At 41.6% G+C, this 264,617-nt stretch overlaps 12 protein-coding genes across 23 annotated transcripts; 7 read left to right on the plus strand and 5 right to left on the minus strand.

Moving 5' to 3' along the window:
- Nucleotides 1–1,780: 1,780 nt before the first annotated feature.
- On the plus strand, nt 1,781–21,704 carry znf292b (zinc finger protein 292b). Its single transcript, XM_085381162.1, has 8 exons — nt 1,781–1,974; nt 9,846–10,000; nt 10,141–10,216; nt 10,336–10,471; nt 11,477–11,679; nt 12,718–12,854; nt 13,341–13,482; nt 14,527–21,704. The coding sequence occupies exons 1-8, from the start codon at nt 1,810–1,812 to the stop codon at nt 21,157–21,159; spliced, it is 7,647 nt and encodes a 2,548-aa protein (XP_085237288.1). The 5' UTR covers nt 1,781–1,809; the 3' UTR covers nt 21,160–21,704.
- Nucleotides 21,705–22,088: 384 nt separating this feature from the next.
- On the minus strand, nt 22,089–27,667 carry gjb7 (gap junction protein beta 7). 3 transcript variants are annotated; one of them, XR_014907473.1, is made up of 3 exons: nt 27,491–27,667; nt 24,661–26,329; nt 22,089–22,225 (listed from the first exon to the last, which is right to left on the minus strand). XR_014907473.1 is itself a non-coding variant. In XM_085381165.1 (2 exons), exon 2 carries the CDS (start codon nt 26,317–26,319, stop codon nt 25,531–25,533), a length of 789 nt encoding a protein of 262 aa, XP_085237291.1. In that variant the 5' UTR covers nt 26,320–26,329; nt 27,349–27,448; the 3' UTR covers nt 22,540–25,530. The 3 variants fall into 3 exon arrangements, 2 of the variants coding, with proteins under 2 accessions (XP_085237291.1, XP_085237290.1); XM_085381165.1 differs by lacking the exons at nt 22,089–22,225; nt 27,491–27,667 and adding an exon at nt 27,349–27,448 and having other exon boundaries at nt 22,540–26,329; XM_085381164.1 differs by lacking the exon at nt 22,089–22,225 and having other exon boundaries at nt 22,541–26,329.
- Nucleotides 27,668–30,279: 2,612 nt separating this feature from the next.
- Nucleotides 30,280–31,713, plus strand: smim8 (small integral membrane protein 8). Its single transcript, XM_085381174.1, has 2 exons — nt 30,280–30,669; nt 31,442–31,713. Exons 1-2 carry the CDS (start codon nt 30,541–30,543, stop codon nt 31,598–31,600), a joined length of 288 nt encoding a protein of 95 aa, XP_085237300.1. The 5' UTR covers nt 30,280–30,540; the 3' UTR covers nt 31,601–31,713.
- Nucleotides 31,714–31,876: 163 nt separating this feature from the next.
- On the minus strand, nt 31,877–38,515 carry ddx51 (DEAD (Asp-Glu-Ala-Asp) box polypeptide 51). 2 transcript variants are annotated; one of them, XM_085381173.1, is made up of 17 exons: nt 38,447–38,502; nt 38,307–38,390; nt 36,820–37,115; nt 36,289–36,368; nt 36,066–36,216; nt 35,721–35,866; nt 35,352–35,423; nt 35,165–35,271; nt 34,929–35,037; nt 34,703–34,842; nt 33,987–34,176; nt 33,785–33,900; nt 33,601–33,717; nt 33,131–33,232; nt 32,991–33,054; nt 32,777–32,911; nt 31,877–32,698 (listed from the first exon to the last, which is right to left on the minus strand). In XM_085381173.1, the coding sequence occupies exons 2-17, from the start codon at nt 38,327–38,329 to the stop codon at nt 32,681–32,683; spliced, it is 1,866 nt and encodes a 621-aa protein (XP_085237299.1). In that variant the 5' UTR covers nt 38,330–38,390; nt 38,447–38,502; the 3' UTR covers nt 31,877–32,680. The 2 variants fall into 2 exon arrangements, with proteins under 2 accessions (XP_085237299.1, XP_085237298.1); XM_085381172.1 differs by having other exon boundaries at nt 38,307–38,515.
- A 230-nt stretch (nt 38,516–38,745) lies between these two features.
- On the plus strand, nt 38,746–67,144 carry cenpe (centromere protein E). 5 transcript variants are annotated; one of them, XM_085381166.1, is made up of 55 exons: nt 38,746–38,902; nt 40,235–40,344; nt 40,439–40,528; nt 40,606–40,724; nt 40,812–40,931; nt 41,114–41,195; nt 41,292–41,359; nt 41,431–41,505; nt 41,588–41,639; nt 41,777–41,864; nt 42,950–43,079; nt 43,282–43,401; nt 43,479–43,631; nt 43,704–43,857; nt 43,954–44,053; nt 45,516–45,879; nt 45,956–46,012; nt 46,220–46,387; nt 46,495–46,569; nt 46,655–46,726; nt 47,084–47,215; nt 47,360–47,537; nt 47,617–47,771; nt 48,206–48,352; nt 48,548–48,727; nt 49,295–49,411; nt 49,503–49,673; nt 49,763–49,909; nt 50,167–50,388; nt 50,591–50,665; nt 50,758–50,871; nt 50,953–51,069; nt 51,166–51,306; nt 51,457–51,678; nt 54,154–54,315; nt 54,466–54,699; nt 55,551–55,784; nt 56,922–57,038; nt 57,130–57,300; nt 57,390–57,536; nt 57,794–58,027; nt 58,879–59,100; nt 59,182–59,268; nt 59,632–59,712; nt 60,293–60,412; nt 60,506–60,688; nt 60,775–60,984; nt 61,260–61,472; nt 61,661–61,864; nt 62,135–62,311; nt 62,407–62,507; nt 62,644–62,741; nt 62,867–63,002; nt 65,310–65,677; nt 66,940–67,144. In XM_085381166.1, exons 1-55 carry the CDS (start codon nt 38,847–38,849, stop codon nt 67,014–67,016), a joined length of 7,947 nt encoding a protein of 2,648 aa, XP_085237292.1. In that variant the 5' UTR covers nt 38,746–38,846; the 3' UTR covers nt 67,017–67,144. The 5 variants fall into 5 exon arrangements, with proteins under 5 accessions (XP_085237292.1, XP_085237293.1, XP_085237295.1 ...); XM_085381167.1 differs by having other exon boundaries at nt 50,959–51,069; XM_085381169.1 differs by having other exon boundaries at nt 50,962–51,069.
- A 1,212-nt stretch (nt 67,145–68,356) lies between these two features.
- On the plus strand, nt 68,357–76,603 carry rad51b (RAD51 paralog B). The gene is made up of 10 exons (XM_085381781.1): nt 68,357–68,511; nt 68,898–69,039; nt 70,721–70,858; nt 72,031–72,148; nt 72,417–72,508; nt 72,679–72,773; nt 72,930–73,043; nt 74,436–74,565; nt 75,914–76,035; nt 76,110–76,603. The coding sequence occupies exons 2-10, from the start codon at nt 68,962–68,964 to the stop codon at nt 76,231–76,233; spliced, it is 1,011 nt and encodes a 336-aa protein (XP_085237907.1). The 5' UTR covers nt 68,357–68,511; nt 68,898–68,961; the 3' UTR covers nt 76,234–76,603.
- Nucleotides 76,604–76,730: 127 nt separating this feature from the next.
- rmdn3 (regulator of microtubule dynamics 3) lies at nt 76,731–85,393 on the minus strand. Its single transcript, XM_085381780.1, has 12 exons — nt 84,914–85,393; nt 83,918–84,107; nt 82,702–82,839; nt 80,286–80,598; nt 79,519–79,621; nt 78,787–78,847; nt 78,623–78,698; nt 78,463–78,540; nt 78,277–78,375; nt 77,772–77,825; nt 77,255–77,335; nt 76,731–77,179 (listed from the first exon to the last, which is right to left on the minus strand). Exons 1-12 carry the CDS (start codon nt 85,113–85,115, stop codon nt 77,120–77,122), a joined length of 1,455 nt encoding a protein of 484 aa, XP_085237906.1. The 5' UTR covers nt 85,116–85,393; the 3' UTR covers nt 76,731–77,119.
- A 6,018-nt stretch (nt 85,394–91,411) lies between these two features.
- LOC146653033 (uncharacterized) lies at nt 91,412–108,669 on the plus strand. 2 transcript variants are annotated; one of them, XM_085382768.1, is made up of 24 exons: nt 91,413–91,672; nt 91,899–91,985; nt 92,255–92,378; nt 92,458–92,560; nt 93,150–93,263; nt 93,351–93,467; nt 95,057–95,217; nt 95,701–95,847; nt 96,065–96,167; nt 96,627–96,755; nt 96,927–97,109; nt 97,597–97,850; nt 98,935–99,783; nt 100,227–100,317; nt 100,516–100,623; nt 102,574–103,155; nt 103,285–103,974; nt 104,325–104,447; nt 104,754–104,882; nt 105,946–106,138; nt 106,273–106,397; nt 106,530–106,720; nt 106,843–106,976; nt 107,073–108,669. In XM_085382768.1, exons 1-24 carry the CDS (start codon nt 91,618–91,620, stop codon nt 107,303–107,305), a joined length of 5,025 nt encoding a protein of 1,674 aa, XP_085238894.1. In that variant the 5' UTR covers nt 91,413–91,617; the 3' UTR covers nt 107,306–108,669. The 2 variants fall into 2 exon arrangements, with proteins under 2 accessions (XP_085238893.1, XP_085238894.1); XM_085382767.1 differs by having other exon boundaries at nt 91,412–91,672; nt 102,574–103,974.
- A 2,085-nt stretch (nt 108,670–110,754) lies between these two features.
- cfap206 (cilia and flagella associated protein 206) lies at nt 110,755–127,260 on the plus strand. Of its 2 annotated transcripts, none has more exons than XM_085382863.1 (12): nt 110,755–110,907; nt 110,989–111,072; nt 112,862–112,952; nt 114,165–114,353; nt 117,458–117,625; nt 120,142–120,356; nt 121,397–121,516; nt 121,680–121,866; nt 121,988–122,128; nt 123,852–124,063; nt 124,189–124,332; nt 126,984–127,259. In XM_085382863.1, the coding sequence occupies exons 1-12, from the start codon at nt 110,755–110,757 to the stop codon at nt 127,203–127,205; spliced, it is 1,926 nt and encodes a 641-aa protein (XP_085238989.1). In that variant the 3' UTR covers nt 127,206–127,259. The 2 variants fall into 2 exon arrangements, with proteins under 2 accessions (XP_085238989.1, XP_085238990.1); XM_085382864.1 differs by having other exon boundaries at nt 110,760–110,907; nt 121,779–121,866; nt 126,984–127,260.
- Nucleotides 127,261–127,942: 682 nt separating this feature from the next.
- kcnk10a (potassium channel, subfamily K, member 10a) lies at nt 127,943–160,856 on the minus strand. Its single transcript, XM_085382504.1, has 7 exons — nt 160,407–160,856; nt 158,082–158,467; nt 139,140–139,257; nt 135,763–135,923; nt 132,776–132,968; nt 131,140–131,282; nt 127,943–130,762 (listed from the first exon to the last, which is right to left on the minus strand). Exons 1-7 carry the CDS (start codon nt 160,459–160,461, stop codon nt 130,085–130,087), a joined length of 1,734 nt encoding a protein of 577 aa, XP_085238630.1. The 5' UTR covers nt 160,462–160,856; the 3' UTR covers nt 127,943–130,084.
- Nucleotides 160,857–184,645: 23,789 nt separating this feature from the next.
- meis2b (Meis homeobox 2b) lies at nt 184,646–205,777 on the plus strand. Its single transcript, XM_085382199.1, has 13 exons — nt 184,646–184,999; nt 185,232–185,446; nt 185,800–185,941; nt 186,093–186,143; nt 186,387–186,437; nt 186,534–186,680; nt 188,792–188,906; nt 194,542–194,681; nt 197,021–197,097; nt 197,810–197,868; nt 197,976–198,065; nt 198,741–198,837; nt 205,321–205,777. The coding sequence occupies exons 1-12, from the start codon at nt 184,988–184,990 to the stop codon at nt 198,797–198,799; spliced, it is 1,158 nt and encodes a 385-aa protein (XP_085238325.1). The 5' UTR covers nt 184,646–184,987; the 3' UTR covers nt 198,800–198,837; nt 205,321–205,777.
- A 26,087-nt stretch (nt 205,778–231,864) lies between these two features.
- Nucleotides 231,865–255,230, minus strand: stxbp6l (syntaxin binding protein 6 (amisyn), like). Of its 3 annotated transcripts, XM_085382191.1 has the most exons (8): nt 255,138–255,230; nt 254,756–254,891; nt 247,401–247,568; nt 242,029–242,159; nt 241,616–241,934; nt 241,416–241,514; nt 232,800–232,957; nt 231,865–232,651 (listed from the first exon to the last, which is right to left on the minus strand). In XM_085382191.1, the coding sequence occupies exons 3-8, from the start codon at nt 247,552–247,554 to the stop codon at nt 232,628–232,630; spliced, it is 885 nt and encodes a 294-aa protein (XP_085238317.1). In that variant the 5' UTR covers nt 247,555–247,568; nt 254,756–254,891; nt 255,138–255,230; the 3' UTR covers nt 231,865–232,627. The 3 variants fall into 3 exon arrangements, with proteins under 3 accessions (XP_085238317.1, XP_085238316.1, XP_085238318.1); XM_085382190.1 differs by lacking the exons at nt 254,756–254,891; nt 255,138–255,230 and adding an exon at nt 252,610–252,869; XM_085382192.1 differs by lacking the exons at nt 231,865–232,651; nt 232,800–232,957; nt 254,756–254,891; nt 255,138–255,230 and adding exons at nt 239,686–240,181; nt 252,610–252,869.
- Nucleotides 255,231–264,617: the final 9,387 nt, after the last annotated feature.

The raw sequence follows: 264,617 nt of genomic DNA on the forward strand, positions 1-264,617 counted from the left end.
TTTAAATAAATGGATTCAATGTTGTGTTTGGGTGATTTAATGATGTTTTCTATATCTAAATAAAATAGGAGAATCAAAACCAAATTCATCTTTCAAAAAGAAATCTTAAGGGAAAGTCGAAAAGGACTGATATCCTGTTTTGCAAATAAAGAGCAATATGTCAAGATGACTTGCCTGTGTACACCAAGCTACACATACAGTTGTGGGCAGATGTTTACATTCACCCATGACGGGCATAAATGTCATGGAAATTTGGGGCTTTAAATTATATCTTTAAACTGTTCTTTTTTCAGGTTGGAATGAATGGAATTATTTTGGATCTTCTGTAATCCACACAGGGTCGAAATCATACATATAGCATGGATACATACATAAATATATGTATGCATACATGACAAGCTCAACGCCTAATAACTTCTAGTTAGTGATCATGATTGTCTAAAATTAGCTGATGCTCTTGTTAGCATTAAAAGGATTTAACTGACCACATTAGTTGGACTAACCAATACTCAGATTAACAGCAAAGTCCAAGGAACTCAACGAAGATCTAGGAATTTGATTTGTCAGTTGCTAATTTGGCTCATGGGCTGACCAAGTGACCCAGCAGCCTGGGTTTGGGTCTGACCTGAGGCCCTTGCTATGTGTATTACATTACTCTTTGCCCCTGCTTTATTGTCCACTCTACTGCAAAAATCCCTCTCAACAATGTGAAGAGTAGATTGGCACAAGTTCGGAAGCTTGGTTGCTGGAGCCATTCCGAAACAACTGAAGATTCCAAGATCTTCTGTTCAAACAACTGCACATAAGTACAAGTTATTCTGATGTGTTACCGTGTTGCCAAGGTATGGAAGAATACCCCAACTGTTAGATGAGAGGAAATTAGTTAGGATGTTCAGGAATAAGGCAGAAACCTCCAAGGCTCAAGTCTGCTATGAACTAAAAACTGCAGGAACAGGTGGGGCACTGATCAGTGAGACACCGCTAGTAAACCTTTTGCATGTATGGGGGTTCTCAGCCAGAGCTGCATGGACTCCACACTGGGATGAGGAGAGGCCTGTTGTTGCTGTGTGTCACTGATTTTTCTGCTGCATTCTGTCTTTTAGAAAATAAATCCAGTTTTCCAACCAGTCTCTGTCTGTCATCACAATGCAGTCTTCCATCTGAAATCTTCTACACAGAGGAGGGATATGGTAAATGAACTGGTTCATCTACTCTACCTAAGCACGTTTTTAATGCTTTTTCTACACAAGTGTTTGGAGAGCAACCTGTGGTTAGGTATCATGCCCAAGGATATGCAGACTGGAGCAGCCAGGAATTGAACCACTGACCATTTGATTAGTAGCTGACCTGCTCTACTTCCTGAACTGCAGCCAACTCATGTATAAGTATTGGACAAAGGATGTTGAAGATGGAAGGAAGAAACGAGGAACTTCCGAGAAGATTCATGGATTTAATGCAGGAGGATCAGAGCGACAGAAGATGATATTAGGGATAGGATGAGATGGAGGCATATGATGTACTGGTTTAACCTCTTAATGAAGCAGCCAAAAGAAAAAGAAGAAACGAAATCCACAGTGAGTCTGGCTTGACAAAATCAGAGATTTTGAGGGTGTTTTATTTGAACCTACTCTCGCAAACTAATTTTCGCTAAGTAGCAGGAACTCACATGACAAGCTGCCATCACAACAACAAAGCTGAAATTTTCTGTACGTGCTGACGGGGGGGGGGGGGGGGGAATGACGTGAACTCGTAAAATGTGTACTTACGTGATTACGTAGCAGTGGTTACGCGCAGAAGCTGGGTGTGAAGATGGCGGACGAGGAGGCCGAACAGGATCGTAGTCCTGCCATTGGTATCAGTGAAACGACCGAGGAACTTAAAAAACGTTTGCAAGAATTGCAAGAAATCTTGAGTAGAGAAAGCATCGACTCTCCAGAAGAATCATCTTCGAAGTATTGTCAAGAGTTTTGTGGGGTGAGCTGCTTTTCTTTACGCTTAAGCAAACAAGCTAATCAGCTAGCATTGATAACAACGCTACACACATACTGATATTCCAGAGAAAGCCCTGCTTTCAAAACTGAGTAGTTCTTGGAAGCACTCGCTAGTTGTTGTTGTTTTATCTATGTCCAGAATAGAAGCGTGTCTAGTAGTCACAAGTTGGTGAATACACACAGGCTCGTAAACTTCAGCTTAAATGTTGAGCATCTGAAGCAAACGTTAGCTTAAAGCTGTGTCTGCATGAGGTAATTACCTTTGGCAATGTTGGTGTTAAGAGTCGTTCAGGTAAAATGACCTATACCAGCAATAATAAAATGACTTGTTTTATTTACGGTGGCTTCCATTGCATTGATACACTTAGCGCGTCTGGCGGATATGGGTGCCTAGCATCAGTTCTTTACCCTTGTATGTTTGGCTACATGCTCGTGCACGTGAGCGTAATTTGGTCGCCTGTCTCTCGGTAACAGCCCTAAGGCCAGCAAATTTCCGTTCGGCTGGATTTTAGGAGCAGCTGCAGCACATTTGGTACGATTGCACCTGGTAAAAGAAAGGAGTTGTCAGTTAATCCCGCGATAGATTTCTCCTGTGTACGTGCAGAACGGAACGCCCGCCTGCAGAAGGGCGCACGTCGTTTTCTGTCTCAGTTGCACGCTGAAGACAATGCAGCATAAATTACCAGCAGTCTCCCTTGGAGCCTGACCAGTGGCCGTTTGTGAGCTTGTGCACCGGGTGGAGTCTACAGAGGTGTGCTTGTCGTTTTGAGAGCGTGAGAGAGCGGGGATGGGGACTCTACGCGGAGTATCCTCGGGCTCATTGTGGTGGTGGTCTTCAGTGTGTTCGCCTTGTCCTGAGTACAGTGGTTACGTCAAGAAGTGCCTGTGAAGTCAGGCTGCTGATGGTGATGAATAGAAATGCTTTTGCAGATATTTGATGAACCTAATCAGTTTTATCACGTGTCAGCTAACCAGTGACAGAATCAAAAACTGAGAGAAAAGTAAGGACACTAAAATTCAGTTGGTCAAGGGGTTCACTCTAGTGCTGCCCCTGGCTGGAACAATGAGTTTTATGTTCAAACTAAGTGAAAGTGGAAAATATATCCTATCTGTGACTTTAGCAGTAAGCGGCACTACTTTGTTTGGGTAGCTGCTTTTAAAAGTCCCTCCCCGAGCCTTTCCCCCACTGTCACCAGAGTTCATAGGTCATATGATTGCTGGGGTTTTTGCTGTTGTACTATTGTAGGGTCTGCCTTACAATATATAGCTCAATGGGGCAACTGTTGTTGTGATTTGGCGATGTATAAATACAATTTAATTAACATAAAACTCATTGTGGGTAGTAGAAAAGTGGTCCCCTAAACTTTTTAGTGTTAGTAAGTCTATTAGCTACAACCAACTACATGATGTCATGTGGACTTTAGGCACATAAACTTGTGTCATAACGCGACCTCGGGAGGGAAACAGTGTTGTAGAAAGAACACTCTTCACTAATGGGAATAGTTCCAAAGCTTTCTTTTTTATGTATGAGAGTAGGGCTGCCACAAACGATTATTTTGATAGTCGACTAGTCACCGATTATTTTTGCGATTAGTCGACTAATCAGATCATCATCCATTGGACGTAAAACGTACAGCATATTGCACCAGCAGCATCTGCTCATATATAACTATCATTAGCTTACAGCTTTAAGTGTTTAAGGTATGTGCTAACTAAAAATAAAGACAAGATGATAGTTTATTAAATTTTAATGAATTTTACAGATTGTTTCGGTGAAGTTTAATAAACTCCTTGCTATCTAAAATATAACAGGACACCGGAGTAAATTCTCGAGCATCTCACACTTCTGATAATCAGCTGTCTGCTTGACGTTTATTCAGCTGTGTAAAAACTAACTTTAATCTCAGCCAAACCGATTTACTCAGGAACAAATAAAATACAAAAAAAGCCAAACAATAACATGTTTAAGTTATCTAAGTGACTTATGTATGTTTAACCTGAGTAGCGAAAGACAGCGGTGGGTTTGAAAACGATTTGCCGGGAGTCCGGTGTTCTCACGGGCTCTAGTGAGCCTAGCTAGCTATCGAGCTAGTGGGTAACAGACGTCTCCGAAAACGTCGGCGCGCTTTTGAAAATATGTGGCGTCTTGATAAACTGAGCAAATATTTGAGGTTTACACAGCTACGTTTATTTTGTGACCCAGAAAAGAATAATAAGAGTAATTTTAAAACTAACTAGCTGCCGCCGTTGTTGGAAATTGAGCTGGGCTGCGCTATGAATTCTGGGACACAGCTTCTTCTTCTTCTTCTTCTTCAGGGTTTAACGGCAGCTGGCATCCATGCAGTGCTGCCCTCTTCTGTTTCAGTCCGTTATTACACTCTTAAATCCTACTACTCATTCCTGCGTCTTTTGTGATCTTACAAAGCTTCAAACGACGCGTCGACTATTAAATCAGTCGTCGACGATTTTGATAGTCGACGTAATCGTGACTAGTCGACTAATAGTGGCAGCCCTATATGAGAGATACATACTTCTGAATGACATGGAGCAGGTGCATCTAGTACGCGTGGAGTGGGCACAAAACGGTGACATACAGACATGTAAAAGGTCCTTAACAGGAATGACTCAGGCCAAACTTATGGTCCCACATATGTCTGCAGACGGAGAGCAGTGTGCTCGTCTGCAGTGCCTCAGTGTCTCTGTGCCACCTCTGTATGTGACACAAACAAAACAAGAATGTACGACATCGAGCCGATTGTGTACCAACTGCTATACCTATCTTAAAAAAAACAGCCTTAGCATCCACTAACCACATCAGGTTAGGAAAATCCCAAGTGATAGTTAATTGTGCTGCTTTTCGTTTGAGGCTAAAACAAAGAGATTGAGGTTTCTATAAGCAGTATATTGTGTAGGATATATGGCTGCAGCAGTTCATTGAGTAATTGGATTATAAAAAAGTTCTCAATACAATTTTTTTGCTTTGCTTTGATGCTTTGTTTAAAGCACAGCTCTGCAGCGTGCCATTGTCACCATGGAAACCCACATTTACAACTAAAAACATACCTGCAGTATAAACTGGGAAAAAAAACTAGAGGGAATCCCAGAGCAAAGTCTGACGTGAAGAAAAGCAATCTTTGTAGCTGCTCCATCCACTGCCAATTGTTTTATACTGAAAAAAATCTGCTGTAAGACTCCAGAAGTTGATAAATACAACAAAATAAAACCGGTACCGGTACCCAAAAAAATATGATTTATTCATAACACATAGGAAAAGACCCAGGGAAACAGAGTTAACGATAAAAACAAATAAAAAAAATGTATATTAAAAACCCAGAAAGCCATAAATTTCACACCCAAGCCTGAACTCTCGCGGCACGGTACTAAACGACTCACGGACCGGTACCGGGGTTGGGGACCGCTGTACTAGATCATATTATTTGAAAGTTCTGTTAAATATTTCAGATTAAAACTGAAATAATGCATTTTGTTAATTAGATTGCATTCATATTTAAAATATGACAAACATCTTTTTCATAAGCCACTTGTAAAACTGTGAGCCTTTGACCTGAGGGTTGTTATTTTGGACAATGAATTATTATTGACATCTACACCATCATAATGCCTGTTTTCAGCAGCACAAAATGTTGATCAGAGAAAAGGGTAAATTACCTCCAAAAACTGTTATTTTCAACCAGATCGTGCTTAAAATTGCACTGGTGTACTAACTCAAATCAACTTCTACATTTTTTTTTTTCTACTGTGAATACAAAAAAATCTGAATGAATTGAACCCATTTTTTAACCTTCAGTTGCAAGCAGAGGTTTTTCACAAATGATGATACTGTCACAGTATGTCTCTTTCTGTGGTCAACACTAGACCTTTAATAGACCTAAATAGTGTCTATAAAAACTACTGGTCAAGAACAACCACAGCTTGTTTATTTAACAAAGCTTTGTCAGCTAGTCAGTAATGAGTTGTTGCTGCTGTGAAGGTCCCTACAGCAAAGATACCCCCTTTGAACACAAGGCAGACCAAGTTTTTCTCGGTAGCTATCTGTGAATCACCTTGTTGGTGCTGTCAAACTTTGCTATATAAAATTCAGACGCTTTCTGGCCTGAAAGCAGAGCTGCACAGGGAAAGCGCTGCAGACTGAGGTGACAGAAAGGCTGTAGGCCGATGTGGATGAGATGAAAAGTTTGAACTTTTCTACTTTTACATTCATTTAATAAAATGTTTTTCTTATTTTATTGTAGCTAGCTGTGAGATCATGATCTAAATCATTTGTAAAACTAGTAAAACCTCTAAATGTGTATTCTAGGGCTGTTCGATATAACAATATATATTGGATGACGATATAAAAACGTCTATCGTTTCATTTTACGGTATCGTTTGTTTCGTGGTGTTGCAAAATAAACTGTTTACGGCAATATTTTTTCATTATTTTGATGGTCACTGTAGTGGTTATATTAATTTCTTCTTTCTCTCTTTCTCTTATATTTAATATAACCAAACTACAGACAGACAAGCGCCTGTTTTTATGTGTTGTCATTAGCAACAACGACGGTGAAAGCGTGTCCGCTTGTTTATGTTCCAGATAAACCTTTCACAATAAAGCTCAAGATCCTGTTCAGACTTTTCAAAATAAACTGAATCACGTGAAAGAGCAGATTATTTACGGATGAGAAGTAAAAAAGAGCCGCCAGGTGCTAAAAAATAAACCTTAGACTCAAACGTTAGAACAGGCTTTTCCCCGCAGCACGCCGTGTAATAAATACTCACAAAGAAAACAGCGGCCGTTACAACTTATGTCTAAAAATGTATCGTTTCATGCATCGGTTAAAAGACTCGACTCCAGGTACATGACGCCCAGCTGCAAACACTTCACGCAAGTCGAGCTCCCCAAGATTCACAGAATTTACAGAAAATGTTACATTTTTGTGATTTATATCGTTATCGGACGATAAATGTCTCATATCGGGATATGAGATTTTGGTCATATCGCACAGCCCTAGTGTATTCTGTTAAATGAGTACACTAAAATTGGATTTCGCGGAAGCAGTTGATTACAATAACAAGTGCTGCTGGTCGCTCAGTGGTTTGCACTGTTGCCTGCTGGTATCAGGTGTTGTACATGAGGATGGAAGCCTGTCATCATGTCAGAAATCTTTTTGTTTTGTTTAACTCTTGTTTCAAGGTTCCTCTATCACATTGTCTGTGACAGGCAGGCTTTTGGGCCATTATCCTGAAGCCTGCCTGTCTTCCCTGCAGGAAAATGAGACGGGAAGATGAGGAATACTTTATTTAAACACCTGTTGTAATATTATTGTCTCTAGAAAAAGCTGCATTTCCTGCGAAAATGCAGTGTGAATGCAGTGTAGTGGAATCTGCTGAAAACAGCTGAAAAGAGGTGTAGAAGCAGAAGTGCTTGCTGAAGATGGCTGTATGTGAAAGGGTACACTGAAGAGTGTCAAGAAAGCAGAGTGCATGCAAGCGGGAAAGATGTGTGGCAACTATCACAGGTAGGGTTCGAACCTTTACCGCCGCGTCTCATGGCAGCTGCTCAACCCACTGAGCCAAACCAGTTCTGGTCCTATGATGAGAGAAAAAATGTGCACTGTGGAGCAGAAGCTGAAATTTGCTGAAAGGAGGTGAAGAAACTGAAATTTGTGCAGAATAGAGTTAAAGAGGCTGAGATTTGTGCTGAAAAGAGGTTAAGAAGCAGAACTTTGCGCTGAAAACAGGTGAATCAGCAGAATTTGTGCTGAAAAGTAGTGGAAAAACTTAAAATTCTACTGGAAATAGGGCTGAACGATATATCGCATTTGCGATAATATCGCGACATGATCAAGTGCAATTTTCTAACCGCAAAGGCTGCGATTATACTCTGGACATGTCCAAATTCATGGGCTGCATCCTCCTGAGGCCGCATTTGTAGACCGATTACGTCACAGCGACGCGCCGAAGGCTGTCCAAATTACTACCATATCCCAGAATTCATAGCGCGGCCCAGCCAAACTCCAGTTTCCAACAATGGCGGCCGCTACTAAGTTTTAAAATTACTCATACTAATCTTTCTGGGTCACAAAATAAACTTTTAAAATATTTTCAGGCGAGAAAGTAGTTGTGTAAACATCGAATATCTGCTCGGTTTATCAAGATATCCCATATTTGCAAAAGTGCTTCGACGTTTTCAGAGGTGTCTGCTACCCACCAGCTCGACAGCTAGCCGGGAGCTCGAGGGTTACTGATGCGGCCGAGAACGGCACAACTCCCGGCACATCATTTTCAGATCACCGCGGAGTTTCTCTGCTCGGGTTAAACGTAATATATAAGTCACTTAGACAACCTAAAAATGTTATTGTTGGGCTTTTTTCAGTGTTTTGTTTGTTCGTGAGTAAATCGGTTTGGCTGAGATTAAAGTTATTAGATTAGATAAAATAAAACTTTATTAATCCCCCGGGTGGGTTCCTCCTTGGTTTTCACACAGCTGACTAAACGTCAAACAGAAAACTTATTAAACAGAAGTATGAGACAGTCGAGAATTTACGCCAGTGTCTGGTTATATTTTAGATAGCAAGAAGCAGACGGCCGAGTTTATTAAACTCCACCGAGACAGCGGTGACGCTAATCAGAACTAGCCTTCTGATTCAGAAGGCTAGACCGTCCAATTTCACGCCTTTAAATTTTAAAGGCGTGTGTGTGTGTGTGTTTATACAATTGCTATTATGTTTGCACTTTATGTGTAATGTTACTGACTGCAGAGATCAGTAAGATGTGTGTATTTTTTATTTATTAGTTTTATTTATTTAATATTATTTTTTAATTGAATGACTGTCTAGTAGTTCACAGATGTCGAAAAACTGAGTGTGGTAAAGCCACTGATTTTGTTTATGTATATTTCTGCAATCTGCACATTGTACTGACTTTCATTTTAATGTTTACACCAGGGTTCCTTGTCAGCACTTTATGCTCAGATGTTTGTAAGCTAAAAATAAACTATTGTGTATGTTCAAATATACTGTTGTGATTGAAGAAGTTAAATAAAAATGTCAGTCATCAATTCATGCATCACCTCATGTCATCATAACAGAGGTCTGTCTTCCAGGAAAGAACAGTTTAAAATTAATGTAATATAGTATTGGCCATACTATATGATGTATTGCTTGTCTTTGTTTAATAATACAGAAGACAAAGACCTTAAAAAATAATCGCATATCGCATCGCAATCGCAATATTGGGGCAAAAAATCGCAATTAGATTATTTTCCATAATCGTTCAGCCCTAACTGGAAATAGGTGAAAAAGCTGAAATTTGTGTTGAAAAGAGTTAAAACAGTTGAACTGTTAACTGAAAAATTTTTTTTGTCATAAGCGGGATTCGAACCCGGGCCTCCTGCTCTGAGAACGGCTGCTCATCTCACTGAGCTAAAACATGGCTCAGCCTGGCAAGCAAAGCTGGTGATCACACTGATAATGTGGTCCCATTCAGCAAAATGGGCCAAAAAATGGCATAAAAAGCTTAATAGCTCAAAAAGTATAAAAGTTATGAGCACCAAAAGATATAGCAGGCATTAGCAGAAGGAGCAGAACGGTTTAAAGTTTGAATGGTGAAAATCGGATGAAAACTGAGGGAGTAGTTAACCAACCAAGGTCTGAGCAACTAGAATAAGGTGGAAGAATAAAGAGAAACAGGATCACTATAGTGTGAATGCCTCACACAATTAGAATTAAACTGTAGTGAATGGACTGCCTGTTTTCAAACTGCTGGTAGGTTTTGTTTTTTTTGGTTGTTGTTGTTTTTTTTTGTTTTTTTTTTCCATTGTTGCTAAGTGAGTGACTTTGGTTCCCCTTGCAGACATTGTTGGAGTACGCAGGTCGGTGGAGGGTGGAGGAGGAGCCTTTGCCTCTGGTGAAAGTGTACACGGAGGCCCTGGTGAATTATGCCCGTGCCTCTCCATACCTCTCTCTGCAGTGTGAAAATGTTTCTCTTGTAGTTGAGAGACTCTCACTGTAAGTATAACTGCACATACACACTTTACATTCATGGAACGTTTGTTGGATACTGTCCTGTAACAACGTTGAGTTACACATTTTCCTGTAAAATCAGTCCATCAGAGGTCAGTTTGCTGTTTCTATGGTTCGGTCTACAGGAGTTTCCTCGAGCTTTTACTCTCACTGAAGGATATTCCACATGCCGCATGGAACGAGTTGAAGTCATGTGTTCAGGTAAAGAAGATTTCAGCTTTCCAAATAAAGTATTCAAAATGTCGGCTCTAAGCTGGACTTCATAAGCATGCTTTTGCTACTCACATTCAGACCTCATGGAGTTTTCCTGTTGTGTACAGTTTGCTCACAGCAATCTTAAACAGAATGGAATCACTCAGCTGTCCCCGTTGTCTGCTTTGGGCAAGTATGACGGTGTTTGGTCCAACAGGACGCTGCAAGGCCTTCTGTCCAATGAAAACCTTCCCACAGAACAAGGTGAGTGCAGGCCTCTTTTTCACATTGTGTTATTTGGAAAGATCCTGTGCTTTTAATTAAATACTAGTAAAAATAACAATAATGTGCTTTGTGCAGCACCTTTGAAAACATAGTGTGCTTTATAGAACTGAAATAATGGTCAGAGTGATTAACAGGTTAAATTAAAAAAGTAACAAAATGTCAGAAGGAATAACAAAATATTTCCTGTTAAATATGTTTGGAGCAGTGATTGAACAGTAAAAATTGAAGTTCACAACCTCAGTTCTTATTTTTCAATTCAAATTAGAGAGTAGATAAAACTTTATTAATCCCTCAGGTGGGTTCCTCTGGAGAATTCAGTAATTTGAGTAACTTCAAATCATCAGATCCAAGCCCAGCGAGGGGCAGCCATTTATTGCAACAACTTAAGCACAGCAGAGATCAGACTTAAGTTAGTGACTGGTGCTTCACCAACTCCAAACAATAAGCTTCAGCAAAAAGAAAATTGAAGTAGGATCTTAAAAGAACAGGTGAATACTCTACCTCCCGTCCTGTGCTCGAAATCTCTCCATACATAAGGTGCATGCTGACGGAAGTGCTCTTTGGAATTTGTTGTCAACTTCTTGTGCATTAGTCGAGCCTGGAAGTAAGACTACTTCTTCTGCGTCATTGCGACAGGAAGCTCCAAATTTTGACAGTATTGCTCAGATGAAAGTGTGTAGTCTGTTTTGTTTAATATGAGAGGTAAAGGACATTTCCTGGTTACAAATGACTTTAAGATTCCTCACTGTCGCTGGAGGCCCAATTAATCACAATAAGGGATCTGGTTGGTCCCTATGTTGCACGTCTTCAAGTACAATAAGTGAAAAGGGTTTAAAGTAGATTTTATGCAGCCTCGGCATTAGCAATACTGTGTTTAAGATTTTACTGGAAAGAAAATTGTTGAGCACTTCCATTTAAAAAAAATAAAAATAAAATTTAGATACTTAACATGAATTTTAAAAAAATGCATATTGAATGTTTCAGTTGAGGAATTCCTAGCACAGGAGGGAATCGTACTGTTGGGGATGAGGGTGAAGCAGCTGATGAAGGAGAAGAAGCTAGAGAAGGCTGCACTGCTGGCAAAGACCTGCTGCCAGTCCTCAGCCTTCCAAGTGAACGGATCCTTCAAGCAGCTGTATCTTGTGTGCCTCTGTGGTACTGCAGAGCAGAATCAGCTTATGGAGGAGGTGAGTTTCATTGGGTTATTTAATTATGCATAAAGTGCTGTGGTCACACTTAGTAGTGGGTTAAGTTTGATATGTTTTCATAGACTTTCAACCTGAGGGTTTCATCTGTCATCTGCTGTTTATCCTACACAGGCCAGCAGTTGTGTTGTTGGACTTCGTGTTTGTGTGTTAGGAATCGGGGGTTTGTTTGAAAAAGCAGGTTTAGTGGGAAAACTGAGATTTTATGTGTAAGGTAAGGGGAAAGTTGTACAGAGAGCACTAACTTAAGCTGGTTGGTTCCCTGCAGCTCAAGCACACTTGGGTTATGCATCAGAACATCTATAACACATCAAGTCAGAAAAATAAAGTGCAGGTTTTGGAGTAATCTAGTCACAGTAAGCCCAGTTGAGATGATTTGGCATGGCCTTAAACAGACAGTTCATGCTCAAAACCCCTTCAGTGACTGAAAATGAAAGCAATTCTGCAAAGAACAGTGGAACAAAATTCCTCAACAATGATTTGAAAGAGTAATTGGCAGTTCCTGCAAATGCTGGAGGTTTATTAGGTTTATGGGGCATAAATAAAAGTGCATTATGTATTTAGGCAGGTTATCTTTGTCTGATACTAAAGTGTAACAAATATGCCAAAAAAAGGGCAAATAATGTTTTTACAACATTGTATTAAAATTGTGATAATGTGAAAGGTTTCCTGTGTGTGACTATCTAGTATGAGCCTTTCAAGTTTGAGTATTTTCAAACACATTTTCAAGCTACAGTCACTGAATGCTGTCGAGCAACATTTTGAAATGTCTCTAGTTTAGCTCTTAGCTCCCTTGGTATTAAAAAGGTAACTTAGCACATCATGATGTCACTTTGCTGCTAGCCTTATTTGTGCCCTTAATCTATTGGTGCTGTTGTCTTCTTATGTTTTCTTGTAATAGGTAGGCAACATTTAAAAGTTTCTGAGACCTTTGATATTGGAGGGTTGCAAAATTACTGAACGATTGGTTTAATCACTTGGGTGATTCAATATGTGGTTATGTTGTTTCTATCTGTAAAGCTTTCAAAGGAGGACTGCCGTGATGCATTAGAGATGATTTGCAACCTAGAGTCTGAGGGAGACGATAATGCAGCTTTCAGTTTATGCTCGGCCTTCCTGACCCGGCAGCTTCTCCAAGGAGACACATACTGTGCTTGGTAAGAAGAAAAGTTCTCTGATTTGATGCTGACCACTATTTTATTTAATTTTTTAGAAAAATAAGTAAAGTTATAGAATCAGCATACTTTTTTTCCTTCTCTTTTCCTCCATATTGTTGGGTACTATTAAGACAGCGGTCCCCAACCCCCGGGCCTTGGACCGGTACCAAGCCGCGAGAGTTGACGCTCAGGTGTGAAATGTATGGTTTTCAGGGTTTTTATCGGTTTTCAGCGTTATTTTGTTATCGTTTTTATCGTTAACTCACTTTTCCTGGGTCTTTTCACGTGTGTTATGAATAAGTCTTCTTTTTTCGGTACCGGTACTAGTTTTATTTTGTTGTATTTATCCGCGACACGCGACAAGGCCGGTCCGTGAAAATATTGTCGAGCATAAACCGGTCCGTGGCGCAAAAAAGGTTGGAGACCGCTGTATTAGGAGGTTGGTGATGTAATCAGTATTGAGCAAGTTGTCTTTCTTCTAACCAGGGAACTCACACTGTTTTGGAGCAAGCTGCTGAAGCGATTGGAACCATCAGAGCAGGCCTTTCTTGACAGATGTCGCCAGATGTCTTTATTGTCAATTACTGTGTACCACATCCTGTTCCTCATCAAGGTCATTCAGTCAGAGGTTAGTGGAAAGTCATCTGCTTCAGTATATTCAAACATTTGGACCCAAATGATTGACTGCAACTGTTATCTTTTGCCTTTGAGCTATCCACACCATATTGCCAAAAGTGTTCACTCACCCATTTAAATTGAGTTCAGGAGTTCAGATCACGTTTGTAGAATGAAGCACTTAGGCATGCAGACTGCATCTACAAACATTTGTGAAAGAACGGGTGGTTCTCACAAGCTCAGTGAATTCCAGCTTGGTATCGTGATAGGATGTCTCATATGCAATCCAATGTAAGGCCAGTCGTGAAATGTCATTGCTACTAAATATTCCACTGTCAGCTGTTACTGTAACAAAGTAGAAGTGATTGGAAACAACAGCAACTCTGCCATGAAGCGGTAGGCCACATAAAATCACAGTCAGCATATAGGTTGCCAACTTTCTGCAGAGTCAGTCAGAACAGAACTCCAAACTTAATGTGACCTTCAGATCAGTTTGAAAGAACAGTATGTAGAGAGCTTCATTGAATGGGTTTCCACGGCCGAGCAGCTGCAGTTCTTCTGATTAATTGCTCCTTCCATAATTCCTCTTCTAGCCCACTGCTATCTGGAAATATTGAATATTTAGGTATTAATGTCTCTCCTAAGCTTGCAGATTTAACTAAATTAAACTACATCCCACTAGATGGAAATCTCTACCCATATCTTTCATGGGAAGGGTCGCTTCAATAAAAATGATAGTCTTGCCAAGAATCAATTTTGTTTTTAATGATCCCGAGTAAACCATCACCAGACTGGTTTAGGTCTCTAAATTCCTTTGGAAAGGTAAGCCCCCACATATTATCTTAAAAATGCTACAAAGGAGGACTAGATCTGCCTAACTTTCAACACTGTATCTTAGCCAACAGGTTATTGTAGTAACTTAATAACCAAATAACGTCTTTTTAATGAAATGGGTCTTCTTTATTAATATAGCCAGAGCAGTTCAGAATAAGTTGAAACATGCTTAAAATAATTTAGCTTTTTTGTGTGTGTGTGTGTGTGTTTGTCCCCTTCACAGATTGACCGTGTTGGCCTGCCAGTGTGCATCGAAATGTGCATCAGGGCTCTACGGATGGAATCAGGTGATGGGAACAGTAAAGCCACTGTGTGTAAAACAATTTCCTGTTTGCTTCCATCTGACTTGGAAGTGAAGCGAGCCTGTCAGCTGACAGAGTTCCTCCTAGAACCCACTGTTGAGTCTTACTATGCTGTGGAGACTCTTTATAATGAACCTGATCAAAAACTAGAGGAGGAGGATTTGCTGGTTCCCAACTCGCTGCGATGTGAACTCTTGCTAGTGTTAAAAACCCAGTGGTCCTTTGACCCAGAATTTTGGGATTGGAAAGCGCTAAAGCGTCATTGCTTGGCACTAATGGGCGAAGAAGCTTCCATAGTGTCGTCGATTGATTTGCTGAATGATACAGAGAGCCCTGAAGAAGAGGACGTCATGAGCCTAAGGGGGTTTAATAATGTTCCAGACCACTTAGTTACTGGCACCTACGAACTCAAAGATGTTACAGACAAGAAACAGAAAAACAGAGAAATGAAGAAACTGAGAGAAAAAGGTTTTATATCTGCCAGGTTCAGAAACTGGCAGGCCTACATGCAGTACTGTGTGCTGTGCGACAAAGAGTTTCTCGGCCATAGGATTGTACGACACGCACAGACTCATCTAAGCAAGGGAATGTACACCTGCCCAATATGTGCTCAGACATTTACCTCAAAAGACACATTAATTCCCCATGTAACATCACATGTGAAACAATCGTGCAAGGAAAGGCTGACTGCACTGAAAACAAGCAAAAAACTGGCTAATCCCAAAACAGCTGCCCCTGTTATTGCAGCCTTTGAATCCAAAACGCAGCACAATCTTTCTGTAAATGGTGACCCCTCAGGGTGTAACCGGGGGTTGGCTTACAAGGGTCAGACCAGTGGGCCTAGGCTTAATGTGGACTGTAGTGAGGACAACATGTGCCCTGTTGGAAAATGCAGGAGGAGCTTCAAATTTTTCAAAAATCTTATTGCACATGTCAAAGCTCATGGGGATAATGAGGAAGCAAAGACGTTCCTTGAGATGCAGAGCAAAAAGGTTGTTTGCCAGTACTGCCGTCGCCACTTCATTAGTGTCACTCATCTTAATGATCACTTGCAGGTCCACTGTGGTGTAAAACCTTACATCTGCATACAGTTGAACTGCAAGGCAAGTTTCTTGTCCAACACTGAGCTCCTAATACATAGGAAAACACATTCTGTGTTTAAAGCTAAATGCATGTTTCCAAACTGTGGAAAAATTTTCAATGCAGCCTTCAAACTGTATGACCACGAGGCACAGCATTATAAAACTTTTACCTGTAAAGTTGTGGACTGTGGAAAAGTATTCCATTCACAACAGCAGCTGGATTTACACCAGGACAGGCATGTGACTCAAGAAGAGGAAAACCAGTCCTCTGAACAAACCCTACAAAATGGGCAACCCAGCCCTTCACTCGCTGAGCAAATGCAACAGGAGAACTGGAGCACTGAAACGGAGAGTGTTGATCAAGATCGTGGACGGCTGCCGGTACCCACTGAGACTTTGCTGACATCTTCAGAAGAACCTGTGGACACATTAAAACAATATACAAGCGAACATGAAGACAAAGCTTTTTCAAGCAGTCATACACACAATTTAAGCAATTCTGTGATTCAGTCTGTCTGTTCCAGCTTGTCTGAAACTCAAAGATATAGAGATAATTTGTCTGATTATCAAAGAGCGCCCCAACAGAATCAGTCTGTACCTTCATTTGAAGCCAGTTTAAATAATGTCTTACATAGCCAACCGCAGATGTTCTCTAATATTCAGAATACTGATTCAGTTAATTACAACTCTAACTTAAATTTGCCAGTAAAGCAAGAGCCACCGTCTACTAGCAACTGCTTAACAGTACAGCTGCCTCACAACTCTGTAGAGCCTGCAGTTTTGCAGCCACTCCCTCCAACAGTAAGTCCTCAGCAGCGAGCTGGGAACAGAGCGGACAACTCTCTAGAACAGAGAGAGCGATTTCATTGCGCATTAGAAACCTGTCCGAGGCATTACAGCTCCTACAGGAGTGTCACCAAGCACATGAAAGCGGTTCACCCAGATTTCTATGAGCAATGGAAAGTTGCTCGAACTAACATCAAAACAACCTATGCTCCAGCACAGAGCAAATCGTCTGTGGAGCATCTCAGTTCAGTCTCGCAGCTTCAGAACCAGCAAAACGGTAGAGTAACAATTCATGGAGTTCAGAGACAGAACGTTATCCAATCACCTTATACCAACATGGGTAACAGTTTAAACTATTCTGACCTGCACTCGCTTTCTTCACCAGGCCTCACCCATAATGGTTCGCTGCTAATGGCAAATGTTTTGAATCCCATTGTTCTCTCTCAGTTAGGGAGCAATAGAAATCCCACAATTGAACACGCTCAAGCTTCAGGCAGTCACAGTTGGCATACAGTTGCTGGAAGTGAACAGGTTCAAAACTGTGGTTCTTCTCAAGTCTATCCACCTAGCCTGCAAGCGAACCTGCAAATGACTCCTAATAGTTCTGTTGTGTCGCTTGGTGTCCCATCCTGTTCTGTGATGGGATCAGTTACGGAGAGACCAGCAGAGTCCTTGCAGTCACCACAGAACAGTAGGCCCCAGCCAGTTCGTCCCTCGTACGTGAATGGTGCAAAGGAAGTGTTGGAACAAACTGATGCCTGTCCATCATATTCATCACAGATTCAAAGCAGTTTAGCCCCTGGTGCCAAGATACCTGAACAAACGCAAACTGTGCAAAATCATCTACAGATGAATTTTCCTTCTGCAAACAACGAAATCCAGAAGAGTAGTACGGTCCTACCTATAGATGGCCCTATTGTCGCCGAAGATGAGGTGCGACGCAGAAAAAACAAAAGGATTAAATGGCCAGCGATTATTAAGGATGGGAAATTTGTTTGTCGGAGGTGTTTTAGACAGTTTGATAGTCCTAAATCCCTCGGAGGCCACTTGTCCAAACGAACAACTTGCAAACCCTACAATGATTCAGAACTGAATGCAGATTTGCCAAGATCATTCCTTGATCTTAATTCAGAGCAAACAGTTGGCACCCCTCAACTTTCTTATAACCCTGCTGCTGTGTACCAGGAGAAGCATCATCAATCTTCAGCAGCTACAAAAGATTACCCCACACGTAATTATCCACCAAATAACTTGCAGACATATGGCAGCAATGAGGCAAATGATGATATTCTTAAACAAATTATGACTGAATCCAACATGTCTGATCTCTTTGTGCACACACCTGCCCCACAGACAATGTTCCAAAACCCCTGTGTTCCCCTAGGAGCTGGTGAGCGTTTGACAGGTAGCTCAGTAATACAGCACACAGAAAATGTTCAGGTGAAGCAAGAATGCTCATACAGTTCAGCCCATTATCCTCAGCCAAGTATGGATATATTTTCTGGAACAGAATTCCCAGACCCTCTGTTTTCACAAATCCTCACAAAAAACCCTTCTGCGGCTGTCCCCAGATCTGCCCCTAAAAACGAGACTGCTGGGGAGATCCACAATGAAGGATATCAGTCTGACAATATCCACACACCAGATCCAGATTTAAACTCAGTGACACACACACTGATACCTGAAAATCAGCTTAGTCCAGCAGCAATAAGTAGCAGTCAGATTGAGGTGCAGAGAAAAGCTTTTGACCAAGGCATTAAAAAGAAACTGCGTGAGCAGATTTTGGCTGGCGACTTGCAGCGTCGGAACAGCACGTGTAACTCCTCCAACGCTGATGCTAAAGCCATATCGCTCGATCCAGCAGGTACCTCTTCCAATAATTCTGGATATAATCCATTGTCTAATGATGCAAAGACAGATTTTATTAGTCAAGGACAATTTTTTGAAGAAAATTCTGTAGTTATGCCACAGACCTCTGATGAAATTAAACTATTGCTGAACACACAAAGTTTTACTTGTTTCAGAGATACTGTTATACCACAACAGGAGGTACCAAGTCCCAGAGTCATTGTGGCAAATGATCCAGAGCCTGAACCATACCAACTGTCAGCCAGCCAACAGCAGTACATGACCGAAATTCAGAGTGCATTTGAAAGGCTCAACTTGGTCAGAGAAGTTGCTGATCAAATGTCAAATGTTTCTGTGCAGCAAGCTGCAAACAACCAGACCAAATGTGCAAAAGTCAAATCGCGTAAGTCAATTTCATCAGCCTTGATTAAGCCATTTGCTTGTGAGAAGGAGGACTGCACCTTTAGTTCCATTTCCAGTGAAGCACTGTGGAAACACCTCTCAAAAACCCACAGCTACAAAATTGAGATGGTGAATGTGGTTAAAAAACGATATGGCCTATATGCTCCTTTTAAATGTCAGAAATGTAGTAAGGCATTCACTCGAAACTCAAACCTCAGAGCTCACTACCACTCAGCTCACAAATTATCAGCTAAAGAAATTGCGGATTTAGATTTGAAGCGCAGGCTGGCCAAAGATGCTGCGTCCGCTGCTATTCAAAACCAACCTGTGGGTATAAACTCTGCTCCAGAGGCTCGGTACCACACGACAGTGGAGAACGGGACACATATGTGTCCGCTCAAAGATGCCACACAACGGGATTACCCATCACAGGTTCTGGGGCCCTGCACTAACACAGTCATAACGAATAACAAGTTTCAGCAAGACATTCGCTCCACAGTGATCTGTCCTTTGCAAGCAGCTCACACGCATAACCAACCAGTGACTCCTTCGAGACAGGCACAGACTTCAACTACATCCTTCCCGTCAGTAAAAGCAGCAGAACAATGGTTACATGAACAGCAAAGAAACTTGCCTTTTCAGCATCCAGTGGTTGGCGACTCCTTACCTACAGTGTCACCTTTGCTCACCCAGGCTCTCTTGGGCACGGCTCAGGCTAAGGAGCCACAGTCCTCCAACAAGCATTCAGCTTTCAATAGGCACTCAATAGTTCAGCCAAGTACAGATGTTACAAAGAAGACTAAAGAGAGGAAGCCCAAGTTAGGTGATGCAATGAGTCCATACAGACCATATTGCTGTGTTCATCAAGGCTGCGTGGCAGCTTTTACTATCCAGCACAATCTGATCCTCCACTACAGGGCTGTTCACCAGTCTGCCCTGTCGGCACTGGAGGTAAACAAAGAGCAAGACCAGTCTGAGGCTGCGAATGAACTGGACCACGAGGATGAGCCAGAGGCAGAGTTCCCTCAGGTTTCTGAGTTCAGATGCCAAGTCAAAGACTGCTCCCGTGTTTTCCAACAAGTACCCAACCTCTTTCAGCATTATGTCCAGCTCCACGAATTTAGTCTAGATAAAGTCGGCAGTCTGTTGTCCAGCGTCAGGCTCGGCAAGTTTGCTTGTGGCCATCAAGGATGTAAGGAATCCTTCACTGCTTTCAGGAGTTACGTAGCTCACATCAAAGGTGAGCACAAAGATATAAAGCTGGCCAAACCAGAACATTTAAATGGTTCTTTCAAGTGTGAAATTGAAGGCTGTGACCGTTCATATGCCACAAAGTCAAATCTGATCAGACATATGATGAAAAAGCATCAGGATCTGCACCAGTCTAAATTAAAGAGTCAACAAATAAAAGATGGCACAAAACAGACTTCAAAGACTTTGCATTATCAAATTACTAAGACAAGTAATGGGAAAGAAAACATTGAAACGAATAAAAAGTTTTTGAGAGCAAGTGACACAAAGAGGGCTAGCAAGTCAAAGAACAATCACTGGGTTAAATATGGAAAACCCTCACTGAAATCTAAACTGGAGGCGTCCGCTTTGTGCACGAAGAAATTACCTCTGCAGTACCCCTGTATGATCAAAGGCTGCGAGTCTGTAATGAAGTCAGAGCGGAGTATAATGAAGCATTACATTGGCCACGGACTTTCAGAAAAGTACCTGGAACAGCACAGAAGTCACTTTATCTTCTGCAAAAAGTTTCCGCGGCAGAAGTGTCGCTCAATCAGGAGTGACGACTCCAAATCTGACAACACCTCAGACATGTCAGACGTCGAGACGGCTGCAGACGCCAGCCTGGAGGGTAGAGAGTATGGATGCTCAAAGCCAATCCTACGCAGAAGGGCTGCAGCAGGGATCCCTGTAGCATTGTTTGACAGCAAATTATCAAATGATGGCATCTCTGATGGTTCTGTGATACTCAAACGCAAGCGAGGGCGTCCACGAAAATACATTGAAAAAATTGTGAAAGGCAAGAAGATTCCACATCCAACCAAGGCGGACGTGGTTTGCAGCCGTTCCAATGAAGCTGTCTCCTCATGTCCCGCTGTAATGCAGGAGGAGAGGACTGAGCAGAGCGTGCCGCTGGCTTCTTTTAAACCAATGGGATTTGAAATGTCCTTCTTAAAATTCCTAGAACAGTCAAATAAATCTGAGCACCCGTTGATGAGGAATGTCTCGGAGGCAGTAAAGTGCAGGCATCCGTTCAGCCTGAGCACCAAAGGCAACTGTGTCAGGTTCAGCAACCGTCAGAATCTGAAATCACTGAGCAAGGTGAAAATATACCTGGACACGGCCTTTTCATCGTCTGTCTCTGACCTGATGTTAAAACAGCTGCAGGACATGCGCCCTGCTGTGTTGTTAGAAAAATATAATTAACACTTTTTTCCTTTTTTTTTTTTTTCTTTTGGAAGCAGAATCTCAGGATTTGAATGAGTAAAATCTGCTGCACACTGGTGGCCCTACATGTAAAATGTTTTTTATACATCCATCTATAAACACTTGTTACCTGTACATGGTTGTCTATTGTTTTTTAACTAGAAAAATGTAAAGCATGTTTTTAAATACAAAAAAGAACATTCGGGTTTAGTAGATATAGGACATCAGGTTAGGGTGTCTTGATTATCCCTGTGGAACTTGGAGATTGGTGGACTGAAATTGACTGTGTAGTTTGTGGTTGAAGGTGTTTGTGCTGTGTATAGTTTGAAATTACCCACTGCAGCCAGCAGCCTGATTTTTTTTTTTTTTTTTTTTTTTTTTGTAACGTATGTGTGTTGGGGGTGCAAAGAATTGATGCCTTTCATGATGTAATGTCTGGAGCTCCTGCATGCACACTGATGATGATAATGATTTTGTGGAAAGGTTTTTTTGAATGACAAACAGATGTTCTCATATTAAATATTCACCAGTGTTTTGTAAGTGTGTGTGTGTGTGGTTGGTTTTTTGTTTTTTCCTGCATTCACATATCTTGCATAATGCAATTATTTGAGTAGGAACAAATATTTAATCAAGCAGTTTATGGGTTTAACTTTAAAAAAAAAGTGGAGTTGCAGCTGTTTTTATAAATTACACATATATAACACACATATAGGCCCAAATGTAATTGGACAATTGCTTGATAAATTTTCATGGGCAGACAGAAAGCAAATTCAGGCAGCAAAGAACTACATCCCCATTGTATGAATACTGGATTGAACTGTATGTTCAATTTCAGTTTTATTTATACAGCACCAAATCACAACAACAGTCTCCTCAAAGCACTTGATATTGTAAGGTAGACCCTACAATAATACATGCAGAGAAAAACCCAACAATCATGACCATCTATGAGCAAGCACTTGGCAACAGTGGGAAGGAAAAACTCCATCAGAACCAGGCTCAGGGAGGGGTGGCCATCTGCCACAACCGTTTGGGGAGTGAAAAGGAAGACTGGATGAAAGACATGCTGTGGAAGAGAGCCAGAGATTAATAACAGGTATGATTCAGTGCAGAGAGGTCTATTAACACATAGTGAAGAAGAAACATCCAGTGCAAGCTGGTTCTATAGAAGAGGGGCCTTTAAACTGAAGGCTCTGCCTCCCAGAGGCACTGGTCCCATTTAAAGACCAGTGCAGTACCTACTGCACTGGTCACACTGAAATAACTATGCGCTTAACAATTTGAAAATTGTTAAAATGGAAAGTTATTTAGTGTGTCACTTTTCATTTGAACAATTTTCAAATTGTTAAGCGCATAAAGTTATTTCAGTGCAAGTCATCTTATCCTGTGTTTCAAATGCTATACTTTTACTGTGACCAGTGCACTGGTCAATTTTAAAAATAGATGATATGGCCACCTTGTTTTAGAACACACTTCATAACTGTCCATCAAAGCAGGGAATCAGAAGGAGCAGACAGCAGACTTTGTTCAAGGGTCTTCTAATCATTCTTTATTTCACTTCAAATGTTCATAAACAAGTATAGCATTTTATTCATACAGATTTAAAGAAAAAGAATAAATTGTTAATGTTATCTATGCTAGCTAAGCAAAACCTGTCAGTGTTAACTATTACTGCAGGGGGTTTCAGTTGAAGTCATCCTCTCAAACATACCAATAAAGGACGTTCCTGTGGAATATTATCTAAAGTGCTTGTTGATATCAGTTCAGTTACAGAAGGACCGTTTAGAAATGTGAAAGACTCCCCCCCCCCACAGCAGACATCATAGCTTTGCAGATTGAGAAAGAAAACAAAAGACAAAGCATCGTAAGTTTAGCATGACAATAGCAGCAGCCACAACATTGTCAGTATATGGAGAACATTCAAAATTCCTCAAAAGAGAATAGGGATGTACCACCTCATATCCCTTTTCTACAAGAACTAGTATATGTATTTAATTAAACCATGCAAAATGTTATCTTCACACTATGAAAACATTTCAAGAACAGAGGTGGAGGTCACATTTGGTTATTTGTGAGACCTGGGAGCATCTTTACGGAGGACTTTAAATAGAGTAACAAACAATTCTTTCAGGCTAAATGAAGATTTTCTAAATTAGTGAGATGCCATTTAATGTCAGGTTTATGGGTTAAAGTGCACGTTTGAGAGTTACGCCATGGAATCCAACTTATGATATGAGGCTCTCTATTCTCTGGAGCATCCAGAGTCATGTGCAATAAGGATGTACCACTATTAACAAGGTAATTGACCTCTCTGGGAGTAGAGTGTAGTTAGCTTCTCTGTACTGTGTTCAGACAGTGATTCCAATAACAGGAGCAAATCTACAACAGACTGGCTGAAAAAGAAAAGAATAAATGTTTCACAGTCCAGACCTAACCCTGACTGAAATGATCTTAAGAGGGCTGTGAGAATATAAATGCCTGTCAACTTCACTTAACTGGGGGAAGAAAAAAAAAGAGTTTGTCAGTATTTTCATATAGAAAATGTTGCCTCCAAAGGTTATTCTGCAAACTATGTAATCATGGTTTGTAGTTTTTCAAGGCCTGTCACAACTTTTGAGATTACCTTTCTCAATCACTATACACATCTATACATACAGCAGTTAAATTAAGTAATAAACATGTCACCAGTGAATATATTTTCAAACTTGCTATCAACATGAAATTCTCACCAGATGTCGATAACAAACCCATCCAAAAAAAACAAAAACAAATGACACACATGGTAAATGGACTGTTTGTCATATAGCACTTTTTGACTCTCTCGGAGCGCTCATACTGAAATTTATTTAATACTTTTGACAGCTTAAAGACACCTCCTGTATGGAGAAACTAGTTACAGACTTTGCTCGGGTTTAATTTTGGCCTATTCTTCCACACAAACTGTCTTCAAAAATCCTGAAGTGGGCCCCTTCTGTGAACTCTCAGCCAGGGGTGTAATTTCCAAGGGGGTTAGGAGGGTTATGTCCCCCCAAAAATCAGACCCAACCAATATAGCCCCCCAATAAAATTATGAATTATCTTGCATAAATAGGCTGTTGATTTTCTTTACTCATTTTAGGTATTACCAGCAAAATAGTTGCATGTTTAATCATCTGGGAATCTAATTACTGATAGATTTTAGCTGGTGTCATGACTGTCCATGCTGTTTTTGCACTTATCTTACCTATCTTCAATACTTTTCCCTGTGTCATTTCTCATTATTATACATAATGTATGGACATCTGTGCTTTGATTTCTTTGCACGTGTGGATTGGATGGTGTGACAGAGCTGTGGTCTTTGACTCAGCAGCAGGGGAGAGGTGGTGCAGCTGGCTTGAGGGGCTGTGCCAGCTGCAGCTCATCAAGCGATCACAACTGTCTGGAACAAGAGTCAACAACAATAAAAGCTACTGACAAGCACACTGTGTTTGAGTGTTGTGAGTGGTGACTGGGGTTTGTTACCTTCACCCTCCACATCTTCTCAAGCTCTTCTATGAGTCCTTGGTACTTCTCCAGCTTCCTTTTTCCTGATGTTGCGGTATTTCGGTATTGCTACCTCTATCACTACGGCCGTCTTCCTCTGCTTGTCCACCACTACTATGTCCGGTTGGTTAGCCATCACCATTTTGTCCATCTGTATCTGGAAGTCCCACAGGATCTTAGCACGGCCATTCTCGACCACACTAGGGGGCGTCCCCCAATTTGATCTCAGGGCTTCCAGGCCATACTCGGCACAGATGTTCCTGTATACTATGCCGGCCACCTGGTTATGGTGTTCCATGTATGCCCTGCCTGCTAGCATCTTGCACCCTGCTGTTATTTGCTGAATTGTCTCAGGGGCATCTTTGTACAGCCTGCACCTGGAGTCTGTATGGCTCTTGTACTTAGAGCTTGTTCATATGCTGCCATAATTAGTGCTACTGTGCTCTCTTTCATTCCAGCTTTGTCCAGCCACTGGTCGGATTTGTCGATGTCAGCCACTTCCTCTATCTGCCAGTGGTACATTGTGTGCAGCGGCCTGTCTTTCCATGATGGTTCCTACTCTTTCTTGGGTTTCTGCTGCCTGAGGTATTCATTGAGCACACGGTTGGTCGTGGCCATCTTCCTTATGTACTTGTGGATGTTCGTTGTCTCATCCTGGAGTCCGCAGCCTCCTTCCTTACACATATCATACAGTCAGGAGCTTCCTCGTGTTGATGTCAGTGACTTCTATCTCCTCGTTTGGCTAGCTTATATATATATATGTGTGTGTTGTGTGTCTGTGTGTGTGTGTTTGTATTGGGTTTCATTTGAGGTTCTTTCAGTGTCAGATGTTGGCAGTGTCCCAGCCCACTAGGACTGGTCAGGCAGGTTTTCCTGAGCAGCTGCTGGCTGTGTCATACACACCTCTGTGTTTGCTGTGGGTTCATTTGAGGCAGACTTGTTGACAATGGAAACAGATGGCTGGCTGTGGCTGAACATCTTCTTTTCCATGGGAATATACTTCCTCGTTAAACATTTCCAAAGCTGTTTCCACACAATGTACATGAGCTCAGTGAAGTTCAGAACAATGCATAGTACGGAAGTGCAACCCATGATGTAGAGGAAGATCTTCTTCTCTGTGGCTTTGGCAATGAAACAGTCCACTGTGTTGGGGCACGGGCTCTGGCTGCACTGCAGCAGCATCGGGACCTCAAAGCCATTATACAGGAAGTAGAAAGCCAGCAGGGAGCCCACCTCAAAGGCTGTCTTGAAGATGAGGCTCACAGTGTAGGTGCAGAAAAGACCTCCATCGATGCGCCCCTTGTCCTGGTACAGTTTTCGCTTGTGTTTAGCCTCTCGGTACTCCCGGTAACCCACATGAAGGGCTACTAGCAGTGAAGGGGTTGACACCATGATGAGCTGCAGAGCCCAGAGACGTACCTGCGAAATAGGGAAGAAGTGGTCGAAGCAGGCGTTCTCACAGCCGGGCTGCTGTGTGTTACAAACAAAATCCTTCTGCTCGTCCTTCCACACCTGCTCAGCTGCTGCCACATACACCAAGATCCTGAAGAGGAAGACCACAGAGAGCCAGATTCGCCCAATTCCAGTGGAGTACTTGTTGACCCCACTGAGGACATTCTCTAGAAAACCCCAGTTCATCTTTGATCTCCTGTCAGGGAACAAACCAGTAGTCATGTACAACCAAAGTCATAGGATGTCAACTTAACTTTAAATCACATGCATTATGTATGCAGTTTCCTTGTTTCTTTTCATTTTGCAATATGTATTATATACATACGTTTTTGGACAAGCATAATGTATAAAAATGGCTATAGTTCATGCAATCGTTTTTATTTAAGCTAAAGTCTGTACTTCAGGCATGATTTAGTATAAGATCCACTGTAAAGCTTGCCACACATCAATTCACCAACTTTAGAGCAACATTACAGAAACTGTGTCAAAGTACCGATGGATCTAACTGCACTTTGATTTGGACCAAAAGTCACCATCAACCTGACTGAACCCCAAGGGGACATTTTGGACCAACATATTAGTGCTCTACCATCATCCAATAATCAAATGAGAGAGCCTCTGGTTGTCTCTCCTGTACAGTTCCAGACGCATGAAAGATCATTGCAAAGAAGCGCTGAGGCTGAGGCACCTTAGAAAAACATGATTTTTACCGATTAATTGGTCTGATCTCATCTGTATGGGGCTAGATTAATTACAGGAAATTACAAGATCATTTATGGTAAAAACAAATATTTATAATTGATATTAAAATTTTCACCCAACTACTTGTGATACATGATTCTTATATAATAGTAAAAGTAGCTCTGTGATCCACTGAAACTAATTTGCAGTTATTCAAAACTGCACAAAGCTTCCCTACGCCCTTTCCCCAGCTGGTTATCCAGCCTTGGACACTGGCAGATTCTATACAGGCTACATCAAAGAAGGATTACAAGATATATTGCAACTGACAATTTTTGGTATCACACTTTGTCACAGATGCAATATTCTATTCTTAAACACGAAACAACAAACACACATACATACACATACGTGTGGAAATACAACCAAGTTTCTTTTTCTTGTTTCCGAACCTGCTAAAGTGTTGTCAAAGTCTAATAACATATTCTCAAAGGTCCTTCCACTTTTCTGTAGTGATCCAAAAAAGCTTTTTACCTTTTGAATGCCCCCAAATGTCACGTATGATATACTCTTATGGTATTGTATAACTGTCCAAACACAGAGAGTAACATCACCCACAGACACAGTGAGGAGGTTGTATTTCTGTCATACAGTAAAGAAACAGCAGATAGCTTACCGGTGGTGCTGGAGGGCGTTCTTCTCTCTGGTAGCGGATTGTGTCGAGTATCAACTACGCGTCCTTCACTGCTTACTTGCAGGTAAGAGCTCAGTGCCACACCTTTCCAGGAAGACATAACAGCAGCCTGTGGCTGGCTGGATCACACACTTTTTGTTTTGTTTTCCTACCTGTGAGTGTCTGTGTTTGTGCAGAGATAGACACCATCACCATGGAGCTGTCTAATGTAAATATATGCTGCCTGTTCAAGCTCATTGTGGGGGGGAAACATGCACCGTTTCAGCTGTGTTATCTTTCTATCCTCTTCTATCTGGCAGGATGGAAACATGCAACTTTGATGAGAATGCGATCTCCTTACCTGCTGATAAATTAATCATACATCAAACCTAAGGCCTGAGTCTTCAAGCTGCCATTTTCATGCCTCATTTTCATTTAAGTTTATTCATATAGCACAAAATCACAACAACAGTTGCCTCAAAGTGATTTATATTGTAAGGTAAAGAGTCTACAATAACCCAGAATTATACAAAGAAACTCCAACTATCAGATAATTTCTGAGGCTTGTTCAAAGGCAAGTGCAGTGGTAAAGATTTCCCTTCCCACTGTTGCCAAGTGAGGGTCAGGCAAAGGCAGCCATCTGCCATGACTAGTTGAGTGAGAGTATCGTTAGCCCCCACTATACTTGGGCACCCAAAACCTAACCAATGACTCAACTGCATGCCAGCAGTCAGCACCTTGTCACGTATGAATGTTTTCTACAGCTGTGAGCTTGAACTTTGGGTGACTTTTGTGTTGGTCAGTTGCAGATGTTACAATAACCTGAGCTCAGGGAATAATAATGTTGAATTAAGTGAACAACATTAAGGTCTTTATGTCTTTAGTACTTCCTTTACCACTAGGATCACAGGCGACAGGATGTATCGTAGCTGTTCTCGTCCTTTAGTGCTCTAACAAATGTAGATGTAAATGATTAATAATCACAGTAAACAAGACATGTTGGTGTGCCATCCTTACTTCAATACTACTGAATACTACATTATTACTCTACTACTTTTAAAAAGGTAATTAAATCAATAAATTAATAATTTTTCTGAATTACTAAACTTCATAATATTCTTTTTGTTATACTTTTTTCTGGGTAGAAATCCCTTAGAAGATGTGGCGTAGAATAAATATCTTGAGATCAGAATACTTTGTTAATACCAGAGTAAATGATGTGGTCGCAGTTGCTCCAAGACAGTAACTAACTCTAAATTAAATAATGCAATATATTCAAAAGTTACAAAATATAACAAACAGCTCTAATTATAAATATCCCAGTATATTACACAAATTAGATACAGGTACAGGTGTTCCACCTATAATGTGAAGCCAGTATATAAAAAATGTTTTTGTCACTATGTAACCTCAGCGACAGTAAAACTCAGTTATGCTGTCTGCAGTCTTTGGTGTTATGTAATTTCCGTGAAAGTGTCCTTGGAAATGTTTTAGAGGAACTTCAGACACTATGTCCAGTCGCATATTTAGCTGCCTTGTTTTTGAGAAAATGCAGTGCAGGCTGAAGACGCGTGTAAGAAATTATGCCATTTACCAAAAAGTTATATGGCAGAATTAATAATAAATAAACAGCTTACTCAATATGACACAGCAGTTTTGTATATATTACTGTATATATGGCATGTAATATCATCATGCTTTGAGTTCATTCAAAATATATTGATAGTATTTTGCCCATGGCATAACAAAGTAAAGAACATAAAGAACAGCCTAATCTGGCCCTCAGTGTAACATTCAAGAAGGCCTCTCTTAAATCATATGTTTGTGGTGGTAGTCCTATGAGGCCCACATATCTCTGGAAAGAATCTGTTCTTCATGGATTCAGAAACACAAGCCTAAATTTTGATATTTTTTAAAAGTATTTTAAAATATATAATTAACAAAAGAAACAGCTCATGCAAATGCTTACACGTATCAATATTATCTTGAGACAAAAATGAAAATTATTTGAATTTATAAAACAAAACAAAAAGCCTTCCGCCTGGTCTCACACCTCTGCGTTTCTGTAACATAAATAACGAGTGACTGATCTGACTTGAAATTAATGAGTATGAGCTTTTTTTTAAAATACTTTCTCTTTATTGATTTTCATCTTATTTTACATACAGAACTAAAGAGGGCAAGGGAAACCAACACATTCACATATGTTCACATATTCCAAACTACACATCGCCTTGTTTTACTTACACATATTACATATTACACAGGTGTATGTTGCATTCAAACAAAATCACGACTACTCCTCTGCATCACACAGGTATCAGTTTCTAGTCTTTTAACATATAACGATCCCATCTTTCCCAAAGTCTCTCTCCTTTCTCCAGCGAGTACGGGCTTTGAAGGAAACTGTCCGTGACTCGCTCTGCTCTGTGGTTGTGAATGGCAGACAGCGGGGTGTCCTGCTTTCTGATTGGCTAATCTCCACTCCTGTTCCTTCCGCCCCATCCTCCTTCGCTTATAAGTGCGAGTTTCGCAGCTAAATTCGGAGCGCAGGAGGCTGCATACAAGGAGTGTTGGTCAAGTTACTTGAAAAAATTAATCAGATTACAGTAACGCGTTACTGCCCATCTCTGTATACAAGTAGTTAAAATATAGTAAATTTTGAATTACAAGTTTGCAGTTTTCATTTGTGTAAATACAACTCTTATTATGACAGCCACACAGATACTTCCGGTCACGTGTTTTTTTTTTTTTGGCCTGGACTTTATTTATGAACATCAGCATAAACACAAATACACTAAAGAACGCACTCAAGAAACATATGTCCACAAGGTTGAGCATTAAACATCAGAGCCTCCCTTTCAGTCTCTGTTTCCTGAATGCGTCCTGCACATGTTTTTCCCGCTCACACCCACAGAGAGCGCTGTGATTGGAAAAGCGCTACACTTGTTTTCCTGGCTGTCTTTGACTTTCAATATGGCTGCGCTTAGTTAGCTAGCTTAGGTGGTTTAAGTGTACTGTACTCTGTTTTTGTGTGTGTAGAAGTGTAGGTCATGGCGGACAAAGAGGCTGGAGCAGGGGTGGAGAGTCACGGTGAAAAAGGGTTCAGGACACCTGGGCTGAGGAGCGTACAGACCACCACGCTGTTCCGGGCCGTGAACCCCGAGCTCTTCATTAAGCCCGTGAGACACACACACACACACACACACAGAGAGAGAGAGAGCTGCAGGCCAATGAGTTGTTATTACCTTGGAATGTGAACTAGCTCTTCTCCTCTATAAGTGACACGGACTGTGTCCGGCCTGCTGCACTGCGGGGGGGGCTTGGTGGTGAGAGAGGCTGGAGTTGTGGATCGATGCTTTGTTTCTATTATTTAAGCTCAGTTTGGAGCCTCTGATTAGTTTTAAATACACAATTTTGTTTTTGTTCATAAAAAACCCCTCAAACATCCACTGCGAAAAATGTCCTAAGATTTTTTTTTGTTGACAGGCACATTCAGAGTCCAAGTAGCCATTAAACCCAGTTTCAATACAATTTTAAAATGTGTTGAGAATTTGACAAATTGACTATGATTAAAGTATATTTGTTTATAGTACATCTGTATATTTGCTCTCTGTATAGTAATGTACAGATTATCTGTATATAATCTGCTCTTTGCTCACTCGTTACCCTGTGTTTATACATGTGTAATGACAATAAAGTTGAGTCCTAATCCATCTCTTAAACCATGACACTACTCTCCCTTACAGAAGCTCTCTTCATAGTATAAAGTATTGGTACTGGTATCAGCAGTATTGGCCCAGTATTTTCAAGGTATCGATACCAACAATTGCAGTACTAGACTACTGTAATAAAGGTTTCTCCTGTTGTTTCTCTACCAGCAGTATGAACTTCAGCCCTCACACAAAGCATGGACTGGAGCGCGCTCAGTAACATCTCTATTTCACTTTGCAGAATAAACCTGTGATGGCCTTTGGACTGCTGAGCATCACGCTATGTGTGGGCTACTTGGGCTACCTGCACGCAATGAAGGAAAATGACCAGCAGCTGTATGAGGCCATCGACAGCGAAGGAGAGAGAACCACGAGGAGGAAATCATCCAAGTGGGACTGATAGCACAGCCTTCATCACTGAGTGTGTCTGTGTGGGGACATCGCATTTACTGGACTCAAACAAGGACACCTGTGTGTGTGTGTGTGTGTACATTAAAGTGTGTTATACATACATCTGCTAGTCTTTGTCCAGTCTGTGCATATATATGCATTTCCTCATTGCCTCAAATATTTGTTTGCAACCACATCTAATTGCCCCCTGGTGGCCATTAGAAAGACTGCAGGTTTAATGCATTACCATGTGCTACAACAATATATTGTATAGATGGCAAACACATCACATGAATCATTTCGTTTTATTGAACATTATGGAAAAACTGGATAAATACCCCAAATTACAAATGACACTTCTGAATTTCAGCCGTTTCCCTTTTATTAGTATATTATACTTGTGAAAAGGGGCATTTAAATCCATTGATTTGTATAAAAAGAGCAAAGAGAGCTCGAGCTCATATTTATATTCCGTGAAAGAGCACTGAGCTTGAAAGGCATTAAGAGAGAATTTCAGCCACATTGAAACTAAATAAGATCAACCTTTACAGGAAGTATAATGGCACTTTTCTACATTTAATGTGTTCCAATGCACACAGTGCCATCTACCAGTGCACGTGGATGTTATGAGGATAAGATTTGTGGGTCTGCCAGTAAATCGACAAGATTATAATTGAAGAATATATTAGCAGCTCCCAGCCAGCTTTGACCTACGATGCATGTAATTGAAGCAGCTCTTTTGGTAGAACAGTGTCACATGTTGGTAAACTGCAAACGCTGAGAACAGCACCCTGATCCATCCTCCTGCTCAGATTTCTGAAGGTTTTTTTCCAGGTGTGGTCTGATATACAGCAGACTAACAAGCCACGTCTTTCAGTTCTCTTGGCAAACTCTTGAAATGGTGCATGTTTTATCGCCTTATAATTCCTGCTTCTCTTCAAAGTCAGCATGTGTTTATGGATTTCCAGAAGACTACATGGCTCAAACATGAAGAGTGCTCATGAGACAGCGAGATGTGATGTCATTCTGTGGATGAAATGCGCCGCAGTAAAAGTCCTGACGTGTGTGAAGCCAGCATCATGGCCAGACATCAGCTGGCTCTCTCCTCCTGTGGGCAAACAAAGGTACAATTAAAACAGCGTCTCTTTGTGCATTTTAACGTTTAACAAATTGGTTGAGGTAGCACCTTGATGACATCAGCCAGCTTCTGCAGTGCCTTTTCATATTGGCCTTCCATGCTCCTCAGGTTCTCCGGTTTAACCACCTGCTTCTGAATCCCAGGGCTTCCTGCTTTCACCACCATCTGCAGGAAGTTTTTCTCCTGTGTGCAGCCACAAACACCATGAAACAACCCGCACCTTTGCTACTTTCATCTCATCATCTCAAAGAACGTTATGTACCTGCACTCTGAGCAGAAAGGTAAAGGCCAGGCCTGTTTTCCCCGCTCTCGCTGTTCTTCCAACTCTGAGGACAGACACAGGGTCAGAGCACGTCAATGAGGGCAACAGCGAAGCATTACTCACGGTCTGATGGGCCTCACCTGTGAATGTATGTTCTGATGTACTGCGGTGCATCATAGTTAACCACACATTTGACCCCGCTGATGTCGATGCCTCTGGCCACCGCGTCTGTGCTGATCAACCTTCCAAAAGACAGTTTAAATGTGATATATCACATCTTAACATGGACTTGGTCAGTGAGCACAGATCTCAAAGCCAATTTAGAAATATGCGCCTGGTCAGCAGTTCCTTTCTGCATGGAGCCTGGATGTTCTTCATGACGTGGCCCAAAGGCACGCACATTAGGCTAACTGAGTGTGATCTTGCCAGCTTTGTGAGCAACGCTTGCCACCAGGAAGGACTACTATATCATATGCTTCCTGCCCACTGGCACACTTAAAACCACATTCTGAGTCTGAAAAATTTCTTTGAGGGCCAAACTTTTTAGGACCTGCATTTTGGTCCCCACAAAGATATGAATACAAGCTCACACACACAGACACAGACTTACAGTTGGATCTTTCCCTGTTCAAATTCCTTCAGGGTCTTCTTCCTGTCACCTGGGGAGAGTTGAGAGGAGAACTCGGCAGCCTGGACTCCACCAAAGAGCTGCAGCAGCAGGTGAAGCCTGAGGAGGAGGGAGGTGGAATCAGCACAAGAAGCCTTCAGTCATGTGATTTCAGGAGCTCTCCTACCTGTGCGCAGTCTCTCTGGAATTGGTGAAACAGAGGACTGGGTGGAGCTTCATGCGCAGGATGAAGTGGAGGAGTAGGAGTGGCTTACTGCTCATGGTGCAGGGAACATAGTACTCCTAAAACACAAAGCCACATCAGTCTGTACAAATCAAATTCTGGTTTAGTTCCACTCCCTGCTAAAGGTCAAAAGGGCAGCCCTCACCGTCAAACCCTGGGGGAAGTTGAAGCGGTCATGCCCATGGGTTGGCGAGGCTGCAGCGCTGTCGGCGTGGCCGTAGGTGGAGCTGAAGAGTCGGGGCTGGTGAAGGCCCAGCTGCTGCAGTTTCTCTGGGTTCTGTGTGAGCGTGGCGGAGAACAGCAGCTTCTGCAGTGGCGTCTGAGGTGGAGACAGACTACAAGGACAAGGCGGTCAGCTGAGCACCGACCTGGAACCTAAGTCCTGGCTGCAGAATTGGAGTTCTTCTGTTATGGTTGACACCATCGTGTCTGGTGAGCACACTGACTCTTTTTTTATTTAAAAACTTCTGCATCATTCTTTTCAGTTAATTTCTCATTTTGACAAACTGTATCAACACAAGAGACCTTAAAATCCCACAAAAACATTAACATAACACTATGAAAACCTTCCCAGCTGTCTTTTTATTACTTAACTGTAACCTTTAAGCTTTTCTTCGCCTCTGTCAGTGCGCCCCAGGGCAGCTGTGGCTACAATGTAGCTTGCCATCGACAGTGTGTGAATGTGTGTGTGAATGGGTGAATGACTGAATGTAGTGTAAAGCGCTTTGGGGTCCTATGGACTAGAAAAGCGCTATACAAATGCAGGCCATTTACCATTTACCATTCTGCTGGCCTGAGTTTGTGGCCAAGAATGAGACTGACATCATCTCAATCACCCCACAGTAGATAACACACACACACCTGGCTGATGTGATGCACGCTGCTTCTGTCCTTCTGAACACTGACCCGGGTTCAGCTCTGGATCGGTACACTGCTCCCATCACCTGACTGAGCCAGGACTGGTGCATGCTGTCGATCATCCTGTCCGCCTCATCGATCACCTGAGCAAGTAGCAGACACACACTGTGTGACACACACTGATGAGTGAACTCACTACTGCAGCTCGACAGATTTCAACAGCACTCACCAGAAACCGCAGATGTTCCAAACATAAGCCTGAATTCTTGGTCATGTGGTCAATGAGTCGTCCTGGAGTGGCCACAACAATGTCTGCTAGACTACGCCTCATGTTCCACCTGCACGGACATGACATAGATGCTGAGCTCAGCCTTTTCCCCACTGCACATGTGCACCGAGGACTCTGACAGGAGATGTGCCGCTGCGTTTCTGTGAAGCTTTGTTAGAGCCAGCTCGATTTCTCACCTGTGTTCTGACAGTGATGCCTGTTCTGCAGCAAAGGACTTCTGACCTGCCAGCATCACCACTTTGAGCGTGGTTCCCTCGGCATACGATGCAAACACCCTGTGAACCTGCACAGGAGACAATGTGAGCTGAGTTTCGGGCTCTGTGGAGCACTGCTGGGACGCAAACAGCTTGAAAAGGGTCTCACCTGCTGGGCGAGCTCTTTGGTCGGCAACACGGCTAGAGCCCGGACTTCACACACCACCCTGTCCATCAGCACCTGATCACAGAAAACACCCTCACTGTCTGTGTACTCCAAACAGGCGGCAGACAAAGTAAATGGTAAATGGACCGGTTCTTATTTACACAACTTGTACATTCACCCAAGTGCTGTTTCTAAGTGTTTCCGATCTAACATTCAGACACATTCATACTCTGACGGATGCATCGATGGGGTGGGTTTCCAAGGATACAGACTGGAGCAGACTGGGATCAAACCACCACCTACTAACCACCGGTTAGTAAGTAACCTCCTCTACCACCTGAGCTACAGGTGCAGCAAAGACATGGCTCTCACCTGTATGATGGGGATGACAAATGACAGAGTCTTGCCGCTGCCTGTTGGTGCAGACACACAGATGTCTCTGGGCTTATAGCCCCCTCGCCCAATCAGCAGGCCCTGCTGGGCGCTCTCCAGGATGGCTGGGATCACCTCTGCCTGCACTGTGGAGGAACATTTAGTCTCAGGTTAAGTGTGTGTATGAGTGAGAGCTGACACATGGTTGTGGAGACCTGTGGAAGTCAAGACAATTTTCAGTAATACTGCAAACTACTGTACAAAGAGCCTCCTTGGCACGGCTCCATTTGAATCAAAGGCTGTGCTCTAACGTGGCTGCACAGTAGACACATTTACTAGCCTCACCTGGAAAGAAGTGCTGGATTCCATTACTGTGCAGGTTTTTCAGGAGCTGAGCACATAGCCCTGGGACATCAGAGATGGAGATTAGGTTGTTTTTAATGTCTGTGTGAATGACGTGAGGCTCAGCAAGCCACTGGGGCAGAACTCTGTCGACCTGTGAAACGAATGCAGTGTGAGGGTAAGTAAAAAGCCCTGTGGCGCTGCGAGTAATCGTGCTTCTCTTTACCTTTGGGACAGGTTTGCTCTCAAATCCTCCTATGAGTGTGAACCCAGGCAGAGTGTCTGTGGTAGATTCAGGCGAAATATCTGCAACCCAGACATTTAGATGTAAGCATACCGACCATCTACAGAGACTACAGCATGAACTAGGTTCTTTTTATCCTTGCGCAACTTTTTACTGGCTTGATCGTCACAGAAAAAGTCTATTGTCAAAAGTCGTGGATTACTTGTCTGCACACTGCCCATCTCTGCTCCGACCAGCCGGCTGTCGCGTTTGTGGCGCTCCAGACACGTGTTGCACAGCATAGCAACACGTTATTTTTGACCAGGAAATAAAAAGCAGGATATATACCATATAGCCAAAAGCAGTCCCTTGTCTGTCTTTATATTTTTGGTAATATAGTGTATTTTACAGCATATGTACCAAATGTGTGATAAGCTGATAATACCCCCAGGCTCTTAGACAGGCAGAATGAAAGATTAACTCAATGTCTTCATACCTACATCACATGTGAGCATTGATAATTAAAAGAACCACCTGACTGGATCTCCTCCTGGTGTTGTATATTTGTCTGTTCAACAGGCTCCACACTGCATGAAGCTACTGTTTCTGAGTGCCTCTTCTTGTGCTGCTGAGGCTCTAGTCCACCATCTACGTCAGCCTTTCTTTTCTTTTGGGCATCCACCTGCTCTGCTGGGTGTTCATGGAGGGGTTCTCTCTGCTTAGCTGAATGGCGTTTCTGCTTTTCTTTAGCCTTCTTCTGCAGTTTAGCCAGTAATGCCTTTGACAGAGTCTCTTTTGACACACTCCCATCTTCTTCCTCTCCCAGATACCTGAGAGTAACACACATCCACAGTCACAGGTTGACAATTTTTGGTCAGTTTAGAAACAGGCAACATTCAAGTTATTAAAGCTCCCCCCCCAACAAGAACATTATGCAAAGCTAAAGAAATGCAGCAAACAGAGGAACGCAGCAACAGAAAGAACAGCTACTGTCATTTTCCTGCATTGTTCGTATGGTCAGCATCCTGGAGATCCGGGATGACCATTCTAGGGATTTTCTCTCTGCATCACGTTATAGGGTCCGGGTTCAAAGCAGTCTGAGCTCAGCGTACTTAATGTGACTATTCAGCACTGGAACACCTGATATATGACAGGACACCGGTGTTCCAGATTAACTGGTAGACTTTTAAGGAGCCGATACTAACAAACCTACTAATAAGCACTGAATACTTCATCTATTACGTTTGTGAAGTTACCTTAAACAGTACACGATTGTCCCAGATGACTACAGTTAAACATATATGATATCCAAACTCACTACGTCATCATTACAGATGATTTTCAAACTGAATTCATTTCCAGAGAAACGACAGAGGCAGACTATGCTAACGGGATGTGATGTTACAACACTAGTCTAATATTAATGTGTAATATTTGTTCAAGACGTATTTCTTTGTTATGGAAAACAACATTAAACTCATCATGAACAATAGGAGTGGGGATTTCTGGAACTTTGTGTATATCATTTGGCACTTCTTACAGGTGTAGACTGAAAGTAAACACGCAATAACATTTAATTTAATTTAAAGGTTTATGTGCAAGACGCGGCTGCCTCGTGCATGGGAATATCACCAGGTAAACTCGAGACAGTTTTTAATATTTTATTGTTCAAGAGCAATAAGACTGACGGAGTGTGTTTCAGGTAACCTCACAAATGTCACAGATGAAATACTCAGTGTTTATTTGCTGGCTTAAATGCATGTGTGGCAGACTTGCATTCCTTAAATGCAAGTCTGCCACACATGTGTTTGACCGTCACTAGTTATTTGGCGACACCGGTTAAATCTGGAACACCGAAAGCTTCCACAGGCCAGTTTTATTTACTCCATCAAAGCGAGACAGAGTTCTAAAGTGGGCTGTGACAATGTTCACATCTATCTGGATATGTCCGTAAAGTGGCACACATCTGGATAAAAACTTTGTAAATGAAATAAGATCTGAAACTGGCAAAGCAAACCTACCTATTCACGAGAAACAGAGACATGTTAGCAGCAGAACAACGCGAACTTTATCAGATCTCCCATCCAAGGGTTTCCAAACGTGACAAACACCGAACCCAAAACACCGAACCCAAAACACCGAACCCAAAACACCGAACCCAAAACACCGAACCCAAAACACCTCCACTCTCTCGCGTGGTTCTGCACAAGGTGCAATTTGATGACGCCACCAAGGCCGGGCGCACATGTTTGTCGTCAGTCGGGCACGTCAATGTTGGTTTTATGTTCAGTCTCTAAAACTAGACTACTTTAGTCTCATTGAGTGTCATATTCAGATCCATCACCTCAAACTCTCAGTTAAGATGGATTTGTAGAAGCACAGCATTAACCAAAACCTAAGCCGATCATTTATCGTCCTCGTTTCACAAACACAAATGGTCCAGTCCACGCGGAGATGTTGGCCAATCAAACGTCAGGAGCAAAAATTCAAACTGAGAAAAGCGCGTTGGTCTTCCTGCTCGCATTTTGTGTTGTTTTTGGAGATAGACCGAAGGAGCGAAGATGACAGAGGAGTCAGCGGTAAAAGTCTGCGTTCGAGTCCGTCCGCTTATTGCGAGGTGAGCCTGGACGGCGGCGCCGCCGCCGCGTTAAAAATTCCCGTTAACTGTTGACATTGCCCCGGTAGCATTTTGAGCTCGTCAGTTATTTCAACCTCAGAGTCGGCTCTGGCGCTAAAGTGTTAGCAGTTAAGGCAAGTAAACGTCGCGTCTCTTTAATGAAGTTTCACAGAACCAGGAAAAAAAAGTGTTCTTTGTTTCCACGGTGTCCCGACCAGAACAGACATGTCATACTATTACCACTATCAAGCACGAAAAAAGGAAAAAGGTTTCTGAGCTGAAAACGAGTGCGAGGCAGCTAGCAGACTGCGTTACCGGGGCTAAAAAGTGATTTCCGATGTTGCTGTGTGTTGTTTTGTGTAATATCTTTACATCATATCAGAAAATAGACTGTAGTGAACAGGATTTCTGAATGGATTATATATATAAAGTAAAGAAACGAGCTGTTTTTCATCTCTATGACTGGGCTTCGTTGTACCCACATTATAATCAAGTCTTTTTTTGCTCACTAAAATATGCTTATAGAAATGTGATGTAATATTTCTTACAATTTCTGCTGCCCTCTTGGCCAGATTAAATCTCTCTTGAAAAACGTATTTTTAATGTCAGTGACATGTTTTACCCGGGTAAATAAAAGATATGTAAAAGACACTTGCCAAATATTGATTGATCTTGTCTGACTCAAAATACGTTTGATGTATTTTTGACAGATTATAGGTCAACAAGTGTTTTAAAATAGTTTAATTCCCACAATCGCTTTTTGCCACAACACTGGAACAGCTGGCTGTGAGCTGATTCAAGGAGTGCCAACTTTGGGATGCTCAGAAGGATCAGGGTGGTTTTCATATCATCCGCAGTGAAGTGAGAGTTCTCCGTCATTGTAAAAATGCCTGTTTGCTCCCAGCCTGTTCCCTTTGCTGATTTAAAAGTAGACAACAGGTGGTTAAATCACACTTGACTAACATTGGTTATGTGACAGATGCACAGTTTAGACAAAAGACAGCAAATACTCTTGGCAATGGGTTCTGCACAACCCTCAATGCACCTCTTGCCTCAGCCCTGTCACTTACCTGGGCTCCAGACTGACACTAGCAGTAGATCAGCTTGTGACCCCTGAGGCTGGGTTTGTTTACTCCCAGACGCAAACTGTCGATGTAAGACAAATGTGTTGACCACTACAACATGAAGCGATCCTGATTTTCTTTAAGATAATGCTTGCCTTGCTGATTGAAAGCAACAACAGGTTTGTCAGTGCAGAGCAATAGTAACCTGTTGTTAAGAAAGCATCTCACTGTTTGTGCTTATGTGTGTGGAATGTGTGTCTTTGTTCAGGGAAGAGAGTGCATCCGAGAATGCGGAGCCTGTCCAGATTTTCTGGAAAGCTGACGAGAAATCAATTCACCAGATTGATGATGGAAATTCCACCAAGAGCTTCAGCTTTGGTCTGTATTCAAACATACAGAAAAAATCAGCGATTTATTTTGGTTTTGTTTCACAGTAATGGGAATGCGAACACTAACCTTTCTCTGTTAACAGACCGAGTGTTTGCCGCTGATGAAACGACCAGTCAGCTGTACAATGGCATTGCAAAGCCTCTGGTTGTTTCCACTGTCGAGGGATACAATGGTATGTGCAGGAAACGATGTTTGATCCCTCGTTGGGCGGCATGGTTTCTTCTCTTACTTTCTGTGTTTGCTGTACAGGAACCATATTTGCTTACGGGCAAACTTCTTCTGGAAAGACCTTCACCATGATGGGGACCAGTCGCACCCCCGGAGTGATACCTCAAGCTGTGGAGGATGTCTTTCAAAGCATTAAGAATGTAAGAATGGTGACACATGTTCGAAATTTGTTGCGGTTGGTATCAGTCTCTTTTCATCCTAAAGGGTCACTTCTCTTTCAACCCAAGTTTCCCAAGAAGGAGTTCCTTCTCAGAGTGTCCTACATGGAGATCTACAACGAGACTGTGACGGACCTGCTTGTCGACAGCTGGAAAAGAAAACCTCTAGAAGTCAGAGAACAAATCAATGTAGGTTGATCATTTAGATGACTAGATTCAGAACGCTACTTAGAGGTTTGGTTCTCAGCATTTCTGTGTTAATTCCAAATCGCTAGCAGTGACGTGTCTCAGACTCTAGGAGTGCTGTAATGCTATGAAGTGTAGTGTGCTGTTTTACATGAGCTTTGTATGTTAATGATTACTGTTTGCAGAAAAACATCTATGTGGCTGATTTGACTGAAGAGTTGGTTACATCTCCTGCACAAGTCCTAGCATGGATTCGGAAAGGAGAAAGTAAGACATGCGATGAATTCCAAGAGTTTTTTTTTTTTTTTTCTTCTTAGTACAGGCCATAACAAGCAATACATTTTCTGTACCGTCCCTCTCCAGAGAACCGACATTATGGCAAGACAAAAATGAACCAGCGGAGCAGCCGATCGCACACTATTTTCCGGATGGTAAGAAGCATATAGCTACAGTCATGTGGGAGTCTATGGAAATGCATTTCTCACAATGGACTTTTTCTTAGATCCTGGAGAGCCGGGAAAGGAGCGACCCAGCATCAGGTGAAAGTAGTGATGGAGCCATCATTGTGTCTCATTTGGTAGGCTACCTCTCTTTCATTGTTGGCCTGGTTTGTCTTCTTTCCTTTGTTTGGTAGCTAACGGTTTTGCTTCATCTTGCAGAATTTAGTGGATCTGGCCGGATCTGAGAGAGCAAGTCAAACTGGAGCTGAAGGTAATGTGGATTTAAATCCAGCATTTTTTGTTTGTTGAATATGGTTGGATATCATTTTGGGGTAACCTTGCAAGTGTATGCTGCAGTCTACACATTTTTGAGCAATCCAGTTTTCTGCTTTATGTTCTGTGTCCTAGGTACACGTTTCAAAGAAGGCTGTAATATAAACCGCAGCTTGTTCACGCTCGGCCAAGTGATAAAGAAACTGACCGACGAAAACCAGAAGTAAGTAAATAATTGAGCTGACGTTTGGTACTCGATGTGGGAAACGCCACACACCCTGCAAATATGATATTGTAACAGTACTGTCCTTCCCTCACAGTACAATGTTGTCAACTGCAAATTATTTCCTATTTTTTCCAATAACAGAGTTATCTTATTTCATTCATATTGAAAATGTGACTGAACCATTAGCTTGTGGTAGCTTTGTCAAGATAAGTTGTCCCGTGTTGGATGGTTCTTTGGTTGAGCCGATTTAATGCAAGTTTGTTACCTTATCTCAGGATGGTTATGCGTGAGATGAGTTTGTAGCATTTCCAGAGTATTTTAATGGTTTGAGATCCTGCTTGAAGCAGCCACACTCAACAACAATACTCAACTAGGCAGTGGTGTTTAGATGGTGCCCAAGTGTTATGTTTTCATACTGTGTACTCCCAGCCCCCCCCCCCCCCCCCCCCACTAGCAGATGGCCTCCCCTCCCTGAGCCTGGTTCTGATGGAGGTTTCTTGCTGTTAAAAGGGAGTTTTTCCATCCCACTGTCGCCAAAGTGCTTGCTCTTAGAGGGTTGTCTGATTGCTGCCTTTTTCTCTTTTTTATTGTAGGGTCTCTGACTTGCAATATAAAGAGCCTTGTAGCAGTTGTTGATTTGGTCCTATACAAATAAAACTGAATTGAATATGGCATTCGGTATTGCAGCAGAAATCAGGCAATGTTTTTCCAATCTTCTATTGTCCATTTTTACTTTGAGTTTTTAAACCAGTGGCAACCAGTCGGAAAACTGCTTCTCACTGAATATTTCCTTTTGAGATCTTTCTTTGTAAAACCTAGAAAAACGAATGAAGTACTCTGACCAGCTCATCTGGCCATGGTCAAAGTACTGAAATCATTTTCAAATATAAGCGGCGTCTCTGTGAGCAATGAGCTGTAGTTTTGTCTCATCTAACCAAAGGATGTGCTCCCAGTCCAATTTTTTTCAAAGGGCCAAAGAAGCCTTTAGAGAGCACGATTTCAGCCACAACAAAAATTAAGTGTGTATTTGTGTTGAACACTAAATGGAAAGTGCAGATATTACCTAAATATTTTCTCTTCAGGGGTTTCACCAACTACAGAGACAGTAAACTGACCCGCATCCTGCAGAACTCATTGGGTGGGAATGCTAAAACTGTCATTATCTGCACCATCACCCCGGTCACTCTGGATGAGACCCTCAGCACTCTACAGGTAGGGAGAACATGACTGACTGTTATGTAATCCATTTGAAAAATGCTTTCAGACGAGAAATTGTGTAGTACAAACTTTATTGTCTTACACAGATGATAAAGTTTGTGTGAAATAAAAGTTAGCTGAAGCTTTGACGTGTGAACCACTGAGAACATAAACTGCTAAACACTTTAACCCACCTGCTGTGACTTCTTTGCAATAGTTTGCAAGCACAGCAAAGAAAATGAAGAACGACCCTCATGTAACAGAGGTGTCAGATGATGGGGCTCTGCTCAAAAGGTATCGCAATGAAATTGCAGAACTCAAGCGACGACTTCACGAGGCAAGTGTCTCCACTTTTCCTCTTCTTCCTCCAGCAGCACTGATCTGCACACACTGACCCATGCACATCTCATGCAGGTTTCTTCAGTCACGCAGACCACTGTGACAGAGAAGGAGGTTCTCTCCCAGCTGCTCCAAGAGAAGGATCAGCTGCAGAGAGAAAAAGAGGGCCTGAAGAGAAATCTGGCCAATCTCCTTGTGACAAGCTCAAATCTGGTCCCAGTCCAGAAGGTAACTGTGCTGAACCATGAGCTGCAGTTCTCTGTATGTTCGCTTTAATCACAACATGTGTTCTTTATCAAGATTCCAAGCCGCAGGGTTACCTGGGGAGGAAAGATGGTAAAACTTGGCCATCCATCTGGCTGTGTGGGGAGTTTCTCTGATCTCAGCTTTGCAGAATCTTTCACTCAGAAGAGAACTCAGTCAGATTTCTCCTGCCTGATGGAGCTGGGTGAAGGTAACGAGGAGCACAAAGGATGAATATTCATGCCACGATGGAATTTTGCTGGGGTGTTATTTTTATTTTTTTCATATTCTTGCTCTATTTTAACAGACGATGAGGACTTTGACTCCAACTGGGGAATTCCAGATGAGCCGTCAGATGAAATGGAAATGAGTCGAAGCTCTGTGACTGTTCGTAGCTTGGGAGACAGGTACGTGTCTGAGCAGTTCTGTCACCAATGAAGCCTCGTATTCTCAAACTTAAAAGCCATATCAGACACCAATCATTTATTTGTATTTATTATCGAACGTGCCTGTGGGTTACCCTCAGTCGTCCAGAATTCACTTTACCCACTTGAAATGAGGAAAAATGCTCCCTTGGTCTGTACTGCTGCATTGTATCGTGATGGGTTAGGGGCCTTCTACGGCCTGTCTTCTTGAGATTGTGCTGGGAGACACAGCAGCTGTTCAGGCAGTGACATGTATTGATGTGCCAACCTGGAGGAGTCAGACTATCTGTGAAACCTCTGTGGGGTCCATGTATTCCCCTGTGCTACTGACTGTTGCCAAATGAAAAAGTAGTAAAGGAATGTTGTTGTTGAGTCAAATGTGTTGCTTATGAGTGGGTGCTGGTATTCCTATTGTGTCCTTTAAAAGGAAAAAGGTTTTTTGTGCTCACCAGCTGAACTTCGTTGTGTGAGTGTTCGTTGCTTCTTTCACCTGACTTTTTTTGAACTGTTAGTCTGTTGGTTGCTTAATGGGCAATCTTCTGAATTGTTAAAGGGCTTTGACAAGTCAGTAAACAGTTTCCATGGTAGCAGCAATGACTCTTGACTCTTTTTTTTTTTTCTGGTGTTTTCTTAAGCTGCAGCAAATTTACTTCTCAGAATCACTGTAGAGAGGGTGAGGTGCAGAGTGGTGTAAGTGGACTGATTCTTATTTAGCACTTTTAACTCTCCGGTTTATACAACATGCCACGTTCACCCAATGCATTTTAAGTGCTAACATTCCCACACATTCATACTCTGATGGATGCATCGGGGAGCCAGGGATTGAACCACCAACCTTTCCAGGCAGTAGATGACCTGCTCTACCTCCTGAGAGTTTAGCAGGACTCTGGGTCTGAGTTAGACTGTTGAAAAAATTGGCGTATCCATTTCCTAGTGTCAGAGGTTTATGATGTCTGTGGTCTTCACTGGAATGTGTTTGAGCTCATGTGGTCCATGAAGAAGGACACTGTAAAGTCCAGTCTACCAACTGCATGACTTTGAGAGGTCTGACAGATCTGTGTCACCCCAGCCCCAAACATTTGTGTTGTTCATCAAATAGATGGCAACACATTTTTCTTCACCTACTTCTAAGGTGCACGGAGAAGAGAAAGATCTGATGATGTGAAGACTCCTTCACATCATTCTCCTTTCTACGTCTTAAAGTAACACATACTCAAAATTACACACAAAATGCAAATAAACTAATATAAAGTAAGTACAGGAACATTAAAAGGGGGAGGTCCACCTGGACCCTGATTAAGGCCACAAGCCGGAATGCGCCGGTCACTTAATAAAGCTGTTCCCTAATACTTCAAGTGCCGCTGGAGTCGTCGCATCATGCGCCATCACTGTGTGCTGGTGTGTAACATAAACATGTCCCGGTTGCTTTTTTTTTTTTTTACAGTCCCAGAGACTTCATGTCTCCTGATCGTCTGCAAGAACTTTCAGGCAAAGTGTCCAGTCTGGAGATGCAGCTGGAACAGGAGAGTCAGGAGAAAGAGACGGCCCTGTCAAATTTAGATGTGTTAAAGGGCAGAGTGGCAGAGCTGCAGCTGGAGCTGGAAACGGAGGTGCAACATAGACAGGAAGCACTGGAAAAAGTGCAGACTGGAGAACAGAGGAGAGCAGCGCTGGAAGCGCTGCTGCACACTGAAGCTCAGCAGAGGCTGGAGGCCACACAGAAAGCTGACACGTTGGAGCTGAGAGTGATGGACTTGGAGAAACAACTGGGAGAACACAGTGACGTGGACACTGAGACAAATGAACAGGTATGCTGTGTTTGACTCGGGCTCTGTCTGCCAAGCGTCACATTATCATCACTTGTCTTAATCTTCTGTTTTTCAGATGAGAAAAGAGTTTGCTGAGACCATCCAGCTTTGTGAAACTTTGGCGTCAGAGAAGGTAAGTGTAAGGTGAAGAGGTTAGAGCAGTTACAGCAAATATCCTATGCTTTCTGTAAAGGGGCAGACGGATTTTCAAACAAAGCCCATGCTGCACACTGCTCTAAACTCACTCTCAGCTTTCTTAACACTGGAGTGTTGAAAGCCCTCAGTGCAGTCGTCTGACGTGGAAACTACAGCGGTGTTAAACTGGATGATACTGTTACAGGACTTGGTGGCTGCAGAGCGAGACTACCTGAAACAGGAGCTGGGCATGTTTATAGAGCAAATGGAGCGTCTGGAGACAGAGAAGGCTGCTGTATTACAGGAGCTAGAGGAGAAGAGGGAGATGGACGAGTTCAAATCTCTAGAAGAGGGGTGCAGGAAGGAGAACGAGGTAACGAGGAGAACTTTCTCAGATCCACTGACAACAAAGTTTCACAGAGCTGTTTATCAAATATGTTTTCAGCTCACTATGTTCACTTTGCTTCTGGAAACTTGCAGAAAGAGTTAGAAAATGAAATTGTAAGCTTGAAGAAAGCTGTTGAGTCCTCTGAACTCCAGCGTATGCAGCTCCAGGTAAGATGAGTGGACGTGTAGAGTTTATTGATCCGAAACATTTTGATTTGATTTGTCTTTAAGCTTTTGTTTCTTCTTTTGAAAGAATGAAATCAAGACTCTGACTGAACAGCTGAAGAAGAAGGAAACAGAATTTGCACATGAGATGGAGAACCTGGTACGGCCAGTATTTCAGTCACGTGACGTGGAACATCATGTAGATGTGACACTGTGGAGTGTGCATCTGTCACATGTTAGAAACCAGTAGCACCTCATGCTCCGAGCATCCGTCTGTCTGGAGCAGTAGATGGGCCAACACTGCAGTCTTACCGATGTGTGTGTGTGTTTGTGCTTAATATCAGTTTATGTCATTAACCTGGAATAAACCAGGCTGTTCTCACGCAAAGTGTGCTTGCTTACACTTGCTTACAGTCTTAGCAGGCTAACATGTCCCATCTGAGCGCTGACAGGGTGCTGAAAGCAGCAGCAATCTAACGACGGCACAAGCTAACTGTTTCATGTTTTCTTGTTTCAGGGCAGTAAGGACTTGGTGCAGGAGGTGCTGAAGCTTCGCCGCTCTCTGGATGATGCAGAGCTGCTGAGCAGAGACACAAGGAAGGAGTGGGCTGTCCTACGCAGTCGCAGCATTTCTTTGGAGGAGACGAATGTACGTAATCAAACACTAAAATGACAAAAAATTATTTTTTGCAGCACATCTATCCTCATTTTAAAAATATTCCAGGAAGTGTGAGCCAACAATGGCAGCTGTAAGCGATTAATGCATCTCCTGCTTCTTGACGATCTCGTCCAGGTGACTCTGACTGCCAGCCACGAGAAAAGGGAGGCGGAGGTGAAGAGTCTGCGTTTTCAGCTGGAGACGGAGAAGTCGCGTTACAGAAAGATGCAGAGCGATCTCCAGAAGGAGCTGAATGTCGCATTTGATGAGAACACAAAGCTCACCACTCTGCTAGATGGCAATGTGCCTAAAAGTAGGTTTCCACGTGTTGCATTTATAGACTGTAGCCCATCATATGAACCTGCCCCTCGTAACATTTGCTCCTTCTCCAGATCTGATTGACAGCATAGAGCTTGAGAGAACTGTTGCCAATCTAAATAAAGAGTTGATGGCATCTCGTCAAGTGGAGACGGCCTTGAGAGCTCAGCTAGATGAGCTGGCTGTATGTCAGACTCTCCCAGATAAAGTGGACGCCTTGGTAAAGCAGGTGAGGCCCAAATATCCTCTAAAGCCAATCTGACATCATCCAGTTGGGGGGGAGGGGAGCATGAGCACGTTTGCAGAGGGTCATAACTAGCACCAGAGGTTATTCAAATAGAAAGTGAAGCAGCTACTAGGCTCTTCATTTGCTGCAGCTGCTGAGACAAATGTGAGGACAGGTACTTGTTTGGTGTACTTGGTGGAAACATTGGGAAGTACAGGCATGCTATAATATATATGATATAATAATGAGTCAAAGGGAAAGCCTTTCAGTGAGGCTGAGGGAAGTGTCGGCTTAGTCATCCAGGATAAAAATCTCTGGATCGGGCTTAAAATGATATCAAGTTTAATAGTCCTCCAGAGTGTGTGCAGTTATGTCTGAAGAGACAAAACATTTATACGTACGGCTTTCCAAACAACTGTTGTCATGTTTTCCTTCAGCTTGAAGGAAGTGAGCAGAAGCGAGGAGCTCTGGAAGGAAAACTGAGCGACGTGCAGCAGCTGATCAAGGATTTGGAGGAGAAGCTTGCTGACAGCGAAGCTTCCAGAAGCACTGAGGAGGAGATTAGCAGAGAGCTTCAAGAACAAGTATGACACTGATAGCTGCTCTTATTACAGCTGAGCACATGTGCAACCATTAGCCCATCAACAGAAAAAGAGTTAAAATCATTCGATAATACAGTTTTACAGTTTAGCTGATATCATTCAACTGCACATGTGAGTGTCTTGAAGACTGTGATTCGTATAGCTATGACAAAAACAGAATTGTATGTATTTATTTAGATCAGCCAGTTAAATGAAGAACTTCGGTGTGTGCGAGCTGAGAAAGCCGAGCTCCTGTCCGAGCAGAGCACTGCTGATCAGAGGTTTGCAGAGGAGACGGAGAAGCTGCTCTCTGCTGTAACATCTGTGACCGCAGAGAGAGACGAGCTCAGGTTGAAGCTGCAAGAACACGTGGACAAGGTGAGAGAGTGGTCAGTGTTTCTGTAAGAAATGTAGGACAACCAGATAACACTGGAGTATCTGTGAATTGCCCCTTTACTGCGGTGGAGGCGTTTGTGGGTCGCGGTAAACTCAGGGGCCATGTTGTCAGGGGTCTTAGAGATGGGTTGAGAAGTTCAGTCACTGGGGTGGAGTTCAGTAGAGCTGCTGCTTCTCCGCATCAACAGAAACCAGCTGAGGCACTTCAGGCATGTGACAAGGATGTCACCTCAGCTGGTCTGGGTCCTACTGAGAGGAAACCCAGCGTGTACCCAGGACACGCTGCAAAGGTTCCATCTCTCGACTGGCCTGATCTGACCTGTGCTACCCTGCATAAGTTGTAGGGGGAGGTCTGGCTGCTCTGCTTAGACTGCTGTCTCTAACCTCACCTTAATGAGCATGAAAAAAACAATTTTCCGTTTTATGAGGCCTTCTGCTGACATGTTTATCTGTTCGGATATGAACTGTGTCGTACTTGAACTTTGTGACTTTTATGTGTGAAAAGCGATACACGAATAAGTTGTTACATGATGTTTGCTTGTTTTCCAGGTTGCTGAGATGCAGGTTGTTCTACCGTCTGTTCAGGATGAGCTTCAAACACAAAAAGAAAAGAATTCAGATCTCGTGAAAGCTCATGAGCAGAAAGAGTCTGATTTAGGGGAGAAGGTAAGTGATATGTTATTTCAGGCTTGTTGCTCAGTGTGTGGACTCTAAATGAGTCCTCGAGTCAGAGTTGTGACAGCTGGAAATGTGACAGATGCTGAAGCTATCACAGGAGCTGCAGTGTGTGCGAGATGAGAAAGAGGCTCTCCTGATGACGACCTTTCAGAGGGAATCGGAGGATGTGGAGAAGCTGAGCGCTACCTTGGCTTCTCTCACTGCTGAGAGAGACCAGCTCAGGACGGACCTGCAGGAAAATGTGGAAATGGTAAGTTGCTGTTTCTACTCTTCCTTCGTGCTACTGTTCTTCTATCAGGTTTGTGTCAAAGCAAACTTTTTTTTTTTCTCTCTTTACAGATGATTGTGAATCAGGAGGAACTGAGGACGGCCCTGGAGCAAAACTGCGAGCAAAAGAAGCAGATCAAAGAGCTAGAAGAACAAATATTGAAGCTGGATGGGCTTCCCAGTGAGCACAATGATAAGCTGGTGGAACTGCAAACACATGTAAGACTTTCGGGGTGCTTTTCTCTGTGTAGCATACATGGTCAGGAAGACGTGCCGATCTAATGTCATCTCTAACCACACCCAATTATAAAAGTCAATTTTTCAGTGACTGCTGCCTCTTTTAAGTAATAAAGTATTAAGCGCATGGGAAGAGACACATTGCAGCACTACAGAATGCACAGATGAAACTCTTTTGTGTGCTTCAAAATGCAAGTGGAGCTCGTTGGGGTTGTTTAGATTTATGTTTTCACTGACAGGTAAAGGCTTTGACTGAGGAGCTGGAGAGTGTGAGAGTAGAGAGAGACAGTCTGCTGTCTGAGAAGGAGCTCAGCACTCAGACCTCCACAGAGGAGATGGAGAAGCTGCTGTGCAGAGTGACGTCTGTCAGCGAGGAGAGAGACGAGCTGCAGGAGATCCTGGAGGGTCTGAGGCAGGAGAAGCAGCAGCTCCGGGCAGAGCTGGAGGACAGGGTGGAGATGGTTTGTAATCAGTCCATTTATTTATTGATTCCACCCCCTTTTTAAACACAGGCATGTGTTTGCTTAGCAGTAGACTGAAACATTATCTTGAGATTTTTTTGACAATAAGAAAAATGTCACTTAGCAAACAGCATGCAAACCTGCCTGTTCGGGGGCAAGAAATAAACAAAAACCTTGCTCTTTCCTTTCCCCGATTGAGCAGCTGCAGGGTGCTCTGCAGGCTGTCACAGAGGAGAAGAGCCAGTTGGAGGGTGATCTGCAGCGTAGTACAGTCACGGTGAGGGTTTTGTTTTTGGTCACACTGGGAGTGTCAAACATTTTGTCTTTCATTTGTTGAACAAATACCTTATTTTCCCCTTTTATTTTTAGGCTGCTGAGGCTCAAAGTCTCATGCATTCCCTTCAAGAGCAGCTCAAAGAACAAAATAAAAACTGCGATCTCGAAAGAGTTGGTCAAGAAACGCAGGCTCAGCTGAAACTACAGGTTTGTTCCCTGCAACATGTTTCACTAAGCTGGATACCTGCTGTGCCTTGGAGGTAATTGTCCATGTTTTCTTACTTTCAGGTCGAGGAGACCAACTGTCTACTTCAGTGTCTTCAAGAGGAGCTAAAGGAGCAGAAACAAAAGCTGTGTGATCGTGTGCAACTCTATGAGCAAAAGGAAGTGGACTTTACACATCAGGTGACTTACATTGAATAACATTCATCATTAATGAATGAAGTTTTTAAATTTGCTCTTTTGTCTACAACAATAATTTGGGTACCTTCCCTTTAACAGTTAACGAACCTCTCTGAGGAGCTTGACAGCGCCCGAGCAGAGAGAGATGCCCTGTTGCTTCAGAAGGAACAGACAGAGAGCAGACCGAGCAGTGGCAAAGATGCAGGCAGTACCCTCCAGTTACAAGAGCTCACAGACCAGGCAGGACTAATTTTCTATACTTGCTTTATTCTAACATGTGTACAGTCAGCAGTTTTACTGTGTGCATCCCTTTGTTACTTTCAGCCACCATTTTCATGTCTTTCACTGTTTAAAGTCACAGTTTGGACTGACCTTTGTGTTTCTGCACAGATTCAGAGACTGACTGAGGAGCTGGAGAGTGTGAGAGCAGAGAGAGACAGTCTGCTGTCTGAGAAGGAGCTCAGCACTCAGACCTCCACAGAGGAGATGGAGCAGCTGCTGTGCAGAGTGACGTCTGTCAGCGAGGAGAGAGACGAGCTGCAGGAGATCCTGGAGGGTCTGACGCAGGAGAAGCAGCAGCTCCGGGCAGAGCTGGAGGACAGGGTGGAGATGGTAAAAGCTTAACCAAAATCAGAATTTCAGTATTTATTTTTTTAGCCCGGTTGGGTTTTCTGATGAGTGCACACAGTATGATATTTGCCCTGTATGCCATCACCATCATGATCCTAATTGTTGGATTTTAAATCAATTTTAAATTTAAAGATTGTTTTTACTCAGGACCTTCTTGCTGTGCGGCAACAGTGCTAACCACCGTGCCACCGTGCACAGCAAGAAGGTCCTGAGTTCAATTCCACCATCAGGCCGGGGTCTTTCTATGTGGAGTTTGCATGTTCTCCCCGTGTTTGCGTGGGTTCTCTCCGGGTACTCCGGCTTCCTCCCACCGTCCAAAGACATGCAGCTTGTGGGGATAGGTTAATTGATTAATCCAAATTGTCACTAGGTGTGAATGTGAGTGTGAATGGTTGTCTGTCCCTGTGTGTTAGCCCTGCGACAGACTGGCGACCTGTCCAGGGTGTACCCCGCCTTTCGCCCTATGACAGCTGGGATAGGCTCCAGCGCCCCCCGCGACCCTGAAAAGGATAAGCGGAAGCGAATGGATGGATGGAAGATTGTTTTTACTGGCCTGGGTCTGCTGGAGGTTACTTCATGTTAAAATAGAAGAAACCTCCAGCAGAGCTGTCACCAAAGCGCTCACTCATAGGGGGTCATGTGATTGTTGGGGTTCTCTGTTTTCTTTGTATTATTGTAGAGTATTTACCTTACACTATAAAACAGAAAAGCGCTATCTAAAAACAATTTGCTTTTATGTCAAATCAACGTGCACTACTTTTGTGTTTGCATTTGACTTACAGCATCTCACTGGATATATTGTTTGTTTCAGTAGATTCATACTTGGTATGTCATCAGCAAATGTTAAATGGACTGGTCCTTATGTAGCGCTGTTCTACTCTGAGCACTCGAAGCGTTTCATACAACTTGCCTCATTCATACAAGCACTTTTTTCTTTCTATGCTTAAGTGCTGTCTATCTAATATCCACATGTATTCATATAGCAACTTCTTGTTGGTGTCTTGCCCAAGAATATCTGGCATGGAGAGAAATGCCAAGCTGCAAGCGTCAATGCTCACAACGAGATTGCTCCTGGCATCACTAGAATACCCCTCTACCACGATGTGGTGGTGGTCATTCACTATTTGCAGCAGTATTGAAATCAACTGTGTTGCCTTTGCCTCCTTTAGCTGACACACAAGTTCACACAGACACAGAGCTCCTCCCCTCACTAACTAATGAAGTAGTTGACGTTTGTCAACACTTCAGGAGGAATTTTAGAGATCAGTAAAACTAAGCTAGTAACCTATTAAGCAGTTGTCAGTCAGTTATATATGAGCCTGTACATTGTTACGTTGCTCCGCCTATCAAAAAGTCTGCACCTGCACAAGTATATCACCTATCAACGGTTATCGGACTGACGATTGTCAATTGGAAAATTTTTACATATCGCCCAACCTTAATTTAGTGAGTTCTCTGATATCTTTATCGAGTTTGAATTTCTAACATCGTGACGGGATATCAGATTTAAAGAGATCCATCCTAAACCAGAGCAGTAGAGCCAACTGCATCACTGGTCTGTGATGCCCTTAGATGTCCGGGGCTGCACGCGCGCCACACTGAGTGGATCAGCATGTGTCTACCCTTCGCCGAGAGGCGTGGGTAACCCGTTGAACCCCACTCGTGATACGGATTGAGGATTGCAATTATTTCCCATGAACGAGGAATTCCCAGTAAGCGCAGGTCATAAGCTCGCGTTGATAAGTCCCTGCTCTTTGCACACACCGCAGGGTGGCTGTAGCTCAGGATGTAGAGCAGGTCACCTACTGTCGGTGGTTCGATCCCTGGCTCCTCCAGTCTGCATGTCAAGTATCCTTGGGCAAGATACTAACCCCAACTTGCTCTCCGATGCATCCATCGGAGTATGAATGTCGTTAGAAAAGCACTAAGTGTAGATAAAGTGCTTGTGAGAATGGGTGTGATTGGGTGAATGAGGCATATTGTCTTGAGCGCTTTGAGTACTCCGTGAGAGTAGAGAAGCGCTATATAAGAATCAGTCCATTCAACAATTCAAACCAGTGTTTTAATCTCTGCAATATCGTGATCAATAAGGCATATTAACTATTATATTAAAAAAACTTAACAGAAGAAATTTTAATGTGGTTTTTCTTAAAACATCAGTTATTCGTGGCAAAAATTCTAGGAATCTTGTACAAAGAAAGAAATTATACCATAGCTACGGCATAACCACAAACCCATTAATAAAACCCTTTATTTGTAACCTGCACCTCCCTACAAGTGTCACACACGGCCTGTTCCGTGCGTTGAGTCCTCGCGTGCATTTCTAGCCAATGTTTTACAGAAGTTTTTGAATTCATCAGTGAGAGAAAAATACTTCTCTCTGTGTATGGAATAACCGTAGCATTGCTGAAACTATCAGAGTCGACTTGTATAGTCATGGTGGGTAAAACTTTTCAGATGACTGAGAACCAGGAGGAGCTGAGGGTTTCTCAGGAGAACATCAGAATCCTACAAGATGAGATCAACCTGCTGAAGAGTGAAAAGGCAGACCTGGAGAGCAGGCCGAACAGTGGCAAAGATGCAGGCAGTACCCTCCAGTTACAAGAGCTCACAGACCAGGCAGGACTAAGTTTCTATACTTGCTTTATTCTAACATGTGTACAGTCAGCAGTTTTGCTGTGTGCATCCCTTTGTTACATTCAGCCACCATTTTCATGTCTTTCACTGTTTAAAGTCACAGTTTGGACTGACCTTTGTGTTTCTGCACAGATTCAGAGACTGACTGAGGAGCTGGAGAGTGTGAGAGCAGAGAGAGACAGTCTGCTGTCTGAGAAGGAGCTCAGCACTCAGACCTCCACAGAGGAGATGGAGCAGCTGCTGTGCAGAGTGACGTCTGTCAGCGAGGAGAGAGACGAGCTGCAGGAGATCCTGGAGGGTCTGAGGCAGGAGAAGCAGCAGCTCCGGGCAGAGCTGGAGGACAGGGTGGAGACGCTGCAGTCTGAGGTCTGATTGACAGCTCCAGCTTTTCTTCTCTCCTTCTCTTCCTTACCACCAAACAAGTGGCAGCAGATGGTCGCCCCTTGCTCAGCCTGCTTCTGCTAGAGGTTTCTTCCTGTTAAAAGGGAGTTTTTCCTTCTGTCCTTTGCCAATTGCATGTTGATAGCGGCTGTCTTTATGGTACAATATGAAGCCTCTTTTCTACACAGTGATGTGTGTTATATAGACCTATATTACTGTCCACATCAACTGTGATGAAGAAGTAAATTCAACACATGCACAGTGATGAGGAAAATGTGCTCCTTCAGAGAAAAACAACATCTTTGGTGTTTTTTAGCTTCATCAGATTTTCAGACTCCGTACTGTTAGTTTCACTGATCCATCTACATAATAAGTGTAGTGATTCTCCCAGGACTGATACAGGTGTAGCAGTCCAATAGTAGCTTTCTACTGTACTTCATGTATTTGATTATTACTGTAAGACTCGCTGGTATTCACCTTGTCCACTGGATTGATGTCTTTCTGTCCTTCCAACCATCCATGTGACCGTAAGGAATAATACTGGTGACGAACGTGTCCCTGTCTTATTCCACGCTGCTAACAGCAATACAATACTTTCTGACCTCAGGAGGTTCTCAGTCGGTCTTCTAGCGTCCGTAGATCCTAGTTTTCACTGGGAGGTGTTGTACTGCAACGTTAGCTGCGTTTCTGTCTCATGGACTTGTTGTGTTTGTGCAGAAAGACAGGGTCATTGATCTGCCTGTGTTCTTTAAATCAGCAGGTTCATGTCTTATCTTGCTTCTTTAAATATCAATGACATTTCATTTAAGTGAAAAAGCCAATCGTGTCTTTTACAGATAAGGACTCTGACCGATGCATTGAAAATGGCTGAAGCAGAAGGAGCACGGCTGCTGTCTGAGAAGGAGCTCAGCACTCAGACCTCCACAGAGGAGATGGAGCAGCTGCTGTGCAGAGTGACGTCTGTCAGCGAGGAGAGAGACGAGCTGCAGGAGATCCTGGAGGGTCTGAGGCAGGAGAAGCAGCAGCTCCGAGCAGAGCTGGAGGACAGGGTGGAGACACTGCAGTCTGAGGTCTGTGATTGACATCTCCAGCTTTTCTTCTCTTCTTTTCCCCTCACCCCTTGGTCGCCCCTCCCTCAGCCTGCTTCTGCTTTCTTCCTGTTAAATGGAATTTTAACAAAATTTATTTATTTATTTTTGTTAAGGTCTGGTTACAAATACAAAGCAAAAAAACTATATGTGTAAAACTCTGCACTCAACTTCCTTGGCTGTGTGTGAGTTTCAACTTACGAGTACAAATTTTGACCCAATTTTTCCTCCTTTCAGCTGATTGGGCAATGTCATGTAAATCACAAACTTAACAATCCAATCAGAGAACAGATGAGTTTGGCTGTTAGTGGGGTGCTTTACTGCTTTACCTCAGGTCCTGGTAGGGTAAATGCCCTTTCACGTGCCAGCGTTTTCCTTCATCACCATGAATGAAAACATTCTGTGTATGTCAGAGTTCAGTTAATTTTTATGTCACAGGTTTACGTGCTTACACAGGGACCTCCAGAGCCTTTTCAACAGCTCTGTGGACTTCAGAGGGAAAGCTGTATTGTGGAAATGACACACTCTTCACTGGTCGGGATAGTTACAAAGCTTTCTTCGTTGTGAATGTGCAATACATGTTTTTATTGAACATTTAAAGATAATACAACACAAACTCTTGTAGAGGATATAAAGTCGGAGAGAGCCATGCTTTGAAACGACAAGGAGCAGGCGCATCTAGTACACTTAGAACTGGTGCAAAAAACGACAGAGTGCAGCGGTCAGTGCAACAAATTTTGGATCCTTAGCTGCCACGTCTGTTGTCAAAGGGCCTTTATGCTGCGCAGTGTGACTCGCAGCAATGGTCCCTGGTCAGCCCTGACTTTGTGTTAAAGTAGTACTAAAGTAATAATAGTATTTCTAACCACTGGTACACCACAACTTTATCCGTTCAACAGCTACTGAAGTTGTAGGGGGAGGTCTGGCTCCTCTGCTTAGACTGCTGTCTCTAACCTCACCTTAATGAGCATGAAAAAAACAATTTTCCGTTTTATGAGGCCTTCTGCTGACATGTTTATCTGTTCGGATATGAACTGTGTCGTACTTGAACTTTGTGACTTTTATGTGTGAAAAGCGATACACGAATAAGTTGTTACGTGATGTTTGCTTGTTTTCCAGGTTGCTGAGATGCAGGTTGTTCTACCGTCTGTTCAGGATGAGCTTCAAACACAAAAAGAAAAGAATTCAGATCTCGTGAAAGCTCATGAGCAGAAAGAGTCTTATTTAGGGGAGAAGGTAAGTGATATGTTATTTCAGGCTTGTTGCTCAGTGTGTGGACTCTAAATGAGTCCTCGAGTCAGAGTTGTGACAGCTGGAAATGTGACAGATGCTGAAGCTATCACAGGAGCTGCAGTGTGTGCGAGATGAGAAAGAGGCTCTCCTGATGACGACCTTTCAGAGGGAATCGGAGGATGTGGAGAAGCTGAGCGCTACCTTGGCTTCTCTCACTGCTGAGAGAGACCAGCTCAGGACGGACCTGCAGGAAAATGTGGAAATGGTAAGTTGCTGTTTCTACTCTTCCTTCGTGCTACTGTTCTTCTATCAGGTTTGTGTCAAAGCAAACTTTTTTTTTTTCTCTCTTTACAGATGATTGTGAATCAGGAGGAACTGAGGACGGCCCTGGGGCAAAACGGCGAGCAAAAGAAGCAGATCAAAGAGCTAGAAGAACAAATATTGAAGCTGGATGGGCTTCCCAGTGAGCACAATGATAAGCTGGTGGAACTGCAAACACATGTAAGACTTTCGGGGTGCTTTTCTCTGTGTAGCATACATGGTCAGGAAGACGTGCCGATCTAATGTCATCTCTAACCACACCCAATTATAAAAGTCAATTTTTCAGTGACTGCTGCCTCTTTTAAGTAATAAAGTATTAAGCGCATGGGAAGAGACACATTGCAGCACTACAGAATGCACAGATGAAACTCTTTTGTGTGCTTCAAAATGCAAGTGGAGCTTGTTGGGGTTGTTTAGATTTATGTTTTCACTGACAGGTAAAGGCTTTGACTGAGGAGCTGGAGAGTGTGAGAGCAGAGAGAGACAGTCTGCTGTCTGAGAAGGAGCTCAGCACTCAGACCTCCACAGAGGAGATGGAGAAGCTGCTGTGCAGAGTGACGTCTGTCAGCGAGGAGAGAGACGAGCTGCAGGAGATCCTGGAGGGTCTGACGCAGGAGAAGCAGCAGCTCCGAGCAGAGCTGGAGGACAGGGTGGAGACGCTGCAGTCTGAGGTCTGATTGACAGCTCCAGCTTTTCTTCTCTCCTTCTCTTCCTTACCACCAAACAAGTGGCAGCAGATGGTCGCCCCTTGCTCAGCCTGCTTCTGCTGGAGGTTTCTTCCTGTTAAAAGGGAGTTTTTCCTTCTGTCCTTTGCCAATTGCATGTTGATAGCGGCTGTCTTTATGGTACAATATGAAGCCTCTTTTCTACACAGTGATGTGTGTTATATAGACACATATTACTGTCCACATCAACTGTGATGAAGAAGTAAATTCAACACATGCACAGTGATGAGGAAAATGTGCTCCTTCATAGAAAAACAACATCTTTGGTGTTTTTTAGCTTCATCAGATTTTCAGACTCCGTACTGTTAGTTTCACTGATCCATCTACATAATAAGTGTAGTGATTCTCCCAGGACTGATACAGGTGTAGCAGTCCAATAGTAGCTTTCTACTGTACTTCATGTATTTGTTTATTACTGTAAGACTCGCTGGTATTCACCTTGTCCACTGGATTGATGTCTTTCTGTCCTTCCAACCATCCATGTGACCGTAAGGAATAATACTGGTGACGAACGTGTCCCTGTCTTATTCCACGCTGCTAACAGCAATACAATACTTTCTGACCTCAGGAGGTTCTCAGTCGGTCTTCTAGCGTCCGTAGATCCTAGTTTTCACTCGCAGGTGTTGTACTGCAACGTTCGCTGCGTTTCTGTCTCATGGACTTGTTGTGTTTGTGCAGAAAGACAGGGTCATTGATCTGCCTGTGTTCTTTAAATCAGCAGGTTCATGTCTTATCTTGCTTCTGTAAACATCTATGAAATTTCATTTAAGTGAAAAAGCCAATCGTGTCTTTTACAGATAAGGACTCTGACCGATGCATTGAAAATGGCTGAAGCAGAAGGAGCACGGCTGCTGTCTGAGAAGGAGCTCAGCACTCAGACCTCCACCGAGGAGATGGAGAAGCTGCTGTGCAGAGTGACGTCTGTCAGCGAGGAGAGAGACGAGCTGCAGAAGATCCTGAAGGGTCTGAGGCAGGAGAAGCAGCAGCTCCGGGCAGAGCTGGAGGACAGGATGCAGATGGTAAATTAGTGCTATTCTAAAGTGACCGAGAACAGGAAGAGCAGCCTGGAAACTTGATCACATTTTCTCATTCATCTGCAGATCTCAGCCATCCAGGACAAGCTGAGTCAGCTGAACATGCAGCAGCAGCCTGAGAGAGGAGAGCAAGAAGCCAAGCTGCAACAAGACGTAGGTCCCAGTCATTTTCTGCTTGTTTCGACTGTGGATGCTTACATTAGTATGAAAGCTGTGGGGAAGCTAGCCCGACCACCTACCACTGACACACATTTAATGTTACAAATGCACGTCGGCATTCCCTGCATAAGTGTATCCTAACCTCTGCAGCCTTGCCTACACCGAAGAAGTGCATGTCGATTTACTGAGTGCTCTCGGTTTTTGATCCTCCAGCTGGTGGTTTTTGACAATTTTTCTAAACATGGATGAGCCCCACTTTCAAAACCTTTTCCATTGGTCTAAATGGGTTCCATCCCAGTTAGCACTGTTGTTAGCTGTGTTGCATGCTCACACCTCGACCTGCTCTGTTTTTGTCAGATACTGCAGCTTAAAGAGCAAGTTCAAATGCACACAGAAAGACGCGCTCAGGCTGAAAGTGAAGCAGATGCAGTGCAGCAGGTGAGTCTTTGCTCTCATTTGTTTCCTCTTTTTAGAACCATAATTTTGGATTATGATAATGCAGTCCACAGCTCCTCTAATCTGCATGCTGAATTATCCTTGGGCAAGACACTGAACATAGTGTGCGGATTACTGAGACGTGTGATGTAAGCACCAGTCCATTTATGATTAAAAGCTGAGGACTGAGTTGGAGAGTGCTGATACTTCCTGTCTTGTATGGCAGGGACACAAACATGGTGCTCTGTTCAGTATTGCTGTAAAACAGTGGTTCCCAAATTGTGAACTGAGGCCCCTAGTGGGCTGCAGTAATAATGCCCCTTTTCCATTATTCCCGACTTGGATTGACTGGTGTGAACGTGTGTGAATGCATTCATCAGAGCTCAGGTAAAGTAGAAAGGCACTATATTTAGGTGGACTGGAGGGAATCTCATATTTTAGCTAGCTTGTCAGAAGTGACATTCTTTAATAGAGAGTTTCTACGCAGATGAAAAGCTGGAATGTCAATTACACGCAAGAATAAATCGCTGGCATAAAGTTGAGGATGGCTAAATGCTGACTGTGATTTTATTTTCATTTCCAGTTGCTCAGCGAAGCGAACGCAACCATCTCTGCTCTCAGAGAGCAGCTCAGCAGGTCAGAGCCGAGCACCAGCGGGGCTAAGGAGCTGCTGTCGTCACAACTGCAAGACACACAGCTTGAGGTAACGGCTTCACTGACTGCTCTGCAGCTCAAATGTCTTTCTAGCATGCAGTGTGATCATAACTCTGATGCTACCTGGTTCTTGTCATTATAGGAGTCCTTCAAAAGGTTCCAGCAATTCATAAACACTTGTTGTAGTTATGACAATATAACTCAGGACAAGGGCCTGAGGGAGCGGCGTTCCCTGAAGCATCCTCTTCCCAAGGCCACCAAGGATGCCTATGATGCGGTCTTTCAGCTGGGACAGTCAACTGATGAAAATCTCAGAAAAATTCAAGTAACTGGCTGTAGTTTGACTGTACTACAAAATTTCCTAAATATGCTGGTCTTTGAATGAAGTCATCTCTGGTCCTTTTCCCACAGGAGCTGCTGCGTGTGAAGGCACTTGGCTACAGGAACATTTTTGAGGAGCTGGTGAAAAACGACTTGGCCGTCTTCGAGGAGAGACGGCTGCAGGATGTGCTTCTATGCAGAGCGCAGGCGCCCAGCCACTCTGTTCAAGTCAAGGGCTTTGACGCACTGTGGCAGCAGAGACTGCCTGAGCTGCTGGACAGGAGGCAACTTTACATGGAGGTGAGCCTTCTGCCCTGCCCCCTGAAACACTTGGACGCTCTCTCTGTCCCATTCAAAGAAACCAGCTTCTGAGAAGTTGAGAAGAAGACTGTACTTTTCTGGTGTCTACTTTATCATTATTAGTCACGTGGTGTATAACAAGCTGTATTGTCAGTCTTGCAACAAAGGTTGTTACTTGTTGAAGCTGGAGATAGATTTGATTTTACTCCCTCCTGTTCATGTGCATCCACTTCTCCATCACTGGTACTTTATGGTGACTTTGCTGATTTTTGTAGAAAATGAGCAGCATTTTGGACAAGCTCTGGGACCACATGACCTCCTACCTCCATGAGCTGAAGGATGAGATTCAAGAACGATTCAAGTTCAATAAGCAGCTGCAGGTCCTGATCACCAACCAGCCAATTAGCTTCAGTGGGCTGGACAGCATCCTGGAGCTGGAGTCTGACCGCAGAACGGCGGGGATACAAAGCAAGAAATGTCTTCTGCAGGTCAGTTGACGTGTTTGACAAAGATTTCTCTGAATGGATAATTCCAGCTCTCAGAATGAATCAAATGATTGGCTCTTAATCTAGATGCACATCACAGACTGCTTGGGGGGATTGGTTAGTTTGGATTAGAAGAAATCTTTTAAATGATATTTACCGCATTGCTCTTTTTTTCCACCTACCTCCCATAGAGTATCACTGATGAGCAGAAGGGTCCGTTTGAAGAGCTAAAACAGCTGGAGGCTGAGGCAGAGTCTCACCTTAGGGAGGTGAAAAGCAAAAGTTCCACTTTGCTGCAGGCGCTGGAGGAGGGAGCGCTTCTGACAGTCGCAGCTCTGCTGAAGGAAACCCAGCAGCTAGCTTCTCAGCTGAAACACGCAGAGGAAAAAGTGAAAGTGTGTTTGCCACACGGTTTCTTATTTCTTTCCTTCTCTTGTTCAAAGCAGTTGAAACATCAGTTAGTACTGGGTGATGTGTTCCTTCATTACCATGAAAACACACAGTCTCTCTCACACACACGCTTACAGACACCAGCTTGCTACTAGAAATCGGAGCATCCAATGGTGGATTCATTCACCACCCAAACTAGTCCCCGACCAATGCACTGTTTGTTTTGGTGAAGTTGAGAGCCACAGATAATAATGAAGAATGTGTTTCACTTTCAGGCTCTGCATATTCAAACTGAGCAGCTGGAGGAGGCACGCATCAAAGCTGATGCCAAAGTTTCCAACCACAAAGAGGCAACACAACTCCTGCAGACTGAGCTGCAGGACAACCGTGCACTAGTTGAAGAGAAAGAGAACGCTATACAAGCTCTGAAGAGCAAAATTCGAGAATCTGAGGTTTGTTGGTTTCATATAACAGCGCAGCTGCACTTCAGTTTGGTTATCTGACGAATGAGTAGCTGGTACGATGATCTTTGTCCTCCTTGGTTCAGAAAAAATCATCACCCAGTGTGGCTGAGCTGGAGAAGCTTCAGACCAAGCTGTTGCAGTTGGAGATGAAGCTCAGCTCAGCATCCGACGAACACAAACGAGAGTAAAGAGCTATTGAATTCGTTCTTACACTTTTGTTTGTTAGTTTTTCTCCACTGTGGTTTTCAGGGTCAGTGGTGTCAAGACCTGTGGCCTGCTGCAGGACTGCTGACTCTAATGACCGGCATTCTGTCTTCCAGGATCCAGGCGATGAACACACTGTTGGAGGAAAAAGAAGAGTTACTGAGGAAGCTTAAAGAGACTTTGAGAAAATCCCAACAGGAGGGAGAAGAGTCGTGTAAGTGTCAGCGCTGTGCATGTATATCTGCTAACAAACAAAGAAATCTGACCGATGAATAACTAATTCAGGTGTAACCATTGAAAGAGGAGCATGTTTAAATGATGCATTCATGTTGGAATCAGTCTTGCAGGGTAAAGACCTTCATGCCAGACTGACCAACCCCAGGAGTTCTGTGGTCAGCAGCAGTATTCTGATGGAGAAATCCAAGCTGGAGAAGGAAGTCAGCCAGCTTCACATGAAAATCACAGAACTGGAAAGGTAACGGCATCAGCACTGTCTTTGCAACCGATACAATCGCTACGTGTGTTTAAAGTAGAAAACACTTTGAGTGATGTTTACTGCTGTGGAATCATTAACATTCTACACACAGCTTGTGTTACTGTGGCTCTTCTTCCAGCTATCATGGACATGATGACTGAAATGCCCGTCTTAGCAACTGTTATTGGTTTGAGTTGACTGTAACAGTGTTTGGTCGGCTACAACATCAAACATTTTAGCCCCCTCTTTGACTCAGAAACCCACTGAGTGATTAACAGCAATTCCTCTTGCTGTGTTTTCTTAATTTCTCTTCTCTACTATCAGCAGATTGTACTACCATCTGCATACGTTGCAGTGCCTTCTTTAGCACACGCAGCAGGTCATTTGTAAATCTGACATACAGTAACACTCACTCTGAGGAATCCTACATTATAATGATTGGAAATTTGATGGTGAACTGTAAAAATACAAATGCACTGCTGCCTGTTTGATAAATAACCACCCATTTGATTAGTCATGCTTTAGTGCCATATGCAGACATTTTGTCTGCATATGGAAGCAGCATTAAAACTTAATATAATAGCATCAGTATAGCATTATTAACCTTCAATCATCTTTAATTAGCTTAAAGCTGACTGACCCATTTTAAATGCATGTTGAAGTTCAGAGTTTTTATTATTTTACCGTGAAATGATATCAAATCTGTTTGAGTGTAAATCTCCATTTGTTCCAATAAGACACTTTTCTTTTTTCTTTTTTTTGTGGTAAAGGAGTAACATTTGTAGAACAACTCCCTCAAACAGGGAAACATTGAACTGGTATAAGATCTTGAATCTAAAATGCTACTTTCCATATTTACTTCTGTACTGTCTATGCATATGTCCCTGTATTGCTCCATCAATATCATCTATACCTGCACTGTGCTGTACTCGCCCATCCAAATCACTGAATTCAGGTGTTCAGTCATTTCCATGGCCACAGGTGTATAGAATCAAGCATCCAAGCATGCAGACAGCTTCTACAAACATTTGTGAAACAACGGGTCGCTGGTATTAACACAAAAATGGGGAACGACATCAACTCTGCCATAAAGTGGTAGACCAAACTTCATGTGACCTTCAGATCAGCTTGAAAGAACAGTGCATAGAGAGCTTGAGAGCAGCTGCATCCAAGCCTTAGATAAACAAGCACAATCCAAAAACATTGTTTGCAGTAGTGTAAAGCAGCGGTCTCCAACCTTTTTTGCGCCACGGACCGGTTTATGCCCGACAATATTTTCATGGACCGGCCTTTAATGTGTCGCGGATAAATACAACAAAATAAAACTAGTACCAGTACCGAAAAAAAGAGAATTTATTCATAACACACGTGAAAAGACCAAGGAAAACAGAGTAAATGATAACAAAATAACGCTGAAAACCGATTAAAAACCCTGAAAACTATACATTTCACACCTGAGCCTGAACTCTCGCAGCCTGGTACCAAAGACTCACGGACTGGTACCGGTCCGAGGCCCGGGGGTTGGGGACCGCTGGTGTAAAGCACGTCGCCACCTTTTGCATTATATTTATTTATACAACAAGGATGATTCATATTAACATAACTGCTGCATTAAAAGCTAATTTGAAGATATCACATATCACATCCTTCTTTGTGGCGCATCGGCCGATCGTGCACCTCTTGATTTTTGTAACTTGGTGCGTTGTACGTGGCCGTCGCGTGGGCTGAAGATGTGTATGATCGTGTCCACCCTTTAGGAGAATATTGCAGCTGCTTCTTGCATCTTTAATGGCAGGCAAGAACTGAAAAGGCTCGCCTGACCTCATATCAAACCTTATGGATTAAAAATGGGATGACACTCAAGTTCATATGCATTTTTTTTGCTGATTAAGCATTTCCTTAAGCGTGAACAATGTTACAAACTGTGTCTCAATCTCTCACGTTTCTGGGATTTTTGTTGTTGTTTTTTTGTGTTATTTTAAGTTTTCTCTTCTGTTTCTTTCTAATTGGTTTTGCCGTACAGTTATCCTCTGAAACTGGTTTAGCAACATTAATAGTCATCAAATTATTTCCAGTTGATAGACAGTGCTATTGTCTCCCAAGACAACAATACAAGTTGTTGTGTCACTAGGATTAAGATCTGATCAGATATTTAGACAAACTGTCATTCAGATGAAGCCCGTTGCTGTCCTGATGGTGGTTTGGTTTGAACGCTCACTGCACAAACACAGATCACATTCCATAGTTATCACTTTGTGACATAAAAATTGAAGTCGAGCTCTAATCACAGACTTCCTTTCTTATCAGTGTGGTTGCCAGTCAGCAGGCTGAGATTACCAAGTGGAAGAACAGAGCCATCAAACTAAAGGTGAGGAACAAAGTGGAAGAGGACAAGCTTCAGTCACCTAGCACTCCCACCAAGAGGGGCTTTCCCATGACCTCTGACTCCTCTAACCTGCTGAGCTCACCTAAAAAGTTTTTGATACCTGCCAAGAAGCTCCTGGACACTCCCAGGAAGGGTTTGGAGTCACCCAGAAAGCTGCTGGATTCGCCAAAGGCCTCTCTCCTCGAATCCCCCAAAAGCAGATTCTTTGATGTGGGCGGAAGCTCTGAGACACTGTCCCGAAACTGTCCCAAGCAGTTCTTCGACAACTCGAGCCTTGGAACCATTCCAGGTAAACTGCAGCGTAGGCTACTTTGTCACATTCTTTCAAAAGCTTCAGAATATCATAAAGATGTTGGCCGTTTGTTTTGTCAGAGGTTTCCCGTGTTCCTGAAACAGCAGCTCCAGAACAGGGTAACAACGTACAACATGTGGGGATGTAGGGTTCAGTCACTTGGGGTATACTAACAGAAGCACGGGTTAATGGCACTTCACCGGTCTTCTCAGAATCACAGTAACATGTTCTTCTGCCATGGCCACCTTGTTCAGTGGGGTCTGGTCCCTTTCATTTGAGAATAAATCCCAAATAATAGCAGGAGGAATAACGCTACTCCTGTTATTTTAGTGTTTTAAAACATTATAGAACTCTATATTTTAAAGTGTTCCATAGTAGAGATGCAGTTTTTGTATTTGTAACAAGCAAAAATCAGCCTTGTCAGAGACGCATGCATTAGGAGACCCAGCTCCCTGTGACCAGTATAGTAACTCTTACAGCTGCACTTTAGTGGGTTTTGTGGTGACTCAGTGGCTTTGTGTAACACCAGTTGCGTATTTATGTGTACTACTTCTACAACTTTTCCCAAGAAAAAAGGAAAAATTATATTTGAGTTTTCTTCTTTTTTTGTTTGCTGTTGTCTTTATTAAAGGCAGAAACGTGTCCAAACAAACTGCTCGAGTTGGGCTGTCAGCTCGGTGCTCGACTTTTCCTCCATGATGTTGCCATGTCACAGTCACGTGGCAACATGCAGTACTATGTTAATGAAGGCAGCAGTACATAATGAGGAAACCATTATCAGAATTTCAAACCTCGTCTTCAGGCAGGTGCTTTATTTATGAACATGAGTTGGGTACACTTTTTTTTTTTTTTTTTTCTTCTTCTTTTTTTGGCATGGAAAAAAATGATTGAAAACCATCATTAACAACATTGCAGCGTTTTAGAGTAGGTTTCAGGGTTGGTCTGCAGTTTTCTTGCAGACAAACAAAAGCTAAAAAGTCATCCACACAGAGATGCACCATGTATCTTCACCTGCTAATCGCATGTTTGAAGTCTTTTAAGAGCAGCAAGTTAGCTGTTGTTCACTAACAGCTTGCTGTACATTACAGCTATCTGTAAATCAGTGGAGGAGTGTGACATCACTGGGTAGGACTGTATGATGTCACTAGCCTCTGCACAAAAACAGATCTTTAGAATAAATATAATAATATTTCTAAAATTCCCATTAATGCTTCAGTATTTGTTTTTCATTTAGTGGTGTTTGTCTTGTGTATTTACAGATGTTACTGTGGACACGGACAAAAACGAGTGGTGGCCAAAGTCTCCAAAACAGGAAGAAATGTGTAAAACACAATAACGTGTTTGTAAAGAGCAGTATTTTTACCTTTGTTTGTAATGTTTATGTACTTTTATTTCCCACTTTCATTTTTCCCTTTTCATCCTGTTCTAAGAAATTTAATAAATGTGTTTAATAAGGTGCTTAAATGGTGTCTATGTTACATTTCAGTCAACTGACCTTGTTCCAACAAATCTACACTGTGAACGATGTATCTTAGCTTAGCTCTAGTAATGTTTTAGATTTATCAGCTTCTTTAGGTGCTGTGGTTTTAAACAAAAGAACCTGAACATTGATCAGAATATGAGTCAGCAATGGCAAGTTTGATTTGCTCCACTAAACCCAAACAATTGCAGAACCAGATTTAGAGTGGTCCTAAATGTGTCTTTGTGCGCTGGACCCTAACAGAACATGTCTTTCATCTGTGGTTTGCCATTCGGAAAAACCCCCTTTTAACAGGAAGAAACCTGGAGCAGAACCACTGCTCAGGGAGGGGTATCCATCTGCGTCAATTAAAATGCAGAGTTGTATATCAAAGGTTTCAGATTTGCACAGCAAACGTTTTTTTGTTTGTTTTTTTTCACTTCACTTTTGATGGCCTGTCACTTACAATTGGCATATTACACTGTTTACTCTAATATTTCCAGAGTCATTTTCAAATTCAAAAGCATTCTAATGCCCTACTGGGTATAAATGTACGCTGTGACCACAGACCCCTCTGAAACCTGTGCAGCCCACAACTACTGTAAGTGCCCTTTTTAGTATTGCTCTTAGCAAACGGGGAACGTTCCCCAAAGGTTCTCTGACAGTCACACTTTTGTTCTAGGAACATTGGCTGAAGGCTGAAGTGTAAAGCCCCCCGCTCCCAAAGCTTTCCCTCCATGATCACTTATCCATGTGTTTATGGATCATCTTAATGGCTGAAATGGACCTTTAAACACAGTTTGATCAATTAATATAACTTTATCTGAAAGGAACACTCTTCCTGCAGGGGAACAACTTGACAAGAAACAAATTTAGAGGTTCAAAGTTCAGCTGTGTGTTAACAGGCTGCTATTAACATTAAAACATGTCATGAATATGAAAACAAAACATGAACTGGCCACCTATGGCGGTTTTGACCCCGTAGAACACCGTATTTTACGCCAGAGAGTTGCGCCTTGAACGCTCCTTCTGAATGGCTGAAAAAGCGGCGTTTTTCCCAGGCGTTCAAGGCGCTACACTTTGGCGTAAAATGCTGCGTTCAGTCGGGGACAAGTTCTGACTTATTAAACGGCGATTAAACGGTTACGTAATTTCGTAACCAGAAGCGTTAAAAAAGTGGTGAATTTTGTCCTAGACGGTTTGCCATACTATGGTAATAGCGGGGTCACGCACCTACTTCCGGTTCCAGTCTCTCACGACCCTTCTTTCACGCGCCCATTGGCTCCGTTTACGTACAACGTCATTGAATCTGAATGTGCGCGCGGGAGCTTCACACCGAGGAGTTTGAGGAAAACAAGAAAACTGCAAGAAGGTAAGGGCCGAAGTCGCGTAGAAAGGACCGCTTTTAGCCCAGTAACTGTAAAAACTAACAGCAACTGTGACAGCAGAGTGCGCGGGCAGCTTCACGGTGACAGCGCCTGGGCTGTCGGTCACATAAATAATGGGCGAATTTGTCGCTAAAGTGTGTTAACGTGAATTTGTCGATTTACTGTGTTAGAAAAAAACGTTACATTTTTACTGGGTATTAACAGTGTGTAAGTGTAGATGGAATAGTCTCTTAGATGTTTTAAATGTGAAAAAGACTTAAGTTTGGTTTTAGGGTAGATGAAAAGGTAAAGTAAAAAACCTGCCGTGTGACGATCATCATGAAAACATAGTTGTATCAATCAGCTTTTCCATGCTAGCTCTCTGGCTTAGCTTTCAGTATTAACCGTCAAACAATCAGCAAGCCGAGCGGAGCCGATCTGGTTCTCCTTGGATCATGGCGATGAGGAGCGAGGCCAGAGTGGAGGTGGAGGAGGAGGAAAACTACGGGCCACAGCCTCTATCCAGATTGGAGGTACGTATCCGTCCTTAGTGCACTGTGGTTTCTGTAACATCTGATTTTGTGTGCTATAGAAGCTCGGAGCTGTGGGTTCGCTAATCCTGCTCCTCTTGGTCAGATCACTGCCAACTGCTGTTGCATTCAGTTGGGAAGAGATGGGATACATGCACTGCAAAGACCAATTTAACTGATCCACAGATCGGCGGGTGCGATGGTGCTCATTGGTTTCAGTCGTTTTTGTGGCCAGTATGGCTTCATTTAGTGTGTGTGATCAAAAATGACTTCATTCACTAAACTTAAATGCAGATGGACAAGTGTACTTGCTCTTAGTCTGCCGTCTAAACTCAATTTAATACTTTTCTATTATTATGTCACATTCATGTACGAGGTGAAATTTGGTCACCTTATTTTTTGTATGACCTTAAGTACAGAACTATTTAAAACGATCATGGCGTGGATCACAGAGGATCTCAAATCCACCGACACACTCAGACTGCAAGGATTAAAAAAATATGAGTATGGTATGTTCAAAGTATTATGTGACAAAACTGACAACGTTCAAAGTGTAAAGGAAGGTGGCTTCATTACATATACTGAAGTAATTGTAAATGACCTGATTCTTCTTCTACAATGAGCAATAAGCTGATTCTTGGAGCACCAGGTGGAAACCATTGATTGATTCATGGAAGGATCCACCCGTCTTTGAACTTGGCCCTTTTTTAAAAAAAAAAAAAAAAAAAAAAAAATCTGACTGCAGTTTGTATGCCTATAGTGTTACTGATAGTAAGCTCTGCAACTGGTCAGTAAGACCGAAGAAGCACTTTAAACATTAAATGTATTTGAAGCTTGGATTTAGAATGGGCTGATATGTCAGACAGCATTAGATAATTTCTGAAATATCACTATTGCCATTTATAACGACTGATAAATAAAAATGTAAAAAGTAAAGAAGAGGAGGTAGAAAACCCCTTCAGTGAGTCGTGGTTAATGCATAGATTGTCCACTAGAGGGTGCTCTGCAGCTGCACTGTTTAATACAAACACACCGCTGATATGGAAAGAGCACAAGTGAGTAATCCACAGCTTTTTGTGACAGTGAAACCCATTGATTTCTAAGTAGTTGGGTCTTATTGTGTTTGTAGGGATTCATAAATAACCACATGTAACATGTGTGTGTGTGTGTGTGTGTGTGTGTGGAGGAAAAGTTATCCTGATGCATCAGATTTTTAAATCACCAATTGTTTGTATTGGTTTTAATAATCCTATATCAGTCAGGCTCTAATCAGAATTGAGTGGTGGCATTAAAAAATCCAGATTGTGTCATTTCATTGACTTCCTAAAATTACCGCCCCGTGACACAGGTAAAAAAAAATTAAGCCCCGATTTAATGACATTTCTCCTGTTGTCCTCTATGCCTTCACTGCTTGGTCCCTCACCAGGCTCGTATATTGTGTTAAATGAAACTGTCAGTGACTTTGTTCCTAAAATTCTGTATTTCTTACTAATGCCTTTAAAAGCCAAAAGCCCTCTCTGCATGATATCTCATAAATGGCTCAACTATGTTATTTATTTTTTAACTGCTCTATCAAAAATTAAACTGGCTTTTAATCATGGAGTGTGCAAGACCCTCCAGCTTCTTGAAAAACTCTTTCTATGAATTTAGCTTCAGCTCTTTGTTTTGATGCCTCTGCACACAGCAATGCGGAATCAGTGCCAGTGACATCAAAAAGCTGGAGGATGCAGGATTCCACACCATTGAAGCAGTGGCCTACGCTCCCAAGAAGGAGCTGCTCAACATCAAGGGCATCAGTGAGGCCAAGGCTGACAAGATCCTGGTAAGGAACGACAGTCGTTTGATTCGGTATCTCAGAGGAATGTGAAAGCTGGGATTGTGTGGAGGAGACTGCATATGGTCATATCTGATTGACAGATAAAACGGATACATTGTAGAGGCACATCAGTGTGCTTCTGTACTTTCTCCAAGTGCTGCTGGTTTGAACATCAGTGCATGCTGTTAAAGAAGACATGGTTTCCACTCAGTAGTAATATCCATGTCGGCCTTAATGGATGTTTTAAAACAGGAAATGAGGAATTCTAATATGAAATGCATCATAGGAATTGAGTTCTTCATGGTCTTCAGCCAGAAGGCTCACAGCTGTTTGGGAGGCTGCAGGCAAAAGTGCCGGAAAAACCAAAGACATGCTTCCTCAAAGAGCTGCGTCTACACCTGCACATCAGTGCTCAGCCCAAGTGGGCGTGGCCCATTAAGAGGGTCACTGAACCACTACTAAGGTTAGGTCTCACAAATGAAACAGCTGTGAACAAGGTGGTACAAAAATGTAGCAGTGAGAAACATCTGATAGGTGTGTGTGTGTGTGTGTGTGTGTGTGTGTGTGTGTTGTTTTTTTTATTGGGGGGGTTTCTTTTAAAGAAAGAGCTTCGGATAAGAAGATCTTGAGCCCCTGGTATAACTCTCAGATGTACACTTTTACAGTAGATGGCCTGTAAGCTGGAAAGGAACTGGCATCTCACTAATTTAGAAGATTACCATTTAGCATTGAGCCACGCATTCCTTTAAGGTCAACTAGTAATAACTTCAAAAATGGTCATAACCATCTGACAAAGGTAACATTATGTACAGCTACTTTCAGTACTGTTAATCAAAGAAAAAGAGTTAATAAATATTTATACACACCTCTCTGTATTTGGATAGGAGTTATTATTCATCTCTAGATCTCTTCCACAACGTCTTTGTCCCGTCTTCCTCCCTTCAGCCCCAACCGGTCGCGGCAGATGGCCACCCATCACCGAGAGTGTTTCTGCTGGAAGTCTTTTCCTGTCAAAAGGGAGTTTTGCCTTCCCCTGTCACAAAGTGCTTGCTCATAGGGGGTCATCTGAACGTTGTGGGGTCTTTACTCTCCAAGATAAAGTGTCTCAAGGCCACTGTTGTTTTGATTAGGCCCTGTATAAACAAAACTGAATTGCTTTCATTTACCTTTTCCCTCAGACTGAAGCTGCCAAACTGGTGCCAATGGGCTTCACCACAGCTACTGAGTTCCATCAGAGGAGAGCTGAGATTATCCAGATCTCTACAGGCTCCAAGGAGCTGGACAAACTCCTGCAGGGTTAGTCTAATGTAGCTCATGCTTCATTGAGATCTCCCTGATTAGCAGTTCAGTTATGCAGCAAACACAATGCCAGTGATGGTTATGTGCCCTAAGCTGGTTTTATTAGATTTAAACTAGGGATGTTCCTCGTGACCACCATTTAAATAAAGGTGCAAACCAAAACAACAAATCATGCAGCCATTTTTTGTTTACTTATCAGAACTCGGGAAGCAGCAGGGAGGCCCAGTCTCGCACATCAAATTTAAACCTTTTTGCTCTCCTACAGGTGGGATTGAGACGGGTTCCATCACAGAGATGTTTGGAGAGTTTCGGACGGGGAAAACCCAGCTGTGCCACACACTCGCCGTCACCTGCCAGGTACAGTGTGTTCAACAAACCGAAGTGGTCCCAGAAGAAGTTAAAAAGCCAGTTTCTATCCATCAGCGTGTGTTATGGAGGATCACAAGCAGCTCGCTCAGAAACTTTTAGGATTGCTTTACAAATAAGTTGTTGATCTAGAGAGATGTAACCATGGTGACCGTCCACAGCTACCCATCGATCAGGGAGGCGGAGAAGGCAAAGCCATGTACATCGACACAGAAGGAACCTTCAGACCAGAGAGACTGCTCGCTGTTGCCGAGAGGTGAGATGGTGCTCCTTTGTTTTCAGCATTCAGTTCAGAGGTCAAAGAAGAAGTAACTGACGCAGCATAAAAATCTATAAACCTGTCATTTATTTCCACGTTGTTGATTTTATTACTCTTATTGGAGCTGTATGTGTTGTCTGTCTGTGCTGTCAGGTATGGGCTGGTAGGCAGTGACGTTTTGGATAATGTGGCCTATGCCCGAGCCTTCAACACAGACCACCAGACTCAGCTGCTCTATCAAGCTTCTGCAATGATGGCAGAGTCCAGGTTAGTCACAAACTTACAGACCGTGTAGAAGTGTTCAGGTGAATCATTGAAGGATAGTTATTTTTATTTTTTTTGCCTAATTTCACTTAACCAGAAACTAGGAAGTGCAGTGAGAGGACATGTGGAAACTTGGCTCCACGGTAGGACTGAAAACTGGATGTAAATGTCATGATTTATGTAAGATGCACAGAGCCTATATTGTATAATGGTTTCAACGTGGAATGTCTTCATGTTTGTCCATCAGCTCGAGTGAATTTCTGAATTCAATTTTGAGTTTTAGTTAACCCTAGCTGTGATGGTGAGTTTGGACTGACTCGAGAAATGAAATTGCTTCTCAGTCATTTCTTAAACATTAGTCAGATTAAAAAACGAGAAAAATGCTGAGAAAGTTCACGTTTGATTTTAATCAGATTATAAAATGTCTTGAATCACAAAATCACACAGACAGATTTAATATTTTCCAATGATTGTAGAAGTAACGAAGTAATTTCTTATCCCGATAATAACGATCTGTATCATAATATAGTGCCTTTCTTTGTAAATTCAGTTCATACTTTATACTAATAAACAATAATACTGTTTTCTTTTTTACGTTTAATTGAAATAATCAAAAATGAAATGAATATTGGCCTTAGTGATACACACTGGCTGCCTCTCCTATCATCACTGCTCCTGTACGGTCGTCAGAAAACCAGCCTGTGTGCAAACGTCAGAGTGTGCCGTCTCTGATGAAGTGCACCGTTCAGCTTGTCTAGATATCTGTTGTCGCAGTGAGTGCTGGACAGACACTTGTGATATAAATGTGGGAACCCGACTTGTCGAGTGTTTCGACCAATGTATAAAATTGTAATGGCTGCAATTTTCTCAATGAGTCTTTATTCTATGATGCGCCACAGGTACAACCCCATTTAGGAACAGTCCCCATTTGTTTTTGCTGGTGGTGACTATTGCAAACTGTCATCTTGCAGTAAACGCTGTGTTTTGCAACACCACGAAATAAATGATAGACGTTTTAATAGGGTATCATCATACAGCCCATCTTAGCTGGTTTGTCTTTTTAATCAAGGAAACTGACTAAAGAGGTTTTTTTTCATGTAGTCTGTGAAAAGCATGATCTTGTTTGTTGTAGCTTGCCATCACCAGTGTGTGAATGTGTGTGTGAATGGGTGGATGACTGGATATGTAAAGCGCTTTGGGGTCCTTAGGGACTAGTAAGGCGCTATATAAATACAGGCCATTTACCATTTGTTTGAGTTGTTTCATCATTTATGTATCATAAAGGTTTTTAAGCCCGACTAGGGTCTGACATTGGCATGTCACACATACGATAAAAAACTGTAAGATCTGAGTGTGAACGTGCAGGCTAACACTATTTGTCCCTGTGTTTGTCAGGTATGCTCTGCTGATAGTAGACAGTGCCACAGCTCTGTACAGAACCGACTACTCGGGCAGAGGAGAGCTGTCAGCCAGGCAGGGACACCTGGGCCGTTTCCTGCGTATGCTGCTCAGGCTGGCGGACGAGGTCAGCTCTCACACCCTGACAGATTCTTTAGTTTGAATTGTACACTCCACGAATCAGTGATCGCCTCAGGTGCCAGTAGTGTACAGATACTTGTGTTAACTATACTGTGGTTAAAGTTAAAGTACTAATTGAACTGATATAATAAAAGTAGAAAGTAGGTATTTGGGGCACATCTTGCCCAAGAATATTTGGCATGCAGACTGGAGCAGACGAGTATCAAACTACCAACCTTTCAATTAGTAGGTGACCTGCTCTACCAGCTGAGCTACAGCCACCCCCAATATATAATAAAATCCTATTCAGATCTAATATTATGGATCCCAAATCCGCTGTAGCAGGGTCTCTGTTCACACATGCTGCTTATCAGGCACCTGACTGTCAGCACCTGGGGTATCATGGGCGCATCCAATATGCTCAACTCTGCTGCTCAACCCACAAATGCATTTTCCTTACTAATGTGGCACCTTTTAAAGGAAACTAATAAGCTTTCTAATGGTATACGATTTGTCATCAAGAAGAATTGTTACAAAGAAAGACCAAACACAAATTAGCTTCATTTTTCTTAATCATAAGATCAGTTTTAGTGGTGCAGTGTGGGGAATTAAATCACTTGGAATAATTTCTACTGTGAGTACATTTAGTGTTTAGGATTTAATCAGCTGAATTTAAGATGATGTAAGCAGACATTCCCTGAGTTATAAAGGTGGAATTCAGTGAGTAAATCTAATCAGCATGATCTCTGAGTGAACTTAGTTGGATCAGATAAAAACATACTGTCTATACTCTGCATGGAGCTTTTCACCATTCTGCGCTTGTGAATGGCTGACAAATTTTAAAACATTGCTTCTATAGTTAAATATATGCTGCATTACCAAAAATGATTACTTTTAGTGGGCAGAGACATAAATCACTCTTTAGGAAGAAAAGCAAGAAAACGCCTCAGTAAAATAAATTGATGTAACTGGAAAATATACATCAATGAAAATAAATGTAAAAAAATATTTAGAAGTAAAAATGTTCAGATTAGTGTTAAATGTATGTAAATGGTTGAGCTCATTTTAAATAATTTATATTCTGCTAAATATACAGAATCACTCTATAAATTACGTTTGCAGCAGCTGTCCTGTGAGGATCTGTTATCAATCTATTTGACTATTTTTAGTTTTTGTCAAAAGAATGATAGTGAAGTCAGTGAAGTGTGTGTGTGTGTGTGTGTGTGTGTGTGTGTGTGTGTGTACACAAAGTTTATAAAGTGTGACTGTTGACAGGTGTTTAAATCTACAATGGATGAGCTGAAGCTGCCTCACTCATGTATCTAAGACATAACTTTTGCCCGACCTGTCAACAGTTTGGCGTTGCTGTGGTGATAACCAACCAAGTGGTAGCACAAGTGGATGGAGCAGCCATGTTTTCTGCAGATCCTAAGAAACCAATCGGCGGCAACATTCTGGCCCACGCCTCCACCACACGGTGTGTTTTTATTCACGATGGAAGTATGATGTCACCACAGGAAGATGACACTAACAGTGCTCTCTTCTTCACAGCCTGTACCTGAGGAAGGGCAGAGGAGAAACGAGGATCTGTAAAATCTATGACTCGCCCTGCTTGCCTGAGGCTGAAGCCATGTTTGCCATCAACGCTGACGGAGTGGGCGATGCCAAGGACTGAAGCAGCAGGATGTGAGGCGCACCTGCTGGATCTGCGTGTGTTTGTCTCGTCACACTGTCACGTTTTATTTAATTGTTTGAGAAAGACGATCTAGACAGTCTGTGGCGACAGACGCGTAACTGTATATATCTATAAAACGTAGGCTGCTCCTGATCTGATGGGACATTTTTATTCTATAACTGCATCAACATGAAGCTGACTAAAGAGGAGTCATGAATAAAGAGTTGGATGCAGGAGAGGTCAGCAGTCATTCCATGTAAAGTATTTCAAGTAGATTTTCTTTCTTCATTTCAGATTTAGCTAATGTGTTGCCATAAATGGAAAAAGAACTTTATTAAACAGTATCTGCATTTCACACAGTGCATAATAACGTCTCTGAGTACTGAGTCTTTGTCTCACTCCAACAGCAGACACTGCAAAATGGACATGTGATAACATAAACAGTTCAAAAATATTCAACTTCATACTGATGAGCACACAGGGCTCCATGCACTTACAACAAAGACTTCAAACAAGTGGTCCATTTTAAACTACATGTTGCACCAGGGAGTCCATAAGGTTTGAAAGAAGCCAGTGTGCTTCACCTGATCACACCTGAAGGCCCAATCTTTACACAACAAGCATTATAGTACAGAACCGAGTGAAATGGTCTTATTCCAGAGCTTCCTCCTTCCCTTAAAGCTCTGCACGTGTCCCGGGATTAGTAGTTTCAGTCATCAAGCTTGAGTCAGTCGTTTTTCAAACCAAACACAGCATGCCCGTTGAATTCAGATGGGAGGTGCTGAAGAACGTTAAATATAGCAGGTTGAATACATGGTGATGCAAAGAAGTTGACAGAAGACAAAAATCACACTCATCCATCAATGAAGGAAAGTTTTTCTGCAGCTCAGCTGTTTCTGGCAGTTAAGTCCTGAAGCTCTGCCTCCAGTTCACATGTTTCTTGATCCTTTGAATAGAAAAGGCATTGTGGTGAAAATGCTGCAGCTATGAATTCAAATGTGGACAGGATGTGTGCTCTTACATTCTCAGTATTTCTAGGCATCTTCAGAGCCAGCTCAGCCCAGTTAGTGGCTTCGGAGATGTTCCCCAGCTCTTTGTGACACTGTAAACCAGACCCAGCCACAGTGAGTTTCACAGTTCCTGATATGACCATCAAAGAAAAAGACCTGACGGCAACAACTGTGCCGTGATTATTACCTGCCTTTTGTCATTTTCAGTTCAGTGTTTTTGGATGTAAATGAACAGATGTGTCAGTAGATATGGGACCTATTAACTCGCATCATCGTCTTTTAGGCATTACAAACATTTCAGTCTCTTCCGGTCCCAGCTTCACTAGCTTTAAAGATTCAAAGTGAACTTCCATTTTTCACAAAATAATGAGGACATCATGTTAACTCACATGAATGCAAACATGTAAAAGTCACTGACAGATGATCCCAAGAATCTGCTGTAGGGTGTGAGTTTGGACTTTAGCACTTTAATGTGTGTGAACCATAAATCGTAACTGTACAGTGTGAGATCAGCTGATCTGATAGTACCTTGGCGATGTAAAGTCTCACAGTCTTGGAGATACCTGGACTGAGCTCCTCTGCCTGCAAGTTAACACAAAAGCATTTCATCCATCAAACATCGTGTGTGTGTGCAGTCACACATCTGCTCAGAAATTGACACAAAATGAGGCTAACTAAGATTTGAGACATACAACATCTACTTTTCTTATTTCCCAGGCCGCACATTCATCTTAAAGAACTGAAGCAAGTGAATAATAAAGACGAGTTGTTCAGAGTCATCCTCTCTCAGTGGTACTGCACCTGTGCATCCTTTGATTATAGCTCCTTCTATAAGCCTATGAGATTCAACTGATTTCTGAGACACGCCCAGTCTGTTACACTGATCCCTCCTCCATCCTACTCCTTCACACTGCCAGTGTGTCCTTATTAGATACAGCACATACTGCACATCATTGCTATAAGCCACGAGGAGAATGTATTTTGGGTCACCAGTCTACCACCGATTTGAACTCAAAAGTCAGGAGATTCATACCTTGAGGAAGCTCTCAAGGGCATCATGCAGGGTGGAGGTGGGGGTGCTCTGGTAGTGGGCAGCAGCTGCCTTCTTTTCCAACCAGTCCAGAGTGGCTACCTACAGACACACAGACAAAGCACTGAAGCGCGCAGAAATCTCTGACATCAGGATGGTAGCAGGTGCGTGCAATAACTTCAGAGTCACCTGATAACACCATCTGCCAAGCAGGTAGAAACACATGGGGTCATCATCTCTGAGAGCCAGTGCTCGGTCCAGATGCTCCTAGACGGGGGAATAATGATCACAATAAGTCCAGCTGCTCTACGCCTACACTGCTGCCGTGCAGCAGGTCTGCCTTTCTTACCTTCAATATGCAGCTACTCTTCAGCTTGCTATGCATGCTCTCATGCTGTGAGGTCAGTCCAGCCAGCATGGCAAACCTGGAGCCACAAACAGAAAAAGCAAATGCTCTCTGATGGGAGCTCAAACCCACTGCTCGCTAGAAGCTCTGTGTTCACAGGGATTTACCATTTGTGACACTCTGCATTCAGGCCATTCTTCTTCAGGGCCAGCTCTGCCTCATCTCGACCTGCAACATGAGCTCACAGGTTAACAACAGCCTGTCTATGAAAAATCAAAGAAAGCATGTCAGGAAGAGTAGTTGTTGTGGTCTGATACGGCAGCATGGTTTCCATCAGTTTGAAGGAGCACATGTAAACTCCTAGCAATGATTCACCCAGTCCACCGGACGGTTAGTATATTACTTAAACACTAATATAAAGGTTTTCTACACCCAGACATCTCTGAACACACAACATGTGGAACCTTGAACCAACAGGTTAGGGCAGCAGAAGACCAGACCAGACCCCCCTCCTGTCAGCTAAGAACAGGGAACTGAGTCAATTTTTGCTGCAACATTCAAATGGTACTTGGTGGAAATGATGCTATGATATCGTTATGAGAGGCTCTGTAATACTGTACAACAGATTAATGGGACAGCAGCGCAGAGGCTTCAGAACTCGCCTTAGAATCCTCTGGTTTCCATTAAATAATCCAGTGACAGTTGTCAGTATTTTATTTGCTTTCGTTTGATAACTAGAAACATTTCAGCAAATGCTTTGTGGCAACTGTCATGTTCAGGCTTAGATAGAATCTAAGAATAAGGACATTTAGCCCAAAGAGCCAAACTTCAGAGATTCCTCACTAATAGTATTTGAAGCTTTTTGTAAGGTGCAGTAACAGTATGTGTTTGTCCATTACCCTGCTGTGCATAGGTCTTCTTCTCCTGTTTGTCTTCAGTGGAGTCATACATATCCCTGTAGGCTCGAGCCAGTCGCCATAGAAACTCCCTGCTGTCTCCATACTGCAGACCCAAAAAGAGGAAAAAAAGAGCTCCTCATAGACGAGCACCAGCTTACATCAGTGAACTTTTACAGACACACGTTTCCAGCAGGTCGCTGAGGTCATGTAATGTGGGGCCTACTCGTTGTGCATCATACGAGGATTAAAGCTGACGGTGACAGAGCTTTTTGTCACCCTGGTTCCAGAAACTGAAGCTCTCTCCCTCTGAGCTTGAGATCTGTTGACTGACTGGTCTCTTTTAAGAAATAACTAAAAACTCACCTTTGAGACATACATTTAGTTAACTCTTTCTTTTTTAATACTCTGATATTTTTGTTGTGAAGCACTTGAGTACGAGCTCAGTCAGACTGTGTTTGTCTGTAGTTCTGACTCGGGCGAAGATCGGAACACATTTTATTGCTAAAAAATTCCAAAGTGTTCCATAGTTTTCATACATGTATATTTTATTTTAATTTTATTTAAGATATGAGCAGTGCCTTTTCCCTTTGAGACCATTATTTGATTTGAATTTTCATTGGTTCACTTGATATATTTATTCTTCTATGTCTGCTCTTTGCAATGACCCATTGTCACAAACAACACTCATATCAAATCAGCGTTAATGGTCATTACACGCATCATTAGCTTCTTGTCATGTGACCACCAACAAGCATCCTGTTACTCACTTCTGCTCTGTTGTCCATTAGTAGTCGAAAGCCTTCTGCTTTTAAACTGGCATCTCCTGTGTGGAGGATGTCACTCTGAGCCAGGAGGAGAGCCAGCTCCCCACTGGGAACCTCGCTCATTAGCTCCTCCTCCTCCTCATCTTCCAGCCCCCTCTCTTCAAGCTCTTCCTCTTGGGAGACATCCTGGCGGAGGGTAAGGACTGTGGCACAGCTCCTGTCCTCATCCTCAGACTCTTGCTCAGGCTCCTGCTCACCCTCCTCTCTGTCCGTGTCACGATCAGTGTAGTCTGATTCGGCATAGGCCGTGGAGTACCTGGGATACAGCGAAGACCACCTCATATTTATTTGGTGACTATAAATATGTTCTCAAGGGTTTCATCCAGGTTTTATGTATTCACTATTTCTGTAGATAGTTTTTGTTTCACAGCACGTTCTGAAATATAAGTCTCTGACATTTCTGCCACTGTTCCAATCAGAGGTGATCCGGTTGAGGTATATGTTATTCCAAACATTGAAAGTCTATATTTTATTTTGAAAGGTCAATGCTGCCGACCTTCCTGTTTCCTGTCATTGTCAGCTGGCTGTCAATGAATGGCAGCCAGCTGACAGGAGACCCTGAGAACCCCTTAACAGCACCGTGCGAGCCTGTCTTCACATAGGGAAACACAGAAAAGGGACCATGCTGCCTCGTTAGCATGTACCAAACGCTGCATCAAAAACCTGAACAATAATAATAGTTTGATGAATTAGTCCCATTCTGGAAAAGAACACAACACTGTTTAAGATACGAGCTGGAGACTCCAGTGAGAGTTAGCATCTCTAATTGTCTTACAAATTAACAGCAATAAGCTTATGAAGCCTGCAAACAAACCCATTTAAAAAGCCACACACTTGAATCCTTGCCCGACTAAAGCAGCGTACTACAAAGCCAGATTATTGGCTTAGTGAGCTCTGTCAAGTTTTCTGTGTCATGAAAGTGGCTGTTTTACCTGGTTCAATCACCATGGTAACTTTGGCTAAACACTAACATGGAGAGGAGCAAGTTTCTGTTCAGAGTGTGGATTTAAAATCGTCTGGAAGCGCCATGTTTTCACTGATTCTCATTGAGCTTGCAGCATGTTTTCAGTGCTTTTAAGTAAAGAGTCTCTGCATCTATGCAGGTTTTAGTCATCCCTGACTACAACCACTGAATGGAGCTCAGCATTGAGCCAGGAACTCCTCGTGGCCCCGGGAGCTAATTGTGGCTCCATGAGCTCCTCCTGTATTACTTATTCATGCATTGTCTAAATAACCTGTTGTGATAAACGATTCTAATCTGCTGATCAGCCTCTTTTACTCTGCTGGAACTGCAGCTGCAACAACACAGAACACATGTTCAATGAATCTCATTCATTTCACTGTGATCTACGCCAAACGTCAGTGATTTCCATGTCTTCTTTATCAGGCTTCTGTAAACTGGAATTAAAATATTTATTTTACCACTCAGAAATCACCAGATTAATGATTTTCTGCAACATTCATCTCTTGCCTGATTTACAATGCATTTTAATTTCTTTCGAGATTTTTCATCACTATCGCATCACCATCACCAGGCAACATCTCTGATTGGAGTAGGTGACACTCGGAGGGATCATTTAATGTGGAAGAAGAGTTACATGAGCCTCAGAAAGCCCAATTTCATTGAGACAGCTCATGACCACTGTTGTGACACCTGCTATATTTTACAGAGCAAGCCTGGCTATGTTGACCTTTGTTTGTAGAGTACCCCTCAGAGACATTTTATCACATGGTTTGTCCAGAAGATCTTATTCAGCTATCCTCTTTCAAGTCCTTTCACTGAACAGAGTCTGGTGTAAAGCTGAGAGCCGTCTTCATGGTAAGCTGCTAACTACATTAACCATCATTTAAGATCCTTCTTACACCTTCAGATGTCTACAGGCATGTCTGTAACCAGGCTATGGCTCCCAGGTGAAAATCCATTAACACGCACATAAATAAAAATAATGAGCCTTTACCTTAATAATGTTCAAATAGAGTGAAAACAAGCAGAACATATATCATTTCCTTTTCAAACAGGGACTGAAACACAGTGAGCTTCTTAGTGTTTTCAGACTGAAGGGTTTCTGTTTTCTTGTCATGTGACTTATGTTACCTAGTTCACACTGCCTGCCTTGCAGAGAGACAGCATATCTATGGATCTTTGCTGTGCAGAGACAGGAAGAGAGCACAGTGTCTGTAGTTGAAACAGTCATGCCCGATGCCCATAAACTACTTGCTGATCAAAATCAAAGTTCACACAGGCCTCTGGGAAATATCCTGCTGCTCCCAATGAAGGTCTGTGTACAAAACACCTGACGCATAATGTAAGAATTTATCAAAAGTGAGTAAAGCATACTGTGCTGAGCCAATGACATACCCCCCTTCACTGGTCTCTCCACAGGTGCTGGCCATGCCCTGGCTGGCAGTGAAGTAGGTAGAGCTGGACGAGTCGGCACGCTCTCTGTGGACCGCATGACGCCGCCGCCGTACACGCTGGCTGTCCTCCACTCCCTTTCTGAATGGGAGGAGGATCATTACCCAAACAGCCCAAACAGTTCTCATATAAGCACTCAGCCCCCTGATATGCACACTTAACAATGTGATGCACCTAAATTACTTTTTTGAAACTGAAACCCACATATGTATTTGTGCAGATGGGAAATCCAACTGGAACGAGCAAAACGCAAACTTTGGGTTGATTCTGTTCACCTGCACGTGGCGTTCCCAGTCTCAGCTGAGTGCAGGTTTCCAACCTTATAAACAGTGAGTGACGAGACGTTTCTCCCACTGAAAACGTGACCCACAGCTGAACAGAATCCACCTTTTGGGATTTACATACCTGGATGATTGTGCATGCATCAAGACACAAACTTTGGAACAGTGTTTACTAAGACTGAAGATTTCCAGGGTCCTCATTTCAATACATTTGACTTCCAGACTTTGTCTTTTTTAAAGCAGTCTTGTTCTCCAGCTTTGCAGATCCTGTTTATTTGTTTGTTAAGCTTCTGTACTCTGAAATATGAATCATTAAAGCATAAAAAGAAACCTAACTTGAGGGATGAACCAGTGTTGTCTCACATGTACAGATGACTTAGCAAAGAACCAAGTTTGATGCAAAAAACAAAAACACATTATTTGTTCCATTACTTTACTCAAATCGATGAAAAATATCAAAGATAACACAGCGTGAAAGACACTAAACAGTTAGTAGATGGAGGATTTGGATTCGTGATCCAGTGTCATCTGAAAGTGTCTGCTTGGAAACACACTGATAATGCAGTAAAAGCAGACTTGGATACAAAAACATGCAGTGGAGAACTATCAGTCATGGATGGGCCTCCCCAGAGCCCTACCTCAATATTATTGAAGCAACGTGGAATCATCCACACAAAGAAGAGCTTTGTCCTTCAGGAAGCTAGGAGTGCTGTTCCTGAAGACTACTTAAAGAGATGACAGAAAGCTGCCTCAGCTGAAGAATAAAGGTGCTCACACCAAATACTGACTATGGCCCAGTAAAGAACTGAGGGGCGACACAAGACCTCTGCACAGTACTGCAGGACAGATTCTATGTAGCTCACCATAGTTCAACTCACTTGACATCCTGAATGATCTGCCAGGCAATGTCCTGTAGACCTCCCCTGAGCTCAGCTACCTCTGAACGTAGAGACGCCACGCAGTTTAGCACTTGGTCCAGCTGGTTTCTCAGCTCCAGTTGCTGTTCTGGGGAAAGTCCCTGAACCACAGCCTCCACTGCTGCCAGAGCCTGCTGCTGGGCCTCCATCTCTGAAGACGGAGACAGGAGTTACTTGTTTCAATTTAATAAGTACTGTACCCATATCTCCAACCTGCCTCCAGGTTGCAGTGACAATGATACTTGTGGCCTGGGCTAACTGGAATACCTCCACTGGGAGATTTTAGTCAGCACAAAAGACATTACAACTTAATATACAGGTACAGTTAACCTATTAATAAGTTTATAACAATAATGTAAATCTTATTTTTAAAATGCCAGTCTGAAAAGGAGACGTGCTATGATTTGTTTTACACTTGAATACATGGAAATAAAAGCCAGTCTCAAGTCCAAAAGTCATATCCAAAAGTGTTTGGCCGGAAACGGTTGCCTTTCTTTAAACTATTGTAAATGAGTTCTTACAGTGTATCCAACATATCCACTCTCATGAATGACATCAGGCCATTCTGAGCCAGAAAGAACATTCCCATCACAAATAAATAAATATATATATATATATATATATATACACATATATATATATATATACATATATATATATATACATATATATATATATATATATATATATATATATATATATATATATATATATATATATATATATATATATATATATATCAGAAAACCTGTTGACTGCAGTCTCCTTAAAGGTCCTACACATAGAGCATCCTGAAAAATGGAGACGTCCCTTTCTGGAACAAACACTAGCCTGGCCATCACCGCGATAAGAAAGACGTGATACTAAATATTCAGTGACGTTGCCATGTTAAATTGAATCCATGGCAACCATGTAGCTCATGGTTATCCTGGGCAGTTGAGGTCAGTGCCAGCCTACCCTGGGCATCCAGTGTGTCCCCCAGCAGCGCTCCTCCATCCTCCCCGATGAATAGCCGGGCCGCTGGCCGTGTCTCCAGCACAAGGCTCTGGGACCTCCTCCTGCTGATCTGCCTGTAAACTAAAAAGGCAATCAAGCCCAAACCGGCCGTGGCCCCGACAGCCAGCCCGACTAACCCGTTCCTCCCGAGCGGCACGCTCATGACTCTACACGATGCCCATTCCTACGCTGGTTCCGAACAAATAACCACTCTTACGTCATCAACGTAGACGCCTTGGAGTCAGAATAGCGCTTCAGAATCTGAGACTGCACACGCACACACGCACGACTGAGCGTGCGTAGCTTCACCTTCCTCGGAAGGAAAGCCTTAGCTGTGTGTGCCCAAGGCTCTATCGCTACAACCTGGACCACACAGTCAACATGCACCGCTGTGACGTTATTGAAACACAGCAGCCGTATGAGCCCACAGCAGGGGAAAGGAAAAGAACTTCCGGTGACACCTTACAAAATAAAGTGTGTTTGAGATGGAGGCCTACAAGAATACCTCTGAGTATGAATGATTGTGTCTAAATTCTCTCTTAAATTCTGTAACGGCACAGTCACATAATATTGTTGATCATTTAGGCATTTGAATATAAAAATACATCAATGACACAAAAGGCTTCCCAGCAACAGGAACCTTCAGGGAATGTTCCTGACATGGTTATGAAGGTGGGGCATTAGGGAAAAACATTCTCTGATAGTTATTTTGTTGAAACTTTACATATTTCACATAACACAGTAACTAAATAAAAGTCTGTTTCCGAGTTAGTAGTATAAAATGCTCATTCTCAGCATTTGTTTCATCGTAATGTTTTGATCTCCAGTTCAAATGATGTTGACATCCTAATTATATAACTGAACTAAACTGAAAGGTGTAGGGCTGGATCAGGTGCCCCTGAATCCTCCTTTAGTTATGCTGCAATAGGTGTTGGCTGCTGGGGGATTCCAATGATGCACTGGGTGTTTCTTCTTCACTCACTATGTGTTAATAGACCTCTCTACACTGAATCATACTTGTTATTAATCTCTGGCTCTCTTCCACTGCATGTCTTTCATCCTGTCTTCCTTCTCCCACCCCAACTGGTCGTGCCAGATGGCCGCCCCTCCCTGAGCCTGGTTCTGCCGAAAGGTTCTTCCTGTTAAAAGGGAGTTTTTCTTTCCCAAAGTGCTTGCTCATACGGCGTCATATGATTGTTGGTTTTTTCTCTGTATGTATTATTGTAAAGTCTACCTTACTATATAACGCACCTTGAGGTGTCTGTTTTTGTGATTTGGCCCTGTATAAATAAAATTGAATTGAAATTAAAATGTATATAGACTACACATTTCAGTTTCGTTTTTTTGTTTGAAAATGTTTCCTTTCAGTCTTTAGTAGCTGAGTAGTTTTTCTATATTAACACTTGCTGGGTGGGATGATAACTGAATGGTTTTTGTAGCTTGAATTGCGCAAGATTTGTTGGGTGCATAAATGAAGAAGTTCATAAAAGGAATTATTATGCAAACACAACACTTGTTGAAGGCATTCCACTGGCAAATATGAAGTCATCACAGTTTCAGTATTGAGTAATAAATATCCAGGCTGGTTAGGCAGACACATTTGACCAAACAGCAAACACAGGTACATAAGAGTTTTCTTTGTTTGTTTTGTATTTTTTTCCCCCTGTACAGCACAACGGATGATTTCAAATCAAACAAGCAAGATGTGTGAAAAAGTGTGACTAGTTTAGGATAAAGTTATGATAGGGTCAAAATTAATGGAATGACTGCACGAAGAGCAGTTTGCTAGCCTGATGATCCCTGTTCCCTTGTTATTGTGTGATGAATTCATATAAAAGATCTGGAGTTGATTCCAAAAGCTGATCTTGCATTTCATAGTTTTTAACATGAACTCTTTAGGCCCAAAGAGTTAATGCAAGTGAAGGATGCTATAATTAAGCTGAAAAACTATAATAGCAAAAAAGCAACAAATTTACAATTGTGAAAATTCATATTAACATTAATAATTAACATCCTGAATTACATTAGTCCAGCCAAGAATTAATAAATGCATGAACTAGTTTTTCAGCATCACTCTGAGACAGGGTATTTCTAATTTTAGAGATGTTACCCAAATGGAAGAAAGAATGTGCATTGAAGGACATGTCCTGGTCAAAAATGACTCCAAGGTGCCTCACAGTGTTACTGGAGGCCAAGGTAATGCCATCCAGAGTAAGAATCTGGTTAGATACCATATTTCTAAGATTTTCAGGGCCGAGTACAATAACCTCAGTTTTATCTGAATTAAGGAGCAGAAAGTTAGCAGCCATCCAGGTCTTTATGTCTTTAAGACATTTCTGCAGTTTAACTAATTGGTGTGTGTTATCTGGCTTCATAGATAGATAGAGCTGTGTGTCATCAGCATAGCAGTGAAAATCTATGCTATGTCTTCTGATGATACTGCCTAAAGGAAGGATGTATAATGTAAACAGAATTGGTCCTAGCACTGAACCCTGTGGAACTCCATAATTAACCTCAGTGTGTGAAGAGGACTCAACATTTACATGAACAAATTGGAGTCTACTAGATAGATATGATATAAACCACTGCAGTGCAGTACCTGTAACATGTACAGCATGCTCTAATCGCTCTAATAGAATATTATGGTCGACAGTATTGAATGCTGCACTGAGGTCTAGCAGGACTGAGATGAGTCCACTGTCAGAGGCCATAAGAAGATGATTTGTAACCTTCACTAAAGCTGTTTCTGTGCTGTGATGAGCTCTGACACCTGACTGAAACTCTTCAAATAAGCCATTCCGCTGCAGATGATCTGTTAGCTGTTTGACAACTACTTCTTCAATGGTTTTTTATATGAAAGGAAGGTTAGAGATTGGCCTATAATTAGCTAAGAGATGGCTAGAGATGGCTTTTTAAGTAACAGTTTAACTACAGCCAGCTTGAAGGCCTGTGGTGCTTTGCTGATTATTAGAGATAGGTTGATCATATTTAAGATTGGCAGGACTTCTTTGAGCAGTTTTGTAGGAATGGGGTCTAAAAGACACGTTGATGGTTTGGAGGAAGTAATTATTGAAGTTAACTCAGAAAGATCAATTGGAGAAAAAGAGTCTAAATGAATATCAATTCATGAAAGTAGCTGTAGATAATATTACATCTGTGAAATGATTATGAGTAATTTTTTCTCTAATGGTTAAAATTTTAGTTGTGAAGAAGTTCATGAAGTCATTACTAGTTAATGTTAAATGGTTGATTCAACAGTGCTCTTACTTTTGTCAGCCTGGCTACAGTGCTGAAGAGAAACCTGGGGTCGTTCTTATTTTCTTCAATCAATGATGAATAGTAAGATGTTCTGGCTTTGCGGAGGACTTTCTTATAAAGCAACAAGCTATTTCTCCAGGCTAAATGATGATCTTCTAAATGTGTGACATGTCATTTCCTCTCCAGCTTACAAGTTATCTGCTTTAAGCTATGTGTTTGAGAATTATACCACGGAGTCAGGTACTTCTGATTTGAAGCTGCATTTTTCACAGGAGCTACAGTATCCAGAGTCATACGTGGTGAGGAGGTAAAATTATTATTAACAAGATAATCGACCTCTGTTGGAGTAGCATTCGGGTAGCTGCTCTGCTCTGTGTTGGTACAGAGCATTGACGATGATAACAGTGGGTGGATTATATTCTTAAACTTAGTTACAGCGCTTTCAGAAAGACATCTACTGTGATAAAGTCTACTCTCCACTGCTGTGTAATCAATTATTGTAAATTTAAATGTAATCAGAAAATTATCCAACAAGAGTGGCTTCTCGGGAAACACTGTTAAATGTTCAGTTTCTATGCCATATGTTAAAACAAGATCTAGAGTGTGATTAAAGTGGTGGGTGGGTTCTTTTACATTTTGAGAGAAACCAATTGAGTCTAATAACAGATTAAATGCTGTGTTGAGGCTGTCATTTTTAGCATCTACATGGATGTAGATGCTAAAAGGAAGAACAGACAGAAACTCTGTGTAAGGCCCAGGTGGACGATAGATGATAACAAATAAGACTGGCTTTTGAGTTTTACAGCTGGGGTAGACAAGACTAAGCATCGGGCTTTCAAACAAATTAAAAGTCTGTCTTGGGCTTTGGCTGATTAATAGGATGGTGTGGAAAATTGCTGCCACACCGCCCCCTCAGCCTGTGCTTCGAGGTTTCTGATAGTTAGAATGACTCGGGGGTGTTGATTCATTTAAACTAATATAATCATCCTGCTCTAACCAGGTTTCTGTAAAGCACAATAAATTGATTTGTTGATCAATTATTAAGTCATGTATTAACAGAGACTTGGAAGAGAGACACCTAATGTTTAATAATCCACATTTCACTTTTTTACTCTTTGGTGCAGAAAATATTGGAGAGCAGTGAGATCTAGCTATCACCTGATGGGGCAGAGACACCAAAACGGAGTATAGGGTTTCAGTATCATTGTAAGCCTGTCATCATGAACTATCAAGTCATGCAGAGCACACTGAGTTCACTATGCACAACACCAATTGGGTCCTACCCAGACAATACCATCTTTTTGGCATGCTTATTCCCTACACTGCTCTGGCTTAAATAAAAAAAAGTAAATGTTTAAATAAAACGTGGCTTAAACACTGGTGAAGAATCTCTGGAGCTAGAGAAGAGCGAAATGGCTCAAACCTGCCACACGACTTGCTCCAGCTGTAGCACACCTGGGAGAGTGAACTTAAACTGCTCCATGCTCTCCCTCTTCGAAGATGTTATGTGCATCCCAGACCTGTCAGACTCCACACACAGCATTCATATCTTTTCAGATGCTACAGAGAAAGCATATGGGTCCATAACATATATTATTCACTACATTACCCCTGACCCATTTTCATGTAATGCCAGTGTACTGCAGATTGGAGCTACAAGTTTAACTCTAACAGCAGATAACCACAAGCAAGGTGAACTATATCACTTCAGGAAAGTACAGAAAGACTGAAGTTTCTGTCCTCCTGTCATCACTAGTACCAATACTACTTACCTTTACTTCTGTGTATGACCAAGAAACTCAGCTGACTGGAGTTGCACTTGGTGAAAAGGGGTGGGCAGGGGGAGGTTCCAGATCCCAAGCTGTTGAGGTAAGCTCAGTTATATCTAGCCAGTATTTCTCAGTCTCAATCACCAGCTCAGATCCCTTCCCTGCCAGCGATGGACAGATCAGAGGCACTTTAGATTCTTTACTTCTTCCACCAGATACGTGATGTCATACTCCATGCCTCCATCATCCTGTTTGTGGGAAGGGCATGGGCCTAGGATTCTATCACAGACCCAACAGTGGCTTTCCCTTTGAGCTGGAGTAGATGCACCAGCATCGGCTGCATAATGGCCTGGATCATTTTTTCCAAACCAATTTGAAGGCTGGCTGTAGCTCAGGAGATTTGGCAGGTCGTCCACTAATTGGAAGGTTGGCTGTTCTAGTCTGCATGCCAATGTATCCTTGGGCAAGTGTTCGTATAACATTGTAGCCCCAGGGTGACTGTGGCTACAATGTAGCTTGCCATCACCAGTGTGTGAATGTGTGTATGAATGGGTGGATGACTGGTTGTGTAAAGCGCTTTGGGGTCCTTAGGGACTAGTAAAAGCGCTATACAAATACAGGCCATTTACCGTTTACAGGCCATTTAAATGGGTAAATGGGATAAAACATTTTGAGTACTCCAGTAGAGTAGAAAAGAACTAATCCACTTACCATTTACAATCCAAAGGTAGATTTGTCAACCGGAGGTTGGACCACAGGACCTCTGCCCCTGACCACCGCCCAACCCACAAAATAGACCAATCCCACTGCAATGTCTCCAGAAACTGCATAGTTGAATGGTGCTGTTTAGCTTGACCGTGTTAAACAAACACTGCCTATCATGAGACATGCAGTCAGACCAGTCAAGTGAGGAACAATGGAACTTGTTCTTACACAAAAGGAAACACTTGAGGCATTAGTGGCCTGCTCTATGGAGGTAAATAGTTTCAGTTCAAGCCTCAAAGTGATGAAAAATATTGTATCTGCTGATCCAGCTTTCACATTAGTATTTGTACATAATATGAGGAGGGATGGGAATGTTGTGCAACAAAAATTTAGAACCGGATGCTCTGAAGTTAATAGTCTCTGAATGATTTTTGTTTGTTTTTTGTCTATTTGAGGTCTTTTGGTGTCTCTTTATTGTGTGTCTTTTTGACTTTTCTCTTTGTGGTCATTTTTTTTTTGGAGTTGTGTTCTGTCTGAGTCTGACTGTCTCTGTCGGATCTATTTGCAGTCATTTTGTGTTGTTTGTGTCTCTTGCCATTATGAAACAAGAAACGTTAACTTCAAACACATATTTCTCACGGGCTTAGTGCTGTATATAATAATGACTTGCTTGTTGAGCAGAGTCGGTTGGTGGGCTTCACTTTTTGTCCGTCCTTCTCGGCGTTTCCTCCGCCCTCCTGGTTTATAAAAGAAGCGAGCAGCCCTCAGTCATTGGAGCTGATTCAGTCAGGTGGATTGGGGTGGCTGTGAGATGGCGGAAAGAGGCAGAGAGCAGCCGGGGTTAATCCGTCTTTGTTTTGCTGCCCCGCAGTAGAACTTCTCAGTGTCGAGTCCGGTTCGGAGACACACAGAGAATTCGCTTACGGCGCAAACATGTCCTGGAAACGAGCCAGGAGTGGAGAATCTCCGATAAGCCGACGCGCAAAAGGTAGGAGAGAGACCAGTGTCGCTCGGTGAGGGTGAGCCGGTCAGTGCTGCTCCCATGGAGCCACAGCACACAGACACCTCGCTGGGTTCATGACTGAAGCACTGATGAACTTTTTAGCCAACTTTTTGTGTGGAGCTGAGGAATTTGCTGGAGCGGTCAGATATTATGGACTGTTGGAGTTTTCGGGTGTGAGCCAATAAAAATAATTTCTTCCCAACCCTTTCAGACGTCCCGGAGCCGCTGCAGGAGAGTGCTCCCTCCCCGACCCTGCCTGCGGATCATGTGCTCAGCTCCGGAGCGGTGTTATTCCCTGGTAGCTATTAACCCACATTTGTGTATCATGTGCCTGGTGTATTCATAAATGTTTGAAAGTGTGAGACCTAAGAGAGCTTGTGTGAAGGCTTTAGAACTCCTCCACTCCTGGTGATACTCATTCTTTTTTTAAATGTTTCATTTATTTTGGCAAAACTGGCAGCCACATGAAAATGTCCTTAACTCGGACCGGATGTCTAGGCCTCTTTCATTTTATTTTCCTTCTTCATCCCTAAAATTTGCACATAATGGGTTTATCTGGCTTTTTAGGTACTTTTGATCAACATGGTTGCCCTCTGGTTATGTTCCCAGTGGATGGACAATACAAACTCTCCTCAGACCTCAGCAAAGCTGAAGTGGTGGACTTCATAAATTACTTTCAGTATCAGCACAAGTAGGTGGAATTCAACAAACACGTTTTTTTGCACTGTGTTTGTGTGTACAGTGATGTTTGGACTGTTTCTCTCTGACAGTAAGAAACTGGAAAAGCAGAGCATGGTGTCAGTCGTGGCTGATCTGAGGGATGTCTCACTCTCTACCATCAGTTTCATTGTCGAGACTCTACTGCTGCTTGAGGTATTGTTATGATGAAGTGGAGTGTGTGGCTACATTGTGAGACCTTTTCAAGATGATGGTTTACTTTTTTTAGACTGAAGTTCTATGCTGAAATGCTTTTAGACATGATTTTATTACCCAGCAGGCTGCTGTTGAATTGTGATGAATATGAATTGTATTATTTACTTTTTTGTGAACAAAGTATAAACCCCAAAGTACTCTGAAGAATTTGAGTCCCAAATAATAATGAAATATTGTTTAGATGTCAGCTGTCTAACCTGTGGAAGGACAAAAATGTAGAAACCCAGAATGAAGGTTTTCATTTAGCGATACATTTTTTACATTTTATGTGTTGTTGCTTTTGGGGAGTCAAATTGGAGAAAATGTTGCATGAATCTAATACCTGAAGAATTGAAGATGAGGCAAAGGGTTTCAGAGATGTTTGCGTTTACTTAACCAATGAAGCCATTTTAAAAACTCTTGCTGCTGTGTGATTGAGTGCTGTATGAGCAACCATGTGTTTTCATTGAGGAAAACAAAGAATAATTGTTGGTGCAAATTTTTATTTTTATTTTCCTTTTTTTTTTTTTTTTTTTTTTTTTTTTTTTAGCTACAAAAGCGCACAGTCCACACTGTGTACATCCTTCAGCCCAAAAAAAAGGATCTTGAGAAGCTAATGCTGAAGCTGCTGGCTCCATCGAAGGATTATCCTGCTTCTTTCAAAGTGAGTATATCAAACTGTTATGCACAGACTTTGTTGAGATTTAATGTACGTGAGCAGTTCTGATCTCCTTTTATAAACATTTTGTAGAGGGTCCTTCTGAGAGAAATCCCAGAGCTCCAGAACTACATTGATCGAAGCCAGCTACCATGGTCACTGGGTGGATACCTCATGTACCGTCATCAGAGCTGGGTTGCCTTCATTAAGGTAGTGATGCTGCTTTCTGCGAGACCAGTTTCATTTAGAAAGTGTAGAAAAATCACTGTGAAGAGGATACAGAGGGTAAGGGCCTGTGGTCTTGATCACATATCTGTGGTGATATATGGGACAGAGGGAGTGGACTTTAACCAGATGGAAACAATCCCAGAGAGTAAGTGTGCCAGAGGAATGTGATGTGCAGTTGATGAGCCATACAATGAAGATATGAAGGAGTTGCTGTGAACAGCAGCATGCTGAGAAAGGGCACTACAGATGTGATGTTTGCTTTGAGAATATTGATGGAGAAGTTCTGAAGGAGCTTCACTGTGCAATTGTGGATCTACACAAAGTATATGATAAGGTGCCAAGATGTGGTACTGTATTAGGAAGTTAGGAGTGTCAGAAGAGGAATGAAAATCAGATGATTAGAAACGAGTCCATCAGAGAGACGGCTGAGATGGTTTGGACATGTGCAGAGGAGGGATAGTGGGTAAATTATATAGAGGATGATGAAGATCGAACTGCCAAGCAGAAGGAAAAGAGGAAGACCTCAGAAGATTCATGGATGTAATGAGAGGGGTTGGGGTGACAGAAGACAATACTAGTGATAGAATAAAATTGATGCAGGTGACAATTGTGAGCCCAAAAGGGATCAGCTGAAGGAAGAGAGAAACGCCTGTATTAAAATGCTGCTGCTTCTCTGGGGAACAACTTGTCATGCACCAACTGTAGCAAAGGTAGCTACAAATATGGAATTTAACATGAGCTTTTCTACTTGTAATGTGTGCATCTATAAAGAGGTATGAGTAAGATGAAGAAATGAATGTCTGTCCTGCCTGTTATTTAGATGTATGACGATGTAGTCATGTTTCCTTTCCAAAGCTTTTGGTCATAGGAATAAGCTGGAAGAGCAGCTGAAAGTTCAGTGTTTAAGGATACTTTTTTTTAATGGGTGATTATGTTGATGATTGTCTGCTCCAACCAACTTTAAGCCAACCATTCTAACTAATTTGTTTAACACAACCGTTAGTCTGATAGCAAGACTTAAGAATCAGTCTTATGATTAATCGGGGGATTTGTGTGTATGTTGAAATGTTTCTGCTCAAGTGTGACGTGAGAAACGGTCTCTCTGGTAATCCACTAATAACTAACAATAGGTCAGAATCCATTGAATATTTATTGCGAGCATAGATGCAGAGATCTGTTTGAGCAGCCAGCACCTCTTATTGGTCACCACCATGAAGCTTGTGCAAATGCCTTGCATAATGAGCTGATCTTATTAGCCATTGAAAGGAGCCCTCTTTCCATTAATTATCCATTCAGTCATATTCAGCTGGGCCATGACTGTTAACTGTGGCACCTCTTTGCCTGTGGGGAAACCTATTTAGGATACTACTTGGGATACAATCCCCATAGACTGAATTGGGATTTGGTTAACTTAATCGACTGTTGACATAACTAAATCGGGAAAATGAGTAGCCTTAAACTCATGCTCACCTTAAAGCTGTCTAAAATAAACAGTAGTGAAGTCTCATATTGTGAAATCCTGGGTGCACAGATGTATTTTGATGATCTCTGACTCATGCTGCTTCCTGCAGGAGATTGATGCATTTGTCCAGGAGTTTGTGTCTGTAGTCCAGCGGCTGCCTTCATGCATCTCTGCACTGCAGGCTCTGTCCAGGCTGCCACTGCCCACCACCGTCAGCGAGCTCCGGCAATTCTGCTTAGGCACTGAAGCCAAGTTTCAGCAGCTCAGGAGGTTAGAATTGCCCCTTCTTGGTTATGATCTTATCAAGCAGCTGCAGTCTAAAAAAGGGTGTGGCACTTTCTTGTCTGCAATATTTTTGTCAATCAAATATTCACTGAAATATAAACCTTATAGCAGCAGGACGGCAGAGGGGGATGTGCACAGATGCTTGTTTGGTGTAACACTTGTTTTGTCTTGTATTCATGGTATAATATTAGTACCATCAAGAGTAAATAATGTGCTCTAGTTGCTAATTCGGGCCCTATACTAGGAAACTCATTCAACGTGCTGTGGGTATCTTTCTGTTATGTGAAGCGGCTTACTCTAACACTGTCGATCAGGATAAACTGTTTCAGAAAGCTGGTTATCAAGTTAACCCAGGGTTACCCCTGCACGTTCAGATGAAAGAGGTGGTGTTGGCAGCTTCTGACCAATCTAGGGGCGTTTCACAGGTAAACATTAAAGCTTACAGTCCCACATGTATGATGTGATCAGGGAGTTGGGGCTGGAGGAGCTACTGAGGAACTGTGAGAGTTTGGTGGGGAAGCTGCGTTGGCCTGACAGGGAGCCGTGCTTCCAGGATATGGCTGGAACTGCCCTCTTCACTCAGATGGCCTTTGATATGCTCCAGAACCACAGCAGGTACTGCAGGCAGCCAGATCTCTGTGTCAAGTCATGAAAATGGGTTCTTTATCTTAATCCACCAAAAAGTCCATACAGCAGTTTTGTAATGATCCCATTTCACATCAGCTAAAGCAAAATGCCAGTATGACTAAGGATTATCCAAGATTAATGTTTTTTGCTACTCTAAGAAACTGTATCGGACGCTTTTAAGAGTTGATGTGCCATTTAATTACAGGATAACTGCTGCTGTGGAAAAAGTGGAGTTGCTGTGGCAGCAGCTGTTTTCTAAAGCTCGTTTAAGGCTACGTGTGTTCCAGTTGCGTGATAATGCGCTGCAGGTGGGTCTAACAGCGAGTCCACATGTAATGGTTTCCTTTAAAAAAAATTTTAAACCTAGTGGTCTAAACCAAAACCTAAATGACCTGAGTCACTTTACTCGGGCTGTTTTGGTTTGAGCAGAGTGGGGAATGTTTGACCACAAAACTGAGTATCCACAGGACAAATGTGGCTTTGTACATCTGGATAACCTTAAAATATGAACTATTAAATCATTTTCTGATTGTGAATTGTCAAGGGTGCGGTTCTCATCTTTAAAAATGGCCTTGGGCGTGTAGCTAAGTACAGAACTAGATAAAAGTACAGATAATCGTGTTAGTATAAACGGCTCAGTGTTTGTGGAAAACTACTTTGAGTGACCACTTGAAGAAAATTATCAGCTCCCCCAGTAACTGGGGAACAACAACCGATCCGCAAATAAAGGCAACCGGATGTTGGGTTTTCTTGACGCTTGCTTACAGGTTTCTGAGAAGATTGAAACTCTTCTTCAAGAGAAGATCCAGCCCTTCAAAGTAGAGATTGCCAAGGACCCTACAAAAGCTGTGATTCTGGTGTCTGAATTTGAAGCATCCATCCACACTCCTGCTATGGTATGGCTTTAGCTTGCATGTTATGAATCTTACCTTGCAACATAGATCGACCTCGATTAGATTACACCACGGTTTAGTTAAATCCTAGTTGTTTGTAACATTAGTGTTGCTAACTGTGTTACGGATGCTGTTAACTTATGCTTGAAGTAAAGGTTACCTCTCACCTACCAGGCACTTGTTCGCTGGGCTGAAGATGTAATCCAGGCTTCAGCAGAGATTCTCCCCTTGGACAGTCAGCCCACAGGGAGCTGGGCTGCAGATCTGGAGAGGCTGAAGGACAAACTTGACTCTGCCGTGAACTTGATTCTGCAAACCCTCAGAGCAGTTTCCAGCTACCATCGCTACTACAGCAAGGCAAGTTGTGGAAAACTTACAGACGCGGTAATACCAAGTGCTCGTAACTGTGGCATGAACATCAGCAGCGCATTTGATTCATTGGAAGAACTTTTGTTTTGGAACCTAAGCTAACCATCAACAGCTTTTTGTCTTGCTCTTGTGAGGTAATGCTTGCCACGTTAAACAAAACAACAAAAATACCTTTACTGACTGTAATCACTGACAGTAGTTTTTATTTTTTTCACTCCACATGTGCCAGACATCCTCTTTCAAATCACACTGACCTATCATCCAACTGGCTTACTAACATTTTTCTATCATCCTGTGCTGTCTAATTACAGCCGGTGTGCATTTTTAATTTCAAGGACAAATGCTTTTTAACTACTTAAAGATGATGTTGATCAAAAATTTGAGTCTTTGTTATTGCCATACCTGGTTACTGTTGTCTAAAATAAATTGGCCCCACCCCCAAGAATAGCAGAAATTATGCCGTTTACCTGTTTAGGCCAGCTGCTGGTACAGTCTGGTCCTTTGCCAGAACTTCCTCCAGGAGCTCCTGTCGGGTGTTCGTGAAGAGGCTTCCTCCATCCAGCTGCAGCAGAAGAACTGGGGGATGATGCCTGGGTGGAGATGGAGGCTGTCCACTTTTCTGAAGAACAATCCCCCTCCAGAAATGGAGGAGCTGCTCCATCTGTCTCATTTGGCAAATGCAATCCCAGATGATGAGATCCAGCAGATGGGGAAACAAATGTCTCAAAGGTGATGTGATTGATTCCATTTCAACTGTTGTGTACAAAGTCGTACCTTGAGTGCAAGCAAATAAGGTGTGCGTGTGCATCAATTATCAACTTTCTTGCAGTTTTGTGCAAAAATTTGTTGAAAAGTAGCAGCTTTCTGAGACATCAGACATGTCAACCACTGCCGTTACCAAATGTCATTTATGGGCTGTTAGCAGGAAGCTTGGTCCTCTTCAGGAAAGCAGACTTGGTTAAAAACTGAATATGTATAAGTATGTTGTCCTTTCATAAAAGATCATCCAGTGTGTACTCTTGTAGGAAGGGTAAGGAATGAAGCACTCAAGTGCAGCTCCTCATTTTGAGAATTTGACCTGCTATGATGCTATGAATCAACTTTATTTTTCAATAGTAATTTACTCAAACTTGAATGAAATATTCTAATTTGAGCTGCTGAATTTGTGATTTGCATGAGTTACAAGCCACAAAAAGAGGTGTACCAGAGATGAAATCAATTTCTATCAAAGTTTAACCTTTTAATTAAATGATGAGAAACAAACATTCATCCATTTTGTTTAGTTTTTTATTTTTTTGTTGACACTTGAGTGACTTTTTGAAAGATGAAATGTCTTCACTTGGACTCAGAATCGCCAAAATGAGTCTTTGCTGGGTGAAATATCACATCTATAAGTTGTGTCCGTTGTGTGATCTATATTTTTATCTTCAGTTGAACAACTGATTCAGCAATCAAATGCAAGTTTGACAGATGATGGCAATTTAAATGGTTTTACTCCAGTGTTGTTGTTGTCGTCGTCTGTATTCATTGGTCCACTGGATTCTTTATTTATTCATGCTGTCACTGAATCATATAATTTATTTTCTCCTTTAGCAGATGGAGTAATATTTGGAATAGATTTAATCGGCTGATCAGCGTTTGTAGCTTATGGCTGCTCAATTAGTTTTGATCCCATCACCCATTCAACCCAAATATTCAGTATGTCAAATAACATTTGACAGTTTGGCTGAGCAGCCAGCCACACCAGTTTACCACATTAATTTTTTTTTTCTGGTGCCATTATTTCATTTTCTATTTATTTTTTATTCGCCAGGTGCTTGACACTGAGGAAACTTCTAAGCTCTTCAGGACCAGTGGCTGTCGAACAACTCCAGATGGCCCTACAGTGGCAGTATGAGTTACTGAGGGGCAACCATGTGAATCTCTTATCTGCTGATTCTACCACGTCAAAACCTGTGCCACACCATGTTTCAGAGTCAAACCTCGCTAAATGTAAAGGTGGTAAAGAAGTTGCCCATGTCTTTGGAACATCTCCCTTGTCCGGAGGTTCAGGGTTGGTGTCAGCTACGGGCAAACCGTCCTCCCCGTTTGCTGCAACCAGAGACTTTGCAATACCTGCCTCAAGCCCGCCTCAAATCCATGACATTATTTCCAGTGTTTCAGATAGGGCTCACAGAGAGGAGCATGACTTGGGCTCTATAGGAAGCTCTCCTAAAGCTGATTTGCTGAATCAGTTTGAGATCAAAGTAAAGCGCATAGCTGCTGTGTCCAGTAACCCTTGGCTTAGCTTGCCGGTAGAGGATTTGGAAAACTCTTACACTGTCAGCAGTACACAAAATCCAGCACCTCAAAAAGTTGATCACGATTCTTCAGATGAGCATGTCAGTGGCACCCAGGCTAGCAGGTCTCAAATTCAGCCTACACCGGAGGTTTTAAGGAGCACAGAACCCAAAGGATCACAGAGCAGGGACTGGATATTACATCCACAAAGTTGTGTGGAACATCCTGAACTAAGTCCCATTTGCAGTGTTCTCTCCAGCACCGTTATTGAAGGAAGAGACAAGTCCATCTGTTCCACAGAGGGGGTTCCCACTCTACTCTGGGATTCTTATGACCTCCATGACCAAAATCAAGATGATGATGACGATGATGATGATGATGGGTAATTTGTTTGGCTTCAAATGTCAAAATGTCAATCAGTATGTTGCTTCTCCTACAGTGTGCTATTCTCAAAGAAATTTCAGCAGTGGTATTGAAATTTCAGTTGTTACACAGATCCTACACGAGTAATCTTTTTTTAATTTATATTTTTTATTGTTGGTCACAAGTGACAAAATAATTAGATTTGTCACATAAGGGGACTCTGATTTATTGCAATTTATGATGAGGACTGATCAGGCATGATCACCTGCCAAACTGCATTCTGAACCAGTAAAATTCCTCCAGTGGCACCTACTGTTACATTTCATCATAACATACAGACACTGTATTGTCTACTTTGATTCCTTATGGCAGCAAATTAATGAGGGTCAGATGAAAAACTGGGAAAAGGCAAATTGAAGAATTGCCTAATGCCTTATTTTATTTCCCCTCGCAACTTTTCAGCGAGTTGTCCATGAAGGACTGGGATGTGAAGGAAGAGGAAGGTCTGAGGGAAGTGGAGAATATCTTGGACAAGGCTGATGAAATATTAGAGGTGAGAGGGGGATCGTTTGAGAAATGAAGACAGTGCTGGTTGTTGTGACTTCTGGACAGAACGGATTCCCTTTCAGTCGATTCACTCGGTACAACGCATAAGTATGGGATATCACGCCCTCGCGTGTCCAGTGTACCGAGTGAATCGACTGAAAGGGAACAGAAGTTATAGACATAACTATTCGTTTTTATTTTGCAGGAGGAGGAAAATGTTCTGGCTCAGGAAGCTGTGCTAGATGCACTGCTGAGGACAGAGGACAGGCAGGGTGTCTGGCGATTGTGTGATGGTGAGGACCAGCTTGATACGGTGGGTGAAGCATCTAGCAGATCAGTTCTTTGTTACAGATTCTATTAATTTTCGATATCGGTTTGTTTCAGTTACTCTATGCCTCTATGGCACGGAAAAAGAGGTAAGTTACACAAGGCACAGGTCCAGGGATGTCTTTGGACTGTAAGAGGAAGATGGACAAAATGTGAAACTGATGTGTGGTTTATAAACTATTGGGGGAAACCTGGTCTTGTTAGGAGAGATGGAATTTATCCCACTTTGGGAGCAACTCTCCTTTCTGGGAAATCTGGCTAAATTTATTAAACGATCCAAACGGGAACCCAAGTTGCCGTCTTACACGCCTCTCTGCAGCGTCTCCTCTTCTGTCATTCCCACAGACCGTCTACATTCAGATGATCAAAACACACTTGCAGTTTGTTTTTTAGGATTTTATATCAAAGGACTAAATAAGATCCTCTGAAAAAGAGCAGAGTTTATTGAACAGTCATGCAAAAACAAAGGAGCACATAACTACACACAGAATAACGAGACAAAGCAACCCTAGGGTTTAGAGCCTTAAGCATATGCACACGTAGCAGAAAGCTAGAGAAAAAGACAGAAAAAAGAGTGACAGACTAAAGTAAGAACTCCTGGATCCTCTTTAGGGTGAGGAGCCTCTGACTACTCCTCTATGAAGTATAACCCATGAGTTGTACAGCTTTCAGGGTATTCTTTTCAGGTTTATATTTATACTCTCCTTTTTGACAGATCTGTTATGCCAGCCTTTTATAGTAAGAAGTAATTAATCTACTTGATAGTTTTATTACCCAAAAATAAAAATTTATTTCAGTAATTATTGGTTTTCTCCAACTTCAGCCATGATTCATAGTAATCACCAGGTGGACCCCTGGATTTTTAACCATTAGAGGAAAATTTAATTGGTCATTCCCAGATGTCATGAAGTACAAGGACTTTGGAAACTGCTGTATAGTCAGCTCAATTATTGACTCAACTTCAATAATTTTATTTCCTATGATTTGCATTTGCCATTCTTTCACATATAGTGTAATATTACTTTGTCCTGGCATGTATTTAGTTGGCAGGTAACGGTAAATAATTTTGCTCTTCACCAAGAAGATTGTCCGGCCATCAGTTTACGCCCTGAAGTTAAAGTGCTTTGGTTAAATGATCTGAATTTGTCTGGCAAGTCTACGTCTGCAAGTCAAGTCGGCTTTATTTGTATAGCACATTTAAAGGACCTCAAGTGTCGGCCAAAAATGAATGAATAAATAGGCTTTTCTCATAAAACAAAATTCCCCAGTAACATGAAAGACTCCGTGCCAGTTCTCCCAAACACTTTACTGCAGTTGTTACAGCCAGTGGCACAATGATTATTAGGTATGTGAGGCAAATACTTTTTTACACAGAGCCAGGTGGACAACTGTCATCTTTTGTAGCCCGGTTGTATTGAGCTTGTTTCAAGTAGTGAAACAAGCTTGTTTCCAGTTTTGGCTAAAATATTTTTCTTATGTAATTTGCAAAGTACTGTGCTATGTTGAAATGGCTAAACCCTCATCATCAGAGGCTGACAGACATGCTGGGGTTTGTCTTATAAAATGTCTGACTCAAATAGATGTTGATTCAAATAACTTTTCATATTAAATACAAATGTCAGTAATCTTTAGCTTGTTAATGTCTAACTCACTCCTTATAATTATTGTGCTGATGGTTGTTCTGAAAATAATTCCAGAATAGAGTAGATATCAGCCCCTGTTAAGGCCTGATATCAATCTGAGTCTTACCTGTTCAAACCTTTAAACCATGTTTAATTTACTGCTGGTTCCAAAAAATGGGTAGATGATGGCCAGAATGGAAAAACTCAGTTTGCCTGAAGGGAAGCCTACAAACCAGTGGGTAATGTGACAGTAGGTTTGTCAGCTTGTTTTATAGTCCCTTGGTATTCACTATATTTTTCCTTATTCTTTTAAGATGTCGTCCTACGAGCTGGCTGAAGCTGGTGTTCTTTGTTTCGATGACTGCGTTGACTCTGCAGAATCTGACGGTTTCATTGACCTTGTGTCGGCTGGGTCTGCACGTGAAACTAAAGCTAATGCGGATGGGCTTTACAGTGAAGCTCCAACGGTATCTGACAGCAAGCCAGACCTGCTGATGGAACTGAGAAAGGTTCATATCCTGGACGGGTTAATCATGGAAGAGAACTTGCAGATCAACAAGTTTCGATGCAGTAAAGAGAAACTCAACACTGAGCTCTGGGAGAGCAAACCTGTGGGTACAAATGTGTTACTGACTTCACGCAATGAGAGGGAGGCTTCACATTTGCAGCTGGAAAAGGAGAAGAGGGAGGTGGAGGAGCTGGAGAAACAGAATGAGGATATTGATGAAAGGTTTAAAAAATGTTCTATAACTGAAAGGCCTAGAAAAGAACATGATGATCGAGTGCTCTGTGATCTCTTTCCCAATGGTTCTGGAAGATCAGTCGCCAGCCTTGCCATGGATGGGTCTGTGAATACACGTGTGACTAAAATTATTCAAGATGTTTCAGACCTTAAGGTAACCAAAGGGGCTTCACCACAAGATGTGGCTCAACTGCCACTTCCCCAGTGTCAAGATGCTAGTGGTTGTACAACTGGTCTGTCAGTATATTACAAAATTACCTTGAACAATGTATTTGATTTACAGGAACCCTCAGAAGAGGCAGGGGTCCAATCGCAATACATCGATGGGAATGAATTGGCCAGGTCTGCTAGTTTATGCAGTCCAGAAGCATCTTTAATCCCTGAAATGAGGGTAGATGATGGCACCTTTGACCCAGGTGGAAAATCACTCCTTCCCCCTGTAGCTAAGCCAAGAAAGTCTTTGCTTCCTGTGAATGAAGCCCGTGCTGAACTCGAAGCTCCTCACTCCACAGAGGAGTCCTTAGATCATTATTTTGTAGGTGAAGGCCAACTTCATCTACAAAATGAAGTACTTGAAGAGCTGCCAGAGAATGTGCCTCCAGACACCAGCCACAGCTTGGTTTCCAGTCCAACTGTAACACAACATGAAAACGATAACCATGTACCCCCAGAGAACTGTTGGGCATCATTACAGCGCTCGTCTGAAATAATGACTAAAAATGAAAAGATGCCCACATCTTTACTCAAACTACATGTGCGGTCAGCAGAGGAAATCCACACTTCACCTCCTGCAGATGACCACCAACTTGAACAGTCTGTATCCCAAGTGACTGCTGATCAGCCTCTAGAGTTTGACTCGGGTGGAAGAGACGAACCAAATGAAAAGCTACTAGATGGCGTTCAGAGCTCTGAGGCTCTGAGAATCTCTGGGTCACCTGAAAGTCAGATCCAGTTTTATAGCCCCATGACGGAGGTACGTGGGCACATCCTACTTCAGCTGTCACCTTTTTGTCTTCATTTAGAACATCAAGTATATCTCGTATTTAAAAGCCTAACATCAACATTAGTTTTTAGTTCTTATGAAAGCTTTCTCCCAACCCCAGGCTTTTAAATTGCTGTGTGCCATGTGTAACTGAGCGCACATACTTTGAATGTATGACTAAAATGGGGCTTATAGACTAAAGCGCTGGCCAGACTTGAAAACAAATAAAGTTGTAGTCACAATATAAACTTAAAAGATCATTTCAGTGCTTTTGAACCTCTGGAATTTTTATTTTTTTTAAAAAAAGGAAAAAAAAAAGAAGCTTGTGTCTGTATCTCTAGATTGCAGATTTCAAGAGTCCAATTGTACTGGATTCAGGCTCTGGTTTGATAAAGGCAGGATTTGCAGATCAAGACCTACCAACCATTATATTCCCCACAATAATTGGGGTGCCAAAGTATGAGGTAAGTGCATTCGTTGTTAGAAGCTTTGATTTTAACTCGTGTCCCTTAGGTTGGCCCCTACATGTTTGAACATATTTATGGAGCGTTTCTTTTCAAAATATTTTCAGTAAATGTATTCTATAAATTGCCTTGGTCTTTGCATCCTTTGTCTGTTCATTGCAGCAGCCTCATGATGTGTGTTTATAGTTGGTTGGCATCTGCCTACAGCTACTTTGAGCTATAAGGAAAACTATGGGGATTTAAAGTGTGGGTATAAATATACTTTTTTTTTTTTTTTTTTTTTTTTTTTTTGTCCTGTCTTTGCAGGAAGTACTGAATGGTAACCTTGAAAGAGAGGCCTACATTGGTCACGATGCAGAACACATGAGAGGGGTTCTGACTCTGAAGCACCCCATAAAGAATGGAATCATTCACAACTGGGATGAAATGGAAAAGGTGAGACTCGTGTTTGCATAACAACTAGAAAATGAAAAACTCATGTCGGAATCATTCCCCTTTAGTACTTAAATGTTACGTATATTGATGTGTCGTCTGGAACTCGATTACTGACTACAGGTTACAGCTGTTCCACAGACCCAGCTGGCTGAAGATGTTGGATGTCTTTTCCAGCAATATGAGGCTTAGTTTGAAAGAGGCACGACCCAAAGCCTTTTTGTTTGTAGTACTTGACATGTGAGGAAAATGTGTACATTCAGTTTAAAAACATGTTATTGTGGTCCTGCTGTGCATATATCCATAAATGGACTAGAAAACTTTACACTTAATATGCTGTTTTATTTTGCTACTGCACTGGTTTTAATATTTTTACCCCTAAGCCATAAAAGGCTGAGGGGGTATTGTTGTCATCGTGTCAGGCCTGCGGGTGGCGTGTACACCCAGCTTTGTGAACACAGTAACCTGAGAATGAGGTAACATGAGGTGCAGCTGGTAGGAGGCTGAGCAGTAGTGATGGTGGCCGTCAGTATTTTTATCTGCTGTGTTAAACAAAGCGAGTTTACACGTAATAATGAAATGTGCTGTATAAATAAAATTGCTATTGGCATGTGGGAGAGTCTGTACAGCCTTAAAGGCTGCAAAAGTTTCATTTTATACTTGATCGTTACAGGTACATTTGCTCATCTATCATACAGTCTCTGCTGCTTGAAACTTGCTGGCAAAGTGGAAAGGCACAAATGGTTTTCTTATGTTCAAGTCTCAAATATAACAAATCCGTTCAGCAAATACCCTGGTTTTATCCCATCATTGGTCACACAGTGTATATGTGTTGATGCTGTCAAAAGCCTCACTTCATAGGAATATGTTCCTGAGGCTTAGAGGGCAGCTGCAGACCTATTTGTCCCTGTGGATTACCGGTAGTCTAGTTTGAATGTCTGTGTTTTGAGAACTCACCCACTTTGCAACTTCCCCACCCATTAACATGCTTCCCTCAAGAGAAATAAAGTATTGGTGGTTGTCCACAAGCTCATTTACTCTTGGTGCTTGACTTTTTGTCTCTTAGATCTGGCATCATACGTTCCAGCAGCTGCGTGTGGAACCAGAAGATCACCCGGTTCTTTTGACGGAAGCGGCCATGAACCCTCTGAAGAATCGGCAGCACGCGGTTGAGATCATGTTTGAGTGTTTCAACGTGCCTTTCACCTATGTAGCCATGCAAGCAGTGCTAGCGCTCTACGCAGCGGGAAGAACCACTGGTACTGTAGTCGCTCGTCTTCCCGCAGTGATTGATGCACACGGATGATGGCTTGTCTGAAGACTTTGTTCAGCTTGGTGTATTTAAACCACTCAAATCTGATCCTATGATCCTACTTGTGCGTATTTGATATAGGTGTGGTGTTTGACTCTGGGGATGGAGTGAGCCACAGTGTGCCTGTGTTTGAGGGATACTGTCTACCTCATGCTGTGCAACGCTTTCCCCTGGCTGGATTAGATGTTACACTGCATCTTAAAAAGGTATTTAGCACTTCTGTTAATGCTCCAGTGTAGGAGCTATGTTATTGATTGCTTGGAAGGCATAATCCCTGGATGGTTCCTAACTTAGTTTAAAGACGAGGCAAAACCAGCTTGCTGTGCTTGTTCTTTAAGCTTCTCCGGGAACAGGGAGTGTGCATGCGTACCACAGCAGAGGAGGAGATAGTGAGGGAGATGAAGGAGAAGTGCTGCTGTGTCTCTCTCAACTATGAAGATGAGCTAAATCGGGGGCAGTCATCCTGCAGAGAGATGCATTACACCATGCCAGATGGGCAGATTATTACCCTCAGCACAGAGAGGTTCAGGTAATGTTGGGGGGCTGCTTCCTGCTTTTTACCAACACTTAAGTTTTAGAAATGATCTTGTGGTCACCTTGCTTGTTGTATAGCACAGACTCTTTAGCAGAGTGTACCCCCTGTTCATCTAGGGCACCTGAGATTCTGTTCAAACCTGAGCTGATTGGACGGGACCATTATGGGATGCACGAAAGCATCTACAGGTCAATCCTCAGCACAGACATTGACCTGAGGCGCTGCTTCCTGGGAAACATTGTACTTTCAGGTAACATTTGGTTCTTGGTAAGGTGTTGCACTACAATCTGAAGTACAATGGTTTTCCAAATTCTGCTTCCATTTGTTTTGTCCTCTCTTCCTGAAGGTGGGAACACTCTGCTGCCCGGCCTGCCTGAGCGACTGCAGGATGAAATCAAAGGCCTGCTGCCCTCAGACATGGGGGGCAGTGTTTGTGTAACCAGCCCCAAAGATAGAGACTTCTCAGTGTGGAGAGGAGGAGCAGTGTTGGCAAATATGCCTACCTTTACCTCTGCATGGATCAGTCGGGACGAATACGAGGAGTATGGACCGCAGATAGTCTTCAGGAAGTGCTTCTGAATCGACTGAAAGGTTGATGGCTCATTTCATCAACAGTGCTGCTGGCTGCTGAGCCAGCGGGACTCAGCTGTTGTCCCTCTCTGTGGAATCTTTTGTGTTTTTCTTAATTTTCTCTCCCCTGTTCTTTAGTGGAGGTTTCCTGCTTACACCTTATGCACTTCCTATACAGCCCACTAACACGGCAATAAGGAAGTTGATCAAAACGTTCCAATCATTACTATTGTCATTGCTATCACTATAAAACCTCTAAGTGTGCCTTAAATTCTAAATTTCTGTGTCCCAAGAACTTAAGCCTAAATATATTCATGTTCTGTGATTAAGGGGCTGAAACTGAAGCTGCCCTTTAATTCATGTCTGTCTTTGTTTCAAGAATATGCAATTTAGAAACATGAAGAAATTTTGATGTGTCAGCTTTAAATTGTGCATTAATCTGATATTGTCAAAAACCTTATTGTTTTTGCTTTTATGTGAAAATTGATACTTGCTTTTACACATGGTAGTCCAGCTGTAATCTGCTGTGGTTCTTTATGCACTGAATGTTGAGTATTAAGGGCTCTGCAGAATTTATTCTTAAATCTTCTGCAATAATGGATTTGTCACAATGCAACTTTCAATGATTCCTTTAGTTAATACCACATTTTCGTTGTAATATGACTCAGATTGTCATCATAACACATGACAGAATATATTTGTTTTTAATTTCTTTTTCTGTGCAGAATCCCTTGAATGGAGTGGCTCCTAATACTCATCAGATGGGTGCAGTGTACATGAGTTTTTCCTGAGGTCATTGTTGGTTCTTAGACCTCGTTGCACGTGTTGCTCTGGTACATTGTGAACTCTGTATAATTTTTCAGTGTGGAGGTTTTTTTTTTTTTTTTTTTTTGTGTAGGGGACCATTGTGTGTTTTACATGCATTCTTGCACAAGTTATCCTTTTTGTGGACTCTGTTCCAGTGATGCCAAACTGCTCAATTCCTGTTAAATTCTGAAGAAAAACAAACAGTGGCAGCCCGTGCTGTTAGACTTGGTGAACATTTAAAGATTTTTATTATTTATTCTGTGCATGAAATTCAGTTGCATGAGTTTGAATTCCACGTGTGTGTCTATGTTGTTTTGGACTTGTGTGTGTACTTTGCATGAATTTTGTATTTTTAAGTGTCTGTCTAAAAGCAGAGGGTTTGTCATGTGGCCTAGAGCTCTGCTCTTATGGGGAAATTACTGAGCGGTGACAGCAGAAGCTGCCGTTTCAGGCAAGTTTGAAGTGAACAGGCTCATGGATTGTGTGGTTCTTCTAATTGTAGTTAAACGGCTGGGCCGAGTCCAGCAGTGTTTTTCCTGAACCATGTCATTTATTTATTTTATTTTTTTTTTTAAATAAATATTGTAATCATCATCCTGCTGTGCTGACTTTGTTTCAGTTGTAGACGTCCCTGAATGTTGAGACTAAAACGGAAATGGATCTGCTTTTTCATATTTGCCTAAATGTAACCAGTGTGTTCCTGTGTTGTATGATGAAAGGTAAGGCAAGTTTATTTATATAGCACAATTCAACAACACGGTGATTCAAAGTGCTTTAGAAAAAAAAAAAAAAAAAAAAAGGAACAGTAGATAAAATCAGTAGTTAAAATGTAAGTTTAAGAATTTAGGCTTAAAAGTAAAACTGGATTTGGTGCTTTATTCAAATGCAGCTGGGAATAGGTGAGTCTTAAACCTGGATTTAAATAAACTGAGTGTTTCAGCTGATCTGAGGCTTTCTGGGAGTTTTGTTCCAGATATATGGAGCATAAAAGCTGAATGCAGCTTCTCAGTGTCTGGTTCGGACTCGGAACTGATTTAAAAAAAAAAAAAAAAAAAAAAAACTGGCTCCAGATGACCTGGGGGATCTGGAAGGTTCATACTCGGTCAAGCCTACTAAAGATGAATGCATGGACTAATTTTTCCAGGTCCTGTTGAGACATCAGACCTTTTATCCTTGAAATATTCTTGAGGTGATAGTAAGCTGATTTTGTTATTGCCTTAATGTGTTTTTCTAAGTTTAGGTCTGCGTCCACTTCAGTTTTGTTTAGCTGGAGAAAATTGTGGCACAGCCAGTCATTAATTTCCTCAATGCATTTATCAAGAGCCTGTACAGGGCCTCAGTAATATATCTGTGCTTATCTGCATAGCTATGATAGTTTATTTTGTTCTTTATAATCTGTTCCAGTGGGAGCATGTAAATGTTAAACAGAAGAGGTCCCATGATGGAACCTTGGGGAACTCCACATGTGATACTTGTCTGCTCAGATGTGAAGTTACCTATTGATACAAAGTATTTCCTGTTTTCTAAGTATGTTTTGAACCAGTTTAGTACAGTTCCTGAAAGACCTGCCCAGTTCTCCAGTCGTTTGAGTAATATGTTGTGGTCAACTGTATCAAATGCTGCACTGAGATCCAGTAAAACTATAAGACTGACATTTTTCCACTGTCTGTATTCAGACATGTGTCATTAAACACTTTGGTCAGAGCGGTTTCAGTGCTGTGGTTCTGTCTAAAACCTGACTGGGAGGCATCATAGCAGTTATTCTGTTTTAAGAAGTAATTGAGTTGTTAAACTTTTTCAATGTTCTTACTTAAAAATGAAAGATTTGAGATCAGCCTGTAGTTGTTCATTTGTGTCTTGTCAAGATTGTCCTTTTTCAGTAGAGGATTAATTTCAGCTTTTTTTTTTTTTTTTTTTTTTTTTTTTTTTGTGCTTCTGGAAACACACCTGACATTAAAGAAAGCTTGACGATCTGTAACAGGTCTGACTCCAAAGTCTTTGAGACCTCTTTGGAAAAAATCTGTTGGCAGGACATCTAAGCAGCAGGAGGAAGAGTTCAGTTGACGTTAAATTTCCTCCAGGTCCTTGCTGTTAATAGGGTGAAACTGTTTTATGGTGTTTAAACAGTTTTTCGGTGGACACAGTACATATCCTAAATCTGCTGTGATGTACCGATTGCTTGTCTAATCTTTTGAATTTTGTCTGTGAAGAATTTGGCAAAGTCATTGCAGGCCATGGTCGAATGAAGTTCAGCTGCCACTGACACAGGAGGGTTTGTTAGCCTGTCAGCTGTTGCAAATAAGACCCGAGCATTATGACTGGTTTTGGTGACGATGTCAGAGAAGTAGGACCTCCTTGCACTCCTCAGTTGTAAAATATAATAGAAGTTTCTCTTTATAGATGTCATAATGAACCTGGAGTTTTATTTTTCTCCAAACAGTTCGGGTTTTAGAACACATTTTGTGTAATTACAACAATATGTAACTTATGACCTGGTTGCATAAAGAAAACAGACACATGCATGGCCTTTTGCCACGTTCTATGGGAACTGCAGAAGACTGTGTCTTAACACCGATACTTGAGGTTTCATCTATGGACTAAAGCATTGTTTAACTGTAGCGCACTCTAGTGGACAAATTTGCACCGCTACTATGGCAACTGCTTATCAACAATCCACCGTAGGTCCGGCGGTAGAAATGTCTCAGGCTGGTGCGGAAACCCTGCTTAAAACCGTAATCGGGCACATTGTGCACGAGTGCAGGCTGAGGGGAGATGCGGTGTCGGAGACGCTGGCAGCTTTTATGGTCGGTAAAACGAAGTAAGCACTTAGTCGTTAAGCTAACGCTGCTGCTGCACACGTTCACGATGTTCTCAAACATCCACAGGTGTCTGCTGTGGTGCTGGACCCAAGAAATGGCTTTAATGTTGACAGGACCCTTACTAAAGATGATGTTCAAAAACTCGAAGAGGTGAGCTGCTTTATTTCTTTTTCTAATTGGTGTTAGTGGTTCTGAAAATCACTGTGTATGTTTGAGTCGAAATTCTGTTCTGTTACAAAATTAGGAGGTAGAAGGGGGCTTCCCATGATGCACTGCATTTCTTCTCCATTTAGTGAGGTTATGGGAGAAAGGCCAAGAGTCAGACGTTTCCATTTAACAGGAGGCAACTTCAAACAGGGAGTGGCAGCTGCGCTCTCCTCTTCTGAGTCCTGATTTTTTTAGATCCTGTTTTTTTTTTTTTTTGTGGCTATTTCATTTACTTCTGTAGTTTCTGTTTTGTTCCCTTGTCTTTGATTTCTCTTTATGACTACTATTGTATGACAGTAAAGCCCATTTTTATTAACATATATTACACTTGTTACACTTGTTACTGCTGAATCTGAGTTCACCCCTTCTTCTTTTGGTGTAAGACTAACACAAGCAATGATGGTAATCTATTCAGTTCAATTTATTTTTATTCATACAGCATCAAATCACAACAGAAGTCGCCTCACGATGCCTTATATTGTAAGGTAGCCCCTACAATAACACATACAGAGAAAAACCCAACAATCATATGACCCCCTATGAGCAAGCACTTTGGCGACAGCAGGAAGGTAAAAATTCCCTTTAGCAGGAAGAAACCTCCACCAGAACCAGGCTCGGGGAGGGGCGGCCATCTGTTGCAACCAGTTGGGGTGAGAGAAGGAAGACAGGATTAAAGACATGCTGTGGAAGAGAGCCAGAGATTAATAACAAATATGATTCAATGCAGAGCGGTCTATTAACACAGAGTGAGAAAGGTGACTGAAGAAGAAATACTCCATGCATCATGGGAGTCCCCCAGCAGCCTACACCTATTGCAGCATAACTAAGTGGGGATTCAGGATCACCTGGTCCAGCCCTAACTATATTCTTTAGCGAAAAAGGAAAGTTTTAAGCCTAATCTTAAAAGTAGAGATGGTGTCTGTCTCCCGAATCCAAACTGGAAGCTGAGAAGAAGAGGGGCCTGAAAACTGAAGGCTCTCCCTCCCGTTCTGTTTTTAATACTCTAGGAACAACAACAAGTAGGCCTGCAGTGCGAGAGCGAAGTGCTCTAATAGGGTGATATGGTACTACAAGCTCATTAAGATAAGATGGGGCCTGATTATTTAAGACCTTGTATGTGAGGAGCAGGATTTTGAATTCAATTCTGGATTTAACAGGAAGCCAATGAAGGGAAGCCAAAACAGGAGAAATATGCTCTCTCTTTCTAGTCCCTGTCAGGACTCTTGCTGCAGCATTTTGGATTAGCTGAAGGCTTTTCAGCAAGTTTTAGGACATGCTGATAATAATGAATTACAGTAGTCCAGCCTAGAAGTAATAAATTCATCAACTAGTTTTTCAGCGTCACTCTGAGACAGGATATTTCTAATTTTAGAGATGTTGCGCAAATGGAAGAACGCAGTCTTACATATTTGTTTAATATGTGCGTTGAAGGACAAATCCTGGTCAAAAATGACTCCAAGGTTCCTCAGTGTTACTGGAGGCCAAGGTAATGCCATCCAGAGTAAGCATCTGGTTAGATACCATATTTCTAAGATCTTCAGGGCCGAGTACAATAACCTCAGTTTGATCTGAATTAAGAAGCAGAAAGTTAGCGGCCATCCAGGTCTTTATGTCTTTAAGACATTCCTGCAGTTTAACTAATTGGTGTGTGTTATCTGGCTTCATGGACAGATAAAGTTGTGTGTCATCAGCAAAGCAGTGAAAATGTCTCCCTCTGCAACATGTCTTCCAGCTGTGTCTGGATAAACTCACAGAAAAGTGCAGCCCATCCCTTGACACTATCAAAATGCAGGTGTGCTTTGACATGAATTATACCACGAAATGTAAGTATAACCTCATTCTGATTTTATGTGGCACCAACACATGTATGTAATGTATGCTAAGCTTGCTCGAGGTTGTTCAATTTTTTTTTATTTTTTTTTTAGATTTATTTTGCTATACAACATCTGTCTAGTCGTCTACAAATGCCAATGACCAATTATTAGCATCCATCTAGTTTCATCTGCTTATCTGGGTTCGGGTTGCAGGGGCAGCAGTCTAAGCAGAGAAGCTCAGCCCTAACTCTCACCAGCTACTTTTTCAAGTTTATCCAGGTTACATAATCTTTTCAGCGTATCATTGGTCTACCCATGGTCTCCTCCTAGTGGGACATGCCTGGAACACCTCACCGAGGAGGCATCCTAGCCAGATACCTGACCCACCTCAGCTGGCTAGTTTCGTTGTGGAGGAGTAGTAACTCTACTCTGAGGCCCTCTCAAATGACTTAACTCCTGTTTCTAAGGGAGAGGCCAGCCACCCCTTGAAGAAAGCTTATTCCTGTCGCTTGTATCTGCAATCTCATTCTTTTAGGCCCTACCCAGAGCTTGTAACCATAGTGATGAGACTGTAGATTGACAGGTAAATCAACAGCTTCGCTTTTACAGACCAATCTTTTTCAGCAGTAGGTTTTCAGTACGTATGCAAGGAGAGGACGTAATGCTTTCCATGTCTTCATGTGCAGCTGCTTTGTAACAAATAAATGGCATACCTAGTGCTGCAATCAATAAAATCATCACATTGTTGCAGTCTTGTCCTATTTGTAGCAAAAGTGTTGCTTTTTGCCATTATATATTTTTTGTTCTTTACAGATCAAAGTAGGCTATGCTAAGTTGGTTCATTTTTGTGTCAACCAACGAGTCCAATCAATTGATAACCACTGTTGCATTTCCCATTATCTCCAACTTGGGTTTTATGTTTAGATGAGCTGTCTAATGCATAGAAAGCCTGGATGTGTTAAACTGCAGTTCAGCATAGCCATGCTGAACTTGTTTAACAGAGGCACTAGAGGTCATAAACCCCGATCTTAAATGATACATTTCCAGACTAGTTAAAACGTGTGTTGGTCAGCTTAGAAGCTGATTATCTGAAGCTGTCATATGTGGGTTTATTTAGTCATGTTTGTGCTATTGCAGTGCTCTATTTGAGTCACGTACAGACTTCAGACTGCAAAACCTTGCCACAATGACTTTTGGTGATGACCATGTGTGTTTGTGTAGGTGAGTTTCTTGAGGATATCCACCAGTCAGAAGAGTCCAAGCTGAGTCCACTGTGCAGAGAGATCACTGACAACAGGGTGAAATCAAGGAAGGAATTGGATGGCCTTTACCAGAAAATCACCACTTATATCCTGCAGCGCTCTGCTATGGGTTCGCCTACAGATACCAACACTATGGAAGAGGCTACAGGTCTCATACTACTTTTCATTGTTCCAACTACAATGTCATGTCTGCATACTGAAAATGTAATGCCACGTTACACCAAAGGCTGCGCTACTAATTCTAACCCCAGATCATCCAGACAGCACTTTCTGCTATTCTCAGTGATTCTCCAACATATGTCTTGTGAGCTGACTATGAACTTCAAAACATTTCTGATGAACCACAAGTCTGTTCATATTATGTAACATCAGACTTCCAGTTAGAAAGATCAGGTTCTGAAAGGGAGCAAATTGTCAGCAGTTTTCTGAATGGAATCTCTTCTATTCACAAAATAAATGAACAATTTTACATAATATGGTGCAGAGGTTCCCGGGGGGGTATAAAAAAAAGAAAAAAGAAAAAAAGAAAGCTTGGACACTGGCTTCACCTGCACAAGTGCCGAGGTAGGTCTCTGCGACAGAATTAGTTTCCCTTGCATCGGCAGCACGCGCTGGGTTGTCCAAATCACGGACAAACAGTATCCCACATTCTTTATTTTTAGTTCACAAACACTTGTTGTAATAAATAACTACTCCTGACATTTTGGAGATGTTAGCTCTTTACAGTGGGGCAAAAAAGTATTTAGTCAGCCACCGATTGTGCAAGTTCCCCCACCTAAAATGATGACAGAGGTCAGTAATTTGCACCAGAGGTACACTGCAACTGTGAGAGACAGAATGTGGAAAAAAAAAAATCCATGAATTCACATGGTAGGATTTGTAAAGGATTTATTCGTAAATCAGGGTGGAAAATAAGTATTTGGTCAATAACAAAAATACAACTCAATACTTTGTAACATAACCCTTGTTGGCAATAACAGAGGTCAAACGTTTACTATAGGTCTTTACCAGGTTTGCACACACAGTAGCTGGTATTTTGGCCCATTCTTCCATGTAGATCTTCTCGAGAGCAGTGATGTTTTGGGGCTGTCGCCGAGCAACACGGACTTTCAACTCCCGCCACAGATTTTCTATGGGGTTGAGGTCTGGAGACTGGCTAGGCCACTCCAGGACTTTCAAATGCTTCTTACGGAGCCACTCCTTTGTTGCCCGGGCGGTGTGTTTTGGATCATTGTCATGTTGGAAGACCCAGCCTCGTTTCATCTTCAAAGTTCTCACTGATGGAAGGAGGTTTTGGCTCAAAATCTCACGGTACATGGCCCCATTCATTCTGTCCTTAACACGGATCAGTCGTCCTGTCCCCTTGGCAGAAAAACAGCCCCATAGCATGATGTTTCCACCCCCATGCTTCACAGTAGGTATGGTGTTCTTGGGATGCAACTCAGTATTCTTCTTCCTCCAAACACGACGAGTTGAGTTTATACCAAAAAGTTCTACTTTGGTTTCATCTGACCACATGACATTCTCCCAATCCTCTGCTGTATCATCCATGTGCTCTCTGGCAAACTTCAGACGGGCCTGGACATGCACTGGCTTCAGCAGCGGAACACGTCTGGCACTGCGGGATTTGATTCCCTGCCGTTGTAGTGTGTTACTGATGGTGACCTTTGTTACTTTGGTCCCAGCTCTCTGCAGGTCATTCACCAGGTCCCCCCGTGTGGTTCTGGGATCTTTGCTCACCGTTCTCATGATCATTTTGACCCCACGGGATGAGATCTTGCGTGGAGCCCCAGATCGAGGGAGATTATCAGTGGTCTTGTATGTCTTCCATTTTCTGATGATTGCTCCCACAGTTGATTTTTTTTCACACCAAGCTGCTTGCCTATTGTAGATTCACTCTTCCCAGTCTGGTGCAGGTCTACAATACTTTTCCTGGTGTCCTTCGAAAGCTCTTTGGTCTTGGCCATGGCGGAGTTTGGAGTCTGACTGTTTGAGGCTGTGGACAGGTGTCTTTTATACAGATGATGAGTTCAAACAGGTGCCATTCATACAGGTAACGAGTGGGGGACAGAAAAGCTTCTTACAGAAGACGTTACAGGTCTGTGAGAGCCAGAGATTTTCCTTGTTTGAGGTGACCAAATACTTATTTTCCACCCTAATTTACGAATAAATTCTTTACAAATCCTACCATGTGAATTCATGGATTTTTTTTTTTTTTTTCACATTCTGTCTCTCACAGTTGAAGTGTACCTCTGGTGCAAATTACTGACCTCTGTCATCATTTTAGGTGGGGGAACTTGCACAATCGGTGGCTGACTAAATACTTTTTTGCCCCACTGTATATAGTAAAGTTACAGTGGGATACAAATAATATCCGGCCTGTCCTACCACGATTTGTTTCCCCAGTTCAAATCAAGGACAAACAGTATAACACAGTTGTTTATGTTTTTGAACCCATTTTGCACACAGAGGCATTTTTTGAGAAATGTATTGATAGCAATGTTGAATATTACACAGGAAAAAAAAACAACTACACGTAAAATAATTACACCGTGACGCCTCTGCCTTTCTAAATGGAGGGACAGTAACTGCGTGTGTATACGTAAGCGTGTAAAACCTGAAGATAGTAAGATTAACAGTATTTTGTCTATCTGCCATTCTGCAATTCATCTCATGTAAACAACGTGGCGCACAGCGTGACGTGAAAAAAGGCACCACTCGTTGCGTGACTAACTCTGTATTCCTTGTCCACACGTAAACGCAAAAAACGGCGATTTAAAAAAAAAAAAAATCTGTTTTCAGTGATTCGAAACTCCGTTTACGTGTGGACGAAATGTCCAAACGCGTAGAAACAGCTGCGTTTTCAAAAATACCCGTTTAAGTGTGGACGTAGCGTAAAAGAGTTCTGAGATTATTTTATAACTACCTGTAATTTATTGCAGTTTACTTGTATTTGCTTAATTGTTTACTAAATGTTTGAGGTGTGAAATAAACCGCAACGGAGTTTGAAAACAAAATATGGGTGTGTGTGGTTGGAGGATATGTTTGTGCGGGGGGGGGGGGGGGTGTTTAGTTGGTGGGGGGGCCCGAACATTTTTCTTGTAAAACAATGGGGGGGCCCAGCAAAAAAAATTTTGGGAAACACTGATATAGTGTAACAATTAGCCATGCAGTGAATGATGGTGGTGGTGGTAATAATGATTATACATGCAGTGTGTCTAACGTTTGACTTCTCTTCTTCCTTTGCCATAGCTGTCCTGCAGAGCGTCTTCCCTCAGGCTGAACTGGGAAACTTTCGAGTGGCCTTAAAGAGAGACCAGGAGCAGCAGCTCAAAGAACTCACCATGATTGTTACTGGGATCCGACTCTTCAACAAAGCCAACAAGAGGGGTGAAGAGGAGGTTGACATCCATGAACTAAGTACAGTTTTTATGCTTATTTTTCACTTTGCCAGCTTGAGATTGATTGTTAGAAGACCTCTACTGTAGATTTAGCTCAGTGACTGTCTCTTTGCTATTTGAAATTATAAGCAGTCGCATGCAGTTAAAATACTTTTAAAAACATTTGTAGGCCGACCAACAACATTGGCCGACAGTTCACCAAAATGAAATGAAATGTCTTCATGAACCAAAAAGTCCAGCTGTTTTCGTTTCAAGCCTGTAACACTATAGACCTTGCTCCATAATGGTGGTTTGTGAGTGTTGTACGACTGGGCAGAGGGGAGGGAGAGGGGACACCTCTGCAAAACGCAGTTTCAGTTCAGCAACATCCACTCTGTAAACCTGTGACAATCTCCCCAGTGTGTGTAGCTTTGCCCTGAGGGTTAGAACGTACACATCTTTTTTTTTTTTCTTGGTTGGGCTTGGACCTTTTTTGCAGTTTTCTTTAATCAGGTTGACAACTTAAGTGTCCGAGACATGAATGAAGTGTCCTGGTCAGTCAGTATCTCTTTCGATATGCCGACTCTGGAGATGACCTGAAACTGTGTCTACACGACACTCTTTGGTAAAGTGGTGCACAGCAGCATTGCTTCAGGTTATCCTGTTGCGTAATCCACCAGAACTAATACAAAGTGATATCCCTCTGCACTCCAGTGAAATGGCTTCATGGTATGTGGCTGCAGAATGTGTGAAGTGATGATGAGGTGGACCCAAAAGGAGAGAATCAACAGACGTGAAACTGGGACTTCACAAAAACAGAGCCGTTTTATTCATAGATTGCACGAAAACACAAACAAGGAGATAGGACTAAACTAGCAAGACAGTTAAACTCGGGAAACTAAACACTAGGAACCTAAAACATGAAATGCACATATGGGACAAGACGGGCTGGTGAGAACACACGTGGATGCACATGACAGACGGGGGAGACAAAGAATAAAGCACAATGAGAGGAACACGTGTACAGAAAAAGGAGACAAAAACATAACGACTGGACACACAGAGGGCGAGGGAGCTATATGCACAGAAACGTAAACACAGACAACAAGACAGATTCTCACAGGAGGCACAAAAAGGACCTAGCAGACGAGAGACTAAACTGGGAACACAAGAAAACTCAGAAACATAGAAAGAATAAACTCAAAACGAACTAGAGAAACTTACATCATCATTATAATACAAAAACACAATAAACTCAAAATGCTGGGTCCAACACCTAGAATTACAAATGGCCTGATGAGGTTTGCACCAGTGTGCTCAAACGGGACGTCCATTAACAGGAGTGGGTGCAAGGGTGCTTTTGGAAAGGGTGGCTGGTTCACCAGCTGACATTCTGGGCAGGGCGCACGCTATTGGTGCATGTTTTCCTGTGTTCTCCTAGTAGTTTTCTATCTGTTTCCCAGTTTAGTTCCTTAGCTTCCCAGTGTCATAGTGCTTTGATTTTAGTTCATATTTCTAGTTCCTCGCTTTTGGCTTTGTTTGTTGTATGATTAAAGAGTCATTTACAGCCAAAATAAAGCTGCCACTTTTAGTTCTCACCCTTGCGTTTATGAGTCCTGCATTTGGGTCCTACATCCTGCCTGCCACACAGTGAGCCTTGACATGTAAAGGCACTCAGCCTGGTCTTGTAGCCAGTTGAGCTGCTGTTGATGCACCAACACCTGCTCCCAATGCATCAACTCCACCACAATATCTGCCAGCGTCACTCAACTGCGTTAGTCATAGGCCCATCATCCCACAACTGGATTTCGGTACCAATCGTGACAAAAAGATCCAACGCACTCAGCATCACAAAGTAAGTGAACGTTTTTTTGTGGTGCTTCACACTCTTTAGTTTCTGCAGGCCTCCAGCTGCCTCCTTCAGCACAGCACACAGCTCTGGCATCAGGTAATTTTGTCCAACTCAAATAGGGGAGGCATGATTGATGATGGAGAGCTGCTGACCACACCCTGAATCTATCACTCCACCCCTCCATTGCAGCTGAGCCACAAATCACACCCCATTACATATGCATATGTGCACCTTAGATGTTGAGGGTTTCTGTGGGGAGGTTTAACTGTGGACAGTACTGTTTTAAAGAATCTGTCAGGTTCAGCCCCTGACACAAGTTGTTACATCAAAAGAGGAAACAAACAGGTTACTCACAGGGCTGGGGGAGGCTTCAGGCTCTTACCCAACTCCACTCTGTCAGGCCTCTTTCCAGTGGTGATGGCAGCCAGCTCCAGCTCCAGCATCTCCCACATGTCAGCTTTGTGTTCTGTGTCCTGTGCTGTCACAGGGCTATCACGCCCTGACTCGGGTCCTCTCTTCTCTCCAGTTCTCCTCCTCCTATTCTTGCTTTCTAGTTCCCCTGCTGGATTTTCTCTTCCAGTCTTTCTTCAGCCTACTCAATCTTAATTTGGGGCATGATAAAGTCCAGCTGAATGTATATAGATTCACAAAACACACAGATCTAACAACAGTGATATTTATACCTTTTTGTGTTCTCCTTGCAGTGCCTGCAGTTCTTCAAGAGGCTCTTCCAGTCACCAGTAAAAGCATAGCAAATGAGCTGTGTGTGACACAGACTTTGGTGTTCAAGTACACTGTTGTGCTGGAGAAGCTAACAAGCTCTGATGTTCAGCTGGGACATTCTGACATGCCCGTTATTCTCCTCAAACAGGCTTTGTACAATGCCAGACAGCATGAAGTTTTCCTAAAAATGTTACTGGTAAGGTGGCAGTAACTTTAAACAAAATGTTAAAAACATGGTATTTACATGGAGACTACACCTGTTATAACAGTGATATCAGTCATTTAATAATAACAATAGTACCAACTTTTAGTGCTTTGCAAAAGTCTTGAGCTAGGAAAAAAGAAATGGGTGCAGTAATTAATTGAAACATGTGTACTACAGTATATTAAGACAGTGTTTTAAGCTGTGTACACACTGAAAGCTATTTGATCACCACATGATCATCATGAAGCTGACCACTGGGTGACTGGCCTGAAAGTTGAGCGAAGTTTATCTTGGGTCACGCCCACTTTCTGACTGGAGAGGTTCACCCATAGACGGCTGAAGCCACCGAATGTCATTTGTATGATCTCTCGTAGTGAAATCACTACAAAAAGCATCCAGTGCGTACATAGATAAAAGCAAAAACTGATTGTATAATTCTGAATTTAAAAGTCGGCAGCATTTAAGAGGATAAATAAATTTTTCCAGTGGGCGACTATCACGGACTAATGTGAAGTGTGTATCAATTAAAGCAAGATGCCTGTATAATTATAGAGTAGTGGTAACAACACAACATGAAGTGTACATTTTAAATACACTTATAAAATAACTGCATAATACTTTAACAATAACTAAACTAACAACCTTAAATTGCAGCTGAATAATATTGTCAAATAATAAAACTGAAAAATATTTTCTACCTGGATGTTGCATCCTGGGTCGAGCGCTTTAACCAGCTGTTTTACCAACCATATGGTCACAAAAGTGATGATCAGGCTGAAATAATTGAATACTGTTATTTCAGCCTTAGTCTCATTTTGGTTATTGAGTATTTTTTCCTTGAGATACTCACTATTAAAAGTTTGGACAATAAAAAAGCACAAAACGAAACAAAGCATGCACAATGTTGTGTGTACACCCACTGCTATTTCATATGTACCACTGGGCATTTTAGGCTATTTTCATCTTATTTAAGGTGATTTTTTTTTTATATTAAAATATTTAGTGAAATATTAATTTTCCTGTACCACCAGGCTGATGCAAATTCATGTGCTAAGCATGTTGAAACCCTGCTGAGTGACGTCTCATCACAGATGAAGATGCTAAAAGAAACTGTGCAGTCAAAAACAGCAGTACCAGCTGCAACAGTTTTCGTAAGTTGCTTTGTTTTGAAGTGTTCTTAAGTTGTTACAGTTAATGTCTTTTTATATTTCATCTGAAGGAATAGATGGAAGTGTGTACAAGATTTTCTTTCTCCTTGATTCTTATATTTGTCTGTAACTAGAGTCTTTATTTTGTCATTTCTCATTATTCAAGATGCTGTCAAAGTTATGGTTTGAACTTCGGGATGAGGGTGAGTTCCTGAACATGCTCAATAAAATCATGCTCAGACTCCAGCCCTTCTCTGCCTCCCAGGCCAGGATTTTCTCTGAAGCATATCTAGAAAGTCTGTTGGAGGACTCAGAGGTGAAGACAGACGAACAGAGAATGCTTGAGTCTTCAGGTATGGCTTTGGTCACCCACAGAAACAAAACTGCATTTTCCACAAGAGTTACAAAAAAGAGAAATGAAGATCTATGCTTTTGCCAGTCTTAAATGTGGTTGTGATTTATTTTGTCTTTCAGATAACTGCGTTGATCCAGCTTCCCTGAAGACACAGGAATGGCTTTTTCCTGAAACAACAGTCAATTTTGAGGAAATGCCCCTACAGTATAATGGATTCTGTGGCTACACACTTGTAACCAGAGATGGCCTTCTACTTCCAGGTACGATTCCAGTGTGATGGTTTTTTGCTTAGGTAAAACACATTTAGGTGTGTGAGTAAAGGTGTCAGCTTTCTTTAAAAACACTCATGAAGTTGCAGGGAATTATGAAGTTGTTCTCTGAATGGTCACAAAGGTGGTGACCAAAGCCTCTTCATAGCTATAATTATACTGCCTTCCTGATCCCATCCATCCATCCATCCATCCATCCATCCATCCATCCATCCATCCATCCATCCATCCATCCATCCATCCAGAATTTAGGCTAGTATTGTAATTAAAATGTTATATTATAAAATTCAAAAATGGAATGCAGTCAACTGTGTCTGAGACACCTTTTAGAAGCTCTAGTTAAGAATGTGTAATGCCTTTGATTTTCCAAGTATAACGTTTTATTGTTGATTGTGAAGTCACGATTATTCCAAACTGGTGAGTGAAGAGGACGAAGCTGCTTACTTGGTGCTCAGTCATGCTGACAGAGTTGATGCTATAATTAATATTAATATATATATATATATATATATATATATATATATATATATATATATATATATATATATATATATAAATAAATAAATAAAAAATACAGTGATGTGTGTTAATAGTCTTGGCATAATGCTTGTTCAAGTTTGTAACTAGAATGAATCAGATTTAGGTTTATTGAACCAGGTTCAGCTGGACAAAGGTAGTGATATTTGGGGTGGGGTTTGGAAGTCATTTGCCTTCTGTGGGTGGTTGGAGAGCTGTTTGAATGGTCACCTAACATGTGTAATACTAATGATAGTCTGGACTCTCTTACCTGTCTGTAAAACTTGCTTTTGGCCTTAAATGTACTGCAGCTATTTTCCACAGATTTGTTGAATTTGCTGTATTTTAAAAGAATGCAATCCCTACAATCTACGTAATATATTTTACAAATCGTGTTTTTCAAGTATTTATTTTTTATTTTATTTTTTTATTCCCTACACTTCGGTTGAGGGATCATATGATGATACTGCTTTAATTGCACAGAATCAGTATAGAAATAATATCAGTTGTTGATCATTCTTAGTAGTCTGTGGGAGCGCTGTTTGGCGTCACTCATTAAGACCAGGCTGAATGCTAACAACGTGTTAATTCTCTCCTACATGTCAGCACATCAAATTTTTCCACCTATGACTAACTAAATAAATAAATACTGCAGTATTAGGTTGACACTGATTTACAGGACATGTACCTGTTTTTGCAGCTGGACTGTCTCTTTCACAGCCCTGAATTTCTGAACCAGAGTATTAAAATTAATCATAAAGGTGATATACTAAGATTAGCAGCAGACAACTTGAGTAAAGCTGTCCATCAAGTAAGCAGGCATGGCTGTGATTGTTGCCACTATGATGTTATTGGAAAGCATAAATGGTGGGGATTACCAATAGTTTTTAAGTACAGTGTTAGCCAATACAAGTCTTTGATGATAAGGCTAATATGAGTGTTTATCTTAGTGAAACTTCTCACCTGTGTAATTAGATACATTAATCGGTTAGTTAACTGGGCACTCAAAGCACTTCATCACATAAGACTTCATAGAAGCACTTTTTTCTATACTTAAGCACCTTGTCTAACATTCAGTCTCCTTCTCTGATGGGTGGATCAGGGGGAAGATTGTTTCATTAACTTCAAATTAAATGAACATAGAGTAGATCAAAGGGAGGCTGTAGACCAATATTATATTAATGTTTATCTCTTGCAGGTAATCCATACATCGGAGCCCTGAAACACAAGGAGAAGCTCTATGTTTTTACCTCCAAAGAAGCTGCCATGAAGTTTGCCCTTAGTCCAGACAGCTTTGTTGCAGAGGTTGCAGAAAAAGCCAAATACTCCCCTGAACTCATTCAGCTCCTCAAACTCCACCAACAGTTTTCCTGTATTAGTCCATACTCTGATGTGAGCAGACTCTCACAGGTAACTTTCTAATAGCCACAACACACACTTCAAAAACATTTAATGAAATTCACAGGAGCTTTTAAAACTTTCTTATGTTTGGACAATCTGTTGGTAGTAACTGATTTCGACTTTTGGTTTGGCAGACCCAGCCAAGAAAGGGTTTACCGGTGAAGCCAGGTATAAAATGTGAGTGTGGCACTCAGACTGAAATTCACCCTGTGGAGAAAAACATTGTCAAGTCATATGAGTGGAATGAGTGGGAGCTTAGACGAAAAGCTCTCAAATTGGTGAGACACGTTCATTTATTTTTCTCACTTTGTAGTCTGATGTGTGCTAAGTGTTGAAACCTATAGTAATACTTAACGGTGTTATAACTTAAAAGTATGACATTTTCTACAAACAGCGTTAGGTAATATATTAAACTTGGGTTGCTTGTAACCTTTTTCAGAGAGAAGTGTTTGTCATTCATTTAAAATGTACAATGTAAACTGTTCTGTTTTTGAATGATTCATGAATGTGAAAAGACTTATCAGCAGTAGCAGAATATCAAAAGTCACAGAACAGAATAGTAGTATTGGAACAGTTGAGAGGCCACCCTGCCTGGAGCTGTCCAGTGGATTGCACAGATTTGTCACTTCCAGACAGGTTCAGCCCGTTTAATCACTTTCCATAAGAAAGCCACAACTCAGGGTGGAAAAAGCCATAAAGTAAGCAGCGGATCATGGCCTAGACTCGGCATTGTTTATCCCACTCAGTGAGTCTACAGGTTAGATTAGTCTCACGTTTGTGAAAGGCATTGGAGGCAGACAATGGAGATGGAGAACCTCAGGAGCCCACCTGATGGTGACGAAGACCCTCAGGAGACCCTGGAATTCTCTGTCAGCCACGGTCAATTCTGACTACCTTCTTTCTGGCCCATAAAAAGGGAGTAAATGGGCTAAACCTTTCTGGAAGTGGCAAATCTGTGCAATCCAACTGGACGGCTCTAGGCAGGGCATGGAAGTAAGTGTCATGAACGAAAACAAACGCGCATATGCAGGGTGGCCATCCGACGCTCACAGTTATAGTAGCTTTTTGTTTGATGTGTCCTGATGCTCTTTCTTTCTGTCTCCATGTTTTACAGTTTTACAATTTGATGTGGTTTTATCAGAAGTTACATTTTCCTTCATAAGTGTCTTTTCTGATTGTGCTTGGATTATCTTTTCAATTACTGTATGTGCTATAGTGTTTTTTTTTTCTTATATAATTTTCTTGTGTACTTTATAATAGAACTTCATAGACCTCATAGCACCCCAATGACATGCAGAAATGGTCACATTTACACGTTTTAGCAGATATTAGTTTACTGTACATTTATACTTACTATAAATGCAGTAAGTTTATAGTAAGTATTTTAAGTGCTTAAAGTCTTTGTGTGTATGTTTGTGTGTCGATGTGTAACTTTGCTGCTTTTATTAAGAATGAATATGTTAATTTCTTGGAACAAGGCGTCCCACGGCAGCCTCAGGTTCATCTTTACCTGTACAGCTTTTGTCATTAACAACCCTTCTCTAAATGAACATTGTGCTGTCTGTGTTCTGAGCCTATATCCAGTGAGCTGCAGTTCTCTGGGAGAAAATACTTTGTTGATATTAGTTATCAGAGGAGAATGGCCTAATATCTTTGGGCTGGACAGGAACTCTAATAACCACTTATTACATCTAATGAATGCAGAAAGGTCTCTTTGAACACATCACACTTTGAATCTGGTACAGTATGTATGTGCTCAAAAAAATTATTGGATAGAATAGAATAAAACAGACACGATAGAAAATAGCCTGGTCTGATGAGTCTAGATTCTTGCCACAACATTTGAATGTAGTGTAAAAATGTGGTGTAAACACCATGAACAGGACATTTAAGGCCAAACAAACAGACTGAGAAAAAGCGCATACACCAGGGCTGTTGCATTAATAAATGCAGGGAGATAAATCAATGCAAAAACACAACCTTCAACTGTGCAATATTTTCTTTTCTTTTTTCTTTTTAGCTGTGCAATATTCTTCTTCTTCTTTTAACTGTGCAATATTTCCAAGGAACCGTGCAATATTCTAAGGACTGAATCACTGTGTGTATTCTCACTTGTTCATTCTGATACACAGTCTTGTACATACTATATATTTTTTTTCTTTGTTTAAAATTTATTGTACAGATATACTTCTTTTTCTTAAAAGTGCCCTTTTTTTACTTGTACTGAAGGGGTTTGCATACAGTTTTCGTTGTTCGAAAGCACACTGACAGTAAAGATTGTGGTTCTGGAAACCCTGATCCATCTTGCCTTGGATCAGCAGCCCAGGTTGCTCCTGGTGGTGGTATAATGGCATGAGGGATATTATCTATGCATACTTTGAAGTCCATTAGTAGCAACCAAGCATTTTTTTAAATGCCTGGGTAGTATTGTTGACCTTTCCCATCCCTTTATAGCCACAGTGTAACCACCTTCAGATGGCTTAACACATCCTGTTACAAAGCTTAAATCATCTCAAAAGGATTTTATGAACATGACAATGAGTTGTCATTGTAGCACTGAAATGGGCTTCACAGTCACCATCGCAGTCCAACAGAGTACTTTTAAGAACTTTTATAGTGGATTATATAGGATAGGATTTCGAACGGGATTTTCATCATGTATGTGGAAGCCAATGAACATGTAGCAGCTATGTGATGCTATTGGACCAAAATCCTAAAAGGATTGTTTCCATCACCTTGTTGAGTATATGCTACAAGAACTGAGGGAGTTATGAAAGGCAAACTCTAACCTGGTACTAGCAAGATGTAACTAACAAAGTTAACTGGACCTTACTGTATTACAGTGGTTTCAAGAGTTGGGTTCTGTTTTGTTTGTCTCAATGCACGACTTTATTTACTGACCTTTCATTTCCATGCTTCATATCTCTAGGCCAATCTTCAGACCAGAGTTACCGTTTCAGTACAGACTGACCTGAGTCACATGAGGCGGGAAAATGTCACTCAGACCTGGCTTCCTAAGAATGCTGCCTGTCAAAGCAAGAGAGATGGTGCAAGCCAAGTGCCTAAACCTCAAACCTTTGTAGCAGGTCTGAGAGGACAAAGGGGTGCACATGTTGTCAAAGCAAACCTGACCAGATCTGTGGATGATTAAAGAGAAATAGTTAACAAAATAAAAGTTGATGTAAGAATCTTCTTGTTGTTTTTATCCTTTTTCTTTTATATAGCCTATACCCTCTGGACACACCACCTGCAGTGCTTTTGTTTACAGCACTTGACCCTAAAATTTTAAACCCTGGAAACATGATTCCTGGACTACACCAGACAAGATGCCTAGCTCTAGTTTGAAGGTATGATTCCGTGGCACTATGCAGATCAGCATCCACTAACCCCGCTCTGTGATTTTACATGCCTAACAAGCCTAGGTGCTTGATTTTATACACCTGTGGCTGTGAAAGGGGCCATTGGAAGACCTGAATTAAATGATTTGGATAGGTGAAAGCTCTCATATCTCTCTCTCTCACTCACTCACACACACACACACACACTATTAATAAAGTCTGTGTGATTAGTTTCAGGTTCATGCTCCGGTCACAGCTGGCTTTTTTGATACACCTGGGGTATTGCATGTCATGTTAAACATACATTATATCTTTGTTAAGAACAGCAGAAACTGATCCAACATGCCCCAATTTCTCCTTGTTTATCTGAATGCAAGTAGCTACCCTTTGTAACCAAAGAGTCAGGAAGTGTATCTGAAAGTGATGCAGGTCTGTGGTGGATATTTTTCAGAAACAGACACAGGAAACAATAACTAAAACTAAAACCAGGACAAATTGAATCTTGACATTTGCAAAATCATAAATAGCACTCATTTAGTGATCTTTAATTCCAAAAGGCAATCACTACCTTTAATGTAATGGTTGCACAGGAGATACTGTGAGCAGTGTCTAAGTACATAGCTTGTGCATCTTATTAACACAGGCAGTTAAAAACGCCATCCTTTGAAGCAAGTGGTCGTATACAGTCAACATCATATACATTATAATAATCTGTAATACAGCATGCCTTGTTCCATGTCTTGGTTTTCTTTGTAAGCTTTGCATTTTTGTATCACTTGGAAGCATTTTAAAACACACCTTCTTGCATTGACACTAGCCTAGAGCTTCACTTAATAATGTGAACAGTAAGATAAGACAAGAGTGCATACACAGATAGTGACTACATTAACATGAGGCTAGGAGCGGTGTTTAAAACAGTATGAGCATCATAATATCACAGTATGATTTAAGCACGTTTTCTTTTTCCCCCCTTAAAAGGTACACAGTGAGTACGAGACTATTTTATTTTGGGGGAAATTATCTGCTCAAACAGCCAATACGATGGCTGAAGCTGCAGCCGATGCACAAGTTCATGAAGATGGAGTACTGGCAATGGCCATCAGATGCTGGCTGCACAGAAATCTCCAACTGCATAGAATTTCATTGATAATGTCCCAAACTGTCCAATCCCATGTTTTTCACATCAAGATTGATTCTCCAGAGCTAAAATCCTTCCTCCTGTTAAAATCCATCAAAAAGGTATTAAGGCTAGAATTGTATGTTTTGGACCACATTTACTCGTTTGACAGGTGTCACAGCCTATCAGGTGTCAGTCCTGGTGGATCAGTGTTCCACTGACGTCCATCCATTTGAATTTTCCAGACTGCAGGCGAAGGGGTAAACCCAAGTCAAATCAAGATCTGTAATGTCACTGCCACAGACAATCTACACCTCCTAAATATGTTCGTTTAAGGTACAATAACAAGGGCACGATGCACACTGACAGTAACAGCAGTCCATTTTATACTCTCAAACCCATCGTCTCAAACCATGTTTCATGGAGAATATGCAATAGACATTCCTCTTTCATTATGGCTCTTCTTCCATTCTATTTTCATTCTTTCATTGAGAACAGGTATAGTTACTGACCCCTCATTCAATACTTAGGAGACAATATCAGGCCCTGAGATAGTGTTAAAAGAGGTCAGACATTGTACAGAGACAATGGCTAAGGTTGGGGATCATGCACAGACAACATGTGGCATGTTTTTAGTCACATTTCAATGCACATTTTAAGAATCAATTTTTAGTAGGCAACATGACAACTAACACATCATAAGAAAGTCAGGCCTTTATGTTTTAATGTTCCACACAGCATTTTTTTTTCTGTTTTCATATTTATTATGCTTGAGACACGGATGAAGTCACAACAAAGTTGTACGTCTGTGTGTACACATAAGACCTCATTTAAGACACCTCCAATTCTGTCACTGACATCCAAACTTTCATCACACATCTAACAGTGCCAGTTCTCTTTTTAAGTCTAATTTTTTAATGCTAACACTTTTGAATCTGGAGAGTGATCTGCATCAGCTTATTTTTTACAATTTCATTTGGTTCTTTACAAACCACATCATCTGCATGGTTGGACACATTGGTAATTGCTGCCATGTCTAAATGTTTCTGGATCATTTCTAAAAGCGGGGCCCCGTGTAGATGGTCAGAACAGTTTCTTGTAGCTCCGCCCATGCCAAAACTTTATATGTTTGTTTATATTTCATTTCAAATTCAAGTGAAAGTGCAGTGTACAGAAGAAACAGTGCTGACTAACAACTTGTGGTTGTATATGACATGTACTGTATACTATGACAAAACAGAAAATTCCCTTTCCCACTTGGACAATTGAAATCTCTCCATGGGATACGTGTGTATCTTTATAGATTATAGCTGAGTACAGTACAATTGAGAAAAACAATGGACATAGCTGACAACTTTTACTATAACTTAACAATCATTTGTCAAAGAACAATGACAGAAACCCTTCCAGGTCTTGATTTATAGAAAGTAACATCTATGCCTCAGATCCATAGAGCCCATTGAATATGTGACCATTACTGTATATATCAAAAAGGAAAGGTTCTGTCCTTGCTCAAGCACACACAGGAATAAGGGAGAGGCACTAATGGTGGTATTTAAAAACCCATCTGTAGGATCATGCAGAGTCTATCTTAATATGGAGATCTGTATCATGGGTTTTGTCATCCTCGTTCTCTTTGGTGTGCTCCTGTATAAGCCCATTTTGCAGCTTGCAAGCTTCCACAAACAGTGGAAAATCCGACAAACTGGTGTTGCATTCCTTGTCTTCGTTTTCATCCTCTCCTTCGTCTTTTCTTCTTCCTTCATCTGTCGTAGGTATGCTGCAGTCAAAAGCAGGTATGCTGTAACCGTACGCTTCACTATGAGGCCGGCGAGTTTCATCTGGGATGTTTTTCTTTAGGTCTCTATTCCTGTTACGCTTGGCTAGCTTGGTGACGGAGCCAAGGCGATTAAAAATGTTGTCCTCAGACATGGTTTGGGAGCTGGAGCCTCGGTCACACTGTTCGGCCTCTCGCAGTCGAAGGTTGTTTAGCTTAGTGTCGATACTTTCCTGGGAAGAAGTCTTATAGTTGTTGGCATCCAGACTGTTGAAGATGGCACGCCGTTCTGGGGAAAGCATGTCCAGGGACACAGCACGCTGGTCCAGGCCTAGCTGCCGTCTCTCCATGCTTCGGATGGTTGCAGCTCGCTGTAACTTGTCGTGGACTTCTATGCTCATGCGCCGGCGTGTCTCTCTGAACTCAGCTCGAACATTTGCTTTCCACTCAGCTGCATGAGCTTTGATCTCTCCAACCTCAGGAAAAGAATATTGTCAGATATAAGGTTTAGTAAATATACTGCACTAGGTTCCCTTTACCTTATTGTGTGCACCCCACCTGCAGAGCCCCTGAAAACAGAATGTCTGTTTTCTTATCACATGGTAATCAGAAACATACTTCTCTGAGTACTTGGAACATGAGACAAATTAGATTAGATGTTAATTCAAAACAGAAGGGATTCTCACTGGAATATGTCACCAGTCAGAAATAGGTTGAACTGTAAGGATGAATAACTTTGGCAGGCAAAATCTGACTAAATACAACTTAATGTATATGACAGAATAAACAGCTGTATAGTAAAATTATGGCAATTTGGTGGCACCCAGATTAGAGGTTTAATGTGAAAACGTACCTCTTCTTTTGTCTTTTTGGACAGCACCCTCAGCCAGTCACTGATCATGTTCAACACTGCAGCAAAATAAGCCAGGCCACCCAAGATCCAGAACCACACTAGCGGTCTGTACCACTCCCGGTACTCAATTCTCCGGTCTCCACCTGATCAGGAAAAAACAAACAAACTTGTAACTGCCTGCAGGTGTCCTCTCCCGAACCTTTCAGGGATTGAAAGGGGGGAATTCATGTATTTTGTTTTATCTGTTTTGGGTCCACAAGCACAGACAAAAACATAACTGGCATAAGTATTTGTTATAGGAGCAGGTGTTGTTTTTTTCTTTATTAGGAAATGTCACAACAGGACCGAGGCCTTCATCCATTACAGGTAAACCTGTCCTTAATGGAGAATTGACATTTCAGTCCAGGGCTGATTTTAGTCTTTGCACAGAATAAAGACAATGCTATCTGACAGTTATAAAATATGTTGAATTACCAATGTGCAGAAGACAATTTACATACTGTTACTAAAAATTGTGGTTGTAAAGCAATCTACATATAAAAACACCAAAGCAGTGACTCAGTTACTCATTACAGTACTTCAGGCTTCCCAAAGTACTTGGAAAACTAGGTGAAGAGAGGAGCTGAGCTATTGCTTGATCACCACTAAGTACACCAAGTGAAGGTGTACTGAGAGCATCTGGCAGAGGCTTTGGTCCACGAGATCTTCGATTCCAGTCTCCAGGAGTGCTTCAACAGCATTCCTGGAGGGAGGAACCAGATGGTGGACAGTGGAGTTGAAGGGAGCTGTCAAGCTAAAGCGTGAGTCCACAGGCTAACTGTGCCATTCCAGGAGGCAGCTGACAGGTACTGGCAGGCCAAGCACAGTATGGCTCTGGCAGTAGCTGAGGAAATCTTTGATCCAGGTGCAGGTGGCATGGGGGATGTGGAAGTGGTCCAGTTTGGTGGTGAGGATGTCTTGTATTATAGTATTGAACACTGAGCCGTAATCCATGAAGAGCATCCTCACCATAGCTCTTTCTGTCTGTGAAGGTTCTCAGTCATCCAGGTTATCGTAGTCAAAGGAGCTCTCATCTGAGAAGCTTCTTCAGTTCTGAAGAATCTTCTCAGATGAGAGGTGAAACGTCTTCAAGCAACTCAAAGAAGTCCAGACGCTTTTCTTTGCAAGCTCCTTTGACTACGATGACCTTCACAGACACATGTCAAGTGCATTTATACACTCTGAATATAAACAATACTATGCTACCCAAAAGCACAATGTACATTTGTAGATGACACTATATATTTCTTTATTCTTTTTTTATTCCACTGGTTCTAAAGTTGTTCTGGCCTAGAGTGCTTTTGATGTGTTATGTTATGTGTTATGTTAAACTCTGCTGAGTGTTAAAAATACTCAGGACCCTTGTTGGATGATAGACTCACTTTTAAAATCCAAGAGGAACACCCTACAAGAAACTTTTCATCAGATTTTCATATAGAAACAAATCTTGTTTCTCATTCACAAGTTGTAAGATCTTGTCTGTGCTTGATTATGAGATATTGTTAGTGGATTACCTGCTTTAGATTTATCCAAAACAACCTAATTGTTGGGTGTGGTGTTCTGTGTGAATAACAGAGTGTGAATGACAAGGACTTACCTGCCACATAGTCACCTATTCCAACTGTTGTCAGAGTAATGACGACAAAATAGGTTGACTCCAGAGCTGTCCAGCCCTCAATGTGCTTGAAAATCACAGCTGGGATGGTGACAAACAAGATGCAGCCAGCCAGGATAAAGAGCAGCGTGGATGCCACACGGATTTTAGTCTGACTGATTTGGTTTTGTTTATTCTGAGAGGTAAAAGCAGGAGAGGAGAGGAAGAAAGAGAGACATACACATTCTATCAGGAGTATAAGTTATTAAACCAGTCTCATTTTCAGCAGGGCTCTAAGTGTGACTGTGATCTGACAGAGGATTTTGTTCCTCATCTCTTCCCACCTTAGATTAAGATGCTTCTCGGACGATCACCTCAGCGTGGGAAAAGGCAATCTCGATGAAAGGGGTGATGCTACTTTTGTGGCAGCATCACCCCTGCTCATCGAGATTCCTCGTTCACCTTTTGGTTTCCCGTGCATAGTCCGTGAATAGTCATAGTCTTCCCGTGCATTTGCGTGGCTTATATTCTTCACTTCTGCCAGCCAGCCATCTCCCATTCAAGTCCTCCAATGACTGCGTCTCAGGAAACTTCCTAACTTACCTCTCAACATATTTCTGTCCATCTTTGAACTTTGTCAAAAACCTTAAATTGTTTCATGGACAGATATATCCTGCATTTGAGTCTGCCCGTTTTTGTGAATCTATTCTACATGGAATAAATTAAAGTATCTTAATAAGAATAAGTTGAAATGATTTTGTAAACCGCCAAACCAACACATTATTGCATAAAACAACAAGGATTCAACTTTTTTAGTTTAGACAATTTATGTGTTAGGGTCTTGGTCTGTTACCCAGTTATTTTAATTGAGTTTTGTGGGATTTCTGGTCTAGTTTTCTTTATGTAAACCTGCGATTCTTGGTTTTCTTTGGATTATATTAATGTATATTTTTCTCTTACTGTATCAATTCTGTTCTTGTTCCCTAGTTTTGTATATTATATTTTCCCTTAGTGTTCCATCCTTTTATGTCAAGTCTTCATCAAGGATTTCCCGTTGTTTGGTTATTTCGTGTTTTATTTATTTTATTTATGTTTTCAGTTTTAATTTTGCTAGTATTGTTTTCCCTCATGAGTTTAAGCTGTGTTCCCAGGTGCGGCGGAGGTGTGGTCCCGGGCGCGGCTGCAGGGGAGGAGTGGTGCAGTGAGCTCAACTGGGCGGTGCTGGAGACGCAGGTGAGAACAGCTGATGGCGTTTGGACTGATGATGGTTTCCTTCCCCTTTTATAGTGAGACGGGAGAGGAGCGGAGGCAGAGCTGGAAATCAGCTGAGACCGGAGCTGTCAGACTGTGGACGGTCATAACCAGTGTTGGTCAAGTTACTTGAAAAAAGTAATCAGTAACTAATTACTGATTACCCCCCCCAAAAAGTAATCCCGTTACTTTACTGATTACTTATTTTCAAAAGTAATTAATTACTTAGTTACTTAGTTACTTTTTAAAAACACGATTTACAACCTGAAGAGGTGATAAAGCGATAGATCTTTCAGCCCAATTCTACTTTTTCTACATAATCCATCATACAAAATGTAATCAAATGGAAAAGTCTCTTTTTTTTAACTTGTTTTATCAGTTTTAATCTTTTAACTTTATGCATCAAGCAAAACATTTAATTATATGCAACATTCTCTGACTTGAATAAATTAGTTTAACATTTAAACCTATTTTCTACACATTCCAGCACATAAAATAAAATATTTTTTGTGTTTTCACTCACTCTTTCAAACAGATGCAAGTAAAACACAGCAGAAAATAAATAAAGTCAAAGACTCAGCGGTCCTTTTGCTCTATTTTCACCTGTAAAGCAGGAGCAGGGTAGGCGGAGGGTTACCCTGGTGTAGGTGTGCTGCGGTCAGTTGAAGAATCCGCGCGAGTGTCTCTGTGAGTTTCCCATCACGTCGTAGCTACTCGGTGTTTGCTCGGAAGTTTAGGGGTTTTTTTCGCTGTAAAAAGAAGTTTTCTTCCCACGCACGATGGACGCTAATGTTTTTGTCACTTTTTATGGAATCAAACTCAAAGTAAGGTCAGTACTTCCACACTTTAAACGCTGCACGCTCATACTCTCTCCCGCACTCGATATATTATCCATTGTTGATCTGCACACAGCTGCTGTCACCAACGTCGCACTTGCTTACGTCACTGTCATGAGACATTCTCGCAAAAAAAATCACGGTTTTAGTAACGCAGTAACGCAGCGTTCCTACGGGAAAGTAACGGTAATCTAATTACCGATTTTGCAATAGTAATCCCTTACTTTACTCGTTACTTGAAAAAAGTAATCAGATTACAGTAACGCGTTACAAGTAACGCGTTACTGCCCATCTCTGGTCATAACAAATGAAAACTAGAAATAAACGTGGCATCTGGCGACAAACAACTGTGCGTGTGTGTACGTGTGTGAAGTGCATTTCACACCAGGTGTCACCACTCTGCCTTAACCACCCTTTTGTGTATTTATAGTTGCAGTCTTCCCTTTTATCTTTGTCTGATCAGCTGTTGTTTATCCTTATTTTTACTGTGTTCCTGCTCCCGGCTTTGTACCTGTTCTCATCCCTTCTTATTCTGCAGTGTAGATTATTATTAGTTCCTGGTTTTCAATGTTTGACTTAACGTTACTTTTTTGGATTCAACTACTAATCTGATAATAAACAGCTCACTTTAAATTTACCTGTGACTGACTCACACGCCTGCTTTGGGTACATGCATCTCTGGAGAATTACAACCCTTAAAAATACACAGCAGCTGTGTATTTAAACTGAACATAAATAAGTAGCATTTGAACAAATTCTACCCAGTGTGTTTCATTTTCATATATATACATTTCAGTTTTTTATGTTAAACCAAGGACCCCCACATGAAAAACATCTTACTGACGGCCATTTCATTTTAAAAGGCAATAAGTTACATAACACAACAGGACCACTGTGACTCACCCGAAACATTTTCTCCACTTTGGCAATGCTTTTGACAAATATGGTACCTAGCTGGTCCCCAACACCTGCGAGGAGGAATCCAAACAGCGGGATCCCAAATATTGCATACAGAATGCAGAAAATCTTCCCTCCCTCTGTGCTTGGAGCAATGTTACCATATCCTAGAGGGAAAAATGGAGATAGAGGGGGCTATATAGATCTACAATATGCAGGAAAAAAGCAGTTAAGCAGTTAGAAAAGAAGTTAGTGAGACATTCTACTTTGTATGTAAAGTTCATAGCAGGCATTGGGGTGGTTTACTAAAGACTGTTTAAACCCCTAGATCCTCCAGTCTACTGTACGTGTGAATACATGAATCCAGCTTATAGTGTAACACTCGGTAAGTTGGATGAAGTGGGAGAGTCTTCCCGGGGGAGAGAGCAGTGATTAGAGCAGACAACAAAGGACATGTAGATGAAGGGAAGAGAGGTGATGAGAAAGTGTTGTGTAGATATGGTGTTAAGGAGAGAAATGCAGATGGCAGTGGATTTTGTGAAAATGATGGAAATGACTGTGGTCAACACATACTTTGAAAAGAGTGAGTGACAAGCAGTGACATACAAGATGGAGGTAGCTGTAAACACGCACACTACATCTAATGCAGAAGGTACAATTTGGAAGTGATAAGAGACTGCAACGTGGTGTCAGGGAAGAGTTGCCAGAAGACTGGGAAAGTACAGCTGTAGGGCTTAAGGAAACTACTAGCATGGTGTTTGATGTATCCACTGACAGAGGAACGTGGACAAGGAGACCTGGTAGTGCAATGAAGAAATTCAGGAGTGTATTCAAAGAAAATGTGAGACAGTCAGATGAAGTACACAAAAGCACTGGGAGGCAAGGTGTACAGGAAAAGAGGTGGCAGTGGCAAAGGAAATGCATTATAGTGAGCTGTATGTTAAGGTGGACACTAAGTGTGAAGGACTACTTTGAAGAACTGATGAATGAAAAAAATAAGAGCACAGAAGACAAACGGAGGAAAGTTATTGAATCAGAAGTGAAGGGGTAAGTTTAGTATGGAGTTAACTTAACGGTGAGGCATCTATGAGGAGAATGAAGAGTGAGTTCGACCAGATAATGGACTGAGAGGATACCTGAGGAATGGAGCAGCATGTGATTGTATTGTATTGAGCTAGGTTAAGAAGACAGGTGACGATCAGTGAGCAGTAGTATGACTTCATGCTGAGAAAGAGCACTACTACCAAGGAGGCTGTGTAGCAGGCAGCAGTAGGACCCAAATACAGGACTTGAAAACACCAGGGTTAAACAACAGGTGGTTTTATTAAACTAAAACAAAGTACAAAACAAGGAAATCCAACCTTCAACTCCACAGGGCAACAAACGGAGATTCAGACAGCATACACACCAGGTAATTAGGGTGATTGGGAACATAGCTGATTGGTATCCGACTAACAAGACAGGGGAAGCAAAACTGAATATGACACAAATGAGACGGGATACTATCAAAATAAAAGAGGATGGAACCACACCCACAAACTGAGTCCAAGACTGAAACACGTGAACTTGACACAGATACTGGAGCTAAACAAACATGCACATATGACTGACCGGGGAGACAAAAGCATAGCAAAACACGGAGACTACACAGACTACAACATGAAAAGACACAGAGAGGAGACTAGGAACAGACTTAATTGCCCCTTGGGGATAAATAAAGTCTCTCTGACTCTGACTGCCTGGATACGAAAGTGAGCTGTAATAAAACAAGAGCCAGGAACTAGAAATAATAAACTCAAGACCTACTAATACAAAGATTGAACTTAAATTCAAAGAAGTGAATCAAAAGTCATGAATAAACCCAAAATGCTGTGCTGAAGACAAAGGACCATACCAACTAAATATGCAATGTGTGCTTTGAGATTGTTGATGAAGAAGTACAGAGAAGGTCAGAAGGAGCCAAAGTGTGTATTTGTGGATCTAAAGAAAGCATATGATAGGTTGCCAAGAGAGAAACTGCATTAGGAAGTCTGGAGTGGTAAAGAAGTATTTGAGAATGGTGCAAGACATGTATGAGGACAGAGAGACAGTGGTGAGTTGTTTACTACAGATAGGGTCAAGGTGGAAGTGGGATTACATCAGAGATCAGCTCTGGGCTCTTTCTTGTTTGCATTAGCGACTAACAGACTGACAGATAAGGTCAGTGTGATCTCTAATGAGAGTAGGAAGCAGGTGGATGAGAGCACGAATAGATGGAGGAATGAAATTTTGTAGAAGCAAGACAGAAGATATGTGTGTGAAAGAGAGGGAAACTGGTGAAAAGGTGAACGAGATGGTAGTGAGGCCTGCTATAGTGCGATTTGGCGACTAGCACTGACAAAAAGACAGGAGACCGAGCAGGAAATGGAGCTGAAGATGGTGAGGTTTTCATCGGGAGTCACCAGAATGGATGAAGAAGATTAGAAATGAGTACATCAGAGGGACGACTCAGGTTGAGTGTTTGGAAGATAATGTTAGAAAGAAAGCCTGAGATGGTTTAAGCGTGTGAGGGCAGGGATAGTGAATATACACTACCAGTCAAAAGTTTGGGCACACCTTCTCATTTAATCATTTAATGGTTTTCTTTTTTTACTACTTTCTACATTGTAGATACTGAAGACATCAAACATATATAGCAAGATATATGGAATTATGTAGCAAAGAAAGAAATGATAAATGCGCCAGATGGCCTGGCCTCTACAGTCACCTGACCTAAACTCATCGGGATGGTTTGGGATGAGATGGACAGCAGAGTGAAGGCAAAAGGACCAACATGTGCTCAGCATCTCTGGGAACTCCTTCAAGACTGTTGGAAAACCATTTCAGGTGACGACCTCATGAAGCTCATCGAGACAATGCCAAGAGTGTGCAAGGCAGTAATCAAAGCAAAGGGTTGCTATTTTGAAGAATGTAAAATATAAAACATGTTTTGAGTTGAATTATTTCACACTATTTTGTTTACTACATAATTCCATATGTGTTCATTCATAGTTTTCATGCCTTTCTTGACTGACTGGCATTTGTATCCAGGAATGAAAATGCTGATTTTGTATGGAATTTATCCTTATATGTGGTGGGTTACACGTACACTGCATCCAACTTCCTTAAGTGGAGAGTTATTTCTGTTTACTTTTTTATGTAAAGAGTCAAAAACCTCTATATTGCCCATGGCTTCCATATGCTTACATGCAGTTATACAGGCACAGTACTGAAGAATCTATTGAAGGATAAACTCTGGTGTATATTCAGAGGTTAAAGGTAATACAATGAACTATGCATTCCCTACATTGGACCATATTAAAATGTTCAGTATGTTCAGTTCAGTCTTTCCAAATTTTTATTACCTATAGTGGTGATGACAGTTCCAGCAAAAAAGAAGGCACTACCCAGATCCCAGTGGCTTGAGTTGTAGGAGGTATCACCAACAGGATTCACTCCAGCATTCACAGCCTCCACAGAGTGCTGAGAAGATAAGATAAGGAGAGAGAGAGAATCATGAAAAATGCTGACTGTGCTGTGGTGTTGATTCAGCTAAGTCTTCATATTTTAGTTCACTCTGAGGAGACAGGTTACACACAAGTGGCAACAAGAACGACAAGGCAAGACCTAAAAAGGGAATTGTTTTGTAGATTGTGGCACTTCACCAGTCCCTCACCCAGAGCAAACACCAACAGGCCTAAGGTCAGGGACTCAAAGTGCTACCTGCAGCCTTGCACCCCTGTTGTACCACCAATTCAATTCAATTCAATTCTATTCTATTCTATTCTATTCTATTTATATAGTGCTTAATCTAAACAGTTGCCTCAAGGGACTGTAAGTAAGGCTACTACAATAATATAATAATAATAATAATAATAATAATAATACATTTTATTTAAATAGCGCCTTTCAAAGCACCCAAGGACACTGTACAACAGATAAAAACTGGAAATATACACAATGATAAAAATAGAAGATAAAAGTTAAAAACATACAGAAATTTAAGAATAGGCAATTTTAAACAGATGAGTTTTGAGGGTGGACTTAAAAAGAGAGAATGAACTAATATTTCTGAGGTCCGGGGGTAGGGAATTCCAAAGTCGAGGGGCAGAGCAGCTAAAGGCCCTCCCTCCCATTGTGATCAGACGAGCAGAGGGAACAGAGAGAGAAAGAGAAGATGAAGATCTGAGGCAGCGGGATGGGAGCTTCATCTGTAATAAGTCAGAGAGGTACGGTGGAGAGAGAGAATGAATAGCCTTGAATGTATACAGAATTATTTTAAAATGGATGCGAAATTTGACCGGGAGCCAGTGAAGTTGCTTCAGGATTGGGGAGATGTGGTGGGTAGAAGAAGTCCTAGTAATAATACGGGCAGCAGAGTTCTGGACACGTTGGAGCTTGTTGATAGATTTTTGTGTAAGGCCAAATAATAATGAGTTGCAGTAGTCAATTCTAGAGATAACAAGATTATGGATGAGAATGGCAGTGGCGTGAGGTGCGAGGAAGGGGCGGAGGCGATTAATGTTACGGAGTTGGAAATATGCTGCACGTGTAATATTATTGATATGTGAGTTAAAGGATAATGTGCTATCGAGAATGACACCCAAGCTTTTCACAGAGGGAGAGATAGGGACCAGCGAGTTATTGATGGTGAGAGAGAAATTGTTAATTCTGGATAGCAGTCGTTTAGTGCCAACCAGAAGAAGTTCCGATTTATTGCTGTTGAGTTTAAGAAAGTTGGAGGAGAACCAAGAATTAAGTTCAGCTAGACAGAGGATGAGGGAGGGTGGAGGAAGAGTAGAGTCAGGTTTGGTAGAGAGATAGAGCTGGGTGTCATCGGCGTAGCAGTGGAACTGAATATTATATTTACGAAAAATATGTCCAAGTGGAAGAAGGTAGATGATGAAAAGAAGGGGCCCGAGGACAGATCCCTGGGGCACCCCAGTGGATAAAGGAGAAAGCTGAGAAGTGAAGGATTTTAATTGAATGAACTGAGTGCGGTCAGATAGGTATGATTTAAACCAGGCTAGTGGAGTGTGAGAGAGACCAATAGAAGCTAATCTGCTAAGGAGAATGGGATGAGAGATGGTGTCAAAAGCTGCACTCAGATCAAGAAGGATAAGGATGGAGAGGAGACCAGAATCAGCTGCTATAAGAAGGTCATTTGTTATTTTTATAAGAGCAGTTTCAGTGCTATGTAGAGGACGAAAGCCAGACTGGAACTGTTCGTAAAGGTTATTATCAGTTAGGTGAAGATGGACTTGTGAAGCAACTATTTTTTCAAGGATTTTTGAGAGAAATGGTAGATTGGAGATAGGACGAAAATTATTAAATATACAATACAACGCAATAATAGAAAACAGGGAAAACCCCAATAATCAGATTACCCCTTATGAGCAAGCACTTTGGCCACAGTGGGAAGGAAAAAGAATCCTTTTTAACAGAAAATAACCTCCAACAGAGCCAGGCTCAGGGAGTGGCAGCCATCTGCCGCGACCATTTCAAGGTTCAAGGTTCAAGGTTCTTTATTTGTCACATGCATAGTTATACAAGTATAACACACAGTGAAATGTAGCCTGACACGCTCCTTGACATGTGCAAAAATTGGGGGGGGGGGGGGGGTGTAGAGGAAGAACATTATGTATATATATATAGTATATACACTGGGTGAATGTGCAGTAGTAGCAGCAAGCAGGTGAATTCTGTACATTAATATGAATAGACATCTGACTATTTTACAGGATAGACAATATAAACATATTTAAAATTAAAGGAATTGAAATGTACATTGTGCCTTGGTTTAGTGTCTGGAAGAGTCCTGTCTCAGTCAATTATAGATGATGTGAGAGGGCGGGTGTGTGTGTTTAGGGCACGGATGGCTTGGGGATAGAAGCTCCTCTTGAGTCTCTCTGTCCTTGCCCGGAAGATGCGGAACCTTCTACCAGATTGCAGAAGTTGGAACAGTTTGTTGCCAGGATGGGACGGGTCCTTCAGTATCTGCGCTGCTCTAGTCCGGCATCTCCTGGTGTAGGTGTCCTGAAGCGGGGGGAGAGCAATCCTGCAGCAGCGTTCTGCTGTACGGATCACTCTCTGGAGAGCTTTTTGGTCCTTCACACAGCTGTTCCCGAACCACGATGTCATGTTCTGTGTGAGGATGCTCTCCACAGCGCCTGTATAGAAAATCCTGAGGATCTTTGGAGAGACCCTGAACTTCCTCAGTTGTCGTAGGTGGTACAGGCGCTGCCTAGCCTTTTTGGTCTGGACCTGAATGTGGGCAGCCCATGTCAGGTCTGAGGAGATGTGGACACCAAGATACTTGAAGGACTGCACCCTCTCCACTGGAGCTCCATTGATGATAATGGGCTTGTAGTCTCTGTGCTGACCCCTTCTGAAGTCCACCACCAGCTCCTTGGTCTTGCTGACGTTCAGCTGGAGGTGGTTGTCCTGGCACCATGATGCCAGATTCTTCACTTCATCCATGTAGGCCGCCTCATCGTTGTTGGAGATGGCACCCAACACCACTGTGTCGTCAGCAAACTTCACAATGGTGATGGAGCCATGGGTGGCCACACAGTCTGAAGTGTAGAGGGAGTAGAGCAGTGGCGAGAGGACACATCCCTGAGGTGCTCCTGTGTTGATGGTGATGCTGTTGGAGAAGCACCTGCCCACCCTCACCACCTGAGTTCTGCCAGTGAGGAAGTCCAACACCCATGCACACAGACGGCTGTTAAGTCCCAGATCCCTCAGCTTTGTGAACAGTCTGCAGGGCACTATTGTGTTAAACGCTGAACTGTAATCAACAAACAGCATTCGCACATAGTTACCCTGTTTCTTGTCCACGTGGCTGAGAGTGGTGTGTAGGACGTGGGCGATGGCATCCTCTGTGGATCTGTTGGATCTGTAGGCAAACTGCAGTGGATCTGTGGTGTCTGGGATGGAGGAGGAGATGATGTTCTTCAGCAGCCTCTCAAACACCTTCATTACTACCGAGGTCAGTGCAACTGGCCGGTAATCCTTCAGGGATGAGGGTTTGCTGTTCTTGGGCACAGGGATGATGGTGGATCTTTTGAAGCATGTGGGGACCACAGACTTCGCCAGGGACTCGTTGAAGATGTAAGTGAACACACCTGCTAGCTGGTCAGCACAGCAGCGCAGCAGACGGCCGGTGATGCCGTCTGGCCCCGCCGCTTTCCTTGTGTTCACTCTCCTCAGTGCCGCTCGGACGTCATGCTCCGCGATGCTGGTCACCGGTCTCTCGCTGATGACGTCACTGTCCTCGGTAGTCAGGCGGTAGATAGCATTAGCCGCCTGGCTAACCTCGAAACGGGCGTAGAACCGATTCAGCTCGTTGGTGAATGCAGAGTCGGTGTTGATCGGCGCAGTGTCCCTGGCTTTGTAGTCCGTAATGGTGCGTAGTCCGTGCCACATACTCCGTGCGTCGTCCTGGTGGAAGCGGGACTCCACATGTTCCCGGTACCGGCGTTTGGCATCTCTCACCGCACGCCGCACGCCGTATGAGGCCGCTTTGTAGGCGCTCATATCGCCAGTGGCGAGACCCGCGTTGTAGGAGGCGGTCCTGGCGTTTACTGCAGTGCGGATCGATCTGTCCATCCACGGTTTCTGGTTTGGGAATGTGGTGACTCTCGCAGTGGGGATAATCTCCTCCGCTAGCATATTGACGAAGCATACTGCTACTTCCGTAAACTCGTTGATGTCGACTGCGCATGCTCTGAACATGTCCCAGTCTACGTCGTTGAGTGCGTCCTGTAGCGTAGCTTCTGATTGGGCAGTCCACCGTTTTACTTCCCTCTTGGTCACGTCTTCCCTCCGTATGCTTTGTTTATACTGGGGAATGAGGAAGATGGCGTTGTGGTCAGACTTCCCAAAAGCCGGGTGTGAGACAGCTTTGTAGCCCTGCTTGTATGGCGTGTAGCAGTGATCCAAAATCCGATCCCCTCTCGTTGGACACGAGACATGCTGGTAAAAGTTTGGCATGACTTGTCTGAGGTTCGCTTTGTTAAAGTCTCCTGCTACAATGAGGGCTGCGCCCGGGTCCTTGTTTTGAAGCGAGCTCAGCACATCATGTAATTCGGACAAAGCCATACCTGTGTCCGCTTGGGGTGGGATGTAGACCGCCGTGGCGATGACTGAGGTGAACTCACGGGGCAGATAGAAAGGGCGGCACTTAATGCTCAGGAACTCCAGATGTGGCGAGCAGCCGCTGGAGAGAGTAGAAATGCTCCTGGCATCACACCCCTTTCTGTTTATCATGAAACACACTTTGGGGGTAAGGGGAGGAAGACAGGACAAAGACATGCTGAGGAAGAGAACCAGAAATTAATTATACCTTTTAAAATGCAGAGTGAAAAAAGGTGAGTGATGAAGACACAGTCTGTACATCATGGGAATGCCCCAGCAGCCTAGACGTATTGCAGTGTAAGTAAGGGAGGATTCAGGGTCACCTGATGCAGCCCAAACTGGTTTGTGAAAAAGGAAAGTTTCAAGGCTATTCTTAAAAGTAGAGAGGCTGTCTGCCTCCTGAATTCCAAAGGGGGAACTGGTTCCATAGAAGAGGGGCCTTGAAACTAAAGACAGTGCCTCCCATACTACTTTTAAATACCCTAGAAACCACAAGTAAGCCTCTAGTCTTAAAGGGACATGCTCTAACAGGGTGATACAGTAGTATGAGGTCTTTAAGTTAACATGACATAACTGATTATTTAAAACCTTGCATGTGATGTGAAGGATTTTAAATTAGATTGTGGATTTAACAGGGATCAAAGGAAGAGAAGCCAGGATAGGAGAAATATGCTCTCTCTTTCTAGTCCTTTTTCAGCATCATTCGGAGACAGGGTATTTCTAATTTTAGAGATATTGCGCAAATGGAAGAAAGCAGTCCTATTTTTTTAATATGTCACAAATGTTCTTTTTCGTGGTCGTCACAGTCTAGTTTTTCCCAGTTTAGGTTTTAGTTTTCGCCATTGTTCATTTTTGCCTTTTTTATTTTCATGTTTTCAACCCAAATAAATGGCTCGCTCTTTGTTTAAATTTAGTTCAGTCTTCTCTCGTGTTCTGACCTCCTTTGTCCTCCTCTTTCACACTACAGATAATACCACAGATAAACATTATTTTTAGGTTGTTTTTTTACACCACTACTGACATTTCTTCCACCACACTTATAAAATTACCATCAATAAAGACAGCAACATCACATTCAGTTGTGTTTTCTCTGCTCTTGGAAATAATTTCATAAGTTGCTTCACCCAAGTCCATACCTGTCTCACTTTGCTTTATTGAAAGGGTGTAAGACCTGACCGAGGCAATGTTTGATCTTGTGAAAGTTGGTATACAAGCTTCTGCTGTTAAAGTGAATTATTGAAAAATGTATCTTCTGTCCTAACAGTACTTCAGAGCCCATATACTCCTTCCTTTTTCTCCTCAGTACATCCATAAAAGCCTAATTTATGAATATTTTAGATCCTTTGAGAAACTTTGCCAATTGGAGAATGGCCGTTCTGTTCTTGTACCACAGTTCTTCCATCTTGATCTCCCGCTAAAGTTATATACCTTTTTCAAGAGGATTTTCATCACTTTCTTCTCTGTTTCCACCTAGGTCTCTCTGTCAAATACCAGGTTTTTAAGTTTAGATTGTGCTTCCAAATATTCAGTTTTGTCAGTGCACCCAGCAGAATGTCACACGCTTTTAAATTGTTTGTAATGAGTTGTTGCGTTCAGTGTGTTTAGCCCTTTCAGCTTTTATGGACATCCTTTTTTGTGAACTAGAGGTTTGTTTTAATGTCTTACACCTCAATTCTAGAGTTTTGAATGCTTCTTGTGGTTCAGGAAGTGTTGAAAAACATTTATTTTTGCTTTTGCAGCAGTTTATTTACTTAAGTAACATTCAAATAGTCCTTCTCCGATTTGACCTCCATTATTAGCATTTTACAGCTGTTTGCCATAGCTTACCAAATTTTGTGGCTCTGTTTGAACACACAAGAACAGCTCGTGACACCTTCTTTGGCACATTCATGCCCAGGATGACTGTATGTAAACGTCTTACTACAGCTTCATGTTCTCCTTTTGAATGATAGATTGATAGATAGATAAAATAAATACAACACAAAACAAAATATATCAAGTACATACAAGCTCATGAAGGTATAAACAAATGTTTTGTCTGAAAAAAAAAATAGGTCGAATTTTAACATTTTCCCTACAATCATGTAGCTATAGATATGTACATAACAATAATAATGGAAAACAGTGGTATCTCAAGGGATTCCAAGTGTTCCAAGTCCCATCAGCATCTTGGAGGGGGTGCAGAGAGAGGTTGAGGCCCCTCAGATGGAGTTCCCCGTCTCGCTTGGGAATCAACAAATGGCGAGAGAAGAACCCAGCTTGGTGGTCCCCAGTCTCGAAAGGTAAGCAACATAGCATTTCCACAACACTGCTCTTATTGTTCATCTTGGTGTGAATAGGAGTTATAAACTGTAAATTCAAAGAGTGAAAATTCGCGAAGCGAGAACAAGTTAGGCTCCCTTAGCAGGCCAGAGACGCTCTTGCTTGCTGAGCTAATGCCTTGGCTAAAAGGACCCGGCTAGCTGGACTGGGGAGGCCATAGCAAGGATGGGTTAGGTGTGTGAGCCCACAAGAAAGAAAATAACTATGTAAAGCTGTAGTTGAACTGACAACCTTCAGCTTTCAACAGACTGAAGTGGAGGAACTAACCCACTAAGCCAAACAGCAACACACAATAAAAGTCAAGCTTGCATGTCACACATGAGCCAGTGGTAAGTGTGAGCCTGAGGCCAAAAGCCAAATCAGTCCTCAAATGATATTCAAATGTGGGAGGCATGACATGAAAAAAGAGCCCCTTTTCTCTCTGTCATGTCTGTGAAAGAAGCACTGCGCCATATAGTATAAATTACCTTGCTGCTGCAGAGTTAAAGAAAGTGTACTGTTGCGAAATCAATTTTACCCCTGTTCTTTTATTCGTCGAGGCATCCAGAGACGGCACCGGACCTCAGTAGTTATTTCACAAAACCTTTATTCATCTTTATTCATCTTCATTTAAGCATGCACTTCTAGAAGGGAAGACGAGGCCGGTGTGTCCTTCTGCAAAATCTTCACTCCGTCTGTGAAACACAGTTTTGTAGGGGCGACCCTATCATTTCTCCCATGAAAACGCGACGTCCAGATGTACAGAATCAACTTTTTTGGGAAAGGCGTCATCAGTGTGTCTAGTACAGTGGTTCTTAACCTTGTTGTTGTGCGCTGCGCTGTTTCGCAGACTTTTTTTGTGCAATTTTGCTTTTTTAAAAAAACAAAACACAAAACAAAACAAAAAAACAACGCATTGTGTTCTGTGTCCTGATTGGCTGTCCAGTACAGAATGCATTCAGCTTGTCAAATTAACATACATCTTCGATCGCTAGCAGTGTGACTCTGAAGTGCTGTACTGTATGCTTGTAAGTTTTCTCCCCAACAAAACAACATCGACAAAACGTTTTGCACCGTCAAAGGCACCTGCGGTAGCACACAAAAGGCAGAGGAAGATGCTAACCATCGCACAAAAAGTTGGACTTCTGGACATGCTAAAGGAAGGTAGAAGTTACCGTATTTTCGGATTATAAGGCGCATTAAGCGAAACAAAACAGTCGGATATGTCAAACTTTACTCAACTCATTCTTCTTGCTTCTGTACCATTGATTCATTAATGTTGAAATCGCAGCTCCTCTATTTCCATGTTCTGGACCTGAAAACAGGGTTTGATCTTTGGTTTCATTCTATAATACTGGACTTATTTTTCTATGAAGGTGTGAACTTTGAGAGTGTTTAAACAAGACAGAAAAGTGTGAAAATGTTCACCTATCGCAGGTTATTTTTAGAACGTAACTCCCGCAATAAACGAGGGACCACTGTACCTCAAAGAAACCCAGTCAAACACATTTGTGTGTTTCAAATTAAATGCTACATTCAGTATATGGCTAGATCAGTACAGTCTCCTTGCCTGGGGCAAAGCAACACCTTTTAGGAAACTGAAAAAAGAATCAATTGCCCTGTTTTTTTCTGTTACATAACACTGTACTTTCTTCTCTCTGTGTGCATCTCCAAGTTTGTTTGCAGAGGTGCTGGGAGAGGACAAGGAAAGGGAGCTCATGTCAAGTGTCACAGTCAGCGCTGCGCTACCCTGCAAGTGTCTGTCCTGGCAGATGGAGTCTCAGTGTAATGAGTCACACTCAGGGTGTGACAGATAGCTGTTTGGCTGGCTGAAGGGCAAATACACAAGGACACACTGAAATTCTTACTGTCAGGACTAGAAAGGTTTGGTTTACAAAACCCGTGCTGGCAAATGGTATGGGGACTGTAATTAATTTCAGATCACTATAATAGTTCATTGCACTACTGAGCACTCAGAATAAAATAAGTAGAAAAGTTACAGATTCCCATGACTGAGAATTGTTTGTGCAGACTTAGTGAAAGGAATGTGGGAGTAACTAGAGCGAGGTCGGGAGATGATAAACACGGCATTCACAGACAGATTTAGGTGCAAGAAACTGGGTAACAGGTCAGGGAAAAGTGTGTGTGTGTTCATCCCTAGATGAAGCTGCAACTGAGGGAGGAGAAGAATGCAACCTGTTCGCCAATAACGGGGGCTAAAGTCTAACCTATGTCTCCGTCAATGGTTTTTGACAAATCTGATAGATGCAAATTCTCTTTTATAAATATGCATACCACTAAGTTATGAGCATTTCTCTTCCGGTAGTTGGCTACAGCAAACTGCTGCAGATTGTGGTTTTTGGACTTGGCAGCGCTTCCTCTTACACAGCTGAGCCACATTTGGCTTGAGGGACGAAGCAACCGAGATGCTTAGTATGGCTTTAAGAAGCTTATCTGTAAGTTTGGACCTGAACTTTGACTTAAGCTCATTGTGGAGAAGAGTTTTTCACACAGATTGGTGGTGCCAAAAATACACATGCTCCGCTTGAACATCCTGTAAAGCTCAGGAGAGGTGGGGGGCATTTCTGACAAATTGTCCTAGCTTGTCTGTGTGATGTCAACAAGAAAAGCTAAGTCCATTAGCCATTCAGGATCACTTAGTACAGAAACAGCCATCCCATTCTTCTCCATAAAGGCTTTCACTTCTGCTCTCAACTCAAAAAACCTCTTTAAGACCTTCCCGCTGCTAAGCCAACGTACCTTGGTGAAGTAGAGCATATGCCCATATGCTGACTCTATTTCCTTGAAAAAGGCACAAAACTACCGGTGCTTTAAGCCCCTGGATCTGATATGGTTGATGCATTTCACAACATTGGACATCACACTGTCAAACTTCAGGCATTTGCTGCAAAGGGCCTGCTGATGGATAATGCAGTGCAGAGCAATGGCTTCGTCCACATCCTCCTCCTCCTCCTGAAATTGTCTGTGCTCATCACCAACCTTTCTCTTCACGGCAGGGTTTGAAAAAAACATGACTGTGGCTGGGTGACAAAAAATGTATTTGCACTGTGTGACAGGATATATTTTTTCTCTACTCGGTGACAGTTCATGAGCCTGACCTACGGTAGCACACACGTGTTAAAAAATATAAACCACCTAGTGCAACGACTCATGCAGGTGCCTGTGAGAAAAACCCCTCGCGTGGGCCACACTAATATCAAACTTTGATTTCAGGTAAGGGGCCGCTAAATATCGTTCTTGGGGCCAGAATTGAAACACATTTCAGGAAGATAGCCCCAACTGATAAACATGCTCACTGAATACCTCAGTCAGCAGAAACCCAACAAAGAGGAGCAAGTGGAGGAACCATCATGGAAGGACAGGCCCCTGCATGTTACGTACCACCGGCAGATAGAGGAAGTGGCTGACATCCAGAAATCCTACCAGTGGCTGGACAAAGTTGGACTGAAAGACAGCGCAGAAGCACGAATCATGGCAGCACCATGGCAACAAGCTCTGAGCACAAGATCCATAGAGGCTGGGGTCCTCTATGGATCTTACGCTCCCTAGAGTGGTGGAGAATGACCGAGCTAAGATCCTGTGGGGTTTCCCATTACAGCCAGACAAAATGGTGATGGCTAACCAACTGGACATAATAATGGTGGACAAGGCGAGGAAGACGGCCATAGTGCTAGATGTAGTGATACCGATTGACAGCAACATCAGGAAGAAGGAACGCAAGAAGCCGGAAAAGTACCAAGGGCTCATAGAAGAACTGGAGAAGAAGTGGAGGCTGAAGGTAAAAGCGGTCCCAGTGGTAATGTACACTGACTCCAAAAGTTAGGCAAGTGGCTCCAGCAGATCCCAGCAACAACATCTGTGATCTCTGTCCAAAAGATCGCAGTTGTAGGAACAGCTAAGATACTGCGTGGGACCCTCAAGCCAGGGAGTTTGTTATATGTATGTGTATATATATATATATATATATATATATATATATATATATATATATATATATAAGAATACATCTGGAGGATAAGGACCAAGCCTAATCTGTCACAACCACATGAAAAAACTTACTGCAAGGAAGAAAAAAAAAAATACAGGCAACAGCAACACCCGGTGGAGTGACAGCAATACCTTATCAGTATTTTATGGCTGAGTGGGTAAAAAAGAAAAGAAAAACAAAATCCAGATTCTCCTGAATTCATACGATAGTCCCAAGAAATTAAAGTATACATGATAATATCTAGCAATGACAGACATAAGTTTTAATGAAAGAACATACATAAGATGAGACAATGGATAATGAAATATTTTTCAACAGACGAATTGAGGTGAAGACCGTGATCAGCACTGGTCCATTATGGTGAAGAGAAAGCTGAATGTAAAAGTGAAATGTTTAGTGCTCCTAACTTGGAAGAGGTGGCTGGGGAGAGGGAGGCCTTGGCTTTTCTGTTAGGTTGCTGCCAGGTGACTGCATATAAGGCAGCCAGGCTATAATTTTGTTTTTAAAATATTGATAAATCATGGATTTTTCTTTGAAACATTTGTAGGCCTCACTAAGAAACACAAATGAGGCCCAGTTATTTTAAAGTAACTATGTAACCAGGAAAATTACATTCTTGAAACTAAAAACCTCTTTTAGAAGTCCTAGACTATCTACAAAAAACAAGTATCAACAAATAAAATTTTTTTTAAAGGTCTCTGGTAATTGATTATTTTTTTCCTTCTTTTTCTTTCTGCCACCTCTCTCACTTTATTTTGCTAACCTCTTCCTTTGAATACTTTCCAGTAATTCTTCGTCGCACCTCCAAGTCTTTGTCACCTTTCCTCTGTCCAAAGGATACACCAAACACTAGTTTCCTCAGCACTTCAGATGTGCTTTCCTTACCACCCAGATTCTGTCTTAACTCCTCCCTGAAATCTAAGCAACACTGTTTCTTCTTTAACTTCCTCCACTTAATCCACGCCTCTGTCTTCACTCACTCACATCCAACAGACTACTTTCTAAAGCTGCCTAGCTACATCCCCCCTGATACCAACGTGCAGTCTCCTATCTTTTCAGAATAAAACCAACACTCAGAGGACGGTGCAGACACAAGCTGGAGCAGGAGTGGCACCTGTTAATCTAATTCTCTGTAAATCTGTTTGCTCTAATATGGATCCAGGATGGCAGGGATGGTGCTTGCTGTGGAGGAAATACAGTTTACAGGGTCACTGGCTATCCTTTAATAGTCAGTGATATATATATCGTTTATATATTTTTCCACATACAGAGGGGATTATTTTTACTGAACAGCTAATCTTTCTATCTTTAATTCTGAGTTTATGGTTAGGCTTTGCTGCGCTGGCTTCATTGGTCAACCACTGCTTCTTAATGAGGAATATGTTTTCCAGATAACAAAAATCTTGTTTTCTAGGTTCACTGTTCAATTTAGAGCCTAAGCAATGTTTTACAGATGGCTGTAGACACTGACTGACCTCCTCAGTACCTACTGACAAATATTTGATTAAAAAAGTTCATAGATTCATTACGCCATAAGATCTGTTGGGATGTCTCCAATGGTTTAGTGGATAACACATTATCTTAATGTCACTGCTTAAATCCCAGCTAGAGACACAATTCCCCATTAAGCCTGCATCAGGAAGGGAGCAGCAGCGAAAAGTTGTTTTTATGCTTGAATAGGTCAGTTATAAGTGGCTTAAAAAAAAAAACACCTCTGAAAATAGTCACATAAAAATGTAATTTCTACCTTTTATTCTTTTTTCCAGCATGCGTGAGTTTTTTAATACATTTCAGAGCTCATCAAAACACAACTGTTAGAGTTGTCAGAGAGTTGTCTTCCAACCACTAACAGGAAGGTTAGTGGTTGAATCCCTGGCTCCTAAAGTCTCCATTTTGAAGTTGTGGTGTGACCAGGCCTAAGCCATCTGAAAGTCTGCTTTTTAAGTATGAGATAAGAAGGAAGGAATTCTCTTCTACAAAGTGGCGAGATCTGATCTTTTTGCCTACCGCTTACTTTCCCTTAACAACATAAATAACCACTTTAGGTTTTACTTTTATCCAATCACAGTTTTTTTTTCTCAAGGATTGGTGGTTTTACTATGCAGCTTTTGTGTTTCCCTTGTGCGCAAATGTGTTAGGCTGTGAAACCAAGCTGGCAACAATCCACAACAGCTTTCCAGATTTAGCTGCAGCAGCTGTGCTCTGCAATATCCTGTCCATTATCATACAGGGTTTCACTTTTGCTGAGGTCAATAAGTGTCCAGACCAAACAACTGGCTGTTACTATAATGCTTTATTAGCTGTGAGCTTTTGGCTGTGAAAAGCCCTGGTGTTAGCAAAGTTGAAAGTGTTGGGTCACAACTCAAATTAAGATCTGCTTGTGAGATCTGGCTTTCAAGCCTTGTTTCATTTCCCCTTAAATCATCTGTCAAGGTCTGCCCTACATGAGTTTCCAGAGAGATCATCTTTGCATTTTGAACTGTGGATTGTGAAAGTTTCTCACCTAAAATGCCAAAAAAGAAGAAAATTAGAAAAAAAAGGGCTCAGAAGCCCAGCAGGCTTTTTTCTGTACTACCACAATTCTCCAAAATCCTAGAAAACCTGTTTAATAAACAATTAGACAAATTCTTAGATAAATATAAATTACTGTCTGACAGTCGATATGGATTCAGATCGAAAAGATCAACATCACTGACATTAATTCAGTCAGTCAATCAAGGAGATTACAAATGCTATTGATCAGAAACAGTATGCAGCCAGATTATTTCTACAGGTTGTACTGCAGTGGGTTAAAAATTATTGAAGTGACAGGAAACAATTTGTGAAGAATATTCCTCATCATGCTTGGACTATACTAGGTCCAAAGTTATTTATTATTTATATAAATGCTATTTTTAAGGTATCTGATATATTAGTATTATTTGCAGACAACACAAATATTTTTGTTCTAAAGGAGCTGCTGGATACAACAACAAACTCACTAAATTTAAGTAAAACTAAAATTGTCTCATTTGGGAATTCCCAAAGAAACTCACAACTGCAGATTCATGTAGATGATGTGGAAATTGAAAGAGTTCTTGAACACAAGTTTCTTGGTGTGATAATAGATGATAAAATAAGCTCTAATATATATCATATACACAACAAAGTATCAAGAAATATTTCAATTTTGAGTAAAGTAAAACTCATTCTGGACCACAGATCACTCCACATTCTCTATTGTTCACTGATTTCACTCTATTTGCATTACTATGCAGAGATTTGGGGCAATACTTATAAATGTTCCCTATCATCAATCTTCATATTGGAAAAAAGGGCCATGAGGATAATCCATAAAACTGGCTACAGAGATCAAACAAATCCACTATTCTTTAAATCAAAAATACAAAAATTCCCAGATCTGGTTCGCTTCCTTAATGCGCAAATTATGTATAAAGCAATAAAACAACCTACTTCCTGACAATATTCTAAAATTGTTTTTTAAACAGGAACGGGAATACAATATGAGGGGGGAATTAAATTTAAAACATCCCTGTATCTGTACAACACTAAAATCTTTTTGCATCTCTGTGTGTGGAGTGAAGCTGTGGAACAGACTAAGTGAAGAAAGGAATCAACATCCCAGCATGACTCAGTTTAAAAGCGGTTCAAAAATATGGTTTTTGCAAAGTACAGGGAGGAGGTGGGGGTCTAAAGGGGGGGTTCTCACCCACTATTTTCACAACAGTGATGTGTATACGTGTGTGTGGGTGCACAAGTATGTTTATATGAGTATATATGTCTGCAAATTGTATCTCTTTTGACAGGTTACTGGGGTTATATAGGTATATATATTTAAAATAAATAAATAAATAATACATGTAACATGTAATTTAATGGTAATAAAGAATTTCTGATGGACAGGGCATAAACAGGAAGAAAAAGTGCAGACTAATAATTACTAAATAGTGGAAAGGAGGTAAGTGGGGGTAAATAAGCTTATGCTTCTTCCTACTCCTTTTTGAACATGTAAGTTATTAATAATTAGTATTATTTTGTTTTCCTTTCCTTTTGTTTTGCTTTGTTTGTCTATTTTTTCTCTGTTGCTGAACTGTTTTAACATTGTCAAAATAAAGATTCAATTCAATACAATACAATAGAGGCTGGGGTCTACCACACCAGGCAAGACCCCTGGAGCATAGATGCCGCTGAGACAATCCAGCACATAACAGCAGGGTGCAAGGCAGGTGAGGCATACATGGAATACAATAATCAAATGTCTGGGATAGTATACAGAAACATCTGTGCTGAGTATGGCCCGGAAGTGGCCCTAGGGTGATTGAGAATCTCTCCCGTCACTCTGTGTCAATTTTTTTTGTGTCTGTGTTCATGGGCAGGACTCCACAAAGGTCCCTGCTTTTGAATGAACACACCTGCTCTGATCACCCACCTGTCCCCTCAAACCCAAACCCCAGGAACTGCCAGTGGCCTTGGCAGATAGGAATCTGGAAGTAGGCATCCTTCAGGTCAGTGGTGGCAAACCAACCGCTGGCACTGATGGCCTGCCTCACCCCAGGGACCGTAAGAATTTTGCATCTTGGATCTCAGGGTTCACAACCTCTGAACATGTCCCTTGACATCTCCTGAGGAACACGGCGGCTGTTTCGAGCATGCTGCAAAAATTGGGGTGCCCCTGGGCCAAACATGAGTGTGGGTCGACAGGCAGCCTCATCAGCCTCACCAGCTGGGACTGAGATAACCAAAGATGGAACTGCACTACCCAGAAAGAGCCCAAGGACCTGCCTTTGGTGACCACCTGCTTTTCATCATCTTCCAGAGGCATACAGATGTTGCATCCCACACTTTTTTGACACATTCGAGCTGCCATGGTTGCACAGGGTGAAGGCAGCTGTCACCCAAACAGGAAGACAACACACAAACTGAGTTTCTCCTGTTTCACTGTTTGTCTTGGTGTGAATAGGATGCTTAATGTTATGTGTTGTAATTTGGGAAGCCAGAGACTGAAAATTGCAATGCATTAGCAGGCCTGAGAAGCTCTTGGTCCCAGAGCTAAGGCTTTAGCCACACTTTTGAGCCTTGGACTATCATGGGGTGGGGTGTTTAAATGCATCTGTGGCTCAGGAGGTGGGAGGGATCATTTTACTAATTGTTCAACTATCCTTGGCCAAGATATTGAACCCTGGTTTGCCCTCAAGGCATTCATGAATTTGTGCGAATGTGTGAATGTTAGGTTGCAAGTGCTTAGGCATAGAAAAAGCACTTGTCTAGATTTGTGTGTAAAAGAATGAATAAGAAAGCATTTTCAGTGCTCAGTAGAAAGGTGCTATATAAAAACCACTCTGTTATATTTGACAATGCTGTTGCTCCCAACTCGCAACCTAATGGTATGTATGGTGTCAGCCTAACCTGACTTGGTCTTGGTGCATTTAACTTTTGAAGTTGCAAGTCAGAATTTCTGAGTTCCCAGATAGAAATTTCAATTCGAGTGCCCGAACAGTCTGAGTTTCAACACAGATTTTGCAGCAGCGCATGTAAACAGTAGCAAAACTGTAAAACCTGTAATCTATAAAACCACTGTTATGTATTTGTGACTGGTTAAATAAGCCAAGGACAGAGTCCTGACAAGGATCTATCCATGAATGTGCAGTGTTATTACATTTTTAAAAAGAAGAAAAAAGAAGGAAAAGCTGCTACTGAGTCATGAATGTCTGCACCTTAGAGCAATACTTACTCTTGCTCTTTTTCCTCTCCTCCTCCTCCTCTCCCTTAGCTTCCCTGCTTAGCCTCTTGTGTCCTTGTCTAGTCTCGTGTGTTTTGTATTACTTTTCCCTGGAACACTCTCTCACAGTCTGTTCTCTAAAACCTAAAAGAGGAATTATGGATTGGATCAACTGGTACCTAAATGCAATTGACACCCCTTTCTCAACGAGAAGTTTGGGCTTGGGTGAGCCTGAGTGCTGAAGATATCGACCTATTCGGAACCATGGTAACAGGGTTCTTGCTGATCGGAGCTGGCTTGACCCTGACTTATCGAAGAATTAAGGAAGCAGAACCGGCTGTTCAAACCCCCACAAGGCTGCCCGCTGGGATTGAAACGATGGGAAGAGGCGTGAGTTTCTCCAAATGGGCTCATTGAGCGCAGCACGGATAAGATCTTGGAAAGGCTACGGCTGCTGTGAATACTCAGAATAAGATCTCTGACTGCAGACTGGATTACATCTCGGAAGGGCTGGCTCGGAATAACATCTCTGGGCGCAAATTGGATGACATCTCGGGGAGGCACACTGTCGTGAGTTCTCAGAAATCAGCTCCTTGAGCACAAGAAATGACAACATCACAGAACGCAAGTATGGCGAAGCTCGTGGCTCTCCAACGGGATATTGAGAGACCAGTGTTGGACTGTAGAACTGCTTTGAAATTCTCATGAGCTGTTCGCACTAAAGTAAAAAGCACCATCACTTCATGCGGATACCCTCTCGGCGCCAGCTGCGGTCGCAAGGCTGGAGCTGAACAACAACACCCTGATAACGACTGTGTTTAGACTGTTCCTTCCATGCAAGGCCACCTGGGTTGGCTGGAAGACTGTTTACTTAGCCTAGCAGGGCGAAGGACACTGTCTCAGCTGAACTCTGGACACGCACACACATACATACACACTGATATGCACACACTCATCCCCTCTCCCTTTCCAAACGCCTTCGACGCTTATTCCCTTCTGATGCTGACAGTGGATCAAGGAGACCAGCGCACAGGCTGCAGGCCCGGATGTACTGTCTAAATCGGCTGTCTCTCACCCTTTACCCACCCCTGTTGCTTGTCATGTGTTTCTTTGGTGTATTAAGAGTTTTTTTCATGTGCTATGTGCAGAGGTGTTTTTTTCTGTTCTCAAACTGATCTCCCTGTTGGAGCTCAGTCTGGGGGGGGGGGGGGGGGGGGGAGTTATTTTTTTTCTCCTTATCTTTCCTCATGTGGTGCATTTTCCATTGTTATACCTCTCTGACCTGTCTTCCCCATATGATGTTTTGTGTAATGTATGTATGGTCGGAGGGTAAGATGGCGCCGCCATTGCGTGCAATAGGTCGGCAGCCTTATGAAATTTCCCCTTGTGGGACTAATAAAGGTATATCAAATCAAATCAAATCAAATCAAATCAAATAAACAGCCTTTCTTTCCTTCCTTTTCCAACCTTACTACTTTGTTACTTTTACTTTTGTTAATGGCCTTTCATGTTGTCAGTCAAAACATGGATGAAATGAGATTATCAATTTTGCATTGACCTCTCTCATATTTCTACTGAGAAAAAAAATATTTTGCAATGATTATTTTTTATCATTTTAGAACCACTCCCAAATATGATATTAAACCTAAAAGATTATGCTTTACACAAAAATGACTAGTTAGTAACATATAAACAGAGGTCTATGTTTTTCAGATTTACTAAGAAATACTCCAACTTTACCACTTTTTAATTTTTTTGTAATGATCTTATGTACTATTATTTGCCATTCTTTTCTGAATAACATCCAAAAGCCAGTACACTCAAATTTCAACAAATTTATTGAATTAACCATAGTCAGCAGGCTTTCCTTCCAAACACATACATGCCCAGTCATATTCTTTCAATAAAGTACATCATTAAGGAAATTCTTCAAGGATATCTGGAAACATTGAGCAATCTCCGCATTTGTACCAGACTATTCAGTGTGGTCTGTATCCACACCAGGGTGCCTGACAGAGTATGTGCTCGAATGGCGTCAGATCAATGTGACGCTTAGGTTTCAGTTGACCTGAGTCCCCACTGGGAAAACCAGTCAAAGACTGAGGAAAGGCAAATCTATCAAACAGCAGCTGCTCTTACCTTGATGATAGCCTCCAAGTCTTCTGCGGACACACAGGGGTGTTTTAGCAGGAAAGCTGCCTTCTCTGCTGTGATGGTGATCTTCTGGTTATTTTCAAAGGGTTGCTCAAGCGCTTGGAACACCAAACCCCCCGCCACCAGGTAGGTCACCACCACTACAAACACAGCTAGCACAGTTTTCAGCTTCATCATGGTGAAGGGAGCTGAGCCATCGGCCACCGCCTCCATGCTGGCCACCATGCTCGGCGGACGGGAGGAGGCGGAGAGCCTTGGCAGAACGCAGCCCATTGGGTTCTGCATAGTGGCCACACTGGCATGTACTAGGCTGGACTGAAGCATGCCTGGCTGCACCTTCTTTGGTGAAACCAGGTTGGTCTGGACTTCCACTGAAACAAAGGGGAAATGAAAAATAGAATGATGTGATATTTGCATGATTGAAGTGATGTTTTCCACTGACAAGTGCTCTGATAGAAAACAGGTGATCAGCAGGAATAAGCATAAGAAAGGACAGTTTGTTTGATTTTAAAACATATGCTAATAATTTTGCAGATGAAGAAAAGCAGAAAGACCAAACAAAGTCCTCAGGGTACTCAGTGGTGGTAGTTAACAGTGATGCAATGGGAATTCACTGAAGTACAATTTGTTAGTCTATATGCTTATGAAGTGCTTATAAAAATACTTTTTACATGTTACTTGAAACCAAAGAAAAAATATTTGATCATCATGGATTTATCTTTGTTATCGTTATTTGTCAGTATGTTGGTGGGCTGGAGCCTATCCCAGCTACCACAGGGCGAGAGGCAGGGTATACACGGGACTGGTCGCCAGTCTGTTCGCATTCACATCTATGGCTAATTTAGAATTACCAGGTAACCCCACTAACTGCATGTCTTTGGACTGTGGGAGCAATATGATGTTTGGAAGACTAAATAAAACAAGCACTAAGGTGCTGAGGTTACTTTCACTTTTAACTGACACTAATAAAATTTCTCACCACTGTCTCTGTTATAGAAACAAAACACTGAGTGGATTAATGGACAAGTGAATAAGTAGATTCAATTCATGCCTATTCAAAGTCACAGAACTTGAAGCAATAATGAACTCTATAGGTTTTGAATGAACAAACTAAATAATTATTTAGAGGATGTCAGCTATTAAACCACAGCAATAACAGGGTGCAGCACTAGAATGTTCCTTCTTGACCTTGGGCAGAAAATCACAATTCAAGTTTTGACAGTTGTTCAACTGCATCTCAAATCTAGAGGCTTTCTGATTTGGTGGATAGTGTTTAGAGTAAATTCTATCGATATCTCTTTTAAACAATCATTCTCTGAATATAAGTAACTGCTGTTTATTATTTGCTACGCCACTGAAAGTGTTACTGTAAAAAAAATCCCAACATATTAGTGAATGTCACACCTTCTTCTGTGGTTGACAAAAACAGATCGTGATGAGCTCTCAGAGTAACAGCCCAGCAAAGCCAAACAGGTGGATTTTGCATTTCTTCTATTCACGACACAGTGTTATGTAAAAGCAGCACAGGGAATCATGACAGCTGCAACACATTTCACTGACATTAGTACACTTGTAGAAACCAGCAGAGACGGCTGCTTTGATTTATGTAATCAGTCAGCTGCAGTGTGTACAGTTAAGCTTACATGCAGGTGTACACTTCAGAAATCCCGCAATTAATGATGTGCCAACAGCACTTGAAAATAATAGAGGGGTGCCATATAAAAGACTTTGAACTGATCAAGAGCTTGCAAACACTCGATAAACATGCGCATGTTGACGGTGTGGGAGAACGTGACGGTCATGCGGGATTCGGGGGGCTATTTCCACGGGGGTGGATGAGGTAATGTTACGACAGACCTCCCCGCTGCATCACACCGGAGCATTTGTTGACTAACAGCCTCAGGCTAGATGTCCCTGCGTTGCCCCGCTGTGGGCATAATTATCTTTCTGCCATTAAATGATTTCTCAGGTATAAACACCACAGAGTACCGAAGACGCCGCGGGGTGGATGCGGCTGCAGTGTTTGCCCATAGTAAACTTCAGCATGCAGCTTCCTGTGGAAATTCAATGTCTGGTCAGCATGTTAAGTAGCCAAGCCAGTGGGAGATACTGGACCAATTAGTGTTTACAGAGCAAATAAAGGTCACAAAGAGCAGTTTGACTTCAGCAGTTCATTTCAAAACATGCAGTAATGGGAGGATGTGAACGCCAACTTTCACCGAATCCAGAACGACATCTAACGCGAAAGTGCAGCATGAATAAAACACACCAGCACCTTCACAAAAACAGCATACTGACTGACGGGCTAACCTGGTGGAGGGTTCATGTTCCCTGGTTTTCTTGGATTCTCAGTGGGAAATTTCATCTTGGCTCTTCTGGCACTGCCACTATTAGAAGAAATATATATCCAACTTTCAGGGTCTTTCTGTTGATTCCGTCGCTTTTAACCGGGAAAGAATGGAAAATGGCAGGGAGTAAAAAGACATTATCCGCAGCGCGTGGTTCCGCTTCAGTGGCTGAGAGACTTGCTGCTTGTATGAAGCTTCTCTTCTCCCCAACGGTGGCGGTCTTCAGAAGCGCACACCCACCGCTCGCCGCATCACCGTCTGCATTGTGTAGCAGTAAACACCATGGGCGCGGGTAACGAGAAGCGATGCTCCACTGAAGAATCTAACCATCACATTGCGACGGATTTCTGTTATACATTTACATCACGGTGCATCTGAACAGCTCTGCGCTGCTAGTTGTCAAGACCCACCACTCCCAGATGCTGCTGCTGGTGCAGTTTGGCTTAATCTCCACACCGTAGCGCAGCGTCGTGCCTTTACCACTAGATCACGTTTGTCCAAATGAGAGGAGCAAGCAAAGAGAGGAGAGATGCTGAACCACAGCAAGACGCGCTTCAGTGTTTATTTAACAATAACACCTGGTAGCTGTTGAGAAATATAAGCATTATATAAGAAGTCTGTGCTAAATTAAAATATGTTGACTCCATTGTTACACGAATTAGGGTTAGGATTGTGGAGTGTTAAAACTCTAACCCTCTCCTTTCATCTCCAACAGCATTCAGTCATATCAGGCCTATTTGATGGCACAAGATTGCTGCCATCTTCTGACGCAGTTAGCTATTGGCTCTGGAAGCAGGCTTGATTCTGCTTGACTACAATTTCATAGCCAAGTTTGTTGCTGTTTCTTTCTTAAGAGCCTGTCCACGACCTGTTAACGAAGGCGGAGCTTGTTAAGCTGAGAGGTCAGCAGTTTCTTTGATTGTTTGGGCATTCACATTGTGGATAAATCTGTGGTCTTTAACAAGAAACTAATGGGAGACCAGTATGCTAGACAAGCTGCCACTGGCTATGCTTCCTATGCTCTGATCAATCTACACACAGTACAGTAACCGAGCTAGAATTAGCAAGTAAACAGATGCGATAGCAGAGTTAAGAGTAGTGTCAAGAAGTTTTAGTAACCCTTCAACATGTTAGCAAGTAAACTCTTGTTGCTATAGAAGAGAGAATCAAATCCGGATTAATAAAACAGCCACGCTGAACAGGTGCAGTTTGTCATTTTCAGATTTTAGATCTGAGAAATCAGACTTCATACAACACCTTCATTTCTCATGTATGATTTATCCCTCTTTAGATTGTCAGTTAACCATGTCACAGTGCAGGTGCCTGCGTTTTTTAATTTTATAAAAATATTTAATATACATTTAACATCAAGAAGTTGTTCCTGTGTTTCTGAGTTAACAGCTGTTCCTTTGAGAAATATCTGGTCCTCACAGCAGCCACAAAAAAACACACATTTTTTAACCTCATCTTTTTTGATACCGGTGTTCAATCAGAAGCAATTCAGTTTTGTTTAATTTTTTTTAGTTTTGTGTATACGGCCCCAAATCACAAGCTGCTTAAAGTTGCTTTATGTTGTGAGGTAAAGACCCTTCAACAACACAAAACCTCAACAATCAGAAGACTTACTATGAGAGAGTACTTGGTAAAAGTGGAAAGGAGAAATTCCCTTTTAACAGGAAGAAACTGTCAAGATCTAGACTCTGGCAGGACTCCTTAGTCAATTATTTATAATTATAATTAAGTATAAAAAATAAAATTACAGATTATAATTATGAGTCAATTATTTACCATTATTTACAGTGAATATGAATAGTCAAAAGATTATACAGTAGTGACAATCCCAAACTCCTCTGATGCTTTCCAAAGTTTCCAAACCATTTCCCAGACTCCCTCTTTGCAAAGACATCTCACCACTCTGCATCTCAGGTCTCTCCAGGTAGACCAGAAAACAAGGAAAGGCAGGTAAGTGTCACGTAGGTGGCTGAATGAGGATGTGGACACTGTTTATTATGAAGACAAAATGAACACAACATGATAGGTTGCACTAAACTGAATGACTGGACATGACTGAGCTAGATGTGTTTCATTAAAAAGACAATGTCAATAGAATAGAAAGAGGTAAGATGACAGATGGACTGTGACAGTACCTTTCCCCAACCTATAAAGGGAGTCTGAGGAGGAATTCTCTCACCATCTTCTTGTCCGGGATGGCGGGATGCACGACCTAGGATCATTCCTCTGGGCCATATTCCTCACAATCAACCAGGTACTGGAAGCCCCTTCCACGACATCTGGTGTCCATAACTGAGCAACCTCAAATGGGGAGACAGAGAGGATTAATCACTGTATCATTTTCAAACGGTCCAGTGTATTTGGTTGCAAATTTCTTAGGTTTCATTTGCAGAGGGATATTTTTTGCAGATAACCAAACTTTCTGACCTGATTGATAAGAAGGTGCAAGTATCTGGTACTGATCAGCCAGACATTTGTTTTGCTCTTACATTCTCAGGAGTGCAGTTCAAGTTGACTTCGAGTCTTTCACAAAAGATGGCCACCATAACAGAGCCAGGAAGTATATTGTGTGGTTGATACCAGGATGACCCATACATTTGGCAGTATGTGCCCACTAGGTTACTTTTGACCGGACTTTCACAGGGATGAGGAGTTGAGGTGTGTTACCTGGGTTCTACTCTTTTCTTTGGGCGTTTCGAACCAAGGAATCTATTTCCCAGGTTAACAAACCAATTACGCATGATGTAGGCAAGATAGTTTCTTCCTTGGGCAGTCTGAGGAGGAGAGCAGTTTGGACAAGGCAAGATTTATATTTATATTTATATTATGCAATCTGGATCTGTAAGTGATGGTAAAGGAAGGCTAGCTCTGTGGTCGGCATGAAGCTGGACACTCTGGTGACAGTGGCAGAGAAAAGGACACTAAAAAAACTGCTGGACATTATGAACAATGCTGGGCATCCTCTGCACACGGCTATTAACAACCAGAAGAGTCTGTTCAGTGACAGGTTGCTTCTCCCCAAGACAAGAACTAACAGACTTAAAAACTCCTTTGTCCCACACGCCATCAAACTGTTTAACTCCTCTCTGGAGGGGAGAGGGAGGGGAAACAGGAGGACAAAGGAGGGGGGAACAACTAAGCTGTAGTGCCTCTTCACCTCACTGTGCAATACCTTTTGTGCAATACTTTTGTTAATAGTCAACGGTGCAATAGACTCCATACTTGAAATGTGCAATTCACTTGTATTTTTATTTTTATTCCTATTTATTCTATTTATCCCCTTCGTATATTTTATTTATATATGTGTGTGTGTGTATATATATATAATATTCTGTAACTGTAACTTCTGTCGGTGCTGTGCTTTTGGAAACCGAATTTCCCAGAGGAACCCACCCGAGGGATTAATAAAGTTTTATCTTATCTTATCTTAAAGTTGAAGCAAGTAAAGAAAAGAGCCCACCTGGCCTGACGAGCCTTTGATCTCACAGCTTACTGTAGGCAGAGGTGGGAAGTAATGAAGTAAAAATACTTTATTAGTGTACTTAAGTAGAATTTTCAGTACTTTACTAGTTTTTTTGACAGTTTTTTACTTTTACTCCCTACATTTTTAAACAAATATCTGTATTTTCTACTCCTTACATTTTCAAAATGGGCTTGTTACTTTTGGTTTAATGGATTTGAGGGGAGTTATTATTTTACATCACTGCGAGCCTTCAAACATCAAACTGATTATATGCCTAAACAGTAAAACATGAAAGACTGTCCATATGTATAATTCATATTGCATAAAAAGACTGTGCCATAGTCAGGGGTTAAAGTGAGTCTTTTTTGTGTGTGTGTGGGGTTTTTTTTGGCATAGCACAGGAATGACCACAGGTGACCATAAGTAACAGTTGCGGTACTTCACCATCTAGCTAGCCCTACAGTAGAGGAGTGAACATAAAGAATGGTAAATGGCCTGTATTTGTATAGCGCTTTACTAGTCCCTAAGGACCCCAAAGCGCTTTACACATCCAGTCATTCACACACTGGTGATGGCAAGCTACATTGTAGTCACAGCCACCCTGGGGCGCACTGACAGAGGTGCCACCAGGCCCTCTGACCACCACCCGTAGGGAACGGGTGAAGTGTCTTGCCCAAGGACACAATGGCCGAGACAGTCCAAGCCAGGGCTCGAACCGGCAACCTTCTGATTTACAAGGCGAACTCCCAACTCTTGAGCCACGATCGCCACCGAAATAACATGCTGTGGAAAGGTAATTTAAAATACAGTGTTTCTATCAGCTCAAACACACAAACTGTTTTGTGTTCAGCTTGTTGCACACAAAAAATCCTCCTTTTCCCCCACATTATTCATATTTCATCGAGGCATTTTTTTTTTGAAATTTTGCCCATTTCTTCTTTTTGATTTCCCCTTCCAGCATTTGGTTCTTTAAAAAGTCTGTCTCAATTTGCTGGGGGATGCTGGTTCTTCTTCTTTGAATGTTGCAGGGATGGTAGTTGCCTTTGTAATTTCTCTTTTATGTTTCTTGCGGTTCAAATTCTCTAATTTATTTTGTCTTGATGTTATGTTCTTTCTAGATAAATAATTTAAAAATTTTTTTTAAATCTTATTTATTTTTTTGCTTGTCTATATATTTCCTGATTTTAATTTGTTGTTATTACTTATTTCACCTTCACCTTTGTTTATTCTTCTTCTTATTAATTTCAGGTTCTTTCTTTCATTACTTTTAAAAAAAAATTGTCAGTCTTTGCTTATGCGTTGTCATTACTCTGTCTTTGTTAATCAATCAATTAAAACTTTTTAATCCATCCATCTGCTTATCCTTTTCAGGGTCGTGGGAGCCTATCCCAACTGTCATAGGGCGAGAAGCAGGGTACAACCTGGACAGGTCGCCAGTCTGTCGCAGAGATAACACACAGGGACAGACAACCATTCACACTTACATTCACACCTAGGGGCAATTTAGACTTTTCAATTAACCTATCCCCACAACATGTCCTTGGACGGTGGGAGGAACTCCCGCAAACACGGGGAGAACATGAAAACTCCACACACAAAGACCCTGGCCTGATGGTGGAATTGAACTCAGGACCTTCTTGCTGTGAGGCAACAATGCTACCGTGCTGCCAACTTTTTTTAAACTTTTTAATCCAGTCCTCAAAATATATTCTTAAAATTGTATTTAGTGAATTTATTTATTATTCTTGTTTTAGTTTATTTATTCCTTTTATTATCTGTTATCAGTTTCAATTATGTCTACCAGGCCTGGGGAGTGACCTGCAGTATCACCGTCCTTCCACCGGATGGTGCCAGATAGCACTTAAACTCAGTCCAACCACTTTTTATTTATTTTTTTATTTTTTAGCTCTAATAGCCTCTTTGGACACACGGTATCGCACTCTAAAGAATAGACTAGTGCCTACTACTTTCTCTTCAGCGCTCCACTAATTCCGGTTTTACACCTACCAAAGAAAACAAATGCACAACGTAGACTAAAACAATGACAAACAAATACATACATTTACACGGCTATCCTCAAACAGCACTATGGGTTGTTTTTATTTATGGGACTATTATGCTCAAATGCCATATTAAACAATTATTGCAAACAATTATTGCACACTTTCTGTAAATCCAATAAACTTCATTTCACTTCTCAAATATCACTGTGTGTGTCTCCTATGTGATGTATTTAACTGACATATATGTGTGTATATATATATATATATATATATATATATATATATATATATATATATATATGTGTGTGTGTGTGTGTGTGTGTGTGTGTGTGTGTGTGTGTGTGTGTGTGTGTGTGTGTGTGTGTGTGTGTGATTTTTTCTAGTTACTGTTCATAATGAATATATAGTGCTGCACAAACTGTGCACCTCACCCCCCTTTCTTCTCCCACATGTTTGCACCGAGTAGGAGATGCTCTGTATCTCATTGTATATCTGTATAGTGACAATAAAGGTATTCTATTCTATTCTATTCTATGCATGGAGGGAAGGTGCCTGGCATAGATGGACTCTCAGTCGAATTTTATAAAGCTTTTTGGTCTGAGCTTGGTGATGGTGTCATAGAGGTTTTTGAGGAGAGGTTCACTGAAGGATCTTTACCTCAGAGCTGCAGGAGAGCTGTTCTAACACTGTTACCAAAGAAAGGTGATCTCCAGGATATTAAGAACTGGCGGCCTGTCTCTTTATTGTGCACTAATTATAAAATACGGTCAAAAGTGCTGGCAAACAGACTGAAGAAGGTGATGGATCTGAATGCCAGGCAGATCTATTGTTGATAATGTGTCACTAGTCAGAGATATGTTGGAGGTCTCCAGTTCATTGTGATGTGATATTGGTCTGATTTCTCTGGACCAAGAAAAGGCTTTTGACAGGGTTGAGCACTGGTTGAGTGTGTTAGAAAGATTTGGTCTCGACTTAAGTGACTTAAGTGTAGGGGTAGGTTTTGATTATCGATTAAAATCTTTTCACAGAATGCTCTGTCATATCAGGGAGTGAGCTTCTGGAATAGTCTTCCACTGTCAGTGAGGGAAAGTACAAGTTTACCCATCTTTTTTTTTTTTTTTTTGTGTCCCGTTTGGATCTTTAGCCATCAGAATTGTTGTCTTGAGGCCAAGAAAGATGCCAAGCGGATTTATTTTACCAAGTGGATCATCATGGCCTTGCCATATTGGTCCATTTGATTGACCTTTATTATAATTATGAATTCATTTTATTTTCAGTTGCTACAAACGGGACAGACATGACTGGGGGATAGGACAGGGAGAAAGAATGAAAGAAAGAGAGGGAGAGAAAGAAAACCAAAGGGGAGAAGAGACGGTGAGAAGGGGGGGAAGAAAGAAAAAAAAACAAAAAACACCTGGGTCACCTGTATGGAGAAAAAAAACAGAAGAGAAAGCAAACAACAAAGAGCAACATAATAAAAAAAAAACGGCACCATCACAATAAACTAGCTAGCAGTAGATATCAGTAGATACTAAGTAATAAACGATATTGTGCAGCACGCAAGATAGTGTTTACCCATCTTTAAGAGTCACTTAAAAGGGCGGCTGAGGGACACACAAACATGTGATCATGTTTAATAATCATGCTTTATATTGGACGTGAAAAAGAGTTAGTGTATTACAAAAAGGGAAACAACTATTAGTGTAATGGGTCAGTGCAATATCAGGACAGTCAGGGCATGTGCAATACTGGGGTTTGTGCAATATAATTGATGTGTTTCCGTTATTGTTATCTATACTGTCCTCTGTGTCCACTCTTCTTGTCATTGTTTGTTCTAGTATAATGTGATCACTGTTTTTATCCTTGTCACATGACCTGTAAATACTGTCTCTGTATGTTTTTACTAACTTGTGTTTAACACCAACCTGCCAGAGGGTCTGCAGATGGAAATTAGCCCAACGCTATAATCTGGCATATTTACATTTGTTAAAATGTTCATTAATATGTATTGCCCCTCTTTCTAAATAAAATTAAATAAATAAATAAAACACAGTCTAAAGGCCAGACAGAGAGACTAAATCAGGAGTTGGAGTCTGCTTTTCACTGTATAACTTCCCACAATGCTTCCACCTGGTCACCTCTGCTCTCTTGGATAGAATATGCTCATAACTCACTCACCTGCTCTGCTACCGGTCTCTCTCCTTTCAAGGTCTCCCTTGGTTTCCAGCCTACTCTATTCCCTGAAGTTGAGATGGAGTTGGCGTTTCCTTCAGTTCAACACCAAGTGACGATGTCAACGTGTCTGGACCCAGGTTCAGGTGGCCCTCCTCCAGTTCATTGAGCACTAATGGGTATGGCATGGCTGTCTGGTAGACAGATTCCTCTGAGGGTCCTCTCTCGCAAACTTTGCTCGCCTCATAGGACCATACAAGATCGAGCCCATCATCAGTCCGTCTGCAGTTAGACTAAAGTTGATCCTGGTGCATCCATCCCACTTTCCTGAAGTGGTTGTGGTGTAGTAGAGCAGGTCATCTACTACCGGTTGGTGGTTCAATCCCTGGTTCCCCCAGTCTGCATGCCAAATATCCTTGGGCAAGATACTAACCGTTGCTCTCCGGTTAGTATCCATTGGAGTATGAATGTGTGTGAATGTTAGCTAGAAAGCACTTAAAAGCATAGAAAGGCTTGTGCTTGTGTGAATGGATGAATATGGCATGTTGTATAAAGCAGTTTGAGTGCTCCAGGAGAGTAGAAAAGCCCTATATAAGAATCAGTCAATTTACCATTTACTTTCCACGTTTCCCAGATCAAGCCTGTTCTCAGGTCACATCCTCCAGGACCCGTCCCCTGCTCCATTTTCAGTCAGGCACTGGTTTCACCTGCAGTACTCTTGCAAAGGATCAGCTACTCATCTCACCTAACTGCCTGCCCTCCTGCCCACTGTTCACCACCAGAAGTCCTCCAGAACCCAGAAAGAGATCCCCCACCTTCTCCAGTGCTTGCTCGCAGCCCAGACACTCCCTCAGTTACCCTCCTCAAAGCGTCTCAGCTGTAGCTTGCAAGTAAGCAAACATTCCTCAGCCCACACTCACCTATAGAGCATTTTTCTGCCATTTCAGTCAGTTGGTGTGTAAATAATGTCTGGTGAAGAAGTGAATCAGCTCTTGAGTCTGCTTTTAGGTCTGCCTCTCGTATGAACCCTCTGGGTTCATGACAGGGGCAAGCAACATGAATGAGCAATGTCACTTGTTCTGGGACATAAGAATGCACATACATGCACGCGCATTTCACATACATGAGAAATCACATGCACTCTTGGGGCCTGTGTAGGTACACTGTGCAGACCCTCTTTGGAAAGAAAGTTGAATTCAGTTTCATCAGAATCAGAATCAGAATACTTTATTGATCCCTGGGGGAAATTCTTTTTTGTTACAGTGCTCCATTATAAACCAACATAAACCAACATTAAGACAAGACAGACAATACGCTAACTAAGAATAGTACAATATATACATATATATACATACATAAGTCACTAAATAGCTGGAAAAGAAACGTGTAGTTGTAGCAGTAACCAGTGTGTTAAGTGGATGCGTTGTACAGGGAGATGGCCACAGGCAGGAAAGACTTCCTGTGTCGTTCAGTGGTGCTTTTCGGTAATCTCAGTCTCTCACTGAACGTGCTCCTGTGACTGACCAGCATGTCATGGAGTGGGTGGGAGGTGTTATCCAACATTGTCTTTATCTTGGACAGCATCCGCCTCTCCGACACCACCTTGAGGGAGTCCAGCTCCATCCCCACAACATTACTGGCCTTACAGATTAGTTTATTAAGTCTGTTGGCATCTGCGACCCTCAGCCTGCTCCCCCAGCATGCAACAGCATAGAGGATCGCACTGGCCACAACAGACTCATAGAAAATCCTCAGCATTTTCTGGCAGATGTTGAAGGACCTCAGTCGCCTCAAAAAATAGAGACGACTCTGGCCCTTCCTGTAAAGTGCTGTGGTGTTTTTAGCCCAGTCCAGTTTATTGTCAATGTGTACTCCAAGGTATTTATAGTCCTCCACAATGTCAACACTGACCCCCTGGATTGAAACAGGGGTCAAGTGTTTCCTGGTCTTCCTGAAGTCCACGATCAGTTCCTTGGTCTTTGCCACGTTGAGCTGCAGATGATTCTGCTCACACCACGTGACAAAGGAGTCGACCACAGCCCGGTACTCTGTCTCATCATCCCTGCTGATGCATCCAACCACCGCAGAGTCATCAGAAAACTTCTGAAGATGGCAGGTCTCTGTGCAGCGGCTGAAGTCTGTGGTGTAGAGGGTGAAGAGGAAGGGGGAGAGGACAGTCCCCTGTGGTGCCCCTGTGTTGCTGATCACCTTGTCAGACACACACTGTGGGAGACTGTGGGAGACATTCATTAGCCGCACCTAGGCCTGATTACTGCCAGACTTGTTAAATCACGAAATCAGTTAAATAGAATCTGACAAAGTGAATCAGGCTAAAAGATTACAAAAGCGACATCATGCCACAAGAACTAGATGAGAAACAAAGTCACTGACATCTATCAGTCCGGAAATCATTACAAAGCCATTTCTAAGGCTTTGGGACTTTCAGCATCATAACCCTGACTTTCCAAATATAACTCCATTTACTGCTGTAGATGATCTGTTGAAGCTGACATTTAAGCCTAAAGGCCTTATCTCAAGAATTAGCAATTGTATAGCCTCCTTTAAGAATATAACAATGCCAAAGATCTAAGCAGACTGGGAGAATGAGCTGGGGGTGGACTTAGAGGAGGAGACCTGGGAGAGTGCTCTTTTAAGAGTAAACAACAGCACTTTTTGTGCCAAATTAAACATCATACAGTTCAAGATTCTACACCGCATTCATTACTCCAAGGCAAGACTGGCTAAAATATTTCCAAACATAGATGCAAGCTGTGACAGATGTAGAAATCCCTCTGCAGATTTAACACATATGTTTTGGTCATGTCCAACTTTAAAAGCCTACTGGTCAACAATTTTCAAAACGTTGTCCGAAGCATTGAATGTTGAGCTTCAACCCAATGCAGCTATGGCTATATTTGGTGTCACAGATAGAGGACATAGAACATTAAGCAAGAGTCATAAAAACATAATTGCTTTCACTACACTGCTTGCACGCAGAAGGATATTGTTGCATTGGAAGTCAAAAAAGCCACCCAAAGCAGCTTTGTGGTTTAGTGACCTGACACAATTTATACAGTTGGAAAAGATAAAGTACGCTGTCAAGGGGTCAAAGGAAAGATTCTTTGCTGTTTGGGATACATTGCTTTTTTTTTTTTTTTTTTTTTTTGCCTGTCCCATTTGGCTCTTTTGCCATTAGAATTATTGTCTAAAGGCGAAGAAAGATGCCCAACGGATTTACTTTGGGATACATTGCTAAAACATTTAGAGAAAATTAAAACCATACCCACCTGAAAGATGCTTGACAGCTGCCGTGAATCCTTTTTTTGTGTGTGTGTGTGATTGGGATTAATTTTGTGCAAACTATTCCCCTTTAGGCAAGGCAAGGCTAGGCAAGTTTATGTATAGCACAATTCAACAACAAGGTGATTCAAAGTGCTTTACAGAGACATTAGAAACAAAAACAAATAAAAAGCATGATTTAAAATTGATTAAAACAAGCAAACAAACTAATTAACAAACAAACAAAACAGTATATAAAATCAAAACAGATAGAATCAGAACGATAGATAAAATCAGTAGTTAAATGTAAGTTTTGAAATTTAAGCTTAAATTTCAAAACTTTAAGTGCACATCTTCAAATATGGTGAATTTCCTTGTACCTCATTTAAATTCACTTTATTCATTTATTTATTTTAATTTTTTTTCCCTCTGGATTGGTGTCCAATATGTTCTTGGGGTGGGGTAAATATATAAAAAGGAGCGTTGTGGCCTTGCTATATGTATGTCTTTGTACTACATTGTTGATGCTCAATAAAATAAATAAATAAATAAAAATAAAAATAACTGGCCAGCCAATTTGTCAGTGCAGGAGAACACTAGGTGATGTGGGTGAACTTTGTGGCTGTGGGGAGGGTAATCTCACATTTATTCCATGTGGACCCCAAATGGATTTGCCAACACAAGCCAACAGGATTTTTTGGGGTCCATATATGGGTGTTCTATGGACAAGCCCCCTGTGGGTTGCCAACAGAAAACCATGATGTGGGCCCCTTGGTGTAAAGCTAATGTGGGGCCTGCACAGACTAAGCCACTGAGGAGAAAATTAGGGTTTTCTGTGTTGAAATAGAAATAGAAATAAATAGAATAAATAGCCTCTCCACAAATCACTGCCTTATCCTGGTGGAGGGGTTTGTGTGTCCCAGGTATCCCAGAGACTCTGTTGTCCAAGGGGTTTTGCCCCCTGATTGGGTCTCCCATGGCAAATTAAGAGACCAGACAAAGAGCGATTGAGAAGACCCCTATGAGTATACGATCAAGGGAACTAAAAAACAAACTTATGGAGAAAACTCAGGTTTCAATGCATTTGCGGTAAAGCTACATTCGCTAGGACACGTAAATATGTCTATAAATATTAAAACAAATAACATTTAGCTTCCAAACAAAAGAAACAAATTTATATTGTGATTTCTCACAAAATCACAAAACTAGTGAGCTGTTATCTGATGGGGAGTTTATGAAACGGTGTCTAATGGCTTAAATATGACAGATGGCTTGATGTATACTTGTATTCTTCTATATGTTTGAATCCAAATTTCATATTGCCCTCATGTGGGTGGTCAGGGATAACCAAAGGACCAAATGTAGACTTAGAGCCATACAATCCCTAGGTCTGTTCTATACTGTCTGTAGATGGTTGTCTCAAGACTTTCCATTTGGTTAGTTTGTCAAAGTCATGTTACACTTTTTCAGCTATTGCTGCAATTTGAAGTTTTGAACTTAGTTATGAAGCTGCCATTTTCTGATAATTTTGTTTCCAAATTTAAAGTTCTGCAAAATGAAAGTTATTACACAACTGAATAAATGGTAAATGGCCTGTATTTATATAGCGCTTTTACTAGTCCCTAAGGACCCCAAAGCGCTTTACATATCCAGTCATCCACACACTGGTGATGGCAAGCTACATTGTAGCCACAGCCACCCTGGGGCGCACTGACAGAGGCGAGGCTGCCGGACACTGGTGCCACTGGGCCCTCTGACCACCACCAGGCAACGGGTGAGGTGTCTTGCCCAAGGACACAACGACCGAGACTGTCCAAGCCGGGGCTCGAACCGGCAACCTTCCGATTACAAGGCGAACTCCCAACTCTTGAGCCACGATCGCCCCGATATAAGTAGTTCTGTTTGTCCTCAGGTAATAATTGGTGCAAAGAGTTATTTGATGTTTTTTTCCTTCCTCGCTGCCACTGCAGATTTATTATTAGAAAAACTGTCATAACAGAAACTACAAGACCGTTGGCACCATTATGAACTTTTTGAATTCATGAGTTTGTAAGTTACTGCAAATTCAACCCAAATTCTGGGTTGAATTAGTAGCAATAGCAACAACAGTGTCAAGTTAATGATGGGGGACAAATAGACTTAATTTATGGCCAAGGGCATCTCAGAAACTGATGAGAATTGTCCGGTGGTTTCTTTCTATTAATTTGCTGTAAAAATAGATTTTGCATGTAAAAGGGTTTTGGCCACAATGTTTGCTTTAAACAGCATGCTTTCAATGTCTGCAGAGTTGTGCAGAAATGTCAGATGAGTTAAGCTAAGGCTGTGTTTGTGATTAATTTCCAAATTGTTATGAATAATATTAAGAACTTTTATTTTTTCATTGTCACCTGATCCATCTCTGTATCATAAAACCAAGCAGTGGAGATCTATGTGACCAGCATAGTTAGTCCTGGTCACACGTTTGTTTCTCAGTAGTGTAGTGTAATTGCCATACATCCAGTAGATGGGGATATTGCTCTATGTAAACGGAAATGTTAATTACATGCTGAGCCACGAGGGGGTGTATCCTATCAATGTGGTAGATGCTTCAGATAGTCCATCAATTTAGATACAGATTTTATCTAAATTTGCATGTAAATCTAAGGCAGATTTCAAGATGTGACAGCTCTGAATTTATGCCCAGCTCTGTGCCAAAGGCTGAAGAACAATTATGAGTTTTTAAGTATGTTTCTTTGAAACAATGACATTTATTGCCCTTGTTTTTGTATGATTGACCAGTCAAAAATATATTTTTCTTTCAAATTTCCTTTTGCTTAGGACACTTGAAACGTCCTTATATTTTAAAATTATTTAAACACTTTATTGCTATTTTTATCTAATAGAGTTATTCTGTTCTTACTGTCTTGGGGCAACTGTAACCACATAATTTCTTCTAGGATTAATAAAGTATTCTGATTGTGATTTTGCTTTGTTACTTTTAAAAATTTAGACAAAAAATCATTACTACATCATATCACCATAACATTCAATTTATATTTTTAAACAACTTTTTAAATGCCACTATATATTTCTTTATTTATATACAGTCCTTCAGGAAACTCACAGTTGTTTTACACACAAAAGTCAAATAAATGGGCCTCAGTGAATAGGTGAAAATGTTCAGAGACCAGTCACTGCAGTTCCCATAGTGGAGCTGATTCCAAAGAGTAGGCGTAGCACCACTGAAGGCTCTGTCTTTGTAAGACCACAGCCTGGTGTGAGAAATGGAGACTAAGCCTTTGTCTGTGAAAGGCAGAATCTGGGACGGTGTAGGAGAAGATCAGATAAACACTGGGGAGTAAGAACATCTAGGGATTTGTAAGTGAAGAGACTCATTTTACAGGATATCTGGGAATTGATTAGGATTCACTGGAAGTGCATAAGGGAGTGCGTGACTTATCAGGACTTAGTGTAGGTAAGAATTCTAGCAGCTGAGTTGTGCATACTGCAACATGTCCAAGAAGTGTTGCAACAGAGGTGTGCAAAATACAATAACACAAGAACAAGCAAATATAAGAATGGGTAAATCTGAGAATTATAAGAATAAATACATGTACAAATATAAGAGTGTATGTGCATTACTAAATATGTATACTAAATATGTATATACACGTGTGTGTGTGTGTGTGTGTGTGCGTGTGTGTGTGTGTGTGTGTGTGTGTACATATATATAAAATAAAAATAAAATATACAGAGGTCAGCAGTTGGCTGTTGTGCAAAACAAGTGGCATTTATGTACAGTATGAATTGCATAATGTTGAAGTTCCGGTAAGTGACAGTGAGGCGTCTATGAAGTGGGGCGATCGTGGCTCAAAGAGTTGGCAGTTCGTCATTTAACTGGAAGGTTGCCGGTTCGAGCCCCGGCTCGGACAGTCAGTCTCGGTTGTTGTGTCCTTGGGCAAGACACTTCACCTACCGCCTACTGGTAATGGCCAGAGTGGCCGATGGCACGATATGGCAGCCTCACCTCTGTCAGTCTGCCCCAGGGCAGCTGTGGCTACAACTGTGCAAACTTGCTAATGGAGATTTGTCGCGTTAATGCGGTTATGGCATTAACGTCATTTTAATGAGATTAACGCTAAAGCACTAATATATATATATAAGGTTATATATATATAGCCCTGAGACTCATGAGGTTTTGCGAATAGTGGCAATGCTCCACCCTAGATAAACCCTGTGGGTTTGTTATGGTGATTCTGTTTGTGCATCCTCAACATTGGGCAGACAGCCCAATGTTGGTCTGTGTCTTTCATCACAACAGGATAACTAGTGTGTGTATGACTCTCAGTTTTATGATGTTAAATCATATTCAGTTAGACAGGTCATTTTTCCTTACCTCCATGTACTAGATAAGGTTTTTAAATGAATATGAGGTGATAGTCTCTCTCATCCAGTGATGCAGATTGGATGGTGCTCCCTTGCTTTCTGTAGCTGACTGCTACAGGGTGATTAATGTGTTCATTCCCCATTATTAAAGACTTGTGCAGTGCTGCAGGCTACAGATATAGGGCCTCATCATAAATCTTAGCCAAATGAACAGTCAAATAATCGCTCATCGGAAATGAAATCTGGGCTCATTAATACTGCCGCCTATACTGGGGTAGAGTACACATACATGCACACCAGTCTAGCTATCTTATTCTCATGCTGCCACACACATGGATGACTACATGCACGTATAGAAATGCACAGAAAAAGGAGGGGGCTCTGGTCTGGTCTGTCATCTTGGTGTACCACTCCACAATGACAGGACAGGAATTATTGGAGAACACAGATACAGGTTTGTTGTGGGTCTAATCACAGGCTAAGACTGGAGCTCTCAATAATAACCTCACCATGTTGTTTAACTTCCTTAACAGGATTTATCAAAAATTCAACTGATGGAATCAGTGCTCATAATCTAGGCTAGCAAAGAACCAATAAACATTCAAAATAAAACATACAGTTTGGATGCTCAATGTGGAACTAAGGCATTAATATTGTACATTGAAAACTTGATGTACACAAAAATAAAATTAGATATCAGAATTCACTTAGATTCTAGAAATATAGTTAAACAAAGAAACAACAAAGCTGTGGTGTGAATGTAGTGCCTGGAGCACCTGTGTTCACTGGGGAACGACCCTCATAATCTGTCTCAACTAAACAGTATGTCAGTCACTCCACACTGGACCTGCCAAGCAAGCCAGTCGCTCATATTACATGTCATTTGACAAAAAACAAACAAACATATGGAATTATTTAAAAATGACAACAAACACTCTGATGTGATTGATCTGTTGTAAAATTGGCTTGATTTATTTTCTTGCATGCTTTATTTTTATTTTTAAGGCACTGTCTTTGCTATACTACTATCCCTCTTCTATGACATCTTCCTTCACACCCTACACACGCCACATACACACACCACATCGATAGAGACAGTTTGTCGTGGTCTGGGTGAGTCAGTGTTTCTCTATAGTGCCTGGCGCCCCTCCTCTGGGTGGAGTCATCATCACTCCTCCCAGGGCTCCCACCTGGAGCTGATTAGACCGGCATTACTTAAGACCAGCGCTCACAACTAATCCTATGTTAGTTCGTGGCTTCTCGTATCCTGTGTTCATCATAGTGCTTGTATCTTACCTTGTTCTCTTGTCTTCTCAGTTGTCTCACTCCACCTCGCCATAACTCTTCCAACCTGGATGCTGGTCACTTCTGCTCCACCTAAGCCGGTAATCTGTCATTGAATACTCTCCAGAAACACCTACCTGCCCCCCTGCTTACCTGATTCATTTTCAAATAAAATAGTATCTACCTATTTGCTTGTTGTTATTGTTAACTCATTCACTGCCAGCCATTGGCAGTGAATGAGTTAAACCCATTGACTCATTCACTGCAATTGACGGCTATAGACGTCAATGGCAGTGAATGAGTTAATGTTAATGTCTCTTAATGCTTTTCTTTTCTCCTTTTGCGTTCTTCTTACCCCAACCACTGGCTGTGAATTAAACTGAATGAGACAAACTGTTAGGTCATGTAAATTCTCAAATGATAGTGAATATAAAAACGTAATCAATACGAGCTACAATGCTTAGAGCAGGGGCCTCAAACTCACGGCCCTGGGGCCACTTCCAGCCCATGTCACCCTACAGAAAGAAATCTAATGCAATCTGGCCCTTGATGTTCCTTTTTTTGTTAGGGACGATCTGTTTGTTGTCGAGTGCAGTATTTAAATAAGTTCTTTAAAAAGCCCAAACTGATTTAATATGAAGGCAATATGAGCAGAGAGTACAAACATCCTGAGGGATTGGCTGTGTTATTTCGGTGAGAGAGTCAAAAACTAATGTGTACACTTCTGTCTGCATTTTGATTTTGTTGAATACGAACAAAATAATAGCAGAAGTACTGCTATGTGTCTGGCCAGATGAGAGGACCAATGTGTTTATTATAGTTCAATGAAAGGCTTCAGTTAGTTACGAGAGAAAAATAATTTGAGTTTACATTTGCAGTTTTGTCTTGTTATACAATATTTAAAATAATAATAAAAAAACAAAACAAAACACTACATTCACTACATTTTAGGAAATATTTGTGGGGTTTTTTGTTTGTTTGTTTGTTTTGTAGATCTTCTGTTTTTCGACTGCAGCTAGTTCAGAATGCTGCTGCACGCCTTTTAACTGGCACACGTAGATGCGAGCATGTCACCCCAGTTTTATTTTCACTTCATTGGCTGCCCGTGCATTTTAGGATCCATTTTAAGCTGCTTTTATTTGTTTTTAAATGTTTGTCCAATGCTGCCCCTCTGTACCTCTCTGAGCTTCTTCATCCATACATAACTTCCCGGTCCCTCAGGTTGGCAGACCAGCTCCTCCTGAGTGTGCCCAGGACTAATCGTAAGCTCAGAGGGGATCGGGCGTTTGCTGTGTGTTGCCTTTACATGTTAGACAGGCACCTTCCTTATCTGTTTTTAAATCACAACTTAAAACATATTTATCTACCTTGGCTTTCAGCACAGCAGGACTTGTTGATGTCTCTTAATATGTTTTCTTATTAACTATATTATTTTTAATTTTAAGATATTTTATATGTAATTTAAACTGTTTTCTCTCTGTTTTATATTTGTAGCACTTTGGTCAACATTGTTGGTTGTAAAGTGCATTTTAAATAAAGATGCTATGTTATGCTACTTGAACACCAAGGTGGCCCTCCAATGAGATGACAGTGCCAGCACACCCACAGCTCATTTAGGGTTGAAACCCCTGGCTTAGAGCATATATTTTATTAAACTATATTAATAGAAATATGACTTGTCTTTTTACTGGCTAAATACAAAAGTGCAGAGAAAATGGCTGTGCAACCTGTACTAATATCGAATTACTAATCACTTAAAAAAACAAAGGAGAAATAGACATGCTAACTATTCACATATGTTACGTGTTTTTTTTCTAACTCATGAACAGAATGTAGTCTAATAACTAATAGCATGCAGAGGATTGATTATCAGAAAGATTAATGGCATACGCAGGCTGCAGTGACAGATTTATAAGAAGTACAGTTTGATTTATGGATTATGGAAATGAAGAGGACTACCTTTCTTCAAAGGTATCAACGAATCAGTGATCACTGACTGTGACTGTGTGAGAGAAATACACATGTACTGCAGGTGATGGTACATTTAACCAGTGGTTATCAAACTGTATCAGGATGACAGAGTGCACAGATGGACCATGGAGAACTGTCAGGGACATGTGAGACCTTTGTAGGTTAAAACACTGTGGGCAAAACTCTTTTTTAAACACTCTTCAATTGTGAATTATTTAGGTTATTCTGTTTGCTGAACATGTCTTCTTGTAAATACTCCATGCAAGTGTTTTTTTTTAGTACATGTTGTTGAAGAAATATAAAAAATACTGGCCCTAACCATGAAAGAATATATAAATAACAACAAATAAAATTGGGTTTTTACATAGGCTTGGAATGTACATTACACATATCAGGTGTAACTGATTAATATTTACATTTATTACATTAATATTAATGTTTTAATCTAAAATATGATCAGCCTCTCTCTATTTATCGGCTATATACCACAGGCCTTCAAGCTGGCAGTAGTAAAACCGTTACTTAAAAAGCCATCTGTAGACCCAGCAGTCTTAGCTAATTATAGGCCAATCTCTAACCTTCCATTCATTAAAAAAATTCTTGAAAGAGTAGTTGTCAAACAGCTAACTGATAATTTGCAGAGGAATGGCTTATTGGAAGAGTTTCAGTCAGGTGTCAGAGCTCATCACAGCACAGAAACAGCTTTAGTGAAGGTTACAAATGATCTTTTTATGGCCTCTGACAGTGGACTCATCTCTGTGCTTGTCCTGCTAGACCTCAGTGCAGCATTTGATACTGTTGACCATAATATTCTATTAGAGCGATTAGAACATGCTGTAGGTATTACAGGTACTGCGCTGCAGTGCTTTACATCATATCTTTCTAATAGACTCCAGTTTGTGCATGTAAATGGAGAGTCCTCTTCACACACTGAGGTTAATTATGGACTTCCACAGTGTTCAGTGCTAGGACCAATTCTGTTTACACTATACAGCTCAAATAATTAGCAAAGCGCTATTGACTTCATGAACTTCTACACAGATGAAATTTTAACTATTAGAGAAAATAATTAATCATAATCATCTCACAGATGTAACATTATCTACAACTTCTTTCAGTACCATTGATATTCATTTAGAGTCTCTTTCTCCAATTGATCTTTCTGAGTTAACTTTAGTAATTATTTCCTGTTTCAGAGTGACTCTGACAAGCTAGTTGATGCATTTATTACTTCCAGGCTGGACGACTGCAATCCATTATTATCAGGATGTCCTAAAAAACTCCCTGAAAGCCTTCAGTTAATCCAAAATGCTACAGCAAGAGTGCTGACAGGGACTAGGAAGATAGAGTATATTTCTCCTATACCCGCGTCCCTTCATTGGCTCCCTGTTAAATCCAGAATTGAATTCAAAATCCTCACTTACAAGGTCTTCAATAATCTGGTCCAATCTTATCCTAATGACCTGATAGTACCATATCACCCCATTAGAGCACTTCACTCTCGCACTGCAGGCTTACCTGTTGTTCCTAGAGTATTTAAAAATAGAATGGGAGGCAGAGCCTTCAGTTTTTAAGGCCCCACTTCTATTGAACCAGCTTCCAGTTTGGATTTAGGAGACAGACACTATCTCTACTTTTAAGATTAGGCTTCAAACTTTCCTTTTGCTAAAGCATATAGTTAGGGCTGGACCAGGTGACCCTGAATCCTCCCTTAGTTATGCTGCAATAGGTATAGGCTGCTGGGGGATTCCCATGATGCACTGAGTACTTCTTCTTCACTCACTATGAGTTAAAAGACCTCACTGCATTGAATCATACTTGTTGTTAATCTCTGGCTCTCTTCCACAGCATGTCTTTTGTCCTGTCTTCCTTGTCTCTCCCTAACCGGTCGTGGCAGATGGCCGCCCCTCCCTGAGCCTGGTTCTGCTGGAGGTTCTTCCTGTTAAAAATGAGTTTTTCCTCCCCACTGTCGCCAAGTGCTTGCTTATAGGGGGTCATATGGTTGTTGGGTTTTTATCTGCATGTATTATTGTAGGGTCTACCTTACAATATAAAGCACCTTGAGGCAACTGTTGCTGTGATTTGGTGTTGTATAAATAAAACTGAATTGAATTGATCTTACTCATTAACCATTTCTGCACATTTCATCAGGACACCTTGTTAAGTCATGTATCCACTTTGCTCAAATGCTGCAGCTGCCACATACATTCTATTTATTACCACTCTATGTCTGCATGCAGCACCAGTTCTCTGTCTCTCTCTCTTTCTCTCTCTCTCTCTCACACACACACACACACACACACACACACACACACACACACACACACACACACACACACACACACACACACACACACGCACGTGCAGGCAAACAGACGCACCAGCCCTCACAGACATTCGCACTCATGAAATAGCCACATACGAAAAAGATGAACATTTGTTCATAAACCTACAGTGTCTGTATGCAAACACATAGCTATGAATACTTGCATACTACCACCCACTCTTTCACTCTCACAAACACAGATATCCCCCACTACCCCTTCAACCAGGTCTCTGCTGGCCTCCTTTCCCAGCCAGTTATGACAATGCTAATGATTCTCACTGGAGCACTGGATGATGGCTGACAGAGCCAACCAGACCAGGACTAGCTGATGATGGAGGGGGAATTGGAGGTTGTAGTGTCTGTGTGTGTGTGTGTGTGTGTGTGTGTGTGTGTGTGTGTGTGTGTGTGTGTGTGTGTGTGTGTGTGTGTGTGTGTGTGTGTGTGTATAAAAAGTGGGGGTTAGAAGACGAGGTCAAGGATGGTGGTGCACACGCTCCTTCTCTGGTGATGTGTTGGGAAGGATGCACCTCAGTGCTAATTTATTACATTTAAGACAGGGCCTGACACCCTGAATCAGCCTCTATTCAGACCATATTGGCTGGCCAGGGTGGTGGGAGGGTGTGTGTAGCTGAAGGGAGGAAGGGGGAGGTAAACACAAAGGAGGAGAAAGCACGGAGCGGAGAAAACAGAGAGTGACTACATGGAAATTATATGCAATGAAGAGACGTAGCCTCAGGCATGGTGCATGTTTTGCCTGTTTTCTTATAGTTAGTGTATTTATAATTCAAATATATGCCTTTAATAATTTACAGACAGGACATATCAAAAGAAAATGTGTGAGATATTTCTGAGCAATGTGCTGAAAATATTTCACTTTTTAAGCAAACACTTAATCACACGAATGTGATTAAAGGTGATTGCTAACTGAAAATGTGGATACGTTTCATGGTTTAATAATTAATATACTGATTTAGAGTTTATTATACATATTTCTATACATTTTATCAAGTGTGAGAGCAAAATATTTCACTAAGTCTATATCTTATCTGTTTGCTTGTGTGTTCTTTCTCTACAATCAACAACCATCCTTTCAATCCACTTTAAAGTAGGGGCACAGTGAAGATCCTGAGTCAAATCTGGCATCATTTTTATAGTGTGGACTCATTTTTGGGGTTCTTTCGTAAAGGCAAATGGACTGGTTCTTATATAGTGCTTTTCTACACGGTGAATATATGATGTCATGTAATGATGTCAAGGCTGTAAGCTCATGCTTGAATTCTGATCACAGTCCTGGTGACAGAAAGAGTTAGCAATGAAATAAACCTTTGGGAGGTTTTAGAATAGAGCATACAAACAGTAGTTCCATGTAAAGGAAGGCATTCATGTCTGTCAACAGTGGCATGTATCCCTGATGGTGAGGTGTCTGTACAGAGGTCCATTGATCCTGAAAGACAGCACTCAGCACAGCCACAACCTGTTCTTTATTCTGCTTTTTATTTGTGTCTTACCATGTCTGCTGGCTCTATCATTTCTAACTCATCTCTGTCTGACCCAGCAACATTTAATAACTCAGTCAAAGCATCTAACAGCATCACTTAGGGGTGCAGGTAGAGCACGTCATCTACTATTCAGAAGTTTGATGGTTTGATCCCTGCCTGCTCTGGTCTGTATGCCAAATATAGTTAGCAAGATGCTAACCCCAACTATACTAAACCATGCTAACACCTCTGAAGCATCAATCAGAGTGTGAAAATTAGACAGAAACTACTTATGCATTAGCTAAAAAGTGGTTGTATGAATGAGTGAATGAGGCATGTTATATAAAGTGCTTTGTGTGGTCAGACTTTAAAAGAAACACTATTTACCGACTTGTGCAGGTACCACACAGGCAACCTTCAAACATATTGTGTCTGACACAGATGTCTGTAGGCAACTGCCAGTTTAAGGGACTATGTGGTATGGTAAATGGTAAATGGCCTGCATTTGTATAGCGCTTTTCTAGTCCTTAAGGACCCCAAAGCGCTTTACACTACATTCAGTCATTCACCCATTCACACACACATTCACACACTGGCAATAGCAAGCTACATTGTAGCCACAGCTGCCCTGGGGCGCACTGACAGAGGCGAGGCTGCAGGACACAGGCGCCACCGGGCCCTCTGACCACCACCATGTGATGGGAAACCAATGTGGACTAATCTCTGGAAAGTTGCTTGTATAGTAAAATCACACATATAATAAAGGCAATTAATATTTTAACGCAAGGCAGTAATGTGTTCAGCACTTGAACTGTTGTTCAGTAAGACTCTTATTCTGTCAACTCAACAGATTGACCTTTGACTTCTGACTTGCACACCAAAAAGGTAAAAAAGAGAATAGAAAATCAATATGAAATAGTATTGAAACTTACACACACACACACACACACACACACACACACACACACACACACACACACACACACACACACACACACACACACACGTGCGTGTGTACATATACTTGAAGTTATATTTCTTCTACCATACTATCTTTGCATAGTATGGTTCTTAAGTGTACTGCATTTATTTATTTATTTATTCTGCCTTGTCCACTTTGCTGCTACAACAATGTGAATTTCCCATCTCTGGGACTATCTTGCTCTCATCTCTCTCTTCTATTTTGACGGCTCTTCTGCCTCACTGATCGTTTCATCCGATGCAAAGCAAACCTTGAAGCTGGTGGCGTGTCACCGGCTCAGCTTCCTCTAACGGTTTAGGTGCTTGGTCTTCAAAATAAAAGCACGGAGACTAAACTTTGTGGCTATATATGCTGCAACTGATTTCGAAATTGAAAATTATCAAGTGCGGTCCATGTGTGTGGCCCTCAAATGATTTCCCATAGAACCGTCGTAGTGTACATGGAACCAGCTGTACACTTAGAACTACTTTCCTTGTTTGATATCGTGAGCAGCACTGAATTTATTTGACTCTGACACGTTTAATAAAAAACAAAAACAAAATACAGTTCCGTGTAAAAGGAAGTTCCATCTTAGGGATATTGTAAAAAAATGCAGTAGCTGGAGGGTTGGGGTATGAACTACTGTCCAGTGGCAGTAGGTAACATTCTTTTCATTTCTTGTTTAATTTGAAGACTTAACTGATGTAGAAGATGAATAAGAAGAATAAGATGATCTCTCTTAGACTTGAGCAGTTTTGTCCAGAGTCCTTTCTCCTGCTCCTAAGGCGATGAATGAATGAATGCATTTCGTGGCGTTTTATTTCGAAATCAGTGACCCTATAAAAACATTTAAAACCTCGCAGATTTCGCAGAAGGCTGGGGGCGGGTCCGTCAGCGCCGTGTTCTAAAGCGGAGTGGACCTGCGGACAGTGAGCGTGTTGGCGCGCAGAGGCGTGGGCATAGGGACGCAGTGAGACCAGAGATCGGCGCATTCCCGCGACAGGCACAGCAAAGCTGGGAACAGCATCACAGTCGCAGATCTGGCAAAGCGGCACCACGGGAACGTGTCAGTGTGCGCGAGGACGTGTGCCGTCTTACTCCCATTAACTCCGGACTCCATGCTACAAAAAAGGACACGGTTGCAGTTCCTTCGTGGATTCAAAAGTTTAAAACTTAACTAGTTATCCGCTCCAGGCTCCTGTGTACACGCGTGGTGACTGCGCACGGACATGGCGCAAAGGGTACGTCTAACGACCATTATTTCAATTGTTTGCACAATGACAGTCCACTTAATCACTAGTCACATTACATCCTTGAAAGAAACCTGAGGAACCTTTGAAAAACGTCATGAAGTTGCTATACTTATCAAAAAATATCAAATATGTTTTTTTTTTTATCATGAAATCATCAATGTCGACTTTGAAATTTTCCTCTTATGTTCGTGCACTGACGGAACTCTAACTTTCACTCCAGTATGATGAGCTGACTCATTACGGAGGCGCGATGGACGGAGTCCCCGGCTCCATGTACGGAGACCCGCACGCACCCCGGCCCCTACCGCAGCTCCACCACCTGAGTCACGGGGCTCCCCCACACCCGACACAGCACTACGGAGCCCACGCTCCGCACAACATCATGGGCAGCTCCGTCAGCGACGCACTCAAGAGAGACAAGGACCAAATCTACGGGTGCGGACACAGCAGCAAACATTATTATTATTATTATTATTAATGTGCAGATTTGTGTTATAGAAAAAGGCGTAAGTTATTATTGTTTGTGTGCGATCAGCCTCTGAACAGTTTCATCTAAATTTCGGAAATTAAATATATTCAGTCAATGTACGTGTTGCAGCTTGTGTTGAGCTCGTTTTTGGGTGTCTACAGGTAGTTGGCGGCGGACGGATGAAATCCTCTCTGTGTATTAATATATTTGATATTTCAGTGGCATTAAGGAGGAAGACATAAATATGCGTGACAGGGCCGAGCGCTGGTTTGATGCTTCATGTGTAGGCCTCTGCGGCCTGTGCTCCTGTGTGTTGCAGCCACCCTTTATTCCCTCTGCTGGCTCTGGTGTTCGAAAAGTGCGAGCTGGCGACCTGCACGCCCCGAGAGCCCGGTGTGGCGGGAGGAGACGTCTGCTCCTCAGATTCCTTCAACGAAGACATCGCTGTGTTCGCAAAGCAGGTAGAACACACAAGCGAGAAACCAAGTGTCACCATTGCGCTCAGCACACGGCACTCTGCGTGTCACCGTGATGGAGGGAACTCCTGAAAAGTGGAAATGGAATCAGGTCCACAGCATTTACTCACGCACTCGGTTTCCTTTTGCTCTGCAGATCCGCGCAGAGAAACCTCTGTTCTCGTCTAACCCAGAGCTGGATAACCTGGTGAGCTCACCTTTCATTCTCTGCTGTCCACGCGCAGTAGGGCGTTACAGAAGTGTCCGCCCGCGTCAAACGCATAGCTGATTATGAGTTATGAATTATTATTATTATTATTATTATTATTATTATTATTATTATTATTATTATTAGGCTATTATTATTATTATTGGATGGGTGCTAATATTTTGAGGTTCTAGAAAACAACTACAACGAAAGCATCAACAAAAAAATATTTGTGATTTTTAGATGATTCAAGCCATTCAAGTCCTGCGGTTTCATCTGCTGGAATTAGAAAAGGTAAAGATTCATTCTCACGTGGCTCAGTGAAAACAGGTTTTTAATCCAGTATTTCAGTCTCGTGGTGTTCGCTAAATGTGAGCTTGGCCTCGGCAGGTCCATGAGCTCTGTGATAACTTCTGCCACCGCTACATCAGCTGCCTGAAAGGAAAGATGCCCATCGATCTGGTCATAGAGGAGAGAGACGTCTGCAAGTCGGACTTTGACGACCTTTCAGGATCCTCCACTAATCTCGCAGATCATGTGAGTCACGGCGTGGAAACCTTTTTTTTGGTCGTTATTCAATATATATATATATATACTCTCATTGCTCGTTATTGTTATGATCTCTTTAAATATATATATAGATCATAAAAATGATGAAAAACAGGAAATAAAAGAAGCCCGTAACAGGTGCTGTTAAGGCAGCCTGTTCTATGGAAAGGCTTGAAAGAAAGGATGATCAGTGCCGGTGCTACGGCTGCAGCTTTGAACAGAAACGTTAGAGCGCAGGGCCTGTGTCAGGCTGTCCTGTGTGCCTCACACAGGACTTCCTATTTTTGTTCATTTACTAAGAAAGTCCAATTTTGAACTAATGTAGAGTTACATACAGCATGAGGATCTTAAAATGATGATGGCTGAAGTTTTGACACAAAAAAATTGGACTGGTAAAGAGTAGAATTAGAATGTAGAATTCCTGGGTTTACTAATGTTCCATTGTGGAGTTCATAGTTGCTGCAGATCAGATAAAAAAATTAATCTGAAATTGATGAATATTTATTTAAATAGATAAATAAAAGTATAATTTTTTCAAATGAGTAATTTCAGTAAATATACAGAAGCTCTCAAGAAATGACACTCATCACAATCAAGGAGGATAATGGTTAAACTGTGGTACAGCATGTCGTCCAACATCAGCTTTAGTGTGTCTTTTCTCTTTGGCTTTACTGGGTACATTTGTGTCAGAATCTCATTCTAATTTAATTAAATCTTATCCTTTTCAAATGTTCAAGAGTTTTGAGGAAAACTGTTAAACAGTGCTCATATTTAAACACTGAGTGAGGGAAGAGACACACTTTCCAGAGTTCTGAATGAGAATCAGTGCAGAGGAGCACTGAAACTGATGTGGAATCTCATTTGTCAGCAGTCTGTATGCTATATGCATTATTTTGTCTATTTAGTTATTGTTTGGTAAATTTGTTCATAAAAGATTTACATTAGGACATCCCGGAAATAGATATTTGATGTCGTGTATGGTTCTGTTGACGCTGCTTCAGTGATGTCAAACCTTCAGCATGAGCAACGACGCTGCTAAACTGAGAGAACATTTAAAGTCGAATGAAATGAGATGATCTGAATGAAAACAGGAAATTTCTACTCATTCAGTAGTTTGCAGTTTCATGAATGCATGCAGCTGTGTCATCTTAAAACGAACCCCAGTCCAAAAGTTACGTCTCTAAATATATATATTTAATGCAACTGTTTCCAATATTCAAGTGTGAGGAAGCACTTTGATTTTACCAATCCTTCTGAACGATATATGGACCTCAACTCAGTTTTACGTTCCAAGAACCTGAAGGACGTGTTTATTAGCTGCCACTGCACAACTGACAAGTGAATATGGTGTTGTAATATTCCATTACTTATTTAGAGCACGTGCTGGGTTGGAGAAGACAAAGCCTGTGTACTTTTTCATAAGTGCCTCATGTGCTCTGCAGTTGGTCAGTGTATAAATGATGGATGTAGCAGGACAGGACAGTGTGAGATACAGAGAGACTGTACAAGACTGTTTTTTCCTGTGTGAATGAACACAACACTATATACTAGGCTCCGTTCCTGTTACCAGATGTTCTTCATTAGCTTGATGAACATGAAAACACATGTCACCTCTTTTGAGTAGCTGTGTGTACCAAGGAGTTGTAATTATTGCATGGCTGGGTATGAAAAGAGGCTCCAGCATTGAGAGCCTTATTCATACTGTGCCATTGTCCCGGTGCTTCTTCTTGTCATCTGCTGAGCCCTTCATCTGATCACCATTTGCCAAACAGCTGACGCAGAGAGTGAAGAGGGTTTAGGCTAAAGTCTGAGTGGCAGGCCAGTGAGCCCAATAAATGCACGTTTCTCCCCAACTCTGGTCACAGAAACAGTCGGGACACGGCAGGATCCACATGCTGCAGGGTTACTAAGCTGTTGCTGTTGTACTTTCTGCTCAAACCTTCCTCATGGACAAACTGGTATTGTCACATTACTTGTGTTTGTGCCTTCGCTTAACTGCATAATGGAACTCATACTGGACTTTACTGGACATTCCTTTTGTCTTTACCCTCGTCTTTCTTCCCTGCTTCATTTCCTTGTACCTGTCCACTACCTCTCAGAACCCAGCGTCCTGGAGAGACATGGATGATTCCCATTCCACTCCCTCTGTGGGTACTCCAGGACCATCCAGTGGGGGACACGTTTCCCAGAGCGGAGACAACACCAGCGAACTTGGTAAGAGCGCCTTCAGGCCTTCATAACAAAGGTTTGACTTTGTTGTGACCTCACCGGGCCCAGCTGATTGGTGATTCTGGGGGAGCATTTCAAGAAAGACAACACTCTTAGTTTATCTAATCACTTTAGCTTAATTGCATTGATTGATAAAACAGATGATTTAAGTTCATGGAAGCCTGCTCTAAGACAGTGCCCAAGCTATAAAACACATACAGCAAATACACATATGTGTATTTACTCCCGGTTTTCTATATAAAAGGATATAACTATTAAGTCATATGGCCACAAGCATCCTCACGCGCTCTGGCTGTGGACCTTTTGGCTACCAGTATTTAGGTATGCAGGCATATCACTTAGCAATTTGTCTTTTTAATGTCCAGTTTAACCAAGAAATCAAAGCCTGACTATTTTTATATCAGCAAAATGATGACTTAATAATTCTTCCCGAATTGATTTTTGTCACAGTAAGTTTTCAAACATTATTCAGACTCATAAATTGTTCCTGTTTAGAATATAACTATTAAGGATTTGTGAGAATGGCAATAATGGTTTTGTTCTGGTTTGGTCTGCTTTCTCTGTTTAACAAACATACACAGAATATATTTTATTCATCCTTTACACTTTCTAAAGCATACATTTTCAAGAAATAATATTGCACATCGATACCTCTGTATTCTAGTAATCTTTTTCTTTAGTTCATTATGAATTGCTCTAGTAAGCACATATGCTGGTTGTCCCCTCACATCAGTTGTAGTTGATAAAGAAAACTGAGTTCACTGCTGTTATTGCCTGCTTCTGTCTCCCCGTGCTTGTGTCCAGCCCCGCTCTATCTTTTGTCACTCTGTGTCCTGCCTGTGGTTTCTGTTTGGAGGCTGTAACAGATTTATGACTTGCTATTTATGACTTTTAAGAGACTTTCTACCTTCTGCTCATCAGGTAGTAGTGAGCAGAGCATCGAAGAGAACAATTGGAAACTTAGATTCGATTATAAGAACATGGGAAAGTGAATAAGAGTCTTACTTTGATTATAAACACAGCAGTTTACAATCTTCACTTCTACATTTCAACTAAAATGCAGTAAGAGAGCAGTTTTGGTAAATCTTAATTGACACTTTAATGATCCAGAAGTTGGGTGCGGAGGTGAGCTGAGGAAGTCCATAGTCTAAATAGCCTTATGAATAGTTTCTTTCCTTTTGGCTGTTGTTTAAACAACAGCAGGGAAAACCCAAGGTCCATGCCCTTTGACCTGGTAGAGAATGGATAGTGGATGGGGGTGCAGAATGCCCCTTCATAGAGATGAAAGGACAGACTGTTTTCTGTATAAGGAAGAAAAGAAAAGATCCTTCTTCTCTAACCTGAAGAGCACACAACCTTAAAGGAACAAAATCATACTAAACTCAGTCAGAGCAGGCGGATGATCTTCACTGAGTTATAATATTGTAGTTATATGGGAATCGGTCCAGTCCAATAAAGAATGATTAATGTTGTGAGTATTTGGTATTTGGCAACACAAACCTTGCTTCTATTTTCTCACTGTAGAACTTAGTGTTGTGTATATTTTTAATCCCCCAGTTTCTGTCTTTGCCTATATCGCCTCCAAAACTCCTCATTATTAACATTTTCTTTGCAGTAGTTTTACATTTGAAACAAACAAGGGTGTGGTTTGTAATATACATCGAACATTAGTGGTTCTGTTTTCTTTTCTCGAGTCGGTGATCCTAACCAAATCACCAGACGCACTATTTAAGCTCGGTAGCAGCACTTGGCATCAGTGCAGAAGTTGTAGCTGTAGCAGAGGGGAAAAGGAGAGTGTGAATGAATGGATCAATATTTCTTAGCATTCAACCAAGATCACAGGTATTCCACATGCTTCATTAAGGGCTTTGAAGCAAAGTAAACATACAGTAAAGTCTGGAAAGGAGCAACTGGGGAAATATCAGCACCACTTAATCTTATTTATTCATTATTTATTATTCAACAGTTTCTGAATGTTGTTAGACAGCAAATTTCATATTATGTCATCATAAGCTTGTTCTGTACGGGAGTTTTTAACGATGGCTTTGCTGACGTTTTTGTCCAAGATGTCCATCAATCAGTCTCCGCTGTTCATTATTGATTATTGGTTCATATATACATCAGTATATAAATCAGTCACAGTTTGACTACAGAAGAAATGAGATCAAACATAATTTCAACAACAGTGACATTTGTTCAGAAGCACACGTGGTGAAAGAGACTCTACAAACTGGCAGAATTATTTAAAAACATTCCTAACAGGAAGTGATTATGGTATCGTCATCATTAGCCAAGCTTCTGTGGTCTGATGAAACCCACAGAAAAAAGAAATCCACTGTGACTGGGGAATACTGAAGTGGTTTGGTGGTACTGGTAGCCTTGTACATAACTGCCTGCTCCTCTGTAACCTCCCACTCTGTGGTCATTGCCTTGTAAGCTGTGTGATATGCAGAGAAGGCTGTGTTTGATAGCTCAACCGCTTGGGTTGACCACAGCTAAAAGGACCGTGCTCTCCCAGGAGTGTGGAGGGGGAGAAGGTGTCCATTCAAATAAAACAAAAGGCAGTGGGAGAAGCTAGAAAATCTCCTCACTCTTGCTGAGAAGTGGAATGTGAGGGACAGGATGTGTTGTACTTTTTGAGGTGCTGATATGTTAGTGACACCTCCCTTCAGCATCTATCTTACAAGTTATTTATTTTAAAAAAGATCACATTTTTGTATTTTATTGCCTGTAAGTGTGCATGTTTTACTTCAGTTTGCACAGACTGCTTACAAAAATGTTATTCAAATTTTTTGTTGTAATTAGCTTGAGGTCACACGTGAAATTATGCTCTAACTGGTCAGGAGCCACGTGTTCACACAGATACAAACAGTGTGCACATTTGTTAACAACGGATTTTGAGCCTATAATAAAGTGTATGTCTGTCACTGGATTTTGCAGTTTGAAGTTTTCAATGCTGTGGAGAAGCCATTTTTATTTTTGCTAACCTGTTTAGGTAAAACAGCGGATGATGAGAGCATAATTTATAGTTATACTATAGTTACTGCAAGCACACACATCCTCTGTAAATCCTGCTTATCTTAAATTGTCTCTGTACCTCAATCATAGGTGAAAAACATGATTTTTCACCTATGATATCATCAATCACTCAAAAAGTGGATTCATATATATATATATATATATATATATATATATATATATATATATATATATATATATATATATATATATATATATATATATATGGAAAGAAAGAATAAATAGCTCTCACTGCCACATGGTGCTGCTACCATGAAAGCTTCCTGCCGTCAAACAGATGCTCCTCCGTATCAGAGTTTCTAACTGTCATGTGTTCACTTTCTGTGTTGGAAGTCTTCCCGGCTGCTCCATTCTATGCTCTGTCTCATGTGTAATAATGGGAGGAGTCTTGGGGTGTCAGTGATGATGAATCAGGGCCCTGCTGAGCTCATTAGGTAGCCCACGCTGGCTTTGCATCAGTGATGCTGCTGGGGGGGTGCGACAATCAGTTCTGCTAGCTGCTTCTCACTTACCAACATGTCCAGTGGGGAGATTAATATAAAACAATTTAAATATCTAGATATTATTTTTGGGTTTGTTTTTTTTCTAAAAACATTTCACTGCTTTTTAAAAATGATTATTTTCCTTTAAACATATAATAAATATCACATTTACTGTGGGTCACGCCATTTACGTACCAGACCAGATGAGCAGCCAAAGGGCTGTCTGACTGTTTGGTTTTCAGAGCGGTCAGTAGAACCAGATCTATCTATCGAGTAAGCTGAGGAGGTATAAAAAAAAAAAAAGGAAGACTTGTGTTGATATCTCAGGATGCTATTTTTTGTGTGTGTTTTTCTTCACCCCGGGGCAATACTCCAGTCATCCCTGCGGTATCTTCCCCCCTCCTTGTACCCCCTCGTGTGTCACGCGTGCAGACACTGGAAGGCAGACTTAACTAGGGAGGGGGAGTAGAGATGAAAAAGGGTGGGAGCAGAGGGGCATGGGAGACTTGCACGGGCATATGACTTTGAGACTGCACTGTCACACACTGGTTAGATTGGCTGAGTTGCCGGAGAACAGTCAGAAGCGATTAGTGTAGCAGAGGATATGCCCTGCGGCTTTTCCCTCTCTGGAGCAGAAGAAAGGAGAGGAGAGGAGCAGACCAGTGATGAGGATGAGGGGTGGAGAGGGAACAGTGTGCCTCCCTTTGATACAATTAAGCTGAGCAAGACCTTTTCTCTCTGTCTTTCTTACACAGCTATCATTTTAGTGGAGATTTGAATATTCTTTGGGTTCAGTTTCTCTGGCCGCTATATGTCAGTGTATGTAGTTAATTAGAATGATTAGGTCAGTCTGAATCGAATGTGCTCGTGTTACATTTTTTCCTAAAGAGTTGAAGTAAGAATACAATTTTATGCTGGTTAATTATCATCATGTTGAAGTTAGCAGTGACAGCAGCTGGACAAACAAACAGGAAGACAGCAGCAGGGGACGGAAGCAACAGGAACGCTATCCTGTCTGTGACTTACAGCTGGTGGACACCATCCGTAAAACTCCCACAGCCCCTGGAGCCTGACCCTGGAACAGGGCTTTTTAGTGTCAATATTCATTAGCTGAAATATTTATGCATGAATATGGCTCATATAGGCACATTTGATTGATGCATCTCTAAAAACAAAAAGACATACTAGGGCATTTCTTAAGAAAAGTAGGGTTCCTGTCTCGCCTCAGGGGAGGAGTCTCTCAGATGCATTATTCACATACCCTCCAGGCAGGCTTTCAAGGCTTCTCTGCCCCGAGGGCAAGAAAAATAACCACCACTGTTAAAAGTAAATCATCTCGCATGATGCACAATTAATGTCAGAGAAGGAGAGAGACCAGAGTGCCCCTTGTGTTGCAAGTTGGAGTGAGTTAGCTTGTGGGAGCGGAAATCTCAGCTTAAAGGAAGCCTCCTGCTTTGACCCGCGCCAGCTTCCTGCTGAAATCAAACAGAGATGCTGCTAATAGCAGGATCCAGAGCAGGAATGATGCTGTGATGCAGACAGCCTGACACTTGTATTGTTGATGAAGGAAGGGGGAGGGGGAGTGTGTGTGTTGGATGGTCATACTGAACTGCAAGGTGAAGGATTCACGCTCTAACAACCCATCCACCCACACCCCCTCGTTCTGCCTTAGTCGCCCATACGGACACATCGCTGTGACTTTAAACACACTGGGTTCATGCTTCATTTACAAGCTTGGCTTTCTGTTTTTGTTTGTCCCCACTTTTACTTCAGTCCTGCTTCAGAGGTCACATACACATACGAGTACATAGAACACAGTCTGACTGCATTTTGAACATTCATTATCTCATGTCAGCCGCACAGCTCCTGCAGTCATTACCTCATGTCAAAGCCGTGGCTCACATTGAATTAATAACTCTTGGTTTTACTGAGCTCCTATGCTACAAACTCCTCTTCATTATCCAGTGGCCGGGAAGTAAAGCAGAGGTGAGACAAAGAAATTTGTACTGCCGTGCCATAAAGGAGAACGTGGCTCTATAGAGAGATCGGGCCACGTTAAAGCTTCCTGATAATATGACTCCTTTTGTTTCTGATTGCAGGTGACGGCCTTGACAATAGCTTGGCATCACCAGGCACGGGAGATGAGGATGACCAAGACAAGAAGAGACAGAAGAAACGAGGCATCTTCCCCAAAGTGGCGACAAACATAATGAGAGCGTGGCTATTCCAGCACCTTACAGTAAGCGAACAGAGCCTCATTCAGACAAGCCACATCTAGCTGTGGCTTTTTATACAACTGCAACATTTTCTCCTCTTTGTAATAGAAACCCTACAATGTGCACGAGGACAGAATGTAATGTCGTCCAGCTAAGGCCGCGCCATCAGGCAAAAGTTGTTTGAAATGAGTCCTCACTGTTTTTCTGTGTTTTCCGAATGCATCTTGAAACCATGTTCGTCTTTGTTCCATTGCAAGAGAACGGAGCAAAGAGGAACTTGTGACTAAAGGTCCCTTTTTTGAAATAGCAGTCCAGGCATTTTCTTCAGAAATCAACATCAGAAGCCTTTCATTCAAAAGAAGCTCATCTCTGTAAAGATGTTGAGCACATCCAACAAGGACAGCATCACGTTTTATCCAATGATCACAGCCTCCTCACCTTTTCTACCTCTTATACTCTTAGATGTGCTGTAACCCCTCACTTGTTTAGTTTGTAAAAGGCCCACACAGGTCCTGGACTTGGAGTAATCCCTTCCTTTCCAAAGCCCACCTTTAGATTCTGTAGATAAAGACAAGGATAGTTGAATTATCCCCTCTGTGTTCCCATCTCCTTTCAGGCCTAATTTGTTAAGCACAAGTATTTGCCATGGCAGGATGTGTCTATGAAAAGTGTGCAAGGGGACTTTGGCCCCTCAAAGGCCTTTTGCAACACCCAAGCACTCAAGCATTCATCACTTGTTGAGGGTGTGAAAGGAGCGGGATTATGTTTTGTCAGACATTACAGTGTGAGGCCTGTGGTTAGATGTCTGTGGGGGCAGTGGGGATGTTTCTATCCATCAGTAGCTGTCCCCTCCTGCTTTTGTTATCTCTTCTTAAAGCTCTTAAAGGTTTTGCGAGAGTGCTGTATAAAAAGCAGCAGTGCAAGGATTTAATTCAGTAGATTATCCGTTACCTGCTTATTAGCAGAACGATATCTATTGGTTTCCATGCAAACCTTTATCTCTCTACATTCAAAGATTGGTGTCAGAGTTTGTAGAGCAAACTTTCATAAGTGTTCATAAGTGTCAGCTGAAAAGATGTTCTCTCACCTTGAATTTAAGCACTTGTTTGCATGTAACACCCATGAATGGGGTTACATGGAGGTAGAGCAGGAAGGTTGGTGGTTCAATCCTCCCCAAATATCCTTGGGGAGGTTTCTAACCCCAAGTTGCTCCATCGGAGTGTAAATGTGTGAATGGCTTTGAGTACTGAGTAGAAAGGTGCTGTATAAAAAACATTCTGTTTGCTGTTTACTAATCATTTACAGCATCTTTCTTGGAGTGAATTTCAAACACGAAAAAGTCATTCTCAGTGTGGCCATTTGTACTGGAAAAAGCTGAGAAAATGAGTTAAGTTATCTAACATTGAATCCAAAACAACATTATCTAAAGTACATTATGTTACTTCTTTCAGAGTATTTTAAATGCTACTCTTCTGCCAGCTGAGAGCTAGGAGGGGGCAAAAAGCATCCTCAGTACATAGACTGTGTGTGTTTTATTACAAGTGTGTGACTATCCACCATCACACACTTGATTTCACAAAGCTAACTGTGCATTTTCCCCTCTGGTTATTTAAATTGGTGTCTCTTCTTTCCTCTCTGTGCATCTCTCGTGATATTTGGAGGCCTACTGTACAAATGCTTGCGTGTGTGTATTTGTAATATATATGGTTGTGTTTAAGCTTGTAAGTATATGAGTGTGTCTTTGTGGACGTCTGAATGTAAATGTAATAATATACAGTGCTGTGAAAAAGTGTTTGCCCCCTTCCTGATTTCTTGTTAATATTTTGTGTATGTTTGTGTTTGATGACCTAAAATATTTAAGTGTGACAAACATACAAAAAAAAAAAAAAAAGGAAACCAGTATGTGTGTGTGCTTGCACTGACTTTCCCTGAAAAGTAGTTTAAAGCTCATCCTTCAACGATGACTGCGGGAGATGGCCTGACAACAGCAGAATGGAGACTGGCCCACGACCCTGCTTTGAGTAGACAGGTCACCTCTGTCTGCCATCTGCCACCCTTCTCCCAGAGTCTCACACACACTCAAACACAGAGTTTGCAAAGGGACTGGGGCCAGAGGAAAAGAGGTTGAATCAAGACAGGGAGGGTTGGGGAGTGGCCTGGCCTTACTGGGTCCCAAATAAAAGCTACCATTGTATACCATCCAATAATTTTATATACCACCCGGTTAATGCTAAATGCTGTGGCACAAAGCCACATGCTTTAGTGTAAAATGTTTGGGAGCCAAAACAGGACCAGGTTGTGTGTTTGCAGAGTTAATTTGTGCATCACTTATCTATTAGTCTATCTTCCTTTTTGCTAATAGCACCCATACCCATCAGAGGAACAGAAAAAGCAGCTAGCACAGGACACAGGTCTCACCATTCTTCAAGTGAACAACTGGTAAGTTGGTGTAAAACCAGATAAGTAAGCATCTTCATATGTTCAACATTTTTGCTTTGTGCAGTGCAGAATATACATAAAACCTGACTTTTGCTGCTGAAAATGCCCAAATTACCTATATTTAACACATAAGTAATGCTTATGAGTTAAATACAGGTAATTTTAATACTTATAATAAGTATTATCATTACTGAATGAACAGGTGACACAGGGTGGTGCAGTGGTTAGCGCTGTCATGTCACAGCTACAGGTCTGAACCCAAATCAATACATGTGTAGGTTGTGTTACTTTCTCAAAGTGACCCAAATTATTTTAATAAGGAAAAAACAGGCTTTTGGTCAGGTCCCTGGAGACGCACGGAAAGGTTCCAAATTACAGTGAAAGTGTTCATAAATACTGACTTTAGGTGACAAAACACTTCGTCTTCTTCATTTTTGATAATTACAAGAGGGATGGCATTTTAGAGGATGTGTTTTTACAGAGAATGCACTTAATTTCTGTGCAAAGTTATCAGAAATCTCTGTGTACTAACACCACTGGGAAAGAAACTAACTGTAATTTATTTTCTAAAAAAAAGTCGAAAAAAGTATTCTTTCACGTCAGGGTTTTTTTTTCTTTTTTTGGATCATGTATCTGTTCTCAAGGGTCAAGAATATTGAACTTAATAAAAAATATTTAAGCATTTTCATTGTTACTGATCTTTGTTTTCCAGGTTTATCAATGCAAGGAGGAGAATAGTCCAGCCTATGATTGACCAGTCGAACAGAGCAGGTTCAGTGTTCACTATACTGCTAATAGTTCCTTTCCTTCAGTATGAATTGGGGTCGAAATTTAACCTCAAGTTAACCAATAGTCTTATTTCTCATCTTCTCTCACAGTAAGTCAGGGTACAGCTTACAGTCCAGATGGCCAGCCAATGGGAGGCTTTGTTCTTGATGGGCAGCAGCACATGAATCTTCGACCTGGTGGTGAGTAATCGCTCAAACATTTATTTAAAAAAAATAATCATGACGGACAAAATCAGTGTAACAGGTTTCATCTTGTCCTCGTGAGTTTCTATGGTCTAGTAAAGTAAACCTTGTTATTTGTCCTTATCTTAATGAAAATGAGGGCATGGTTAAATGCAGCCCCAGTGGACAGAAAATAAGAGTATGTGGGTCAGGCCAGTGCATAGGTCAAGAAAGTCCATCTGCATGCGTATAAGTGTATTTTTATACATTTACAGAGAGACATATAAGTAATACTGAACATAATACAAAAAGAAGGACAGGATAAAGATATAAAGTGACACAAAGCAGGTTTTATATGTTAGGAAGTGGCAACAACCATAGAGGAACATGTCTATATTATCTATGTCTATAGTCTTCATTGAAAATGCAAAAAAGAACCAAAAGTCAAAGAAGTGGCATATATAATAAATGCAACATTTGATTCAGAGCACATCACTTTATGAGTGAAACCTATCATTAAACAAGTAAATATAAAAGTAGTTATGTTGTGTATTTTTACTCAAGAAAGGTTGATGCTGAACTTAAAAGTCCTTTATGAATATTTTGAAAAATTCAATTGGTTTCTGTGATACTGTGCAGGACTGTTCTGTCTTGTGTTGGTGGTTCTTAACAGTGTATTTACTTTACTTGCAGGGCCGATGGGTAGCATGGGTATGAATATGGGGATGGACGGGCAGTGGCACTACATGTAAATTCACTCCACTGAGGCAAGCCTGAACAACAGGGTGAAGTAAGAAGTAAAGTTTTTGTCACTTTTCATTTTGTTTCATCCCAGAAAAGCAATTTTGAACTCTTGAACTCACTTCTCCTTATCTCTTATTACTTGGTCTTCCACTCTGCTCTTTCAGTTTGTTTACAGTCTAACATAGACACAGCAAGGTCTTTTAATTGTCATGGTAATGCCAGCGTTAGGTATCTCAGCACAAACTTGTGGAATTAGAGATTTTCAGTTATTCTTTTACAAATAGATATGAAACTGAAATAAGAAAGAATGTCAGTATCTTCTTAATGGTTTCACAAATGACATCTTTTTGGCTCAAGTTCATGCATTGCACAAGGCTTTAGGATTGGTGCCTTGTCAGACTCCTTTCTTCTTTTTTTTAAAACAATTATTTACATATAAACTATATTATTTTTGTAGATGATTATTTCAGTCAGTTCAGATTTTAAACATCCGTGGGGTCAGTCAGACCATCTTTCAGAATAAAAAGCTTTTTTTTCTCTCAGTAAACATCAGTAAACAAGTCATTGTGGGGGAAACAGATTCACACTCCATTTTAAATCTAACTTCAACCACTTTCTCTCTCCTTCTCCACCCCCAACCCGCCAGTTTTGTCCTCATTCTCTTCTCCCGCTGCAATTTGATTAAGAATCGGGTAATGCTCCCCCCTCTGTCTCCCCTTCCACCCTCTATCAGCTTCTCACCTCTGCTGACAGTTCTCAAATCAAGACATATCGCCTGCCGGAGGCACCAACCACAGAGAATTTTATTTAACACCCACTCTCCTCTGCTCAATGAGCCATGCTGTAATGACACTTACCTTGATTAATAGAGCTTTTTATATGTAAATAGGAGCTGCATTTGCTCATTTTTTTTAGCAGGGTGATTTTTTTTTTGCCAGTGCAGCCCTCTCTTCCCTGTCTAATAATTCCAGGGCTCTGTTAATGAAGTTCACAAGGCTTATTTTAAAACATACATCTACATAGAAACATTGAGCGCTCTGAATCAGTGCTATCTGTATATTTTTGTAAGGTATTTAATGTAACTATTTCTCTGTGAATGATCACTGACTGTCTAGTTTCTCCTGATCTCTGGTGAGTGCATATGCTGATAGTGGCAATAAATCTCTTCCAGACTGCATCAAGAAAGAGAGCTATGTTTGGAGTAATATGAGGGTTTTTCCACGCACAATAAAGCCTGAACCATAACATTTAGCCATTACAGAACAGATGACTGAATCTACACAAGTTTATACTCCTCTGTTGTGCACTCTTTTTTGATTGGTCCACCATATGCTATGTTATGTACTGCACATGTCAGTTTTAAACTAATAGCAATTTTTGTTGGATTAAAACAGAAACACTCTTTGAGGTAATGTTTGAATTTACAGAATCAGTTTAGTTTAAAGCTACTCAGGCAATAGTTTAGTCAGTTAGATGTATTGTGTCACAGCAGACAAAATATTAAAACCCAAAACAAAATAGCTTCAGTTCATTAAAATATTGCAATGCAAAAATGAAAAAATAAGCGACTAATTTTAGTAGAAAAAAAAAATCAATTCAGTTTATGTATATAGCACAAATCACGTTGTGCTATAAGGACCTTGAGGCAACAAAGTGAAATAATGCAAGAGTCCAATCAGCTAAATAATTATAATACAAAATATAATCAAAAATAAACACAAGTATTGTGGTAGGCTTAAATGGAATAGACTCCAACCGTACCAACAAACACGCACACACACATTCTGATGACTGTATCAGGTATAACTTCAGTATCTTGCTAAATGACACTTTGACATGTGGATTGCTGTTCCACATGTTCCCCTCAACCTCCTGAGCCACAACTGTCCATTTAATCACAAACTTCATCATAGCCACCAGGGGAATCCAAGCAGTGCATATATTCAGATTGAATTCAAAATGATTTCAAACGACAAAAACAAAATAGAGTTCCTTCAGAAATATGGATTCATTCTCACAGCTAGCAGTTCATCAGTGTTACATGAAACATATTAGTCCGCTCTAATGTGTGACATTTCCCTGCACATTTACTCTTTAGTACGAAAGAGGATTAGGGCCACTGGAAAAAAAAAAGTGGGCACGTCTTTTTTTTTTTCTTCTTCTTTTCCAGAATTCTAAGAAAAAAGTCAGGATTCTGACTTTTTTCTTAGAATCCTGACTTTTTTCTCAGATATCTGATTTTTTCATCAGAATTCTGAGATTAAAGTCAGAATTCTGACTTTTTTCTCAGAACTCTGGAAAAGAAGAAAAAAAAGACATGCCCACTTTTTTTCAGTGGCCCTAATCCTGTTTCGTACCTTAGATTATCATCTTGTCTGAGAGAAAAATACCGAAGACAGGTGGGTGTTCTTTCTCACAGTATTTCCTCTGGGTCTTCTAGGACCTATATAGTTCATATTTTGTCTCATACATCTGTGAAACAGAATTTGATTTCTTCCTGATTTCTAATTTGTTTGCATAGTTGCCGCACCTGAATGTTTCAGATTATTGTTCTGTTGCATAACCCAAGTGTGCTTGAGCTTTAGGGCACAAACTGATCTTTGATGAATTCTGCTCTCTACCAGAAAATCATTGGCCAAGTCATCCAAATCCTGAAGCAGCAAAGTAATCCCAGACCATTACACTACCACATTTGACTGTTGCTATGATTTTTTTTTATGAGAGGTGTATGCTAGTTTTATGTCAGATGTAATTGGATGCAAATCTTCCAAAAAGTTCTCAATGTGAAAATGTGAGACAAGCCTTTGTGTTCTGTTTGGTCAACAGTGGTTTTTACCTTGGAACTCGCAACAGATGCCATTTTAGCCCAGTCACTTTCTTATTGTTTAATCATGAAAAGTGGGACCTGCAGGTCTTTGGATGTTGTTATAGGTGCTTTTGTGAGTTCTTGGAGACTTGTCAGTCTGTCTTGGAGTAATTTTGATAAGCCGACCACCCCTGAAAGGTCCACCACTGTTCCAAGATTTTCTATTTATGGATAATAGCTCTCACCATGGTTTGCTAGAATCCCAGAGCTGTAGAAATTATTTTGTAACACTTTTTAGACTGATAGATGTCGGTGATTTTGTGTGTCATCAGTTTCTTTAGATCATAAAAGATTTTTGAGATCTTTTATCCTGCTTCACTTTGTCAGACAGGTTCTATTTAAATGATTTATTGATCCAACGGGTCTGTCAGTACTCAACCCTGGTGCAGCTAGTGAAACTTGAGCTTTCCAGAAATTGCTGGTTAATCTTTGTGACAAGGGGGTTTTAATTGTTTTTTCCCCTTAATAAATGAAATAATTCTTTTAAACTGTATTTTGCATTTACTTAAGTATCTATCTGTAACATTAAAATTTGTTTGATGATCTGAAACATGTATGACAAATATGCAAAACAACAACATTTTTTTCACATTACTTTATTTTATGAATTCACTCCTCTAGCTGACAAAGCCCATCCTCAGTAGCTCCTTGAGGATTGAAGGCCTTACTTCAATCTTACTAAAAAGCAAAATCCTAAAACAAAACACAAGTAGACTTGTAAAACCTGACTTGGAAAAGAAAAGTAGCTGCTATCCCTCAGGACAATTGAGAGCAAGATAAACTAAGTTTGTCAGGTCATTAAGTGTTGTGGAAATGGAAGCTGCTGTGTTACAAAACATAAAAGAAAAAAGACCTGCACTGCCTTTGCCACCAAACCCTTCGACCGCACAGAGGCTGTAAATGACTTTCATAATAAAAGCTGAAAAGCATCAGTAGCAGTTTTTTTTTCTGGCACTTGTAAAATATGACAGTTTCTTTGATATATATTATTCACTATCGTGTGGCTATCTCACTACTACTATTGTGACTACTACTGTGTGAACAGGATGCCTATGAGTGGTTTGGCCTTTCAAAATAAAATTCTCTTGAATGCTAAAAGACAGGACAGAACAAAAGCCACGCTGTGGAAGAGAGCCAGAAATAAGTAATGATTCAAGACAGAGAGGTGTATAAACACATACTGAGAAAGGTGACTGAAGAAGAAATACTCAATTCATCATGGAAATCCACCTGCAGCCTACACCTATTGGAAAAATGATCTGAATTTCCGGAGCAGGACCACACCTCCAAACACGGCCCTTCCAGTTCTTATATTATATATGACCCCCAAGTTCTACAAGCTGTTTGTTCCCGTTTTCGTGAGAACACGTTTCGTTCTTGTTCTTTCGAGAAGATCTTTAATACAACTTATCTCACAAGAGTAACGTAATTTTACTCACCCTTCCATTTGCTTACAATCGCCCTCTTGTCCGTCACCACATCAGATGAAGAACTACACAGCTCTGCTTCATCGATTTCCCTCCAGGCAATCCAAGAAACCCAAACACTCTGAACGTCAACGCGGTGCTTCAGAGTAACCGAACGCCGCTGACACCTGCCGTCCCAGTAACTCCGGCTGCTCGCCACCTCTGTGAAATTCAGCAAAGTCACCCACCAGCAAGTGTTGAGTTAACCCTTCCAAAACTGCTTACTGTCACCTTCGTTTCAGAAATTGGCACAGTAGTTATCGCTGCCTTATCCAAAGTAAATTAACCAACCAGGCATCCCCTTTCCATCTTCTACTCCAAGACAAGCTCACGAGCCGTCAAGCCATTACCACAAGTCTCAAAATCCCGGCATGTGTCACTGTCAGAGCTTCTGTAGAGTCTAGCTACCCGATCGAGAGTTCCCCTCATTCATCTATCAAGGTCTTTCATTGTCTGAAATTTTCTTTGATCTCCTCTCCCACCATTTCTTCCCGATTTTTCTGAGCCCATCCGCTCCACTCTATGGAATCCTCGACAACCTTATTGAGGCCACGGGCTGCTTATCTGCGCTATGCCTACCAGTGATGTTACTGCAGAGGTCTTTGGCCTTCATACCGCACAGTATGAATAGTTATTATTACTGTTATTAGTAATTATTATCACAGTTGTTACTGCTTCTCATGCGAGATGCCTTCATTGGGGATCTGCCAGGCCCAGGAGCCACCACCAGTCCCCTCCGAGGCCTTCCCCAAACGGCAGCTCAATTCATGTTTAAGCCATTCACCTTTATCTACTAAAAAAAATGCTGTCAAAAATGAGGATGTGGGCCTAGCAGGGAATTGTAGCATAACTAAGGGAGGATTCAGGGTCACCTGATCCAGCCCTAATTATATTTTTTAGCAAAAAGGAGTGTTTTAAGCCTAATCTTAAAAGTTGTGGTATCTGTGTCACATCTGCTGAGGTCTACGCAAACAAACTAAAGTGAGGGAAGAATGAGATAGAACTAACAAAACCTAAACTGGGAGAAGCTAAACACAAAAGCACGAGATGCATAGAAAAACAATACAAGAACCTGAAAAATGAAACCTGGGTCTTGGGGAAACATGAGGGAAGACAAGCAGATGGACCAACAACAGACAGAGGAGAACAGAGGACTAAATACACACTGATAATGAGGGGATGGGAAACAGGAGGGAAACACAGCTGTGGCTTATCAGAAGCAATGGGACAGGGAGGAAGCAAAACTGAACACACTAAACACAAGACGAGGGACTATCATAATAAAACAGGAAACATGCTGAGACACAGACGCGACACTGGAACTGGGGAACAGAACATAATTAACTTGACATGATACATGGACCACAGAGGAGTAGTGAAACCTAAGAAGTAGAAACCACAAAATATAAAAAGAGAATAACTAAAGAAGAAAGAAATACAAATTACTAAACCATGAAAAACACAAAATCGAAGAATATTTAAAAACCAGAATCCAAACCGGAAGCTGGTTCCATAGAAGAGGGGCCTGAAAACTGAAGGCTCTGCCTCCCATTCTACTTTTAAATACTCTAGGAACCACAAATAAGCCTGCAGTCTGAGTGCTCTAATTGGGTGATATGGTACAGCAACGTCAATAGAATAAGATGAGCCCTGATCTTTTAAGACGTTGTATGTGAGGAGCAGGATTTTAATGCAATTCTGGGAGCCAATGAAGGGAAGCCAATACTGGAGAAATCTGCTCTCTCTTTCTAGTCCCTGTCAGGACTCTTGCTGCAGTATTTTGGATTAACTGAAGGCTTTCAGTGAGTTTTTAGGACTTCCTGACAATAATGAATTACAGTAGTCCAGCCTAGAAGTACTAAATGCATCAACTAGTTTTTCAGCGTCACTCTGAGACAGGATATTTCTAATTTCTAATTGGTACTGAAAGTAACCGTACATACCGTTACATCTGTGAGATGATTATGAGTAACTTTTCCTCTAATGGTTAAAATCTGCTGTGATGAAGCCTACTTGCCAATGCTGTGTAGTCTATCATTGTAAATGTAAATGTTATTAGGATATGATCAGATAAGAGACAGTTTCTATGGCATGTCTTAGAGCAAGATCTACATTAAAGTGTTTTTTCAGAGACAGGACATGTTGTGGGTCAGTGGGTCAGAGCAGCTGTGGACTCATCTCCTTTCTTTGTGTCCAGGCCTTCATGGTTGGCTCAGGGATCTCCTTCTGGCTGCACAGATCTGTTGACAAGTCACACTTCTGACCGTACATCTACCTGACAGTACCACTCCCACGTCCTGCGTGCGCCTGTGGAGGATCACCACGGAAACGTGTCATCAACTCAGCCCACAGATTTTTGATGTGAGCTGAGGAGCTTTGCGTCTGCACAGGAAATTAGAAGAGCAATGACTATAGAGAGGAAGAACCAAACATATCCTCTGTTTCATTTTAAATTATTTATTTATTTTTCTACAAAGACAGACTTCTTTGTTTTTCCTGTCCACCCTCCCCAACACACACACCCCTACCTTTTGACCACCTCTTAAAAAAAACTGTACAACGAAAACCACACACACACACACACACACACACACACACACACACACACACACACACACACACACACACACACACACACACACACACACACACACCTTGATGAGAAAAAACCCATATGTTTCTAAAACGATGGGAACTCGATTGTGCTGTAGAGATTTGTGCTCTTTGTTTGGCTCTTTCAGTCCATATTCGTGCTTGTGATCTGTTAGACGTTAGACTGCAGCTCTTCTCACGGACACGTTTTGTAGCCAAGCTCAAAGCAAGATTTTGTAAGAAAACTCTGTGATTGTTTGTTTCTGCATTTCTTTCTTCTGTTTGACATCTCACAGTTTTTAGACTCCTGGATGGAAGGATCTGGATGAGGGAATATGAGATGATGGTTGTGAGTTGAATTCCTGACAATGTTTAAAATCATTTTGTAGCACCAAATCACGGACAACAAATCTGCACTAAAAGTAAATAAAGACTTTACGGAGGAAAGCAAAAACGAGCACGGAGCAGAGCTTTGTGTTTTACTTGAACAGCGGGCCTAAGGAGAAAGCAGCTGAGGCCGCAGCAGCGGTTCGTGGAGCAGGTCACGTATCTGTGGTTCGATACGAGACGAAATTGCAGTTGTCTCGTATTATTCGATTGATGGCGGCAGAGATGATGGATGGGCGATTTCAAGAAAATCTGAAACAAGGCGGAAGCTCCAGCTTTCACTCCAATATGACTACCGTGGCTGCTGCTCTGGGTGTATGTGTGTGTGTGATAACACTAATTATTAACAGGACAACATTATTAAATTAAGCACATATGGAATAATAAATAAATACATTAATGCAGCGAACAGCTCGTTTATCACTGTCAGCCTGCACCGATTATCTGCGCTTTGTACTGAAGAGCAGCAAACTCTTAATACATGTTTAATAAATGCTAAAAAAAAAAAAAATCGATCCATTATTATTATTATTATTATTATTATTATTATTATTATTATTATTATTATTATTAGCTATCTGTTGTTGTAGCACTAGTAAAATACCTACGGCCAATTTCAATTTAAAATACCCTCATACATGTGTTTAAACCGTGGGAGGGAGAGCCCGGAGAGACCCACGCAAAACGGGGGCAACAAACCCCACACAGAAAGGCTGCAGACTGGATTCAAACCCAGGACCTTCTTGTCGTGATGCGACTGTGCTAACCACCAAATAAAGAAGGAAACACATCGTCTTTTAACTGTGGCTTTAATCATCAGTAAATCAGTAATAACAGAGTTACATGTGAAGTGCCAGGCCTCTGTTTCGATCTGTTCACATTTATATACAGAACACCTAAGCAAGAAAATGGAAAAGAAAAAAGTGGTTTATATTTAGTATTTACTGTTGTTTAACAATTAACACGTATCGCTTATTTCATCATCTTATTGTATTCCACGGTCTATTTTCCGTGTGTGTTCAGTTAATATTTTAATACTACCAGAAACGAAAGGTGCAAAACTGCATTTAAAGGCCTCACAGTGACAAATTGTAGCCAACTACAGTGAAAGAAAAAAAGTTTAAAGAATGTCGCAGGAAGCGATTTTGTGCGTGTTCTTTTCTAGGCCGAGGAGCTCCGCTGTAACGGGCCTAATTCGTGCATCTCCTATGCTGAACATTAATGCGTTTTGAAGGCTGTCGGAAACGAAGGCAAATCTATTTGAAATATGGGTCAGAGCTCGAGCAGAAAGCTGTATCACATGATGCACGAGCTTTGCTTTTTCCTCATAAAAGCAAAGCGCCGAAGCCGTCGAAGAACAAACCTTTAATATTATAGGTTGAAATAACGGCAAACCTACGGAACTCGCAGTGGCTATGAGTTAGATAAAATGCTTACCGTGCATATAGTGAAGCACTATATAAATGTGGCTTTTAAGTGCTTTGAGCCTAATTATGTTTTCATTTCTATAAGATAGCTAATAAATTCAATAGCCCCAAATTAGAAGAACCGCTGTCAGGGCGAAACAAAACAATGAAAAAAATGTCTTTGTATTTTTCTTACTCAGTTGAGGCAACAGTAACAAGAGTCTTTATTTTATTTTTTATTTAAACAACCCTACAATTTTAAAATAGAGGCCTCAACTAAATTGTTGAAATTCTGTTAGTGCTAAAACTCCGAATACATAACCAGATAAGAGAAAATCAAATAAAATTCTTGGACTCTCTTAAAACTTCCCAGCAAAAGCTGTAATCCTTGCTCAAGAGAACCACCTGAAACATTAAGTGTTGGGGCTTTAGAATCCTTATATTTGTGGGAGGTATTTCTCAAAACACTGTTGGTGTACATTCAAGTCAAGAAACATATTGTATTTCTGGGATTTACACCTTTACAAACAATTGTGACATAATTAGCACCATTCCAGTTTGTCACATCGACATGGCAAATGTCTGCACTTGTGCTAACACACATTTGATAGTGGTGGTGAGGGTCTGGCGATGTATCAATGTGTCTAGAGGAGGATGATGGTTGGTCAGTTCTAGATGCTGTCATGTTGATTTGCTTCAAATTGTGGTTGACTGCAATCAAATCCTTTTAAGAGATATTGGTTTCTTGCTCAATAGGTCATAATCTCCCTTACAGACAACTTAGCTGTATTTGGTGCATAGGTCAAAGATGTATCCAAACATTGATAAGTGGAAGGATGGACATATATATCTTGACCATGCTGGTATCTTGTACATGTGTACTAGCATGTCAGAAAGATCAGTACCTGCTATATGTCGACTTTAGGCACAAATCAGCCATCAGCAGTGTATGGATATCTTTCTCTTTGCTCTACAGTTTAACAGTCAAAAGAGGCATGATCCCACAGACATCAGACTGCATGGCCTTATCCTATCCTATCTATTTGTTAGGATAAAATAAAAACCAAAAATGATATGCCATGCAGTGTTAATAAATTTGTAACATGTCAGTGCACCAATATATGCCAGGCACTAGAATTACCCACAATGGAAATAGATCTGCATATTTTTCTCTAGACATTTAACATATATTTTTCAAGTATTAGATCAAATAGGATTAAATGTGATGAACAGTAAATTTTCAGATTTTACAAATTTCTTCAGCATTATAAGTTGATCATCTCAGCATTGCTACCTGTGCACCTAAATGACAATTTAATTATTTGGTTGAAAATGTTTTTAGATATGCTTTTAAGCATACTTATGAAATCATTCTAGTATTAATTTCATGTAGTAGAAATAAACGTATAATATAAATACCAATAAATGATCAGGAGAGTTTTTATTTCTTTCTAAAAAAACAAAAGTCCAAACAGAGTCCACACATTTCTAGCGTCCCTTTGTTGTTGTTTAACTTCCTGTAAGGAAGCTAATAGATGAGGTCTACCACTTAAAGGCAGATTGACATCCAATGGATCTTTTGACAATAACAGATCAAAAGCAAGTGGTAGAAATTGCTGAAACAGCTTAAGTTAATTTCAGTGCATGTTTCAGAAAAACATAGGGACTCAAAATGTGCTCTACCAAATGACTGAGCAGAACATTAAACGGTAACTCCCGGGAAAGTTCATGAGCGCACAAACTGTGAGCAGGAGATTGCTAAACACTCTTTCCCTTTAATTTCCCTTTTAAAAGAAATGGTGTCATTCATGACATAATACATATTTTATGACAGAAATACCACAATTATTTACTGCCCACGACAGAGTCACATGCAAAAAACCAACAAACAGAATATTGTAAAACAGTCCATCATCCATCGGCTATTTCAGAAAGTAAAAAAAAAAATAAAATAAAATAAATAAATAAATCAATATTCTAGTACATGGAAGCTACAATAACTCTGATAAACTTGGCCTACTGCTAAAAAATTCCGTAACAGTATTTCAAGTTTTGTTACATTAATATTCAAAAAGTATAAACAGCACGTACCTGTCTATTTCAAGACACACAACCAGAATCACTGAAAGACTGCTGCTGACAGTTGCTTACAGCTTCTACAAGTCAACTAAGTCACAAAAAGTCAGCAAAGTAACCTGAGCTACAGTATTGCCTCAGCAATGCCACGATGTGATGCCTCCACACCACACTACATTTTATACGATAAAGAGTTATTGAGTATTGGGTTTACAAATTAATGTAATTTTCAAAAGCTGGACGTTTCTGTACTGTAAATACTGTAAATCATTTTTGAATCATCTTAGGAATTACTGTAATAATTTGAATTTTGATGATTTCAATCATCAAAATATAGAAACATCCTGGATTCAGGCATGTTGAGGCGGCTCGATGGATTGCGCCTGAGCCACAGGGTCCACTCAGATGCAGCCAGAAGAAGTAACATTGGCCCATCCTGTTGTGAGCTCATCACCTGCAGAAGGTGTCATAGAGATCGGGTGCAATGTGGCCAGCACCCAAATGTGGATGCCCTAGAATTCAATTTCTACCATTGGAAATAGCTCCTGGGACATGGAATGTCACTTCTCGCATGAAGAAGAAGCCTGAGCTTGTCTGTGCAAAATATAGGTACGGGCAGGCCAAGTGGAGCCTTGGACTAAGCCTTTCAGTTGGCCATGAAGCAATTCTGACAAACCATAAGTGATCCAGTAGCACTGTGTATAGTGGGGATGGGGTGCCGCTGACTGAGGATGTAGTTATGCATTCAAAGGAATACTTCAATTCCTATGACATTGAGGAAGCAAGGTCTGTGGACAAGGGCACAACTTGACCATCACAAGGACTGAGGTCACTGAGGCATTTTAACAGCTCCTTAGTAGCAGGTCCCCTCAGGTGGATAAGATTTGCCTTGAGCACTTCAAGCATCTTGATTGTGTTGGCCTGTCTTGGTTAACATGTATCTGAAGCATTGGGTGGAAATTTTGGGCAGTGCCTTTCAGGCTGGGATGGTGGCTCCTATTTTTAAGAAGCGGGACCAGAGAGTGTGCTCTAATTACATGGGTCACACTAAGAGAAACTCTTTGCCAGGGTACTGAGCAGGAGAATCCATCCGTTAATCACACTCTGTAGTTTGGACATTGCTTTTAAATTAGCCTAGTTTGGATCAGTTTATATGATTTTGTTAGTAACCCTACTTTTGAGAAGTTGGAGATGTGTACTAAAGAAAGTCTTCAACTCACTGTGGAGAAATATCCATATTCAAGGTAGGAACCAGGGCATAAGGAACCAGTTGTGTTCAGCATTGACTGACCAACTGTATTAGTTTCTGATCAAGACTGTAACATATTTCTTAATCACACTGTAAGTAAAGATTATAGACTTGAGGTCTAAAAAGTTCCTCCCTTTATGAATATGGGCCTCAGTGCCCTGAGTCGTTTATCAATTACGACTCAGAGCACTGAGGTGAAACCCTCTTTGAACATGTTACCTCCTTCTGTCCTATCTGGGACTCTCGCCAACACTGATTCCACATTGCTGTCTATTATTAATAGCTCATGGAGGCAAGCTTGTGATTTAAACATGCTGAGGTAACTCCTCTACTAAAGAAAACTAATCTTGATGCCAGCTCAACTGATAATTATCAGCCTATTTCAAAATTGCCATTTGTTAGTAAATTATTAGAAAAATTGTAGAAAGTCAGTTGGGTTCGGGTAATTGGCTCTGTAACAATTACCTTGTCTCAAATGGCAGCAAGGCTGAGACCATGAGTATACTTCCAGCTGAATATCATAAGATCAGTCTGTCTCCAACACAGTGCACTGCAAAACTCAAAATCTTATCAAGTATATTTGTCTAATTTCTAGTCAAAATATCTCATCACACTTAAAATGAGACACAATCAGCTACAGAGTAACATTTCAGTGAGATATGGGAACTTGTTTTTAGACAGTGCATCTTGGATCTGAAGAATTTTCATTTGTTCCATTGGCAAAAAAATTTTTAAACTTATTTCAAGCAAAAATATCTTGCATTAAGTGCAAAAATCATTTAAAAAATCATTTTAAAATCATAATAAAGTATGCAGTATTGTGATACAGTATAAGAGACTAATGGGACAATAGTGTCGAGGCCTCAGAACTCACCTTAGAATCCTCTGGTTTTTAAGATTTTTTGAGCATTAAAATAATCCAGTGAAAGTTTTCAGTATTGTCAGTATTACCCTCCTCTCTTTGTGCTCTGCCCTCCAAAGGGTCAAAAGTCAGGTTGGTTTGAGAAAGCAAAATTAAGCTTTGACACTCTTGCCAGTATGATGGCTTCTTTGTGTGCATGGTTTCTACTAATAAGCACACAAGTTGTTAAAATTATGTGCAAGAAAATTAATTCCATGAATGGCAATACATAGATTATTTGCTTTATGCATGAGCTGGGGAGTTGACCAAGGTGAAAGAGGTCTGGGATTTTCTGCTTAGACTTGCTGCCCCACATCCAAACCTGGATAAGTGGAAGAAAATGCATGTATGTATGGATGGATGTTCTATTTATTTACATGCACCTGTGCACATAAAAGTGAAAGAGTGAATGAAATGGTCAAAAAACTGGACCTTGTATCCACCACCACATACCAGTGGAATGATGGCACCTGCCTTATTTTAAATAATCCAGATGCTTGTCCTAAACAGTTTATCATAAATACAAAGACATGAATAATTTAATTAAATGAAGAAAAAAGCAAAGAGAATTAGTCCAAAGAGAACTGAAACCCCCCACATGGTGAGTTTACTGTGGGTTTCACGGCAAATGATAAGACATAAATACATCGAAAGAAGGTGTTTTGAGAAAAGAGTTGGTGGTGCTGATGACTTGGTCATTCCTTGAGGTCTCATTTTCTCAATCATGTCTTCATCCTGTCAACAAGCCCTAGCCACTGTCCTAGATAATATACTGCTGATGCACTGCACCCATTACTTAATGCATGCGGTATTTGCGCCAACTCAATCTTTCTTTCTCTGAATCATTTTGGTTTGAGCATACATGTGCTGATGAAAGTAAATGTGGAGTATTAATTAACACTGCACATTTCTCCCACTGAAAACACTATGTCCAGATGAACAGAATCAACTTTTGGGGATTTCCTTACCTGGATGATTGGGCATGCATCAACACAGTGTTAGTTTACGTGTGCTTCTGGGATGTAGTGTGACTGTTTCCATATGGTTTACCTCTTTGATTCTCCTTAAATTTCTCTTGATGTGGATGAATATTTGAATGGGACAGTGGTTGAGCACGCTTGCTGCGTAAATGTAGAATAAGTAAAATAAAGTGTGGAGAGAAGCCTTTATCTAAATTGTGGTTAATGAGACTAGAAAATGGCTATATAAGTCCATTTAATTTTATGATTCCCAACAGCTATAAACACACATGTACCCAGCATATAGCATAATAGAATATTATAGTAGTATTTTTAGTAGTATTGTATGCACTGACATAGATGAACATTTAAAAAAGAATAATATAAATCTTAATTATTTAATAAATAGCTTATTGTAAGATGGGGCAGGAGTAATAACAGGAAGAGGAGGAAATCATGGCGGGCGTGATCCCAGCCGGTGTCACTCTCCGGTGTCTTGTCAGTGAAAGATATTCTTGCCTAACTCAGACCATCAGTGTCACATTCCCTGAGTTTTATAAAGAAATCAGTATTTTATGTCAGCCAGACCCTTCTTCCCCTGCAGCTCTGTCCACGAGGCTCTGAATATAAATGTTTTCCTACTGATTAGTGTGAGACAGATGAGGATTTGGACAGGCACTCTGGACATTAAACTTGCAGCAGTGGCCTTTGCTCTGGAATTAAAGTGACACATGTCGTCCCAGTTTTTTCACCTGACATTTTTGTAGCCACTGTTGTCCAGTCTGTTTGACAGTTCCTCACACTATAGTTAACACATCTCTACAACCCCTGACCCCACTGCTCCCAACCACCAACCCTCCGTCTCCAAACTCCTCATGCAGAGAAATTTACTACTGGCTGTATTGTTTACCTACACAAGAGGTCCATTAAATTCCATTCAGATAATTTACTCTCTATTTGATATCTATTGATCCAAGTAAGCTCCATTTAGGCTGCTGGCATAAAGCAGAAAATTTCTTTACAGATTAAAAAAAAAAAGAAAGTGTTGCAGTTCTGTGTTATATTCTCCCCAAAACAAAGGATAACCAAAATAAATGCTTTTTAAGGAATGTATCCTTCATTAACAAAAAATATAGACTCAGAATACCGAAGTGAGTGAATAATTTGTGAATATTTCCATAAATACATCTATTAAAGGGTGGAACATTTCTCACTTGTCACAAAGGCCAACCTCATATCACATTTGGTACAGCTTTATGTTCCTGAATGCGTAAAATGAGAACAACTAATTGGAAGGTTCATGGTTTGATCCCTGGCTGCTCCAGTCTTCATCCAAGATACTAACCCCAAATTGCTTTCAGATGCATCCATCAAAGTAAGAATGTGGCAAGAGATACATTCAATTTCTATTCAACTTTATTTATATAGAAATATCACAACAACAGTGTAAGGTAAAGACCCGACAATAATAAAAAGAAAACAGAAAACCCCCAAAATCATATGACCCCCTATGACCAAGCGCTTTGGAGATAATGGTAAGGAAAAACTCCCTTTTCACAGGAAGAGACTTCCAGCAGAACCAGGCTCAGGCAGGGGCAGATAGAATAGATACAAAGCATTTAAACACAGAAAAAAGTGTTTGTATGAACTGGTGAATGAGGCATGTTGTATAAAGGGCCCCGAGTGCTCCAAGAGTGTAGAAAGTCAGAAAGTCAGTCATGTAAAACCGCTCCACTGCAATTACAGCTGCCAGTCTTTTAAGGAATGTCTCTACCAGCTTTGAACATCTAGAGACTGAAATCCTTGCCCATTCTTCTTTACAAAACAGCTCCAGCTCAGTCAGATTAGATGGACAGCGTTTGCAAACAGCAGTTTTCAGATCTTGCCACAGATTCTCGATTGGATTTAGATCTGGACTTTGACTGGGCCATTCTAACACATGGATATGTTTTGTTTTAAACCATTCCATTGTTGCCCTGGCTTTATGTTTAGGGTCGTTGTCCTGCTGGAAGGTGAACCTCCGCCCCAGGCTCAAGTCTTTGCAGACTCCAAGAGGTTTTCTTCCAAGACTGCCCTGTATTTGGCTCCATCCATCTTCCCATCAACTCTGGCCAGCTTCCCTGTCCCTGCTGAAGAGAAGCACCCCCAGAGCATGATGCTGCCACCACCATATTTGACAGTGGGGATGGTGTGTTCAGAGTGATGTGCCGTGTTAGTTTTCCACCACACATAGCGTTTTGCATTTTGGCAAAAAAGTTCCATTTTGGTCTCATCTGACCAGAGCACCTTCTTCCACATGTTTGCCGTGTCCCCCACATGGCTTGTAGCAAACTGCAAACTGGACTTCTTATGGTGTTCTGTTAACAATGGCTTTCTTCTTGCCACTCTTCCATAAAGGCCAACTTTGTGCAGTGCACAACTAATAGTTGTCCTATGGACAGATTCCCCCACCTGAGCTGTAGATCTCTGCAGCTCGTCCAGAGTCGCCATGGGTCTCTTGGCTGCATTTCTGATCAGCGCTCTCCTTGTTCAGCCTGTGAGTTTAGGTGGACGGCCTTGTCTTGGTAGGTTTACAGTTGTGCCATACTCCTTCCATTTCTGAATGATGGCTTGAACAGTGCTCCGTGGGATATTGGAGGCTTGGGAAATCTTTTTGTAGCCTAAGCCTGCTTTAAATTTCTCAAAACCTTTATCCCTGACCTGTCTGGTGTGTTCTTTGGACTTCATGGTGTTGTTGCTCCCAATATTCTCTTAGACAACCTCTGAGGCCGTCACAGAGCAGCTGTATTTGTACTGACATTAGATTACACACAGGTGCATTCTATTTAGTCATTAGCACTCATCAGGCAATGTCTATGGGCAACTGACTGCACTCAGACCAAAGGGGGCTGAATAATTACGCACACCCCACTTTGCAGTTATTTATTTGTAAAAGATGTTTGGAATCATATACGATTTTCGTTCCACTTCTCACGTGTACACCACTTTGTGTTGGTCTTTCACGTGAAATTCCAATGAAATTGATTCGTGTTTGTGCCTGTAATGTGACAAAATGTGGAAAAGTTTAAATTTAGTAACCAGCAGCACTGTGGAATATTTGTGGATGTCCCCATACACACATTTAACCTTCACCCACTCTGCCTCCAGTAATGCCTTGGGATGAACCAGAGTCTGGTGGATCATAGTCTGCATGTAGCCCGTGTCCACCAAAGCCTGGTGACACCTTACCAGAATGCTGTACGTCCTTTTTGGTGCCAGAGCCCCAGCGATGCGGAACACCTGTGCCAACTCAGGTGTCCCAGCAGCCCACACTTCCAGCACTTGTTCCCTGGTATCTGCGCTGCTCTCTGTGGCAAGAGTGACCCCAACTTCCAGGTTCGCCGGTCTATAGCAGCGGTGTGCCACTTCCCAACCAGGCCCTCTGCAAACTGTTCCAGGGCTACTTTTGCCAGCATGCATGCCTCACCCTCCAACTCCCCAGGCTGCAGTCACCTAGCTGCCGACGCAAGCAGCCGATCCTCCCATATAAATCACAATATCGTACATGTGGTGTCTGTATGCTTTTCAGCGTCTTATAAACCGAGCGATTTACCTGAAATTTTAAATCTCGCAAGATCTTGTGATATCACAAGTCCAGGACTCTAACCACTCTCACTAAAAAAAAAATAAAAAATAAAAAAATAAAATAAATTTAGTTTTAAGTTGTTGAATTTCATTCAGATTGTACATGATTAAATTACGTTCACTATAGAAACATAAAAGTATTTTGTTTTACAAATTTTACAAATTACATGTTAGACTCTTGTGAATGTATCAACCACTCAATTTCACTTTTGTGAGTGTGTGGTCCAATATCTTGCCCAAGGATACTTTGGCATGCAGACTGGAATAGCCAGGGATTGAACCATCATTTTGTCTTTAAGCTGTGTGTCTGGGCTGATGGATTGTCGGGGCACACAAAGGACAGATGTGCAGGGCTTTGGTGTACATGAAGCAGCAAGGGATGAGGAAGGGGGCAAGACTGTAAAGTTTCTGAACTCACAGCCACTTTTCTCGATCCTTACATTACAATAGTGCTCACCGCTGTTGCTCACACAGCAGTGCTGATGACAGCAGCACTGGGGTGGTGTGACAGCATCTGATGTGAAGCATTTCCAGATCCTCCGGGTTTTTAAAAAAAAAAATTAGATTACAGCAACGAGCAGTGCTGCTTGTGTGAGATAGTACTGTGTAGAAACAGACAGTTTTCCTCAGAGTTTCTCGGGCTTCAATCCAAGTAGTCAAGGGTGGACTCAGTGGAAACAATTTGGCTCCACAATGAATGCTCTTCTTGATGAAATGAATCCTCTCAATTCGAAGTTCTCATGGGTGGCAGTGCCTCTGTCCTTTGCCTGCAATGACACCTAACAGAACCATTTCAAAGAGACAGTACACCACGACCACTTACATCAGATTCTCAACAGTAAAAAAGAAGAAGAAGAAGAAGAAGAAGAAGAAGAAGAAATTGGTGTTTTACACACCTCAGTGACTGACATTGTTACCTGTGGAACCATACTGTTGATTGATTGGAATTGAGAATATTTTCTGCTTAAATACGTAAATGTGTGTACTTAAACTCTTAGTTGCTGCATATCTGACTGTGTTGAATGATACTGACAGTCATAAATATCTATTACTTAAAAGAATTATAAAACGATCTCTCTTTAATTTCGAAAATTTCCTAAAGCATAATTGGCAAAGTTTGCCACGGGCCACTAAGTTTTGTATGAGCATACATTTTCTAGATAGGAACTTTCATTTGTTTTTCCTCAGTCATTGGCTATTTGTGCAGTTTATTTTCATGTTTTATTCATGACTGATTTCACATCACACTTTTTTGCACTGCTCTTGTGGCATTTCCAGTCACTTTAATGAATTCAGTATTATCATAAGTGAGCATGATGGCCAAAGCCATTTCGTTAACATTGATCACGTTGGCATGAATTTTATTTTGGCTGAACTGTGGCTTGTTTGCCTCTGCAGTCCCTTTATTAATGCCCCATTGGACATGCAAGAACTTTCATAGATTCTCATTTGGGAATGCTGACTGGGATATGAACAAGATTTACAAGTTGGTAACCAAAAATTTGCAGCCGTACATACAGTACATATACTTTTTAAGAGAACCTAGATTTTTTAGTTTGTCTTTGAACTTTTGAGTTCAAAGACAAACTAAAGTGAATTTTAAAAGATTAATTAAAATTACATGTCTCATACCCAAAATGACAAACTACGCTTCAATAGTTAAAGGATGGATGTTGCTTTGGTGGATGACTCATACCAGTGCTATTAATGCATAGTATGAATTTCGCATCTGGTTTTCAGATGTGGTAAAGTATAAATACTTTGTTAAAGTATTTAAGTAGAATTTTCAGGTATCTGTACTTTACTCTCTGTACTATTTACATTACTGAGTCCAAATGGCATAACCAGCTATTCGATTCCATTCATCTCCCTCTCTGATTCTGAGAGGATGGTAAGAATTACGTAAATGAAGCTTGGTGAACATAGTAACTCCTTGCAGTAACTCAAAAGCTGAAGACAAAAGAGGGCAAGGGTACTTGTTCTTTTTCCCATGATTTTGCTCAAACCACAAAAATCGGTACAGGGGCAGAGAGACTTGTCTTTTTTTTTCTACGAAGAAAAAAAAAACCTGCACCAAGTGGGAACATGGACAGAATTTTCCCGGCAGCCCAAGAATCGGTAATATAATACTCCATGACTTTCCCCTCCATTTTAGAGAGACTGTATAGACGGATAGTAGGAAGGGAGGGCCCCGGGAAGCAAATCAATGCCACAGTCGTGGGGACGGTGACGCAGGAGAGAGAGCTAGGTCTTTGCTAAACACTTTAGCTAAATTGTGGTAAACTGCAAGTACAGCGGTTAGGTCAGGTGGGTCAGCTGGGTCGAGTGGGGCTGACAGAAGACAAATTTTGTCTTGGCCTGTGGTGTGATATACAATTTTCAATGCAGTATTTACAAAGGGTGCTCGGCTCCCTCCACACTCTCCTCACAGGGTTCCTGGCAAAACAAGACACAATGATTAGTTAGCTTCTCTCTGAAAAATGACAGGTTCACCTTAATGAACCAGCATTTTACTGACTGTGAGACTCAACAATCCACCACTGACTGAACCTAAGCCCCTCTGTTAAATAGTGAGGTCCTGATGAGGATTATCAACAGCAGGTGAGTTTGATTGTTGACATGTGTGGCTGGCTCCAGGCCCAGTGTTGCACGTAAACACACACACACACACACACACACACACACACACACACACACACACACACACACACACACACACACACACACACACACACACACACACACACACACACACACACTAACACTAACAAATTCTGACCTTTTAAATGAAGTATTACACAATAAACACACCGAATATGCACTGGGTTTAATGAAATTACAAAGATGCCAACACATGTGGGATGGCTACCTGTGAATCTAAGAATGGGTGTGTCACACTGGACAGATTAAATATTTGGTCTTGCGTGTCTCTTTATTGTTGATTATATTTACTGCAATAAGGCAGCGCAATTATTGTAAAAAATAAACTCTTAGCATTATTGCTTATCGGAAAATTCAATCCTGGTCAGTGATATTTCATCACATAAGCATATTTATACACAGTGTGAGAAAACAGTAGTAATTGTGAAGAGAGCTGGATTGATTACATATATTTTGTTCCTGTTCTTTCAAGCATAGCTGGTTAAGAAGTCGATTTACATTATTAAAGAAAACGGTGACTAACAATTTATGAACTTTCAAATTAAATTTTACACAATAAACACACCAAATGTATAGTAATTTTACCCAAAACAAAATGAAACGGAGAAAAAAAAAATCTTTATTGAAACAAATCAAAAATCACAGAAACCCTTAAATTATTGATACAGCACAAAAACACAAGTCAGCAGGTGATGAATGAGTGCCCAGAGCTAGGCTCATCCATCTCCTCACCGGTGCACTTGGCAGCACCAATGTGACAGGAACGGTCAAATAACATTTAGCACACTTGGAGCCCTGTGTTTGGGGAGAGATTATTACTGTCACCGCTTTAATGGATTAGCTTGGACCAGCACACATTCAGCCAATGGGGCATGAGGACTGCACATTAGCATAGCTATCAGAGGTCCAGCCAGGCAGCAGCAGGTTGTTGATTGACAGATGGAGGTAGCTGCCCAGCAGACATGCAGGCAGTCTAAGACCAAACAGCGAGTAGCCAATTATGTGGGGAGAAACAGGGCCATTCATCATTCAGTTAGACACCTGTCCAGCCACACAAAGAAGATTCAAGAACCACAGCCTGCATCCCTAGACAGAGATGATGCTCATTAGATTGGATTGGAAGAAATAAACCACATCCAGATTTTGCATTTAGAGCTCAAAGCACCTACACAAAATAGTGATAGAAACATGAGGTGTATGCAGTTCTGGTTGCACAGATGATGGCGCAGAATTTTTTTTTCCAGTATTCACAGTGAGGGCTCCTAATTCGCCACTAATGCTAAAACTGTTTCTGCGAGTGTTGCAGGAGTTGTCTGGGTGAAAAGAATGTGTCAGATTACATTTTATAAAGATTTTGAAGGAAGACTCAGACAATGTCACTGTCGCCAAATCAGATGAATACTTTAAATGCTATCAGAAATATGGGTTAATTATGTACCAGACCACTAAAAGTGACTCATATCTCAAACTTTAGCTGGCGTAATATATGACATTTCAGTTTGTTGCCTCTTTCTCCTGCCAGATCATTATACCGGTCAATACTTTGACTGAAGTCAAAGTTTATTGACTGAAGTCTCCCTTCCTACCAAACAGAAAAGTTTAAAGACGTCTTATCCAGTGTGTATATTTATGAAATATGTGAATACAAATGTAAGTCTACCTTGCTATTTCAGACAAAATGCTAATATCAGCACTAACATTTTCAGACTGACAATAATGATTTTTGACCAATATGAGACAAATTCCCAGCAAGGCTTCCCAGCATGGTTTCCAGCTCTAAACTATATTGCCACAGCATTCACCTTCCTGCCTTTACAAACCTGCTCATCTATGTTTGCTTTTTGCACTGGTGTCTCTTAGTATTCTAAAGCATTAAGAGTTCCTTTCACCTGGAACTAAGTCCTGTTCTCCTTGGGTCAAAATGTTGACATTTAATTAAAATTTTTGTCTTGTTATAAACGTTCAGTAATTAATTAATTTAATGTAAAAAAGGGAGTGGCTTTCAGTAGGATTGTAACTGTTCTCCGGTATAGGTTTTCTCTAGGTTTTCTGGTTCGCTCTCACAGTGCTAGAAATGCTATTTATTTTTTAGTAATTTTTGGATATCACATTCCAGTCATATGACTGAATTCGTCACCTAAAGACAAGTAGCACCTTTTCTCACTGAGAACAAACAGACATGTCTCATGTCTGTCCTCCTTCACCGATCACAAACTATGAACCCCCACATAATACTGAAATTAACAAATGCTTGACATTTGCTCCACAACCAATTACTCAATATCCAAGGCTGAGCACATGTTTAATCAACATTCATATCCCCTAGGGACGGACAGTGACTTCTCTGCTCCACCACCTCAGTCACATTAAGCCCTGTCCCCTGGGTTCTCTTGGCAGGCATCACTGTTACCTTCAACCAGACTCAGCTGGAGATGGTATCATCCCCTCCTCCTCCTTCTAGGTCCCGCTTTGCACATGGTGGTGCCAAACAAACTGCATGGGGGTGGCTGTAACTCAGGAGGTAGAGCAGGTCATCTACTGATTGGAAGGTTGGTGGTTCGATCCCTGGCTCCCCCAGTTTGTATGCCAAATATCCTTGGGCAAGATGCATCTATCGGAGTATGAATGTGTGTGAATGGTAGATAGTAAGCACTTAAAAGCATAGAAGAATGGGTGAATGTGGCATGCTGTATAGAGCGCTTTGAGTACTCCAGGAGGGCAGAAAAGCGCTATATAAGAATCAGTCCATTTGCCATGTTGGCTAGGGAGCAAAAGATTGATTCACCTACCAAAAAGGGCTTAAGTGTACTAAGTAACCAAGTCCTTATTTAGGACAAAGGACTGCTGAGGTTATTAATTCTGTTACAAAGATTATAAAGGGCAATGAACAAAAGCATTAGTTACACCAGCATGAGCCACATCCAAACTAGCATTGTGTGTGCGTGAGAGAGACAGAGAAACAGAGACAGAGAGAGAAGAGTAAAGACTCCTGCATGCCTTCCTCACAGTAGGAAGCCATGCAGGACCGATGACTCCACAGCATCTGGGCTGTGCCAGGCACATGCATGAGAGCTTTACAAAAATACAAGTATGATAATGAGTCCTTATCTATGTGTTAGCAGTGAGTCTTCCAAAGCCTTACATAAAATCCTTACAAAAATCTTTTTACACCAAAATTATTGTGTATATGTAGGTTGTTCCTGCTTCTGCTGTTTGTTTATATAATGCACAAGATGCTACCATAGCAACTGACTTTTTTCTCAGTGTTAGCAGGTGAGTTTGATCTGGCACCTTTTAGACTGAAACATACAGTGTGTAAGAGTGCACGAAGGAGCACATAGAATGTGCAGAATGTGCAGTCTGAAATAGATAGGAGACTGCAAAATGGTATCTGCAGCTAGGTAGTCTGCAGGATTACTATTAGAAACCAAGAGAAAAGTAGACAAGTGTACTGGGAGGCTTGGTGTACAGCAAAGACAGAGGTGGCAAATGAAAAGTCTTATAGGGAGTTGTGTGCGAGGTTGGGGATTAAAGGAGAATTGATTGGAATTGAGTGACTGGCAGAGCAGGTTAGAGAGATAAATAGACTTTTCTACTCCTTTTGAGCACTTAAAGTGCTTTATACAACATGTCTTACTCACCCATTCACACGTGCTTTCTAATGTTCACACACATTCACGTTCCGATGAACACAAGAGGAGCAAGGTAAATTTAGGGTGCTGACTGGAGCAGCCAGGAATCAAAATCAGAATAATCTTTATTTGTTATACACACAAGTTGTGCACACAAGCAAGAAACTCTGGTTCAACTTTTCTCTTTTCATCCAAGAAAAAAAAATAGAAACATTCGGTTTAATAAAGTCTTAAAAAACTAAGGAAACGATAAGTGCAAAACTGAGTAGTGGGATGTGATGCCCCCTTAGCCTCACCTGCTGCTGCCTGTCCATCAGGAAGCTGGTAATCCACTAAAAGGTGAAGGCGGGGACAGTGTTAGCTTTCGGTGGAAGACATCTGGGATTATGGTGCTAAAGGCAGAGCTGAAGTCCACAAACAGTATCCTGGTGTATGTCCCAGGTTGGTCAAGGTAATCCAGTATGTTGTACAGTCCCAAAGCACTTCATGACTACAGACATTAGGGCGACAGGCCTGTAGTCACTTAATCCTGTGATGGTGGACTTCGTTGGGATCAGAATGGTGGTCGAGCGTTTCAAGCAGGAGGGCACTTCACACAGCTGTAGAGATGTGTTAAAGATCCAGGTGAAGATGGCGGGCTAGTTGGCCGGTAAAAACTTTCAGGCACGAAGGGGACACACCAACAGCCTTCCTGGTTTTCTGTCTCAGCAGCCACATCCTCTTTGCAGATCCTTAGTGCAGGTAGGGGATCAGACGGGAGGGGTGAGGGCTGGAGGTAGTTGTTTTGTGTAGGTGTGAGGCAAGGGTGAGCGTTTCAATTAAATTCTGTTCAAATCAGTTTTATTTACATAGCACCAAATTACAACAACAGTTGCCTCAAGGCAAATTATCATATTACCCCCTATGCACAAGCGCTTTGGCGACAGTGGGAAGGAAAAACTCAGGGAGGGACAGCCATCTGCCATGACTGATTGGGGTGAGAGAAGGAAGATCGGATAAAATGACATGCTGTGGAAGAGAGAGAGATTAATAACAAGTGTGATTCAGTGCTGAGAGGTCTATTAACACATAGAGAGTGAGAAATGTGACTGAAGAGGAAGAAGTGCATCATGGGATGCAAGGTAGCACGAAGGGAGGTTAGCCAACTATTAGAGCTGCAGAAAGGTGCGATGAAGTAGGTGCCTAGGAAATACAGGAAGCTGTCCATACCTGAGGCCTTGGAAACTGCCAAGGAAACACTCACAGCCTTGGACAGCCGCTTGAAGAGGTACACCAGAGAGATAGAAGGCAGGAGAATAAACCAGCTATTCTCCACAGAACCAGCACCCTCAGTGGCAGGGGTGTGGTCCATGGCTCAGTTGCAGGGGAGGGGTGGTGAGGTGAACTCAAGGGTCAGTGCCAGGGAGGTTGGTGGGGCAGGTGTGTGGGGTCTGGCTAGAATACCAGAGGCGCAAAACACCAGCTACTGGCAGACGGCGTAGTCAGCCAAGATTGCAAGACTAGGCTGACCAACCTGTGCACTGCCTGGATTGACTACAAGAAGGCCTATTACTCAGCGCCCCACATCTGGATCCTGGAATGCCTAGAACTATACAAGGTCAACAGGACCCTAAGAGCCTTTATCAGGAACTCAGTGAGGATATGGTGTACAACACTGGAGGGAAACTTCAAGCCCATTGTACAAGTCACCATCAAGTAAGATGCTCTGTCCCCACAATGATCTCACTGAATGGCATGAACCCCCTCAGTGAGATCATTGACAAGACTGGCTACAGATACTGACTACGGAATGGAGCAGTTGTCAGCCACCTCCTGTACATGGATGACATCAAGCTGTATCCCAAGAGTGAACGAGACATCGATTCACTGATCCACACCACCAGGATATACAGCAATGACATCGGAATGTTATTCAGACTGGAGAAGTGTAGTCAGATGATAACAAAGGGAGGGAAGGTAGTCAGAACTGAGGGGATCAAACTACCAGAAGACAACATTGCAGACATAGAGGACAGCTACAAGTACCTGGGGATCCCACAGGCAAATGGGAACCACGAAGAGGCCGCTAGGAAAGCTGCACCCACCAAGTATCTGCAGAGGGTCAGGCAAGTCCTGAGGAGTCAGCTGAACATTAAATCAAATCAAATCAAATCACTTTTATTGTCACATCACATGTGCAGGTACATTGGTAGAGTACATGTGAGTGAAATTCTTGTGTGCGAGCTTCACAAGCAACAGAGTTGTGCAAAATACAATAATGTAAACAAGCAAAATACAAGAATGGCTACATTTGAAACTAATAAATATATGTACAATATATAATAGTATATGCATTTCTGGATGTGTATACATTAAGAACATGATCCAGGCTATCCACACCTACGCCCTGCCTGTGATCAGATACCCTGCTGGGATAATAAGATGGACAAAGGAGGAGATAAAAGCCACTGACATCAAGACAAGTAAGCTCCGGACCATGCACGGAGGGTTTCACCCCAAGTCCAGCACCCTGAGGCTGTACACTAAGCGGAAGGAAGGAGGCCGGGGACTAGTGAGTGTCAGTACCAGAGTCCAGGATGAAACAACGAACATCCACGAATACATCAGGAAGATGGCCCCAACCGACTGTCTGCTCAGTGAATACCTCAGGCAGCAGAAACCCAAGAAAGAGGAGGAAGAGGAGGAGCCATCATGGAAGGACAAGCAAAGTATATTAATCTGTCCCACTCCCATTTAGCTGGCAACCATAAAAGGAAGTCGAAACATAATTATATTATTCACAAGAACCTAACGCATAATGTAATGCAGTTTGATCACTAAATGCATTCTAGCAAGGACATTGTGGCGGAGGTGTGGTCCCGGGCGCGTCTGCAGGGGAGGAGTGGTGCAGTGGGCTCAACAGGGCGGTGCTGGAGATGCCGGTGAGAACAGCTGATGGCGATTTGGACTGATAATGGTTTCCTTCCCTTTTTATAGTGAGACGGAGAGGAGCGGAAAAAGAGGGAAATCAGCTGGGACCGACAGCTGTTCTCACCGGCATCTCCAGCACCGCCCCGTTGAGCCCACTGCACCACTCCTCTCCTGCAGACGCGCCCGGGACCACACCTCCGCCACAAACATGAAGGCTACCACACATTTTGTATGAGCAAACTGTTCTTATTTGTATGGTATATCATATATTTGTAATTAAATGTGATGGATTTTTTTCCATGCAGTATTTTTATGGGGGCAGTAGCTTAGCACCCTCTATTGATGAGCTGCTACTGGTTTGAACAGGTAAAGATGTGACACCACAGTTCACCAAATAGATGAAAAGGTATAAAATAGTAATATAAAAAAGCATCAGAAGTACAGATAATGTTTTCGGTAGACAAATATAAAGGACTAACTATATTGCAAACATGGACAAAAGTAGCCGGTATTCCACATTATCTACAGGGAGTGCAGAATTATTAGGCAAGTTGTATTTTTGAGGAATAATGTTATTATCGAACAACAACCATGTTCTCAATGAACCCAAAAAACTCATTAATATCAAAGCTGAATGTTTTTGGAAGTAGTTTTTAGTTTGTTTTTAGTTTTAGCTATTTTAGGGGGATATCTGTGTGTGCAGGTGACTATTACTGTGCATAATTATTAGGCAACTTAACAAAAAACAAATATATATCCATTTCAATTATTTATTCTTACCAGTGAAACCAATATAACATCTCCACATTCACAAATATACATTTCTGACATTCAAAAACAAAACAAAAACAAATCAGCGACCAATATAGCCACCTTTCTTTGCAAGGACACTCAAAAGCCTGCCATCCATGGATTCTGTCAGTGTTTTGATCTGTTCACCATCAACATTGCGTGCAGCAGCAACCACAGCCTCCCAGACACTGTTCAGAGAGGTGTACTGTTTTCCCTCCTTGTAAATCTCACATTTGATGATGGACCACAGGTTCTCAATGGGGTTCAGATCAGGTGAACAAGGTGGCCATGTCATTAGTTTTTCTTCTTTTATACCCTTTCTTGCCAGCCACGCTGTGGAGTACTTGGACGCGTGTGATGGAGCATTGTCCTGCATGAAAATCATGTTTTTCTTGAAGGATGCAGACTTCTTCCTGTACCACTGCTTGAAGAAGGTGTCTTCCAGAAACTGGCAGTAGGACTGGGAGTTGAGCTTGACTCCATCCTCAACCCGAAAAGGCCCCACAAGCTCATCTTTGATGATACCAGCCCAAACCAGTACTCCACCTCCACCTTGCTGGCGTCTGAGTCGGACTGGAGCTCTCTGCCCTTTACCAATCCAGCCACGGGCCCATCCATCTGGCCCACCAAGACTCACTCTCATTTCATCAGTCCATAAAACCTTAGAAAAATCAGTCTTGAGATATTTCTTGGCCCAGTCTTGACGTTTCAGCTTGTATGTCTTGTTCAGTGGTGGTCGTCTTTCAGCCTTTCATACCTTGGCCATGTCTCTGAGTATTGCACACCTTGTGCTTTTGGGCACTCCAGTGATGTTGCAGCTCTGAAATATGGCCAAACTGGTGGCAAGTGGCATCTTGGCAGCTGCACGCTTGACTTTTCTCAGTTCATGGGCAGTTATTTTGCGCCTTGGTTTTTCCACACGCTTCTTGCGACCCTGTTGACTATTTTGAATGAAACGCTTGATTGTTCGATGATCACGCTTCAGAAGCTTTGCAATTTTGAGACTGCTGCATCCCTCTGCAAGATATCTCACTATTTTTGACTTTTCTGAGCCTGTCAAGTCCTTCTTTTGACCCATTTTGCCAAAGGAAAGGACGTTGCCTAATAATTATGCACACCTGATATAGGGTGTTGATGTCATTAGACCACACCCCTTCTCATTACAGAGATGCACATCACCTAATATGCTTAATTGGTAGTAGGCTTTCGAGCCTATACAGCTTGGAGTAAGACAACATGCATGAAGAGGATGATGTGGACAAAATACTCATTTGCCTAATAATTCTGCACTCCCTGTATATTCAATTTGTGACACACCCCCTGGCAACAGCATACAGCTACAGGAAGATATTGGCGTGCAAAGCCTACACCTACAGACTACCAATGCACAACCATGCCAGGTGCATCAACTGCATGTTTGCAACATTTTACAGATATTACTGGGCCACATGTAATGATGGCACTTGGCCAAGCATGAGTAAAATGGAGACTCTTTTAAATATGGGTACATATTACACTCTTAATATGACTGACCTTAATAGTGGATTATGCTCTCTGTGGTACCTTCAGAATTTAGCACACATTGGTGGTTAGTGAATATCATCAACAAGATCATTCAGATAGTCTTCATCAAAACAAGCTGTTATATAACTTTAAATGTGTGTTGTCTAGGAATTGCCAGATTACTGATCAAACACAGCATTACATCTGCATGTATATGTGGTGAAGATAACTGGATGTGTCAGCGAATGATGGATGACCAGGCGTATATGCTGCTTCCCTGAACTCCTATACCATTGGCCCAAACCCCCATCCATCTGAGTCTGCCTGGCTAGTTCATCTGTCAGAGGAAGGCCGTTTTCTGTGCATTTAAGGTTATTTTATTACTTCATTATAAACAAGGATTTGGTATTCCCACCACACTGCGCACCAGTCCAGATAGCTGCAAAACACTCAAATTTAAGTGTAAAAATATATAATTTCCACTCTTTTTGTCTTCCTGGGTTTAAGTTTATTTTTTAGCGAAAACTGTCATTTTTAAATCAAATAGGCATACATATCACCACAATTACTGGAAGAAATGAACGCAATGAGTCCCCTATTTACAAGTGGATGCTGTGTCTGTGATGTGTGTGGGGTTAATATGAGGCAGACTTTTGAGACTGTGATGTGCTTTAGGAAACAACACATGGAGACAAAGACAGGGCCACCGTCATCATTAATCTTAGTCATTGGTTAAGGCTGGCCCAATCTGCCTGACCAGGGCAGTGACAAATGCCACTACTGGACAGGGGCATTGCATCTCCCTGGTTTCATTTCCCGTTAATGTCACATCCATCACAGCCAGCCCTCTCCTGCCATGTCGCAGGAGATGAAACTGGTCATGGATAAGAATTAATTGGAAGGACAAGAGCGAGTTGATTTAGTGGAGCAGTGTCTCCAACTTACAGAGCAATGAAGTTTTGTTTTGTTTTATTTTTGGTATTTGTTATTTGGTTGTTTTTGTGTGTGTGTGTGTGTGTGTGTGGGGGGGGGGGGGGTCGGGGGGCTTTTGTAGTCATATTTGGTTAGTGTTGGAAATTGAGGAGAAAATCAGCTTTATATTTCATAAAATTCTATTTGTGACTAACTCGGACAAATTCTAAGTAGCCTCTTAATAATAATTTTATAAATAGTTATTCTGTGTGAACCCAGTTGAGGCCAATTTTCAGTGACATACTACTGCCCTCTTGTGATAAAAGTATGAAACCAAGCACAAGATCATCACTGTGTCCTAATGGTATTCCCTTTACTCATCAGAGTAGAAGATTACTCAATTTCAGTTCAGGTAAATTCAATTTAGTTTTACTTGTCAGTGTCACTGTTTTATTTGACATATTTTGTTAGAAACATGAATTACTTCAACATCTTGCTGTTTGCTGCATAACCTTAATGGAACAAGCTTAACCAGAGCCCTGTATTTGAGGAGTTTCTGCTCTTTCATTTGTATAACCTCTCTGTGGGTTTCTCAGATCTAGGAAATATTATAATATGTTTTCCCATCATACCATGCCCCCTGCTGATCTGTGTCCACAATAGCTCTCGGGTGAATCAGGCTGGTCAAACAGTGAACCATGAAGATGTGGGTCACAGCTGTGCCCGCTACCCTGGAAACATCTTCTTGTCAAATCTGCATAAATTATGTAATTTGTTTTTACACAAGAACCAGGATAAATGATTATACAAATTTTTGGATTAAAATATGTGAATACACACACACACACACACACACATACAATTGATATTCCCACTACAGAACTGAATTGCCTCTGCAGTGGGTGCATATGTTTGAATCTGCAAGGCACATCTTGGAACATATCTGAACATATCTGAATGGGAACATCTTTGTTCTTTGGAGAGTTATGTATGAGTTGTAAGTTGGGGCTTTTAGTCATTTTGAAGGTATTTAAGCATATTTGTGTCCATAAGCCATATTGATTCTGATACTGATAAAAGTACAAGGTAAACTGAGTGAAAGTTCATCCTGGACATATATACCCTGCATGTATAACTGACTGTGACTGTGACAAATTATTATGATTATTATAATGATTCTGATAATGATCAGAATATGATAATGATTACATTGTTGTAAGGTAACTACAATATTAGTTTAAAAAAATACAACAGATACACATATTTGTAGCTCAAATGTCAGTTAAATCTGTTCAATATCGGAACAATATGAGTATGGCACTTTAGCATTTCCTCACTGGAACCGCACACATGTGCTTTTAGTTAAACTGAATAAATAAAAGTTGGGTTAAGGGCATTAAACTCAGATGCTTCATCAGACTTTAAGACTTTGAGAAATAACTGCACAGTCATCTGCTTGACATTGATATGTGTAAGAGCTTAATGGCATTGACAAGCACATCATATGCCAAATGGAAATTATGTCCTTCAAGTATCTCACAAACTGCAACAGGGAGAGGTAAGCACTGTAGCTCAATGAAGGTAAACAGAGGCCTGTAAGCTAGAGGAGAGTGCTGTGTGGCCTGACAGCAGTATGATTCTACTGACTGATTCGGTGGGGCAGCTCAGCCCCTCAGCCAAGTGCTAAGACATGCCCATCACTATGTGTTACACCGATTAGCGTCACATGCATGATGAGGGAAGAAGAAATTTGTCATCATTTACATCATTCCATGCACATGAAGCTGCAGCCAGTGATGGGTCCAGTGCTTGTCACATCCCAAAGGCAGTTTACAAACCCAGTGGAAGGATTGTGGGGAGGGAGGGGGGGGGGGGGGGGAGTTGTCACCGTAAACAAAAAAAAATTGTTTTCTCAGAAAAAGAATGGAGACTCTTGCTGTTCTATCAGGATCCGTCATTATGTGTGATCAGTAAATTGGGGTACATCATGAGACTTAATCTTCACCCAGATGCCATCCACATACCTGAACCAACGACTTGGTGGTGTTCCACTGTGACCAACACCATCCCCACAGATAGAGTGTCCAGGGAAGCAGAAAAGCGTCATATCAAGAAGGCCCTGAGCAAATGTGGTTATTTGGTCAGTGAAAATAAAACCACTCTGTTATATTATAGTGTATACTATATATTGTAAGTTGCTGGACCTCTCTAAGGTCCAAGCTGTTTAAAAGGTGAGGTAACTGTGCTGCTGGGGTTGTGCCAGCTGGTGTCCTTCCTGGGCTCTGGGTCTGTTAGCTGTTCGTAGGTTCCTCTGGTGCTTTAAGCTTCTCATCCTGGCTGTTTGTGCTACTAGGGTGGGTCTGGCATGAGCTTTCTGGCCTCTTTCAGATGTTGGTGGAGGCTTTTGGGCTGTGGTGAAAGCCTTTTTTCACGTTTTCTGGCTCTATGCACTGGTGTGCATTGTGAATCGGTCCTTATCTTTACTCTGCGTGACATTTCTGGATTCGTGTTGCCTTCTTTCACCACCATAAGAGCTGGTGTTTGGACCTTTGTGATTTGGGTGGCCGTAACGGGAATGGGGGTGCCTTTTTTTCTCTCTGTCCTGGTGTGGGTGTTTGTTTGTTTATTTATTTTTATGCTTCCTTTTTAGCTTATAGGGCTGATGTCCATTACACTGGACAAATTTTAATGGACAGACACTTACAGAGCTCTTTTACTCTAACTGAACACTCAAAGTGTTTTTTACTACAAACGTCATTCACCTCACCTAAGATTATGAGACTTGGATGACTAAGAACCTACACAGAGGACCTCATTCACCTAATCATGACCTATAGGTTATCTGTAGATCATGAATAGGTCATGACCTACCTCTGACTCCTAAGAAGAAAAAAAGACAGCCAATGAAAATCAGGAGGTTCTTTGTTTACCTTTAAAAAAATAGTGTCTCCTTCACATCTTTTGTACTGTGAGACTAATATGTGGACTATTTTTTTATTTTTTTTACTATTAGAGGAACAGCTGATACCCTGTATAAGCTCAACATGTTTTTATTTAATTAGATCACAGAGAAGAGTTGATAGGTTTGAAGAAAAATTTCAGACATACCACATATATAAAATGCCACTAGAAGCAATAAAGAAAACATTTAATAGAAGTTGGGTTAGAATGAGTCAGTCTGATTTAAGTAATCCTCTATTCACTGCTGTGAGTCTTCTAAAGGCAGCATTTAAACATCCTTAAGGTACCCTGTACCCTAACCACTTAAACTAAACCATCGTACCTTTACTCCACTTTCTAAGACAATACTAACATGGACTAAATGACATACACAGCACAGCAGCGTAAATACAGCGTGACACTTTGATGTTCAGGAAACATAATGTGAACATAGTAGACAACACATAAGACACTGGACAGTGAGTGTACATACACACGCACAAAAAGACAACAACTGATAATGCCAGACTGAAGAAGACTATGAAATATACAAATTAAAGCACATTAAATCAACATAAAATCAAACTAAATCAAATGGAGTAATTAATGCCATTCACTGAGAGCAGTACTAATTTTTCTCTGGAGTGGCTTTCAAATAAATTTCAAGGCTATTGTACAAAAGCTAAAATACAAAAGCTATTTTAGAACAACACAAATGTTAAATAAATCCACTTTTTCCTTTTCATAAAAGTATCTGACAACAGACAAAACACAGTTCATGGGATATTTACCTATGGGCAGAGGCGCCCCAGAACACAGGGACATATTATTTAGTTGTCTTTGATACATGTAGTTATAATAGAAACAAATTAGTAACATCCTGGAGCCCAAGAGTAAATCTTCTTATATTCTTCTTATTAGCATCTTCCAGAGTTAGCGGTATTCTCTCTCCAGTACACTCTACTTTGAATACTTCAGGGCTAGCTGTATAGGAAATAGAACAACAGAAATAAAAAATGTATGGCAGTTAAATTTTGACAAACGATTGTGCAAATATGGGTTATCTATTCTACTATCTATACTATATACAATTTTGAATGATTAATCTAGCAGAGAAGGCTGCATATGTTACCTTATGAGCAGTGTCTGCAAACTGCTGGACTTTGTGTGTCAGTTCCACAGTTTTGTCCTCAGCACGAGTTAGTCTGTCTCCACGCTCGCCCAGAGTAACATTCACCCTCTGGACTAAATTACCTACACTTCTGCCTTTGGCACGGTTCCGCATTTGACCTGTTTATATACACACACATACACACACAAAAGGATATTGAGAGAATTTTATACTTGTCCGTTTAGTAAGAAAATAGTGGACCAAATACCTTTACAATATGTCAAGTATCTTAAACTTAGGTCCATATTTCTTGAGCTTCTGAAAATCAGAGACTATTTTTAAAAATTGTTGTAATTTCTAAAAACTAGAAGCCATACTTTTTCAAAACTGCACTTAATCTGATTTGGATTTTTTCTTTCTTTTCTTGATTTGTTTTTTGGTTGTTTGTTTGTTTAAAATGTAATGAACAGAAGTGGACAGAGGCAAAATGACAAAAGAAAGAATCACTGCCCAAATAATTACTGTAACCATAACCTAACTGTATAACAGCTAGTCCAATGCTGTATGTGACCCAGGTCGGTATGGCGTAACTAAAGGCTGTAGCAAACCCACGGGACGTTGGGTGTGGGTATTGTTCCAGGCGCAGGGAGTGCAGGCCCTCACATACTCCCTGACATCTTTATCCAGAGTATCCCACCAGAAATACCTCATGAATAAAGAAATGGTCTGACTGTTCCTTGAATGGCCAGTATTTGGCCAGTATGAACCCAGTCCAGGACGGGATGCTGCTGGCACAAAGCGTTGATTCACTGGACCAGTTCCCAGGTCAGTTTCAGTCTCCAGCAATGTCCGGCTATGTACCCAATCTTGCATGTAGAGGGGAGGATGGTTGGGAGATACGAATGATCAGTTCGGAGACGAACTGGTGAGAAAGTGTGTCCTGTTTGTCATTACGAGAACCTGGGCAGAAAGAAATGGGAAAAAATGTGCCTGGTGTGCCTTTAGTCTCTTAGGTATTCTAAGGTGAGTTAAGTTCTTGTGAGCAGCCCATATGGTGAATGGTTGCTCCATTGTCTCCAGCAGGTTTCGCCACTCCTCCAGGGAGGTTTAACTGCTAATAGTCGCCCACATCATAATTTCTCTGTACAGGGGTGAGGCGACGAGAAAAAAAGGCACAATGGAACATTGGTGGACGTGAGGCATGTTAAGGGTGAGGCTACCGGGCTGTAGTTGAGTATAAACCATCTGTAGAAATTGGCAAACCCCAAGAACCGTTGAATATGTTTCCGTGATGTGGGAGTTGGCCATTCCTTGACCGCTTGGGCTTTGGCCGGACCTGCCTTCACCTGCCCCCCTACCAGGATGTAGCCCAGAAAAGACACAGACGGTAAGTGAAATTCACAATTTCAAGCTTTGACATAGGATTCGCTTTCAAGGAGGTGCATGGACATGAGCTTGGTGTTCCTCGAGTTTTCAGTAGATCAGAACATCATCCAGATATACAAAAATGAATCTGTTCAAAAAGTCTCTAAGAATATCATTCACAACAGCTTGGAAGACTTGGGGCATTGGTTAGCCCAAAAGCATTACCAAATATCTGAAATGTCCAAGTGGTGTATTGAATGCAGTCTTCCATCATCTCTCTGTCTTATGCGAATCAAATTATATGTGTTGCAGAGGTTGATTTTGGTAAATATCGTGGCACCATGAAGATGTTTGAAAGCAGAGTTCATTAAAGGCAGTGGGTATTTGTTTTTGACTGTAATGTCATTCAGACCCCTATAATCTATGCACAGATGAATGGTTCTTCAAGGACGGGGAGATTATGCCTGCTGCGAGAGATTCCTGAAAATATTTTCCATGGCTGCTCGTTCAGGCCAGGACAAGATGTAAAGACAGCTAGTGGGAAGAGAGATCCGGGGAGGAGTTCAATCGCGCAATCATTTGGTCTGTGAGGTGGAAGTGAGATGGCATTTTGTTTACTGAAAACCTCCTATATGTCATGCTACTCAGATGAGATGGTAGAGAGATCTGGAGTGGTGTTGTTATGGGCATGAGGTTCTGCATATTCGGGTGGGCACACGGAGGTGAGACAGGTTAAGTGACAGAACCGCGATGGAGGCAAGTTACAGTACTGGAAGGGGAGCAGGAGTGACAGGAACTGGAAGTGCGTGAGCCAAATGCCTGTGGGGTCTGTAGTTCTTCTCAGCTTCTTTTTCTTTCAGGCGGTTGTCAATCCATAGGGAAAGGGAAACTAACTGCGAAAGAGGCAGGCTAATCGTGAAAGACGAGCTGATCTTTCATGGTTTCATTTAGCACTTGCAAAAATATCCCCTGTAACATCCGATATGGCCAGCCAGTGGGGTGGTTTGGTTTAAACTAGATTAAAACCAACAATGCTCTTAAAATATATATATATTAAAATAAAATAATTAAACATGCTCAGCGAAAACGGGTTTAGCTACATTCTGGACCATGTCTCCAGAATGCACTATCTAGCAAGCTGATTGGAGACCATAACAGTCAATCAGAATTTTTGCATCCAATTCTTTGATTGGATGGTTTTGTGGCACACTTATAATGGTGTACAGAGAGTTGTACGTGCACTGAGCAGAGATGTTGTGAGTGCAAACGACAGACTGAGAGCAGGTCAGCAGATGTCTGTCAGCACACAGAGCAGAGATCTGAGCAAGAGCAAATGCCAACAACTAAGCGAGAGGGGCTGTTATTGTGTGTGTATATAGATAATAGCAAAAACTGAAATACATTTCTTGCAAGCAGCAATGAATTTTGTTCGCTCAAATTAAACTTTTGTTACCTCATAATAATTTTCTCCTCAACATGCAACATTCGCACTTGCAAATTGAAATAATAACGCCATATTTTTGGATGTATTGGTTTCTGCAGTCTCAACTCTATCACAATGTAAAATACACTTTTTGACATCACTGTACGCACAGTACACAGCAACACCAAAGTCAAATAATGACCATTAATAAGCATTCTTAAAAAGAAAGGGGATATGGTAACATACGAAGGTGAAAAGATGTATAATATTATGCTTGCCCAAATTTGTAGCTATAACAGCTTCAACGCCTCTGTGAAGGCTTGAGTCCAACTCCCAAAAAAAAAAAACCTCACACCATAAACCACCCTTCACCAAACTTTACACTTGAAGGTATTGAAACTGAAAGCAGCTAACCTGAAAGAGAGGGTCATAGCTAAACTGGGAACTGGACCATCCAAGGCTGATTACCAAGACTATGTGAAGTACCCTCTAAAGGTCTACTAGAAGATAGTATGGAGAATCAACCAACTGGGACCATCAGTAAGAACAAGCAGCTGATGTACACCACAGCAACAGTGATCCTTGAGATGCTTGGCTACAAGTTAAACAGCCACAAGAAGAAGGAGACTAGAGACCAAGATCAAGGCAGCACGAACAGAAACTAGTTAACTATCCTAGCTGTAGAAAGGTATGAGAATGGGTTCTAGTGCTCAGTGGACAACATCAGGCCCTAGCATAATTCATGCCTACTGGATAAGATGCACCCAGAATGGCTAACCAAAGAAAGAACAGCCCTTATCCTCAAGGATCTCCGCTAAGGACCAGTCTTATCCAAATACCAGCCAATAACCTCCCTCAGCACAACATGGAATGTCTTGTCAGGCATCATAGTGGCCATGATGAACTGGCACATAGCTCAATACACCAGCAGGGCCCAGGAAAAATATATAGAAACACCAGTAAGACCAGACTGACCAACCTGTGTATTGCCTGGACTGAATAAAAGAAAGCCTCTATGACTCAATGCCTCACACATAGACCCTAAGAGCGTTTATCTGAAATTTGCTGAGGAATGTGATGAATAACAAAAGAGGCCAAGTTCAAACCAATTTCATATGTCACCATCAAGTGCAGGATTTGCCAAGGAGATACTTTATCCCCACATTAACTCTGTGGTTAGTTCACCACGGAAGAAACAAACGATAATTGTCTGTCTTCCTGGACTGCACCGTGCGCATTGAAGAGACTGGGAACATCAACACTGAAGTTTACTGGAAGCCCACACACACAGACCAGTACCTCCTCTTTGACTCCCACCACCCTCTGGAACACAAACTTGGAATAATCAGGACCTTACAACACTGGGGAGAAAATGTTCCCTCTAAGCCTGGAGGGAAATAGAGGGAACACACACATGTAAAGGAAGCTCTCAAAAACATGTGGTTATCCTAATTGGGCTTTCATCAAGTCAGCAAAGATGCACAGAAAAGAAGATCAGACACCAGCTGGGGAGGATAAGAAAGACAAACGCAACAACATTGTCATCCCCTATGTGTCAGGGCTTCGCTGTGTGGAGGTGAGGAAGAGCGGACCCAAATGCAGGACTCACGGGCTAGTGTGGAATGAAGATGGTGTTTATTATACAGAATGGATGAACAGAACATGAGACGGATGACTGGCTGATTGACTGACTGAAAGACTGACTGAACTGAACCGAACTGGAACATGCGAGGTAGACAACGTTAATGACTAGACAATGAACTGGTGGAAACCGATGACTTAAATACACAGACTGATGAGGATGATAATGAGAGACCGGTGAGTACACAGCTGAACATAATGTGGCTAATAACACATATAGTGGAACTAGAACATAATACACAGAGACAGAAAGTTGGCACAGTGAAACACGAGCATGTAGAAAATAAACTGAACATGAACAAACTGAAGTTGCTGGGTCAATGACCCAGGAACCCTGACACTATGTAGCCGGTGTATCCGAAAAACTCAGGAGAGTCTTCTCCAGGCACGACATCCCAGTTTACTTCAGACAGAAACTGGTTCATCCCAAAGACAAAACACACAAATCTAACAATGTAGTGTATTCTGTAGTGTAGCAAGGAATGCACAGACCTCTACATTGGAGAGACCAAACAGCCACTTCATAAACACATTGCACAACATAGAAGAGCCACCTCCATGGGACAATACTCGGCTATCCATCTGCATCTAAAGGATAAAGGTCACTCTTTCGAGGATGCCAATGTTCACATTTTGGACAGAGAAGATGGTTTGAAATAGGAGTGAAAGAAGCTATCTAGGTCCACTGTGAACGGCCATCTTTGATCAGAGGCAGTGGTTTACGACACCAACTGTCTGCCATCTATAATCCAGCTTTGAGATCTCTTAACAGACGCCTTAACGCCCACTCACATTCTGGGAAATCACATGATAGGGTGGGGCTAGATTTCACCATGAGCTCACCCGAAACCTTCGCTGATTGTGACCCACACCCCTTTTCACACCTTGGCTCATGTGATTAGGTAGAGGATCCTTAGGGGGTTCATTGTCGTCGTCCCCCCCCCTCCCCGGGACACTCAAACAGGGATTAAATATGGGACTCTTCACCGTTTGACCTTAGAACTGAAGAAGCTTCTTGGATGAGAGGTGAAACATCTTCAAGCAACTTAAAGAAGTCTAGACGCTTTTTTTCTTTCCAAGCTAACTTCAACTTATACACCAATATGCTGATAACATTTTGAAATGCAAGTCTACTGATACAAACAAATTCATACTATTACCATCATCCTCTGCTAGCATTATCAATAGCAACACATTGTTAAGCCATTGCTGTGGAACTGTTTACTTTTAATTGTGGTGCAGCTTGGCATGTGTCCCATCCATTACACTGGCCCTATTACTGGTTTCAGTGGAATGCTGTGCTCACTCTTAGTCACAGAACTAATGCCAGCTATTGTATGAACCTCCCTGAAACAAACAAAGTCTCCTTTCATGTCAGGATCTCATTACAAAGAGGCCTTTCTCTGGCAACAGAAAGGTGGAGCTCAGCAAGAACAATAGACAAAAAGACAGAAGGGAAAATGACTATGAGACATGCTGGGGATACAATGAGCTGAGGAGTCCCAGTGCCATAACATTAAGACAGGAAGAAATCTATGAATCAAAGGGTGTTTTTTGAGCTGTACAATAGACCTAGTACCAATTTCAGAAAAGGATCGCCATTTCATTAGATCTATTAGAATCATTTGGAGGAATTTCGTGGATTGAAATATTAGGAGTTCCTGTGAATAAAATGTAAAAAAGATCTTATATCAGCATCAGACAAACTCATGATTTGTTTAGTGCATGCTGGGGGTGTACAATAGGATACAAGTGTTTTTCTAGTTACTGACCATTCACAAGACTTCAGTATACAAGGCACATTTAACCGTACATTCATACAGTGTTTTATTTCATACACCTTATCTATGTCACAGGCGATTTAGAATCAGTTAACAAGCATGTCTTTGGACTGTGGGAGGAAGCCAAAATACCCTATAACCTATTCCACCACCATACCACTTCAGTTAGAATACCACTAGTGTTAGATTCACATTTAATTTACCTAACTTGAGCTATCATTTACTATCCATTTAATGCCTCCAATTTGAGTTTCATTTTTTCACTATCAGCAAAAAATGGATTAGCATTTACACAGCATTTGAGTGGTCTCATTGACTCTTCAAAATGGCAGCAGCCTTGTCAAAGCGAGAAGAAATTGTGTTAAATAAAAAAGGATATGGAACACATTACTTATTACAGAGCTCTCCAAAAGTTGATTCTGTTCATTTGAACATAGTGTTTTCAGTGGGAGAAACGTTTTGTCACTCATCCAAGTGACTTCTTCAGTCTCAGCTGACTGCAGGTTTCCCCAATCTTATAAACAGTACATTTGTTTAATGACTGAAACTAGCACCACTGAAGGAACAATGGGATGGGAGGATAGTTCCTTCATCATAATTACAGAGCTGCTTCTCACAGGATATTGATATTGTTAACACTTTTATGAAGTGTTAAATTTATAGCGGGTAAAACATGTATTTAACACCTGCAGCTTGCATGTATTATTTTAGGGTCTAAGGTACTGTTGGCATGAAATTCCCACCAGATGCCAGTAACAACTCATCTAATCCACACATGCGAAGAAATCAAACTATAGATGTCCATAAATTATGTCTAATAATGAGAAATGACACAGGGAAAAATTATTGAACACCCTTACTGAAATTTATTTAATCCTTTGTACAAGATCCTTTGTTGATGATGATAGCTTCAAGATGCCTCCCGTGTGGAGTAACTAGTCACATGCATTGCTCAGGTGTGATTTTGGCCCATTCTTCCACACAGTCTTCAAATCTGGAAGGTTCAGTGGGCTCTTTAATGAACTCTGAGCTTTAGTTCTTTCCATAGATTTTCACTTGGATTTAAGTCAGGTGATTGGCTGGGCCACTCACAGCTTTATTTCCTTTCTCTGAATCCAGTTGAGAGTATCCATGGCTGTGTGTTTGGGATCACTGTCTTGCTGAAGTGTCCACCCTCATTTCATCTTCATCATCTGGGTAGATGGCATCAGATTTTATCAAGAATGTCTCAGTACATTTTTTCATTCATCCTTCCTTCAATTATATGAAGGTGTTGATGTATATTGCTGCAAAAGGTTGTGTTTTTTGGGTAGATATGCAGTGCCTTTTGACCGTCAAACATGGTGTGTATTATGGCATCCAAAGACTTCAGTTTTAGTCTCATCTGACTAGACTACATTCTGTCAGTAATTCACAGGCTTGTCTAAATGTTATTTATCAAACTTTAAACCCACTTCAACATGCTTCCGCAATGATACCTTGCTTGGTGACCATGCACACAGGCAACGGGAATTGTACCTGCCTGTTCCTGTTCTTTCTGTAGTGCTCTGTAAGTGGTCTATGGCTCTTGGACAACTCTTCTGATAATTTTTTTCACTCCTCTATCTGAAATCTTGGGGCGAGCACGTGGTCAAGGCCAGTTTATAGTGAAACAGCCAGACCAAGTTTTAATTCATTTGAAAGTCTAATAAAATTTGGCAACTGTGCCAACACAGTGCAGAGCAGCTACCCAGAGCTCGATTATCTTGTTAATAATTTTACATCTTGGCTGAGTACAACTCTGGATACTGCGGTTGCTCTAAAAAAAGAAAGTATCAAATCAGAGGTACTTGACTCCCTGGTATAACTCTCAAACATGTACCTTAAAGCAGATAACTCATAAGCTGGGGATGAAATGGCGTCTCATTAATTTAGAAGAGCAAAATGTTACTTTTTAGCAAAATTATAGGCTAATCTCCAACCTTCCTTTTATCTCAAAGGGTTAAGGTTTTCTTAAAAGACTAGTTGTAAAACAGCTTACTGATCATCTGCAGTGTGGGCAGTGGTTTATTTGAGTCTGTTTCAGTCAAGTTTCAGAGCTCATCGCAGAACAGAAACAGCTTTAGTGAACACATAAACTTCTTATGACAGGACTCATCTCTGTACTTTTTCTGCTAGACCTCACTGCAACATTTGATACTGTTGACTATAGTATTTTATTACAGAGATTAGAGCATGCTGTAAGTATTACAGGTTAGCAGTATTGACAGATTTAAAGATTAACTGTAATTTGATATATAACTACCTTCAGTCTGGGTACTAAGGGAAGACCAGTATAGATTAAGAAATCTTTGGATGTCATGTTTCCCATAATACAGACAAAACCCTCTTTTCATTAAACCCGTTAAAACATTAAACCTCTATATGTTCCTTTAGTCACTATCTTACCTTGACCTGGTGAGGGACTTTGGTTTGAAACCATCAAGTTTTTTACACGATTCAAGAAGGCTTTGCAGCGATAGATGACCAGATTCATGGTGCAGGCATCTAATTGAACAAACATAACACATTACAACAAAACAAAATTTTAACAAAAAATCTGTTAAGAAATAACTTTCATCATAACCTCAGTAACCATGAGACACTACCTTGTGTTAGTTTGGACTGGCAGTTAATGAATTCTGTGTGTTTGGGAAGAACAAAGCTCTTCCGTCGTGCCTGTAGGTTTTTGGATTCATAGGTATCTGGGTGACCAGCTCCTGCCAGTTCTTGATCACATTTATCAACTCGTCCCTGCTGGCTTGCCTTTCCCAACTTCCTTGACTTTCCCAGACCACCTGCTTTCCCCTCCCAGTGGGTTTGACAGGCGTGGTACAGGATCTGGACAAAAATACACTTGTCTGCTGAGGAGCTAGCCACCCACTGGTCCACAGCATTGTCAAAAACCAAATCAAACTCTGGGCTGTCCTGAAGAGGAGGACACAGGAAAACAAACAAAGCTGGCAAACAACTGAATGCATATGAAATGTAATGTAAGGATACAACAGGTACTGCTGCTGACCTTGTTGGGGTTAATCCCGTTGACCTGTTTGAGTTGTTCAACTGTCCACTGGGACCTCCTGATGAAGGAGGAGGAGCCTCCAAACCGCTTCACCTTGGTGATGAGAAGCTGAGGAGGTCTGGTGTTGGTGACTAGGAAATAAATGCAAACCACAATATCAGAATTTAAAGCTTGTAATAATAATTTTACTAACACCAGAGATTTTGTTCTGATCATTTTAAACTAAATTTTTTAACATAAAAAAGATACTTGATAACCAAAGAACTGAACATTTAGAGTAGATTTCTTTTCATTTAGATGGTAAGAAATTCCCTGCCCTTGAAGACTACAAAAATAATACATTCATTAGAAGCTTTGCAATTTGCAAAAAGAGCTTGTGCACAGTGTTACTGGAGGCCAAGGTAATGCCATCCAAGCATCTGGCTAGATATCATATTTTGAATATTTGACTGAGGACTGAGTACAATAACTTCAGTTTTATCTGAATTTATAAGTGCATCATCACCAGCAGATTATTTGCAAGTGTTCAGTTTCAGTAATGAACAACAAATGAATAGAAGCAAACCCAGCAATGCATCTTCCATTTATGCTCCTGGAGGTCATAGGCCTCAAAAATCACTTAACACTCATTTACTGTTTCACCTTTTTAGTTAGTTTGTTAGTTTTTTTGATTTGTTCAAATCAATGTCACCTTCATAAAATGTTAAAGTAGTTTGAGTCACTGCACCTTTCAAGAATGCTTTTTGGTACAGCATAACGTCTGGCTGGTGGTGTTGTGTTTGTTGAAAAATAGTTGACCACTGTCAATGTCAACGTAAGTTCTCCTTCAATGTCTTTTGCAGACTTTCTAGCAAGAGCAAGTGTTGGAATTGATATTTCTTATATTGTCATTTATGCTTAGAAATACATAATCATTTGTATGCTGATAAGAATCATATCCTTATTAGGTCTGATAAGATTCTGTGTGCATTTGTGTACCATGAGATGAGAAGAAGCAGCCTCGACGTTATAATTCCATTATAGCTTTTGAAACCAGACTGTTCTGTTTCTTGAGGTGCAAGACTTCCCACCTTTAAATGTGCATTTGAGATATGACATATTGCAAGTTCCTGTTTTTATAGTTTAGCAAGACACTTGCTTCTGTTTTTCTGCATACCTCATACACACAGTTTAAGTTCATTGTAAGGTCATATGTCTATGTATAGTATGGCTGGAAGAACACACACATGCACCTACACACACCCACACACACAGAATGTTGTTCAGATATGCCTGTTTAAGAATGTCACGTGTATTTGTAATTGCATATTCATGAATGATTGCTTGCTGACAATAAAAAGGGCTGTAGCGAAGGAATAAGTTGAAGTTGGCTAAGGAAAGATGAAGGCCTGGGCTGACTTCCCTCGCGAGCCACAAAGACAAAGAGCTCTATCTTGTCTTGTTTTGTCGTGTAGTTATTGGTGTCGTGTTCCAGCGGGGTGTGTGTGTGTGTGTGTGTGTGTGTGTGAATGGACATGGTCATGGTCATGATGGGAGGGGTTCACTGCACCCTGCTGGGATGGTTGTTCGTTCCAGAGTGTGTGGCTTCATGTTCAATTCAGTTTTATCTATACAGCTCCAAATCACAACAAGTCACCTCAAGGAGCATTATATTGTAAGTAAAGACCCTACAATAATACATACAGAGGAAAAACCCAACAATCATATGACCCCCTATGAGCAAGCACTTTGGCAACAGTGGGAAGGAAAAACTTCCTTTTAACAGGAAGAAACCTCCAGCAGAACCAGGCTCAGGGAGGGGTGGCCATCTGCAGCGACCGGTTGAGGTGAGAGAAGGAAGACAGGATAAAAGACATGCTGTGGAAGAGAGTCAGAGATTAATAACAAGTATGATTCAGTGCAGAGAGGTCTATTAATACATAGTGAGTGAGAAAGGTGACTGAAGAAGAAATATGGAATCTGCTGGGAGATTCCATAATGGGAATCCCCCAGCAGCCTACACCTAAGGGGGGGATTCAGGGTCTACGGAGCCCTGCAAGGGACATGGGAGATCTCGCAAAACAAACTCGGGATCTCGCAAAACTTTTGCGATATTTCACTAAAGTTGAATTCCAACAATGGCGGCAGCTACTTAGTTGTAATATTACTCTTTCTGGGTCACAAAATAAACTTTTAAGATATTTTGAGGCGCGAATGTAGTTGTGTAAACGTCAAATATCTGCTCGGTTTACAAGACATCACATATTTGCAAAAGTGCTCCGACATTTTCGGAGATCTGACACCCACCATCTCGAAGCTAACGGGAGGTCGAGACCTAGTACAGGCGGGAGGAACACCACTCTCCCAGCACATCGTGCCTTGACCTCCCGGTCGGCTTCGAGCTGGCGGTCTCCGAAGAATGCGGCTAAAACTTTTGCGAGATCTCACAAAACTTTTTCACAAAACTTTTGTGAGATCCCGAGTTTGTTTTGCGAGATCTCGCAAAAGTCCGTCTTAATTTTTTTTTCTCCCATGTCCGTTGCGGGGCTCCATAAGGGTCACCTGATCCAGCCCTAACTATATGCTTTAGCAAAAAGGAAAGTTTGAAGCCTCATCTTAAAAGTAGAAATAGTGTCTGTCTCCTGAATTCAACCTGGAAGCTCATTCCATAGAAGTGGGGCCTGAAAACTGAAGGCTATGCCTCCCATTCTACTTTGAAACAACAAGTAAGCCTGCAGTCTGAGACCAAGGAGCTCTAATGGGGTGATATGGTACTATAAGGTCATTAAGATAAGATGGAGCCTGAGTAGGAATTTGAATTCAAACCTAGATTTAACAGGGTGCCAATAAAGGGATTCTATACGGTCTTGAATATGATAATCTGCTAATGGGACAAATAAGTAGCCATGAATATTGTATTTTGATTATTATACATCAGAAAATTGTGAAGCCTTTATTTTGACACCTGGATAGACAGGGAAGCTTTTATTTTGACATGTCTATAGACAGGAAACAGGAAGTGCAGAGAACAGTGGGAATGGCTATCCCTTTGTAATCATTTGTGTTGAATCCAAAACAATCCTTCAGAGGAGTCCTTCAGAAAGCAATGGTTCTAAGTTCTTGCAGTTCTTTGTATATTAGGTAATTAGTAATAGGGTGTTTTGTGACATTGTTTTGTACCTTCTTTGAAGTGCAGTAGTTATAGGTCGTAGCCTCTGAGCTAATGATAAAAGCGTACACTTACCAACTACCTGCTCATTTTTCATTGTATTAATGTCAGACTGTATATCTACAGGATACTTATTTTGTAGTCTCCTATGTTAGTGCCTAACTATACTTACATGCTGATTATATGACAGTCCTTTGTGTTTTTGTGTTTTGTATGTGTTTTTCATCACTCCAGTTCATGATGTCATTAAAGGAGCAAGTATGCTTGTCTTCATGGCTCTTGAAAAGGAGTTTTGCTGGCTGTTTATCTATGCTCACATTCAGAGAGTTCAACACATAGAGAGAACAGTACAGAAGCCAATATTGGAGAAATATGCTCTCTGTTTCTAGTCCCTGTCATTATGGTTGCTGCAGCATTTTGGATTAACTGAAGGCTTTTCAGTGTGTGGTTGTTGTTTTTTTTAGGAAATCCTGATAATAACTCCAACTTTTATCTGAATTTAGAAGCAGAAAATTAGAGGCCATTCAGGTCTTTATGTCTTTAAGACATTAGTGCAGTTTAACTAATTGGTGTGTGTTATCTGGTTTCATGGATAGATAAAGTTGGGTGTCATCTGCATAGCAGTGAAAATATATGCTATGCCTTCTGATGACATTGCCTAAGGGAAGCATCTATAATGTAAACAGAATTGGTCCTAGCACTGAACCCTGTAGAACACCATAATTGACCTTAGTGTGTGAAGATTCCATTTACATGAACAAATTGGAGTCTATTAGCTAGATATGATACAAACCACTGTAGTGCAGTACCTGTAATACCTACAGCATGCTCTAATTGTTCTAATAGAATATTATAGTCGACAGTATTGAACGCTGCACTGAGGTCTAGCAGGACAAGCACAGAGATGAGTCCACTCTCAGAGGCCACAGGAAGAAGATCTTCCGAGTAGCGGGTGTTTCTTGGGTCAGCCCAGTGACCCTGATCTTGGTTCACACCAGGGTGGTTGGTCTCTACTGGGGTTGGCTGTCCAATGCCCATGGGACTCTCCCCCCTTGGTCGTTTGTGCCCCATCTAGGGCCTCACTCCTTCTCCTGCTGGATGGGCACGCAGATATCGGCGAAATGTGTGGCCTCAGGTCTTCAGTACTCTTTGGGGCTGTGGTTCTCCCGGATCCATCTCGTTCTGTCTTTGGCTCCTGGGGGATGTTATCGTGGCTTACCACCCTCATTTTCAAAGATATTTTGTGAAACAGACAGACACACTCACTCACTCACACATGCACTCGCTCACTCTCAACAGGCAGAGGAAAACTGAGGACTAAATACACAGAGGTTAATTGTCACAGACCCAGTACCATGATAGAGTGTGTCGCATGCTTCCTGTTTTATTTTTGATAGTGTGCTATTTTATTTTGATAGTGCATTATGTTCAGCTTTATTTCCCTGTCCTGTTAGTCTGATTAGTTCCAGCTGTGCTTCCCCTTCCCTCATTATCCTCCATGTATTTAATACTCCGTATTCCCCTGCCTGTTGTCATCCCTCGTTGCTGTTTGTGTCACTGTGGTTTTCGCGCTACTCCTAGTTCAGGTTCTGTTTTCTTGTTTGTAGTGTTTGATTTTACTATAGCAATAAAAGCTGCCTTCCTTAGTTTACCCCTTATGTTTAAGTCCTGCATTTGGGTCCAGCCTTTACCTGCCACACAGCCAGCGTTGACAAATACTACGTGCAGGTACATATCACACACATGACTTTGTTTATATAAGATCCTAACGCATGCAGAGACTATGCGTTAGTCTCTGCTATTTCCATTAACATATATAAAAAAACAAGCTTGCAAAAGTGATGAGCAGTGTTGGTCTTTTCTTAATATACATTAATACCTGTTTTAATTCACATATATCAAAAATTATTTATGTTTCATTTTTTTCCTAAAAAGAAATTTTCTTTTTCCCTGTCTCCAAAAACTATGGAATAAGATCATGATTGAGATCTCACAGTATTAAAGTTGTATGACATATTCTCTGATATTAATGAGGTTTTAAACAAAAACAACAACAACAACAAAAACCAATATTTTGAGATGATAATTTCTCAGATTTGAGTCACAAAAATATGAATGTGCCCTGTCTGATTTTTTTTATGACTCCAATGGCCTCACTAGAACTTCAACCTACAGTTTTATTTTTTTTAATCAGAAACATAGAGTGCCTAATATAGACTTTTACCTGATATACAGATGAATGTGGCATAATCCCCCTTAGGTCCAGTAGGCAGGAAAGCCATCCTCTTTTTTTTCCTCCTCCTCACCTCCACCGCCACCAGCATCCGCTCATCACGAGGGATGAAGATCTCTTTGTTAATGGCAGACTGAATGTTCATTGTTGTCCAGAAACCTACACAAATAAATTATATACATGACTGTTGTTGTTATCCCTGGTTAGGAATAATTACCATCCTATCATTACATCTGAGAGAGGGCAAACGGACTTAACATCCAGCCTTTTATGTTTGAAGTCATACAGAGCGGAGTTTATGTATATGTGTTTTTGCTAATAATAAATCATCTTTAATTCTTAATGAAATATAATTAAAGTATAAGTCTGATTAATATGATTAATGAGAAATGCAATTTGAATAATGAAATCTTTCTAATACTTGAGTTCTGACCTCCTGGCCTTTAACTGTGATTTGATGTGTGTGTGCCTCTGTGCTGGGACTGTTTGTACCAACAGGAAATGCAAACTTAGCACACAGCCTAGACTTTGCCTCAGGCCTTTAGTGCAAATATTCACTGAATGTCTGACTTTAACATGTATGGCTGAATAAGAGAAATTACATTTAGTATATTGTAATTGAAAAACAGAGTGATGGATTTAATAATAAATCATATTAAAGTAAAACATGGAAAAGAATCTTTAAACTACATTTTAAATCATGTTAAATTAAGGTCACACAAATAGGTTCTATAAATAGGGTCTGGCTGGACATGTGGTGACTAGATTTTAACACAGATGATTAGATGTCCAGAGAGAAAAAGAGGGAGGAGAGCGAAGGGGAGAACACATATAAAAACTAACACTAGTTCTTGTGATGGCCAGAAGGCATCATCTGAAGATATGGCTCTGAGAGTCCACAGATATGCCAGATGAGCAACCACTGCTCAAACAATGTGGACCCACTAATTGGGTCTAATTGTAATTTTGACTTTTTCTCTTCGCATTTTTTCTGTGTTGGATTATAAGTTCAGGAGGATTTAGATTTCCATCATTTCCTAATGGATTACAACTTCCAAGAACTGGACTCCTTTCCTGTATATTCCCACAGAGATAGGTGCGTTGTTGCAAAGGCGTGCCCATTCGCTCCAATCTCCTTGTCCTCAAGGATCAGAATTAAATCAGTTTAGGTTAATTAGATTTAGTCACCAAGTTCACAGATTTAATAGATTGCTGCTGATAATGGATCTGACTGAGGTGAAACCTTGACCAGAGGGCCACCCTGGCAAGCATGCTTTCAGAGGGAGGAAGATCGACATCCAGAGGAACTGAGTAGCAGTCAGGGTGAGTCTCCTTCCCTGCTCCATTTGTTTGCTTACTGGGTAATACTCATAGGATCAGAGATTAGTGCTTTTATATAGAGATTCAGGATTGCGTGTGCCTGGTTGAAGATCAACAAAGCCACTCTCAAAGGACCTCCAATACCAGGATTCACCATAGCAGCAGGTAATTAAAGAGCCTCTATCCAGTGGACCACGGAATGTAAACCTGAGTCAGTCCTCACCATGATATTTAAATAAAAATAAAAAAAAAACAGAAGGGGGAGTTATTTAATTTGCTAGGGTCACTTTGTCATCATTATAGGCAGAATAAAAGTTTGATACAAAATATGTAATATTTAATGTCTGCTGTCATACATTGATTTACATTTGTTTCTTTTATATCTCATTATTCAGCTGGAACCTGACATGCTATACAAGTGGTCTCCAGCATAGACATGGTTTCCAGAATGGAGCCTAGCATGTGCCTGCCTGAGGACAGGGCAAAGATTCACACTGTAATTTTCACTGCACCTTTCATAATGTTGCTTGACATGGTTTAATGACAGAATATCAATCTGTGAACACATTTCGACATGAAATGTATTCGGGTCACAACCTGACTGTGTATAGCCTATATTTAATAAATCACTTTAAAATACAGTTTCTTCATTTTAAAAGTCTCAAAACTTATTTCAATCTCATTTTTCGTCATTGGTCAGCCATGTAAAACACAACTTAATGTGTAAGTAAGGTTCAGAGAGCTTTTCTTTGGAAAATAATGTTTTTGGGATACATCCACAAATAGAATAGGCGGACTATGTTAAGCTCAGACAGTCTGTTACCCCAGTGACTGTTTAACCCTCTCAGGCTCAAATGAAACTTTTTGTTTGCTAATGCACAACCAAGTCCTGCAGTGGTACTTCTGAGTGAAAAAAAAACTCATAAAATATGTATGTGGGGTAATCAGGTTGTTAGTTTTTAACTGTTGCAAATCGGCAACGCCTGCCTCGAGAGGGTTAAGTTAACTCTCTTTCTAGGACAGAAAAATCCAGTTTTCCTCAGTTCAAGGTTAAAAAACCAATAGTCCTTATCTAAACCTGCTGCTTGGAATAGGGGCCTGCAGTTGAAATAGTTATATCTTTCTTTTTTTGTAAAATGCTATAATCAAAGTGTTTTTTACTGGTATTTTCCTTAGCTTTAGGTGGTTTGAGACCACACAAAGTCTATATGGGGCAGGGGTTTGGGTTTTTTTTTATATCCAGATGTGCTAGTTCAGCGGCCTACTGAAATGACCCCCTCATCTTATTGGGGGTTGCTGTAGCTCAGGAGGTAGAGCAGGTCACCTACTGACTGGAAGGTTAGTGGATCATTGGCTCCTCGAGTCTGCATGCCCAGTATCCTTGGGCAACATACTAACCCCAAGTTGCTCGTATGAATGTTTGTTAGGAAGCACTAAAGACTTAGAAGAAAAGTGCTTGTGTGAATGTGACATGTTGCATAGAGCACTTTGAGTACACCAGGAGAGTAGAGAAGCACTATATAAGAATCAGTCCATTTACCATTTTATTGAGGATATCTAATTGACATAATGCTTTCCCTAGCTGCTCACCCTAACCATTAAAAATGAATTCCTAATCTTAACCCTTAGCCTAAACCTAACCATTACCTAATTGTAACCCTGATACTAAAACCTAAAAGAGCCTCAGGAATGTCTTCAAACTCGCGGGGACAAGCATTTTGTCCCCATAAGTAACTGTTGGTCCCCACAAGTATAGTGGCATGCCAATTTTCTTTCATCACAAACGTATGTAAACATGGTACACACATGCACACACACATGCATCCCACAAAAACATTGTTGATTTACATGCATTTTTGAATTTTTGTGTTCCAGGTGATTTTTGTATGTTTGTTGCATGTTTGTTTTTTCTTACAGGTGCAGCAGTTGGTGATACATGCATGTTTCTGTGCATTTCTATTTGTGCTCTATCATTTTTTCTTCACCTGCCTGTCCTGCCCTAGACACTGTCTTACTGTATACCACGTATAATGTAATAAATGAAATAACACGAATAAGAGGAACCTATAGAGAATTTATAGAGCTGATCTTGGAAAAGCAAAATGTGTTTGGCATGACAGTGTGTTCAGATCATAATTCTGACTGCAAAAGCTGCCCGACAGAACAGGATGAAAAAAGTAAAATAAAAAAAAACCTAATAAAAACCTAATTCTTATTTATTACAAAAAGGCCAAAACCATTTGTCGTGTCATAATCGGTCACACTGATAGAAAAATCTCAGTTACAAGTGGCATCTTAGAGATTATGTGAATATAAATATATTTTGTGAATATGATTAATACTGAGTGAAAACAGAACTAAATGCAGTGTCTTAAAATCTAGTGTAATGTATTTGCATTTGTTAAGCAATTTTCTAGTCTTACTTATCATTTATGGCACTCAAGACTAAAAATCACATTCCAGCTCTTCAGGTTCAGAACCTCTATAATTTTTACTGAAAATCAGCGATAAATGATTCTCGGTTATTCTATCCAAATAGCAAAATGACACCAAGTCAGGTTCAGATTGGAATCCACTTGCATGATGGGCTGGATCATCATAGATCACAAGGATCACAGACTTAAACCAGGTCAGGCCTGCGTCCATTTTGTCTCAAAACAACAATATGTTTGCTTTTACTAATACAACTTTATATATTCTTTAAAAATTTAGAAGGCTGCCCTTCATTATTTAGTTAAATGTGAATCAGTTAACTCTAAACACAGTTTAAAACATTTCTGCTTTTTTAAAATATTTTTTTCTGTCAATCTTCACTAATAGCAGACAACATCAGACACTACAGTTACAGGTGTTTCTATCTTTGAGACACCTTTAGTTGCTCTGCCACATTTGAGAAAGCATTTTGCTATTATTTGTATTTCCATAAGATAGCAACAACTTATATATATATCAAGTTTGGAAATTATGAAAATGACTCAGTGATTGTGAAATTAATCATGGCCCTGTTTCTTTCCTTCTTTGTACCCATCTTGTTTTTGAGCATTACAGAGTCCCTGAGGGACTCATCCCTCACAGGATTGTTTTACATTATTGTTCATCACTCAGTAATCTATGTGTGAATCACTGGACATTGGCAGTTTTTCTTATCATCCAAAATGTACATGTTTTGGGAAACAATTTCTGAAACAAAGATTTTCTCTGGTGAGCCAATTCAACAGCTGCATATTATCAACAATATTATAATATTGTTGTTATCACTGACCTATATTTACAAGGTGAGCGTGACCTGGGTTTATAAATGCTCATTTTAATGATAAATGGAATGGTCCTTATATAGCACCCACTCAAGGCTCTTTATATAACATGTGTCATTCAACCATTCGCACAAGCACTGTTTTCTATACTTTTTCCAACAAAGGTGCTTTCAATCTAGCATTCATTCTTTAATTTGGCATGCAGGTTTGCCCCCCACCCGAATCCTATTTTATTCTAATGCTTCATGTTTGACGGGATGTTTTCTGTTTTTGTTTTTGTTTTTTTGTGTTTTGTTTTTTTTTTGGGGGGGGGGGGGGGGGGGGGGGGGTGACAATTAAACACAATGAACAACAGTGAAATGACAAAGTATTCAGATCTTTGTCTTCAGTAGAGTACCACCATGCATTTACCAAACAAAGACTTTCATTGCCATAGTTATAAACAATGTTATTGTTTTCAGCTGCTGTGCAGCTACACTTCAAATAAATTACATCTTTATAAGACAACCAACCCAAAATTGCATGAAACAGTTAAGTCAAACATGGCTAATTGTGTTTTGACATTTTGATTCCTTACTCTACGTTTTTCACTCATTTACCAAACTTAAGTCTAAATGTTATCCTACCCGTTCTTGTTTTCTTCTGTTTCCAAATCCTGGACTGGTCTTTGTTTCTACTCCAGTGAGACTCTTGTGTTAGTACAGATGTTCAGTTAGTACGTGGTTAAATTGATCAAATACTTCCAAGGCTTCAGTCCTGAATTTATACCCAGGCACACTAAGTGGCGTGCCTTGCTGTGAAGGCACACAGCAACCATAGTCCATCCCATTTCAAAAGGCTGACAGGCACATGGTATGAGCCAGAGAACAGACAGTTGCTGTCTCAAAAACTGAGCTTTCCGTGGAAGTCTTCATTATTACACATGTGCAAATCTTTATCAGCCAATTAGAATATAGTGAAATTATTTAATTTTAATAACTATATATATATCTATATGATGTGACACTGCATCACTCCATGAACACATGAGACAAAAGCCACTACAACCCCAAAGTTTTCTGAACTTTTCTATACATAACAATTAACATACAATGAATAGCTTAAATAATGCTATGTAACTATAAAATTATTTTAAAAACAAGAATACAATATGCCAAAAAAATAATGAAGTTAAAACCAATTTAAAAAAAAATAAATAAGAAAATTTAAATAAGCTTAAATTGAAATGACCTAATCCCATAGGGAAATTCATATGTCTGACATAGCTCATCTATTAAAGCCTGATGGTTGTGGGTGCGAATGATTTTCTATATCTCTGAATTTATTCTGTGAATTTTATTTTATTTTTTCCCAACAGAGAGAGGAGTACTGATGTTACTGTTGTTGTTTTAAAGTGGCTGAGCAGAGTTATTCAGGATGCCTTCAAATATCTTTAGAGTGCAATTTTACACCATCTCCTACCACTGGAAATGATGTGATATATAACAATGCAAACATTTTCTAAATCAGTACAGCAACAACTGAGTTTAAAAGGGCTTACTAAATGGTGTCAACATTATAGCTGTAATGTATTCAGTCTTTTCTAGTCTTTTAACATGGACCCAATAAACAGAAGCCAGCATAGCAGAAATATGGTCTTTCTAGTCCCTGTCACTACTTTCACTGCAGCATTTTGGACTGAAGTCTTTCTTGGGATTTTTTTTTTTTTTTTTTTTTTTTTTGTGATAACCTGTTTTCTGCTTGGATCACTGAATCCATCAGACGTTTTAGGTGGAGTCCAATCGCCAAACAGAGAGTAGTTCAGGAGTTCAGCAGTGGGGCTAGCGGAGGTGACAAAGCAGTTCTGGTACCAGCTGCATGCCCAGCAGCAGAACAGATCTGGAGGCCACACAATAGGCAGGCGACTGAGGAGGCGTGACCCGGGAGGTGGCCTGGCAGGAGGCCAACAGTTACTGTATAGCACGTTAGTCAGAGGCCGGTGCCTCGAAATCCTACCGTTGTTGGTCACCTGCTGTTCAGCTGGAATGTTATTATTGTTATTTACAGACAACCCGAACCATCACTGTGCTCGAATAATTTAGTGGGAGTGGCCATTCCATAAATTAATGTCTGACATTAAAAACCCAACCGCTTCTGATGGCGTTCCCCCTCCCTAGTTTATAAGTAGATTAACTGTTGCAAAAGCACTGCCAATCTCTTTTAAGTTTTCAAGTACAGATTGCTGTTGGTCTAGCTGTCCTCAGTCAGTTGTAATTTATTAGCTATTATGACTGTTGGGGCAGAACACAGTTCAGAAAAGGGGTAGGCCTGTGGCATTCAAACATGCATCATACGCCTCCCACAATTCAACCTTTCACCTTTATTTCATGTTTCTCTCTCTCACACACACACACACACACAGCACGCCCCTGCGGGCGGTTTATCCTTCAAGCTCGGGTCCTCTACCAGAGGCCTGGGAGCTTGAGGGTCCTGCGCAGTATCTTAGCTGTTCCCAGGACTGCGCTCTTCTGGACAGAGATCTCCGATGTTATTCCCGGGATCTGCTGGAGCCACTCGCATTAACTCCCAAGCTAGGCAAGTGGCTCCAGTAGCTCCTGGGAACAACATTGTAGATCTCTGTCCAGAAGAGCGCAGTCCTAGGAACAGCTAAGATACTACGCAGGACCCTCAAGCTCCCCGGCCTCTGGTAGAGGATATATATATACATACGTGTGTGTGTGTGTGTGTGTCTCATCTGTTTCAGCTTTTTTTCTGACCATCAGTTTGCCATACCAAATATTTAATAAACTGTCCAGAAAGGTCAAACAGATGTGTCCATTGTTAGGTAGTCTCTGATGTGGATTTTCATCTCTGGTATACAGCCCCATCAGCCCCAACACCACGCTGGGTGTGAATACAAGGAAAAAACCTGTAGATGACAAAATATGTTAAAACACTAACCATTTGACACACACACACACCATATTTGTTCTCAGGGCAACCCCCAAAATGAGACTTTTGTTGTCCTACTTTGTTTTTGGTTTTTTAAGAAAAAAAAAAAAAAAAAAAAAAAAAAAAGAACAAAACAACCTTTTTTTTTTTTTTAAAAGAAAGTCATTATGAATAAAGCATGCAGTCATACATTTATATAGAGCCTAGTCATTGTGTTTCTTACCATTTGTGTGATCTATATTAAAAAGAAATGTCTTGCGAGACACTGATGCTGTAGCTCCTCTGGGCCATTGGTGAAAGTCTCCACACACCAATTTATATAGGGCTGTGACTTGTAGTTAACAGAAGGATGGCTTGCTATGACAGGTTGATTCACAGAACAAGGGGGGGGAAATCTCATTCTTTATCTCACTGCTGTAAAAAAACAACAACAAAAAAAAAACAACAACAATGGCTGTAAGACCCCTGATGACCAGAGCTTTGAAACAGAAGTCCTTCACCACGGTCCATTACACACTCACCCCGGGGCACCGAAACACAGATAATACAGAGAGAATATTTTAGCTTCCTGAGAGACTGGGGGTGATGGAGGTCTAGCACTAACAAATGCCCCATATCCTTTGGCTTTTCAGTTGTAGGTATAATAGCTTTCAGTCCTTAGAAGAAATAAAAACACACAGCCATGTGTTGGTGCAATGCCGTTTAGCTGTTATAACAAAAGACACAAGGGAGAGAGAACGATGAAAACTTGCTTAATTAAATAGACTTGTAGTAGCCTTTGTGTGAATTTTATATTAACAGTCAAACACCTCCATTAAGAGGTGTATTTAAATGTCATGATGCAGTCTTGATCAGTAGTTTATTCACTTTTTGTCAATATAACTTTAAAAACTGCACAACTGATTTAAATTGGTGTAATTGTGTTTTAGGTTGTGGGGGCCTGTTTGTTAATTTGTTTAAACAAAGTAGTTAATATATTTGGTTTATTGTCTTTCATTTGCAGAATTACTGTGGTTTAAGGACAAGTTCACCAAAACATAGATAATACAGAGAGATTTTTAAGGCTTCCTGGGAGACTGGGGGTTGAAGCAGTTCCTATGGCTTTTCAGTTCTAAAACAAAGACACAAACAGTTGCAGAAAAAAATAAGCTTTCAGCCATTAGAACAAAAGGCAAAGCCTGATGTTGGCAAAATGGTATCCCCCCCCCTTACCTCCTGTTGTCAGTGACACTTGTCTCTCATGAACTAGCAAAAGTGTCTGGTACAGAGGGTCATGGATGTGCACATGCACAAAACATGCACGAGCAGGTGGGGTGTGAGATTTGGAAATTTACTAGAACAAAAAATAAAATCAGATCAAACTGTTTTTTAAAGCATTTTAAGTTGTTTTTTTTAGGCTGAAGACTTAGACTTCAAGTAACTGTTAAGGTAAACTGTAAAAGGCTTGTTAGAAGCTATGAAAAACATACAGATTTCTAGATGCTAGAAGACTTCTATTTTTACAGTAAATATTAATCATTAAGAGAAAAAGGTAGTCACGTATGCTGTGCTACAAAAGTTTCGTCACCCATCCAAGAGACTGACTGCAGGTTCTCCCGACCTTATGAACAGTACATTTGCATAATGATGGAAACTGGCGCTATTGGGTAACAATGGGCCAAAAGGTCAATTTCATGACCATAAGTACTATGTAGAGAAAGTTGTAAGATGGCTGCCTCTGTCATGGATTTCTGTGTGCACAGGTGGGCAGGCAGGATTGGAGGACCAAAATGCAGACTCAAAGACAGAACGTAACTCAAAACCAGCTTTATTGCTGCATGAATAAATACAGAAACTAAACTGGGAGAAACTAGAAACTAAAGCACAGGCAGAACAGACAGTTAATGAGGGAGAATGTGACGCTGAACAGAGGGTGACACACACTAAATACAAGAGGGGAACAGGACAAAGAGGAAACACCTGGGGAAAATAGCTGGCAACTAATCAAACATATGAGGCAGGGGGAAAAGCAAAACAGTAACAGGAGACCATATAGTAAAATAGGAAGTGAACATGCCAACAGGCAACAGCAAGAGCGACAGAGATACAACTGGGAAACAAGGGAATAAACATAGAGACAAGACTATATGTGCGTCACAACACAGCAGGGAGGCAAGACAAGGGAATCCTAAAGACTAGATAAGAAAACTAGGACAGCCTGACAACATAAACAGAGGGACAAGAGAAGGCGAGAGAGCAACACACAGAGACATGAGGAGGGGAACAGAGGGGACGACACAGAGGCAAGACCAAGACAAACACGACACAGAGATGAGACCAGGCATGAACAAGACCAAACACCAAACAACCTAGACTGGAAACACAGTTAACTAAATCAGGAACAAGTCAAACAGCGAAAACTGTAATGAATAAGCAAGACTCAAAAACCATAGACATAAAACACTGAATTGACCACCCAGGTACCCCAATGGACTGATTCTTATATAGCGCTTTTTTCCTCTCCTGGAGTACTCAAAGTGCTATATACAACATGCCACATTCACCCAATCACACGAGCACTATCTTCTATGCTTTTTTAATATTTGCCATACAGACTACCAAATAGGGATAAGCTCTGTTTTAGAACTCTGATCATTTTTAACACAGAAGGCAGAATGTTAAGAACCTTTACCCGCTCAGATGTTATTGACAAAATATGTCTTCAATCATATGTTACTACTTACTTAGTCTCCAGAAAACCCATTTTTTGTTACATGACAGTGGTCTCAAGATCAGACTAAGAATCATACAGTCTACATTATTAAATTCGGTTCTTTTGAATTCTTTTGGCGACAGAGAAAGACTTCTGACTCAGAGTGGCCAAGTTCAAAAAATGATCTTTATTGTACATTTCTGGAAACTGAGAACTGCAGACACGAGCACCCACAGTTCTAAAAGCATGGCAAGCTACAATACATGTATATAGTTCTGCTATACGTCACACACAGACACACAGTTTCGATCAAAACAACTCCTTCTGGTCTGACTAATGTGTGTGTGTGTTACTTAGTTCCACTTTCTGTCTGGTTTCCTGTATTTTATTAATATGCCTCTGCATGCCTCTCTTTTTAACTTCCCCTTACTAAAGCCTCTGTTGCTAGGCGCCCTGTCACCCTCTGACCTAGTTCTTTGTCATATCTGGCCTTGGTTTATAAAGGCCTTTATTATTAAAATACATAAAACAATATAATCAGAAAATAAGCACTAAGAATATATATTTCGTAACAACATCAAGACAATGGAAAAAATGTTAACAGTGTGGCGGACCACCAGGTGGCTCCACTCACACCCAAGTTGAACGGAAGTGTTGGGGTGGAGATTTTGGCGCTCAATATATGTGAAGTTCTGAGAATCAGTTAATAAAGTTGGAGTGAGACACAGAGACCTCTCCTGTCGTTATTACATACCTCCACATTGGTGACCCCTGTAGCGAACATGCTAAGGCTCGACGACGAAGCCAGCTCCGGCCTGGAAGCATCGGCTGCCGCCGGACTTTCACCTCCGCCGATGGCTGCGTTTGCTGTGGCGCTTAAATTGCCGGATTTTTGGCTTCACGATCCTCCTTCATGGTTTGTGCACGTAGAAGCTCAGTTTGCTCTTCGTGGAGTTTCAGCCGACGATACTAAATACCAGAGGTGTGGACTCGAGTCACATGACTTGGACTCGAGTCAGACTCGAGTCATTAATTTTATGACTTTAGACTTGACTTGAAAAAATGTTCTAAGACTTGTGACTTGACTTGGACTTTTACACCAATGACTTGGGACTTGAATTGGACTTGAACCGGTTTACTTGAAAAGACTTGATATTTTACCCCAAATATAAAATTTAACACGCATATTATATAGAGATTGAAAATGTGACGTCATTCACGGATAGAACCGCAAAGGATTCTGGGAACTCGTGGCAAGCGGTACTAGCGCACGCAGGCTTTCAATTAAAATCAGTTATACAGCGATAAAAAGAAACACAAAAATGTCAAGAAGCTGTTGTATTATTAACTGCAATAGCTGGTCGCATGACAGCCACGGGAAGCCGACGAGTAAAGAGATCGGTTGTTATCGGATTACGTCGTTGAAGAGAAATTGTTCATGTTTCCGAAGTAACAAAGACGCGACGGATGGCCTGGATTGCAGCCATTCAAAGATCAAATATAACGTCCCAGAACACTCCAGCTCACAGGTTAGTCTGCTCCAAGCATTTACACGAAGGTCAGTGTTTTTTAGTAGTTAATACGTCATTTTTCTTAACATAATTGGTGATATAGGTTACAAGGAAGTCTGGCGCTGAACAGAAATTGTCGCGCTATGCTCCTTTATTTATTGTGCATAAATAGTGAATTGTCCTGACACAATATTGCGTTTCGCCTCTGTTATTATGGCACATTGACAAAAACATATACTTTTATTCACAGGATAAAATAGGTTTTTTGTATCACTAATTGTCCAGTACGATTACAGCATACAGTATTATTGTCACTGCTACATTTCTGTGATGGTACCAGAAATTATTTCCACTACTAATTAATTACCGTTGAGCTCAAAGGTCCTATTAATAAACGGTTAACGAATGTGTATTTATGACGACAATTTGTGAGACTGGTAAACTTATGATACGTACGATGGTCTTTCGTTCTACACGGTGCATTTCAAGGTCCTGCACCCATCCGTCGGTAAACTGTACCTGGGCTTGTTGCAGTGACCTGAAGTTACTAAACTTCATGAGTGTATGCACTCACTCCAAGAACCGTATAATTATAAATATGCATATAAATATGCTAAGATGAGATAGCTGACTTCATCTAACTAGCAAATGTTGTCCAGGCTACGTTGGTGATACAGTTTTTTTTTAATGTGTATGATATTTTTGTCATGCGATTTTAAAGCTGGTCCTACAACCGCATCCAAGAATAACATGCAGCTTATCTCAGAACTGTCGGTGAAAATTATTCTTGGAGCTAGGTTTAATTGAGCTGCATTTTAAAGAGGTGCAATTTCACAATTTGTGTATATTTTCTAAGTTCACTATTTTGTCATGTGTTGAGAAAAACACAGATTTTAAAATTACATGGTCTAATATTTACATTTAGCATAACTGCAACATTATTTTTTCGTTTGTTTTTTTTTAAAGACTCGAAAGGACTTGAAATTCAAAGTTTCAGACTTGTGACTTGACTCGGACTTTTACACCAGTGACTTGAGACTCGACTCTGACTTGCCTGACATTACTTGAGACTTGACTTGAGACTTGAGGATAAAGACTTGAGACTTACTTGAGACTTGCAAAACAATGACTTGGTCCCACCTCTGCTAAATACCACCATGTGGTGGCCTCACTTGACCCGCTGTCAACCCGCCGCGTGATGACTCTCCTCCGGGACCCCCCAGCCCAAGGCAAGTACGCCGCCCTCAAGGCGCTGCTGCTGCGGCGTTACTCCCTCTCTGATGCTGAGCGGGCCGAGAAACTCCTTTCCCTCGCGGGCCTGGGCGACGGCACCGCTCTCGAGCTCATGGAGAGCATGCTGTCCTTGCTGGGTGCGGATGACGGAGGATTTCTCTTCACCCACCTCTTTCTCCGACAGCTGCCGGCTCCAGTGCGCGCTGGCCTTGCCAACTCCCCGCTATTGGCCACGAAGGATTACCGCTCCCTTGCGGAAGAGGCGGATCGCATCCTCCTGGCTACCAGGACTTTCGGCGTCCAGGCGATTGTTCAGGACTCACCAGCGTTTTCCCCCGCCCCCTCACCGATGCTCCAGGGGCCCTCCGACTCGTCCACAGTGGCCGGAATCGCTGCACGGCGGCACCGCGGAAAGGGGCTTTGTTTTTATCACCAGCGTTTTGGAGCGAAGGCACGGCGCTGTCTCCCGCCTTGCAGTTTCCAGACCCAGGGAAATGGGCATGTCAGCGCTCTGTAGCAGCCGCGACCGCTGGCAACAAGGAAAGGCTGCTTTTCTTAGAGGACTCACGCTCGGGGAGGCGTTTCCTGGTGGACTCCGGCTCACAGAAGAGCCTTCTTCCCCCGGCTGGCTCGGACAGGCTAGCTGAGGGCTGCGGGCCATTGCTAACAGCGGCTAATGGCTCTCCCATCAAAACCTTCGGTGAAAGGTTGGTGACTGTTTGCTTTCACGACCGTGACTTTCAGTGGAACTTTGTTGTTGCTGCTAGCTCTGTGCCTATAATAGGCGCTGATTTTCTTTGTGCTCACGGACTGCTGGTTGATGTTGCTAACAGACGTTTAATTGATGCTGTGTCATTTTCCTCATTACCCTGTTTGACTCGGGGTGCTCAGCCCGTGGTGCATGCTAACTCAGTAGATTCGGGTGACGTTTTTCAGTGTTTGCTTTCTGAGTTTCCCTCACTCTCTGTCCCCACCTTCTCGAGCACTGTGACGAAGCATGGGGTGGAGCATTACATAACTACAGTAGGGCCCCCGGTGTTCACGCGCGCGCCGCCTCGACCCTGCCAAACTGGCTGTTGCTCGGGAAGAATTTCCCACCATGGAGCGTCTGGGCATCGTGCAACGTTCGAGCAGTGCCTGGGCTTCTCCGTTACACATGGTGCCTAAATCTGATGGTCGGTGGCGACCTTGTGGGGATTTCCACCGTCTTAATAATGTCACAGAGAACGATCGTTATCCCATTCCCCACATCCAAGATTTTTCCGCCCATCTTGCGGGGACCTCGGTTTTTTCGAAGATCGATTTGGTACGGGGATATCACCAGGTTCCCGTGCGCGCGGAGGATGTCCCCAAAACCGCCGTAATTACACCTTTCGGCCTTTTCGAGTTTCTGCGCATGCCGTTTGGCCTGAAAGGTGCCGCCCAAACCTTCCAGCGGTTGATGGACTCGGTCTTGCGCGGGCTGCCCTTTGTTTTTGTATATCTTGATGATATATTGGTGGCCAGCAGCTCAAAGGAGCAGCACAGGTTCCATCTGCAGCAGGTTTTTCAGCGTTTGGCGGAGCATGGACTGATTATTAATCCGTCTAAATGCCAGTTTGGGTTGCCCGTTCTCGATTTTCTTGGGCACCGTATTTCCGCCGAGGGCGCGGTTCCGTTGCCTGACAAAGTCCGAGCTGTTTCGGAATTTCCGCGTCCCACGAATGCTAAGGCACTGCAGGAATTTTTGGGGATGGTGAATTTTTACAACCGTTTTCTCCCCAGAGCGGCACATCTGCTGAAGCCCCTTTATGGGGCGTTAAAAGGTAAAAAAGCTAATGACTCAGTTGACTGGTTTCCGGAAAGCATCCAAGCGTTTTCTGATGCTAAGTCAGCGTTAGCTAATGCTGCCCTTCTGGCCCACCCATCCCCCTCAGCGCCGATTGCGTTGACCACCGATGCGTCCGACATAGCGGTGGGTGCGGTGCTGGAACAGCGAATCTCGGGTGTCTGGCAACCGCTCTCCTTTTTCAGCCGTACGCTACGTGACAGCGAACGCAATTACAGCGTTTTTGACAGGGAGCTACTGGCGCTCCACCTGGCGACTCGTCATTTCCGTTTTTTTCTCGAGGGTCGTCACTTTACCGCATACGTGGACCTTGACGTTTGCCATGTCCAAGGTTTCTGATCCATGGAGTGCACGCCAGCAGCGCCAGTTGGCAGCCATTTCTGAGTTTACCACGGACATTCGGCACGTGGCTGGTAAATCCAATCATGTGGCTGACTGTTTGTCCCGTGCGCTGGTTTCTCCCGTCTTTCTCGGCATAGACTACTCCGCCATGGCTGCCGATCAGAGCAGTGACCCGGACATCCTCGCGCTTAAATCCACCCAGACGGGCCTCATACTAGAGGACAGACCCGTGCAGGACGGTGGTCCCCTCCTCGTCTGTGACGTTTCCACCGGCCGCCCTCGCCCAGTGGTTCCCGCTTCCTGGCGTCGTTGAGTTTTTGACTCGGTACATGCTCTCTCTCATCCAGGGGTCCGGGCCTCTGTTAAACTGGTCAGCTCTAAATTTGTTTGGCCAGGCCTTCGCAAATCTGTTAAGGAATGGGCGTCGGCGTGCATTCCCTGCCAGCGTGCGAAGGTTCATAAACACACCAAGGCGCCCCTGGAGCCGTTCTTCATACCCGGCAAACGTTTCGATCATGTGCATGTCGATCTGGTGGGTCCTCTGCCGCAGTCACAAGGTTTTACGCACCTTTTGACTGTTGTTGACCGGACCACCAGGTGGCCGGAGGCGGTCCCCCTGGCGTCCACTACCGCAGCAGTGGTGGCCAAGGCGTTTTTGTCAAGCTGGGTCTCGCGTTTCGGCCCACCCGCGGACATTACGTCAGACAGAGGCCCCCAGTTCATATCCGAGCTTTGGTCGGCCATGGCTGATGGACTGGGGGCTAAAGTCCACCGCACAACCGCATACAACCCGCAAGCTAATGGGATGTGTGAACGGTTCCACCGGTCGCTTAAGGCTGCTTTTCGCGCCTCCTTAAAGGATGGCAATTGGGTTGACCGCCTCCCGTGGGTTTTGCTTGGGCTGCGCTCTGCGGTTAAGGAGGATCTCGGCGCTTCCCCAGCTGAGCTAGTGTTTGGTCAGCCCCTCCGCGTGCCAGGAGAATTCTTGCCCGAAAATCCTCCTCCCTGCTTCGATCCATCGGTGCTATCTCTCAACCCGCTTTTGCACTCGCTTCGGGTTCCTGGTCCGGTGCACCATTGCGTGCCTGAAACCTTTGTTCCAAAGACTCTAGAGACTGCTAAGTTTGTTTTTGTCAGGCACGATGCCCACAGGACACCGCTGCGGCCGCTGTATGACGGCCCATTCAGGGTTATTGAACCGGGCCAGAAACATTTTGTTTTGGATTTTGGGGGTCAAAGGGAGACTGTGTGTGTTGACAGACTTAAACCTGCACATGTTCTTCCGGACGGTAATGTAGTGCCGGCCCAGGCCCCTCGCTGTGGCCGCCCTCCTTCGATGGGGTTGACAGACTCTGGTTTTCCCCCCAGGACTACCCCCGGACCACCGGCGTTTGAGCCTCCTCCTGCCTTTCCTGCTCGCCTTCACCAGCCTCGTTCACAGGATGGACCTTCCTCTGCATGTTCTCTCCCTCCCAGGTTCAGTCGTTCGGGTCGTTTGCTTAGACCCAGGGTCCTGGACTGAATAGGGACCTAACTGTGTGTTCAGGGGGGGGTATGTGTGGCGGACCACCAGGTGGCTCCACTCACACCCAAGTTGAACAGAAGTGTTGGGGTGGAGATTTTGGCGCTCAATATATGTGAAGTTCTGAGTCAGTTAATAAAGTTGGAGTGAGACACAGAGACCTCTCCTGTCGTTATTACATACCTCCACAACAGCTTCTATTGTATAATTTTAATACATACAGTGGGGCAAAAAAGTATTTAGCCAGCCACCGATTGTGCAAGTTCCCCCACTTAAAATGATGACAGAGGTCAGTAATTTGCACCAGAGGTACACTTCAACTGTGAGAGACAGAATGTGAAAAAAAAAATCCATGAATCCACATGGTAGGATTTGTAAAGAATTTATTCATAAATCAGGGTGGAAAATAAGTATTTGGTCACCTCGAACAAGGAAAATCTCTGGCTCTCACAGACCTGTAACGTCCTCTGTAAGAAGCTTTTCTGTCCCCCACTCGTTACCTGTATGAATGGCACCTGTTTGAACTCATCATCTGTATAAAAGACACCTGTCCACAGCCTCAAACAGTCAGACTC

Source organism: Rhamphochromis longiceps, linkage group LG15 (genome assembly GCF_057381845.1).
Source record: "Rhamphochromis longiceps isolate RC_006_pf linkage group LG15, R_longiceps_female_GT1.1, whole genome shotgun sequence".
Classification (NCBI taxonomy): Eukaryota; Metazoa; Chordata; class Actinopteri; order Cichliformes; family Cichlidae; genus Rhamphochromis; species Rhamphochromis longiceps.

What these genes read in the sequence shown, in the direction of transcription:
- smim8 (XM_085381174.1), top strand. Translation starts at nt 30,541, where the DNA reads ATGGCGGACAAAGAGGCTGGAGCAGGGGTGGAGAGTCACGGTGAAAAA. An exon ending in CCGAGCTCTTCATTAAGCCC is followed by an intron (nt 30,670 to 31,441) that starts GTGAGACACACA and finishes TTCACTTTGCAG; the next exon opens with AATAAACCTGTGATGGCCTT.
- znf292b (XM_085381162.1), top strand. Translation starts at nt 1,810, where the DNA reads ATGGCGGACGAGGAGGCCGAACAGGATCGTAGTCCTGCCATTGGTATC. An exon ending in AAACCTTCCCACAGAACAAG is followed by an intron (nt 10,472 to 11,476) that starts GTGAGTGCAGGC and finishes TGAATGTTTCAG; the next exon opens with TTGAGGAATTCCTAGCACAG. An exon ending in TCAAGGTCATTCAGTCAGAG is followed by an intron (nt 13,483 to 14,526) that starts GTTAGTGGAAAG and finishes TCCCCTTCACAG; the next exon opens with ATTGACCGTGTTGGCCTGCC.
- gjb7 (XM_085381165.1), bottom strand. Translation starts at nt 26,319, where the DNA reads ATGAACTGGGGTTTTCTAGAGAATGTCCTCAGTGGGGTCAACAAGTAC.
- cenpe (XM_085381166.1), top strand. Translation starts at nt 38,847, where the DNA reads ATGACAGAGGAGTCAGCGGTAAAAGTCTGCGTTCGAGTCCGTCCGCTT. An exon ending in GTCCGTCCGCTTATTGCGAG is followed by an intron (nt 38,903 to 40,234) that starts GTGAGCCTGGAC and finishes GTCTTTGTTCAG; the next exon opens with GGAAGAGAGTGCATCCGAGA. An exon ending in TGGAGGACAGGGTGGAGATG is followed by an intron (nt 50,389 to 50,590) that starts GTTTGTAATCAG and finishes CCGATTGAGCAG; the next exon opens with CTGCAGGGTGCTCTGCAGGC.
- stxbp6l (XM_085382191.1), bottom strand. Translation starts at nt 247,554, where the DNA reads ATGAACATTCAGTCTGCCATTAACAAAGAGATCTTCATCCCTCGTGAT. An exon ending in CCAGTCCAAACTAACACAAG is followed by an intron (nt 241,515 to 241,615) that starts GTAGTGTCTCAT and finishes TTGTTCAATTAG; the next exon opens with ATGCCTGCACCATGAATCTG. An exon ending in AAGTCCCTCACCAGGTCAAG is followed by an intron (nt 232,958 to 241,415) that starts GTAAGATAGTGA and finishes GTATATAAACAG; the next exon opens with GTCAAATGCGGAACCGTGCC.
- meis2b (XM_085382199.1), top strand. An exon ending in AGACAACACCAGCGAACTTG is followed by an intron (nt 188,907 to 194,541) that starts GTAAGAGCGCCT and finishes TTCTGATTGCAG; the next exon opens with GTGACGGCCTTGACAATAGC. An exon ending in GGCTATTCCAGCACCTTACA is followed by an intron (nt 194,682 to 197,020) that starts GTAAGCGAACAG and finishes TTTTGCTAATAG; the next exon opens with CACCCATACCCATCAGAGGA.
- ddx51 (XM_085381172.1), bottom strand. Translation starts at nt 38,329, where the DNA reads ATGTCTCTGTTTCTCGTGAATAG. An exon ending in CCAGGAGGAGATCCAGTCAG is followed by an intron (nt 36,369 to 36,819) that starts GTGGTTCTTTTA and finishes TCTGGGTTGCAG; the next exon opens with ATATTTCGCCTGAATCTACC. An exon ending in GCGTGCATCACATCAGCCAG is followed by an intron (nt 34,177 to 34,702) that starts GTGTGTGTGTGT and finishes TTGTCCTTGTAG; the next exon opens with TCTGTCTCCACCTCAGACGC.
- rad51b (XM_085381781.1), top strand. Translation starts at nt 68,962, where the DNA reads ATGGCGATGAGGAGCGAGGCCAGAGTGGAGGTGGAGGAGGAGGAAAAC. An exon ending in GCAATGATGGCAGAGTCCAG is followed by an intron (nt 73,044 to 74,435) that starts GTTAGTCACAAA and finishes TGTGTTTGTCAG; the next exon opens with GTATGCTCTGCTGATAGTAG. An exon ending in TGCTCAGGCTGGCGGACGAG is followed by an intron (nt 74,566 to 75,913) that starts GTCAGCTCTCAC and finishes ACCTGTCAACAG; the next exon opens with TTTGGCGTTGCTGTGGTGAT.
- kcnk10a (XM_085382504.1), bottom strand. Translation starts at nt 160,461, where the DNA reads ATGAAATTTCCCACTGAGAATCCAAGAAAACCAGGGAACATGAACCCT. An exon ending in AAGTGGAGAAAATGTTTCGG is followed by an intron (nt 132,969 to 135,762) that starts GTGAGTCACAGT and finishes TTTACCTCTCAG; the next exon opens with AATAAACAAAACCAAATCAG. An exon ending in AATAGGTGACTATGTGGCAG is followed by an intron (nt 131,283 to 132,775) that starts GTAAGTCCTTGT and finishes TTTCCTGATCAG; the next exon opens with GTGGAGACCGGAGAATTGAG.
- cfap206 (XM_085382863.1), top strand. Translation starts at nt 110,755, where the DNA reads ATGGCAACTGCTTATCAACAATCCACCGTAGGTCCGGCGGTAGAAATG. An exon ending in ATGTTCAAAAACTCGAAGAG is followed by an intron (nt 111,073 to 112,861) that starts GTGAGCTGCTTT and finishes CATGTCTTCCAG; the next exon opens with CTGTGTCTGGATAAACTCAC. An exon ending in AGATGGCCTTCTACTTCCAG is followed by an intron (nt 122,129 to 123,851) that starts GTACGATTCCAG and finishes TATCTCTTGCAG; the next exon opens with GTAATCCATACATCGGAGCC.
- LOC146653033 (XM_085382767.1), top strand. Translation starts at nt 91,618, where the DNA reads ATGTCCTGGAAACGAGCCAGGAGTGGAGAATCTCCGATAAGCCGACGC. An exon ending in TACTTTCAGTATCAGCACAA is followed by an intron (nt 92,379 to 92,457) that starts GTAGGTGGAATT and finishes TCTCTCTGACAG; the next exon opens with TAAGAAACTGGAAAAGCAGA. An exon ending in TTACACTGCATCTTAAAAAG is followed by an intron (nt 106,398 to 106,529) that starts GTATTTAGCACT and finishes TTGTTCTTTAAG; the next exon opens with CTTCTCCGGGAACAGGGAGT.
- rmdn3 (XM_085381780.1), bottom strand. Translation starts at nt 85,115, where the DNA reads ATGAGCGTGCCGCTCGGGAGGAACGGGTTAGTCGGGCTGGCTGTCGGG. An exon ending in CAGATCATTCAGGATGTCAA is followed by an intron (nt 82,840 to 83,917) that starts GTGAGTTGAACT and finishes CCTCCCATTCAG; the next exon opens with AAAGGGAGTGGAGGACAGCC. An exon ending in TGCCTAGAAATACTGAGAAT is followed by an intron (nt 77,180 to 77,254) that starts GTAAGAGCACAC and finishes TTCTATTCAAAG; the next exon opens with GATCAAGAAACATGTGAACT.